This window comes from Podarcis filfolensis, assembly GCF_964270895.1.
Source record: "Podarcis filfolensis genome assembly, chromosome: 1".
NCBI classification, from domain to species: domain Eukaryota; kingdom Metazoa; phylum Chordata; class Lepidosauria; order Squamata; family Lacertidae; genus Podarcis; species Podarcis filfolensis.
Window position 1 is genome coordinate 104,554,184 of NC_139604.1, and position 286,256 is coordinate 104,840,439.

At 41.9% G+C, this 286,256-nt stretch overlaps 10 protein-coding genes, 2 long non-coding RNA genes and 1 pseudogene across 36 annotated transcripts; 7 read left to right on the forward strand and 6 right to left on the reverse strand.

Moving 5' to 3' along the window:
* Positions 1 to 1,822: 1,822 nt before the first annotated feature.
* On the forward strand, positions 1,823 to 53,064 carry MIA2 (MIA SH3 domain ER export factor 2). 7 transcript variants are annotated; one of them, XM_083608685.1, is made up of 32 exons: positions 1,823 to 1,914; positions 3,035 to 3,213; positions 4,768 to 4,909; positions 7,022 to 7,155; positions 8,794 to 8,880; positions 9,757 to 10,984; positions 11,729 to 14,194; positions 15,204 to 15,431; positions 15,533 to 15,627; positions 26,172 to 26,303; positions 28,113 to 28,134; positions 28,232 to 28,320; positions 29,302 to 29,373; positions 30,254 to 30,364; positions 31,672 to 31,743; positions 32,703 to 32,807; positions 33,994 to 34,116; positions 35,355 to 35,478; positions 36,173 to 36,219; positions 37,483 to 37,573; positions 38,269 to 38,407; positions 39,950 to 40,051; positions 41,460 to 41,520; positions 43,337 to 43,372; positions 46,054 to 46,121; positions 46,696 to 46,778; positions 47,140 to 47,271; positions 48,717 to 48,875; positions 49,299 to 49,427; positions 50,237 to 50,310; positions 50,845 to 51,073; positions 52,567 to 53,064. In XM_083608685.1, exons 3-32 carry the CDS (start codon positions 4,795 to 4,797, stop codon positions 52,728 to 52,730), a joined length of 6,717 nt encoding a protein of 2,238 aa, XP_083464811.1. In that variant the 5' UTR covers positions 1,823 to 1,914; positions 3,035 to 3,213; positions 4,768 to 4,794; the 3' UTR covers positions 52,731 to 53,064. The 7 variants fall into 7 exon arrangements, 6 of the variants coding, with proteins under 6 accessions (XP_083464811.1, XP_083464814.1, XP_083464815.1 ...); XM_083608684.1 differs by lacking the exons at positions 1,823 to 1,914; positions 3,035 to 3,213 and adding an exon at positions 3,667 to 3,719; XM_083608688.1 differs by lacking the exons at positions 1,823 to 1,914; positions 3,035 to 3,213; positions 11,729 to 14,194 and adding an exon at positions 3,636 to 3,719.
* On the reverse strand, positions 4,837 to 22,157 carry LOC310766645. Its single transcript, XR_014550291.1, has 3 exons — positions 21,486 to 22,157; positions 9,181 to 9,356; positions 4,837 to 4,972 (listed from the first exon to the last, which is right to left on the reverse strand). It is a non-coding gene; the product is annotated as an uncharacterized lncRNA (long non-coding RNA).
* A 2,845-nt stretch (positions 53,065 to 55,909) lies between the features above and the next one.
* FBXO33 (F-box protein 33) lies at positions 55,910 to 72,907 on the reverse strand. The gene is made up of 4 exons (XM_083614619.1): positions 72,225 to 72,907; positions 61,271 to 61,381; positions 59,044 to 59,729; positions 55,910 to 58,298 (listed from the first exon to the last, which is right to left on the reverse strand). The coding sequence occupies exons 1-4, from the start codon at positions 72,890 to 72,892 to the stop codon at positions 58,027 to 58,029; spliced, it is 1,737 nt and encodes a 578-aa protein (XP_083470745.1). The 5' UTR covers positions 72,893 to 72,907; the 3' UTR covers positions 55,910 to 58,026.
* A 5,051-nt stretch (positions 72,908 to 77,958) lies between these two features.
* On the forward strand, positions 77,959 to 91,037 carry ZNF410 (zinc finger protein 410). Of its 7 annotated transcripts, none has more exons than XM_083617089.1 (13): positions 77,970 to 78,213; positions 78,903 to 79,041; positions 80,369 to 80,558; positions 81,906 to 82,041; positions 82,865 to 83,083; positions 83,402 to 83,593; positions 85,944 to 86,103; positions 86,617 to 86,798; positions 87,541 to 87,630; positions 88,062 to 88,187; positions 88,916 to 89,053; positions 89,391 to 89,523; positions 90,355 to 91,037. In XM_083617089.1, the coding sequence occupies exons 3-12, from the start codon at positions 80,526 to 80,528 to the stop codon at positions 89,513 to 89,515; spliced, it is 1,401 nt and encodes a 466-aa protein (XP_083473215.1). In that variant the 5' UTR covers positions 77,970 to 78,213; positions 78,903 to 79,041; positions 80,369 to 80,525; the 3' UTR covers positions 89,516 to 89,523; positions 90,355 to 91,037. The 7 variants fall into 7 exon arrangements, 5 of the variants coding, with proteins under 5 accessions (XP_083473215.1, XP_083473214.1, XP_083473212.1 ...); XM_083617088.1 differs by having other exon boundaries at positions 78,906 to 79,041; XR_014548933.1 differs by lacking the exon at positions 78,903 to 79,041 and having other exon boundaries at positions 77,959 to 78,213; positions 88,062 to 88,613; positions 88,866 to 89,053.
* Positions 91,038 to 91,362: 325 nt separating this feature from the next.
* On the reverse strand, positions 91,363 to 101,142 carry FAM161B (FAM161 centrosomal protein B; the record flags this gene model as incomplete). 3 transcript variants are annotated; one of them, XM_083614404.1, is made up of 9 exons in its annotated part: positions 91,363 to 93,209; positions 94,525 to 94,658; positions 95,082 to 95,181; positions 96,025 to 96,192; positions 96,514 to 96,641; positions 97,714 to 98,042; positions 99,029 to 99,573; positions 99,809 to 100,119; positions 100,957 to 101,142. In XM_083614404.1, 9 exons carry the CDS (start codon positions 101,140 to 101,142, stop codon positions 93,125 to 93,127), a joined length of 1,986 nt encoding a protein of 661 aa, XP_083470530.1. In that variant the 3' UTR covers positions 91,363 to 93,124. The 3 variants fall into 3 exon arrangements, with proteins under 3 accessions (XP_083470530.1, XP_083470529.1, XP_083470531.1); XM_083614403.1 differs by having other exon boundaries at positions 100,942 to 101,142; XM_083614405.1 differs by lacking the exon at positions 100,957 to 101,142 and adding an exon at positions 100,228 to 100,896.
* A 133-nt stretch (positions 101,143 to 101,275) lies between these two features.
* On the forward strand, positions 101,276 to 111,028 carry COQ6 (coenzyme Q6, monooxygenase). Of its 6 annotated transcripts, none has more exons than XM_083616901.1 (12): positions 101,276 to 101,522; positions 102,432 to 102,566; positions 103,728 to 103,786; positions 104,663 to 104,786; positions 105,150 to 105,280; positions 105,659 to 105,766; positions 105,874 to 105,936; positions 106,169 to 106,276; positions 107,365 to 107,567; positions 107,967 to 108,082; positions 108,907 to 109,073; positions 110,118 to 111,028. In XM_083616901.1, exons 3-12 carry the CDS (start codon positions 103,757 to 103,759, stop codon positions 110,145 to 110,147), a joined length of 1,080 nt encoding a protein of 359 aa, XP_083473027.1. In that variant the 5' UTR covers positions 101,276 to 101,522; positions 102,432 to 102,566; positions 103,728 to 103,756; the 3' UTR covers positions 110,148 to 111,028. The 6 variants fall into 6 exon arrangements, with proteins under 6 accessions (XP_083473027.1, XP_083473024.1, XP_083473025.1 ...); XM_083616898.1 differs by having other exon boundaries at positions 101,302 to 101,481; positions 104,663 to 104,789; XM_083616899.1 differs by having other exon boundaries at positions 101,302 to 101,481.
* Positions 110,620 to 131,034, reverse strand: ENTPD5 (ectonucleoside triphosphate diphosphohydrolase 5 (inactive)). Of its 3 annotated transcripts, none has more exons than XM_083617803.1 (14): positions 130,941 to 131,034; positions 125,455 to 125,732; positions 124,151 to 124,230; positions 123,625 to 123,768; positions 123,232 to 123,307; positions 121,390 to 121,425; positions 121,105 to 121,193; positions 120,059 to 120,138; positions 119,648 to 119,709; positions 118,255 to 118,356; positions 116,182 to 116,322; positions 114,875 to 114,931; positions 113,876 to 113,991; positions 110,620 to 113,024 (listed from the first exon to the last, which is right to left on the reverse strand). In XM_083617803.1, the coding sequence occupies exons 2-14, from the start codon at positions 125,669 to 125,671 to the stop codon at positions 112,938 to 112,940; spliced, it is 1,287 nt and encodes a 428-aa protein (XP_083473929.1). In that variant the 5' UTR covers positions 125,672 to 125,732; positions 130,941 to 131,034; the 3' UTR covers positions 110,620 to 112,937. The 3 variants fall into 3 exon arrangements, with proteins under 3 accessions (XP_083473929.1, XP_083473931.1, XP_083473930.1); XM_083617805.1 differs by lacking the exon at positions 130,941 to 131,034 and adding an exon at positions 130,032 to 130,222; XM_083617804.1 differs by lacking the exon at positions 130,941 to 131,034 and adding an exon at positions 125,867 to 125,887.
* Positions 131,035 to 131,046: 12 nt separating this feature from the next.
* Positions 131,047 to 145,363, forward strand: BBOF1 (basal body orientation factor 1). The gene is made up of 11 exons (XM_083615453.1): positions 131,047 to 131,162; positions 131,302 to 131,572; positions 132,659 to 132,724; positions 133,933 to 134,076; positions 134,824 to 134,904; positions 135,374 to 135,444; positions 135,698 to 135,842; positions 137,132 to 137,625; positions 140,241 to 140,345; positions 141,606 to 141,674; positions 144,939 to 145,363. The coding sequence occupies exons 1-11, from the start codon at positions 131,122 to 131,124 to the stop codon at positions 145,054 to 145,056; spliced, it is 1,605 nt and encodes a 534-aa protein (XP_083471579.1). The 5' UTR covers positions 131,047 to 131,121; the 3' UTR covers positions 145,057 to 145,363.
* A 110-nt stretch (positions 145,364 to 145,473) lies between these two features.
* Positions 145,474 to 159,878, reverse strand: ALDH6A1 (aldehyde dehydrogenase 6 family member A1). Its single transcript, XM_083615437.1, has 12 exons — positions 159,742 to 159,878; positions 156,148 to 156,198; positions 155,787 to 155,861; positions 154,130 to 154,291; positions 153,321 to 153,399; positions 151,822 to 152,124; positions 150,715 to 150,836; positions 150,119 to 150,308; positions 149,041 to 149,222; positions 147,855 to 148,034; positions 147,194 to 147,292; positions 145,474 to 146,796 (listed from the first exon to the last, which is right to left on the reverse strand). Exons 1-12 carry the CDS (start codon positions 159,796 to 159,798, stop codon positions 146,692 to 146,694), a joined length of 1,605 nt encoding a protein of 534 aa, XP_083471563.1. The 5' UTR covers positions 159,799 to 159,878; the 3' UTR covers positions 145,474 to 146,691.
* Positions 159,879 to 160,020: 142 nt separating this feature from the next.
* LIN52 (lin-52 DREAM MuvB core complex component) lies at positions 160,021 to 199,633 on the forward strand. 3 transcript variants are annotated; one of them, XR_014549921.1, is made up of 7 exons: positions 160,065 to 160,229; positions 160,740 to 160,814; positions 161,770 to 161,807; positions 164,252 to 164,318; positions 165,323 to 165,406; positions 195,781 to 195,841; positions 197,409 to 199,633. XR_014549921.1 is itself a non-coding variant. In XM_083621737.1 (7 exons), the coding sequence occupies exons 1-7, from the start codon at positions 160,211 to 160,213 to the stop codon at positions 197,462 to 197,464; spliced, it is 408 nt and encodes a 135-aa protein (XP_083477863.1). In that variant the 5' UTR covers positions 160,065 to 160,210; the 3' UTR covers positions 197,465 to 199,633. The 3 variants fall into 3 exon arrangements, 2 of the variants coding, with proteins under 2 accessions (XP_083477864.1, XP_083477863.1); XM_083621737.1 differs by lacking the exon at positions 195,781 to 195,841 and adding an exon at positions 191,569 to 191,637; XM_083621738.1 differs by lacking the exon at positions 195,781 to 195,841 and having other exon boundaries at positions 160,021 to 160,229.
* On the reverse strand, positions 197,388 to 201,712 carry LOC310766748. Its single transcript, XR_014550401.1, has 2 exons — positions 201,323 to 201,712; positions 197,388 to 200,831 (listed from the first exon to the last, which is right to left on the reverse strand). It is a non-coding gene; the product is annotated as an uncharacterized lncRNA (long non-coding RNA).
* A 45,708-nt stretch (positions 201,713 to 247,420) lies between these two features.
* VSX2 (visual system homeobox 2) lies at positions 247,421 to 280,570 on the forward strand (the record flags this gene model as incomplete). Its single annotated transcript, XM_083618095.1, has 5 exons — positions 247,421 to 247,895; positions 249,061 to 249,145; positions 253,753 to 253,876; positions 276,264 to 276,444; positions 278,130 to 280,570. 5 exons carry the CDS (start codon positions 247,421 to 247,423, stop codon positions 278,522 to 278,524), a joined length of 1,260 nt encoding a protein of 419 aa, XP_083474221.1. The 3' UTR covers positions 278,525 to 280,570.
* On the forward strand, positions 264,763 to 265,503 carry LOC310744862 (cytoplasmic polyadenylation element-binding protein 1-like; annotated as a pseudogene). Its single transcript has one exon. The product of its transcript is annotated as a cytoplasmic polyadenylation element-binding protein 1-like (transcript).
* Positions 280,571 to 286,256: the final 5,686 nt, after the last annotated feature.

A 286,256-nucleotide genomic window follows, 5' to 3' on the forward strand; every position in this document is an offset into this window, starting at 1 on the left:
AAAGCACGCCAGTGCAAGTAGATAAATAGGTACCGCTCCGGCGGGAAGGTAAACGGCATTTCCGTGCGTTCTGGTTTCTGTCACGGTGTTTGGTTGCGCCAGAAGCGGTTTAGTCATGCTGGCCACATGACCTGGAAAGCTGTCTGTGGACAAACACCGGCTCCCTCGGCCAGAAAGCGAGATGAGCGCCGCAACCCCATAGTCACCTTTGACTGGACTTAACCATCCAGAGGTCCTTTACCTTACCTTTACCTACCAGTATTAAGTTGGCAAACTGCTTAGTGTTCTTAAAATGGCCCACTATGGTAGGTTAGTGTTAGCCTGGGATAAATAAAATTTAAATTATAAAGTTGGCAGTTAAATTACACATTATAAATTACACATTTTATAATGCATGTCAGCTTTACATACCTGGATAGGGTTTGCCCACGCAAAGCTTTTAGCAAGTGTCAAAAATGGTAAAAGTGAAGGCACCTGCCTGGTGTCAATAGGCAGGAAGTTCCAGAGTGTTAGTGCCGCAGTGCTAGAAGATGGATTCCTTAAAAGTAGGGAAAAGACATTACGTGGCACTTGTAAAAGCAGACCCACAGATCAAGCTGGATGCATGGCCATATAGGGACTAAGGTGATCCCTCAACTAAATTGGTCCTAAGCTGTTGAGCAGGGGTCAGCAAACTTACCGTGCCTTGGGCCGGTGTCTCTAGCGCCGATCACGTGGTAGGACAGGGGAGTGTGTGCCCATACGCATGCGCACACGCTATTTCTGGCGCACTTCCGGGTCGGAGAAGCACCGGAAATAGCTTGTGTGCATGTGCACGGGCCTTCTTCAACCCGGATGTGCACCGGAAATAACGTGCATGCGCACAAACTATTTCCAGTGCCCCTCCGACCCGGAAGTGGGCAGCCGTGCAGCGCAGCACTGGTAAGAGCGGGCAGTGGGCGGCAGGGGTTGCTGCGGGCCGGATAAACGAGTCCCTTGGGCCTTATCCGGCCCACGGGCCTTAGTCTGGGGACCCCTGCTGTTGAGTGTTTATGTACTAATGGTAACACATTGAAGTTGGCCTAGTAACAGATTGGTAGCCAGTGAAGATATCTGAGAAGATACCGTATTGGCCCGAATATAAGCCGCACTTTCCCCCCAAATTCCGACCGTGAAAAGTTAAAAGTGCAGCTTATATTCACGACCTTACAGTATGCAGCCAGGAGTTCGGGGCAGACAGTGCCAGGTGGGTCCTCTCTCCCAAAGCCAGGAAGGGGAAAGGCCGCTGGCCATGCAGCATGTGCCCCCCACCCAGTATGCAGCCAGGAGCAGCTAGGAGAGGAGCGGCTTTTATTCGCGTATTTTTTCTTCTCCCCCCCTCCAATTTTAAAGGTGCAACTTATATTCAGGTGCGGCTTATATTCGGGCCAATATGGTATGTCATAAGCTGACTGTGCTAATATTGTAATAATAGTAATCTTGATGTTCAGGGTGACAGCCATGAAAGCATTAAGATGAGGCAGCCAGGTTCCAGTGAGAGTTGGAGGTACTGAGAGGAGCAGTAATTTGAGAAGGATTCTCAAGAGAACCACACTACTGAAGGAGATGCGATTTATTTATAAAATTCTATACTGCCATATAAAATATCAATACGGTTTACAGTGTTAAAAGATGCCATTTTAAAGAATATAAATAAAAATAGGGATAATCATTAATTTGACTGGTTGATGAAGATAAAAATTGAACAGCGGCAAATATATGTTAGAATAAAAAGATCTTCAAGAGATACCTAAGTCAAAGGATGCTTGTGGAATCTTTGCTGGAAGAGTGTTCTGCAGCATGGGACTGGTGACAAATTCAAATATGATTCAGAGAGAATGGGAGTAAAATGCAACAAACAAGCATTCGAAGGCTAAGAAGAACATTTCACAAAAGGTCTTGTTTCTGCTTTAAACATTGCTATTACACTTCATACTTCCAAGAGGATAAAGCAATTTAACAAAACACCCAGTAAAATCACATTAAAGTTTAGTCCTGGTTCAGATATCTTTATGTCCAAGGAGACATTATCAGTTGATAGGTTTGGAAAGGCAGTTGTTTGGGTGGTGCGATGCTCTGCTCTTTTTCGGAGCTAAAAATCTTTTTAATGTCCCAGGGACTGGGTGCCCTTTTTGTTGAAAGTATCCAGCCCTACTAAAATTTCTCTTTCTTTTGGAAGATGCTTGGATTATAATTAGTCTCCAGCAGAAGGAAAGAGCTCTGAAGATGCCCCTAAGAAGCATCTCTCTATGTCCAACTATGTAACATGTGTACCACAGTGCCTTCACAAATTTTAGGTTTTAAATAATCAAGGTAAACAAATAGGAACAAGATGCAATTCAACAAGGGCCAATGTGAAACTTTGCATTGACAATTAAATGGCCATGTATAAGAGGGCAAACTAGGGGGGGGGGTTTGGGGGGGGTTAAGTGCAGAAGAAAAAGAGAAGAAGAGCAGCAACAAAAATGTCCAAAAATAAAGAAAGAGGAGATATGAACCTCAAGTTCAGGTTATTATTTTTTTTTAAATAAGATTATCAGTTTGGTTTTATGCATACCTACTCAAAAGTCCCATTGGAACTTGCTCCAAGCTGACTGTGTGGCAACCTAAATTGCCCAACATGTTTCATCAAAAAGAAGGGATGCAGTTCAGTGGCAGAGCATCTCTGCATGCAGAAGGCCCCAGCAACTTTAAGTGGGACTGGGAGAGATCCCTTGTCTGAAACCTTGGGTAGTTGATGCCAAATGATGTAGACAATGCTGAGCTAAATGGGTCCATGGGCTGGTTAAATGTACAGCAGCTTCCTATGTTATTTGCTGAGGTGATTCAACAGTAACTGAGTAAACAGCATCAGCACTTTTGAGAGATAAGCAGCCTCATATAGTCAATATATTTAAGTCAAATGAATGCATGAAGGGGTTAAGACCATAGAGTAAGCTGACCTGCAAGGCTTAGCTATGTCCACTTCCGCTCACCTTGGGAGGAACTAGGTAATCAAGTTTTTGTTCTCCCGCAGTCTCCCTAAGAAGCTCTCTGTGTGAAGTGGTTTGAACTGGTTGTTCCAGCTCAACCGCATGGCTCTAATCAGCCATTCTTGAGCTCCTTTACAAATCATCTAGAAACTTTGTAAGGAAGCCAAGTTTTACTGCCTCTGCAACTTTTCTGAAGCACATGAATCTGACCTTTGAAGAGTTTGTAAGTAAACCATTTTTTAACTTACCCAGTATGTGGCCTTCTTCCTATGCTGGGAAAACTTTTTAAGGGGACATGCTTTATTTCCATGCTGCAAATTTTGTGAATTTAAATCTCTGCTGGGGTTCTCTCACCAAAAAGTAATTGCTCTAAACTTGGATTTTGGAATCCAGGAATTCTCTTTTCTATACTATAGTATTGTTTCCCCCTTGGCACCAACAATATCATTATTACGTTATATGGGATAATAAAGGGAACCTGAAATTACAATGTGGTGCTCACAGCAAGCAACACTACTTTTTCTGGATCTACTAGTGCAATGCCTGTACGCTGGATGGGCAGTCTGTAATAGAATTTTTGGGTTGACCAATGAGAGGGAAGATATAAATGGGAGGGAAAAAGAACCTTGGATGAAAAGGAGTTGGGAAAAGGCAGTTAAAGTGAGAAGACCAGACAGGCAACAGATGAGAGCGAAGATTAAGCAGCAGAGCTGGCTGGGAAATGGGAAAGTGAGCTGATATACACCACATTAAAGCAGCAATAAGCCTGATTGAACATAAGTTACCTTCCAAATGAAGGCTTTAAGACACAAAAGGAATTATCAGTTGGATAGGCTGATGGACTTGGGTCAAGGATATTTGGTTTCAAATCACTATTCAGTTGTTGAGCTCACTGGGTAACTATAGCCAAGTTACCGTACCTAATTAACCTCACTTGATTATGGTGATGATAAAATTAGATAACTGTGTACACCATCATGAGCTCATTGAAACAAAACTGTGATACAAATGGAAGAATTTTGTATCATATAAGGCCTGCTGCAACCCTTGTAGAATATATAATGTATTAGTATAAGGAACCTGTGGCCCTCCAGATGTTTATAGGCCAAGCTGCCAATGGCCAGCGATGGTGGGAGGTAGAGAGGGCCATAGGTGCTCCATCTCTGATTTATAAGGTGAAATAAAATGTAGACCTGCAACTGTTTGTTTGTTAAATTTATTAGCTGCTCTTCATCAGAGTGATCCCAGGGTAATGTACAATACCAAATGCTGTGGCCACATATAAATTACAATCAGCAACAATAATAAAAGCACAAAATCGTGTTATTAAAATCACTAAAAACATACTCTGAGCAAAATTTAAAGCAGCAGTAACAGAACATCAGGGTTTTGCAATATTCTGTAGCATTTCCTGTTAATTCATATTACATCTTTCTCTACATCGCATCTAAAGTTCCACAAAGCGCTCCCATAACTTGCTGGTGCAAATGAGGCTATTAGTACATCTATAGTCTGTAGTTTGACTGAAAGCGCCTTTTTCATTTCAAATTCCAAGTCCATATTGTCACACACAGTTAATCATTAAGCCACTTAATCAGGACAGTTCACTGAGCAGCTTGTTGAAAGGGCATTTATGCAAGTGGACTTTGGAGGTAGAAGGAAAATGGAACCAAAAAGATTTAAAATATATATATATTAACTAAATGGAGGGGGGTGAATGATGTTTCAGACTTCTATTGCCAAGACACAATCCATTTTTTCTTTTTTATTCTGTCAGGGATCAGCTTTTTTTTAACCATTTAGGATGCTGCTGATTTGGGAAATCAGAATTTTGTTTTTGATCTTTTCATTCCTAACTATCACCAAGAGCACAAAGTTGCTGTCAGGCCACAAAAAGTGTGGCGATCCAGAATGCGAAAGTAAGTATAAGGGCTTTTGCTTTAAGTAAGCTTCTTTGAAACTAATTTACGTGTCATCAAAATCTGTAAAACAAAACAAAGCAAGAAAAAGTTTTGAAAATGCAATATATACTTCAAGAAATGTTTGCAAAATATTAGCTTTATGCATGATTAACCTGTATATTTTCAACAATAGACAAATTCTTTCTGGGAAGCCATTTGGTGGAACGGTGTTGTAGCATATGTAAAAGGGCAAAGTTCAGTAGAAAAGCTTGTTATCAAAACAGGGGCCTAGTTTTCGTCAGAATTGTCCCTGTGCTTATTCAAAATCTCTTACTTTCCAAAAGGGCCTGATTAATATTTACAGTATTTATATTTTAGTTACGTACAGAAATTACTAGTGTTTTGTCTACCAAATCTAAACCATATATTTGGGTTGATTCAGTTTTCTTTCTATTTTTCTTAGCACCTTGTGAAATCTTAAAGCTTTTGTACCTTGCCTTAAAACTGCACTGTTTGTAGCACTATCTTCTGTATGTTTCCTCAGAAGGAAGTGCCACTGGGTGAGTTCAGTGAGTTTTACTCCAAACCCAAGTTAAGAATGCTTAGGATTGCAGCTAAGGCTGCAGTTGTATATACTAGAAGCAAGACTCATTGAATACAATGGCCTTGTTTCTGAGAGACCATGCATAGGACTGTGGTGCCTCTTAATGTTATATACTAGTGAAATGCTTGTCAGTAGGACTGTGGGGCGGAGTGTTTGTGTAGATGTGTAGGACTTGTCTATTAGGGTGTTCCTGGGCATGATTTATGCACAGGACCGTCTTTAGCATATGCCCTTCCGGGTTGCAAAAATCTGCCCAGCGCCCCCAAATTTAGTTTAGCAGTCTTGTTAAAATCTATTTTGGAATGTATTTCTAATTGCTCCAAAATGTGTTTCTTATTTAGCATTCCTCCTAAAATGAAGAAAAAATTCAGCTCGCAGAATTCATAGTGTGCGCTCTAGGTGCGTTTTTGCGGAGATGGAAAACTAAAACCGTGTGCTGAAACGCATGTGTAATAGAAAAAAATACAAGAAGAATGTGTTTTCATATACAAACATTAAACTTATTTAGGATACCATTAGAGGAAATTCTAACCAAAGGCTACTCAGCGCAAACAATTAATTTAAGTTTGTTCATTTATTTTAAGAATTGCATAGTGAGGCTAACCACTTCTGAAAAAATATGTCCAGGATTTTGTTGTTTCTGTAGTAAGTGGTAAAACATTTCATTTAAAGTGAGGTGAAATTCCCCCCATCTTCTAGGACAAGAGGATAGCTCATGTACACAAATAATGTAAATGCAATGCCAGTGTGTCTCAGACATGTACTGTGATTTTTGCATGTGGCAACATATTCGGGAAGAGAGTAGATTTTAAACTTTAGGAAAGCTGGGATAGGTCCGTCGGTAGATCATGAGGCTCTTAATTTCAAGGTCACGTGTTCAAGGCCCACTTTGGGTGAAAGATTCCTGCATTGCAAGGGATTGAACTACAGTGGTACCTTGGTTTGCAATCATTTTGGATTACAGTGGTACCTCGGGTTAAGTACTTAATTTGTTCCGGAGGTCCGTTCTTAACATGAAACTGTTCTTAACCTGAAGCACCACTTTAGCTAATGGGGCCTCCCACTGCTGCCGCACCACCAGAGCACGATTTCTGTTCTCATCCTGAAGCAAAGTTCTTAACCCGAGGTACTATTTCTGGGTTAGTGGAGTCTGTGACCTGAAGTGTATGTAACCTGAAGTGTATGTAACCCGAAGTACCACTGTACAACCGTTTTGGATTACAACCACGTCAAACCCTGAAGTGTGTGTCCCTTTTTTTTGGATTACAACCCTTTTTTTTTTTTTTTTTGGAGGCCCCATTGGCGAAAGCGTGCCTTGAATTACAACCTGTTTTGGTTTACAACCGGACCTCTGGAACGGATTATGGTTGTAAACCAAGGTATCACTGTACAGTACATGATCCTTGTGGTCCCAACCCCACAATTCTATGATTCTATGACTGTCCGAAGCCACATGTATAAGATCAAATCCAGACTTCATTTGATTAACTTCGCTTAAGTTTCCTCTGTTTTTTACATACATGCAGCTTTCATGAGCAGAGTGCTAGCCATTAAAGACTACATAGGACCTGACTGCCGCTATTTGAACTTCAAAACTGGGGAAGAGATAATCGTATACTCCAAACTCTCCAGGAAAAGGGAGGACTTGTGGGCAGGAAGTGTAAGTATTTCAAAAGACAACTATTTCTCTTATGAGCAATCAGAATTCAATTATATCAACAGATTGGTTATTCACAGTGTTTTTTTTCTGGGGGGGGGGTTACTCAAGAGTACACAATAACAACACCTTTTTGTCCAGAAGAAAAGCACTGGTTAAAAGTGTGGCACTCACTGTAACAACTTCATGGTGAGTTCCGGCACCTTTTTTTATAGAAAATAAGCAGTGGTTATTCATAAGTGGTTTTTCAGTGGGCTAGACACTTTCCCATGAATATTTTGAGACACTTAAAAATGCTAGCCAGATAAGTTTCACAAATGTTTCAGAAGTAAGTTGTGATACCACTTTCACAGGTAGAAAATTCAGCATGCATTTAGCTCCTGGGAAAATTATACTTTTCTTCAATAATTTTATTCTGAAATGGTGTCGATCCAAAGGGAACACCCCCCACTGCCCTGCAGTGCATGAAAAATATTGCTCTGTAGAGTTGGCTGCTGCAACCCTGAGAGCAAACTTATCAAGATCTATGCGAGCCATAAGCCCTACCCCCCTTTTGCAGCACAAAGGAAGTTTCTGAGTAAGGAAGGTTCCTAGAATTTAGACAAAATATTTGTTTCCATGAATAAAGGCTGTATGTGGAATACGCCATACAGCATCGCCTGCTAATTTCATGGTATATATATATTTTACAAAATTAATACGTACTAACAAAGTGATGCTGATAAGAGTGCCAGGACTACTTCAGGGTGTTTCCACACCTCACAGTTTATGGGTGGTCAGCACTTTGAATCAGGCCATGTTGTCTTTACAAAATCAGTGGTAGTTCTCATGAACTAGCAGGATCAGCATGTGAGGAATACAAATCGCTCGAGTCTGTGGTCCACTTTGCCACTGTAGTGAGTGGTTCATCACATAGTGCCATTAACAAATGTTACAGGTATTCATAATCTTTTGGCATTAATATAATACAATACAGTAATGCAATATATAACTGTGTGTGTGATTTATAACTCTCCCTTGGTGGGGCAGGGGGGCAATATGTTACTTATTTGTTTCCTACTGTTAATAAATTGTGCCCTAGGTAAGATTTCAAAGTGATGTTAATATTGTGGCATGCAGTGTCATCCTTTTAAATCCTCTTGGCATAAACCATAATAGTTTCTTTGAACATTTCCTTCCAGAGATGTAATTTCACATTAAGTGTAGGCACCCACTATTACATTACTTCGGTCTATGTAAACAAGAACATTTCTGTGCTTTTTTATTAGCCAAGCAACTAGGTCATATCCCTGTTTCCAAATAAATTAACTGGGAATATTTGCTAGAGACATTGTGGAACAATATAAGGCCATTATTGTACCCAGGAGGACCCAAACAGCAATTAATGGCTGGTTATTGTAATGTACAAGAGTACTTTTAATAATGTGCAAAATAATAACATTAAAAGTTCTATTACTTTGTGTATTTTTATGAAGTGGGAGAGATAATTTTCTGACGGTTAATAAGAGGCTTTTTATTATTATCCAGACTTAATTGAAATAAGTGCAGAGATTCTTCTCACAATTGTATTTGTTGTATATCAATTTTAAGTACAAAACCCCATTTCTTTTATAATAAAAAGCTACATGTTTAATTTTATAGAAAGGTAAAGATTTTGGATATTTCCCAGTGGATGCAGTCCGGATTGAAGAAATTTTTATTACAAAAGAAGTAGAACTGCCAACTAAGGTAAATTAAAGTAATTTCAAAATGGAGATATTTGGTTGTGGAAATGTATATATGAATGTATGTATTAAACTTGTTAGAGAATCATAGAATCTTAGAGTTGGAAGAGACCTTGAGGGTCATCTAGTCCAACCTCCTACAATGCATCTCAACTAAAGCATCCATGACAGATGCCCATCTAACCTCTGCTTTAAAAACTCCTAGAACAGAAACTTGGGAGAAACCAAAATTGAGAGACTTGCCCATCTCTACGCAAAGGCCTGTGCCCCAGAGTCTTTTAAGTATCTATTGTTATTTACTCACCCTGGGCCAGCAGGGGGGTACTTTAGATACTTTTCACTCAGGTCCACATATGCAAATAAGGAATTGAAAGTGACGTTCAGTGATTGGATAGTTACAGAAAGTTGTTACTGTTGCTTTGTAGTTGAGCTCTATATAAGCAGGTTGGCTGAACTTTTCAGTCCAGTTCTGTTCTGGGCCTGTGAACAAACAAGAGCTGTTTGAAGAATCGCTGTGTCGTCTGATTTGTTCACTCACAACTTAACATCTATCACTGCCCCTTCCAACAAATATGCATAAGAATATACATTTGCATGTGTGTAAAACATGTTCTAAAGACCTCTTTCGAATGCATGAACTACTCAACTTGGTCTCATAAAAATGATTAATAAAGTTGCTCTGTTTTAAATATTCCTTGTGTTAAATTTTAAAGAGAATGTACATTTCACAATTATTTAACAACTTAATTATTTCATAACTTGCCAGTTGGGGCATTTGCATGCTTTTAAAAAATATTCATAAGGATATAATGTTAAGAAATAGTAGAGTTGTATTAAATGGGTAGTAGCGTATTAACTTCAGCCACTTGCTTATTTTTAGGAAACTGATTTTCTTTGTATTGATGGAGGGGAATACGTTTTTGAAAATGAAGACAGCATACTTAATCATTATGACAAAGAAAATGAATATATACCTCCGTACTCAGAAGAAAAAGACACCAAGTTTGAAATGCCTGAAGATGAAGTCTTGAAACTTGGAGGTATTTCTTACCCAAATGAATATAAAGAACAATTTCCTGACAGTCATGAATCTGACAGTAAATACAAAGACCTGCATACACTGGAAACTACAAGCCGCGGTGATACAGAACTCAGAGACAGGGAGACTAGACAAGATGAGACTACTCCGGAAGAAGACCAAATTAGTCAGACTCCGCAAGCTGCCCCAACTCAGTCGGCCTGGACTGTGTCTGGTTTTGTTGGCTGGCTTGGCTTGGGAAGTAATGAAAATGAGGAGGCGGTCAGAAAAATATCACAGAAAACAGAAGAAGTTACATTCAGGCGCAGGAAAATCGCAATAACTGATGATAGTGGCTTAAAAAAATTAAATGAAGAGGGTGAAACAGCACCACAAGGCTCCAGCTGGTTTAAAAGTACTTTCACAGACTTGATGCATCTTGGAAGTGACAAATCCGAACTTGATCCGCTGTACAAAGAAAATGATCCAGAAATCCACGACAGCTCCACCATTGCTGGCAATGCTGGCCACCATGGCAGTTCTACCGCATCAGAAGGAACAGAAGAACATAGCAATTCCGAACAATCTGAATCAAGCTGGTTTGATCTGGAATTCAGTGATATTTTGCCTTTTCGTTACGCTGAAAAAAATGCAGTCAAAGAAAAGCTTGCAGCTGGAGGAGAAGCAGATCAAGATGAAGAACAGCATCCAAGTGAAGAATCAAGTTTAATGGACGATGGCTTGAGAAAGCAAACAGGCAGAATGATGCCCTATGAAGAACAAGACAAAGGGAAAATTGTTCAAGAAACCCCAAAGCAAGCAGCTGGACCAACTCTTTACGAAGAACAAGTGGAAGAAAAATATGACCAAGAAGCCCCAGGCATACATGTTAGAAAAACAGATTCTGATGTGCAGTTAGCAGATGAGCATGCAGACGTAAAGGATGCAGCAAATCCATCACCTTTGCTTGGTGATAAACGACTTAAGTCTCTCTATGCAGAACAGGATTCAATACCAGACAACCAAGTTATGGAAAACAGTAAAATTAAAGCTGTAACAAAGGAGTCAGAAAGAACAAATGACCAGTCAGGTTGGTATGAAAGTATGTATAACAGTTTGATTGATTATAATAGGGTTACATCAGATAACCAACCAGGGCATGAGTATGTAACTGTTGGGAGTCCACAGGAATCAGCTGTAGATCAGTTATCATATAGTATAGGTCAAGGTACTGCAAAGGAAGAAAATCATGAGGGTCCTAAAAACCAGAAACCTTTCTTTTCTGTTAGTTATTTTACAAGTGTACTGAATTTTCAGAGTTTTATATCTGAAGGAACCAATAAGGCTCAGCATGCACACAATAATCTAAAGTCTAGTGAGGAAAGCACCCAATTTAAAAAGAGTGAGGAAGTATTACATATAGGCAAAGAAGAATTACTAGAAAATCAGAATATTACTGAAAAGGTGCCAGAAAACAGAGATGCTGATACTACCCAGGGAAACATTTTGCTGTCTTCTTTAGCAGTAAAATGTAGTGAAGAAAGTAGAGAAAAAAGACAGGGTGAACAACTAGCGAAAGATAATACACCACATCCTCTGTCAGTAAAATCTATAGAGTTAGAACACCAGGTTTCCTATGGTCAATGTACAGGAAAAAAATTGTATGGAAGACCTTTGGACACACAGGGCCATTCCAATATAGAAGATAAAAACGATGTTCGTAACTTAGAGGCCAAACAACAGTCTTCTTTAGAGCTACAAAAGCTAGCTGTTTTGGCAGAGCGAAAGGATTATATTATTAGTGAAACATATTCCTATGAAAAATCTATCCTAGGAGAAGATGAGCCACATGATGGGAAAGCAATCAGACCAGATAATGTTGAACAAGCACTATTTTCTGAGGAGCTGAATGAACATTCAGATAGTTTTTCCAAATCAAAGAACATTCCAGGCGAAGATAAGATACCTCTTGATGAAGATAAGCCAGTTATCCAAGGGAGCAGAGAATTTAATACAAAAGATCAGAATCCATTTTTAACAGAACAACATGAAGCACCAGAATTAACATACAGTGTAAGAAGACCACCACAACAACAGTATAAGGCTATTAACAAAGATTCCAAATCTAGCAAATGCAATGTTAATAAAAATAATTGTTTAGTCTCAAAAGTTTTGAATGGGAGTAGTCGTACTCCTGTCATAGGTTATACAGATGTTATGAAAGGAATACAAGTTTCAGATCCAGTGCCACATTTACATTCAAAAAAACGTATAAACAACAATATAAGGGCAGATAATGTTGTAGATTCTCATGATGAAAAGAAACTTCCTGATGTTAAAAATATAGAAAGTGTCCCCTCTCATGCCATCCAAGATTATTTTCATATCAACCCCAGTGCTGAAGATGAGATGAACCAAAGTGTAGTTACTAAAGTAGGCAAGAATTTGTTTTCTCAAGAAAGTGCAAAAGAACAAAATCATTTTTCACAGCATATCTCAGAACTTAGTGAAGGCAAACAAGGACACAATGAGCAAAATACACCAAGTAATCAAGGACCATCTCCACTGTCTGGGGAAGTTTTTCAAAGTGAAAAGGAGATTTCCAGGGACAGCAGCCACATACTGAATTATGATTCTGTCGCCTACGGTGTGCAGAAGAAAGGCTTTCAGGGCCCGCAAGTGCAGATAGGTGAAAAAGGTGTTGAAGAGGAACAAAACTCAAAAGCAATAGAAGAACATTTAGATAGTGCTCAAGTTAGTGATGCTTCATTAATAGATCAGCAAGAGCAAAGTGTATTTCCTTATCCTAGCTCCTCGGGCACTTTTTCCAAGAAAAGTATTTGCTCACCTCAAATGTGTGCAAGTCTGACACATGAGAAGGAAGATAAAGAAGAGTTAAAAAGTGAACAAGTATCATCTTCCTACCTTGACTGTCAGAGTACCAATATTATGAGCTTAGTACCTGACAAAAAGTGTATAAGTCAGAAGGGACATGATAGAAAACAACATTTAACTGCGGGTTTAGAAGTGAAGAAGCTTAGAATCTCAGCTCAGCATAAAAAAATAGATAGCATTCCAAATACTGAAGAAACTAAACCTGAGTATCAGAAACAAATAGCATACACAACTTTAGAGATAACTGACATAAAACCTGAAGACAGCTTAGCGACAACTGACTTTAATAGTTTACCTCAGAAACAATATACTGTAGTTGGAACAAGTCCTGCCCATGAAAATCCAGTCCAGCACTTAGAAGTGCGAAGTGATACATCTAATCTAGATAATAATATTAATCCTAGCAAACATTTATCACATCATCTTCAGCCTGTGGATGATTATATGTACCCTATCCCTCCACATGCTAAAGATGCCATGGACACACAGCATTTAGCTAAAGATCATCATGATGAAACATTTGCACATGACTTAATTTCTCCTTTTCCTAAAAATCTAAACCATGCAGAGAAAGTAGCTTATTCTGGGCATGCAAGAGATAGTCAAGAAAAAGGCAAAACAGGTAAAGATAGTGAGAAAAAACTAAGATGCAAGAATATTGATTGCACAAGTGACAAGACAGAGAAAGGAGGTGTCGGGAGTAACATTTTTGGTAAAATATCACGGCTTCTTGGAGAGCCATTTAAAAATAAGGACGATGAAGACTCTAAAAAATATGAAGATAGTAGAAATATTATTGGAACACAGATTAAGACACAGAGGCAGGAGGCTGATGTAGTGAGAAGTGACTTTGAACAAGACAAAGGTGAAGTTCAGAGCACAAAAGCTATCAGGTATTTAGATAATTTTAAAATTAAGGATGAGGGATCTCAGGGCCCAGGGGAAAGAGACAGCAACATCCAGGGAAAATCTGTTGCTTCAGACTCAAAAAATTACAACCAAAAGTATGACAGATCTGCAAATCAGGAGACAATAGTTCAAAATGGTCAATTAACAGCTGATACAGAGTTGGACCTGAAAGAAGCCACTTCCTTCAGTGGATTACAGGAACTTTATTTCAAGTTTGTTGAGGAATCTAAAAGGATACTTGAAGCAAATATGTGTGAAAGGCATGAACTGCAGCTACTAGAGCAAGAGTTTGAGAAACTTCACCGTGATATCACCACTTTTCCATGTGAAGATATTCGCAGGGAAATGAAAGATGTGACCACTTTGCTGGAACATGAAAATAAATTAAACAGTGGACATGAAAAGTGTTTGAAGGATAAAGTGAATTTACTTCCAGAACTGCACAGTCTTGTGCTGGACATCAGAAACAAATGTGAAATCCAAAAGGCAGAATCAGGTACCAGACCGCTGTTTTGATAATAAAAGTTAACAAAGCAAGAACAATATCGCACTTTGCTTTTTTATTTTAAAAAAAGCAGAATGTCTGACCGATGGGATGATGTGATTTTTTTTCCAATATAAAATGAAGCTGATGCCCATTATAAGCTTACACAACAGCAGGATAATATCAAGTTGTATTGTGCTTTGTCAGGAAATATAATATAGAACCGAAAATACCCCCCAAAAAATCATTCATTTTCTATCAGAAGAATAAATAGCTGGGTGCTGGAAGGATGCAACAGTCCCACAGCAACAATAGTATCTCAGAAGATACATGTTTGGTAGGGCTAGTAACAAAAGGCTTTTTTGTTGTTGCTTACCTATCTGGATTTTAGTCCATTACAGTTTATTAAATATGATTATTATATAAGGAAAAGTCATATTTAAATTTTCATCTTCAGTATAAGAATGGAAAATATAACATATTCCCTGTCACAGTAATAAATTGATATAAAAAGGCTTCCAGAAGTGATCAGGTTCAAATTCCATCAGGCATGCTTGTATACATCTCCACCCTAGCCAGTTTCCTGCTTCTAACACATTTAAATGCAGTAATTTTAAATTGTCAGTCTTAATGATTTCAGGGATGTCATCCAATGCTTTTTTCTTCCTTATTTTCTGCTTGCATTTCTTTTGCCAAAATTTGTGTTTCCTTCCCCCCTCCTTAATCAGACAATACTTCAGGTTTATGAAGGAACCTTTCTAGCCTCCAAGAGCTTCCTTGACCCATTTCATTAGCCATGCTTTGCTTTGGTGGTGTATTCCCTGATTTTAATAGTAACACCTAGCCTTTCCTTGTTTAAAAAATTATTGCTAATTATAAGTTGGGAGACTGTAGTACTGGAGAACTTTAATGATTGAATTGACAATGAGATATGAATAGGGATCCTGGGAATTGACAGGCAGGAAAGAAATGGATAATCAGGTGGAAATAAACAGGATACCACTTTTGCAATTATTTGTAGGTATGACCAATAATGGAAAATTACCTGACGATCATCCTAAAGAAAAACATCACTTGAATTTGGATAAAGAACCTAACAGTGGCCAGCATACAGAAGCAAATAATGTGCCTCCAATAAATACAGAGAAGAAAATACATACTTCAGCCAAAAATAGTCAACATCAGCCAAATTCAAAAAGAAAATTATCAGAGAACAATCTAGTGACTCATAACTATACTATCAGTAATGGTAAGGAATATGATTAATCTAAAAACTATAATTACATACAGTATTCTGTAAAGAAGATATATTGTAATACTCATTCTCTCTTCCTCTTTTACATGAAACAGAAAGTGAATGGCTATTTCAGATAATCCTGCATTTGAATGACTTCTGTGCCATTATAACATCTGTATTTTCAGTGATGGCATCTACCAGTAAAAAGGTACGTTTATTTATTTTGTATTTCTACAATAATCATAAAAATGCACTAGTTACAGCTTTGAAAACATTTTATTTGATGTTTAAGCACAAAATTCCTCCTAAGTTTGCATTTGCTAGTTCACTCCCCTGTCACTTCCCTGTAGTTTTCAAATAGCACTGAACCTGATCTAAAGTAGGAATGGACGGAAGTTATGAATGTTTGCAAGTTCAGATGGGGGAGAAATTTGATTCAGTTTGCATTTAAAGGAGGATCTATCAAATTCACACTTTCTGAAACAATATGAGAACTGAAATGCAGCCATCCTTCGAAATTCGCACTTATCTGGATTTTGCAATGCAGTTGTCTGGGCAAGTAATGTGTGCAAAAATGCATATATTGGGGTAAAGGTGTGCTTAAAACTGAATGCATTATAAATAAAATACATTGTATTAGGAGAAAATGCTTGCAGAAATGAATATTATTAGTCAAAGCTACATACAAAAAAAAGTGTATTAGGAGAGATTTGCAATGAAATGCTGAAGTGTTTTTATGAGGTTTGTTTTTAAAGAATTGCAAATCACTGCAGAAATGTGTAGAACTGAATTTAATACTGGAAAAATTAGAAACAGAGAGAACTGAAATGGACAAATCCTTCCATCTCTACTGACTCCTGTGATATCACTAAGAACTGTTCCTTATCTACCTGTTAAATTTGGCCTGCAGTGGGTGGAAGGGATAAGGATCTAATTGTAAAGAACTACAGTGCCCTGAATTCTTTGAGTGGAAAATGTGCTTTTAAGGTCAGCAATAGTGTTGTATTGAGCCTCCTGAATTCTCATATCAATGCATACAAGAGTGCACAGTGCCTCCTAGGGAGGCATTTAATTTTTGCATACATATGTAGGAGTATGTGCTTTTTGCAGGGTTGCCATCACATTTTAAATTTGTTCTGAGCCTTGTAACACATGCAGATTCTTTGTGTAGGTCTCCTGACTAAAACACTAGGAATCCCTTGCAGTAGATGACATGAGGAAGCAGTAGATGACATGTCTTCCTTGGCTCATCACTTTATTTTCTAGGTAGAATGGAATTAATTATCTTGTGTGAATCCTAAAAGCTTCCTGAGAGCCCACAGAGAGTTATCATTCTTTTGTAAAAGGCAAGAGTGATGAGTTTTGATGGGAGAGGTCTGGCTGAAATCCGTGCTCAACTCTGAAGCTAATCAGAATGACCTTGCACACAGGGCCATCTTAAGCATATCCGGCGCCGTGGTGCAAAGATCCCTCCAGTGCCACCTCCCTTTCTCAGAATTTAAAACTCAGGGCCCAACTCACGGACCACCTCGTAGCCCCGGGAGCCGCCACCTACAGAAAACACCACTGATGTGGTGGACGCGGTGTGGCTGGCCAGACCGCCAGAACCCCGCACTCGCTTGTGAGGCTCCGGGGCATCTCCTCCTCCACTGCCTGACAACAATAGCCCGCTGCTGGCGCTCTAGCTGCTACCCAGCGGCCCAAGGAACAGGAGGCGGTGCCCCGGGGAGTAGTGGTGGTGGTGGGGCAGCGGGCACCGATGACACGGAGGAGACCCCTTGGGAGCCACTCCCGCCACCGCCGCTCCCTCAGACAATGATAATGACAGCTGCAGGGCGGGTGGTGGCTGAGGGGATTCCTGCGGCTGAGGAGGAGGAGGAGGCAGTAGCCCGTCCTCAGCAGCTGCCTCAGATTCGGAGCGGCTCCTCGTCCGCCGCCACCCGTGCCGCCGCCGCAGAGTGCTTGTGGGAGCAGCACAAGCAGCAGCAGCGCCAATGCGCCCGCCCGCAGAAGGGGGCGGGCCGAGGAGGGTAGGAATGAAAGATGGTTGGCGGGGCGCAGCTGGCGGCGTGCAGGGAAAGGGGAGGCCGCCGGCAAGCAGCTCCCCTTTGCTGGGGCGCCCCTGAGAGGCTGGCGCCCTGGTGCAACGAGCCACTAAGCCCTATGGGAAAGACGGTATCCCTCAGCCTCACCTGTATCACAGAGTTATTATTGTATAGGTCAAATGCAAGAAGAATATATTGTAGCTGTCCTGAGTCATTTTCATATGATGGAAATTGATGCAAATACAAATAAAAATGTGGTAATTCAGAGAGTTGGTGAAAATGCACAAGCTTTAACTGCCTGACAGAAATAAGAGGACTCTAAAGTTTCAGAATCTTTCTAGCTGCAGCAGATTCATCATACAGTAATGGAATAAATAGGGGCACAGGTGGCGCTGTGGTCTAAACCACAGAGCCTCTTGGACTTGCTAATTGGAAGATCGGTGGTTCGAATCCCCACGACGGGTGCTCTGTCCCAGTTCCTGCCAACCTAGCAGTTCAAAAGCACACCAGTGCAAGTAGATAAATAGGCACCACTGTGGCGGGAAGGTAAACAGCATTTATGTGCGCTCTGGCACTCATCACTGTCCTCCATGCACCAGAATCGGTTTAGTCATGCTGGCCACATGACCCAGAAAACTGTCTGTGGACAAATGCCAGCTCCCTCAGTCTGAAGGCGAGATGAGCGCTGCAACCCCATAGTCGCCTTTGACTGGACTTAACCGTCCAGGGGTCCTTTACCTTTACCTAATGGAATAAATAACTCTTATCCAGGGTTCCTTAAAATTTAACCTTAAGAGATTAAAAGTGTATGTTCTGAAGAATGACTTGACAGCCTGAACTGAAACTTATGTCCAAGTAAGCATAAGACCCACCAAGTTCAATTCAACTTGTGTCTTATATATGCTGCATCTTGTAAATTTATCCATATTTAGATAAGTGAAGTTGCCTTAGTATTAAATACAAGTATAAGACAATTACATGAGAAAACAGAAATTAATAAGAAACCAGCGCTGCCATACAGGTAGCATATATATATTTCCTTTCAAGTCCAGCTTTCAGGCCTTGTTGTTTGTGAGTCTGATAAGATAATATTTTCAGCTAAGTCATATACTTGTACAAAAAAGAAAAGAAAAAGTGTTACCTAAGCATCTGTTTAGCAATACCTTTTAAATACTTGCTGCGACTAATCTGATATTTCACAAGGACCTGACTACTGTAATACTATACTGGAAGAAAGTTGCTTGTCATTAACCTCCCTTTTGCACCCCTTCCTTAAACGCATACATGTCAAAGCAGGATCTCTTTCCCATTTGGAAACATAAGCTACGGGGAGCTCTTGTTATCTGGATAAACAACTAGGAAACTAGAGCTAATTTAATTATTCTTACAGATTTTTTAAACCTAACTTTTATGTGATTACTATACTTGGTTCGTAAATGGAAAGAGCAGAGGAAGAGGTAAGTTTTTAAAGGTAGTTAAAACTTTTAACGATAGTGAAAGGTGGGGAATGTTGTATCTTTAGAGTGCCAGACTTTTTAGTGCCACATAGACACTCCAGTCTAGTAGATCCTTTACTGCTGCCTTTTTATTTCTTTTTTGCTTTGTAGTTTTGTCTTTTGACATTTTGAATACTATCACTTGTGAGAGTTGGCAACTGAGCTTCTTAACTTATTCGTCATGTTTTAGGAATAGTTCCTAGGTCATGACATTCACGGTTGTCCCAGGTTATGACACCCAGGTATCAAGCTAATTTTCATGTTGAAGTAAAGGGCCAGCTGTTTATACACTGAGGTGCAAATAGCCTATACCAATTTAATGTAAGAATCTACAGAAGAAATTGTTATTAGAGTTAATCAAAATGTCTTCTATTTCATACTCCTAGACATAAATATAATTTTCCAGAGTAGGAGATTTTCCTTTTCTTCCTTGGCCCCCACCCACAGGCTATTAGCTTGATTTATTTCCCCTGCAATCTTTGCAGTTTTCTCCCGCTTCGGTGTTTCTACTAAGAACTGCAAGTACTACAAGGAATATTATCCCAAGTATTCTAGGATTCTTAACAACAAACTGTGCATTCTTATCTGTTTGAAGAGAAAAAGCACATGCTTGAACACAGTGTTACTTAAAATGCTCCCAGATTGAAACACAATGCTATAATTGTTATTGGAGTTAATTGTCACCTCTATGCTAATGCTGTTTAAAGTTCCCATAAATATAATTTCCCCTCAAGTTTACAAAAAAGGGTAATCTGTATTAAGGTTCTGTAGCTTCAGCCTTTGTGGGGTGACCTACTTTCAGAATGGCTTCAAGATCAAGGTTGAGGAACCTGTGGCTCTCCAGATGTTGCTCCCATAACTTCCTGACCATTGGGCATGCTACGTGGGGCACATGAGAGTCAGCCTCATCTGGAGGGCTGCAGGTTCCCCTTCCCTCTTTAGATACTGCACATGGTTCCCCTTCCCTCTTTAGATGGGCTATGGACACATAGAAACGCATGCAGAGAACAAGCAGCACAAGTTGCTTGGGCATTGTTTTCCTTCTGCATTACAGTGTTAGAAGCTCCTCCTCTGAATATAGGTCCCTATCATCTTACTAGGAAAACAAGAAAATATTTATCTCAAAAGTAGTAGTCAACCAAAATTTATTTTCATTTATGTAAGATTGAGCATCATAGTCACTTATATTTTTATGAAAGAAGGCCCCAAAGACTAAACCCTATTTTAAACACAGTACTTGGAGATGGATTCCTTAATTATAATGAACCTAAAGGCAGTTCAATCCTGTTCTTCTCCCCACACCCATAGCTGTTGTGGTGCAAAGGCTTGTGCAATACAAATACAGTGGCAATACCATTTTTGCTAAATGGACAAGGGAATCTGTTTGTTTGCCACACTCTCAGCTGATAGAACTCTGTTTTTGAAACATGAAACCACAAAGGAAAGAGCTTGCCTGACAGCAGCTGTCCCCCACTTTTTAGCTTTTCCGGGGTGGGGGAGGGGACACCCTCTTTGTACAATACTCCTGTGCAGCAAATAGTTTTTCTTTAGCACCACACAGTAGCAGAGCCGAAGGCTGCCTCAGTAATGGGGAAAAAGAACAAGGGTCAACTTGCTCAATGCTGGATCCTATGCTTTGCGCTTCATCTGCTCAACACATGAGCATAGTGTCAAATTCTTACTGCCCAGTATAACAATTTATTCAAGACATATGTTATTACGCCACTGAATTCAGTGTGATGTTGGACTGTGGCCTCAATGTGTTTAGAATGGAGCAGTTGGTGAAGTAAAAAGATCTCGAATATAATTTCCTACTGGGACGCAAGACTTAAAGCAGGGACTTGTTACACTGGATGCATGCACTGTCATAAACCTGTATCATAACATGGTTCTGCTTGGCTGCTGCTAATTCATGCTTGCTCAATCTGCATTTAAATAAGGCAATGATTTATAATTTATCAGTAGTCTGAGAAGCAGAGATACAAGTCTCAAACTAGTTATATTGACTTTGTAAAAATAAAAGTGTACTATTGAAAGAAGATATGTTTCAGCATAAACTAGTTCCCTACATGACTCTACTTAAAAATATCAGTGTTCTTTACTCCAGGGCCAGAACGTTCTATTGGGGAGCTTATTATTCCACCCCATATATTATCCCATAAGGAGCAGCTACATGTTTGGTTCCTGCTTGTGGTTTGGCCTGCTTGTGAAGATTTTTACCCCATGAGACCCAAGACATGTAGCACAATTCTGTACAGTATATGCTTGGAAGCACTGAGTTTGTTGGAAGATTTAAGACAGATAAAACTATGCAGAGCATAGTCAGACTATGGACCTGTTCCTTCACTTCATTCGCAGATGGAGGCAGAAATGCTTGCGAATACCAGAGAGGAAAGTGCTCTTGTGTTCATGCTCTGCTCCTGATTTCCCACAGGCATTTAGCTGGCCATTGTGAGAACAGGAAGGTGGACCTAGGTGGCCAATGATCTGATCCAGCAGGCTCTTCTTGTGTTCTTACTCCTTACCTGTTTAGGGCTGCAGATTAGTTTATACCAATAGTCCATATCCTTCAGTCTTCCACAGATTAAAATAGGGATATGCTTGTAGCATGCTTCATCTCGTCCAAGGATCCTGTTGCAAGCCCTTAACCCCCTCAACTATCGCATATTGTTGAAAGCTCTCCAGTGCCCTTTGCATATGTTGCAGTATACTCTGCAATAACTTGCACCGGTTTAAAAGCCAAATGACTGATTTGACTTTGGCCGGAGAGAAAATTGCAACTGTCTTCTTTGGCATTTTTTTGTCTCACCAAATTAACTAACTTGCACCACCGCCCTTTCCTAGAGCAACATGAGCAGACACAGACGATGGCTGCGTAGGGATTGCTTGCTCTGTGTCATTCAGGTCGCTGCTTGGAGTTGGTTTGTAGCCTCCTCGGGGCTGGATCATTTATTTTGCCCCTTGCGAGCATGCAGAAAAATGCAGGGGAGTGGGTGCTTCCTGCTGCCGTGCAGTGGGGGCGACTAAAATGCCTATGCGGCCTCCTGCCCCAACACCGAAACAGCCTCTCCTTCCCCGGCGGCGCTGCCGTCTCTCCTCCTTCCCTCCTCTTTTTTTTCCCTTTTAAAAGAAAACCCTTTCGCGGCGGCGCTGTCCTTCTTTCGCGGCGCCCGACTCTCCCTCCCCTCCGGCCATGGTTTCTCCCGGCTCCCCCCTCCGAGGCTGCCGGTGGTGCGTCCCGTTGGCCGGGCGGGCGCCCAGGACAGGAAGAGGCGGTGTGGGCGGCGCTGCCGGTTGCCGCTGGGCCGCCCTGAGCCGAGCCGCAGTTGCTGCAGTAAAGATGGCTGCTGCCAGCGACGCCGCCGTTGCGGGGGGCAGCCCGGAGGATGCCGTGGAGGCCGTGGCCGGAGGCCTGGGGCTGGGTTGGCGGGACGGCGCTCGGCGCTACTGCGGGCTGGCCTTGGAGAGCGTGAGTGCGGGGAAGGGCAGGGCGCCAGGGGGGCGTGGAGTCGTCGGCCTTTGCCGGGGCTCTGCAGCTCTGCGTTTCCCCCAGCTGTGATGCCGCCTTTGCTTGGCTTGTGACGAGAGAGAGGCCCAAAGCCTACCCCCCCCCACGTTGCGCCCATCTCACTGGCACGCCCGTCAAAGCTGCGGTACTCAAGAGGCGGCGGGATTACGCCCTGCACATGCTCAGAGACACAGCCGTGTTGCTTCAAGCGTTCCTGGTTATTAAAAGCCCTTTCTAGGACAAAGTCCAGGTTCAGATGATGCCCTTTAATGGCAAAATGCCTCCAGGCTGGCATAACGTCTCCCAGGTGGCTGTGTACCGTGGGTAGATGGTGGTAGGAATGCAACCATTGACTTAAGCCAAGTCGGTTGCCACCTTTTTCTGATAGAGTTCCTGTGCTGTTAAGAGCTGTGAGAGGCTGACATTCAGGTGGAGCTTTCTCATTGCTTCAGTTTAGTCCAGAGTTGTATTTTGTCTGTCACCTGTTTCTTAAAAGGATAGGCGGGTCTCTGTCTGGAAGAAGGAAAGAGGTGTCTGCTGGAAAACTCAAAGTGGCTCTCTAATGTAGTCTGTTCCTCTCTCTTGTATCCTACTTGCTTCTGTAAGAATACTATAGGTTGAATTCACATATGCATATTTGTCAGTCTTTGATTTGCCTCTATGTAGCAACCATTATAAGGGACGCGGGTGGCGCTGTGGGTTAAACCACAGAGCCTAGGACTTGCCGATCAGAAGGTCGGCGGTTCGAATCCCCGCGATGGGGTGAGCTCCCATTGCTCGGTCCCTGCTCCTGCCAACCTACCAGTTCGAGAGCACATCAAAGTGCAGGTAGATAAATAGGTACCTCTCCGGTGGGAAGGTAAATGGCGTTTCCGTGCACTGCTCTGGTTCGCTATAAGCAGCTTCGTCATGCCGGCCACATGACCCGGAAGCTGTACGCTGGCTCCCTCAGCCAAGAAAGTGAGATGAGCGCCGCAACCCCAGAGTCGGCCACGACTGGACCTAATGGTCAGGGGTCCCTTTCTCCTTTACCTTTAGCAACCATTATAAATCAGGTACCTTGGATCAAACCAGCCTCAAATACTATGTTTTTTGGTAGAACCAATTCACGCCAGCTATTGTGTGATGAGACTTGCATGTGTGGATCAGTTCATAGTGTGTCTGAGATGGTGGTGCCCAAGTTCAAGAGCTGGGTTCCACTTGACCATAGAAAAGAGTGATGTTAGACAGTTCACTAACCTATCTCATACAGTAAGTTTGTCGTCAGAATGAAATAATTGAGGCAGGGATGGGGAAACTGTGGCCCTCCAGATGCTGTTGGAATCCAACTATCATCAGCCCAGCTGTTGTGTTCAGTGATTACCCAAGTTGTAGTCCAGCAACATCTGGAAGGCCACATCTTTGCCATACTCAGATTGTAACGCAATTGCGCACAAAAGAATGCGGTAGTATTACTTGCAGTAATAACAAACTGATTTGATATATTGGTAAAACTGGGTTTGTATGTTGTGTATGTAACAGTCATTCAGATAACCATGGTTTTTCACTTTATAAATTTGCCACAAGTTGTTTTCTCTCTCTGTATGTATTTTTTTTTTATTTTGATGTGTTGTTCAGTCTTGTGCATGTTTCTTCAAAAGGCTTGATGCCAACTGGATGCACGACTGCCTGGGAGCTACATGATGGAAGAAAGGCAGATGAAGATAAATAAACTCCTTGTGTCTTAACTCAGTCTGTTTTTCAAAAGTTTTCCAGGACATGATGAGTTCAAGAAACTTTAGGGAACATTCACAAGACTGGATGCCACACCAAAATCATGGGGCAGGGTGGAGGAGGAGGAATATATTCATATGAAAAATGGTTGTGTAAATCATCACTACGTTTTCTCAGAGTGTTAATGTGGCAAGGCATAGTTTTGAACATCTTATGCTTTTTTTGGTTTAGGCTGTGAAATAAAAAGTTGAGAAGGAAAACTGATAAATTGCTTCTTATGTGGGAGAAATGAATAGGCTACCATGTCAATACAAGAACAGCCAATTCTGAACCAAGGATTGCTCAAGAGCCCAGTTTGGTTTTAAAAACCTCATCTTGTGTTGAAAATGGAAGAATAGCATGGAAAGATCTGCTCTGCATTATGTATGTGGTGGTGAAGTTTCTGATACAGATTAGTGAAGCTGGTATGAGGCCATAAAATGTTCATGAACAATCCAGTGTTTGAGGGATCAAAACGAGAGTGGGGGAAATTGCCTGTTTGGCTGGGTTTAAAATGCAGGTGCATAGTTTTGCAGGGCAGCTGTAGATGTGGCGATAGTAAAGCTAAGATTCAAGGATCCCAGAAATAAGGTGGCTGAGTGATAGAGTTACAATAAAGAGTCTTGTAACACTTCTGCCCTTTTCCTTTACTGGGCATAACCTTTCATGGGCCATAGGGCACTTCATGAGATGTGAAAGTTTATGCCATACTTTGTTGTTTTTGCTATAACAGTCTAATCCTTTTGGAAATTTAAGGATAGTGTGCAGTTAATAGACTGAGAAAAAAGTGTATACGTGGCGGGTGAGCTAAATAACAAAAAAGCAGAAGGAGGCTCTGAAGAAATCACAGTGCATAATGTCAGAATGGCCTGTAAGTTGAGTACTAAGAGGATTGGCCAAAAGGTGGGGTATCTAAAGGGAAAGTGTGACACTAGGCAGTAGCCTGAAAAGCAGGAATCTGATGAAACCTGATTATGGAGACATGAAGAAATGGAGTCAAAGAAAAATTCACATGGGATGGAAAATAGGAAGGAATTAGAAAAATGATGGAGATTTGAAGGGATAGGTACTGTGTTCCAAAAAGTCACTGGCTATATAAATACCTTAGAATCTAGATCAGGGATGAGGAAGCTGGGGCCCTCCAGATGTTGATCAGGCTAGCATGGTCAGTGGTCAAGGATGATAAAGTTGGGAGTCCATGAAAACTGGAGGGCCACAGGCTCTCTATTCCTAGTCTATAGAGTCTGACAGGGCTATTATTCCTTTTAAGAATTTTATGTAAAGGGAGCTCTGCAAGTTGTAGCTCCTGCTGTCACTGCAACATTGTGATTTGGCAATTCTAGAAGGACAGTGAGATGGAACCAAGAAGCAGTGTGCGGAAGCAAGGTCTTTGTTTCATATATTGATTTCATCTAGGCAACCAAATCTTTGACACTGCCTTATATTATAAGTCTGTTTTCTGTTATTTGCTGTTTAGCAGTTTTGTCCTATATGGAGAGAGGCACTGTAAGCTAGTTCTCTTGCTAACAAGTGTTCATAGTTCTATTAATAATTTTCCCCTCCTTTATGAGCATCAACTTTTGGGGTTTCCTAAAAAAAGCAACCCTATGTAAGCAAACATTGGATAGCACACTATCTGTCTTATTTAGAAGTGTGCATACAATACTATCAAGAACATCACTCAGGGCTTCTGATAAGTGTCTATATCAGTTCTAAAAAAGTAAACATAAAAGACTGAAGCACTAAACTGTGGAGTTTGCTTATGATGAGACATTCTTCTCTTTCCCCCTTTCAACTTTTCTATTGTATTGATTTCTGTCTTGCAAAAATGTTTTACCAATTGTGTTTTGAAATAACGCTGAATTAGCCTGATCAAATATACACAGTTTATGTTATCACCTTGCTCTTAATTGTTGGGGGAAAAGCTTGTTTTGTTTGTTTTTGTTTTAAGGTTCTTGCAGCATTGCCTGAAAATATGAAACCTGGTCCAGATCTTTATGGCTTTCCATGGGAAATGGTGATTTGTGGTGCAGTTGTTGCCGTTTTTACTATCTTACTTCTGATGTGTAGGAGTTATCAGTCAGTAAGTATTCAGTATGAGTTATACAGAATTTCATCAAATTTGTTGGATTGCTTTAAAAATACTCATTTGTATTTTGAGAATCCTAGGTAACATTCTTCCAGACTTCTCCTGTGATGTGGCTTTGGATTTTAGCTGTAGAATTAAATACTTGTCTGTATTTTGGCAGCTTCATATTTCAGCCTGGTGTCGGAAAAGCAAATTAAACAAAATCCATCTCCCTGTTCAGTTGCATTTATTTTAATAGTTTATATTTATTTCAGCTTTAATAAATTGGCTTTCTTTGAAATATTCAAGACTATATAGGTTACAGTTTCAGAATAAATTTTGAAGAATTACTAAATTATACTCAGTAGTGTAAACTGCTGTCCCTGATGATGTAACTATCTAATTTTCTCCTTGAACTAGTATTCTTTATTTTTGTCCATTCGGCCTCTCCCTGACTCCCACCACATCTTTTTAAAGATGTTAGTATATTGCTCTGATGTTTCCTTGTAGCTTGAAGAAACATTATACAAACTTTAATTTGTGTGAGATTTTGTGTGTATTTTTCATCAGCAAGATGATGAAACAACATTTGAATCTATTAAATTAGGAATACCTTTATTTTTTGACTACATTATTGCGTTCTGAAGTTCCACATCCATTCAATCTAGACTGATTTCTTTAAAAAGCTTTTAAATCTAAGACAATAGTCTTCCTGTACTATTTCACAGGCAGTGACTGATTACCACAGTACAGTGGTACTTCGGGTTACGAACTTAATTTGTTCCGGAGGTCTGTTCTTAACCCAAAACTGCTCTTAACCTGAGGCGTGCTTTCGCTAATGGGGCCTCCTGCTGCTGGTGCACCACTGGCCCACAATTTTCGTTCTCATCCTGGGGCAAAGTTCTCAACCTGAGGTACTACTTCCGGGTTAGCGGAGTTTGTAACCCGAAGCGTTTGTAACCCGAGGTACCACTATACTACTTTTTTGCATGAAGTGCAGAAAGAATGGACTGGGAAGCATTTGCATGTCAAAGTTGTGCAAAGGGTCCACTCCATTCACAAGCTGTTTGTTACTTTGAGTCGTTGGCAGACATAATGATGGGGAATGGATTGGGCAGAGGTTTTCAACCTTTTTGAGTCCACGGCTCCCTTGACCAACTACATTCTTTCTGTGGTAGTGAAAGGTGGAGAACGTTGCATCCGTAGAGTGCTGAACTGCTTAAGTGCCACATAAACACTCTAGTCTAGTAGGTCCTTTACTTTTGCAATTTTGTTATTTTTTGCTTTGTAGTTTTGCCTTTTGGCATTTTTAATGCTATTGCTTGTGAGAGTTGGCAGGTGAGCTAACTTTCATGTTGAGAAAAGGGCCAGCTGTGTATACACTGAGATACAAATAGCCTATGTGATTGCATGCTCCTTTCTGAGAGCAGTCTTGTTTATCCCCAGTTAAGATATACAACTGCAGTAATATTAGCAGTCTGTTAAGGCTAATTAAGTTCCCCATGCAGAATTATGAACTAGCTGCATATTCTGAGAATCCTGTTTATGTGGCGAATGAGGTTAGCTTTAACCGTTGTTAATATCGTGATGTATCATTTAACTGTGATTAAAGGGGGTGTGGGGAGGAAGTGTGTGATTCTGCAAGTTGCTTGCCTATTTTTGATCTTTTAATTGATTTTAAGAGAGCCCTGATTTTACATTTGCTCTGGCGCTGGGAATCTACTTTGTTGACTATGCTACTCTAAATTTCCCTTAATATTGAAAACTGAGCCTCAATCCCATCTATGCTGTAAACAAACTGCAATATTTGCTCTTCTTTTGCAGATTAGAAGTAGACTTTATGTAGGTAAGTTCAAATTTTTGTCTGTGAGTTGAGTTTAGCTGCAGTTGAAACCGTTTTCTCTCCGTTAAAGGTTACCACATATAGCTCTTCCTCTTTTTAGGAAGAGAGAAACAGCTTGCCAGTAAAGTTGCTGAACTAGTTGAAGACAAATGTAAAGTACTGGAAAAACTCAGTCTCTGCAAAAAAGAGGTAATGGTTACTGTTTCCCTTCAAAGCGTAAATGCTTAGAGTTATTGCTTTTGCCCAGATTTTTAAAATACTAGAATATAGAGTTCCATATTTTATTTTATTTTATTTAGTATCGATTTGGCTTAATGAATGTGTGTGTACCTGGAAGTTTTCCCCCTTCATTTCCCTTCAATTACCATTTCTTATTTCAATGCACTTGCACAACCTCATTACATAGGAGCTGCATTCAGATGATGAATGAGTATTTTTCCTTCCTTTGTATGAGTGAGAAAACCAACCAACCAACCAGAAAGCTTTCTTTTAACCAAGTTTCCTGTGTAGTCTGAACCAGGAAAATATGGCTAACGGTTATGGAACAAGCCAAGATAGTGAGCCATAGTGGAAACTGACTTAATATCCAGGCTTGTTCTGAAACCGTTAACCATGCAATATGCCTGTAATAGAAATGCTATAATGTGCAAAGATGCCTAGATCACCCACAGCAAAAGGGTGATAACCATGCTAAGAGGGAAGAGTTCATTGGTACCAGGTCATAGAGCAGTGCTCCCCAAACTCCCCCCCGCCCCGGCCATGGACCACTTAAAAATTGCAGAGGGTCTTGACAGGCTACTTAATCATTTTTCTGTCTGTGGTAGCAATGGTAATGCACTGTGCTAGGTGTTGTAGGGTTTTAAATTTATTTTTTATAGACATGTCACAGACCACCTGAGTGAAGCTCATGGACCACGGATGGTCCATGCCCTGCAGTTTGGGAACCCCTGGCTTACAGAACCTTGTTTTCCTGAGAATTCTGCTAGGAATTGTCCCTCTCTGGGCTCCCATACTACTATTTTGAACACCTTGTTTAGCCTGGTTCTTGACAAGTCTGATAATTATAAAGCTGAAATGTGTGGAGCTTTTGCTAGCAGAGGAGTTTGAGGAGCACAGCCATAGTTGTCTGATTTCCTTTATTTTAATTCTAACATGGGATTTTCATTTTAGTATGAAGAGTTAGAAAACTCCCTAAAAGATGCCAGTCTTCTGCAAGGGTTAGCCAGTACATCAAGCATGAAGGTAAAAGTTGAACTGGGAAAAGTACTTGTATAATATTCATTTTATTTATATACCAACTTCATATTTTAATATAAGCCTCTATTTGCCTTAAAAACAACAACAAAAAGGAGTCAATGTAAGAAAAAGAATAAAGATTACACATTCAAAAATAATACAGTTTCTAATCCTGCTAATCATCTTCATAATAATTCCACATTTTAAGGAACATAAATGAATGAACATCTGTAAAATATATTTTATAAACTAGAATATTCTTTACCACCTGTGCATGTTTGTTCAGTATTCCAACTCTGTAAGTAAGTGGGGCTCACTTTCAAATAAGTAAGCATTGAACTGCAGCACTAGGTAGGTTTTTGTTGTTGTTTATGACATGTATGTATACTAACTCACTGCTTTTTGTTGGCTATTGTGTCCAGTCACAAGGCATTAAGTTAGGATTTTACTGTACAAGAGCAGAATCTGGAATTTTGGTAATCTCACATTTCATTTTTAAAGGCTTTTAACCCTATCTGTGCAGATAAGCTCAACAAAATGTAGGAAATGTGGGATGTCATACTCTGCATAGGCTCTTTTATCCATGCAAGGCTGGCAGAAGTAGAATCAAGTATGTAAAATGAAGTAGATTGTGCTAACTTTAATTTGCATGATTTATGCAGGTTGAATAAATTGATTTTGTACATCCTTGACCTAGGCATTTAATTTTTAGTGCATTAAACTTAAGTATAATGAATACATCCAATGTAGCCTGGTCTGTGGAGCTGCTCTTATTGTTTCTATAATACATAATTAAAGTTAAAAGTGCTCAGTAGCTACTACTTAATTCTCGATTAATCTTATTACAAATGTCTTCATGTTAGCTTTCAAAACTTGATTATTTTAGGCAGCATATGAAGAACTGAGCAGCTCGAACTCTGCACTCAAGAGTGACATAGAATGTTTAGAAAAAGAACTTAAAGAAGAGAAGTCCAAACGATCAGAGCAGGATGACTTGGTATGTCTTTTGTTCAAAGCAGTCTTTCTCAGGCAGAAATTTTGGCCTTCAAAGAGAAATCAGATAGTGTAATTTATCTGCATTAAAATTAGAATATCCTGTCCTCATCTCCTCTCTATTTGCTTTTTGCTTTTTTTTTTAAGAATAACATTAAGTCATTGAAGGTCAATTGCTCCTGTGGCTTTTGATCAAAAACACTTTGTACTTCATATTCCAAATATGTTAAATGTATTGTTTCTTTATCAGACTGATCCACATTTTTTCTGTGTGTCCTGGAGGCAGCACTGTTTGAATTTAATTATGTACAGCAAGGGTTGCCAACATTTTTGGTTCCAAGGACACATTTGTAAACCAGAGAAACTGCAGTGGGCATCACATTGCAAACAAGTGCACACTGCAGCCTATTCTTTTGGCTGCAATAGAACGCTTCTTTCAAGCCTAATTTCAGCAGCGGGGTGGGAGCCCTGTGGGTTCCAAGGAAGACCGTAGAGGGCATGGCACATATACCACCATATTTGCAACCCCTGAACCCAATATTGGTTCTTGAAATGCGGCTATCTCTGTCTGTGTGTGTTTTGCTCAATCCAAGGATGATTTATTGCCATTTTAATTAACTGTAGCTAATTCCTGAACATCGGAAAAAGTCCAGTCGAATTCAGTGGGACTTTTCTCCCATGTATTTAATTCGGCATTCTGTGAGAATCATACATGGACTACAGTTAATTGGACTTCCTGTTTCCATGTGCCAGTGTTGTTTGTTTAGATGAATGTATAAGAGTAGAAGATATTTCAGTATGACAAAATTATCACAAAGCTAATAGAATTGAATGCTTTCTTGACAAATGTGCATAGAATACCTTCATAGAGAATGAGACATTTGCCTTTGGGGCACAGTAGATAGAACCAGTTGACTTTTGGAAGTTATTTGATCAACTTTCTAAAGCATCTTTTATAACAGGGGTGGGGAACAGGGGTGGGGAAATGCCCCAATAGCCACATGGGCACTTTGACAAATGGGAGGGGCTGTGCACTTGTCAATTTCAAAGAAAGAATTGTGACAGTGCTTAGAATGCACTCCCAACTCTTTCTTTGCAGCTTGGCTGGATTAAGTCAGAGAGTGTCACTTCTGTTTTATTGCAATCTATATAGTATCCTATCAATGAGAGCTGAAAATAAAATGGTCGCAGGTGACCCCTTGAGAAATAGAGTATTTAAATCTAATTCAATACAGTGTTTGTTCACAGTTGTTTTGACAAGGCAGTATCAACCAGAGTGTTTTATATAAATTTATTTTACTGTCTTTGTAGTTGATTGAAATACGGAGAAGAATGGAATCCTTAGAAAATGAAGCAAAGTCTATTCAAATGCAAGTAGCTGAAGTAAGCCAGTCTTTAGATATTAATGTAAATGTTTCATCATGCACCACAGCAAAATCTTGGACCTCACTGTCAACATTTTTCATTAGTCTTGAACACAAGTTCTTTATGTCTGCTCTGTTTAGACATTTGTTTCTTGTAAACAAATTGAATTCCTCTTGGTTTGCCATTAAAGGTGATTTGCCTATTTCTGCAGTAATTTGGCGTTCTAGGAGGAGAATTTGGGACTTTTTATTTATTTCAACATTGCAAATAATTTAAGCCAAAGTTATCTTTCGCCTTGTACGTTCTCCAGAGCAGTTATGCATCAGTGATGTCAATGTGGGGCGGGGCGGGGGGGACCTCCAGAAGCTGCTGCTGTGCCATTGGCAACCAGGTTCCATTGTTGTCACTTAGAACACAGGGTGTACACACAGCATCACTAGTGCTGTTTGACAGGTGGAACTGTGTATTGTCATATTAGTCAGTGGAGAAAGCCTTGCTTGCTTAGTTTATTTTTCATTAAAATATCTTTCAAAAATCAGCATGCAGAGTTAAATGAATGACTCACAGCTTTAGAACCCCAGACCACTGAGAGGTTTTTGGTGCACAGATCACATGCCTATGATATATATAATTTACTGCTGCTGAAGATGGGATGCTGGGATTGCATGCATCTATGCCCCAGATTCACAGGATTGCAAGATGAGCAGAAAGGTTTGTACCTGTTGTTTATTTTGGAGAGCATCGTGTGTTTGGCAGGGGAAAGGTGGGTTCTGTGAAAATAGTTATGTATCTCTGTGCCCTCATCCACAGTATATCTTAGTGAGTATCACTCAATGGAACATAATTTTATGATACGGTATTAGGATTGGATTGTAACAAGGCTAATGCCTAAAGGAATTGATAGAAATAACAAAAAATGTAAATGCGATTCTATGTATTTTTGTATATACTTTTATTAGCAGCTTTATTTTACTTAGGCCAAGTCCACATTAAAAGTATATGAGATCAACAGAGAGAGGTTGAAAACATCTGTCCAAGATGCGATAGCTGAAAACAACCAACTTCATGAAAGTGAAAAACAGGTATATCATTTACACTGTGTAGTTTTATAGAGTCGCTTTTAGGAACATTGTATATCCTCACTTTAGAATAATTTATGGTTTTAAATATTGTTAAGGCTCTGGTTTAAATTATTATATAGATTAATGAAAGTTGGAGGGAAAGTGTGATAGTCCACAGACTGCTATAATTTTTGTGACTTTGCCTTCCATGGGGTAAATCAGTTGCAACTTCTATGAGTGGTTTGATGTTCCGAGCTGCTTGGCATTTCAGTGCATTTATTAAGACTCAGGCCTTTTGGCGGTGTGTGTGTGTGTGTGTGTGTGTGTGTGTGGTTCAATTGCTTCCTTGCCATCAGAGTGGTTGGATGCTCTTTGGTCTTGGAGGGTGTGTTTCCTTCAGAACTCTCTTCTTTTTCTTTGTCTTCCCTATGGAGGCTTTTCTAGATTGATGTGCCTGGGACAATGTCAGGACAGTATTTCTGAGCTACTATCTCAGTCAGCTTTTAATACTTGTCTCGCTGCAGATGGGATCCACCTCATATTTCCAGCTTGGGGATGATTAATCATAGGCTTGGGTTGCGTTCTGGTAACATGAAAGCTGGACTTGTTCCACATAGTCAGGTTTTATGCTTTAAATCTCTAGCTCTATATTGGCCAGAACATTCTGGGTTATATCGTGTTGTGTCTCTCAAGCTGATGGGAAGTTCTTTGCTCCAGTAGAGCCTTCCATTAGTGGAATGGGAAGGAAGGCAATTTTGTTGATTTCCCTTCCTCCTTGCAGACCCCTTCTGCCCTCTTACACTATTCTAAGGGCTTCCCGCCACCCAACCATTCTGAAGCAGATTTCGTAGGGCAGGTTTGAAAAATTGCCTCCCTTCCTGTTCCACTGATGGAAGGTCCTGTCAGATCAAAAAGTCTTTTATTAGTGTGCAAGACACAATTGGATGCAACCTTATATATTCCCATGCTTTTTTAAAACAGAAAAAGTTCAATAAACATGATTTTAGATTTCATGTATAGCAAAAGAACAGCTGTCAAAAATTAGAACATATGAAATGTCAGTTAAAATACAAAATATTCAGCTCAATGAATTTTGCTGTATGTAATGTTAAGAATTTAGACCAGACCTTTTAGAACTAAATATTATGAAATTCTAATAACTGGTTGGTATAAATTAAGTACTGAACTTTCTAACTTTTGTTTCCAGCTCTTAAAAGAAGCTGAAGGACAGAGTGAACAATTAAGTGAGTTAAATGAGCAAGCAAAAATGTTAGAAACCTCAAAAGCAGGTATGGAGGAGACTCTTAAAAACAAAGAAAGTCAAGTCAAGGTAAAATTAAAGATTTATTTATTATATTTATATCCCAACTTTTTTCTCAAAGGATGGTTCTCCTACAACAACCCTGTGAAGTAGATTAGGCTGAAAGGCAGGGACCAGCCCAAGGTCACTCAGTGACTTTCCTGACCGAATGGGGGTTTGAAACCTGGTTTCCCAGGTCTTAGTCTAACACTTTAACCAACCGCTGGCTGCGGCTCTTGCTTTACTTTATTCATATGGACATGTGCGAATTCTGTGCATGCCTAATGTCACCTGGCACACAGGAGGAAATTTGTTATTTATTTTGGGGCTCTTATCGTGGGAAGACTGCATCAGCAGGAACGGCAGGAAGGGTTCTTGAATTCTAGAGGAGGGATAGATAGATAGATAGATAGAAAGAAAGGAAGGGAAAATTCCAGGAATTGCAAGAGAACCAATTTTATTATGTATATAATTCCCTCCCCGCCTCCCTCAAAGTATTGCTTGGTGTGCTTCAAAATCCTGCCACTCAACAACAGCTTGCACTCCTCCCTTTGGGAATATTTGGAGAGATACAGATGCTTCCCTCAGGCATTGATAACACTGCTTGGAACTGTGGTTGCCTTGTAGCTTCATTGATTCCTATGGGAGTCACTGGTGCAAAGCTCTAGGAGGGAGCATGGTAGACTGGTATGTTTGGCAGGTTGCTAAGCCCTTTTTAATTGGCTGAGCTGTAGGGTTATCTGCTTAAACTTCTTGGAGTCTTCCCTCCTCTCAGATCAAGCATTCCATTTGTGTAAGTGAATGGAATGGAAGGCCTAGGCAGAAAACTAGGGCCATAATATTTCACTGATTTCTTTAGGCAGCTATCCACATCCCTCCAAATTCCTCAAAGGGCAATTTCCAAATAGCTTTAGTGGAGGTTCAGGTGCCTTTTCAGAGACCAAGGAAGCTAGTGGTCAGATACAGATTTGCAGTGCTGGATAGAGAGAAAAACCTGCCTGCAACTTTACTTGGGGTTCTGGAATTCTACTTGTATTGAGTTTGCAGGAGGTCTAGCTACCACACTAATGCATGCTGTTGTAAAAGTTTTTCTCTTAGAAGTAGTCCACATGGAAAAGGAACTATTCCTGAAAAAAACACTCAATATGAAAATACTGTTAAACATTCAATAGGTTTATTGAATATATATGAAATGAATAAAATCATGAATTTGCTTTGTGAAGAGCCAAGGACTCATTTGTGCATCTTGTCTTATAAATATGGTATAGTCACTGACAGAGTGCTTGTTGAAGATGAAAGACTGGAGCTGTACATTAGATGAACATGCTGCTGCTGAAGACAACCATTGGGATAATGATATAAAGACTGAAACAGAAAATGGGGAGCACTTGGGTAAATCATTGTTCATTTCCTACGGAAAGGGAAAGAAAAGAGAAATGATTTCATGTTCAAATTCTAGAATTGTCACCTGTTCTCCTCCTTAATATGTGTGAATCAACTACATACAAGGAATTAAACAAAATCTATGGCATAGGTATTAATAGGCAATAGCTTGTTGCATTCAGTGCATAAAGTGGATTTTCACCAAAGCTTTACGTTGACATATGCTAGATTTCTCTGTGCTGCAGCCGACTGCTCAGTGTAACCCCTGAAGTTAAAAAACTTAGAAAAAGACAATCCAAGTTGTTGAGACTCTAACCCCAGGATAACTTGGCAAAGCACAAACTGGTCTGACAACCACTGCTCGTTCTTGTCCTTAGCCTGAGGATAAGTAGCCCACATGAAAAGGTCAAGGAACTTAATTAAGCCTGAGGAGTGTAATTCTTGCATTGTATTGATTACACATTTCAAACTCATTTCAGAAAAACTGCTTCTGTAAAGCACGGATAGATGAATAATGTCCCTATCCCCTCCCTCTCAAACTCACTGCTTCTTACAAACAGTACAACTGTTTTTTAAAAATTGGGCAAAAGAAATCTTTCCCACTTAAAAGGCAATACTGTGTTTTATAAATAAATAACGAAAGAAAAAGTTTTCTGTGATTTGTTGGTTTTTTTTCACATTCTCTTCATTTCCCTTAAACCAGATGATCAGGAAAAACGAACTGTAAAGAAGTTGATTTATGCTGCAAAGGTAATACACTAATATTGTGATCATTTTCTTTACTGGTTTATAAAAACTTTTTTTTGGGGGGGGGGGGAATTAAAGCAATTAAAAAAAAAAGTTCAGTAGAAAATATCCGCAAGCTTTTTTGGAATGATAGGATCCAGAGTTGCCCTTTTGTGAATGGAAGAGTTTCTTCCATGCATGAAGTGGGCTGAGTTCCAACTAACTGGACAAAGGAAGAGAGACCATTTTAACTACTGTAATTTTTCAATTTCTGCTGTTCACTGCACCACCTCCCGCACTGTCCCAGAGGGGCTGCTGGGAGAAGGAGAAATCGCTGAAAATTGCCTCCGCCAACAGAAGCAGCCTATGAGCGGAGTCCTGCTCATAAGAACTCTGGATTCAAGCCAAATAATTATTTTAATGGTGTGCCTCTTTAGTATATATGATGGAGTGGGGTACTCCTATCGCTTAACTATTGCCAGGGATTGGCAGGGCTCTGATGTGTGTGTGATGGAGGCAAGGGGGTTGGAGACTGACCCAGGAGCGGGGTTCCCAGTGATTTATGGTGTTTGGTGCCACCTGTGAGGCAGGAGCCAGGGCAGGGGGAAGAGGAGAAGAAGGTTTGGAGGAGTCAGAGACAGAAGTGGGGGCGCAGGAGACGTTGGAAGCGGAGAAAGAGGCTGTTCAGGTGGGGGGCAGGCTGGTCCAATCCCTGCCATCCCCTGCTCTGCTGTTTTTTAGAACCAGGAGATGCTTCAAGAGGGAAGAGCAGCAACAACATTTGTGCAGGAAAAGTCTCTGGTTGTGTGTGTGCACTCCCATCAGATGAGGGCACATCATTTTGGGAGGGTGTGTGTGGTCCCACTGTTGCTTTAACTCATTAAAGAAGTGAGCATCAACCAATTGCCTTCTTTGGCTAGCTGGGTGCAGGACAAGTATAGAATGCTCCTGGCTTTGCCTTGGCACGTGATTTTGATTTACAATGGGTGCACAACCTCCCTTTAGGTACCTACTGTTTTTGCTGTGATATATTCTTAGTGTAATGTAGTGATGTGATTGTTATATTTATTTTAAATGGCTGTTTTAATGATATACTATGTGAAACCAGCTTCTGTTGTGGTTTGGTGGAATGGTGGGGTGGGGAAAAAAATCAAATACATAAATAAGCATTGCAGTCAGAAAGTGATCCAGAACTAGATAAAGGTTTGTTTTAGAAGTGCAAATGTACATCAGTAGCTTCTTTTGCAATTACGATTTGAAATAATTTATCTTTTTTCCTTGATATAGCTAAATGCTTGTCTAAAATCTATGGAATCAGAAGTAAATCAAATCTGTTCAAAGCTAACAGATGAAAACAAAGCAAAAGAGGAACTTGCAGGTACTGATGAATTCTTGATTTTTAATTATTATTTTTTTAAAAGGAAGAAGAAAGCGGTTTTCCATTAATGTTTTAGGAAAATCTTTACTTTTAACTGAATGAAGCTGTAAAGATAATTAGAAATCTCTTAAATGATCAGGGTTCACTGAAGTATAAGGTATCTTGGAAAAAACCATTAAAACGAAGAATTCAGTTTTTACAAGACACCAAAGAAGACACCAAAAACAAAACCCAAAACCTGGATTTCTATGCATTACATTGCCATTATCTTAGTAGATTGAGATGCGGGGCTTGTTAGCTGGGAAACTGTTGATGCTGACGTGTGGTATTAGTATTAAAAAGGATTCTATTTAGCTATGGTAAAGCTGTCCTGTGCCTTATTTCCCTCCTGTCTGCGCCTCAGCCCATTTGGTCCAAACATATTTGTCCTGTGAAGGAAATCAAAACAAAATTTGGTCCACAAATCCATGTGAAAGGGGGTGAATGTATCCTTTTAGTGGGATTTCAAAGCATTTTTCAAAGTGACTGGAGTTATTGTACAGGGACATAATGAGGTTTTACGTCTCTTCCAAACCCCTTCAGAAATCATTTTTCTTTTCAGCGTTAGAATACTGTATTCAGTCTTCAATCTTTGTTTCCTTTATTGTATGGGTTTAACATATCAGTTAATTGTAATTAACTCTTAATTGTGACAGAACGCATTGAAAATCTACAAAAGGAACATGTCACGTTGCATTCTGAAAATACACACTTTGAAAGCGAAGTTCAGAAGCTTCAGCAAAAGCTTAAAGTCATGACTGAGCTGTATCAAGAAAATGAAATGAACCTTCACAGGTATTGATAGTGGTTGATTTGTTGCTTGATACATGAATCTTTGTTTAGATAACAGAAATAGGATGTTATATGTAACAGGAGCCTGCCATGTTTCTTCAACAATTATACTCTTGTCCTGGCACTGGGACCTTGCTTACACTTCTTGGTCTATTTGCTTACTACTTTGTATGCTTTCTAATACTGTGTTTTTAAACAACTCCCTAGCATTTTGGATTGATGTGACCCTCTTGACCTTTTCTTTCAACTTCCTTTTTACCAATCCCCTCATTTTGGGAGTGTTTCCTCTTTCATAGCCAAATGTGACTGTGCTGGATTTTCTTGGCAATTGGCCATTTTCTTGTATGTGCATGAATAGCACTATGGCTACTTCACTTAACTGGCTTGCAACACTTACATATTGTACCAAGTTCTGGGCACCACTCAAGATAAAAGTCCAGGCTTGCCATCCCTCTGGTTGGTTCCATGACACTGTCATTTAGGATATCTAGATAATTTACCGCTTTGTCATGGCTGGAACACATATGTAGCCAGTCTGTATGATGCTAGTTGAAGTCACCCATAACTTGAGTATTCCCTCTTTTGGATTCTTCCTTGATTTCATTCTTTTATCTTAAGATCCCCTGATCATTTTTTATTATTATTAAAGATTTTCTTGTTTTACAGAAGTATGTGTAATGTCTCTCGTATTTTTTCCATGTAACATTTTTACAAATCAGTTTCATCTGTTGAGACGTTAGGGGGAAATAAGGGGTGGAGGGGGGGGAAGATGGGTGGGGTTGGGGTTGGGTGGCAATGTTTCTATTTTGCTTAATGTATGTAGGATTTGGTGTCAGCGTTGCTCGTGCAGGTTCTCTGCTGTTCATTTGTGTTTCTTTGGTGGTGAGAGAGATTGGAGTTGGCCTATCCCCTGATCATTTTGATCACGGGGGTGCTAGCACTTCATCAGTACTAAATTTCTCTTGGGGACCAGTTACTATGGTTAGCAGATATTTACCGGCAAGTTCTTCACAAATCATTTTTCAAAGCTACTGCTGCAACCTTCAAGAAATAAATTTGGCAAGTTCTGCTATAGCCCAGTCCTATGCATGTTTGCTCTGAACTCTCAGTGAGGGTGGTGCTGTGTTGAACATTCTGTCTGCTCATGTGTTGCAGCTTGCCAGATGGAATGATCTCTCCTTCCTACCCACATGCAATGTTGTCTCCATCCCTAGCCAATTTGCATGGGGGGGGCAGGCAGAAGCCCCATTTGCACAGGGCTTCTACTGACAGGGATTGTTAGCTGATTCACACCTTGAGAAGCCCTCTTAAGTATGCACAGGGTGGCACAACCTTTAATGTATTGAGGGTTTTAACACCATTTTTATTGTTGCTTACACTGCTTATAATTAAGGATCAGGCTACTAGGGCAAATGGAAATTACTGTAGTGTCAGTGTTTGTTTTTTTGAAATGAGCTTCAGCTTTTTGTGGATGTTGTCTTAAAATGACTAGAAAACAGTTGAGTTGTGGCTAATAAAAGGCTTTGTTTCTTTTATTTTTCAAAGGAAATTAACTGTAGAAGAAAAAGATCGTTTGCAGAAAGAAGAAAAGCTTTCCAAAGTTGATGAGACAATCAGTCATGCTGCTGAAGAAGTGAACCGTTATCGGTAACTATGGATTTCATTTGGTAATTTCCTCTGCTGAATGAACAAAATTCAGTGGAGAATTAGACCTAGCATCTTGAAACTTCTGAAAAATCAGAGGAGTCCTGTGGAGTAGTACCTCTAATCAAGTCAGTGAAGCCCCATTACAGTAATCACAACTGACTCAAGCCCCTTCTCATAGTGTTTTGGGTGGAGAGAGTGGTTATCAGAGGCTTGGATCTGAATGTATCTTCCTTGAGTAGAAAGGCAATTCGCCAGATTTTGCTGCTTTCCTCCATCCTGCTGGAGCCCACTGTGTCCCATTCCACCTCAATTCTAGATGATCCCTTCATCCTAAGGAGCTAGGAAAGCCCTGTTACGAAACTGGAGTTCTGCTCATGCTTCTCCGGAACCCACCCAGAACTTCCCCTAAGGGGCAGGCAGCTTTAAGGTAGCTTTGCAGAGCTTGTGGGTCTTGACAGTCACCAGATTGACTGGATAGGTTATCCCTTTTTTAAGGTGCTAGATATTCTAGTGTCCCTTCTGCATCAGTGGAGGAGGTTCTTCTGCATCAATGTTCTAAACAAGGGCTTGTGGGAGTGGTTGGGTGCAGAGATGCCAAAGAAGGATGTCAAAATCGTCAGAATGGTCAGTTCTAGTGCTTTCTTAAAAGAAAGGTGCAGACTTACAGCAAATCAGCCTGCTAGGTCTCCCAGCCTTTATGGGATTGACATTGAAGTAAGGCGATGGCTGTCTGCACCCACACAAACATTCATACATTCTTTATAGACAAAGCAGCATACATTTCTTGGCCAGGACTTCCCATCACTCCACCTGACCAGATGAGGGCATAGTTGGCAATGCCCAAGTCTTACAGATAGTTGCCCTTTCTGGGCCCAGAACCCAGCACTCCAAGCCCACAGATAAGGATAGCATCATAGCAAGCAAATTAGCTTATGACAAAACAAGTGAATATAAACATATATGAGCTCATTGCTACAGCTGCCAGTTAATAGTGGGGTTATCTTGACTACCAAGATGACATTTGCAGAGCTTCTGGAACAATTTGCCTTTGGTTCGACATAGCCAGGTTAATACCCTCCCCCAACCTTACAGGGCCTTGTAAATCAATGTAGGCTGCTAAGCTTCAATTGGAAGAGACCCCATTCAATTCCAGTTTTGTCTCTTTCACAACAACAGAATTTTGCAGGCAGCTTGACAAAAGGGAAGAGTTCTGCAGGCAGGTTCCAATCTGCTTCAAAGGCTATCTGTTCTTGTCTAACTGGTGCTCTGCCTTCTGCTTCAGTAGGGCTCCCAGTTAGATTAGGTTTGGGGTTGTTACTTTTTTTTTAATGACATACTTTTCAATGTTTCTTAAGGTGTTGTGATAATATCTGGTGTGCAAAATTATCCTTGTATAATTTCATTACAGACAACGAGCAGAAGAACTAGAAGAAGAACTGAAAAAAACAGTTCACTCTTATGAGAATCTGGTATTTATATATATATATTCTTTTCTAAATTAGTACATGTGCTATGTTTACTATGACTGATTTCAGTTGGGTTTACTTCAAAGTATGCTTGCTTAGGATTTCAGCATTATAGCATGATCCTAAGCATATTTACTCAGAAGCAGTCCTTTTTTTCTTATAAAATGTTTAGGGGTACTCTCATTTTGACTCAAGAAAAACACCGTTTTGTAATTCAAATTGGGGGAAATAAATACAGTAAATGGACAGAAGTACAAAGATTCACAAAATGTTTAGGGGTATGCATACCCCTGCGTCCCCCCAGAAAAAAACCACTGCTCAGAAGTAAAATTCAGTTCAATTACTGTAAATTTGCTCCCAGACAAGTGTATAGCAGACTGAGGCCTTTGTTGTTATTATTTTTATTATTAATAACATATATCTTAAATGCAGCATCTCTCACCTTTAAAGATTTATTGACTTTGACCACAGGTGAGGAATGTATCCAGTGGGCTAGATCCAAAACTTCCCCACCTCTGTGGGCCATTTTGATAGGTGGATGGGGTTGCCCATATGTCAGTCCATGATGGCCCATGACATCAGGTGATGCAACACAAAAGCACATCAAGTGAACTCCCATTTCTTCCTTCGCAGGTACGGCTTTTCAACTGAAGCAGTGGCTGTGAAGGAACATTCTACCTTTGCAGACATGGCTCATCTTTGAGTCACGGCAGCAAAGGAAAATTTCAGTTTGTGATTTGCTCCTTTTTGCATTTGGCACCATTTTCTTTCTACAGGAGGAGTACCTCTGCTGAGTTTAGTCGTAGCTTAGCGTTACATACGAACCACATTTCCTGGTTTAAAACAAGCTGTTTTAGTTTCTAAATAAGCCAACTTCAAACCATGTGTGAACCCAGCCAGTGCTATGTATTTAAGTACTCAAGATGTTAGTTTATATTTGATCAAAAGCATGCCAGATCATTTGCCAGCCCTCTCTCAACTCCTTGTGGAGAAATCGAAGGCCCACCTAAGCTCAGCATGAATAGGAGTGGGATGGGGGAATTCTTGTGTCAATTCATGCACTTTCCTCTTCCTCCTCTTTGGTTTCTGAGGCACGCAGCTGAGAAACAGAGGCATGCTAGTATCTGTCCAGATGGCATTCCTCTCTTGTGCCCGAGACACTTTCATTGGGGTAAAATCCTGGGAACGTAAAAAACAACAACCTTGTTTGTTGTTGTGGATGAACTTGGCAAGAAAGAAGTGGAGATAAGAAAAGAAACAGCAGGAAAAAATGTGGGAAATGAGAGGAGGAGTGAGCAAGCAAGAGCACTGCAGGGCAATGTGGGAGAAAAACAGTATTGAGGAAGGCAGAGGGACCTGTGGAATGGAGGCACAACAGAGATAAACATTATGGAGTGGGGAAAGGAGAGAGATTAATAGAAGGTGGGTGTGGAGAGAAAGTGAATTGCCATATATAGTGGTACCTCTGGATGCGAACAGGATCCGTTCTGGAGCCCTGTTCGCATCCTGAAGCGAACGCAACCTGCGTCTGCGCGGGTCGCGATTCGCCGCTTCTGCACATGCATGTGACGTCATTTTGAGCGTCTGCACATGCGCAAGCGGTGAAACCCGGAAGTAACGCGCTCCGTTACTGCTGGGTCGCCGCGGAGTACAACTCGAAAATATTCATCCCGAAGCTACTTCAACCCGAGGTATGACTGTACTTTCCCACATGTCATGTGCTAGCGTGGCTCTTTGGAATTAAAAAAATGCATCTTGCCTTTCAGACTGTGATTTGAGTTCTGCACCTCTGAACTAATGTGGAATTCTCTTTTAACAGGTTAAGTCCCATGAGCAGAAAGCTCATGATAACTGGGTAAGTTGCAAATGCTAAAAACTTGCCAGCCTTTCTGAAAAGTGTGATGCTTTCAAAAGGGGCAAATGCATTTTTAGTATTTTATTTTAAAATATTTGTATGCTACCTTTGAGAGATTCACCTGGATCTTTCTAATACACTCATTTGCCCCTTGCTCTGCAGCTGTCCCAAAACAACTGTTAGACTGCTCCTTTGAACTCCCCAAGTTTAGCCATTATGCTGGGTAAATTGACAAAAGTTGTTTTGAAGGTTTTCTGTGAGCTGCTATAAATCCAGATGTGCACCTGGGTGCTGCTACCCCACCCTGTTTGTTATCTTATTCATTTACCACCAGCTCCCCAATAGGATTTTAAAATCATATTTTATTGGGCCTTTTAAACTTGCTCTCTTTAAATAAGTATATTCTATCTCCTCTGATAAAGTCTGGTGCTATTGCTCAGTTGTAGGATCAGCTGCAGGGCTCTGCGTGCTGTTCAGTAGCAGAATTTGTGGCAGTTCAAGTTGTGTTTGGAGAAAAGCCACTTTGCAGTGCACTTCAGAAAGAACTCTTTTTGGGCAGAGGAAAAATGGAGAAAGGGGGAAAAGCTTCCCACGCCCCTTGGTTCAGAATTGTAGGACCATAAAAATGCTCCTTTTCATTAGTACCAGTAAAAAATAGGTGGGGTAAATCCAGTGCTTTTTTCCTTAAAAAAAAATGTTTAGGGGTACTCTCATTTTGACTCAAGAAAATCTCCATTTTATAGTTCAAATCGGGAAAAATAAATACAGTAAATGGACAAAATTACAAAGATTCACAAAATGTTTAGGGGTATGCGTACCCCTTCGTCCTCCCAGAAAAAAATCACTGGATAAATCTAATTTACCTCAAAAAGTACAAGCTTATGGCAGGAAAAGACTATATCAATATGAGCCCATGGATGCTGTGCCCAGTTTCCTCAGTGTCTTATGGAATCTTTTTTTATAGCAACAGTAAATCCCTTCTTGTAAAAATAAATCCTTCCAAACCCAATGCCAATTTTAAAATGTTTGATTTTGCAACACTCTCCTGGCCTTGTTTCAATGCCATTTTAATAAATACTTTGGCTGTTTTTGCGGCTCTTATCTAAGAATAAAACAGTCTGTCCTCTGATAACATTACAGTAATGGGGAACAAAATGTGATTGCAAAACCCATCTTTCACACAAGACAAAAAATAAACCCCACCCCTCTCTTTCCTGTTATAAGGCACTCCAGTTTTATCAAGAGATTCACACAAATGGAATCCAAGGCTTATATGAAAGCTTCCTCCAGAGCTTGAATTGGCATGGACCGCTAAAACAGATGGGAAGGGAAAATGTCCCAGCTAGTATTGAGGCCTTGCTCAACAACCGTTGGGTGGGATTCAATTAGTGAAGCCCCTGCACAGAGGCTCCGCACCCCTTCAAACTGGCTTGGGTGGCAGGTGGGAGAACTGGAATGGTTCCTGGGGATCATTCCATCTGGCAAGCCAAACTCCTTGCCCTGATGGAACGATGGAACGATCAGAAGAGTGCAACATTGAATTCCTCCCATTAGTTTGATCTGTACTAATCCTGCTAGACTTGGAGTAGCCAACATTACACTTCTAGATGTTCTAGTTACAGGTAGGTAACTAGACCGTGTTGGTCTGCTGTAGTCGAAACAAAATAAAAAAATTCCTTCCAGTAGCACCTTAGAGACCAACTAAGTTTGTTATTGGTATGAGCTTTCATGTGCATGCACAGCTGTTGGTATCTGAAGAAGTGTGCATGCACACGAAAGCTCATACTGATAACAAACTTAGTTGGTCTCTAAGGTGCTACTGGAAGGAATTTTGTTATTTTACTTCTAGATGTTGTTAGACTATACAGAGAGCCAGTGTGGTGTAGTGGTTAAGAACGGTAGACTAGTAATCTGATGAACCGGGTTCGCTTTCCCGCTCCTCCACATGCAGCTGCTGGGTGACCTTGGGCTAGTCACACTTCTCTGAAGTCTCTCAGCCTTACTCACCTCACAGAGTGTTTGTTGTGGGGGAGGAAGGGAAAGGAGAATGTTAGCCGCTTTGAGACTCCTTCAGGTAGTGATAAAGCGGGATATCAAATCCAAACTCTTCTTCTACACTGCCCATCATCCCAGCCCTGTTGGCCATACTGATGGGCTGATGGATATTGTAGACTTCCACATGGAGGGCAACATGTTGGCTACTCATAGTTTGTTTTCACCAGCTCAACAGCACCATCTCTGTGTAAGTTGTGGGCGTCAGAGATGGTGACATTTTAGTAGCTACTCCATCTAAGGAGCATGCTAATTAATCTCCAACTTTTATGGGCAAGAGAACACCATCAGTATTCCATAGCTTCTTTGTCTGTTAGTACCCATTGGGTCAAATTGCTAGTGAATAAGAAAGATCAGGATATTTAAAAGCAGGTTTACACCCAGACCCTTGATGGAATCACAGTGGTCCAGCAGCTGCAAACTGCATTGAAATCAGCAGTCTTGCATTATGGTCTTTGCTCACAACAGGGGAGGGGTACTTCACTTTTAGTGTCATTTAAGCTGTTTCATAGGCTTTCTAATAGACTGCTGTTCTACGATAGGAGATAACAGTGTCTGAACTTTCAACTGGAAATATTTCTTAAGCTTTAAGGAATAGCAGTATTTAACAAGAACTTTTATTTTTAAAGCTGGCAGCACGGGCAGCTGAAAGGCACCTCAGTGATATAAGAGAAGAAAATGCATACAGTAGACAAAAGTAAGCATAAAAATGTACATACTGAAGAACTTGATTCTGTTGACGTACTGTTGTCACTGAATAATGTGCCGTCGTTCAGTTACTATGTGACACCAGTGATCAGTTATGTGGGTTTTCTGGAAAAATAAAAATTGAAACATATGCACAGGCTGATGTGTGTCATCAGCATATTACAGTGGATGCTCAGGTTGCGAACGTGATTCGTGTGAGAGGCACTTTCGCAACCCACCGCATCTGCGCATGCGTGGATCGCAATTTGGCGCTTATGCGCAATGCATGATTTAGCGCTTCCGCGCATGCACGAGCGCTGCAACCCAGAAGTAACCCGTTCCGGTACTTCCAGGTTCGGTGCGGTGCGCAACCCTCAAACGCGCAACCTGAAGCGGCTGTAACCCGAGGTATGACTGTACTGACAATGTACTCCAAAACTCCGGATTTAACTTTCTGATTTAACAATTAATGCCTGTACTCTATTTCATTAACTGGTTTTTACCTTTTTTACCAGTTGAAAAGTTGAGTTCTAGAAAAAAATAGGGAAGAAGTTGGTTTAGTAACATGTTCTTCTTTCCTTTAGATTAACAGAAGCAGAATTTAAATTTGATCGTTTGGAAAAGGATCCTTATGCTCTTGATATGCCAGTTAGGGCATTTGGCAGAGGTACAGTACTTTTTTAAATGTGCATCTTCTTGAAGTATGAAGAGATCATGACTCCATTTATGTATAAAAGCATAGCTGGTCTTTATTCATGCAGGGATCGTTTTTATTTCATTGACCTGTAGCAGCAACAGCATATAGTATTTTGATTCCCATTGTAATTTTTGTTCCTATTAACAATCTGTAGAGCATTTGAAAATTATTTAAAATGACTTTTTTTTTAAATTCCATGACTGATAATGAAGTCAAGAGGTTGACTTTTCTTTTGTCCCAAATTAGTTTTAAACCTAGGTGAGAAATGAACTATATGTCAGCCCATTAACTCTAACCTGTGAATTTTAGTATTTTGTTTTAACTGTTCCAGAGCACTCCCCATATGGACCCTCACCAATGGGCAGACCTTCGTCTGAAACAAGAGCTTTTCTTTCCCCTCCAACCTTATTGGAGGGCCCCTTAAGATTTTCACCTGTGCTTCCAGGTGGTGGAGGAGGAAGAGGTACAATTCTTAAATTTGAAAACTTAACTTTCATGGATTCTCTCTCCTCTTAGTCTATCCCTCCTTTCTTGGCAATGCATCTATCTGTAAAAGTATACTAAAAAGAACCCGGTTAAGAGTAAGCTTAAATTATCCATATAAATGCACTCTAGCATAAAGGTCAGGAAACAGAAGTATACAGTACCATTATGACTCTATGTTCCAAAAACCAGTGTCTTGGATCTAAAAATGCTCTTTTACGTGTGAAAGATGTATTCTGCTCATGGAAGGATTCTTAACAGCACCTACTAGTGCTTTTTGTGCATATCATGAAACTATCTATGCTTCCACTAGTGCTGTCCATCCATTTGTGGAACAGTCTATTTCCCCTAGTTTCTGCAGCTCATTACAGTAGATGGGTGCCCAACGCAAAACAAAAACAGAATAAAAGCATTTTAAAAAAACCTACTTTACTCTTAATTTTTTAAACCAACACTGCTCATCCATCTAGCTACTAAAAGTGAAGCCAGTGCCATCTTTCAGATTCAAGAAAGGGAGTTTGAAAGAGTAGGCCTTTTATATCATTGTAGCAAGAATATTTGAGTCTCTTTGTATTTTAGGCTGTTGATCTCAACAGAAAAAAACAAAAGAGTTTTGTTTTTAACTGATATGTATTGACAGCATGTGGTGAATAATCTCAGGAGCTGTTTCTTTTTGTTCTGGCTTTTGTTGGAGAGGATGGAAGAAATATGTCAATTTGCTGACTTGAAAGTGCAACTATACTCAGATAAATTCAGAGCCAGTACAAGTATAACAAAATAGGTGATAGACCAGCATAAATCAGCCAGAGTGAGTCAAACCTTAAAAGCTTCTCAACAGCTTCAATAATTAGAAATGAAAACGCTTTAATGTACAGTAGTTCAAAATAATGCCCTACTGGTTTAAAGCGTGTTTTCTCATTTATTCTTCTAAATGGGGGGGGGGGAATTCTCTAATCTTTTTCAGCTGTCTTCTTACTTTAAATATTAGAGATTTAAGGGAGGGGAGAATATTGCATTTGATGGGTTTGATCAAATTGCTTGGGGAAGGGGAAGCAGAATTGGGCTCTGAGGGAGGAGGAATCTCTGCCAAGATGTTGCCAACACTGATGAGGTTGATGAAAAGACCTTTAACGTTCTTTTTCCTCCCTTTGCCCAGTGAGAAGAATCAGAATATAATGTAGACTTTGTTTCAGGGTTCCTTCCACCCTCTTTCAAAGCAGCTGTCTTGGTATTTACTGTACTTTTGACTGACTGAACAGTTGCGCCCCTCCTGGAAAAAGAGCACAAGACTGAAATTCACCAAGGGAGCCATGTGTGTTATTCTACCACCTTTCAATGTGTTGGGATCTCGTGGTTTGGTACTCGGTGAAAACTGCAATGACAGATGTCTCAAGTGACTGAATCCATTGTAACTTGTTCAATTAGGATCAAGAGGACCGGGGAATGCCGGCATGTATGAAGTTAGTAATGAAAGAGGAGAGTTGCATTCTGACAGGTTATCTGATCCCCACAGACCACCTTCTGACACTGGATCTTTGTCACCTCCATGGGATAGAGATCACAGGATAATGCCCCCGCCTGCAGGTAACTAAACACAGCCCATCATTCTCGGACATTTTCTTTTTTAATGGCAATTACAAAATGAAATACTGCTGAGCTCCCTTTTGTTTTGAACCGTGCTGTGACCTCTGGAGGGATCATTGCCAGGGCTTTTTAGGTTCAAGTGTTTGATGGTGTACCTAAGGGATAGCAGCATATGCATGATATATATGAGTCTGATAACTGCTTAAAGATTCCAAGACCATATTGTATAGTTGATTGACCTTGATAAATGGGATAGATGTGAGATTTCCATCAGCTACTAGGTTTAGCTAGCTATCGCCCCATGTCCTTTAGTTTGCATATTCCATAACACAAGGAATATAAGATATAAGTTGTTAATAAGCCATCATTGAGTAATTCTAATAAAATCTACTGAATAAATTGCACTTTTTTATTGAATGGTAGGTCAGCTGTATAATGAGCAATCTCTTCCTCGAAGACCAGAAAGATTTTATCCCAGTCATCCAAACTCAGGAAGACTTTCAGGACCAGCAGAACTAAGAAGTTATAGCATGCCTTCATTTGATAAAGCAGGTAGGAACTGCTTTCTTTTAGTGCCCAAATAAAGGAGTTCATTACCAAATTTGGCTGCAGCAGTAAATAATCCTTTTCTGCTCAGAACTAAAGCCCAAAGAGCTTGAAATCCAAACACTCAGAGCACTTTCTGTTCTCTTGTTTGTAGCATATCAAAGAATGCCAGTAATGACTTTGGTATTTTGAAATTAATGTTCTTTGCTGTTTGTAATACCAAGCTGTAATCCATGTTTGTGATACAAAAAAAAAGAAAAGAAAAAAAGGCAGCACTCTCTCTATGTTAACTGGACTGCTATGCTTTGCTTACCATAAGTCACATCATTCCTTTATCTCCATTCAGCATCTGTGGTCACATGTGGGAAGGAATAACCTGAATTCATGCTGAAAGCAAAAAGCCTTTCATCTAAGACATTTGACCCAAGATCAGTAAAACATTGATTTAGACTTTGAAACAGACCTTGTTCTCTACAACCAGCATAGCGTTTAAACAATGCCTTTGGTGTTTACACACTGGTTGTTTTGAAAAGATAAATTTTCTTCCCTGAAATGATCATCTAGTAAATCTATACAGCAGCCTTGTCATTTATTTAACTTCAGTAGGAAAAACAATAGTTCAAACTGGTTGTGAGCGGGAATGGCACTATTTGTTTTGTTTTTTGAAGTGCACAAAAGTATCAATACAGTCAACACCTCTGTTTAGTAAATGTGCAAGAACATACGTTTCCACATCCATCTGTTCTTTGGAGGAAAACTGTTTTGGGACTACTTAATGCTAAAGTGCTTGTTGGGTATTTCTCCCCCACTTCCAGATGGACAAGCATCTGAGAATAATTCAGGAACAGACCTAAGTGGAAATGGAATAAGAGATCATCCCAATGACAGTGTAAGTAACAGACAAAAGACTGAGAAGATCAATTTCTTACTGAATCCCATTTGGTGCGAAAAAGGTTTGCCAAGTTTCTGCTGAATTTGACAGTTCTTTAAATTGATTTTACACAGTATGTATTTTGCTGCAGCATTATTATTACCTTGTGGGCATTTTCAATTACTGAAGACATGTTAGCTAAAATAATAGTTTCACGACTGAATTTATTTACAACCTGCAAGAGCAAGAAAGATGAAAGGACTGAAAAGAAAGGTAGTTGGAAATGAGTGGACTAGCTTTTCATCGCAGGGGTGATGTTGTGTCTTGCTTTAATGAACTTCCTACTTGTAGCCTTTAGTTTGGCTCCATCTCAGTCCTGTTAGCCTACATTCCTGACTTGGATTGGACTTCTGCTTTGATCTGCCCTCTTTGTAGCTTGTAAATCATAGCTTCTTTTCAGGCTTACGTGCTTTGACAAGTTTCTCAGTGGCTTGAAAAAGTGGCACGAGCTTCTTTCTAAATCTTAACTTGCCCACTTCCCTTTCCTCACAGAATACGCTCAATGCCTCGGATCAGTCTCATGCACCTGACAATGGAGGCTTTGGGCCTGGAATTGTGCCGCCACAACTGCCCTTACTGCGAGCTCCTCTAATGCCAATGGACCCAAGAGGGCCTTTCATGAGAAGAGGCCCTCCCTTTCCACCAGTGCCTCCTAGCGGATATGGACCTCGAGAATATTTCCCAAGGGATTTTGCTGGTTTGCCACGTCCTCTTCTGCCAAGTATGTTCTTGCTGCTCTTACATTATTTTTTCCCTAAAATAAATAATGAAATGCATTTCACAGGGAAACGTTTGGAAACCGCAATAACTTGAGGCACAACCCAGGAAAAATGAATTGCACCCAAGTTCCACTGAAATGAATGGGCTTAAGTTAGTCGAGAGAGCAAACCTGCTCCCACTGTCTCTGTTCCCATCAGCTTCATGGAGTGGGAAGGTAAGAAGGAGGACTCTTCACATAGACTCCTCCATGTGGACGGGAATCTCCTGCAATCAGCTGAGTACATGAAGATTCCCCCTCCAGACCTTCCCACTCAGTGTGTAAAGTTCTGCAGCTAGTAGTGGGAGAAGAGGCTAGCATGTGCAACTCTGGTCCTCTCTATATACCGGAAAGGAAGGCATCCGGTTGGGGAAAGCTCTTCTTTATGTTGGAGGTGAATGCCTGAACGGGTCTTGCTAACTTGCTGATGGTGCTCAATAACTTTTAAAGGACATTTTCCCAAGTTCGAAGCTGCGTTAAGGGAATTAATAACTACTTTCAGTGGAAGATATGATTAAACTTTACCTCGTAAGCTATTGTTAGAAAACCTAACAAGCCTTTCTCAGCGGCTGCACCCAGGTTTTAAAATACCCTACCTGGTGAGGCCCGTTTGGGCCCTCTAACTGCTTTGCGATGATTGATTAAAACATTGCGGTGAAACAACAACCAGTTTTATTATACGGTTGCTGCTGGACAAATTATTTCTATAAGGTAGACTTTCATTTTAGAATGCTCCTAGCATCCGAGCCGGTTTTCATTCCCGGTTAATTGTAAACCACTCTGAATGATGCAGATGTGTTAGAAGGGCAGGATATACATTTTGTAGAATAAATAAATTTGGAAATTCTCTGCTCCAAGTGCTACTTCTGTTGTCAGATGAAGAGACCAGTGCTAGCAGAATCTTCCACGGCAAAGGGGCCCGTGAGTTAGGCAGTCTAGATGCCATAGCTTCCCTTATGAAGTTGGCCATGGCAACAGATAGTCAGTCGTTGAACCCCACATCACATGAGCAGCATTTCCCTTACACAACAGGACTTCCCCCTCTTTTTCTCCTCCTGCAGCTCCCTTCCCTGGGTTCCCTCAATGCTCCAAAGCAAGTGTTGGGCACATGTGGGGCCTGCAGAGGTGAAGAGAATCCTGTTGTACAAGGAAAATTTCTGTCCCACTTGCACATGGAGGCTCCTGGATACCTCAGTGGGCATTATTGAAGTATTAACTATTAACATTTGCTGCCCCTTCACCATGGAAGGCAAGCATCTTCCATGGTTATATAGGCATCTTGAACTAGTATTGTTGAGAAGCTTTCTAATGTCTTCCTTTATTCTTGCGTATGGGTTACAGCTGCTGTTGATTTTAATGTGTGTGCGTGTTTGTGAGTATTCAGTGTCAAATCTGTAAGAAAATAGCTCCATTCTGAATACTAACCCAAACGGGCTTTGATCATTCTCTTTAAACAGTGAGAGGTCCATTTCCTGTGAGGCCTTATTCTCAATACCCGCCTCCAAGGGCTGGGTTTTTTCCACCACTGCCACCTGAGAGCAGAAATGAAATGCCTGCTGAGTTAGCACATCCGTCAACTGCATCTTCTGCAACTCCTCAAGAATCACAACAAGAAACTTGACTCTATTTTGAACTAGCTCTATCCTTTTCCTCTCAAGTCAGTAATTTGCTGTTAAGTAGCTATTGTTACTTAACTGACTGTATTATTGCTCAAATTGAAGCTTAATAGGATAATTCTCAGGAGAGTGCCCTGTAAATAATGGTCTAACTGTGAATAAATGGATTTTCATTGTACAGCAGTAACTAAATTATTTTTAATTTGCATATCTAGGAGATGTAAAAATTTGTACCATGTAAGAACTCTCCCATTGTTTTGGTCTCATAGAAAATATTTGCATGTGAAGAGAATACTTGTAACAAAAGGCAATGTGAAAAAAATTAAATGGATTTAATAATTTTTGGCATTTTGACTCTTCAGTGAAACAAGTATCTCTGCTTTTTTGTTTTCTAAGGGTAGAGCACATGGGTTTAGAACAGGGTTTCCCAAACTTGGGTCTCCAGCTGTTTTTGGACTACAGTTCCCATCACCCTGGACTACTAGTCCTGCTAGCTAGGGATGATGGGAGTTGTAGGCTAAAAACAGCTTGAGATCAAAGTTTGGGAGACCCTGCTTTAGAAGTTACACCTCCTACATAGCCACTGCTATTGGTCTGAATTCACAGGTATTAGGTAGGGAAGTGGCCTGTTATAGATGGGGTTGCACTCACCTGGGAAAAGCAAGTCTGTCCTTTGAGCAGGGGTGGCAGTGCTCCTGGATCCAGCACTGTCACTGAAGATTCAGATAGATTTGGTGGTTAGGAGGAGTGCCTTTTTCCAGCTTCAGCTGGTTTGTCAGTTAAGACCCTTTAACAGAGATTACTTAGCCACTACTCCATCCTCTGGTCTCTTCCAGATCAGATTATTGCAACGTGATGCTATGTTCTACAAAAGCTGCCCTGGTTGCTAGCTTCTAGGCCCGATTCAAGGTGCCCACATTAGTGCAGAGGGAAGTGAGGGGCAGATAGGGCTCATCAACCTGTGAGGGTAAACCCATTGAGAAAACACTGGCCCTAAACTTCTGCTGCCTTGTGTGACATCTTTGAGTAAAGAAAAGGCTAAGGAGTAAACCCTATACAAATCCATATGGTTGGATGGCCTCTTGTATGCCTCCTTACATCAACTTGTGCAGCCACGTTAGTGCCAGACCTATTTCTGGTTTTTTGGACCACATCAGCAAAGCCAAAGGGAGGGTCTTGTCGCTTGGGTAGCCCAGGACCTTCATACACACTGCCCAGGCTTGCGCCCTGGGGAGGTCATTTCAGTGCTGCTAATGCTGCGGTTTGACTTCACCCCTTGGAACTGCACTCATTGTTGAGAGACGGATGGATGCCAATATCATTAGTGTTTAAAGTCTTAAACTATTTGGGTTCCAAATACCTGAAAGACTGCCCTACAGACCTCTTGCATGAGGGGGTCCTCCTGGTAGCATTGTTTGGCAGGTGGCAGCCTGTTTCCTGTGGAATTCCCTCCCCAGAGAGGTGCATGTAGTACCTTCATTTCCTATATGCTGAAGATGCACCTGGGTGTGCTGGTCTTTTGACACCAAAGATATGTATGTTATGATCCATCCTATTATTCCGATTATAAATTCTTTTAACCAATTTCAATACTGAATCTATCCTGGAACCTTTGGGTCATTTCACACTTTTAGAGTTCTCTTCATTATGAGGTGCAAGTGGCTCTGTCTGTCTTGCCTTTTAAATGGACACTGAAGACATTGTGTTTTGTTGAAAGGCTGGTGTATACTGAAGTCTTAATTGCTGTTTTTCATTTTTCGTCCACTATTTGAAACATTAGATAGTACTCAACACTAGTTCTACTCTCACTGAAGTTAATGGACATGCTTAACTTAATTAATGAACTCAAGTAGGATTTGATTGAATACAACTCTTTGCGAGGTGCCTTGCATTCAATATGACCTCACAATTTGACTTTCCCTCCCCTCATCCACATGTTACAAGTGCACCTGCCTCAGACACCACAGCTTGTTAACAGCTTTAGTGGGTTTTTTCCTGTGTTGCACCAAAAGCAGGCCATTAGAACATCTTTGTTTCAACTTGTGCATTTCCATACTTTTCTGCGAGTTATGTAGGCTTAGGGAGCATTCATTAACCATTAAGAATGAAAAACTTAAAGGGAAGCTGGTTCTGCCATTTGCTGATACAGGTAAGTGCTAATTTACTTGTAACATCATGATCTACCTATGCCATGTGGCCCACAAGTCAAACATTTTGAAGGGTTAGCATTACACATTACACATGCATAGCTGAGGTCACAAAGCAAAGAAAAGCTGCTTTCGAAGGCAGGGGAATTTTAGTGCGCAAAAGCAGCTGGAAGTGGCTGATTGCCCATTCCTAGTCACTCCAAGTAGGTTTTCCTTCTGCGTTCAAAGACAGGATCCAGGTTTCAGATCCATGTGTTTGCTTGTAACTGTTAGCCCCTTAGTTAAATTGATCTCACAAGAGCAGTTAAGTGTGTGGTTGATTCTTGTACTGATATCAAGGGTATGTACAAACACTTAGCTTTTGCTGGATTGTATCCTAGGTGCGGGGGACGCGGGTGGCGCTGTGGGCTTGCCGATCGCATGGTCGGCGGTTCGTATCCCCGGAGCGGGGTGAGCTCCCGTCTCTCGGTCCCAGCTCCTGCCCACCTAGCAGTTCGAAAGCACCTTTAAGTGCAAGTAGATAAATAGGTACCGCTTTATAGCGGGAAGGTAAACGGCGTTTCCGTGTGCTGCGCTAGTGCTGGCTCGCCAGAGCAGCTTCGTCACGCTGGCCATGTGACCCGGAAGTGTCTCCGGACAGTGCTGGCCCCCGGCCTCTTAAGTGAGATGGGCGCACAACCCTAGAGTCGGACACGACTGGCCCATACGGGCAGGGGTACCTTTACCTTTACTATCCTAGGTGCAGGGGTTGCAAACCTGTGGGTCATCAGTTATTGAACTACAGCTCCCATCAGTCCCACCCAGGATGCCTGCCCCATGTTCAGGGTTGATGGTAGTTATGGGAAGATACCACATTAGCCACCCGTGTGTGTGTGTTGTGTTGAACTATAAAACATGAAGGAACTAGTAACAAATTTCAAGGGGGGAAATGTAATTTTGTCACACAGAACAAGCTGCTGTTTGTCCATCTACCGTATAGTCACCCAGAAAGTACAGCAATAAGAATAAATAGATAACATGTAAAGCCAAAGGCATGGTAAGTGTTCACAGTCTATTTAATAGTGGGACATGGATATAAGTACTACACAGTTGTTGCTGTTTTAGAACACATTCAATTTTGATATAAGCATTTGCTACGGGAGGGATTTGGGCTTTCCATATTCTACACTTTTAAAGATTTATTCTGCCAGTTTAAGCAAACAATATCAAATTATGATAGCTGGTCTGGTCTTCTACTTAGCTTGGTTTCCTAAAAAAAATTGTTCATAAAGCATTAGCCAAATAAATGTCTGACTTACTTCAGAACTCAAGGCTTTCTGGATTTAAACAGTGGAAACAAGCAAGATAGTTTTCAACGAAAAGTGTGATTTGTTCAGTGCTAAAACTACCATGCTGATATAATAAAATATTTTTCCATGATCAATTTTAATGCTTTATTCATTGATTAAAAGAATATACATTTAACATAAACCATACAACATCAGTCATCAAGTCAAACACTCAGCTGGTTTCCTTACAATTTCTGTCAGGAGTTACTTTAGTCTGATCACATTTATAAGATAAAATCTCACCACATCTGGCATTCACACACACTGTGCCAGTGGATTCACTCTACTGATGTACATATAAAATCCGCATGGTATGTGCTCACTGGAGACAAAACAGCGCACACCTGTCAAAAGGTCATTTTAATATAAGATGGTAAAACCATTTGTAAAACACATATAAACTTTTCCATAAATAGAATCATATCTGGACATCTGTTGCATAAATTGTGTTTTCCAAAGCTTACAATATGGCAGCCAGGTCTCAGCACTGCTGGGCACCCACGTTGGCCACTTAACTTTATTATTGCAGACTGTCCTTTAACATTAAATGCACAACATTCGTACCACTTAAAACTTGGGTCAGGTGGAAGTCTCACAGAGACCACGTCTGTACCGCGGTTGCCCTGAAACAGTTTAAATCGGCTTTTAAAGCCTCTCAGATATAACAAGATTTTAAAACATACTTCATGGAATGTTCTTCATGCATCATAGCAGCTCATACCTGTGATAGAACAAGGTTTGTATTATCTGTTTTCCTTTCTTTCCTTTACATTCACTATTCACAGTGAAACAGGTGCATGTTTAAGAGTTCTGAGGTTGCTGACTGAGCCACAGCACAGCTGTGTACCACAGGTCGAAATTCGACCTTATATATTACAATCTAGCAGTATCTGGCTGGCCAAAAATTGGCCTGCCCCTGCCAGCATGTGGGCACTTCTTCGTTTTAAATCTATTCTTTGGCAGCTGACACAGGCGCTGACAGAGAAAATCCAGTGACTTAGTTGCTAGGGATTTCACGACTAATGTTTGTTTGCAAGCAAAGTAGACTTAAATTTATATCTTTAAATCATTATGGTTTTACCCCATCGGAGTGTAGAGACTTGACGTTTCTTTTTAAATCTGGGCCCAAAGCTAACTTGTACGGAGAAGCTGACAGACCACAAGAAAAAGAAGCTACAATTAATTTACAATGAAACTACGATTGATAGCTTTCAGAGTCAGGTAAGCATCTGAAGAAGCTATACTGTGCAAGAGACAACTGCTTCATATTTAAGGAGGAGATTGCAGAGTGGCAATATTTCATGCTCCAGATATTGTACATGAAATCAAAGCAAAGGTTTACAGTAAATGGTATTGGATAGTCCTGATTTTTCTCTCTTTAAAAAAAAAAAAGCTTTAAGTAGCATGCTACTAGTTTACATGACAATGACTGCATTCAAAACCACTGGGCTATGGATAGTAAAAAGATTTTTGGCTCCTGAGCACAAAAACTCCGACAATAGTAAAATCAGTGAAGTTGCAGAGTTACTCAGTACAAAAAGAAAGTTAGCCGGCAACCTCAGACAACCTTCAGCCACATCTGAGTTTTGCTTTTTTTTTTTTTTTGTAGACAAGTCCATTAACCGTGAAAGCCCTAAACGTTGCCACTTTCAGCTTCTAAACCAATACCCGACTACGTTCTTTGATCAAGAAGTAGAATATACATATATAATTCTATATAGCTAATACTGATTAAACACAGCACAAGAGGGGTTAATTCACACTACTGAAAAACATAATAGGACCCTACTTGCATATGTAACCACAGGAACTGTAAATAAAGAGAACTAAATGCCTTCACTGAAGCTTTGCATTTCTCTGTAAAAATGACGAGTTGGCTCAGTAAAGACACTGAGTAATTCTATGTCCATGACTGCGTGCCAAGGTCGGCCCAATCCAAGGGATACCTGCTCAATGAGATTGTGCACCGGATCCACATCCTGATCGGCCAATTCACCTTGGTCAAAATCAATGCTTTCTTCTGTGACTTCAAGCACTTTCAAATCAGAGCCACGAAGACGAGCAATGGCAATCAGGTTGTGAGCCCAAACAGTATAACCTGAAACACAAAAAACCAATTACTAATTTTTAGGACTTTGTCTTTCTTCCCTCTCCCTCCCCACCCTACCCCAAAGGTAATTCAATATTTTACAGCCTCACAGCTAACGTCTCCCTATTTAGCAATTTTCCTAATGAGGTTCTTTTCAAGAAATCACCCCAGTAATTGGTCAGTTTACTTACTCGGTTAACTAAAAAAGTGAATATTGCTGCAGCTTCTTTTTGTATTTAATTTTTGCGGGGCTGCCTGTTTTTCCTTGCCCAATAAGTCCGGGCAGATGAGTAAGGAAATGTCTCATGGTATTTCTTGGTGGTTTTGCACCATGATATGTATGTACCATAAAGGCTTGTGTTAAAGGAACCAATAATCGTAAAATATGTCGGGTGTAATACAACTTTGACGGGGAAGCCAGTAATGCCTGACTAAAGTAAAGACAATCCAACAGTGCAGGAACTTATTTTCCTACCAATTAAGGGTTGTTGGGTTGTTGTTTTTTGGCAACTGTGAGTCTTGTGTTCTGAAGGTAGTAACAGATTCCCACCGTATAATCATGTTTATATGCACAGCGTATCCTAGCCTGAAGCCAGAGGACAATTTATTCCCTGCCCCAACACCCAACACTTTGGGAATTCTCCCAAAACCTGGAGAAAAATACTTGAGTGGGAAATCTAAAGGGCATACCCATACCCATATGAATGTGTAGGTTTCTAAACTAGCAGTGTTTTGCCCCTATGTAATTGCCTACCATGCACTGCCAGAAGAGAGAGCCTTGTGCACCTCCAGGCCAATAAAACCAATGGGTCTTCGGTTCGGTTGTCGCTGAGATCTGGGAAGCCAGACATATCTATCACATCATTCATTAGTATGAAATGAGTGAGGAACTTATCATACTGCCTAGATATGAGATCAACAACAGCTCCTGAAACGCAAGTGATGTAGCTGTCGAAGTGAATCCTCTCCAGTGGGATACTGGGTTTAAGAATCCTTAGCATGTCATCGCTCTTGATATCAAAAGCCATTATATAGACCCGAAGATTAGTGCTGTTGCGTGTCAGTGCCTTCCAATCTTCGTCTTCTGGCATATTTTCCAGGGACTTGTGCATTACGGAAATATTGTGGACCAGAAGAGACAGTCGATGCAAAGGCACATGGTTACTATCAGCCAGGACTCTTGCCATTTCTGCTGTAAAATCACAGAAATCCAAGGCGAGTGAGCGAAGACTGACAAAACGCTCCAATTCAACCGCAGTGATAAGAGTGGTATTACCAGGGATGTGGTTGTCCAGTAAACTCAGGTGTTCCATAGTGTTGGCAATAGGATTTGAGAGAGATGACAATGATGTGGGTGTTACGATTTGTAGCATAAACCCGCATGACAGCCATTTCAGTTGCCTGCTGTTACCCAATATTTCTTCAAACAGCTGCTGTATTCTGCAAGAAGAAACAGACGCAACCGTCTTAATCTTTTATAGTTTAATTTTTTAATTCTGAGCCAAGTTCAATAGACAAAAAAGCAACAAAGCTTTACACCTTTAATGCAAATGGTGTTGCATTAGAAACACACTGGCTGTAGCAGGGGTGGGTGGGGTGGTAGTGAAGGAAAGATAGAACACCCCATTGCACTTGCTTTTTAAAGTTCTGTTGTCTTCCTTTTTGTTTTAAACAAATATAAAAGAAAATTCATTTTGCCCTTTTGGAACTGTGCATGCTAACTTGTTTTGATTCTCTTCCCCACATTTTGTAACTAGCATATGTGTAGGGTAGCTACCAATTGCTAGAAGTGCTAGAGAGCACAGCGTGGTGGGTTCAATAGTGCTTGTATCTACTCACTGCATCAGCACTTTGCGTATCTCATTCAAATGATACTCCAAAGGGAAAATCAGGACTGATTAATGCTGTATATGCTTGGACATCATTCAGCTTGACACTTGATTTGAAGCCAAATGGCGGGAGTGATATTTGATTATATGAAAGCTCTATCCGTGATGCTTGTTCCACGATAACCATTTCTCACATGCGAGTCATGACTTGGTACCACATTCAGAGTGATGGACATCTGTATGTAACCTATTTATACCGGCTGATGAAAATAATGGGGGGTAGGAAGTAACTTGCATCTTACGCTTATTTTACTTATGCAATTGCAACTTTGGTCGGCGGGGGAAATAAATATCTAACTGGAGAGTGGAGGAAACCCATTCTCCATTCATTTATTTTCCCCCACCCACCTGTGCAAAGCTGTGATTGCTGGTTTTAGAACAGCAGCTCTGGCAGAATCCAAACAACCCTCCATTTTGCCGGGGTGTGTGTGTGTTCCAAAGGGTTCCTGGCTTTATGCATTTTTGCATAAATGTGTGGACCCCTCACGTAAGATGTGAGTTAACTGTACCAGAAACCTTTCTTCTAATTAGCAAGTACAACTCTGATAATGATGAGCATTCTAATCCCACCCTTCCACCAAGGAGCTGAGGCCAGCGTACATAGTCCCCACACGTCTCATATTTTACTCCTGAAGTTAATTGTGAGAATAGTCAGGTTAATTGTGTCTGAAGCAGTATGAAAGTTGCTCAGTTTTTTTGCAAAATGCATCTGCTTTTAGCAATGTGGCATGGGTAGCATAAAGTTTATACTGAGAATTGCTGGATGAAGATACTGATATAGCAGTTCCTGGCACCCCTTCTTGCTTTGCTTAAAATGATTTGTCCTAAAATGTGAATTTTGTAGGAGAAAATCTCCCAACTATTGCAAATAGCTTGTTTTTAGAGTAATCATGTTCTGAGAAAAGATGTCCAATTTGCAAAGGAAATTGCAACAACAAAGAACGATAGACACTGTGAAACCATCAGCCATTATTTTCAGTACTAAATCATCAGAGAAGACAATGGATTATATTCTAAAACAGCACATTTACAACACACACATCCCATTTCTTTAAACTGCAATACTGTAACAATATATTTTGGACAACTTACTGCTTAATCTTTTTTCCATCTGGATCCACTTTGCTGAGGTGCGTATTTGATATACTTCCATGTTGTTGCAGAATGCTTATATCACCAAAGAGACTTAATTTCTGGAGATTCCTATTTGGAAGGGGAAAGTGTCAAGTCAGAGGCTTTGCATTAGAGGAGCATTTGAAAATAGCTCAAGCTTTTGTGTTATATGAGCCGCAATCCACACGGTAACACTATAGCCTTCCAGCACATGAAATCTAGAAACTAGTTGCCCCTTCTAACCAAGGTACATTTGAATGACCAAGCTAAATAGCTTTACAATACATTTAAATTTGTTCAAAACTAGAAAAGAACCCAACATAATTCCGTCACAATATAGTGAATCTTTTTTCTGAATCACAGTATACTAGAAATAATCCTCATGAATATAGACAGTGGTAAGGAAATGGTTATATGTCTGGTATTAATACAAGTGGACATAACATTGTAGAGGGGCTTGCAAAATATATACCAGAATGAAATCTCCTGTACCTAGGGTCACTGGGTGCAGCTATTTGGGACTTGCCATGCTAGTGACAGAGACTGTATAGAACCTATGATGTAGATGTGCTTTCTTTGCATGAACCTGCTTATTTTCTTGGTTTTTTTCCACCCAAGAATAAAATGCCTGAATATAAAGGATGGAATGGAAAAGCCATCTAACCAGATTTCCTTCTAGCCCGCCTTCACAGACTGCATCACTCTCCAGGTTATGTGGTTATGTTTTTAGCAGTGTTGCGACATTTTTGGTAATTTCTATATTGTGTGGCTCAGGCATAAACACGATGCCCTGCCTAATATTTACTTAGAAGCTCTTGGATTCTCCCAGGTACAGATTAGATAACTTGCCAGATCTTCACAGAGGACAAAGTAAAAGGCAGCAAACAGCAGCCATTCCCTAGATTATTTTCAGTGAAGCTGACTAATAACAGCTGTTTCCAAGGCCATCATACTTAAAGGTACATACACAACGTATTTGGAGACAAGTTTATAGTTCAATACATACAGCCTTTAATTTATTACCTATACTAATGCTTCACTGAAAATCATGTTTAAATATTTCAGCGTGTACACTTTTGCCTCCCATATTATTCTAAATTCTCAATTCTGCTCCAGCCTCCTCTAGTTTGGTGTTCTGTAGGCAGCCAAGTAAAACAATTTGCTCACTTTTGCTCCCATAGATGTACAGTATTAAAAAGAAAACTGTTGTATAAACAAGTCTGAAGAAGCATTCACCAAGCTGGTACCCTCCAGATGTTTTGCACTACGTTTGGAGGACATCAGGCTGGTCTATTAAAAACCATTTACTACAAGTAGCCCCTGCTACCCACTCAACAGTGGTCTAAAAAGCAGTAAAGGAGAGCCAGGTTTCTTCCAATTAACAAAAGCTTGCTTGTCTGGTTGTAGCAATTCATATTCCTATTAAGAGACTACTAGATGAGTGGTTAGCTATAACCCTGAATTTGAATATTGACTTTTGATCATAAATTCAACCTGAAGCATAAGCACTCTCTGTAGAAAATTAACTATGTTTATGTCAGTTCAAACCTATCTTTGGCAGGGTGCCACTCAGTTGGTAGCTACTCAGAGTTGTCATAATGTATTGTGCAGAGATCCGAAAACTAGTCACATACAGCAAAGTTCATGCCTCAAATACGTCAATATTTTGAGTGCATCATTTATTTTCAATATGCAAAACACAGAGATTGCTTTCCAAAGGATTTTCTAAAGGGTCAGCTTTCATACCTGATCTCTATGCTCCGCTTACAGAATCAGGCCACAATAATGTGAACATTTTAATTAGAAGCAGCAGTGAGCACCCAAGAACATCAAGCAGTATTGCTATTTTTAGCTCTGCAGCCAAAGACTTCTTGCCTCAGGTACCGTAAATTCTAAAAGAACAGCATTGTCATTTGAAAGTTGTGTGTAGTTGCGTAAGCTGTACATGCTGCACAGCTGAAAGCCAGGCTAGTCCTTATAAGAGGGCTACAGCTGCCACTCTCTCTTGTAGCATCGTCCAACACATAAAATGCATCACACAAAAAATCACTATGCTAACCCATCTGCCAATGCTGTGAGGCAAAGACCGGGAGATGAGCAACACAATAGGATGCCATGTGTTGTGTTGGATGCTATAAGGAGGAGTGGTGGTTGCTGCAGGGACGAAGATAGTAAGCCCTCACATACCAATTCACGTGAATAACTAATCAAAATATCTGGGGTCAGTTGCTTACTTTAACAATCTGGCACTATCTATTCTACACACACCTTTAGCACAGTGGGCACTGCTTGCACATCATGACTTGAAGTGTGTGTGAACGCATCTGCCCGTGTATGTGAGAAAGAGGGAGAGAGAGAGATTAGGTATCACAGTACACACTTCAATCCTATATACATTTACCTGGAAGCAAGTCTCACTTTTAGCGGGGCTTACTCCCAGGAAACTATGCACAGAGGGATCCAGGCCATACTCTGCAGACATGCTATTACATTTCCATTCATTTCATGCACAAGGCTTCCACCAGCCCATCAGAAGCCAGAGCCCAGTCAATCCCACAGCAGTAGCAGCAGCAGCAGCAGTGACAGCTCCTGGCGCCAGGCTAACTTGATGAACTTTGGATCTCCTTCAGTCATGTGTTATCATGAACTGTAATGTCCTAAAAATACATGAGCAATTTAGTAATACCCATTAAACCACTGTGTAAAACACAGCATTTTTCTAATGTATGACATTAGCTCTAGGGTTTATGCACAATTGTTTCCAACCTGCATTAAGACTGCGTTTGAGCTTTAGAGCAATTTATGGAATTGCTTGGAGAACCTTGTGTTCCATATTATGTCCTAGATCCTTCAGAAACTATTAATTCTTCCCAGCCTTATTTTATATGCTGCACTCAAGCAAAGCCATTAATTCTCTGTTCAGCAACTAATTTTCAGAAGCCATATTTTCAGTTGAGCAATGGCCGAAAGGCCTGCAGTGTGGGCTCTGCTTGGACCTACACGAGCAAAATTAAAGCGAATGCGCTCTTCAGCATCCTCTTCTCCAGCACAATCTACGTCAGAAACTTTGGCACTCTATGCACCTTCACTGCTCACTGCTATTTCTTTGTGCTTTGGCTTGTACACAGGAGTAAACAGTTTAGGTGCACAATGAGATAAAGAGGTCTGCCCAAGTTTATTCTGTTTGTAGTGTAGAAGACATGTGCCTCACCCAGGAAGAAAATGGCTGACTACACCACAAGAGCACATGGTCCTGTCTGAGACATCCTGGTGACCAGGGGCTGTGCAAGGAGCCAGGCAGAAAACCTTTAGAAACTAAATTTATTCACTAGGCCACCATTTGTCTATTCACACGTTTAACTTTTAAAGTATAGTCCATGCTATACTTCTTTGTCAAACAGAATATAATTTGCTAGATTTATCTCATTGCCACCTAGTCCACAACAGAAACACATCTAATGTTATAGAGTGGTCTAGTATGTTCAAACTCTGACATACTGCATTGTGATTTATTTTACTTTTGTGGTTGGAAGAGCCAGATGCAACAACTTGCCTGTGTAGTGTTAGTGCATTGGCAAAGACTAAAAGTAGTCAATGCAACCATTTTAGCTACACATTCATGTGCACTGCGGTTTCTGTGAAATACAGTTTCGGAATACAATACCAAGCTATGAACCAGAGAGAAAACTAACACCTACTAGCTATCAGAAAGCAAGTACATAGAAGAATATAAAAAGTAAACAAGTCTTGCCACAACAGATACTGCTGTGGCAAGACTTTCCACAAAGGCGGGATTGGAAAGATGCCCCAAACCTTTATTAGCGAAACTAACATTTTACTGACATCCAAAATATCTACCAATTAGAGGAATACGTACATGTGTAAAATGTTGCCTAAAAATATTAGCAACCACATCACAGTTCCCTCATGTTCGTAGGTGGAAATCTGTCAAATTTCACTAGTATTATATCAGACAGTGAAGAGGTTTCTCAATAATTTCCCACATACTTAAAAAATTATAACAGTAGAATGATTACTCTTTTTTAATCAGTGTTTCCTTGGGAAGAAAGTTTTTTAAAAGTTTAGGGATCTACTACAAATTATTTAATGGCTTAGGTAATGCCTTAGATAGGAACATTGGGGCGTATCGTTCACCACTCTATCTGCCATAATTGCTGCATTTTCCACCTCCTCAATTATGAACTGTCTTCCACTGAACACGTAGAAGACAAGGAGGAAACTAAGACAGGCTGCTTCCTCCAGCCGGGTGCTGCATTTTCACATCACAGTCCTGACACAGTGGCTGCTCAGAGAGGGCGATGTCCAGGCTCCTAAGTATTGACCAGTTTCAAAATAGGCCTGTACTCTGGAGGCTGTACACTCACGTCAAAAGCATATTTTATAACTGCAATTTCTGAGAATCCCTGGGGATCTTGTTGCAGTTTAATAAAGGCGAAATTAAAAGATTGGCCTCTTTTGCTCTATTGTTATTCAAGCTGTCAAGCAAACATCAATGACAGGGTGCATTTTGCTCTTTTTTTCTGAATTTAAGCTTTCATTAAAAAAAACAAAGCACCTACCTCTCAAATGCATTAAGTCATTTATGGTAGGGGGAATAGAGTTACTCAGACGTAGCAAACAGGACAGCTCCACTTTATCTGCCCACACTATGCCATGGAGAATTGCACTGTATCATATGAATTTCCAGCTAAGTATACTGTGCTTTTTGATGTAGCTCTGTCCATTTTTAGCAGTGAGCCTTGCTCACGCTGTATGTCATGATGCCACTGCATTATGTGGGTGGCATTGCAGCCAAGAAAGTTATCATGGTGTGAACTGCAAACAGGGATGTTCTCTGAAGGGTTTTGAACAAGATAGTTATAAAAACATTATCAGAAGTCAGAACCATTAGTAAATGTAAATCATGAGTTTGTATTCCCAAACCTGAGAACCACTACATTGTTCTCTCCTATGGAGAATATAGGTTCTTCACTTGAACAGAAGAATTTAGCTTCCTCCCCATGCCACTCCAAAATTCTAATCAGAACACAAACGTTTCGAAGCATGGGACTATATTTCCTTAGTTTCCAGGCTGTTATGTTCTTGATTAGTTACAATAGTCACTTAAAGTTGACTTTTTAGGCTCTGCACTTCAGGCCATTTGTGTTTGACAAAGACATACTGTAGGTTTTGAAGAGATTGTAAATTTTATCACTGCCTGTTATGTAACTGAAGAATAAATGAGACAGTCAGAAGCAACATCAGCCTCGGCCACTGGATCATCAACCTAAGCATATCTCCTTCATTTCTATTTTTTTCTCTCCAACTGCTTGATGAAGAATATTTTGCTTGCAAACCATTTTGAATAACTAGCTGGTGCAATAAAATATGCCATTTTAAATCATGCTGTGTGAAAAACAAAGCCACCAACTCTCTGATCTCATACAGCGATGACATGGAAATTTCCCACTACTCTGTAAAATACTGAAAATCTCTCCAGAACAAGCAATCTTGCTATGCTGATCAGTAAATGTGCCTCCGGTGTGCCCTTTTTCTTTCAAGAGTTCAATGACAGAAATAAACGCCTTATCTTTCAGAAGCCTATTTGCTGCATAATGCTGAACATGCTAATATGCCGCTTTCTTTCCTAGCTTATTCACCTCCTTTTCAAGCCTATTCATTTTTATTACACAGATGCTCTAACAAGTTAACATTACTACATAATTTATCTCGTACAGGTCAAGAGCAGGCGTATTTCCCCAGAAACCAAATGTGACAAAAGAAGATAACCAACCAGCAGGCATTGCAGATGGAGGAAGAGAAAGTAAAGCAACAGGAAGAACTAGTTTAGTATCTCTATTTCAGACCTTGAAAATATTTGAAACAATTCAAAACAGCACCTTTTCAAGGTGCTATGAAGAAACTAATTATGGAGAACAAATAAAAAAAAATCAGTTTAATACCACTGCACCTGCAACCAAGGAGAAGGAAGAGAAGGCCTCAAAGGATATTATTATTTCAGGGCCTCAAAAGATAAGGCTATTTCATCCTTTGATTTCCTACCCCCCACCCAGTCTTAAGTATGTTTACATGGAAGAAGTTAAGACATACAAGAGCAAGGTCTGATTGCCCACTCTCCAAATCACACACACAATCACTTAGTTATTTCATAGTTTGTGGCAAAGGTTTCACAGGATATAGGGGTGTGCATCAGTTTCAGAAAAATGGTGAAGCCAAGTGGGATGTCTGGGAGGAGGTATCCAGTACAAAAGCCCCTGGATGTGCTAGTCTACTATGGATGAGTTGCTATGACTGCAAATTTCACCTACTTCTATCAAAAGGGGCCAAATTAGAGCCATTTGAATTCCCAATCTTGGAAGGGTGGGGGGCAAATGGAACTGATTCACTCTCCTGAGCCAAACTGAGTTGTTTTATAAAGTGCCAAGCTTTGGGATTCAAACCAAATATTATGGTTGGTGCACACTCCTAACAGGAAGTAACTAAAAAAGAAGATTCCATGGGGTCTCTAATTATCTGTGGCCTTTTAGAAGTGGGTGGGATATTTAAAATTTTAATCATCCGCTTGCTTTTTATGTATCTATTGGGAGAGTTGGGCTATAAATCAGTTTGAGTTGCCTTGGGCAAGATAAAGTGACTAACAAATTCAATAAATAACAACAACGTATGAGCTTGAGGCTCCATCTCCAACACCAAACAATGGTTTGTTTGTTATATGTGAACTGACCCCACTGTTATAACAGAATTTACTTCAGTAAGACTATTTAAAATTGCAATCTACTAAGGAGATCCACATATAGAAGCAGGCTTTCCAGAGCAGATTTCTTTGCTGGATGAGGATTGTGCATGCAACAAGGAACTGGATGTTCAGATATTCTTGCTGAATGCCCACATCCATTAATGAAGGCTATGCATTATGGAATGTGAATTGTGTACACAGTGCCCAACTCATATGCAGCACAGATGGAATGTGGATAGGCACCAAACACATGCAAGCTCTATCAGCACTGTAGAGTGGGAAAGATCCTGAGATTTTCCATTCATCTAGGGATGAAATCAAGGCAGCACATCCCCATCCATTACCTGAGACAACAGTACATGATCATTACTCAACATGATCGTTACTCAACACTAAACAGAGAATAGTCTTAAAACTCATGATGCAGCTGAAACTAAGCAAGCCTGGCCCTGTAAACTGGGAGGCTGCCCAGGAACCACATGCAATTTGCTCTTTGAGGAGTAGAGCATAAGCGAAATAAAGACAACTTCTTGGGTGCGACACCTTACTTACAGCACAATCCTCCGTATTAATTCCAAAGTGAATTCTACGGTTTTTCCACAGGGCTTATTCAGGGGAACATGTGGTTAGACTTGCAGCTTTAAAGGTTTATTCAGAAGGTGTTGTCGCAGAACAAAGCTGCTGCAACAATTAAGTATTTTCCTCAATAAATTCTGAAAGTTAACCGCGGGGGTAGGGAGAGTTCTGCTTCACTAGGAGAAGGAAAGAGTCAAACGTATTTGCTGGATTTAGTTAATGAACTCTCAGAATGGTTCTGCCAAATGAAACACATTTCCTTCTACTTCTCAAATAAGCGTGCATGTCAGAATTCTGGCAATATTTGAGTCGTGTGCGTTCAACAGCACAGGACCAAAACATACAGTTCAGACACTACTTTTTGCTCACACCCTCGTCTAGCAATCCTTTCTAAAGGATCATGCTCTGGCTTATTACCATAGGAACGAAGTAATATGAAAATGCACATAATGAACCCTGATGCTCTTTTTGTGTAAGGAAAAGCAACTTCAGATGGAGAAAGTCTTGTGCAGAGATGCAACAGGGTGGGTTTACTCTTTCATTATCAACTATTTTTTTCTTTCTAACTCAACACTTGAGCTGCTTTCCCCCCTCTGTGGGGTTCCAGGAATAAATTTATGGTGGTAAATATGCTTCTAGAGCATTTATATGCAACACATAGTCTACTCTTTAAGCTACCTGATCATTGACATACTAAGACAGCCTTGTAACTAAGTCCACTGGAGTTAATAGCCTGTAAAGTAAAACCACTACTAGCCTGCTAAAAAGCTAGTAGGCTGTGTTGTTATGCTGCTCAGAGGAATAAAAGCCTCTTCCCCAGTGGTGAGAACAGAAATGAAGTGGGTTGGTGGTGCCTGGACAGAGCAATCCATCCCTCTTTAGCCAGACAACTAATTAGCCGCATGGAATTCCTTGTTGCCTATGGTCACAAGGCAAGTTGTTAAGATACAAGGCTGACATAGAAGCTTTGCATGTTTGCTGGTCCTTTCAATGGGGTTGTTTACATAAACACTTTAAGGAAACAGGATTGCCTCTGCAATCTCAACCAGCTGCAGTTAGAATTACTGGGGTCAACTTCTACAGAATTCTTATTTTGCCTAGCTGGTAAAGAAATAAGGCTATATAAATAGAACTGGAGAAATGTTTTATGCAAGCATGGCCTCAACTGGTAAGCAACAGGGATGTTCAAAAGGAAAACCAGCAGACAGTATGCAGGATCAGCCACAAGATACAAATAGCCCTTGTAATGCCATCATCTTTACACTCTTCAGATTCTGCAGGATTGAATAAGAAAGCCCATGAAGTCATCTATGTACCATGATTAGCTAACAGAGTGAAAGGGAGGGTAAGTCCTATAAGAAACTGCTGAGGCCCAAATTCCCTACAGCTTTAATAGGCTGCTAGCTTGAGAGGGGCTCATCGAGCCTGCCACACCCTTGTTGCAGACCTAGCACTTCATCAGTCTAATGGTTTCCTATTAATTTGTCCAGGCCTGCTGCTAGTGATGCTGGTTAGAGTTGGGCCTTAGTGTTGCTGTTTTTATAATAGGTGCATGATTTTATTTTGTTTTGTTTTTTATATAACCATATATCCTGCAGTGTGTGCTGTATTGTAAGCCTCTCTTCTAGATGACGGACAGGGTATCAGCTCAAAGAAAGGACTTTGCTGCTCTCTCTTTCTGGTTCTTGGCTTGTTACTTTTCATGCAGATTACCTCCTTCCCTGAAGCAAGCAGCTGCCTTTTCCACAGGTGAGTGTAAGAGTGTCAATCATTGTCTCCAAGTCTAACCTACATCACATGGGTGCTGTGAGGATAAAATAGGGAGAGGAAGAACCATGTGTGTTACACTGAGCTCCTTGGGAGCAAGGTGGGATTTAAATAAATGTAATAAATATGCAAAAATAAAAAGTGACAGAAAGGCCCCACAGCGGGTCACCTAGTGAGCTCACAGATGAGGTGAAATATGAACTGCAATTTCCTGGCTGCCATGAAAGTGAACTGCAATTTCCTGGCTCACAGCGCACATACTTGAGTGTTTCAGTATCCACATGACAAAAGCTGGTCACTGTAGCACCCAACAGAGTGAGACGGAATTTGGAAATCTCTGAAAAAAATGGCCACAAATCTGATCTTGGCTGCTTCAGATCTTATCACATCGTTTCATTGACATATGGTTGCTGTACCAGTTGCAGCAGTTTAATTTTCTGAGATGTGTGATCTGAACAGGATTTTCTTACTGCAAATCACTTAAGATGTGCAAACTATAGTCTATTCTATTGTGCAGAACTGGCTGTAGGAAAGAGTGATGAGCACAGCATGGACAACTGCACAATCTTTTCTTGAAAAGGACATTTCATTCTGTAGTGGAGCAGAGAGAAACAAGAGTAACACAAAAGGAAACAAAAGGAAACAAATAGCTCTGGAACATTACTGATCAACTTAGATTTCTTCATTATATGACCTTGACAGAATGGGAATTTTGGAAGTCTTGAGGAAGAATGCAGAGCTAAAGGCTTACAAATGCAAAATATGTTTATGCTATTTTTGTGATATACAAATGACATGAAAAACTTGGTATACTTATTTGTAAAACATTCTTGTTTATAAAACCCAATTAAAAATGCAAAATATGTAACTAACTGTGACACCTTTGTTGTATGACAACAAACACTAGAGTCACTGGAAAGGAAAAGATATCACTTTGGATCAGCTGGTATTGCTCCCTTTAAAAAAGAAGAAAATGTTCTTTAACTGGTTTCCCAATTATGTAACAGCCTATAGCAGAGCAAATTATTAATGTGCCCTGCTGCTGGCTTCAGAATAGTACACTAACAGTAGGTGTTCTAGAACGGACACCACAAAGCCACTGTCTCCCATTTTGAAGGATTTAGGCACTAAAGAAGTGACATGTTAGCTGACGAATGGTTAGTGTTTCTATCAGTCAAGAAACCAAAAGCAACTGTCAGGTTTTCCTAGCAGCTTATGACAAAAAGTATTATGAGCCCATCAAAACAGGGGGCACAGGGCAAATAACAACTGTCTCAACAGCTCCCTGTTTTTGGTGACAGCCCAGGGCAGGTACTTGACGTGCGGAAGGTAGTGAAGCTACCTATCCAGAAACACTCCTCTCCACAAGGATCCCCCCCAACCGCAGCACTTTTGGGTGGCGACGTGCAGACGTGTGTTCCTTCATGTGATGTTCCCTTAGAGTTGCTCCAGAATGGCTCCTTCCTCGCCGCTCACACATCCCTCCCCCCCCCTCCCGGCGCGCACAGCAGGAGTAAGGTATCTTTAAGTGGATGCGTGACAATCGGGAATTCAACAGGTGCAGCTTCCCCCACCCAGTAATAACTCAATCGGCTGAACTTCAGGCAGATGTTAGAAAGCACATGAACCTTTGAAGAGAGAGAGAGAGAGAGAGAGAGAGAGAGAGAGAGAGAGAGAGAGCGCTCCTGCTTCCCAGCTACCTAGCTGGGAAGCAGAAGGCTTTGCAACTCTCTCTCCCGCTTGGCGTGTGTTTGCATTGGCGTTAGTACGTGCGTGTGTGTGTGTGTGTGAATGTTAGTTAACGCTGGCTGGCCTCCCACCACGCCGTCCTACCTGTTGTTGCGGACGCTGCTAAGCACGCAGAGTACGAGCTCCAGGTAGGTCCTCAGCAGCTCCAGCCAGCGAGGGCAGAGCTGCGCTTCTCCCTCCGCCGCGGCCGCCGCGGCCGCCGCTTCCTCGCACACCCCGCTGGCGCCTCCTCCTCCTCCGGCTCCTGCTCCGCCGCCTCCGGCTCCTCCGCTGGGGTAGTTGTCGGCGGCGAACTGGACGCGGAGCTCGCGCACGAACCAGCCGCACTTGCGCATGAGGAAGTCGAGGCGCGGGCGCTCGGCCGGGCAGACGCGCAGGCTGAGGCGCAGCCGGGGCCACAGGGCCGGGTAGAAGAGGCACTCTCGCCAGTGCGAGCAGGCGGCCGAGGCCCGGAGCCGGTCCGGGGCGGCCAGGAACGAGAAGATGTGGACCACCAGCTCGCTGGGCAGGGAGCCGGCGCCCACCGGCCCCCCACACACCGACGACATGGCCGGCCCAGCCGCCGGCGGCCGCAGCCCCGAGCCCGGCCTCGGCCTCCCCTCCGGCTCCTGCGACAGAAACAACAACATCAATGACAAGGCGGAGGGAGGCGGGGCGGGACCGGACGGGACTCTGCTGCTGCTGCCGCCGCTGCCGCCGCCGCCGGAGCCAACCACTGCTCGCAGCCGCAGGGGGAAGGCGAGATGTACCATTGGGCTCCCGGGTTGGGTTGTCGGGGCGGGATGGAACGCACCAACGCGCCGAAAGGGAGGGAGAGGCGGAAGCGGAGCGTACCAAAGTGCGCTCAGCCGGCGGGGGTGGCGGGGAACTGTTGCTCTCATGACTCAGCGCGCGGAGAAGGGCTGGCGTGGCTGATGGATGCCACCTAACGAAAGTTTCGCGGAGGAGGGGGAGCGCGGCGCGATAGCCGACCTGGATTTTTCCTTTGCAAGGCCGCGGGGACGCTTAGAAGAACAACGGGAGGCGCTGCCGCCTAGGAGCGCCTGCACAAAGTCCCCCGCGCGGCGAGGAAGACGCCCGGTGTTTCTGCATCTTTCCAAAATTCGAATATCGCCCTCCTGTTAAAATGAAGCAGTTTATTCCAGGATAATTTTAAGGGCTGGAATAGGCAAGCACCTAAGTGAAGTTTATTTTTTATTTTTCCTTGCCAGATAAGAGCAGAGGGAAAATATTCTCCCTGTCCTCTTTCATTTGTATCAGAGGCATGAGCATGACTAGTGTGCAAAATAACAATTTTGTTCACAGTGCTGGTGCTGACCTTCAAACCCCAAAATGGCCTCACCTTGTATACACAAAGGAGTGTCTCCATCTGGACACTGAGGTCCAGCTCCCAGGGCAGCCTGATGGTTCCCTCACTGTGAGAAGTTACAGGGAATCAGGCAGGGGGGCCTTTTCGGGAGTGGTGCCCTCCCATCAGATGTCAAGGAAATAAAGAACTATTTGACTTTTAGAAGACATCTGTAGGCAGCCCTGTTTAGGGCTGTTTTTAATGTTGATGTTTTGTTGTGTTTTTGAATCTGCCCACAGTGGCTGGGGCAACCCAGTCAGATGGGCGGCATATAATTCTACCGCTTTGTGGCCAGAAAGGTGAACAGAGTGCTCTAGATGGAAGGAACCAAAGGCCACTTTGGCAGCCCTTAGCTGAAGAGCAGAACCATTTCCTGGCCATCTTCCCACAGAATATAAATCACGCGTCCTCTCACACAATCTGTGACTCTCCAACTTTCAGCTCCCATCATCTCCAGTCAGCATGACAAATGGTCAGGCACGATGAGAGTTGCAACCCAGGGACATCTGTGTCTCAGGTTCTTCCACTCCTACACTTACATGACACCATGATCTTGGGCAGAAAACCCTAGCACACCGCTAGCAGTATCATTTGTCAGCTGCCAGTTCCCAAAATCCTGTCACTTTCTTTTGTGACCAAGAAATAAACCAGGCTGCCAACGTGCAATTGAAAGAACACAGCGATGCGGGGGGTCACCAGGAGCATGGAAGAGAGGAAGGGATTTCAGCTCAGTGGTATTCCCAAGTGACTCCTTAACTTTCTCCCATATAAATGAATAGTTGCCATTCATTCCCTGTGTAGAAAAAGGAACTGTTGAATTTAGGAATGCTGCTGCACTGAAGGTAAAGCCAGCCATCCACAAGTGACGTGGTGAATGGCTTTTAGTGACATGGGTTTGGCAGGAATTTATAGTATGTTTCTTGGATATGGAAGCCTACCCTTTGCAGCACTTGCCATAATGATAGGCAGTTTTGTGATGGTAGTAATGATTACAGTATGGATGATGGTGGTGCTTTTTTATTTCCTTTTGCAATTATGAAAGCATACTACCTAAACACACTTTCATAAACAAGCGTTCACATAACATCCATTTACCTTTAATGGCTGCAGTCCTAAACGTACCTGCTTAGGAGTAAACCCCATTTCACTAATAAGGACCTACTTCTAAGCTAGCATGTACAGGATCAGGCTTATGCATGGCCACTTTAGATACAACATTGTTTCCAAATATAGAGTGTTATTTGCTCAGTGCTGATGTCACTGCTCAGGCACAACTGAACTGTGAGTTCATAATTCACAAGTACACACAGTCAAAATATGCTGAGTTGATGTCATGGTGCAATGTCTCCACCATATGCAAGAGCACAGGCACTTTTCTAAGGTTTCTGGCAACACAGCTTATAGATACAATGCTTTAATACGGGCTTTTGTGCTGTTACAAAGTATGTGTCTGAAACCACACGTGTGCCCAGCACTTGTGTATTCATACACTACCAAGAGGTTTAGGATCTTTTGCTAGAGTTACGACATGCGTCTATCAGGAATACGTTTGCATATTCCTGAATAACCTTATTCCATGAATAACCTTATGCCCACAAGAAATTCTTAAACGAATGGAATAAAGGTTGGTGTATTTTATGAAATTAAATTGGGAGAATATATTAATGCCAATTAAGAAAGCAAAATTTATGCAAGCAGCACACTGCTTTTTTCTAAAAAAAATGTTCAGGGGTACTCTCATTTTCCTACTCATATTGTAATACTGCCCATCAATGAGGCCAAACTTAGATTCACAAAATGTTTAGGGGTATGCATACCTCTGCATCCCCCCAGAAAAAAGCACCTTGATCTAAAGAGTTAAATAATCCTTTACTATTCTCAAAATTCTACAGAAAGTGAGTGTGACAATTGTGCCCCAGAGCCCACATCAACAGCAAGTCAAGAAAATGATAGGCATACCTACCTCTAAGGTAGAGTGTGTATTGGTTCATTGAGAACATTGAGTTAGCTTTTTCCAAGCTCTAACAAACTAACCATTTAAAATCTAGGGTTTTTGTACTAATTTTAGCCAATGCATTGTATTGGAGAAGGGAGGGGGCTTCATAATTCCAATATTGTGCTATTGAATTTATCCTAGTTTTCTGCCTATTTCCTACTTTGCCCATCTTGCTTAATTACCTTAACAGTTGAAAGAACATGATCCTAGTGAACTGATGACTGAACCAGCCATCCTTGTCTGCCTCCTGTTTCAAAGTTCATCCCACTATTACCTTTATGGCATCCATTCATGTGTTAATTTTAATGGTAGTTAGATTTACATATGCTAATCTTTATACAAGGTGTGAGGAAATCAGGATGTCTCCTGAATGCTTCCAGGACATGTTTTGAGATCAGACTGGTACCAGAGTCAAGAAAGTTCATAATGGAGGGTCGGTCTCCTGTCATATTACCATATACCCACCTTTTTATTCATGCCAGGGTCTACAGTAATAAACCACAGAAAAGGTTTAGATCAACACACATCTATCCACAGTTTAATCTGTGATTGTTCAACTGTCTTTTGTAGCACTCTCCCCTTTAAGACCCATTTTGAGTATAGTATTATTAATACTATTTATGTTTATCTGAAACTTAGTTCAGCTGAATTCAGTGGAAGCACAGCCCAGTCTTTTAAACCTGTTAAGCATGCCTGCCTGTGCTTAGAACAAGACTCTGAAGCATTAACCAGCACTCGTAACCCACTTCTTAGGGCAGAGGTTTCCAATCTTTTTGGGTCCCTTGACCAACTACATTCTTTCTGTGGCACCCCTGTGGGGCTCATGAGCCCAGTGCTGTCACCCCTTGCCTGTAGAGCTGGCAAACACCCTCCCTTGTGGAGTGTTCCCTCAGTCTCTTCTCTCCCCTTTCTTTGGGAGTTCTCTGGGCAGCTACAGCTGCTGCCCTGGTCTCTGAGCTGTCCCTGCCCCCGCTCCAAAGAGAGGTGTCTCCTCCCACTGCCCTACAGGGGCCTAGGAAGCACCCTCTGGCCAGTTCTAGAGGCACCATTCGCCCAGGAAGCTTGTAGCCAAGGCTGCTGCAACAAACAGCTATGCAAGCCTTTGGGAGGCAGAAACGCAAGAGGGCACCAGAGAAGGGAGGGAAGGAAAGAATGGCAGAGGCCAGTGTTGCCAGCAGCACCCCTGACCATCATTCAAGGCACTCCAGGGTGCCACGGCACACTGGTTGAAAACCACTGTATTAGGGGGTTGAGAGTAAAGGATTACTCTGCATGAATCTAACGGAATGCCCAGTCTGTCATTGATTCAGTTTGTATGTCTGGCTCTTTTGCAGCTCTGCTCTGTAAGAGCCATATCCAATATAGCTAGGTATCACTAGTTTCAAGTGACATCATTTGCTTTCTCATCATTTTGCTGGCTACTGCCGTGTTCTAGAGAGGCAGCCATATTAGTTTTCTGCACCAAAAAACCCCACACACTTTAGCATAAAGTAGGCTCAGCCAGATGTATCATTAGATGCATAAAATGGCATCTTCAGCTTGCAGATATGCACATGGCATATACATGTGTAGTGGTGACAAAATAAGGGTGGGTGAGGAATGCGAGGTCAGAAAGCCCCAAAACAAACAAGGTGTGTGTTTCATTAGTAAGTGGAACACAAATGCAAACAAGCAAAGGGTAAAAGATCAGACTCCCAACCGATAACAGATCTGCAAAGCAAGCTAAATACCACGCACAAGCACATAAGGAGCTGAAATTCTTTTCTACTTTAAATAAATTCCCATTTCGCATTTAGCTCATGTCTTGTTAAGTGTGAAACTTGCATATGAATTCCAGCTTAACAACGTCCCTTTTTTTGCTGAAGCGTGGCAAAGTCGGATGTTCAGTATCCAGAAAGACCGAAATATGTACACCCTGACTCAACCCACGGATTCTAAGCATATTACCATTTTTTAATATTAGATTTGTGGCTATTAATTAGCTGGATCAGTGACAGTCTGCTTTAGAGAGCGAGCAGGTGGTTTCAGGCTAGGCACCCAAAAATATCCGTCAAATATGTACTGGGACTTGATCAAACCGCTGCATAGTAAATAGATTCCACAGAACATCCGTAAGAACACGCAGCAAGCACCCCACGCTACTAGAACATGACGTCAGAAGAGGGGGCGGCGCTTGCTATGCGAGCCGGAAGCTACCCGTGATTCGGGCGTCCTGGTCGGCGTCTTTCTTCATGCAGCATAGAGTCACAGGCTCAGTGGGATTTTACACTTCCGGTTCTCAATCGAGCATGGGGGGGGTAACCAATGCAACGAAATAGAATAGGGCACTGTACAACCCACTCTCCCATTTTGCACTACGAAATGGGGGCCGGGGAGCTGCGTTAGTCCGCTGCAACAAAAACAACAAAAACCCACACATGCCACACAAACAAAAAAAACCCCGCCCTGTTTTTTAAGATGCAACGGACGGACTCTAGTTCTCTATTCTGGACCAGCTCCGTATATGGCGGTATTCCAACGGAAACCGGAAGTGGGGAACGCATTCCGAGGCGAATCTTCTACCTCTACGCAGTCGTGGGTTGTTGTGGTTTTTTTTTGTTAAGGGCCGGCCGAGCAGCAAAGGTGCGACGCGCTTGTCTCTCCCTCCCTCTCTCTATGGTCTGTTCTAGATGGGAGCGAGGCATTTTCGATGGCTGTGCGCGTCATATCCGGACGATTCTGAGATGCCGGTAAGAAACGCTCGTCTCGGGGAAGGAAGGAGCTGAGGGGGGGGGGCGCAGAGGAGGGGCGCGAGAATACGTCGTTTACGCGCCCTCCGCCCGCGCGCTCCCTTCCCTCACTCGGGGTGGTCTCGCCACTGTGTGGCCCCCGCCGCCTACCTGCTCCCCTTTCCCTCAGTTCTTGGTCCGTGAGAGAAGCCCTTCCCTCTCCGCCCTCGGTGCCGGGGGAGCGGCCTGGGTCCGCCTCGGCCTTGTCGCCGATATGGGACGGGTCTTTGCTTCTTCCCCTCTCAGCGCCCGCCCGGACCCAGGGGCTGGCGGGAGACTCCGGTTGACTCCGTCCAGAAGGTGACCTGCTTGTTGCTTAGGCCCCGGAAAGTTCTTCGGTGTTTCACGAGGGGTCGTGTTGTTGGATGAACCTCCTTACCGTCCCTCGACCCTCCCGGGTCTTGACGAACCGCCGCCTCCTTGGGGGGTTGGAAGGCTCCGCGGTCCTTAATGTTCAAAGTAAGGAAAAGTTTAGGATTATTGGTATAGCGATGGTTCCCACTCCCCGCTTTCCATCAGCGCACGTGGGGTTTCATAGGGTTATGTCAACAACAAAAAGTCAGGCTCCTGCCCTGAAGAGCTTTGCATGATAATATAGCCGCGATCTTTATTATTTTTGTTGTTTGTCGAATTTATGCCCCTCCAATAAGCAGCCCTGGGCGGCAATCGAGGATAGGCAGCAGAGGAAGATGACGAGGGAGAGATGGAAGAGGCAGTGAAAACCAAAGGAGAGGTGTGAGCAAATTGGTTTTAAGACAGACACAGAGCCTAGGACTTGCTGATCAGAAGGTCGCGGTTCGAATCCCCGCAACGGTCCGTTGCTCGGTCCCTGCTCCTGTCAACCTAGCAGTTCGAAAGCACGTCAAAGTGCAAGTAGATAAATACTCCGACGGGAAGGTAAATGGCATTTCCGTGCGCTGCTCTGCTTCGCCAGAAGCGGCATAGTCATGCTGGCCACATGACCCGGAAGCTGTACGCCGGCTTCCTCAGCCAATAAAGCGAGATGAGCGCCGCAACCCCAGAGTCCGCCACGACTGGACCTAATGGTCAGGGGTCCCTTTACCTTTAAAGACATACTGCTTGGGAATAAGGATTAAGAGGTCTTGAACACCTCCAGCCCTGACATCAGAACCTGCCAGAAACAGGCGGCTGCCAGGGCCCATGCAGTCAATGGGGCGGACTGGCAAAACTCCTACTGTCTTTGAGTGTGTTTTCCCTCCCACACTGGACATTGTTCAGTAGCCCTTCTCTAGTAGTGTTACCACTAGTTGGATTCCCACCCCCATGTTGCTATTCAGCTTCTAACTTGTGGCCTTACCCAGGCATCCCTGTTGCTCTTTCTAATGGATGTAGTAGCTCCCATTTTTTAACATACTGCTGTGTGTGTAAATGCTGTGCAGCGTATAATGTAGTGATACCCTGTTGGGTGCTCTGTAGCATGAAGGATTATGGCCACTCACTTCCTATAGCAATTGCACTTCCTCTGAGTAAGCTCATGGGGGGTTATAATCATTGTAGTACAGCCAGGTAAAATGGGAGGTACCAGTATATGGTGGTTGTAACACCAATGGCACTGTCATGAAGGCCAGGGGAGCCTTTTGGTTTCACTATGCTGCTGTGGTGAGGACTTGCTGAAGCTTGGAGCTGGCCTTGAAAGTATCTGGAATGGGTTTGAAGGAAGAGAGAAAGAAGCAAGTTCTAGGCATATGTGAAAGCAGGAGAGAATGGACAGCTGCTTAAGAGCTGGTATTTATGTATTAAAATGTTTATTTTTGCACCCAAATTTTGGTCCTGACCTCCAAATAAGCTTGCTGCAGTTATGTAGGAGGGAATTAATGATATTCTGTAATGGTCAAATAAAAGCTCTTCATTGTTGTTACTATATCCCTGTAATGAACCATAGAACTGTAAATGTTTCTTGAGGCTGATCTCTGGCAAAGTCTGGGCCCCTGGCAGTGGAATTTAACAGCTGCAGTTTAACAGGCATGGAGTGGAGGTAGAAAGCAAAGAGAATCAACGTTATGTTACTGCTGTTTTGTGTGTGAGAAAGAATTATGTTTTAAAATACGGCAGCATGACTGGCAATATGTTGGTCATATTTTTGGTTCTTTTTCAGGTTAAACTGAATAGCTCTCTACTACGGCTTCTCCTAAGAAGATCCTCACAAAGCTGTGAGGCTGGAATATATTTATAAACACAGAACGTTGTTCACTTTGAACTCTTAAGCTTTGTGCCTTATCCAGATCGACTTTGGGAATCGGAAACTTGAATCAATGTTATCGGATGAGTTAGAGTCTAAACCAGAGGTCAGCAACCGCTAGATTTGTTTTGTGGCTCAATGGCTGTATTCTGGAATTATTACGGCAAATGATAATTTTCCTAGTGATTTGTGTAGTTGGTATATGGTTATCATGCATAGAAGCAGTGCAATCTTTTTTTCCTTGATTAACGGCTCCAAAATCACTCATCTGATTTGCACCCACAAGGTCTCACTTGAAAACCTATAATCACAAGTGACACTTAAGCAGGAATTCTGTGCTAACTTACATGGGAATGAGCCTCACAATGTGACTTACTTCTGAGTAAGCCCATGTAGCATTGCAATGCACAGAGGTCACAATTTAAAAATGTTTAACAGTCTACATGGCTCTTAATGCAAAAACTCTGAGGTACCAATAACACCCAGTTGCTTGACATAAAGACTTCCAGCTCAGAGCAGTTATGCTTATGGCCTTCATGGTAAAAAGCTGCCAGGAGGGCTAGTCAGAATGAAAGGAAGGGGTGTACTAATCCTTTACTCCTTCTCCACTGTCCTGACCCCCCTTCTCCAATTGCTATTTGGCATGGGAAAGAAGCTGCCATTGATGTAATTTAGTATAGAAGAAAGCTGCCATTATCAGCTTCGGAGAATTGTTTCCATTGGAATCAGATGTGCAAGAGAAAAGAAGGCTGCTTATTATGGTTTTGATTCTCCACAAAATATACTACATATTGTGTATAAAAAATACATGTGACATTAAGTTATATATTTAACAGCACGTGTGATATAGCCTGCACTCTGTGACTAGTGCAAAAGTGTTTTGGGGTGGTTCATGTAGATTACAGGTACGTTGCCTGTTGCTTCTTTTCAGCTCAAAATAAAGCTGGGGAAGGGCCATAGCTCAGTGGTAGATTTTCTGCTTTGCATGCAGAAAGTGCCAGGCTTAGCCCCAGCATGTCCAGGTAGGGTTGGGAGAGGCCCCAGTCTAAAACTCTGAAGAGTTGTGCTGTCATTATTGTGGAAAATACAGACCAATGAAGTGACTACTGTGCAAAGGCAGCAGTAGTTGTGAATTTAGTCAAAGAACAGGGCTTGTAACGTTTATGCTTGTTACCCTAAGAATTAACATTTGTACAGGGAAATAAGAGTTCAGAGTAAGTAGTGAGTAATTATTTCACATTGGTGATTTATTATTGTTTCTTGGTTGAGCTCAAAATGACAGAATATTTACTTTTAGTATATTCGCTGCAGTGTAGTTTATGAACCATTTCTCTGTGTTCCTGCCTTTTGTAGCTGAAGTTGTAGAATGGGAACCGGGGGGAATCGACAGAAAGCATTCAGCTTCAGATCTAAGCATTTGCTGCTGCTTTAATATCTTTGCTTCCCCCCGCAGCTGCTGGTTCAATTTGTTCAGAACACGTCTATTCCACTAGGACAGGAGCTTGTGGAATCAGAACCTAAAGATATAACCTGTTTGTCTCTCCTTCCTGTTACTGAACCCCAAGAATGCAACAGACTGATGTTGCCAGGTAAAACCTGAAGCCTGATTATGCTAAAAATGCTGTTTGCATTTTTGAGATATTAACAACACAGTTCTATGCATGTCTACCTGGAAGTCAGTCCCACTGAGTTCAGTTTGGCTTGTTTCCAGGTAAGTGTGCACAGGAGTGCATGCTGTGTTTAGATGTGGGATACTCCTGTAATGTACAGTTATTAAAATTCAGTTCTTTTTCAAGGAATGGTGAGATAAAATTGTAATAGAGTGGATTCTGGCAAGGTTGCTAGCAATGCTCTAATTAATATTAAACGTTCAATAAGTTGTTTAATGTTAATTAGAGCATTGCTAGCAGCTTTGCCAGAATCCACTCTCTTACTTATGGAATATGCAGAAATGGCGAAATTTACCGGAAGAATAGGAAATCAAGATAACAAACTTTTTATAAAAGAATGGAAATGGTTTATTGAATATTTACAGATAAATTGCAAACAGATAAAAACATTGATAGGGTTATTGTAATAACCTGCAGTTTCATAAGAGTATATATTTAAAGTAGATAATTAAATGAGCAAATTAAATGAATTTGGATATGCAGAAGATATTAGAAAATACATTTAAGGAACCGCAGAAAGAGGGGGAAGGAAGTCAAACTTTGAAATGTTAAATTGATTGTACAACTTATGAAATGTATAAACTTGAAAAGTATAAATAAAAAACTTTTAAAAACATAACATTAAATGTACTGCTAAGGTTACTGGTTTTATAATGGTTTTCTATCACGTTTGTGCTGAAAGCGTGATTGTCTTGAATGAAATGCATAATCTCAAAAATGCTTTCTAAAATTTCTTCATTAGATGACTCTCCAGGTCATACTAGCTCCTCAAAGGATGTCTCCTCTTCTGCTGTTTTGCGAAGCCTCCAGGTGAACGTTGGCCCTGATGGTGAGGAGACAAGGGCACAAACAGTACAGAAACCACCTGAGCTTCTGCCAAGCCCTGATACTTCTAGCTTATTGCAAGACCTCCAACCCACTGATAGCACTTCTTTTATCCTTCTCAATTTAACACGAACAGGTAACTCCTTCAAGCACGTCAAAGCACAGAAAGAGATTTGGCCAATGCTGCATTTAACAGGAGTCATCACCTCCTTCCAGTAAAGTGGCTGGAGAGCAGGGAAGCTAATCTGTGGCACCTCCTGATGATGTTGAACTAAAACTCTCATCTGCCCTGGCGATTGGCCATGTTGACTGGGGCAGAAGGGACTTGCTGTGCAATGACATATTGAGGGCTACAGGTTAGCCATCCCTGCTGTAGAGGTTGATTGTGATATTGTGGGAAGCAAGAGAGTTTACTCCCCTTCTTATTGTCTCATGAAAACTGCCTCCCTTCTAGGCCTAGGATCTCCCTCAGAGCACTTGGTGTTTGTCCAAGATGAAGCAGAAGATTCTGGGAATGATTTCTTCTCGAATGATAGCACCGACAGCAGTACCCCATGGTTTTTGCGAGTGCAGGAACTGGCTCATGACAGTTTGATTGCTGCCACTCGAGCACAGCTCGCAAAGAATGCCAAAGCAAGCAATAATGGTAAGAGGGCTTTTATTTCTGTTGGGACTTTTTTTTCCATTTTCAAGGTATAATGTTACTTTCACCCATAAAATGAGTTTAGGAAATCTTGTAAAGCTCTTATATGTTGTTGAGAACTTCAGTCATTTACTTCCTGCCTTTTAAGGTAAAAAACTTTCAATGTCCCTAATAAGGCTAGCAATATTTGGTTTTCAATATCATGGTACATCACCAGCTAAACATTACAATATACCACTATATCATGATATCTGAAATAAGACACAGCTATGTAAAAGCAAGGGACGCGGGTGGCACTGTGGGTTAAACCACAGAGCCTAGGACTTGCCGATCAGAAGGTCGGTGGTTCGAATCCCACAAAGGGGTGAGCTCCCGTTGCTCGGTCCCTGCTCCTGCTAACCTAGCAGTTCAAAAGCATGTCAGTGTGCAAGTAGATAAATAGGTACTGCTCCGGCAGGAAGGTAAACGGTGTTTCTGTGTGCTGCTCTGGTTCGCCAGAAGCGACTTAGTCATGCTGGCCACATAACCCAGAAGCTGTATGCCGGCTCCCTCAGCCAATAAAGCAAGATAAGTACCGCAGCCCCAGAGTCGGTCACGACTGGACCTGATGGTCAGGGGTCCCTTTACCTTTACCTTATGTAAAAGCAAACATGGTAATGTCCTGGCAACTGCTACTCAGTTATGGGTCTAGATCACCACTGATGAAATCATTACTTTCATCAGCAGTTTCATCAGCCAAAATGCATTCAAACAGGACTTTGGTTTAGGGCTTGGATACCAAACGGTGGTATTCAGGGCCAGGACAATCCAAAATACAGTGAGGAGTCATAGTGAATAATGAATAATCTGGGAAAATATTGAACAACAACAAAAATATAAATTTGATGCTTATAATTATATTAGATTTAACTCGGATTCATCCCCCAGCATTTCCAGGGAGGGCTGGGAGAGACCACCTCTGAAATTGTGGAGAGGAGCTGCTGCTCAGCGTAGACAATAGTGTTGTAGATTGACCAATGGTGTGCCATACTTCCTATTTCCTATCATATAATTTCCATTTGTCTTTGGAGCAGGACCAGAGGCTGCTCTGATCTCCCACCAGCAGAGGCAATGGTTCCAATAAGTTATGCACTAGTTGATAAGGGTGCTGTTGTGCAGTCACAACAGCACCTGGCCATGCCTGTGCATGGCTGTGAGGGTAAACGGAGTTCTGGGGTTTAGTAGCTCCTGGCTCTGAGCTGTTTTCACCAGTTGTTGCTGCATGACTGCTGGGCCATGCAATCTGCTGAATGCCAGGTATACCTGGGAGTTGCTGATGCTTGGCAAACGCAGCTCCATTGCTGAGGTAACCAGCCTGAAGTTCCCATCCTTAATCCAATTGTGTGCTGTCAATTTCTTGCCGATGAGATTGGGACGCACATTCCATTGGAAGTAACACATTCAAATATAAATGATTTGCATTCCGTCACAACTTCATCTGTTTGTACGGCACTGCTTATAATGGGATGCACATCTCCATGCCTGTTCTGTCCATTAGGCATGCCTATGTGCAATGGGAGCTCAGTCAGGAGAAAAATATGTTGCAAAATGATAGTAAGATAGTGAAACTGCCAGCATAACATGGTATGAGTCCTCTCAGTTGTCTCTTTCCCCCCTAAGTGTGAGAGCAATTGAACAGCATTGTTTGCCCTTGCTGTTGTCACACAACTACAGCTGGCCACGTGGTGCCAGTTTTACTATGAGATCTGTGAGTTGGCTGGGATCACATAGTGAAGAAGCCCTTTCAAGTTTTGTATTTTGTTTTTAAGAAGGTGACCAAGCAGCAACAGCAAGTCAGGGAAACAGTGAATGTGAACAGGTATGCAAAAATGTGGAAGGTAGTGCTTTATTATTTTAACGTGCCTTCTCTACCCTCCCACTACCTTTGGGAAAGTATTATAGCTCAGTTGGCAGAGCACTTGCTTTGGATGAAGAAGGCTCAATCTCTCCAGGTAGGACTGGGAACGCTTCCAGTCTGAAACCCTGGGAAACTTACTAGTCAGAGTGGTCAGTGCTAAGCCAGATGGACCAGTGGGGACTGGTTATAAAGCAGCTTTCTATGCTAGCGTTTCACCACCCCCACTGCTCCTGCCCTTAGAAATGGTAAATTTTGCAGAAGAAAACTGAACCTCCTGAAAATTTGGGAGAGTACAGATTAGAAGTATGAAAAAAATCATCCACTTAAGGGGGCTGACTAAACAAAACGAGCAGATATGTTTCTCTTTTTAAATGTATTTAAGTGAGGTTTTTCCCCCTCCTATGTATCACTGTCATCTTACCATTGTATTCTTTCTTTCTTTTTTACCCCTTCCAGGTGAAAATGTTCATGTTTGCTCAGGAGACCCTCAACCGAAAGAATCCAGCCCTATCCCTCACTTGCCTCGGGTGGAGAAAAAGTTGAAATGTACAGTTGAGGGCTGTGACAGGACATTTGTGTGGCCGGCCCACTTCAAATACCACTTAAAGACTCACAGGTGCATAGAGTTGCTATAGCTATGACTTTGCTGAGCACTGCAGACTGTATGCAGGTCCTGCTATGGAACGATCAAATTCAGAAAGTCAGTCAAAGTACAGAAATCTGAAACAGAAAAAGCTCATTTCTATTTTGCAAATACACTCAGTGTGGTTTTTAAAACACTGTTTGTGTGTTTTAACTGCCTGGGAGTGGCTTGTGATTTTCAACTGGCCCAAACAAAACTGCTTTTTTGTGTATGTTATATGTAACCTAAACTTTTAAATGAGAATATCTGGTTTATTAAAATTATTTATACAGTGTAAGGCAAGGAAAATGCAACCTCTTCATTTTACTTTAACTGTTACTTCAGGTGGGGCCAGTAACTGGCCATGTCACTTTTCAGCCTCTTCATTTTGAACTGAAACAAAAAATGCATACAACACCACATTAAGGAAAGCCAGAGCACCAGCAGAGGAATACTTGATTACAGCAGCATGTATAATAGTGCCATGAAAGTGATGTTGTTTTCCAGGAATGACCGTTCCTTCATTTGTCCAGCAAAAGATTGCGGGAAAAGCTTCTATGTCCTGCAGAGGCTGAAGGTGCACATGAGAACGCACAATGGTGAGAAACCATTCATCTGCACCGAGCTAGGTTGTGGGAAGCAGTTCACGACAGCTGGGAACCTGAAGAATCACCTGCGGATTCATACTGGTGTGTACCATTCCCCTTTTTTCGAATTCTTCTTTTGTTAAAGAAGTTTCTCTGCATTTCTGTCAGCCAGATTATGAGCATGGCACTGACTAGGCAGCTGCTGCCTCTCTGCCTTTATGCCTGTTATGAAGTATTTATTTAGGGTTGCCAAAGTTGTTGAGCTTTGAGGTATTTTTTAATGAAATTAGGCAAAATCTACACTTCCGACATGGGTTGCCATATATCCAGATTTTCCTGAACACTGCAGCAATTTCCACCCGGACGCTGTTTATGAGGGCCGAATGCCGGCTATGTTACAGCTAGGGAGGAGATAGGGAGGAGAAAGCTGATTCAGATGACCCACTAAGCCAAACCTGGCTTGGCACAGCGGAAAAGAGGACCAGGGAGGAGCAACGTGGATATGAGCTCCTCTGTGTATGGTCTCAATAAGTCAAGGTTTGGCTTAGCGGTTCATGTGAACCAGGCCAAAGTTTTCCCCCACCTCCTTTAGGTGGTCAAAAGGTTATATAATAGCAAACCAAGTTGGTGGTTATTATATTAAATTTCTGAGACTTCCAGTCTTGGAGAAATTGTGTTTTCACTCTCCAAGTAGAAAGCTTCAAAGCTTCAATTCATGTAAACAATGAAAGGTGTTTGAATTTGAGAAACTGCAACTTAATAGAAAGAAGTGGATCCTTGCATATGAGGGCATATGCAATTCAAGTGACTTTTTGAATTAACTGAAGCAAATGCTTGAATGCAGGGGAAAAGCCCTTCTTGTGTGAGGCTCAGGGCTGTGGTCGCTCCTTTGCTGAATACTCCAGCCTTCGGAAACACCTAGTTGTCCATTCAGGTAAGGGGACTTTATTCCTTGAGATATACCCATACAACAGACAACATCTGTCTTGAAGACAGCAGAACATTATTCCCTAGGTCTTACTGAACAATTACTAATGTGGTTCCCCCTTTGCTTTTTACGCTGTCTTGCCCTTTTCTCTTCTTGAGCCTCATAACTTCGAAGGTGTAGGCTAAAAACTGCATCTTGCCTAGTATATACAATTATGGGCGTGACAAAGTGAGATCTTACAATCTCTAGGTCAAAGGCTTCTTGTACATACAGGCCTGAGACTCTAAATTTTCCTGACAAAATTTGACTGTGAACTTGATAGCCCCTTTCTAAAGCTAAGCCTTTGGTGTCTGAATTCAAGAGAAATGAAAACTACTTAAGCATAGAAAATGGATATTTCATTCCCTGCTCTAGCAATTATTGTATATTGTTTATAGGAGTAAAGCCCCACCAGTGTCAAATCTGTGGGAAGACATTTTCTCAGAGTGGTAGTAGGAATGTACACATGAAGAAACATCATTCCAGAGTTGGAACAGATAGCAACAGACAGCATGAACAAACAGGTAGGAACCGAGTAGAATGGGAATGTTTGATTGGATCTTTCAAACAGTGATGAGAAGGGTCGAGTTGAGAAAGAGAATCTGTTCTGCCATAGAAGTGTTAGCATGAGATGGTGACAGAAATGCGGCTGTTTCTGAGGATGTGAAATATATCACATGAAGAGACTGTAGGAACAGAGAGGCTAAGAGTATTTGATCACAAAGCATTAACTATTTACCAGCTTTGAAAAACAGTTATAAAATTGATCTGTGTGAGTAAAGTTGTGCTTTTCAGATGTGTATGCCCACATCTCAAAATATACTCTACAAAGTCAAACTCTCTTCCTGAAAATACAGGTCATGAAGAAGAAATCTTGGATAAGGAAGAGTGAGAAAACAATTCTCCACATTCTTCAGATTTGTGAAGCAGAAGTCCCTCTCTGTGTGATAGTTAGAGAGCCTGTGTGGTGTAGTGGTTAAGAGCGCTAGACTCATAATCTGGGGAACTGGGTTCGATTCCCCGCTCCTCCACATGCAGCTGCTGGGTGACCTTGGGCTAGTCACACTTCTCTGAAGTCTCTCAGCCTCACTCACCTCACAGAGTGTTTGTTGTGGGGGAGGAAGGGAAAGGAGAATGTTAGCCACTTTGAGACTCCTTCGGGTAGTGATAAAGCGGGATATCAAATCCAAAATCCAAACTAGTGGACACTGATGCTGTTGTTCCTCAACTTGGTGTTTTGTTTTTGCAACAGAATCGTTGATGGGCAGTAGTTTGTTGGAAGAATCAGAAGAGCACAGTAAGAATCTGGTGTCCATGAGCTCACCTCCCAGCCTTGGTGTAGAATCTTTGCAGTTGCCAGACACAGAATCAATTATTGGTGTAAAGGAAGGTGAGAAAAATATTTCTATTAGCAATGAAATGTTTACAGGAGCTCAGTTGGGAGGGGATATCTTTCTATCAGGATAGCCTTAAATGGGATAATTTATTGGAGTTCCAACACATAGTTTCAGTAGGAAGGGTAATAATAATAATACTTTTATATTGGTTTCTGATACTGTATTTGTTTTCCTGAGTGCTGATTTAGCCATTGCTTCTAATACTTGCCCTAGTCTAATACATTCACACAATGCACACTTCATTTTTTGTCTGAAGATCGGGTTGCTTGAGAAAATAATCCCCAATGAACATTTTATAAAGCACAACTTAGTCTCCTGTTTGATTTGCAGAGGTTCTTGCTGAAGCAACAACAAACTCTCTCCATGCTGCATCTGATGTGGTTTTGCCATCTCATCACCTGATGCCCATGTCAACATCAAGACACTCCTATGGGGTGTCATCTTTACTACAGTAAATCTACAGGTCAGCCTAGACAACTTCTATTTCTTTTAGAACAGCATAATTCTAGTCTTTTGAAAGTGCAGGAAAACATCACCTTTTCTACTATCTGAGAATTTGATAGCAGTGAGGCTTTTGGTTATAATAATAATAATAATAATAATAATAATAATAATAATAATAATAATTTACTTGATCTGTAACCTATATAACTATAGTGGCATACAGCTTGGTCTGACACAAAAATCACAACCTCTGCTGTTGCCTGTTGGTTTCAATTAAAGCTTACTACAGTCTCCTAACTGTGATGACTGCAGGCAAGGCTCTTGTTACAACCTTACTATATCCATTTGTTCACTGAACAATGATTGGGTGTGGTACCACAACGTTGCACGACAATTCTTGCAAAATAACACTGTCCTCTGTCATCATGCTGTTCCCAACCCACAATGCCATCTTTCATAATATGACACAGGCAAAGTGTGTACTCCTGTGATGTTTTGCTGGCACAGAATCTTTAGTACGAGTTTAATCCTAAGATGCCTTCTGCTCCAGAATACACTTGTATTAGAGTGGGAAAAGTGAAGCAGTCTAAAGATGTTCTGTTCAGCTTTTTGTGCGAGCATGGTCCTGCCCCTGCCCAACTTCTACCCTGATCGGAGTGAGCCAGTTCCTCCCACTGCCTTAGCACTGATCAGCCAGGCCCTTCATTTAAAACAAAGAAAGTGTTACAAGTAAAGGTACTTCTCCCATACATCTGTGTTGGTAATTTGCTTGAATCATTCTATTATTCGTTCCTTTCTTATAAACAAGTCTGAATTAGTATTGATAAAAATAAAATGTGTTGATTTGCAGTTACAAAAGGAAGAGCAAATGAATGAAGTATTCAACACAAGATACGGAGCTAAAGAAGAAGCTTGTGTGATGATGGGCTCAAGAAACCATGTGGTACTTGAATCCCCAGAGTTTATGCTGTGCCTCTAGTGTACTTATTGTGACCTATCAGACCAGAGGCCTGGAATATGGTTTGCTTCAATCACTGGAACCTCTGAAGAAGGGCTTCAGGAGCTTTTACTAATGTCTGAACAGGTTACTGTTCCTGTTGAACCTGGCACCCCAAAGGCGAGGAGGTAATGCTCTTGGAACTAGTTCCTAGCCACTTTTTTCTCTCCTGAAGCTGATCATAAGCTCAGCATTATATTGACTCGTTCTTCTTGGAGGAGTATCTTTAGATGGTAGTGAATTCTGCAACAAGGCACTGCAGTTCTGTTCTGGCTTCTGAATTATCAGGTGGTTTGTGGTTTTTCTTTGAGCTAGATCTTCCACATCTCCTTGCTTGGTGCGGATATACTCTCTGATATGGTTTCTGCTCCAAACTGAAGACATGATGTTGTTCAGAGGATGCCTCAGACACCCTTGCTTCTTGCTGTGATTTTAATTTCTAATTATTAGGGCTTAATTTAAAGGAAAAAAAATCAGAGGTAGAATCTATTCAGTATTCTTCAGTTGTAAATAAACTATCTACTTCCAACTCCTGATATTTGTGCATTTTGTGTTTTTCTTTGCCTATTCAAAGATGCTCATGGGTACCTTAAAGCCAAGTACCAAGCAATTATATGTAATACAAAATCCTATTACTATATACGTAAAACAATTAAACAGAAAAAATAGAATGAGCAGGAATGTTCTCATTGGCCACTCTGTACCAAAAGTACTGTTGCTGGAGCTTCTCCTATAGCTTCCACTTTAAATATATATTTTTTTGTTTTTTGGGGGGGGAGATCGCGTTTCTACATTATATTTTAAAGGCCATATGTTTTTGTGAACATATAAAAAGGTGAAAGCAATTAATCTTGTAATGCCTTTAAGGTCAAGCACATTTATTATAGCATAAGCTTTCATTTACTTCAGACAGTTCTACTTGTAAAATAGGAAAATGCATAAATCTTTTAATCAGCCTCTGAGCTCAGAATTAACATGGTTTGATATGGACCAGACAGAGCATAATAAATACAGTATTTGTGCTACTCAAAGTTCTCTGGGCAGATTAAATATTTAAAAACAATTATAGACCATTAGAACAAGAATACAGCACAGCACAAAAAACAGTAACTGAGCAGGGATTAAAAGTCCTGTGCAAAAGCACTTTTTGAAACAGCTTACGTGTACTTGCAAGCTATTTCAAAGTAGCTTTTGCAAAGGATTTAAAGGCAGCTCCTGTGCTCCCATTTGCTCAAAATGGAGTGCAGAGGCTGTCTTAAATCTTTTTGCAAGTCTCCCCACCCACTTTACATCCCCAACCCTCTGGGAATTGGAAAAGGCTTTGCAAATCTCCTGCCACTTCTTTTTTGTGCCTCTGAGATCAGTGTGCAAGGGTTTTTGAAAAGTGGGTGGCCCCACTCACGTCAATTTTGGCCTGCAAGGCAGATCTTGGTAAGAATCTGGCCCATGGAGTCAGAAAGGCCCCCCCCAACCTGTCCTCAATGAATAAAGTAACTTTAAATGTTACTTTAAATTCTATGAATCTTGGGTTTAATGATTTTATTCATGTTTTTGAAAATAGAGTTAATTTTTACTAAATGTTCAGATGGAATAACAACTCATCATGCTTTTCAGTAGTTGCTACTAGACTAATATACCACTGCTTTTGGAGCATTAGGCACTTCAGTTTACTCCCTAAGCATATTTTTCTGTAAGCAAGCCCATTTATCCTCAATGGGACTTACTTCCAAGTAAGCCAGCATAGAATCATAATGGCATCTTGGACTGTAAATCTCAACTTGTAACAATAAGAAAGCTAGGTTGCTAGGGAAAATATAATTTTATTAGCCTTGCATGGCCAAGGGATGGAGAAGAGGATTTAGCATAGATCCTCTGGCCATCTTTTGTTTTAAAAAATAGTGCAAATGAGTTACTGAAGGGAAATCTAAAAACTCCTTGTTGCCAAGCTGTTTGTAGGAACAAAACTGGCTAAAAACATCTACTGTAGCAATTCCATTGTACAGCTTTCTGAACCTGAGAGGCATAAACATTTAAAACAGTAGTGTGGTACCTTTTAATTTAAATTAGTGCAGAATCTGTATGGGTACCATTAGCATGAAACATCCAAACAGGATGATGCTTCCAGGATCCGTGTCAGCACAGCAGGCTGCATATGTACATACCTCCCCACTTCCACCCACCCAAGTACAGTGGTACCTCTGGTTACGTACTTAATTCGTTCCGGAGGTCCGTTCTTAACCTGAAACTGTTCTTAACCTGAAGCACCACTTTAGCTAATGGGGCCTGCTGCTGCTGCGTCACTGCCGCTCGATTTCTGTTCTCATCCTGAAGCAAAGTTCTTAACCCAAGGTACTATTTCTGGGTTAGCAGAGTCTGTAACCTGAAGCGTATGTAACCCAAGATACCACTGTAGAGGGATGGTGCCAAATCTTTTGAGATTGCCTACAAAAGTGCAATACATATGTTATCTATAATCTAGTATACACCATGATTACAATTTTTTATATAAAAGCATGTTAGCTTCAGTTCTTCATGCTGAAGAAGTTGCCTAACCCTGATCTAATGACATTTGATTAAAGGAGGGGAAATGAGCTTTAGGCACCTGAAAACTTCCATTGGGTTCCTACTTTGTTTGTAGTATTCTTTGCCCCTCTTCAGCTAGTTCTTGTATAATGCCAGCTTTGGTATTCCTCTGCGACTTATGAGTCCTGTTGATTAAAAATTGTGATTTCAAAATTTCACGCTATAAAATCACTGGAAGTGGTGGTCATAGTTGCAAAGTTCACATCTGAATCCTACTCTACTTCTAAGGAGTTCCGAACATCCTATATACTTTTTTCCGTATTTCATCCTCACAAGAACTGTGTGAGATACTTTAGGGAGTGTGACGAGCCTAAATCCAATCTGTGAGCAGGGACTTTTATTATTATTTCAGTTTATATTCTGAGTCAAGGGTGGCTAAACACATCAATAATGAAACAGTTTATAATTCTAAAAACATTCTTTCAACCAGTGATCTCAGGGTTTCCAGGAACAGGTGTTTTTTCCCCCCAGCCATCAAATGTCTTGAGTAAACAGGAATGTTTTAAAAATCCTGAAAGTCAATAATGAGGGGAGACACACCACACAACAGGGGCACCAACTCCAGGGAACTGGGGCCCAGCCTCTGCCAGCTGGTGCCTCACCTCTGGCGGCGACTGGGCCAGGGCCTGCGCCTCTGCCGTGAGGCCTCTGTTGGAGCACATTGCAGCCATGGACATGCTTCTGGGATGCAGTGGGCGCCGCGCCACCATGACTTTATGACAGTGTGGGGCCCAAGTCAGCACTGCTGCCTCACCAGGAAGGACCTATGAATGGGGAACTCCTGCTGAAGAGGCCCTGTCACATGGAATTGCGAGCTGGGGAGCCCATCATCAACAAGGCATCACCTGCCAAACGGGTAGTTTCCTATTTGGGAAGATTCTCTTTCAAGTAATTTGGTCCCAAGCCAGTTCATCTTGAATTGGGTCTGGTAGCTCACTGACAACTCCATGGCTTGTTAAGTGCAAGTTTCTTTCCTTCTTAGCCTAAATGTATGCCCCTATATCTAATAGGAGGACGCGGGTGGCGCTGTGGGTAAAACCTCAGCGCCTAGGACTTGCCGATCGCATGGTCGGCGGTTCGAATCCCCGCGGCGGGGTGCACTCCCGTCGTTCGGTCCCAGCGCCTGCCCACCTAGCAGTTCGAAAGCACCTCCGGGTGCAAGTAGATAAATAGGGACCGCTTATTAGCGGGAAGATAAACGGCGTTCCGTGTGCTGCGCTGGCTCGCCAGATGCAGCTTGTCACGCTGGCCACGTGACCCGGAAGTGTCCGGACAGCGCTGGCGCCCGGCCTATAGAGTGAGATGAGCGCACAACCCTAGAGTCTGGCAAGACTGGCCCGAACGGGCAGGGGTACCTTTACCTTTACCTTTATATCTAATAGGTGAATGTAGAAGACTATTTTTCACGAAGCTACAGGTGATTTTCTGTTCTTTAAATACCTTTGTGATTCAGACTGCTCCTTCCCTACTAGGTCAGTGGTGTCTCCTCCTTTGCTTTTCACAAATTCTTCATTCAACCCAAACTGCTGCAAGGTGTCTCGAAAAAGCCTCTCTGCCCCCTGACGGGCACCTTGCTGTGGAATTCAGAAGACAGGCGGTTTAGTAGGCCCTCTTCCCTTCATGAATACTTACAATTATTCCAGGCGATCACTCTAAACTAGAAAAGTAATTGGATATTTCTCTCAATATGGAAGAAGCAGTTATATTTTAAAATGTTTGCGAATTCTTTGAAGACCATTATATTCAAACATATACCTCAGTTTATTTTGAAAACAATATTTTCCTATTTAGTGTACAGTAGTTTCTCTATCATTACAGCTGGTCAGCAACTAAATTTTGTTCCCTACCAAACTCTTTTTCCCATGAAGTTTTTTTTACCCTTCAGATTTCCAGAATGGCAAAGCAGTTGCTTGAATATTGACTCCCTGCTACAGCCTGCTGGTATTTACTGTTTGATCCTCTAAACCATGACAGTTTCCCCATACCAAAATAGTTACCTTTGTGACCTGTTCAAACATATATGGTCTGTTTTTCACTCGCAACTTCATCTCTTCTAGTTCCTTTTTATACTCTTGTGTTCTTTTTCGGTCATTTTGCCTGAAACAAAAGGTTTCCGTACTATGCATCATCTTCAGTTACTCTGTGCTGCATTTTTAATTATCGGGTAGGAGGGCACATTTAGATATAGGAATCTCTCCACAGAAATGTGCTGCATATAGATCTGCTATGTGGGTGCAGAAGAACATCTGGGCACCTATGCTCCCTGGGAATTCATTTATAACGTATTTATACCGCTTAACAAAACATTTATAAGCAATTTACATAAAAATAAAAAAGCAATAACATTTCTTTAAAACAAGGTAGGACAAGGTAGGTTGGTGCACCAACCAAAGTTGGTAATGGGTGCTCAGAGCCAACTGGGCCTCTAGCATCAGTGATTGATCTAGCAGCACCCTCAAATGATGCTCTACCTCCACAGCGGGTACAAATTCAAATTCCCAAAACTGAAAAACTCCCACTCACAGGATCTCTGTCTTGTCAGGATTCAGTTACAATTTATTAGCGCTCCAGGAAATAATAATAATAATAATAATAATAATAATAATAATAATAATAATACTTTTATTTTTAAAAACCCAGTCAGGCAGAGAAGAGAAGCACAGTAATGAAATCTTGCTTTTTTGGGAAAGCCTTTTAGATCCAAATTGGAATGCCCTTTCTATTACAATATATTATTTTTCAAATTCTGGGGCTCTGTTACCAATTATATCTAAGGATAGTGGTGAGATAAGCATGAAGTGTAAATAAATAATATGACTGCTGTCTCTTAGCCATGAACACTTGAAGCCCAAACCCATTTCTCATACTGAGCTATCAGTAATTCCAACTGAAATTGTTTTGCTTCAATAATATGCTACCAAAGCCAATTAGCATACTGACCAGTTTTGCTTCAGCTTTTCTCTGTGTGTTTCCTCCAAGCTCTTATGGGGATCCAAAGCTTTTGCTCGGCAATTCAGAGACTTATGCATAGCTTGACCTCTCTTTCTCTGCAACTCTGCCCAACGAGCTCCTTCATTTTCCTTGTATTTTTTATCCTCCTGAAGGCGTCTAAATATATATGCAGATAATGGGATATGATCTTATTTCAAAATAAATCACTAAGTTTTCCAAAACAAAACTTATACAAAGCCAGTTCATATATCCAAGTTAAAACAATATTGTTCAAAGTATATGTGGTACTCTCTTAACTCTGAATTTTAGCAGGCTTTTGGAAATTTTGTTCAGGGGGGTATCCAAAAGCATAGGTGGCCTCCACCTGCCATGTGGGACAGGCAGGGTTATATTGCAAGGTTTTGAAGGCATTGTCTGGATCAGGATGTTCCACCTTCGCACTTATTCATACTTTAATTAAATGAGTAAGTTACTCACTTAATAGCAGACTGTCTCTTTCTCACTGCATCTGTGATATATATTGGAAGTGTGTTGGAGGAGAGGGATGAAAGGTAATTCAAAGACCGACTCCTTTGTATTGGTGCCCTGGAAGGTTGTTGAAAATCCTGAAAGTAAGAATATTTAATATTTATTTATTTTTAAACACACCTTTTTGTACAGTGCTTAGTTGCAGCTGTGCTCTCTTCGTATGTATGTATGCATGCACATATATATAGTGTTTGCTATTTGTTATTATCAACCTGCAAATGCTTGTCTCTTATGAGGTTCACATTTTTACATTTGGAAAACATTATGCTGACAGGTAAGTGGGGCGAAGAGCTGCCGATGTGGAAAGTGACACATCCTGTACACAACAGGATGTTATCCTGCTACATACATAACCATTTCCTGATTTACAAGAAAATCTCTCATTTTACTCCATGACTGCTAAGATTACACAAGAGTCTTGGGTGAGGTACTTTGCTGAAAGCTTTTTTTGAAAGTCTGAATACACTGTGTCAACCTCTATCTATAAGGTTGCTGACACTCTCAAAGAATTCTAATTGGTGAGACAGGACTTGCCTTTGCAGAAGTAATGCTCTTTAACAATACTTTCCACCAGTTTTGCTGGGACAGATCAGATGTTAAACTAAACAGCATTTAATTTCCAGGATTCCTTTAAAAACAATTAGAGTTACACTGGCCACTTTCCAGTCCTCGGGTATGGAGGCTGATCTGAGAGACAATTTACATATTTTTGTTCAGCAATTTTACATTTACGTGCTTTAAGAATTCTTGGGTGGATATTGTCTGGGCTTGGTGATTTGTCAGTTTTGATTTTGTCTACTGGGCCTAAAACTTCATCTCTCTGTTTTTCAGACTACCTTCCTTGAAAATTTAGTTCAGACACTGTGATTTGCTATTTAATATTAATAGTAATAAAGTTGTTATTTACTTTTCGAAATACACTTCAATAGAAGTACTACTACAGTTAAGACTTCAAGCATAAGTTGGTGCCATTGAGACTCTTCTTGTTTTATTCCGTAACATTTGTTCCAAAGAAAGCCGACCTTGATCTAAAACTATCTCAACACTGAGTTAAATGGATGGTAAAGTATATTTGCTGTTTTGCACTCATGAGTGATTTGTATGTAAAGGAATACAAAGTAGTACAAATATGAAAGCAATCCCTTTTACCATCATCCCCGGATTAGGCACTTGATGTTTGCAACAGAGATTAGATGTTCTAAGTCTGAATGGTTTATTGTGAGTTGTTTCTTTGATTTCTCGTTTGCTTAAAGCTTCTCTCTGGAATGCCCAGTAAAGTCCTTCAAAGTCAGGCACAGATGTATTGATTCTTGGTTTAAAACTGAAGTTATCCTGCAGAAAGCTCAGTTTTTTCTCCCTGTTTATAGAGGTAATTTGGGATCCTTTTTTTCTCTTGCCAAGCTCAATAGGAGCCCAGGAACTTTCCAATAAATCCTTGGCTCTCATCTGAATACGGATTTTTCGTAAGAGTTCAGCTTCTGGGGAGTAAAAGCAACAGTGATGAACAGTAATGAATAGGCTGGGAGAAGGTATATTCTGGCTAATGCAACAGAAGCGTTAATGACACTAATGACAAGAGAGGCTAATGGTTGAGCCAAGTGTTAAAGCAAAAGCAATAACTGAAAATCCAGAACAGTTGAAACCGCATTAACACATATCTTTTCCAAATAAAAAACTAGTTACGGGATATATCATGCAGCACAACTTAATAATGCTCATTCTTTTTATATTTCTATTTTCTATTTCTATTCTTTTTCAAAAACTTGTGTATTCTAGAAAGGAAAATGATCAACATGAAGTCTCCCAGACCTTTGGCTAATTAAACAATCCATGGCCTTTTAAACAGTGGGGGGCATAGTTTTTGAATGTTACTGTGTTTTGTGTTTTTATATTGTAAACTGCCCAGTGATCCTCAGATCAAGGAGTGTATAGAAATTTAATAAATAATAATAATAAAATGAAATTTGCATAGCCCTGCTTCAGGAACAAGCCAAGAGGAGCAATTCATTTCTGGATACATTTTACTATTAAGAAGAATTCCCCAAAGGGATGGTACAGGTTGGCATCCTTAAAGAGAAGGATAAAGTTCCTAGCTGTCACTGTTTTTCAGGCTAATCAGCTCCAGAGGTTAGTGAGGTGGGGCAGAGGCCAAGGCCATGAAGATGCCCAATTCATCAACCAGTGCAAATCTGTAGCATCAGAGAAGTTTCCTCCTAATTTTTATGTGATTGTTGATCACCTTCCCTGAGTCCTGTTTTTACTAATTCCACTGATTGGTCCTACTCCCTCTGAGATGAGAAATGTGTTTTGTGATATGGCAGGATAAAAGGCCTATTTTCTTTTATTTATTTTGTACTGGTATGACAGACAATGAATCTACTAACTGGAATGTCTCCTATAGCAGATGAAGAAGATACCTTCATACCATTAGGTATTGTTGACAGTGCATTAAAAGCTGTTTTACCTTTGAGTTTATCCCCAAACATTGGTTCATAGGTGGACTTGGGGATCTTCTTCCTGACTTTTGGCACTGATTTCTCAAGTGGAGTCAATACTTCTAGCATCTTCTGTCTGATGACCTCCTTTCGTTTTTCTTCTTTTTCCTGAAAACTGAAGGGTTTTTGCATTGAAAGGAGTAGTTCTCTTCTCTTTTGTGTTTCCACTTGTCTGCGAATTTCATTCTTTTCCATTATTTCTTGGTAGAGTGGCAGATAGATGTGAGCAGGCACAGGTTGTGCTCTGAACTGTTTCTGGCATTCAGCTTCTTCTAGGCTTTGTCTTTTGTACTCAGCTGATTCAATTTCAAACAATGCATGGGACTTTAATTTTCTGCGAGCTTCTCGAAGTGTCATATTGAAGGGTTGAGGGACAGTGATAGGGGAGATCCATGTAGCTGAAGCACTCTTTGATCTTGAAAAGGACTGAAGAAACGAATGTTGATTTTGCTCATTTTTTGGGTTATCAGCAGTGATGTTAGTCAATGAATTGAACCTTCTTAGGTTGCCAGATCTGAGGATATGGTAAAAAATAATGTTATCAATGGCAAATAAATCAGAAGAAAGGTTATATTTGAGAACTTTGAATAAATGAAAGGAGATAGTTTAGGAGTAATGATATTCTAAGATCTGTTTCATTATTATATTTGATCAGTTGTCCAACAGGAGCACACAAGACTACTGTAAAAACTCTATGCCTGTGTAGGAGAATCAATGTATGGATTTCAATAGATTCTCTTGCATCTCACCTCAAAGCTTCATGGAACTTTGATGGCAATGTCAATCTTCCATTTTCCTGGAAAAAGTCTTCCAGCTCCTTGTTCTCTGGTGGTTCCTGGTGGTTTTCCAACTGTACCTGGTACATCAGACCTAGTTCTAACAAACATTGTCTGTTTTTCCTTTTGAGGGCCTGAAGCGAGTCGTAAAAATCCTCTCCTGAACTCGAGGCACCTACTATTTGTTCCTCTGACTGGAGGAAATCTAGCAGCTGACTGCCATCGGGCAGAGAAATATTACTACCCAGTTGCAAGTCTGGAGACTGTGCTTTAATTGGAAACACCTAGGCAAATCAGAACAACAAAACAAAGGTTTCAAACACAGAAGAAAAAACTATTTTGAAAATGCATTTCCATTCGAAATACTGTATACCACTTTGCACTTTGTATACCTGAAGGAGCGTCTCCACCCCCTTCATTCTGCCCGGACGCTGAGGTCCAGCACTGAGGGCCTTCTGGTGGTTCCCTCATTGCGAGAAGCAAAACTACAGGGAACCAGGCAGAGGGCCTTCTTGGTAGTGGCGCCGGCCCTGTGGAACGCCCTCCTGTCAGATGTCAAAGAGATAAACAACTACGTGACATTCAGAAGACATCTGAAGGCAGCCCTGTTCAGGGAAGTTTTTAATGTGTAACATTTTAGTGTATTTTTGGTCTTGTTGGAAGCCGCCCAGAGTGGCTGGGGAAACCCAGCCAGATGGGCGGGGTACAAATAATAAATAATAATAATAGTAATAATAATAATAATTAAACCAGCATTTCCCCCCCCCCCAACAAGCCTGTGCTCAGTTAACCTGGGAGTAAAGAAGACCCCTTGAACTTTGGGTTCACATGCAATGGGATCCCGCCGTTGCACGAGAGAGGTTATTCCTTGTAAAATAATAATAATTTTTTTTAAAAAAAAAAATTGTTATTTGCTATTTGTGGTGACTGTTGCTGTTACAGGTCTGGCCCGCTCCCCTCTGCCGCCCACCGGTTTCCTCCAGGGATGCCCTCGCACTTCCATCCCCATCATACCCGACCCCCATTTCCCGCTCAGGTGAAGCCGCCGAGGAGCAGCCATGGCAACAAACAACCGCCGCCTGTTGCCATGGTAACAGACCGCTTACAACCGCCCCGCATACCCGTCGAATCTCTTCCTTCGGGAGCACCGTTTCGGCCCCGCCCGCGGCTCCCTGGGGTTCCGACACTGTCATCGCCCCCTCGCACCTGCTGCACCGCCCGCAGCGCTCCGCAGCTACCAGCTCGCCGTGCCCGCTTGTAGCTCTAGCCAATAGGCACCCTCCTTTTTTGTGTCGCTCCTCGCACATTGGCCAATGACCGCGGTCTGTTTTCCGTAGCTCCCGCCCAACCCGGTAGAATTCTCGGCTCTCATTGGTCCGGTTCTGTTGGCCGCTCTCGGTTGCCAAGGTGCTGCTGAGGTTAATGCAAGGTGCGCGAGAGTGACGTGAGCGTCACTTCCCCCCACAAAATGGCGGCCGTGGTGGGTCTGTCACCGTGCCGGGGCGTTGCGCCCCTTTTCGGGAAGGGCCTCTGTCTCCGGAGCGGCCTTGCCCGTTCCCTCGTGAGACCCAGTGGCTCGACGGCGGTATACGACGTGGTGGTATCGGGTGGCGGCATGGTCGGGACCGCCATGGCTGCTGCACTGGGTAGGAGGCAGATCACCAGGCTAGAGACCCTCCTTGCACAGGTCATATTCGTAATTTTAATCCCTGCAAGTTCCTCTCCTCGGGCTCGTTGGTGGTATATAGGGAACCATTGGCCCTCCCGACGTAATTTAGGCAATAAACGCGTTGTGGGCTACAGTGTTTACAGCTGTGCTGATGTATATACATTGTTATTGTTTTCTTCAAATACAGCATTTAAGCGGCGAATCTTCGGATATGGACAGAAATCTCATGTCGGACGTGTTGAGGAGTTTCATACCAATCATGTATTTCGCCAACATTCAGTGCATGCCAGTGGCAGCACCTGAATAGATTGGAGGAACAGCTCTCTAAAGGGCTTTAACTGTAACAATATTCCAAGGTTATTGGTGCATGGAATATTCTGGCTGCGTCCAAATATTGAAGAATGCATTAACTTGTATTCTTCTGATCAGGTGGAGTTTGTTGTTAACAGTGTTAGCTTATTCAGTAAAAACAACAAGGAGTTTTGTGGCACTCTGAAAACTAACACTTTGATTGAAAGAACTAGTGTCCATTTCATCAGAGTCCATTTCAAGTGCTGCCCTGAGTTGTTTTTGTGAATATTTATTCACATGTACACTGACATATTTCTGCATTTAATTTTATTTTGACTTCACTGCTTACAACCCCCTCCCCCCTCTGCTGCAACCATGTGTTTAGATATCAGAAACTCGGGATAACACATCATGTATTGGATGAAATGGACTGTAGTCCACAGTTTATTTAGGCTCTAAAGAGAAAAGCTAGAACTGTTAGCTTTCACTTTTTGGAGTTAAAGAGTGCTAAACAATTCTGCATGTTCAGGGGAAGATGTAAAATAGATCTCTTGTAAACTCCTGTTGCAGAACGTTAAATTATTGATTAATCATGGTTAAAATGTTATTAAACATCTGGCTTTTTCTTTTAATAAGGGCATGATGTTCATCTGTCTGATAAGAAAATTCTGCTACTTGAAGCCCGTCCAAAGAAAGTGTCTAACCAGTTGCCCAAGACTTACAGTAATAGAGTCAGTGCTATCACCCCTGGTTCAGCCACACTTCTCAGTAGTAAGTATAGCATTTGCCCGTTATCTGGTTGCCAGCTATGCATGCATGGGGTTTTGATGTTGGAATATGAAATTACAGGTGTGAGTCTATAAAAGCTTGTGTGCCGCATAGGATACTGGCTTGGGATAGATGGTGAGAATAAACCCCATACATGGTAGAACTGGCTTGAGTCACCTAGAGTAGAATGCACCTATAATGGTCACTTGTTGAAATTAATTTTCAGGTTCACACGTGAGCTCTTTGTTTGGAGGTCAAAAATAGTTACCAGCCTGTCATATTTCTGGCCTCAGTAATCCTCTAGTGTTGTAGCTAGCATCTAATAAAATAGTCTGGTGAAATTCTGGAGTTTCTTACTACAATATGTAGTGATAGCTGCTTTAAAAGGGCAGCTTAAAAGCTGGGCAACTCTAAAAGGGAATTAGACAAATTCGTGGAAGTTAAGGCTATCAAGATCAAGATCTTAGTCATGTATTCCCATCAATATCAGGCTATACGAGTCTGAATACCAGTTGCTGAAAAAACATAAACAAGAGGGTACTATTATGCACATGTCCTTGTGGCAACTTTATGAACAAAATTCTGGACAAAATGAGCATTTGGTCTGATTCAGCAGGATTTTCTTTGCGTTATGATTTCCTAGTTAGTTGCTTATTGGGACGTGTCCAGATTACGTCACTGTTTCTGTTCATAATTGCTTGGCTCTGTGCATTGGGGGTATTTTCTTAGAAATTGTCGAGTATAATTAAATGGTGCACCATTCCTTTAGTCAGCTTCTGACAAACATCTTAGAACTTTCCTCTTCATAACTGCAAATCTGCTCATCTGTGAAACGACAGGTGCTTTTTCTTATTTATCTCCCTAAAATAGTTTATACAGACAGCTAAGCATTTGGAGGAATGCAGGTTACTCATTGCTACTCCAAGGTTTGCCCTGAACAGTGTCCTTGCTTTCACCATCCTTGGGGACTTCACTGCTTTTGTTTCTTACAACCCTCCACATCCCAACTAGACAGTTGGGCCACAGTCAAACCACAAGCAAATAAGGGGGAGTAGAAGGAAACCAGATGGAAATAGTGAGGGAATTTGAATTGGTCCTGAGGGTTCCCCATTAAAAGTTTGCAGAGTGTCAGAACAATCCTTTAACATTCTCTTTCTTTTCTAGGTTTTGGTGCTTGGGATCATATTTGCAGTATGAGAATCAAGCCATTTCGGCGGATGCAGGTGCCTGGTACTGCAATATATATATACTGTGTCTGTGGGTGGTAATGTAATTCTTAAGTCCTTGCAAGCAAGGACATTCTATTTTGTTTCTGGGGTCTTGTGCAAAGGGTTCATATATATTCTTTGCAGGGAGATGCGTAAACTAAACTCTCAACAGGAACATTAGTATTTCCTGGTGGGTTCCCCCTTTGCACAGACCTCAAAAGTGTGAAAAGAGGATAACTCAGTCATGCACCCTCTGCTGCTGCTTCCATGTACATGTTAAGTTGATTAAGGTTAACTAGCCTCCAGGAAGTGTACCATAGCCTTGCCACTTGCTCAGTGTCCTCAGAAACCATTAGGTGGGAGGTGTACATATAACTGAACTCATGTTTTGGGGCATCTACTTTTGGAACTCTCTGCTTATTGACACCAGGCAGGTGCCTTTAATGTTTTTTGGTGCCTGCTTAAAACATTTTTGTTTACGTGAGCCTATCCAGACATGTAGATGTTGACATCTTTTAATCTCTTTTCCTCTTAATTTTTATTATTTTTGAATGTTCTGGTTTTTAACTGTATTTGTTGATAATTTTAATGTTTCTCGTATGCTTCTAAGAGGTTTAACAAGCGGTATAAAAATATTGTTAAATAAAAATATAAGTGAAGTGCTTTGAGTTCTTAAGAATGGCATATAAATAATAAGTAGTGGACCACTTGGAGAAGAAGTTTATCATTTTTGTATTTCCTTTCTTTTTCATACTAATGTCATTGTATGTCTTGATTCTCCATTTATCAGAGGTTACCTTGCATTTTGTACATCACAATAAAGGAGAAAATGTCTGTTCTTGGGTCTTGTATCCTCTTTGCTGTTGTTAATACTGTTCCTCTTCTCTACAGGTGTGGGATGCTTGTTCTGAGGCTATGATAATCTTTGATAAAGATAACTTGGAAGACATGGGTTATATAGTGGAGAATGATGTTATCATGTCTGCTCTAACCAAACAACTAGATGCAGTTTCAGGTAGCAGCTACTTTCTCCAATCTTGGTTTACATGAAACTCTCTGTGATTTGGGTTGAGTGGAGGCATGTGAGAATGGGATACATTTATGTCCATCATATAACTTGGGGTTATAGCAATCAATTTTAGAAGTATAGAAATTAAATAAATAATGATTATGCTTTCTTGAAATTGGGTCCTTTTCAATATGGTACAGTGTCTCTGCCCCTGGCTTAGAAATTGGGAGGTGCCTAACCAACAGCCAAAAAAGTACTTCAAGATAGGAATTTGGCAACTTAGTGAGCTGTTCTGCCTGAGTAGTTTAGGATTTTTTTGATTCTTTGCTTCACTCATTTGGTCACATCAATATATTGTGCCCCCATCAGACCGCGTTGAAGTTCTTTACAGGAGCCGAGCAGTTGGCTACTCCTTGCCGCTTCCTTATGAAACCTCTGACTCAAGCCCTTGGATCCAAATTGATTTAGCAAATGGACACAGGCTACAGACCAAACTGTTGGTAAGTAAGCCTTCATCTTCTGTTTGGTCAGGCACTATCTCTTCCTAGGTTCTTCTGTTGGATTTGGTTGTAATCTCGTGTGGTGCTACTTAATCAGCACAAAGGGTTATAATGGTTAGTAGTAAAACATGTTCAGTGTGGTTATACTTGGATTAACATTGTGGTTCTAAACAGTCTTACTAGGAAGTAATTAAACATGATGGCATTCTGGGTATAGGGAAAAGCCATTTTTATACATAAATAAGCTATATATTGAAATGCAGAGGGAATATTTGGGTTTCTATAACTAGTTACTGGCTGATTATTCATAATGAGACTTGAAGGAATTAATTTTTATTAAAACTGTTAATGGGTTCTTTTAATCTCTCTTGTCCACAGATTGGTGCAGATGGGCAGAACTCTATAGTCCGGAAGGCAGCTGGTATTCAAAATATTCAGTATCAATATGGACAGTCAGCTGTAGTTGCTACCCTTCACTTATCTGAGGTCAGATCCTAGAAAATTGGTCATTTGGGCTGTATCTTCTGAACAGTCAAAACAGGTGATGGAAACTTGATAATATGAATCTGTCTTCTGGTTTTCATGTGCCGCAGGCAACAGATAACAACGTAGCATGGCAGAGATTCCTTCCATCAGGACCAATTGCTCTCCTCCCGGTAAATAACTTAGTAACACTTGACTTGCCCGTTTTTTATATTTGTCTTTTGCCTTTCTTTGTTTAAGCGCTAGTTTGATATTGAAAAAATCAGTTACTGTATGTTGTTTGATCTTCATTAATCCTCCTCTTAAAGTTATGAACTCCTTGCACTTGTTTAGGGTGGGGGAAGTTATTATTTAGAGACGTAATGGTTGGATATTTTGTGTTTTTAATTCCTGATGCTGGGTCAGCTCTCTGACACTGTCAGCTCTTTGGTTTGGTCCACGTCACATGAGCATGCATCCCAACTTCAGAGAATGGATGAGGAAAGTTTTGTGGATTCTATCAATTCTGCTTTTGTGAGTACCTTCCTCTTTTTATTTATGTTCTCCTAGCAAGAGGCATGAGAATCAAGAAGTTAGGATGGTATTAAAAAAAAAAAGTTTGGGTGGTATTCAGTTAAGTTTTGCTTAGAGTAGACCAATGTAAATGGACTTAATTTAGTTATGTTCATTAATTTTAGTGGGTGTGTTCTGAGTATTTGAATGTCACCCTTTATTTCTAATAAGTTGTGTGTTTATGGTAATTCCTGTGTAGAGGGAATATATTTCTAGCATCAGTTGGAGATGGAACAGATCTTTCTTTCTATTCTCTCTCTCTCTGTGAGCAAGTAGTTGGTTTTTTCCCCTTAAGAACCAGACCTTGTGAAAACAATATTTATTTTGTGTAACAGTTCAGCTCACATCTTTTGGCACACTGCCAAATGTAGTCATTTATGCAGTGTGAGGGGACACTGAAAATAGTAACTAAATTAATTCTCCTTTAGATATATCCCATACAGAAGTTCATGTTTTTGGCTACTGAAATTGAAAGTGAAGTGCTGAACTGGTTTTTGAAACTCTGGCACAGTCTTCAGTAATACAGATGTCAATCTTTATATTGCACCATATGTGGTGATTGTTTACATATTTTATACTTTAGCTTTGAAATATTGTGCATGGTCATTGGTAATCTTGTACTGTATTAGATTGGCAATATAGAAGCTACCATAGTAGAGTGGTAATATGAGAAGCTATGGCCTACACGAGGGTATCCTTTGCTGGAATACCTCCTCATGCCACCATCTCCCTCTTTGAAGGTTAGATAGATAGTGGAATGCTCCTCCCATCTGAAATGCAAATTCTGTGTTGTCTTGCTTTTATTTCGTGCACAAAACACGTGGAGTTGATTTGCAAAAACCGAGGCCCTGGTGGTTGTGGACCCCACCATAGGTTTCTTGCGAGTCCTGTATGCAAGATATTTTGCGGGCAGATGATTAGGAGAGAAACTGTTTTATTCTAAGATAAGGATTTCTTAAAACTTAGTAGAGTTTTAGTTCTGACTCTCATACTCTTGTAATCTATTGGTAATATTAGGGTGTTGTATAAATAAATCTATCGTTATTCAGTGGAGCAACGCAAATCACTCTGACTTCATTGATACTGCTGGATCCATGTTCCGATCTGCTGTCTCTCTCTTGATGCCATCGGGGACTGCGGCCCGTCAGCTGCCCCCAAGCGTTGCAAAAGTGGATCCAAAGAGCCGAGCTGTGTTCCCTCTTGGACTGGGGCATGCAACAGAATATGTCCAACACCGTGTGGCCCTTATTGGGTAATTGCACATTGAGGAACTTTAATGCTGTGATAAGGGTAGATTTGGTCTGGGAAGAGTTCTTAACTGATGGGAGTATGCTGTTTTTAGTGCCAAAGGTTGAGAATCTTGAGGGTATAACATTAATTTTGGAGGGATTGGTGGATTGTGTCTGGAGAAAACACAAGTCTAGCTAGTTTAACCCATGTCCCTAGACACTAGAATGTTAACAGGGATGAATACAAATTGTGGGAGAAGTCAGCAGGTATCAAGTGGGGTGTTCATTTAAGGTTCTAGTGAGGGACAAAAAAGAGCTTTTGAGTCCCATATAGTGAAACTCAGGCAATACTAATTGGCAGGGTTCTTGTGGAGTACCAGACTTTGTAACTGGCATAAGCTGACATTATCCTTTCCTTTTAGGGATGCAGCTCACAGAGTACATCCTCTTGCAGGTCAGGGTGTAAATATGGGCTTTGGTGACATAGCCTGCTTGAGGCAACTTCTCAGCGCTGCAGCATTTAATGGGAAGGACCTGGGTAAGAATTTAAAATTGTGAAAGAATTGATAGCACAGGCGACTTTCAGCTTAAGCGGGGGTTACGTTCCAGGGATAGTCAAAACACACTGGGTGCAGATTGCCAAAGTTTATTTTACTGGATGCCCGCTCCCCCTTTTATTTTTTTTGCCATGCAGGTAAAGCTGAAGGCACACAGGTTAAATGTGCATAAGTTGCGAGTTACCTGTAATACGAAATGTCACTTCTATGGTCTCTGCCATTCAACTTCTTGATGTACGATCTGTTTAAAGTCCTGGTTATTAGCTTTAGGAATGACACTACCCATTTTTCGTATTTGTGGCATGAACATTTTGTGCCCCACATTTTGTTCTCCTATAGACTAGGAGAAGCATTTCTCTGAAAATAAGAAACTGATGCCACCAGACTGGAGTTAATAAGGAAAGGACAAAGCTACAACATGCCACCTATTCTCATTTACAAAAAGTTGTTTTGGAAAATGCTAATTCAAGATGTGCTAGTAGGAATCCAGGGTGTTAACACGCTCTTATGTGTTATTTGGGTCATGAATATATTACTGTTTTCCTGCTGTGATTTACATGGAATTCCAGACTATAGAGGCAACATAATTCACCATCTGGGATGCAATAGTACCACTGTTGTGCTGCTGCCTGTCCAACATATGACAGAATATGACCAAAAAAAAATCCTTGCCCAGGATGAACTTCTTAACATACTATGAGTCAGCCCTGATTGAATAACTTTGTAGATGGAATCTAGCCCATAGGTACCTGTGGTGCAGCTGAATCACCAGTTAATTTACTCTGGAATAATCTTTCTGTTCTAGGCTCTTTAAAGCATCTACTACAGTATGAAAGAGAGCGGCAAAAGCACAACCTATCTCTCTTGGCTACAACAGACTTATTAAAGAGGCTGTACTCTACAAATATAGCTCCTTTTGTACTGCTAAGGACATGGGGATTGCAAGCAACTAATGCTGTTCCTCCAATTAAAGTAAGATATTTTTTTTAAGTTGCTTATTAAGAAATTTGCTTAATCCCAAACAAGAGTGTTGCAGCTAGGGTGTAGCTTCCCTAAATATGTGTCTCCTTCCTATAGCAAGGTTGCACAGTCACCAGCATTTAGACTAGGGCACTACATCTAGAGCCTATATATTTGATTATTATTTATATCTCGCCTTTCTCCATTTGGTAGACCCAAGGTGGGTACCAATTCAGATGAATTTCTGGAATTAAACAATTTGCTCTTCTTATGGTTCAAGAGGGAGGAATGCTTCCTTCTTTATAGGAACTATCCAATTCCCCAGCTCTCACCTTTAGCCCCACCAGGTATTTGTAGAGATGAATGTATGAACACGCTGTAATTTCTAAGTGCAATGGGATGTGTCCATGGGAAACATTTACGGTACAGTGATATTTGAATTAAAACCAAACCAATAGCCTGTAGTTTGCACTTCGGTAATTAGGTTTGGCCCAATTTATTCTTTCCTATGCCAGGTGGTAAGGTAACACGCAAATGCAGGAAATGGGATCATCTTATTTCCTACTAGGACAGCTTAGAAAAGGTATCATAATTGGTCCAACCATGCTAGTTCCCCCATTAAGTGTGCTTGGTGAACAGTACTAGCATGTCTGGAGCAACACAAACGCCACAAGCTGACACTATCCACGCAGACCCACAATGCAGCATCTGTGGCAGTCTTTCATATCCTGAAGAGAGGTGTGAACTGGTTAAGTAAGAAGCATTGCCATTTGGTGCTTATGAGATTACCCTAAAGGCTTCTTGTGTAGCCTCTCATTTTCAGCTGGGAAGGTATCTGCAGAGCTGAGTAGATATTTATAGGATTGCACTGTTAGTTTATTATATACTTAAGAGGTGGAAAGCAAACAAAAGCTAGCTTGTGCATGACATTGGAGTAGAGCTGTCTTATATCTTAGTAGAGTATCTTGCTTTAGGTCCCCTCTGTGCCCTGTCCAGCAGCAATGGGTGGTAGAGCTTCATCAGAAATAGAAATAATGTTCTTTCTTCTTTCTTTAGGAGCAGATCATGGCTTTTGCTAGCAAGTGACATCCTTGTGACTCTAGGATGATAGTTCCTGCGTGGTTGCTGTATACTCACCAATTACAAAGACTGTGTTTGAAATGGTATTAAAACAAAATGGGGAGCACAGTATTGCCTTACATTTGCCGATTGTGGCTGGAGTTCTTCTTTCCTCCAAGAGAACCAGCAGATTGTTTTCTTCTAGAATGTCAAGGTCTATCTCTAATCTGACACAGTACTGGATCTAAATATTGGCCTTGAAAACAGTATTGTTGGAATGAATTTACTTGTATCCAGTTTGAAGATCACATGCAGGATTTTTTTTACTGCTACGGACAAAATATTCTGAGCTGCAAGCTTAGTCGGCATCTCTTTCAGCCTTCTTGGCTGCGAAACAGAGGAGCAGAATGTTGCTCCCTCTTCAAGACTGCAATGATTCTCTTCTACCTCCAAGGACTGCAAGATTGAGACTCAAATTACAGGATGGAGTCTGAGAACATTTTGTTAAAAATATTGTTTAATTACTAAAATAGACATTCAAACAGCCCTATCATAGTCATGTGCCAAACAACCAGGCCAGACATTATCAGTTTAATGGCATTACAGCACCAAGTAATGTCAACACAACTAGTAAGCAAGGATATTTACGCTATCGTCTGACAACTACTTTCAGAACTTGTCTGAAAAGATATTCTAAGGCTTATCAGCACTCAACCTGTACTTGCAATGCTACATCTGTGGAAATTTATTTAAGAGGGGCTCAGTCTGCTTAACAGTTTAGCTTAACTTTTTAAAATAGGTTTAAGCTAAACCAAAATAAGTGTCCTTTCAACCTACAAGATTATGTAAAACGTAATCTGCTTTCACTTCTGACTTCTTAAAAACTCTTAATTTAGTACACTGTTAAATATGTGCTTCTTTCCTCCTCCGCCAATTACATAGGTGCTTTTCAACAAGGCCACCGCACAGATCATTATACTGCGAATAATCTCATTGCACTAGGAAAGGTATGGGCATTTGTGGAAGCAAGATAGAATTCTGTACCACCACCACTGGGATCATAAGAGGAAGAAACTACTTGTCTGTCTTGCGCCCTACCTGACAAACTCAACTGGTGCCCAGTTTTGGTTGACTATAGAAATGGTCTCTTAATTAGCAGCAGAAGTTACTCATCAATCAAAACACGTAGTACCTGAAGAAATAAAGACCCTGAATTTTTCAAACATAGGTTAACTTTGGTAGAGGAAGAGCAATGCAAAGAAAAAAGAATCTTGTGCCTGAGTTTACAAATGAGGTTTCAGAGGAAAAGTTTATAATGAGTTTTAACAAACTATGTTGCTCTGGTCCAGTACCAAACATTTTGCTTCCAGTTTGCCATCTTCTTTACTACTTGCCTCATGGGACAAGAAAGCAAAGTGCAGAGAAGCTGGGCTTTGATTTAGGGTTATAGAGATAAGTCGAGAAGAATTAATGAGTTCAGACACTTAAAGAGAGGATAGTGCAGAATAGTTCCTGCCAAACTAAGGCTTCCATCGTAATTTTCTAATGTATACTGAAATAGGTAGAAATAAAGGCTTATTCAGGGCAATACGATACACAGTCAAAAAGCTAATCCTATGCACTTACTTGTGAGTAAGTCCCAATGAGCTAATAGGAATTACTTCAGAGCAAACATGCACTGTAAGTGTCCCAACTTTGTATTCTGCAGATAATGCCAGAATACCTTTTCATCTCCAGTAAGAGGGCAGTGGGGCAAAAGTGTTGTCAAATGAGATTTTGGGTTGGCATGTCTTAACCTAATTTGGTCAAGGTTTCTTTAGCAAGCGTTTACACTGTACTGGTATATCTGGACAACACAGAGATGAAACACTTTGTGCAGTGGCTACCATGTTAAGTCTCATATTTATGCAGTCTGAAATGTCCTGCTCAAACACAATGTTTAAGGTGTGACAGCATGTAGTGCATCAGCTTCAGTGGTAGTCCCATGCTGGGGTCCAGTTAACCATACCATTTTCCAAAGAAGTTTATTTCGGAGGCCTTCATTTGCAACTGGAAGGAGGCACCAGGATGCCTCGCATTAAAAGTTTCTTTAAGGCTAGACTGAGAAGCAAATTATTTATGTCAGTTCATCCCCAGCACTCCTCGTGGTCCTCTAAAGTAGCCAGAAAATGCTTATATACAAGCCTTTGCTTGCTCTCAGCTTTAGAGATGTAAAGAGGAGAGAAGTTTTTGGGATGTTCCTAAAGTCTTTACTGCTATGTTTAGCCAGCTACTTATATGTGAGGGTTGACAAACAAGTTTTTCCACTGACTGTCACAACTAAAACTCCACCAGTTTCAGCAGCCCTCTTCAGGAGTTGATTAATCTTAAAAATCTTAACTTGTTAAATGTCAAAGCGTTGGTAAATGGCACACTCCAGCTTTGTTCAAAAACAACTCATTACGTAAGCATCTATTTGAGATTTGAATCTTAAGTTTCATGCACAAGAAGGCCTGCAAAATATTATTATGGAGGAAGATCAATATTGGGATGCATTGGTACCAAATGTGTACAAATGCCTTGGCTAAAGATGTGCTTCACCTGTGCACAAGATCAGCTCCAAAGCGATAAACCCAGAATTCAGGCCCTTTGGCATCAGTTAAGCAATTGTACAACGAAGCATATGTTACTACCCTAGAAGGACCCATCTTATTACAGCTTGGAACCACTCAGTCTTAAAGGTAACCAGTTCTACTTTGGTCTGTGTTTGGCTGTATGCTCATCAGAATTGCCTTTTCTTGTTTCAAGAAAATATAATATTCTATAGATGATGTTTTCTCAATGGGAGAGTCCAAGAGATTGCAGGAGGTGAAAGGTAGCACCTAGAGCCCAGCTTGTCTCTATGTTGTTCACTTTCTTTGCCAGCTGTAAAAGAAGAAAAGTAAGAGATCAATTACCCTTGTTGCAATACAGACATTTTGGGCAGAGTACATTTTTAGTGTATAGGCTGAGTATATTTTCCAGTATAACTCCAGATGGATATGATAGAAAGTACAGTTGCAGTAAAAATAACTGCAAGTCAGATCTCAAACAAGGATATCTGACTACTGGACACTAAGCAGCATTCAAGACAATTTAAACTGGGAGTTAACTACTGTAACTACTTATTAATGAACAGTGACTTCCTACTGTTATGAGTTTAAATAATAAAAGTCTTCGTTAAAATCCCATACTGTTAAGTTTGAGCTGCATTTGACTAGAAGAAAAAAACAGGAGCTGCAAAGACTTTTAGCAGGCGCTGTGGGTTAAACCACAGAGCCTAGGACTTGCCAATTAGAAGGTCGGCGGTTCGAATCCCCGCAACAGGGTGAGCTCCCGTTGCTCGGTCCCAGCTCCTGCCAACCTAGCAATTCGAAAGCACATCAAAGTGCAAGTAAATAAATAGGTACCGCTCCGGCAGGAAGGTAAATGGCGTTTCCGTGCACTGCTCTGGTTCGCCAGAAGCGGCTTAGTCATGCTGGCCACATGACCTGGAAGCTGTACGTCGGCTCTCTCGGCCAATAAAGTGAGATGAGTGCCGCAACCCCAGAGTCGGTCACGACTGGACCTAATGGTCAGGGGTCCCTTTACCTTTTACCTTTATTCTTTACCATGCTAAAATAAGTAGATTCACCCACCCCATTTCACCAAAGCATATGGAACAAAGTACCAGTACCAACAACTAGTCAATAAAATAAAATCTTCAACCAAGGCTTATTTCAACCATTTTTACTTGCCTGTAAAACTGTACTGTCTGCAAATCCAAATCCTTCTTTTAATAAAGCTGTAATGTAACTGAGATCCATACAAAGGAAAGGACTGGCAGAGCTGTAGCTGTCCAGACTGTCACACACTTCAAAGAAAAAATTGAGAAGAATATTCACCAGTATTGGAGCAAGTGACTCCAAAATAAACAATATTATCTCAAAAACTATTAAATGTAATTCTAGCTGAATGCGAACCACAACTCGGAGATGTATGATCCCATAGGTCATTCCACATTTGTTCATCCCCACCTGTACTACACTTGTGCATGAATTAGTTTCAAATGCTGCTTTAGCAGCATTCGAGAACAAGAACCATGACAAATGGTGCAAGTGCAATAATAAACCGAGTTGGGAGCCATCACTCTTCTACTTGTTCCCAGTCCCTTAATTGTTTAGTATATGTTTTTAGCTACTCCAAAGTAGAATATTTTCTACCTGGAAGAGAGAGGAACTTGCTGGCCATATTAAGACTGTGCACTTTAAATGGTTCCTAAATATATACGGTATATACGTGAATACACTTTATTGGAATACATAATCTATGCAAGTAATTGAAATGCTTGTAGACTGGCTGACTTGCCCTTATAAAATCATAGACTCATACAATTATAGAGTGAGAAGGGATCCCGAGGGTCATGCAATGCAGGAATCCTGCCCACAGCCATCTTTGGTGGGCTCAAACCACCAACCTTCTGGTTAATAGCCATGGTTGTTTCATGGCTATTCCACAGTTGTTCTCTGAATTCAAAAGTGCAGAGTGAATTCCTAATTTCTTAAGCAGTTACTTGAAAACCTGCTTTATTCTGATCAAACCATTAGCCTTACCTTGTCCCTAAACAACAATGGTCTGATATTTCAAATGTCAGTGAGTGACTAAAATACACCCTCACATGGCACTATTTCAGTGTGACATGACTACTGCTCCATTAACTGGAAGTACCCTAATTCAACTCTCAGAGTACATTTTACCTTCTTTGGCTTTTCTTCTAAAGTCTTCCACTTTGAGAACACCGCCTTTCTCATAATCTGAAATGTCAAAAGATAAGGGTCATTCTCTGGCTATGAGATACTGTGAAAAACTGATAAAGCACTTATCTCTGTGGCAAGTGTAGTAGTCTACCCAACACAAGTTATAGCCAGATTTCCTGATCAATTTAGGATGGCATGGGATGCTGATTAAAAAAAAACAATTTAATGAGTTACAATGCAGTGTTTGGCAGATTCAGATATGGTCTTTAAAGCAATGGTTTTCACATTTTCTTCTCATGGATTTCCTTTCCATGTCAATTGGTCTATGAAGGAAGCCGTGTGTAAAGCAGTTAATGCAAATAGTCTGTTGACCCAGAGTCCTGTCACTGGCCTATGGAACACACCCTTGGCAGGTGGACTGACTAGGAAAGCAAGATACAGCAAACATTAATGACAAACGTTTAAGTTGTCATTTAAACATTTAATGTTTATTTAATTTAAACAAGTTAAACATTTAAGCACTAGCTTCAACTCAGATCATAGGCACCAGTATAGCAGTTATGGGCAAAGCAGCAAACTTATGGACTTCTGGTGCCCACCAAGACTGGCCCCCTGCTTACTGCCCCCTTTGTCATCAAGCGAGGAGGCGTAGTTCCTCCTTCATCCCTACCAAGGCCTGAAAAACAACAAGCTTGTACAAACACACATTTTGTTGGGAGAGATGCTAAGTGGCACCTGCCCAACCAACTGTGCTGCTGCATTCAGTCTCGACAGGAGTGAATGAAATAACACCAATCATTTATACAGAAGGAAGCATGCAAAAACACTCCTTTATTGTTAAGGCTCTTCCAGAGGTTAAAGGAATTCTGTTCTAAGCACTACGTTTGCACTATCCTCAACCATCTGCAGCCACACTTTAATCCATCCTCATACAACTGAAAAGGGGAAGGCACGTTTTAAAAGGTTCATAAAGTGGTGCTGGCTGCATTGCTCATGCTTGTGATATTCAATAGGTGCCAGTGACATCTGGTGCAACCACATTCTACCCAGCATTCACAATGGATACACTATCTGGGCTGGGGGAATCATATTTCTCCAGGTACAATATATACTTCCAGTGCTTACCATGCTGGGATAATAAGATATTCCTGCAACAAATGAACGACCCGTGTGCATTCATTGCATGAATAGAGGAGCATCTGGAACGGCTCATCGAGTCCCATCGTGTAGGTGACTGACTGAAAGAAGGGCATTCATTCCCCAAGGGTCATAGAGCTCAAGCAAGATTTCAAATGTTTGCTATTCACCTATCAGGGCGGTGTCCACAGCCCGATCGTAATAATAGGAAAAGGCATAGAAGGAGCTGTGCCGAATCTCATCCGGTTGATGCAGTTTTCCCTTTACCACCTTCAACACTTCAGAATAGCAAGGTTCAAATCCCGTTTCTCCTGGCAGGGTAAACACACAAAGGTAAGTTTAACATGTCATGAATCCCATTGCAGATAAGTGCAGAATTGCTAACAATGAAATTAAGGAAAGTGCAACAGTTGTAAATGGTCTTTCTTGACAGCTTTGCAGTATTGGCACAGCCTGGGCACATTCCCATCTCTATCCTTACGCTTTATGATTATATATTGTTTTTTTAAAAACAAACCCTAGGTGATGGGGAAAGGGGTCCTCTACACAAAAAGGACTCTTACAACTGTGAACATACACCCAATATTAAATGCCAGGGAATTCTGCAAGGTAACCTTATTGTGAGCCTTGTGATCCAAATAATGGAGATTTTAATGGAGCAGAAGTGACTCATTTGCCTGGTTTGCACACCACACCGAGCCAAACCATGGCTTAGCACAAACGTGTTGGCTTGGAGAGGGGATGGTGGCTGCTTTGCTCATTCCCTGATTGTTTTGCATCTGTTCCACACTGAGCTAACCCATGGCTTACCATGTCCAAAACAGATTGTGATTCAGTTCTCCTGGACAAAACTTTGTTGGAATTTGTGCTTTGCCTGGACAGCACTAAACCACAAGCCTGGGTTGAGATGACACCCTAAGCCAAACTGGTTTAACTCTAGCAGGGCATGGAAGCAAAATGACTGGAAAGGAGTGAACTGGCTGTGATCTCTGGGAGCCCACTCACTCGGGCCTTTGTGTTAAGCCTCCGTTTGGCTTAGCATAATGTGAAAACAGGGCCACAGTAGCCAGAGGAGAAAGGAAATGCTGTCTTCCTGAACCTAAAATTTATGTTCTGTCCCTGCTGCAATCCGAAATGGAAACTCAATAAATATTAGGGGGGAAAGTCCGCTGCTATTGCCTGTGCAAAATAGCTCAGGTCTTATCTTGACACCTCTTCCTGACTAAAGCCTCTGTGTCTTCATGAATCTCTGACTCATCTCCCAGCTTTCTCTCTTCTCTGTCCTTAAATACTAAGTTTTAATAAAAATAGGTTTTCCTTTAATCCATGATTTAAGACCTTCCTGTTTTCAATAAATCAAATCCAGAACTGGCCTATCCTCTACGGGTCAGTTTTGAAAGTTTATCGCACTCCAAGCGAGCGACAGCAAGGGGAAAATGTTTCCATGCGGCTGCAAGCTGCGCCTGCAAAGAAATATCATGCAGTGCTTTCTCTGCCACAACCAAGCCCTGCTTGTGGCGGGGATGGCTTCATTCAAAACTTCTGTTCTGGAGTCTCTTGAGTGGAGCCAATCCCAGAAGATCTGGTATTCAGCACCAAGTTTAAAGATAATTAATGCAAGCCCCACTTGCAGGCAAATTAGTGCACTTTAATACTCCTCGTTGTTCCTTTGCAGCTACAGCTGTACTACACCTGATGTCCTAGGAAGTCACATGTGGGGTAAGTGAGTATGGCCTGGGGTTAAATGCCTCATAGGTTAAATTGGGACCGCTGGCCTCCAGGCTACAGGTTCCCCACCTGTGCCCTATGAATTTTATTTAAAATAGTTACTTTAAAAAGAAAACCCTCCAAGTGTAAGTAGCAAAACGTTTAGAAGTGGGGAGCATACAACATAAAATTCACATCAAGCAAATAAATTATGGCAATGGACAGCTTCACTGAGATTCAGATCAAGGATTCCCAGATGAAATAAGAATACAAGAGACCGGCCATGTTACTTCAGTGGGACAATATACTCCAACGAGCACAATCAATGGCTTTTCAGCTGAAGATCTGTTTCCTGATCATTATTATTTCTGGCTGGGTCTAAACCATTTCAAGCCATTATCCCAGCAATAAGCTCACTGGGACCAGAAGATAGATGATAGATAGATAGATGATAGATAGATGATAGATAGATAGATAGATAGATAAAAGTCAGAGCAGCAGCAGCAGTCTTGGGAGACTTTATCTTTCTAACTTACCTTCTTTGTTGCCACCATACTGGTATTTCACTCCTCCAAAGTGCCATTCTGCTTCCAGCTGTTTTGGCAAACATGAACTTCGGAACGTCCGTCCATCTGACACTAAAGAGAATATAGATCGGGTGAAATTAATAATGCTTATGTTTTTCAGTACCCTTGGTACTTGCAGGAAAAGGAAGTTGGGGAAAGTTCAAATGCCAAAGTCCATTTATAGAAGAAAATCAAGTTTTTTCTTGTTTCCTCAAATAGGAAGCTCAGTCCACTAGACCAGGAGTAGCTCATCTTTGGTCTTCCAGATGTTGGTGTACTATAGTTCCCATCAATCCTGACCACTGGTCATGCTGGGTTGTTGGAGCAGATAAGTGTTGGAATTCAACAACAGCTGGAGGGCCACATATCCCCCAACCCTGCACTAAACTCTATGTAGGCAGGTGTGGGTCCTGTATAGACAGGTAGGTGAAAAATAGAAGAGACAGATACAGGTTGAGGAATGCTTCTGCTCCCGGCCAAACTGGACTAAAAATGTATAGATGGGGCAGCAATGTACAACACCGGGATGGAGGCCATGAAACCTAAGTGTATTCTGGGTGAGTTGGCATGATAATGGGATGTGAAAATGATAATAGCTGTATGTGCTACTCAAAGGGTCTTGATATTAATATGTTAGTGGACTCCTAGGCCAGGCTTCCTCAAACTTGGCCCTCCAGATGTTTTTGGCCTACAACTCCCATGATCTTTAGGTAGCAGGACCAGTGGTCAGAGATGATGGGAACTGTAGTCTCAAAACATCTGGAGGGCCAAGTTTGAGGAAGGCTAATCAAAAGGAGGAGACGATACTTAGAAGGTTCTTAAGTAGGAAGAGCATCCCCTGAACCCGAATTTTTTCACATTCGAGCAAAACAGGAAACTGGGTTGCTGAACTGTTTAAAAGAGCTGAAGTAGTATATCTACTGTTTAGAATGTGATCATAATTATGGTGCTTATTTATTTATTTATTTATTTATTTATTTATGTATGTATGTAATCACAACCCAAACTCACCTCCACCCAAAGGCTTGGTTTTAATAAGCAGTTACCTACCACAAAGGGCAGCTAAAAATGCTTTCCACAATTTGGCTCCTCTTTGAGTTTATCTTTCAGCTGGCTTGTATAACCCTACAGAGTGCCATGTTACCTGTCTCAGTGACAGCAGAATCTCATTAAAAGGAAAACCACACCAGAAAGGGGATAAAGAGACAGTCAGCCTGTCAGAAGCTGGTCTAGGACCATTTCCCATTAGAATTCTGAACAGGACAAATTCTAGGGACTGGATGAATCCACTCAGCTGGATGACCCCCCCCCCCCACGAGTCCATCCACACACACAAACACAAAGCTATTCTGTCTGACTGTACCTTCCATTTCCAGGGCTCCCAATGTAGCAAGCCGTGCAGCCTTCAGACCAAACCCCAAATAGCTGTAAAATGAAGAAGGCCAAACAGCACTGGGTTAAAGTCGGAGTTCACCCTATCCCACTTACAAGACTAGGCAATTTTATGAACAAGGATATAAGATCAATACTCTGCTAAAACAGCCTCCTCCTTGCTAAGCCCATGTATGAAATGTTAGCATGTGCTTCTGTACAGTAATCCACAAACTACCTGTTTATTATAATGGGAATAAAGACACACATGTGGGGTTGTGATAACTAGCAAGAGATGCTGACTTCAGAATAAACAATGCAAATTATTAAGGCAATATTACATCTGACAAATACCTAACAGTGTCCTTAAAAATAGTCATTTGCATAGAACTGCCTCACTCACCTGTGTGTGTAGAGCTTGTAAGTGCTGTTGAACATTTCGAATGAGGTAAGGAAATCTATTGGTGTTTGCTCTAGGGTTTCCTAAAATTAGGATAATGAAAAAGGATTCTTCAGTGACTTTTAAATTTCAAGATACATTTGTGTAACATTAGTACAGCATATAACATTCACATGAGTCTTGAAGAGACAAGAGAATTTTGATAATCTTAAGCTATTAATGTTCAGAAAATGTCTGCTCTATTGTATAAGGAAGAAAATCTTCTATGAAGGTTGGTAATGAATGTAGTCACAGTCATAAATTGATGATGCTGGAAAGCTCACAATAAGGAAAAAAGGTAAAGGACCCCTGGATGGTTAAGTCCAGTCAAAGGCAACTATGGGGTTGTGGCGCTCATCTCGCTTTCAGGCCGAGGGAGTTGGCGTTTGTCCACAGACAGCTTTCCGGGTCATGTGGCCAGCATGACTAAATTGTTACTAGTGCACTGGGACACTGTGATGAGTGCCAGAGCACATGGAAACACCGCTTACCTTTCTGCTGCAGCGGTATCTATTTATCTACTCGCACTGGTGTGCTTTCGAACTGCTAGGTTAGAAGCTGGGACAGAGCAATGGGAGCTCACCCCGTTGTGAGGATTCAAACTGCCAATTTTCCGATTGGCAAGCCCAAGAGGCTCAGTGGTTCAGACCACAGCGCCACCCGTGTTCCCTGGTCAGAATATACGTATGATATTAAGATACAGGCACTACTTTAAAGAATAAGCTAAAACATTTTGGAAGTCACAGCTTGAAAAGCAACATTATCAAATACATACCATTTCACATTATTTCTGGTATTTAAAACACTTTTACAAAGAAGCCTAACAGCCTAATGAATATAATAATATAATAACTTAATAATAACAATAATTTATTATTTGTACCCAGCCCATCTGACTGGGTTGCCCCTGCCAGATTAAAGCAGCCTAGATCTAGATGAAATAAAACATGAAATAAATGGGACACCTGCACCAAATTATCCAACATTTTGGCAACCTCGAGATTCCTCACCTCCCGCTGTGGCAGGAATGTGATCTGGGTTGAGGCTCCTCCCAGATCCAGGGTCCCCACCGTCTGCTGATTCCGGCCATACAACTGCCCTGCAGGGAACATTGAAGAAGTTCAAAAACTACCCACATGCCCAGAGAGTTTCCATGTTATCTATTATTTGCAGCCCTGGATTTGAGTAGCAGAGTCTTCTGAAAATTTGCACTATAAATATCAAACTACCTACTCAGTTTTTACAGAACAGACTCTATCCAAGCCTCAAAACTGAAATCACAAAGCAGTAATTACCTGTCAAAAAGTTCACAGTGATCCAGGCTAGTATACCTGCAAAAAGGAAGGAAAAGTAACTGAAATCTATCTTGAGACCCAAATGCAATCCAGAAAGATATCCACTGCTGCTAGATTTCCACCTCTATCACTGTTCAAGCATAATCTCTTCCAATCCTTCCCTAGGTTTTGAATATGTTCTAGTCTCCACCCCCATCAGCCTTCACTGTTTTCCATTTGAGACCTTCCACCATTCCGCTCTTGAAATTCTAACCCACAAAAAATGTATTATCTTTACTCTTAGTGGACATGCTTAATAGGCTTGTCAGCTTAGGGACAATTCACTTGACCACTTTGGCATGTTGAACACGTGAGGGGGATCCAGGCTGAGTTTAGCGCACAATAAGTATGGTGGGATAGCTTTGCACTGCTCACTGTTTCCCATCTCAGAAAATATTTTGGCTAGCAAATGTGCAGGCAGGGATTGTGCTGTTTTGCCTGTACTTCCCAATAAGTAACAAACAATAATACAATGTTCATCACAAAGGTATGGAAAGTGAGTTGAAGATCATTTGGTAAATGTAGGCTGACCGATAAGGTCCGTATAGTTAAAGCCATGGTTTTCCCAGTAGTGATGTACGGAAGTGAGAGCTGGACCATAAAGAAGGCTGATCGCCGAAGAATTGATGCTTTTGAATTATGGTGCTGGAGGAGACTCTTGAGAGTCCCATGGACTGCAAGAAGATCAAACGCATCCATTCTTAAGGAAATCAGCCCTGAGTGCTCACTGGAAGGACAGATCGAGAAGCTGAGGCTCCAATACTTTGGCCACCTCATGAGAAGAGAAGAGAAGACTCCCTGGAAAAGACCCTGGTGTTGGGAAAGATTGAGGGCACAAGGAGAAGGGGACGACAGAGGATGAGATGGTTGGACAGTGTTCTCGAAGCTACCAGCATGAGTTTGACCAAACTGCGGGAGGCAGTGGAAGACAGGAGTGCATGGCGTGCTCTGGTCCATGGGGTCACGAAGAGTCGGACACGACTAAACGACTAAACAACAACAACAAAGGCTGACCGATAAACCATGCTTGTGAGGAAACAAAAAACCTCTACTCCAGCTGTCATTGTTAGTCAGATTAGGGGTAGGAAATCTCAGGCTCAGGGGCCAGTGCAGCCCTCCAGGCCTTTCCATCTGGTCCACAGAACCCTACCAGGTCATACCCCATCCATAGGCCACACCTTTCTCCAGCCCTGTTCCAGGTCCTCTTCCACGGCTTTTCCTTCGCTGAAAGACTATGTCCCTGACCTTTGACAATGCCTGTTGGTGAGACTGGGGCAGGGGTGCGCATAAATACCTCTGACAATGTAGCTGACTGTACAAAGGTAAAAGTCTCACCTGTCGGGCAGCATACTTTTGTCTCCAACCCTGCACATCTCTGGCATACAGGGGCTCCCAACCCCCCTGGGCTAGATATACTTAAAACTATTTACTCACTATGCCAGTTTGGCTACTTGAATTTGTCCTTTGCTTGAGTTTCTCCTAATTGCAAACTATGTGACTGCTTTTCATCTAACAGTATTTGCATTATGAAATGTTGCCATTAAAACCAAAGAGACTCTTTGCTTTCCTGTGTACGGAACCTAATTCTCCTCTAGAAACTTAAAGCGTCTCTTTGGGACTAAGAGGGATATTGTGGTTTAGCCACCGAGATACTAGCAATATTTTACCTTTCATTCGGCACAGGGGAGATGCTTCTCCTTCACTCTTGCTTACGTGGTTATTCTCCCTCACTTGGTCCCCTCCCTTTTCTTTCTCCCCGAACTCACCTCCATTCCTTCCCATTTACTGCCTCCCGGAACCCACCTTCATAAGATCCATCCATGATGCTAACACTGTTATCAGGAACTAGAAATGGTGACTCCTCAAAGACCACCCTGACCTGTGGAAATGAAAAAAACTAGGTTATGCATGGATGAGTGGATGTCATAACTTTCCTCCCGTACAAAAAACAGTGGGAGGTAAATCAAGGTGAGCACAAGTCAAACGCTTTCACCCAGCATTCAGGTATAAAACAGGAATTTATTGAAACATAGTGACAGCAGATGTAGGATCTACAAGTGCCTCTCACAAGACTTGTATAGTATTTTTTAAAAAATCAAGGCAAAACTGCACATAGGCAAGCACTGAAAAGAGCTTGTTACATATGCCCCCAACTTTTACACAATGAGCCAACCCCCTTGCAAAACCTAAAGTTACCTCAGAGAGTAAAGCTTGGGCTTTATGCTCTGCTAACAACCTCAGACCAGCTGTGGCTTTCAGGACTACTGGGGTTTTATTCCAGTGACTGGGCGGTACAGCTTCTTTAGCCATGTCCAATAATTGTCTGACTGTTTCTGCTCCCTAAAGTTGGAGAGAAATCCAAGACACAAATGTTGGTAAGTTCGTTCTCGCCTATAACTAAGTTGCAGGTACATGCAACTGCATTTACTCACATTTGTCCCTTCCACCCCCCAAGTTCCTCTTGCCCCACCCTCTCTTACCTCTTCTGCAATCCTAGATTGTAAGCTCCTGTCCAGCTCCCCCTCCCCATTCTTAAACTGTGTCAAGTGCCATGTCTACTGATGGTGCTGTACAGCAAAACATCTACTTCTCACCTGCCTCTTCGTCCTCCTCGCCTTCCCATTGTGCTTTCTTTTTCTTCTTCATGTTATATAAACTGAATTTAGAATGAGTGGGGAGGAAGAGAGCCAAATAGTCACAAAAAGCCATCAGAATGTCTTACCTTTCCAGGCTGATCAGCATAGGCGGAGAGTCCTGGCTTGACTGATTCAAAGATCTCGCCTTCTAACTCTGCAGGTTTTTCTGCAAAAATCAAGCCAAACAACTTTTATAATAGTTGATCTTCCCAAATGCGTGCATATCTATCAAAAGGAACTTACTGGTTTCACAGGACATCAATCTAACACATCATTATTTCTTTCACACAGAAAATGTTCTAGTATGGGCCACTGTGGCTTTGTTTTCAAAATGCAGCCAAACTGACAAATTCAGTATACTTTTGGGAAAGGAAATTCTGAGCCCTGCAAATCCAGATGTAAAAAGAATTACTGGGGCAACAAGTGAGCACAAAATTAGTTGAAACGTGACAAAGCAAGCTGATCTGGATAAGGCCAAGCAATCAAAATAAGGAGCTGAAAAATTTATCAAGCATGTCCTAATGCAGGGGTCAGCAAACTTTTTCAGCAGGGGGCTGGTCCACTGTCCCTCAGACCTTGTGGGGGGCCCGACTATATTTTGAAGAAAAGAGAGAATAAAGAACGAATTCCTATGGCCCACAAATAACCCAGAGATGCATTTTAAATAAAAGGACACATTCTACTCATGTAAAAACACGCTGATTCCCGGACCATCGGCAGGCTGGATTTAGAAGGCGATTGTGCTGGATCCGGCCCCCGGGCTTTAGTTTGCCTACCCAGGTCCTAAGGTGATCCTTCCCAATTCCCTCCCCCCACTCATCCATTTATTGAAACAAGGCCACCTTCTAAGTTACAAAACATCTTCCCCTCTGCCTAGAGTAACTTTTAGAAAACGTATTTGTTTTGTTTGACAGTTATCTGATAATCTCCTAACAATTCACTGTAGAAGTGAATATACGACTCATACCACTATCAAGTTCCCACCTTTCCGACACTCACTCTGTTACAGACAACATTTCAGACCAAAATCCCCTGCTGTTTTCTGTGATAAAGCCACTTTAAATTGAACACCCTCTCAAAAGAAGCATGACTAAGCAGTACAACTGAACCACAATGAACTTTATCTAGGAAGAGAAGCTAACATGTACAAACTGATCAAAGGTTAAAGAAAACAAGACAGAAGTTCTGAGAATAAAGGCTTATGAAGCATTAAGAAACTCTAGAGCTCAGAATAAAGTTTCAATGGCTGGTCACAGTAGTACTCAAGCTAGTTCTCCAACTTTTAGAGGATGAGTAAGATCATTGGTATCAGAATTAGCAAAAGCATACAATATATTCACAATCTAAAGTCCCCACGGCATAGGCTTAGAACCTTCTCGTGTGATCTTACCTGGGCTTCTCTGTACGAAGGTGTAAATGTGAATCCGTGTCCCTGTGCTTCCTGCATCAAACATAATGCCATATAACGTGTCCATGCTGGTGTTTGCAGGGCACACTTTAGAAGGGAAGAGGTCTTGAAACCACAGCTCTGGGCCATGGTGAGAAACTAGGCAGTAAATGGAGGAAAGCGCAAACATAGCAATGACTGCAGCCCAGGAAAGTACCATTGTGCTTGGGAGCCTTGGACAGCCACTGTACAAATCAGGATTTGCAGAGTTGGAGAAGTTCCTGCAGCAGAGTTATTAACCAATAGCATAATTAGTTACACCAAACCTCTTACACACAGGAGACTTTCAACATCCTAAAAAGCCGCCCCAACCACAGCTCATGCTACAAACGCACTTCAAGAATCTGATTCTCACCATTAGGGGCTGCATCTTTTGAGTCTACGGAACAGTTCAAGATGCATTCTAATGTTCCAGACAATTTCATAAAAATGCAAACTATGCTCCTCCTCCCTCACAGAGTATCCGGTTGAACAGCTTCAACACAATGTTGAAACTGTGCCAAATGCCAAATTAAGCCATTGACATGAATCTATTCAATTCAGCTAAGCTGTGTTCAGGCCAAGACTTCTGTGTCCTCACTAATAACACTAGCAGGCTCGGGCAGACAAAGAACACAAATGTCATTCAAAACAACAGACAATGGGAATCTCATCTTCTCCTGATGGCAGCGCTTAAAAATCAGGGAGGGTAAAACACACCATTAGTTTTGTAGTTATTAGAGAGGCAGAATGGGAGGGGGGAATTAGAATTAGATGCAGTTTTCTTTCCTTGTACTCAAATTTATCTTTCAGTATATTTTTTTTGTTTTGTGTATTAACTTTTACTTTCGAATCAGATGCAAATTGTTTTTAGACTAATGTTCCCGACCAATGCTGTGTCTGATTATAGCACAAAAGAATCTCACAAGAACCCAGAAAGTAGGGAATGTATAAGGCTTTCCCCAAAGATGAATTCTGATAGGTTGCTACTAGTCATACTAAATCTCCCAGATTATCCAGCAATGGAGGGGTGGGGAGACGAGGGGATAAATCCTACAGAGAGGGATCCAGCCATATTCTAGGAAAAATGAGCTTTAGTTTTACTTTTCCAAAGCTTAGAGGACACCATAGAACTCTATGAGGTAATTTTGAAATACAAGAGCTAGCTTAATAACCGTGCAGTCTAACATATGGAAGTCTTTAAGGAGAAATTCCAGAGGAATACTATTTTCAACTCATGAAACAAAATGTCAAAGAACAGAAATAAAGTTTATTTGGGGAAGGGGGGAGGAAGAAGAAAAAGAGGAATGCAATGCATCACACAGAGACTTTCAAACTAAAAATTTAAAAAGTCAACCTAATGTAGCCAAGTGCATTTTACCTATTTTAGTAGAGTGTTGAGTTTTAGAGCCAATGCAGAACTTGCCAAAAAGAAATTCAGGGAAAATGCAAGTCCTTACAGAGCATCTGATGACGTGGACTCTGGCCCACAGAAAATTATGTCAAAATAAATGTGTTAGTTGTTAAGGTGCCACAAGACTCTTGCTTGATTTTGTCTATACTTAGCTGCGACATGCTCTTATTTCTAAAAAGCCTCAAACTACTTTATGCATCAGCTTTTCAGCATAGTACATCACCTCACTATTTGCACACCCAGTCTACTACTACTAATTATATCTGTCCACCTACTACTAATTATATCTGTCCACCGACATGTGGTTAGAACTTGGCATCTGAATCCATTATCACTGGACTTGTCACCTTCTCCTGCTTCTACCCTTATGTCCATTTCAATTTGCTGCCCCTCCCGCTCAGAAACCTCATTTGCCCCCTGCCTTTTTTTTATTTCCTTATCATTCCATAGCTCCACTCTTATAGTTTGATCCCTCAACTTTATGACTAGTTACAAAACCTAAAATGAAACTTTAAACTTCTCTCCGTCAGCAGCTATGTCGTTTTCCATCTAGATTCAAATCAGTATGTTTTGTTCCAAGAGCAGTAGAAAGTATTCTTGGAAAGAAATTCCATAATAAAGTCCCCTCTTAACATAAAATTAGGGCTAAGGACAAGTTTGATGAAAACTTCTTCATATGCAGCATAAGAATATCATTATAGGCTATACTTTGCCATAACAAAATGGCAAAAAATTGGTCTAACAATCTGAAACCTAAACTTTCATTTTACAATGAACATCCCAAGCCACATGAACCCAGAATTTATATTAAAAAGACAGCTTCAGCAACTTAGGAGCAGATTGATTGTCTAAATCAAATTCCAACCAAGTTTTAAATGCAGTAGCAAACAAGTGAAATCCTTTATTCAACTTTACCAATAACCAACACCATTTTGAGAGAATATCCATTAACATCCCTGTTGAGTGAACTGTTATTTTGCACCACCAGTAGTTTCCCTATTCAAATATAAAGCTTGGGATGTTGTCATATGGGATTTTGAAATAAAAACATAGATTGTTATCCTAGAACTGGAGGCATAATAGTGAATAAACTTGTTCTGCTCCAGCAGAACAAGCCCAAAAAGGAAATAAAAATGCAAAATCGTGCTAGCCAGTATTTATTAAAAACTTGGGTATTTTCTAATAAATACCCACCTGCTCTACTTTGCATTTTCCTCCTTGTTAAAGGCATAATAACTAAAGTAGTCAGATGCATAATACAGCTTAATGTTAAGCAAGTCTTGATAGAAGCTTAGGTCTCATTCATGTTGTAACCAAGACTGGATTTAGAACTCACAGTTCAAGTTTTCTTACCAACCACCGAGCCTGCTAATAAGCATGGAATTTGGCATAAAGAGGAATCCTAAGCACATTTACTGAGATGTTTACTTCCCTCCAGTGAATATCTAAGCCTGCAATCCTATATTCACTTACCTGGGAGTAAGTCACATTGAACTCAATGCAGCTTACTTCTCAGTAGACATGTACAGGACTGTCTGTAAAACGTTACACCATTGAGTTGGATTTATGGCGCTGCAGAAGGGTTATTTTGTACTTGTTGGTGCAGCACGTTGGTTTTTCAGATGTTGAATGACAGGCCAAACTTTTTGTAAGCTTCTACAAAGATATTTAGGATGGTTTGGCTACGAGTGATCGCCAAAGAAGAAGAATGTCTGTAAAAATATCTCACTGCAAAAATCTAAAGGAGAAGCTCCTGTACTATATGATACCACAGAGCAAGTGTGGTGTAGTCAACAGAATGCTAATCCAGGAAGACCTAGATTAAAATATCTGCATAGCCATTATAATGATCAATAGTTGAACATGGGCTCAACACTCTTTGTGCTGAACTGATTTCACAAGCCACTGTGACATACGTAATTGATTATGGTTCTACCAAACATCTAATTTATTCTTGCAACTACCCTGTGAAGTGCCACTCTGTGCACTTCAAAGGAAGGCAGGATAATTACCATACTTTTCTGTGTATAAGACTAGGTTTTTTAACTTTAAAATAAGGTTAAAAATCTGGGGGCGTCTTATACACAGATAGTGCATATGCCCATTTTCTAAACTAGGGTCCCCAAAAGTATGGGGTGTATTATATATGGGGCAGTCTTATACACGGAAAAATACGTTATGTAATATATGAAGCAATACTGAATGGTATTTGGAAATTGTAGCTTATTCATTACTTGCCATCATACTAGGCTAGTACCCCTACACAGATAAACAATAGTCCAATTGATGAGCAAATCACATATAAGCTTCACGTACTTTGTGTTCTTAGCTGTCAAGCTGCAGTGGATTTCATAATAGATTTAGAACATGTGATGCTGAAATCTTAGTATAATCTGTATAAATGGTTCAGGGCTGAGCAACAATGGTTAGAAAGCAATTAGGTTGAGTTGGAGTCCTTAGAAATCTGGGAACAATGAATCCAGCTGCACTTATACAGTGTACCGTATTTTTCGCTCTATAACACGCACCCGACCATAACATGCACGTAGTTTTTAGAGGAGGAAAATCCGTAGGCATGCCACCCGTAGGCATTTCCTCCATAACACACACAGACATTTCCCCTTACTTTCTAGGAGGAAAAAAGTGAGTGTTATGGTGCAAAAAATACGGTACCTTTGTTATACCACCTTTCTTACTTCTTTCAAATCCCTCCACAAAACCCATCTTTTCTATAAAGGCTTTAGCACAATCTCCAATTACTACAAACCCAAAGAATGTGTAACTGAAATAAATACAGAGTCTTCCCCTGCTTACTCCTGCCTGTATTTCCCTCCATTTTATCTGTGGTCACCTGTGGTCAATTGATTAGAATGTAAGCCCCCTCAGGGATGGATAGGACCGGTTATCTTGTATTTGTAAAGCGCCATGCACATTAATTACATTACAGTATATACAAAGAAACATAATATTGCATCTCTTAGTTTTTATTTGATGGCAATCATGACAACTATATATTCGATCCAAGACCTGAAATTTAGGCAGTTTTTTTCAATCCCAAAGTCCCCCTCCCCACAAAGCAATTTAACTAGCCAAGCAACTCCAATACAATACTATTATTTTCACTCACCTATTCCTCGGCTTTATTTGCAAGTGCAACTAAAAATGCTCAGCTATTAAGCAAGCAGGAGTTACATGTTAAAGTTCAAGCCAACCACCTTCTGTGAACCTAGGTTTATCATTTATCTAAGGCAAACAAGAAAATATGCCTTGGTTGGTGTGTTTTTTCTGCCCCAGGAAAGTTCAAGGGGCATATTTCAGTAGGGCAAAGGCTCCAATAAAAATAATTGCTGAATTAGAAAATAATTTACCAAGATGCATGTTCATCGCAAAAGAACGATGGGGTGGGGGGTGGGGGGTGGGGAGGAGGCACAAAGTCAATTCATGAACAGGGGAAAACAAAGAGCTATTTTTGACTCATCTTCTTATGTCACACTGTGCTGATCGGAGCGGGCACTGCCACAGTGCAGCAATAGATGGTGCGACTGCTTGAAATGCGCTTTTTCACAGAACATCTAAAATACCACACCTCGATTTCAGGAGGCATTGGCATAACTAGAACTGGAGAATAAAAGCAACACTCTTTCCAAGACCCATTGAGCAAACCAATTTTGTAAGTAGTGAAATGACACGTTCAGCTGATGCTTGGAAACAACTACGTATTTCCTCGTGGTGGTTCTAAACGGGCAAAGTGGCTTTTCTTTGTTTGCACACAGCAGATTGAAACGGGAGGCATGGTCTCTCCGAGTCGAGAAGCTCCGGATTCCGACCGAAAGACGCGTGTCGGGTGTGCACGCATCCGAATGTATCGCTCGAAACTCCGCCGGAGTATCGACAGGGCAAATGCTGCCGAAGGAGGAGAGACCAGAGCCGGGAAGGCCGGGGCAGGGGGAGCTCTCCAGGGCTGGGCCCGCGCGCGACCCTGAGCCGGCGGGGAAAGAACTTCCACGCACTGCCCCGTCCAGACCTCTCCACTCACCGCCTTGTCAGAGCCCTCAACCTTCCACATCTCGCCGGTGCCGCGTGTCACGTCAACACACCGCGCGTGACGTCTCTCCCTCTCGTGCGCGCGCCATCGTCCTCATCTTCCCGCGACGCCCGGTTGCCGTAGCAACGGGCCGCCGCGAGGGAAAACACCGGCGTGGCTTCTAGGGGGAAACATGAAGGGGAAAGGGAAGGCGAAAGCGGCGAAAGGAGGGAAGTAGGTAGCCAGGGAGACGGGGACGGGCGGGCGGGATGGCGCTGGGACCCACCTCTCCGGGCAAATCTGGCGGGTGGGAGCGAGAGTCGCCCGGACCCCCTTGACCCTCCTTTGGCGCGGTGTCGCTCGCTTCCCTCAGGGGGAAGAAGGGCGGCCCCGGCGGCAGCGGCAAGAAGGTTGACGTGAAGGCCCTGAAGGAGGAGTCGGAGGCCGACAGGGCTAAAGCTGCGGCGTCGCTATGGGAGGCCAGGCTGGAGGTGACCGAGCTCTCCCGCAAGGAGTACCGCGCCGCCGCCCGCCGCCTCGCGCAGAACAACGAGGAGCTGGAGCGGCAGCAGCGGCGGCTGGAGAGGGACACGGTGGACGTGATGGGCTACCTCAAGAGGCAGGACATGGAGAAGGAAGATCTGGTAGGTGTGGAACAGCAGGCGAACTTCCTCCTCCTTTTGCAGAGTTGCTACCCCTTAACGCTGAAGGCTACGATCTTTGCAGCCTGTCGAGCTAATTCAGAATAATCTGTCTAGCTCCACGGTTTTAATACACAGATATATATGCAGTGCTCTCTTTTTCTAAAAACTTGGTTAGGGGTACTCTCATTTTCCTACTCATATTGAAATACTGCCCTCAATGAGGCCAAACTTAGATGTACAAAATGTTTAGGGGTATGCATCCCCCTGCGTCCTCCCAGAAAAAAGCACTGTATACGTGTGTGTGTGTGTGTGTACACACAAAAAAACCCACAACCAAAATAAAAATAAAAATGAAGGAACTGATTGCTGTTATATTCATTAGGCAATCTTAAAACTGGTGTGGGAAACTTTTAACCCTCCAGATGTTGCCTTTTTAGCCCTAGCAAGAGTGGCCAAAGGCTGGGACGCAGCTCTTCAGGAACATCTGGAGTGCCAAAGGTTCCCCACACCTGTCATATGGCATGTACTTTCAGAATGGAGACGTGACATAGAATTTCAGAGCAATCACCACTGCTACGCTTTTTAAGGGGGAAAACCTAGATGAGGAGGAAAGTGTTTCTCCTCAACACTGTTTAGATTTTCTTTCTTTGCAACAGATAGCATTTGCCAAAACTATTATCCTTTCGTTTTCCATTGGTCTTCAAAATCAATAGTACAAAAGTACTAATATGGAGTGTCATTCAGTATGTATAGTTTGGCTTTCCTTTACAATTTAACAGCCTACTTATTCAGCCCACTGACTGTAAGACTTTCACAGCAAATACCCTATCTACTGTAGCACTTTTGCAAATAAAGATATGGAGAAAGTATGAAATAATCACCCTCATATAACTAACATGCTTAAATCTAATTAATGTGTGGAGGGACCAAAACTATAAAGCTGTCCTGTCAGGCTTAGCTAGGTCACACACCCTCACCTTGGGAAAGCTCTTTGTTCTTCCATTCCACCATGTGAGCCCTGAACTGGATTTTTCCAATCCATAAAATGATTGATTTTTTCCCTCATTTTCTTTTTTTAATATGTAGATTGAGAAGCTAAAGCTGCAGTTGATTGAGGTGAAGCAAAAAGCCAAAGAAGAGAACGATGAACTGGTGAATAGACATGTCTTTTGATTCTGTTAATACAATGACACACTGAAAACCAGACTAAGCACATTTTGGGTTGTACCTGACAATAGATAAGTTGCACAAGACTGTTTTACAGTAAATATATTTAATCTTCTAACATCTAGTGGTTCAACTCTTTAAGTCATGACTAAGTCTTTAACTAGGGCTGTCATATGTTCAGGCTCTGAAAATGGCATCCGGGTGGATTTTGCCGAAGCGTCAAAATGTCTGGGAAAACCTGGACGTATGGCAAGTAGAGCTTTCTTTTAAAAAAATAAATGCTTTAAAAATCATTTTAAAAGTCTAAAAACATAATTGGGGTGCATGTGTGTTCTTAACAATTTTGTCCCCCCTCTCCTCCCCTCCCCCCAAGAAGAAAAAAACTCAACAACATTGTCCGGATTTTCACTTTTGGGAATATGGCAATCCTACCTTAACTGTTTTTGGGGGGCAGGATTTGCCAGAAAAAAATTGGAAAACTAAGTCCAAAGTATGTTAATACTCAACCTCATGGCAACACACCCTTACCTGGGATTAAGTTCCATTCAACTCAATGACTTATTTCTAAATAAGCATGCCTAGAGTCAGAGATGGAGTTCTCATCAACATTTGGCTTATGCAACTGGAGGTAGAACTGACTTGGAATTGTTATACTATTATTTGGTTCTAAAAGGTCATCATTTAAAGCTTCATTTTGTTAAGTTATTTTAGTTTTTTATTGGTAGCTCTTCCCTAGTGATGCTCTTTAATGTGAATTATTTTTAAACATGCTACACATCAAGCTGATCCTAATGCAGTATGCTCATTTTTCTCTGTTTCCTCCCATGGTAATCAGTGGGACAATCAGAATTTAAGCCAGTTTGTGTCCTCACATAGATTTCCTCCATGTTCATGGATATGAGTGTGCAATTACAAACACTGATAGTATGCTTCTCTTCCATGCCCTACCCTTTTCTCTGCCACTCTACCTCTGGGATTTTGCTGGTGTAATTTTTCATCTGATGGGGTCTTTCATCAGTGTAACAACAGGGTTCTGGCAGTGGATAACTTGTTCTGCCTCTGTAGGTTCAATTCCACCAGTGGAAAAGGAGTTCTTCCACTTCCAAAGGCCATTTGGCCAGCAGATACCTAGGGTAGGATTGCACCATTAGTTTTCTTTTTTTTTTATCTTGCTAAAAGTTTCTAATTTGCAGGTACAATATTACACCAAACAGTTGGAGGAGATGGAGGAAAAATTCAACAAGAAGGCCAAAGAAATTGGCCTAATTCAAGTTGAGCTGAAAATGATAATGGATTTTCGCAAAAAGAAAGCTCTTTTGGAAAAACAACTTGAAGATGTAAGTTTATTAGCATCTATTCTGCTAAGCGTTAGAAGTGCATTGGGTGATCTCTAGACTGCCATGCTAAAGTGCAGCTGTGCTGGACTGCCAAAGTGTAATTTGGAAAAATGAAATGAAGTTTTGAGAGACAGGCTCAGAAGTTACTAGAATGAGACAGAAAGTTTTTTCATTGGATTTTTGTAAGAAAATCAAGTGTTTACATTTGCAGTTTGATGACCTTTTAGCAATTTATTAAGCTTATCATATATAATGTGATGTGCACTTCAACTGAGATATTTTCAAGATTTGTGTGTAGCAGATTTTGGATTATATACTATGACAAAGATTAAAAGCTATGTCAAAATGTGAGAAGGTATGCAAGGCCTGTGCTATCAGCATTGCTCACAAAGTAAGTGTTACCTGCAGTGCTTTTTTCACGGTGTACTTTGAAGGGGAAGCGGTACTGGCACCTCTTTTGTTGTTGTTAAAAGGTGTACTTATTGTAACAACTTCACAGTGAGTACTGGCAACTATTTTTCTAGAAAAAAGCATTGGTTACCTGATATGCAAACTTGCAAAAATGTGAAAAAGTGAGCTGGTACATTTTCAGGTAACAGATAGTGAAAGCACTGTGAGTTTCAAGGCATGCAATACGGACATATAAGAAAAATGTGTGGCATATTGTGAGATACCGCTCTAGAGAGTTTTGTTTAAATTGTCATTTAGATGGTTAAAATAATAATTAAATATTTCTTAAAATCCTAGCTCAATGAAATTATGGAAATCACAGAAAAAGAACATCAGGAAACAATCTGCATGTTGGAGAAAAAGTTCCTTGAAGAAAAGGTATAGTGTTTGGGCAGTAGTACGGTGCATATGTTGTTTCAGCATGCACAGTCCTTGCGATAATGCACAGGATGTCTGCTTCAATCCACCAGTTCAAACAGCTTTGAGGCAGCAATATGGGGCTTGCAGTCTATGCATGGACAACTTTTTGAACCACCTAGATATGTATGGAATGAAGAAATATGAAGTACTGTACTGATCCAGATTCCAGATTTGCAATATTTTGCCTGTTCTGTATATTCCCCCAACCTGAAATAATAAATAAGGAAATAGGTACAGATTTTAAGGAAAAGTTATGGATCTCTGCCATTCTGCCTCTGTCTGTTTTGAACCTCAACTTTCACAGTGCAACCTTTTGTCATTTTCTATAACACAGAAGTGGCGAACACTTCCTTCACATACTTTTGAAATGTGAATGCTGCTTTATGCCTGGTTTTCATTGCAAAATATCTGTTTATGCTTCTTTCAGCAACGACTTGAAAGAGAAGCAGAGAAGAAGATTTATATGCTAGCAGAAAGGGCTCACCATGAAGCCATCATGTAAGACTTACTTGATTTCTCTGTTCTTTAACCATTGTGAAGGTACTAAAGTATGGTAATTCCTAGGATATCCACATGGGTGCTTTGTTTCTGATAAGTAAATATGATGCTGGACCCAAAGCAGCCTTAACACACCCATGAATGCTGTCTCCATCTGTTTGTTTTGTATCTACAGCTTGTGCACTGTGACGTATTGTGATTAATACAGGAAATTTGTGATTCCAACTGCTGAATAGTCTTTACATTTATTCAGGCAGTTGGATGCTGCTGGAAAAGCTGTTTTTTCAGAGAATGTTCGTCTTCATGAGGCTCTTGGATACCACATGAAGGAAACAGAAGAGTTACAAAAAGCCAAGCAAAAATTGGAGGAGAAAAATGCTTTTCTCTTGCAGGAGAAGGTTAAGTTTATGACTTCTTACCTTTTTCATTCTCCTATACATAAGATCCCTTGAAATTCTATTTGTGCAGGTTCATGAGAGCTAGCACCTCTCCATATCTATGCCAAAATCACTTAACATTTGGTGGTATATTGGGAAGCTAAAGCTCCTGTTCTGTTCTGTAATGAAAAGGCTTCTAACACCAATTCACATGTTACTTGCATGTAGGGCACTCATATTGAAACAGGGGCAGGGCTGATGACTTGTTCCCAGGCTAGTCTTTATCTAGCCTTTATCTGCATTTAAAGGAATGCAAACATGGGAGCAGCTGCTGTTACACCTACATGTGGCACCTAGATGTCAATAGTACATCTGGTTGTGTAAGTGTCCTGATCACGTGGATCCTTGTATTTGAACAGCAGCTTGTGCATATGGAATCATTTTCAGATACCATTCAACATGTGGACATTGGTTATGCAGCCTGGGGATGTAATTTCAGGGGTGGGGTCACGTTGTGGGCCTTGAGCATGCAAATGCCTTACACACCGGTAATGCATGAATAGGTGTCCACTGAAGACCATGTTCTATATTTTCTCCTTTGGTATTTTGAGATTTTGGGATATATTCAGTGGGTGGGATTTACCTAAGCAGCTCAACCCACTTGCGATTGGGCTCCCTCTTCCCAACCATCCCAAATTGGCTCTGAGCTGGCAGACAGGAGAACCCCAGAACAGTGCATGGGGGAGGCAGGATCGTTCCATCTGGCAGGCTGCTGCTTGTGCAGACTGAACGATAGAAGAAGCACAGCATTGAATTCCACCCATTATTTATTATTATGGTCATATATCAGAGCCAGAATAGTTTTAACATTAGTCCAAATCCCATCACTATTGTGAAAGTTCTAGATTTAAACATAAATTAGTCATTCCAATTGAACATTGTCCGTTTCAACTACCTGTGGCTAACCTGAAACCTATAGTAGTTTTGCTCCAAAATGCAAATATGCACTAGTTTTGCATATTAACTAGAAGAGAAAGCTTATGTTAAGTTTGTTTTTATCAGATTGAGCATGGGTTGAAGGGAGAGAATCTGTGTGCAAGCTGCTCAGCAGTGGACTCTTTAATCTGCCTATCTGAGATTGGTGAATGTTGCAAGCAGGACAAATTTTAATCTAGTCTGTGATCCATTGAAGTTTTCAATTTTGTTTATAACCGTTTCAAGAATTTTAATTGTTTGAAAGCTTTGATAATCAAAAGACAGCTTTCAAACAGTATTACCTTGCAAGTAATTTTATTTATTTATTTTTAAAGGAAACCAATGAATTGTTAGTTCACGAAAAGATACGGCAAATTACTCAGCAGAAAGCCCTGATCCAGGACCTGCAAAACAAGGTGAAAAAACTGGAAGAAGCTGTTTATCATATGACCCGAGAATTTAAAACTGAAGTTGAAAGTACCCAACAGAAGGCTTTGATGCAGAACCAGGCAGGCCAGACAGAAATTGCAAAGCTGCAGCAGTTGCTGGAAATGAAGGAACGAGAGATGAGCAGAGTGAAGAAACTGGCCAGAAATATCCTGGACCAAAGGACTGAGGTGGAGAAGTTCTTCTTAGATGCTCTGGAGCAGGTGAAACAGGAGATCATAACCAGCAGAAAGTGCTACAAGCAGGTGGCTCAAGATGCATATCAGAGAAAAATGATGGCAGCATATGCAGGGAAAGATGAATACCCTAAAATCAGAACCTTTAACAACAATGAGCACAGCACAAATAGTGTACAAATGGACCTTCTGGAAGCAGAGAAATGGTACATGTGGTAGAACTGTAGAAGTTTTATTTCTGGTGGCCCTGGCTGCCAGGAACAGAAAGTGTGTAAAAATCCCTGCGAAATAGCACACCTCAATTTAGACTGTCTTAGGATAGGGCTGGGATAGGGATCCCTTTTTAGCCTGAGACACATTTCTTTCTTGGCAACCTTCTGGGCCCACATGCCAGTAGTAAGTGGAGCCAAAGGTAAAGTGGGTGGAGTGACAAATGAAAATTTTACTTTTGTACAATAAGCTAGTTTCTTCACACACCCTCTCTATCCTGTATTCTGGCAAGCGAAATGCACTGTCAGAATTTAAGGGCACATTCCATCCTGGCCAAAATACCCAAGGAGAGGCATTGCCTGGAGAGAAACCTGGAAGCCAGATAGAGAAGCTTACTGCAGCACAAGAGTAAGGAGATAGAGCCATATAATTGTAGAGTTGAAAGGGATCTAAAGGGTCATCTAATCTAACCCTCGGTAATGCTGGAAACACAACTAAGAAATCCCTGACAGGTAGTTATCTTATCCCTGTTTAAAAGTCTCCAGTGAAGGAGAGTCCATCACCTTCTCAAGTAGTCAATTCTATTGTCAAAACAGCTCTTAATGTCATGATCCTAAAACTCTCTTGTGATTAGGCACCACTGGTTCAGACCACATAAGCAGATATGTGAAGTTAGGACTTCTTTCTCCAGTGTGTATCACTTTACCTGGTGCTTAAATTGCATATGCCATTTTAATGTCTGTTCACCCAGTTTAGGAAGAACCTATTAGAGTTCCTCACAATCCCTTTGTCCTGTTTGTTTTTGCCGACCTGAACTATTGGATGTCACCCCAACTCCAAATCACGATGAATAAGTTTAAAAAGCACTGCTTCCAATACAGATCCCTGAAGGACTCTGCTTCTTCCATCTCTCCATTTGAAGAACTATCCATTTATTCCTCTTCTCTGCTTCCTGTTTCCCCCCCAGCAGTTACTGATCTGTAAGAGGACCTGTCCTCTTATCCCATGACTGTTAAGCTTACCCAAATCTTTGACGAGGTACTTTATCAAAAGCTTTTTGAAAGTCCAAGCACACTGTGTCTACTGGATCACCCCTATTCACATGCTTCTAGATGCTCTCAAAGAGCTCTGAATCTTCTTGAGCAAGGCTTGTTCTTCTGTATACTATAATGTTATTTTTAATACCTTTTCCACCAGTTTTCCTGGAACAGATGTTCAGCTAACCTGCCTGTAATTTCCTGGATCCCTTCTTAAACATTGGTGTTACATTGACCACTTTCCAGTCCTCAAACACAGATACAGTACCAGTCTTAAGGACAAACTACATATTTTTGTTACAAGATCAGCAATTTGAGGTCTTTAAGAACTCTTAGTCGGATGCCATCTGGATCAGGTGATCATTTTTATTTTGTCCATAATACCTTTGTCTCTTGTCACCACTATTTGCCTTAGTCCCTCAGAGTCCTTTCCTGAGAAAGTTAGTTCAGGTGCAAGTGCTTGCCTTACATCTTGCGCAGCAAAAGCTTTTCTGTGATTTCCCTTTCTTCCATCTGCACACTTTGACACCCTTGAAGTCTAAAGGTCCAGCTGTTCCCTAGCTAGCTTCTACTTTTAATTTACATACTTTTTATTGTTAGCTGTAAATGCATTTTTAAATTTATTTATTTATTTTGGGACATTCCTTGCCATCTGCTTGCTTTTTTTTTTGGCTGAAGTTTGTTTTCCTTTTTTTCTCATTTGGCCCATTTCCCCCCTGAAATATTCCTTCTTGGATCTAATAGCTTCCTTGAAGTTGCTCCTTAATTGCAGTGGCATCATCTTGCCTAAGAATCATAGAATTGTGGAGTTGGAAGGCATCCCGAGGATCATCTAGTCCCAGCCCCCTGCAGTGCTGAAATCTCAACACATGGTCCCCCATCTACAGTGGTACCTCAGGTTACATACGCTTCAGGTTACAGACTCCCCTAACTCAGAAATAGTGCTTCAGGTTAAGAACTTTGCTTCAGGATGAGAACAGAAATCGTGCTCTGGTGGCGCGGCGGCAGCAGGAGGCCCCATTGGCTAAAGTGGTGCTTCAGGTTAAGAACAGTTTCAGTTTAAGTATGGACCTCCCGAATGAATTAAGTACTTAACCCCAGGTACCACTGTAATTTGAAACCATACAGGACTTTCCTTCATTTTGCAAACGTGCTAGCAGTTTTATGGTTGCACCTCCAGGAGAACTTTGGTGGTGTCTTTCCTGATCTAAGCTGCTATTATTGAGGTTTTGGATGATCCTAAAACATTCTGGGAAGATTTGACTTTCCTGACTTTCCCTTTCAGATTTCTTTTTACCAGTCCCCTAATTTTTTAGAAGCTTCTTTTTGAAGTCAAATGTGATGCGTTGGACTTTGGCAATTGTTCATTTGCACATATATTGGATTCATTAGCGGCACAATGACTGTTCCCAATTACACCAGTTCTTGGATGCCCCTTAAGATTAAGTCCAGGGTCACTTCCTCCTCCTTCAGTTCAGTGACCAACTGATCTAGGACACAGTCATTTAGGGTATATATTTGTAGATTTATGCTCGTAAGGTACTGATTTCTTGATTTTATATTTTTTTCTGTAGGACAAATATTCAGAAAGGAAAACTGGACATTTCTGATTTGACCTGGGAGCAGAAGGAGAGTGTGCTGAGGCTACTCTTTGCAAAAATGAATGGCCTTAAACAACGGTAAAGTCCAGTCTGTTACAGTGAGCAAGGGCTATAGAATCCTTAGGGCTCACCCACTTGGTAGCTTCCCATTTCTCAGTTCAGCACTTGTTCGCCAAACGGAAACCCTTGAGAAACGGTCCACAAAAAGAATCATGCTCAAAGTGGCTTATAACAAAAGTCAACATCAAAGGAACAATTTCATAACAACATAATAAAACAACATAATAGCAAAATATAACAAATGAAAAACACAACATTTCAGTACTAATATAATAAGATGGCATTAACAAAGAATTTGCAATGGCAAAAAATAACAAGAGAGCTTGATAGTTTCTGCTTGGTCCTAGAAACATCCCTTTCATGTGATCGCTCATAGTTCCTTTCCTGCAGCAACTTGCAGGGCTTCTGAAGGGTAGTTAGAAACACTCCTCTGGTGGTGTTGGGGGAGGAAATGTTGAAACTGGAACTTTCATTAGCTAAACCAGTTTTTTTGGAAGGAGAGGTTTGCAGAAAGTAAATACCATATTTTGCTTTTGATTGGATTAGAATCACTAGGCCTGAGAATGAGAAATTCTAGCTGCCCTGCTTTCCTAGCATACTCAGGACAAAAAAGAGATGTTAACTCCTGCAAGCGGAAGATGGAAGCTTCTGCAAGTCCTGCCTCCACTGCTGAAAAGGATGAATGCTACTGGATGTCATCCTCTGTATTAGAGCAAAAATGCAACTAGGAAAGAGTAGCTTGGAAAAATATTTCTGTGTTCCTTTTTCTTGTACAGGTCCTAACTAGCTAATGGGGGAAATGGGTATCCAGATTTTATTAAGAAGTACTAAAATTTAAAATGGCAGAATTATGAAGTATTTTCTCTAGTTTTGAAAATTTAAGCAGTGATCCGAATCCCACTTATCTGGCAATAAGTAGCAGTGAGCTCCATTGAATTCAGTGGGACCAACTTCTGAGTAGACATGGTTAGGCTCACAGCCTTAGTTACTAGCGCATTCTGACACATAGTATTGAAATAAAGTGCAAACTAACTTACTATTCAGGAGGAGAAAATGGAACAGAAGTTCAGGTGTGTAGATTCATTGCAGAGTCAATGATTTCCCCAAAGTTTTGCAGGGTCACAGAATAGCATTGACTCTGGGAGTTCTGGGCAGAGGAGAGACAAAATGCTTGATAACAGATCAGCAGTGTCTGCTTTCTTTTCATCCAACTCTCATCACAAGGAAAATGACAGAAATGGGAACTGAATGATTTTTGCTGTCATTTCTGTTTTATAGGAAATACGGTCAAGCTTTGGTTCCCATAACTCCAGACACAATAAATTTAGCAGAACCAAAGAACGCTGGGTAAGAGAATTTGCATTTATCTAGTGACTTAGTAGTTCTTTTTGTAGCACTGTCCCACTTTCCGGAAAGGGCAATGGTAGCTAGTACTTGCATGGGCGATTCCCATGTTACCCTGCCAGCATGGGAAGATCTATGCTGCCGGTGTCATGTAAGACAGACTAGGTCCAACCGAAAGCCACAGAAAATAAGGTAGGAGATCGAATGCTTGTATTACTACATCTTCACTTTCTATCCTTTTGGATATATGTGATGGAATTAGCATTATCTTTTCCAGCATGTTGTAGCTAGTTGTTCTGCATGTCTGACTCCTTCATTGAGTTTGATATCAACAGACACAAGACAACACTCTTCCAGCAATTTACACAGTGAAAGAAAGGTAGATATGGAAGGTGGCCACAAAGGAAGAAAAAAGCAGGGTTGCTGAGAGATGGAGATGTAGACTCTAGAGAAAAAAGAGACAGAGGTCCAGTAGGATGCAGAGAGACCTGTGGAGGAGGGAGGGAGGGTAACAGATGGGGATGCAGAGGAAATGGGAGTATAGAAAGAAACGGACATGACTCTGTCTTGAGAGAAGATAGAATGATATGAGGTGGAAATAGGAAAGGAGGGTAAAAGACTATAAACAAGGGAAATAATAAGAAATGCTTTCCCCCCATTGAACAGAATACCATTTATAATAAAAATGCAGACTGTCTTTAGAATGCGGCAGCTAGACTGGTGACTGGGAGTGGCTGCCGAGACCACATAACACCAGTCTTGAAAGACCTCCATTGGCTCCCAGTACATTTCCGAGCACAGTTGGTTGTTGGAGTGTTGGTGCTGACCTTTAAAGTCCTATAGTGTTGGTGCTGACCTTTAAAGCCCTATACGGCCTCGGTCCAGTATACCTGAAGGAGCGTCTCCACCCCCATCGTTCTGCCCGGACACTGAGGTCCCGAGGGCCTTCTGGCGGTTCCCTTGCTGTGAGAAGCCAAGTTACAGAGAACCAGGCAGAGAGCCTTCTTGGTAGTGGCACCCGCCTTGTGGAGTGCCCTCCCACCAGATGTCAAAAACAACTACCAGACTTTTAGAAGACATCTGAAGGCAGCCCTGTTTAGGGAAGCTTTTAATGTTTGATCAACTATTGTATTTTAATATTTTGTTGGAAGCCGCCCAGAGTTGCTGGGGAAATCCAGCCAGATGGGCGGGGTATAAATAATAAATTATTATTATTATTATTATTATTATTATTATTATTATTATTATTATTACTATGGAGTCACGCAGCTCTATAAACATTTACAAAGAAAGAAAAACAGCTCAGGGCTACTTTATCCCCCACAGCTATGCTCTGTTCCAGAACATGGCATTTTAAAGGCACTGTATACACTCTTTTTTTCTCTTACACAGTGAGAAACACTTTTTCCCTTGCAGGGGAACTGGGTTTATTATCTGTTTTCAATCTGGCCTCCTTATCACCTCTTTGTTGACTTGCATGGGGTTTGGGGAAGTCCAGCAACTGATTTTCCTTCTACATGATGTTTGTGCAGCTATTAGGCTACCATTACTAGATCATGGCAAGTGCCACAACTTGGTCTTGATATTCTCGTCCCTTCAGAGAAAGGAGTTGGGGGGGGAGCAGCTAGAGGCAGGCTCCCAGACTTGGAAAGATAAAGTCTGGTTTGGTTTGGAAATGGGGGGTTGGACTGACCCTCCCATGCAGGCATGTTTGGACTTTCTGAGTCTGGTAATGGGCCGTCAGATGTTTGGAGCTGTGGGGGCTTTTAATTTTGGAGAGAATTTGAAACAGATGTTTAAATATCACATGGAGTTTAGTTTGGACTATGGAAATGGGGCTGATCTGCTGAAAAGGGTCAAAAATATTACTAAGCTGGAGTTCCCACGAGTGAAAGGAAAATATGAAGAAGAGCCGCGGAAGGGACATGGAAGAGACTTGAGGGCCTCGGATATAAGGATACCAGGTTAATGTGCTAGATTAATGGGACAAAAAGGACTGACAAAACCCGGGACCAGGAGGAAGGGACGCTGGATGAAGATTGGATTGTTTTACTTTTCTTTCTTTTATCATTAGGACTGTTTTAAAATAATTGATGAATGTTAGAAAAAATGTTGAAATGGAACTACTTGGTTCTAGTAAAAATGTTTAAAGAATTAGGTTAATGATATGGTTATGAGAAGTTGGTAAAAATAAGATTTAAGTTTTAAGTTTTAAGGTTTGCTATAAGACAAGATGAAAATAGATTAAGATAATGTAAGGACAAAATATTATGAACTATGGAAAGGATTTGCTGTGATAATTATTAACCAGGATACAAGAAAGGGAAGGAGGAGGAGGTCAAAGAAAGAAGGTAATAAAAGTTAGAAATTTGAGGGGGGGGAAAAAAAGCTAGAGGCAGGCTCCCCCTTCTGTGCCCCAAACAGCTGAACGTCCTAGCTGTTAAAGGACATTGAGGAGGACATGGACCATGGGAGCAACCCTGGAAAATCAGAGAATCCTCAATCTCAAGTTCCTGGGGGAAAGGGAACAGACACAATTAACCCCTAAATTTGCAAGGTTTGAGGAAATCTCCTTGTAACCCTCAACACAATGGGAACTCTTTGGAGTTCCAGCTAACAGCTGGCCTAAGGTAGACGGCTGCAAAATAGGTTGAAAATGGAGACAAGGGCACAGTGCCTCCAATGTGCATGGCTGAGGACATTACCCACAGGAGGACATCCTTAGTATGGGCCAGGACCTTTGTTGTCAACTATCTAGGACATGGGTAGGCAAACTAAGGCCTGGGAGCTGGATCCAGCCCAATCGCCTTCTAAATCCGGCCCGTGGACGGTCTAGGAATCAGCGTGTTTTTACATGAGTAGAATGTGTGCTTTTATTTAAAATGCATCTCTGGGTTATTTCTGGGGCATAGGAATTCGTTCATTATTATTTTTTTCAAAATATAGTCCGGCCCCCCACAAGGTCTGAGGGACAGTGGACCGGCCCCCTGCTGAAAAAGTTTCAGTGAAAAAGGATCACCCCCACAAAGATCTAAACACAGCAGAACAGTTTTCTGTGCAGGAGAGACAGTTCTATTAGGGGAAACGTTCCTAAAAGTGTGGGTGTGTTTGGGCCTATAGCCTCAATGTGAAAAGGGGTTAAATTTGCTGCTGAAATCTTGAGTACAATTGAGATGGAAAGTGTAATACACTGAGGGCAATTGTTAGGCTTATCTGGATGAATGTATGTGCTAATGCTGATCTTTTCTTACTGTCTTTCCATTACAGCACTGATGATACAATTCCTGTCTATGCTTTCATCACTCAGCAGGCACCACTATCGGAGTCACCTCGTAAAGGATCATCCCTTCCAGATATTCAGGTTATACCACCACAATCCAACTAAGATGGGTGCTAATCAAGAAAAATATATAATGAAAGCCACCTTTCTTCATGGGCTCCAGGTCTATCAGGCAAATAATGCTGTAGTGATGAAAATCAAATGTTTTCTATACATTTCAATTTACTACTTCAATTATTCTTTCAAGGCAACTTGACTTTCTTTTTTAAAAAATTCACTAATGCTTTCTTGCAAGATGGAATCCTATTTCTTGGTAACATTTGTTTCATTGTAAAGTGTTTGTATTGTATAACTGTATTCTGAAATAAAAAATGAGGGCATTTCATTCAAAGCCCTTTTTGATAAGGTGAAACGTTCTGATTTTTGCATTAAATCAATAGAAAGTTTTAGCTTGCTGAAGTCAATGGGTTCAAGGGGATTTGTGCTATTAGATTGTTTTCCTTAAGAAAATCAGAAGGATTCTGAATTTAATAGCCATTTATTCATGATTAACAACAATGTAAGACACAACATACAGAGTATTAATCAATTCAATTATTCATTACCATTTTCAGTTTAAGCGCTTGCTGGTTACAAAAGGCAGAATATCAAATGAGTCCAATTTGTTTCATTAGACAACTTAAAAAATCACTGCATGGTTTCAAAGTGGAAGAAAGGACTTTGAGCAAGTTTTTTTATGCCACTAACATCCCTATGAAGTCAGATAGTTTATCCCTCCCCATCCCATGACTGCATCACTCACAGCTAACCTATGCAGATCACACTGCTGTCCAATTCAAGGTGTCATCTCAAGTTGTATGTATTCCCACTATGCAGGACTGCCTTTAAATAGCCCTAGAATCAACAATTCTCCTTTGCACTAGTGCAATGGGAAGTAAAAGCTAGACTGATAGAACCAATTGCATCTTTACGAAGGCTTATTATTTTTGACGCCATGATGGTCTAGCAGCCCCAGAAGCAAAGATCACACATGTTTTGGTTCCAAAAATATTTAGTGCATAAATAACGTATAGGCACATTGCTGTCTTAAGGTAGAAAATCTGTCCGCTTTAAAGCAGCTTGCATGCTGCTTCCATGCATCATGGGAACTAAAGTTCCCACTGGTAAGGTTTCACTGTCTTTTTGCAACAGCTATTTCCTATGCGTGAGATTCTTGGAGACTACTTATTAAAGTTGAGTACCTGCACATTTACTGCTCAGTCCTGTAATGAGTAAATCTGTTTCTCTGAAGTATCCAAAGTTTATTGCGGGGGAAAGCTGAATTAGATTCTGACAGCAGTGTCCCTGACAAGCAGGACATACCAGCTATGAACAGAGAAACAGCAGTAACTGCAGCAGTTGATTCTTAAACACTAACATCCCATGAAAAATAGAGTCTGGGTTCTCAGCACTGGGTTGCATGAGTGGGACAAAAGAAGCTGATTTTGTCTGTTTACACACAACAGATTATTTTCTCTAGAATTAAAGAAAATACCTTGGGTTAGCCAGTATGTAGATGAAAAAAATCTAAATTTTGTGTTAAAGGGCCCTGGCCAATTTTATTTTAAATGCAGAGCCTGAAATGAAGCAATCTTTGTTATCTCTAGGGCAACAATGGCAACAGGGAATATCCAAGAGCAGCTTGCATCAGTGGGTGAAGAATACTTTCAGCAGCATCTTGAGCAAATTTAACAAGGTGCTTTAGTTCCCCATGGTTGGCATAACGACGGCAGGCTTGGCATCAGTAGCATCTTCCTCCTTCCACTGAGAAGTGATTGTCTTCAGCTGTGTGTAGAAATGTACCCCCTGAAAGGGACAAAGAGTCAGATGTTTATATCAATTGGTGCTGCAGAATTGCTGGTTTTAGTTTTAACCATAAGGCTGCAGGGAAACCTGCAGTCCTTTTGACTTCATTGGACTCCAGATTTATCAGCCCTAGGCAGCATGGTCCATGGTCAGAGATAATTAGAGTTGTCGTCTAGCAACATCTGGAGTCCTATAGGTTCTCCACACCTGCCACAAGGCAAAATATATTTTCCCTGGAAAGTTCCTGCTCATTTTCTCTTCTTGTCAGAAATATAGCATGCTGATAAGCCCTCCCTTTGTCTATCTCCTACAAGTTTTCTTTCCTTCATTGGCTCCTCCTGGCTTGCTGCAGCATGCATCATAATATATATCTTAAAAAACAACCTGAACGCATTACCTGTTTGCCGTAGAAATTGGTGTCCCCCCTGAAAGACCCGCGAGAGCCAGTGAAGGAGAACATTGGCAAAGGCACTGGAATTGGAACATTCACACCAATCTAAAGCAAAGCCAAAATTGATCATTTTATTATAATTCAAAGAAAATGCACAAATAAATCAAAAAAGAGTCAGGCTAGGCTCAAGGTAACCTGGATTCAAATCAATGCTCTGCTGTAGTCTCACTGGGTAAGCACTGAGCAATTTCTTACTTTGTAGCCTCAGGGCCAAAAAAGAAAAAGAGAAATCTTTTGCACTTTGCATCACTGCATTCAACATGCAAGTTTTTTATTCAGCATCAGTTCGGTCCTCGGTTCGTTAATAAAATGGCCCTCAGTTCCTCGTCGGTAGCATGTCAAATGGCTCCACAAAGGGAAAATGGGGCAAGTGCATTACATTCAGATGGAGATCTCTCAGTATGGAGGCCGCACAGGAAAGAGGACAAGGTTCTTGCACCTTTAGTGATGGAGAGGGAATTTCCCAATCCATCAATCTTTTCATTAAGAGATGCTAAAGATGGAATGTGGGACAGTCTGGATGTAGAGCTTCTGCTCTGTCGTGGAGCTATGATGGAGCTAAAACAGTACCCTGAGCTGTTCAGCACGAACCTCAACCTTTACATACCTGCCCAACATCTACTAAGTGAGAGTACTTCCGAGCAGTGGCACCATTGGTGGTAAAGATGGCTGTTCCATTCCCATAAGGATTTTTATTGATTATTTCAATGGCTTCATTCAGACTGTCTGCTTCCAGAACCACTAGAACTGGTCCAAAGATTTCCTCCTTATAGCAGGTCATATCGGGCTGTCAAGAAAGAAGCAACTTTTAATTGTACCGCACGTCAGATTCTGCAGAAATCTTGTTTCTGACACTTAACACAGAAACATCCTTCTCCTTCACAAGTCATCACCCCAAAGGACCCTTCTGTTCCTTTTGATGAAATGGCTACCACTCTAAGCTATCATCCCTCCCTCCAATATTGAACTCGGATGGTGACTGCTGCCAAGATTGTAACCAGATGGGGAGACTAAGAAACAAGAAGGAGGCTATCACCAAGCTTGGGAGGAGAGAACCCCAAGGTTTGCAGAAGTACATAAAAAAGAGAACCACACCTAATGCCGGGGGTCGGGGAGGGAAACAACAAAAAGCAAGAATGGTGAGGTCTGAATATACTCAGTAGGCAAGAAATGTAGATGAACAATGGAAAGAGGGGAAAATGGGATTCTTCTCTCAACAACTTCACAGTGGACTGGCAGGACGGAATGAAGTGAGGTTGCAAAATGTGTTGTAGTCTTGTGATCCCTACAATGACCCCAGTGAAAAGTATTCATTTATTAAACAGATTTTATCCCATCTTAGAGCATATTGCCTCACAAGATGCTTTGCAAACATAAACATTTGAAAGGCACATTGAAACATCAGATACAACCAGTAAACGCCACGTTGCACAATTGTTCAAATGCCAGTCACATCTAAGGCATTCAAAAATATGCCAATTTACCATTTTTTTATTCAGGGAAAGGCTCTCCAGCGCATTCCTTATTATTCCTTATCCATCCACTGAGCATCATTCTAGAACTTCACCACTTTTTGACAATCATTCCACATTCTAGCCACAGCTCACTTCAATAGCCAGGTATCGGGACATTTGCAACATTTCACTATGGCACAAAATATAGCTGTAGGCCAACACCAGTCTTTTGAAGACCAAAGGGAAGGCTACCTCTTGGAACATGCTGGATCAATGTTCATGTCTTCCTTAGTTTTAAGGTGTTTTAATTTGCACCTGCTGATCAGTACATCAGCTCACCTTGACCTTCGCAAGGATTGTCGGTCCAACAAAATTGCCATTTTCAAAACCTTTCACTCTGATATTCCGTCCATCAAGAAGGATGCTAGCCCCCTCCTTTGCTCCACTGTCAATCAGCTGACAGACACGCTCCTTGGCCTGGGGGCTGATCAGCGGCCCCAGATCTGCTCCAGGCTGGTCTCCTATGACAATACACAAAACCTGCTCAAATCCTAAACTCTTCTTTTTTAACACCTAACAAAAACCAAGCAATAAAGCAAGCAATGTCAACATAGGAAATTAAACATGGTCCTCATGATGCAGCCTTGTAACACTGCTACATGTTTAGCCCATCCAAGGCTAGCTGTGCTCTTTAGCTTCAGTCACAGGTTTATTTTAATAGTGCCATATATTCTGACCCTTTTCAAGGTAGCTAAGTTATTAGCTAGCCAGCTATGCAACTCTAATTTTGGTGTCAAGGCAGTGAAGTTCCGTAAAGTGAACATGGTTTTTATTACAGTGGTACCTCGGGTTACAGATGCTTCAGGTTACAGACGCTTCAGGTTACAGACTCCGCTAACCCAGAAATAGGACCTTGGGTTAAGAACTTTGCTTCAGGATGAGAACAGAAATCGCGCGGCGGCAGCGCAGCAGCTGCGGGAGGCCCCATTAGCTAAAGTGGTGCTTCAGGTTAAGAACAGTTTCAGGTTAAGAACAGACCTCCAGAATGAATTAAGTACTTAACCCGAGGTACCACTGTATAAGATTAAATGCAATGAGTGTTCTGAGATCTATTACAATATGAAAAAGCAGCGACTGACCCCACAAAGAAAGCAAATTTATTAGACACTTGAGAGAAACAGTTTAATGGACAGAAGTTGCACTGATCATCTACAGGGCTCCAAAAATTAGCCTTTAACAAGCACATTACAACACACATTCTAATGCCCTAGATTAGACAACCCGTGGCTCTCCATGTGTTGAAGAATGATGGGAGCTGGAGCCCAACAACATCTGGGAGGCCACAGGTTGCCCACTCTTTTTCTAGATCTGCAGAAATGCACAGAAACAGATTGGATTAAAACAAATGCATCGGCACCTGCATTAACTCGCAGCTTCTTGGCTCTCTCCACCAGTTCGGGCAGCCAATTCCGAGCCTCTCCCACCAAGACTGCTGTGGATAATGCCATGCAACGTTGCCCAGCTGCTCCAAAAGCTGCTCCAACCAACTGATTCAGGGTGTTCTCCTTATTGGCATCCGGCATCACTACTCCATGGTTCTTAGCTCCCTAGAATGAAATGTACTTTTTTTTTTTTAAAAAAAAGAGCTGAATATATGTATATATTAAGCAACAGTAATCTTCAAACATCAGCTTAAATGGTCCCAGACCTTCAAGGAAAATGTGGCTGTTACACCAATGTAAAATCAGAACGAAAAAGGGTGCAAGGTATCACAAAAAGTTTTTTACATTTTTGAGATTTTCTGCTAGATAATTAAATGTTACTGAATATATGGAGTATTTAAAGGTTTCGTGTTAACCAAACTTAAAATGACTTTGAAGTTTGTCGTTTTCGACTGTAACATCAAAACTTCAGAAATACAATTCAGGACATTAAAATTATAGATTTTTCCAGGATCATCAACAACTATCCTATAAACAGAGATGTCAAGTGGTACGTTATGCAGAGTTTTACCATATTGGCCTGCACTCTCTTGCCGTTCTTGGAACCCCTTTCATAGATATATTCTCCAGCCTGATTAGATCCTACAAAGCTGATTGCTTTGATATCAGGGTGATCACAAATAAAATTCACGGCTGAAAAAAGAAAAGAAAAGCAAAACACTGTTCATTATATCTCATCATCGAAGAGCGCTTCATCTTTGTGCTGTGGCAATGATAACCTAAACAAATAAACCAAATTTCTCCCTACATATATTAAGTAAAATAGAAACATCGTCATACCTCCCCCCCAACTCTTTCCCCCTTTTCTTCCTAATGTCTGAACAAATGAAACTGATTTGTAAAAATGTCACATGGGGTGGGGTGGGGACACAAGAGAGAGACATTGCACATACTTTTGTAAATCAAGAAAAACTTTAATAAAAATACATTAAAAAAAATTAACCAAATTTCTCCCTCTCCCACACTCCCAATGTTCTGACAGAACGTCCTTAAAACAAAAACACTCTCCCATTTGGGATATCTACTCGGCTAACCAAGCCTCACGCCTTCCTTGTTCCCAGATCACTGCACAAACACATGATCTGGACAAGCAAATAACCTGGTCACACTTGCAAATAGGGAAGACCAATAGTGGAAAAGGGGGAGACTTTTTTCTAGCCTTTCAAGGCATACCTCCTGAAGGAGTGGGGAATTTGCACCTGTGATTACCAGGATCAAAGTGGGAAAGATGGAGAAGGCGCTCATTTTTAAACAGTTAAAAGAGAACACAAGCACCCAATCTTGGCTATATAGCACATCCCTGCCTGCATTGTTATCAACATGATATCAACCCCACTCTGCCCCTATACTACAGCCTTGGAGGCCTGCCCTGCATTTGTTATTGTTATTATTAGCTATTTATTAAATTTCTATACTGCCTTTCATCTGAGGGTCACAGGGCTGTTTACAATATAAAAACACAAGAATGCAGAATACCGTAACAAACAAAAGCAATTCCCCCTCCCCAATTTAAAAAGCCATGGATTGTTTAATTAGCCAAAGGCCTGGGATAAGAGGAATGTTTTTGCCTTAAACATTTTGTAATGAATGGCGCCAGGCGAGCCTCCTCTGGAATTACCTGCATGTTGTCCGTGGATGATGTTCAGTGTCCCATCGGGGGCTCCAGCATCCTGCAGCAGCTTTGCAAGAAACATGAGGGCTCCCGGCACCCGCTCGGAAGGCTTCATCAAGAAAGTGTTCCCGCACACCATGGCCATGGGAAACATCCAGAGAGGAATCATGGCTGGGAAATTGAAAGGTGCTATGCCTGCGCACACTCCCAGAGGCAAGCGGTAGGTGTAAGTGTCCATATCTTTAGTGATGGAGGGAAGGGTCTCGCCCAGCATAAGGGATGTCACACTACAAGCATGTTCAACGACCTCTGCAACAAAGAACAGGGACTTCTCAGTTTACAAATCTCCCTGGAAATGCTCTTTCCAATGCCCTCATGATCTGGCTAGCTTTTCTAGCTCCTTCACTATACAATCACTACCATCCAGAAATACTTCCCATTCCGACAGGGATAGGATTCTGCTTGAGAATTACTTCGATTCAGATAATTAATGGGTGAGGTGGATTCATGTCCAAATGGAGACAGGAACTATGCTAACTAAGACCTACATTGGCTCCCAGTACGTTTCCGAGCACAATTCAAAGTGTTGGTGTTGACCTTTAAAGCCCAAACGGCCTCGGCCCAGTATACCTGAAGGAGCGTCTCCACACCCATCGTTCAGCCTGGACACTGAGGTCCAGCGCCGAGGGCCTCCTGGAGATTTCCTCATTGCAAGAAGCAAAGCTACAGGGAACCAGGCAGAGGGCCTTCTCGGTAGTGGCGCCCGCCCTGTGGAACGCCCTCCCATCAGAGGTCAAAGAGATAAACAACTACCTAACACTTAAAAGACATCTGAAGGCAGCCCTGTTCAGGGAAGTTTTTAATGTGTGACATTTTAATGTACTTTTAATCTTTGTTAGAAGCCGCCCAGAGTGAAGAAGAAGAAGAGCTTGAATTTGATATCCCGCTTTATCACCACCTGAAGGAGTCTCAAAGCGGCTAACATTCTCCTTTCCCTTCCTCCCCCACAACAAACACTCTGTGAGGTGAGTGGGGCTGAGAGACTTCAAAGAAGTGTGACTGGCCCACGGTCACCCAGCAGCTGCATGTGGAGGAGCGGAGACGCGAACCCAGTTCCCCAGATTACGAATCTACCGCCCTTAACCACTACACCACATTGGCTCTCTGGGAAACCCAGCCAGATGGGTGGGGTACAAATAATAATTAATAATAATAATTCTACCATAAAAGAATACTGTCAGTATTATCAAAAAGATATCAGAAAGGAAAACAAAGCTCTTAGCATTTCAGAATATACTCAAAATATACAAAGCAAAATATACAAAGCGAAAAAAGCAGAAGTGTTGTTTAAAATTCACAGTGTATTCAGAATTCCTTCTTGGAAGGTTACAGAAGGGGCTATCCTCCCAAGGCCCTAGAACGCCTAGTACTCAGAAGTATTCTGCTCTTCCCTCAGCCCGTGAAAAGCCATTTTCTATGTACAGCAAGAGGTGCCGGCAGCTTACGGAGGCCTCGAAACACATCTCCCTCAGCATCAGCCAGGGTCTTCCCTTGCTCTAAGGTGATCAGTTTTGAAATTTCTTTCTGGTGATTAAAAAAAAGAAAAGAAAAGGTAATGAGAATTCCTGAAACTGAGAAAAGGGAAACTCAACAAAGGTGGAAATAAAGCTCATCTACTGAACCAGAAGGCAAGAAGCAAGATTTACTGCGCTGCAGGAGGCCAAGCGCAATAGTAAGGAAAAGCCACTCTGCACATGAGTAATCACCACCCTGGCCCCATCTTATTCCTGGCTGTACCCAGCTGGTGGATGGGTCATTTGGACCACTCAGAATGAGAACAAAATGCAATTTTGCAAAAGAAGAAGAAGTCTTAAAGACTAATAATGTTATTCTGGCATAGGTTTTCAAGGGCCACAGTCCATCCTGTTTCTAGGCAGGCTATGAACTCTGTGTAGAGCAAGATAACATACCTCCTGAACAGGGTAAAATTATTTAATGTGAGAAGAGGCTTGTACACTTTATTTTGCTCATTTCTGTAACGATTTTGTAGGTAAGGCTATCTTAATTCCCATTTTATAACCAAGGGCTATAAAATGATTGTTTTTCAATCAGGCGTTAAACTAATTTTATTCAATAAATAATAAAATTATATACTAATTTTATTAAATAAATAATAAAATTAGTATAACACCTGATTGAAGAAAAAACCCCACCACAAAGCATTTTACAAGAATAGATCAATAACATTATTAGGGCCCACAGTTTAAAAATAACTGTTCAAAACACATGCAATCTGGTCAGTCCAGTTCCTCACCAGATTGTCTTTGATGAGCTGTTGGTATCGCAAGAAGACTTGTTGCCGACTCAGAATGGATGTCTCAGCCCAGCTCGGGAGAGATTTCTTGCACGAAGCCACTGCTGCTTCCATCTCACTTTGTGTAGCTTTGGGGACACGACCAACCACTTCATTGGTGGCCTGTTAGAATAGTAAATCCAAAAAATGGTCATTATAAATGTGCCACCGACTCAGGATTGCCTTAACATAGGAATCCACAAATTGTGGCTAAATTTCAGGGCCAACTATTATCTTCTAGGAGCTAGCTGCAAAGTCTAGTCCAGTCCAACCTCAGTTTCAGTGGGTCACTCTTTCAAGTAAGGATATTTAAGTTTACGGCCTTAAATGGATGATAAACAGAGCAGTCCTAACCCCTGACATGCAGGGAGTGGTAGAACGCTGTGGCCATTCCTGCAGTCCATGACAGCTGGGATGGAAGTTTGCACAATACCCACTCAATACCCATTAAAGGCTTGGGACAACCAGAAGCCAGAAACAGTAAGTGAAATGGCTCCAAATCTGCTGCAAGAGACTTGCATGTCCTGTGCAAACAGAAAATGCTTAGCGGATTATGAACCTTCTTCTTTGAAGGCACTAATCAAGGAAGGGTGTCATCTCTAATAAACAGAAAATGCTGTCAAAAGCCCAAATAAATGCTGACCTCGGCTTGGCTGGCTGGCTGGCTGGCTGTGGAGAGATCCCACCAATGCAGGTTTTATGGAAACTTAGACCGTTTCCACCCCAATTACAGTGGTACCTCGGGTTACATACGCTTCAGGTTACAGACGCTTCAGGTTACAGACTCCGCTAACCCAGAAATAGTGCTACAGGTTAAGAACTTTGCTTCAGGAGGAGTATAGAAATCGGGCTTCGGTGGCGCGGCAGCAGCGGGAGGCCCCATTAGCTAAAGTGGTGCTTCAGGTTAAGAACAGTTTCAGATTAAGAACGGACCTTGGGAACGAATTAAGTACTTAACCCGAGGTACCACTGAACCTTGTGACACTGTTCTTGAAGCCTTAACAGGAGACATCTGTATGCAAGCTCATTATTTCTGAGGTTCTAACCCATTCCCACAAACCAGTCTTAAAAGGGGTGATATCATCACAGGGACACACGGCTTTAAAGTTGACAGACTAGCCTCCACATAAAATCCGTTGTAGTTTGCCCCACTAGGAGGACTCAGGAGTACATTAAGCAAAATAATGTCAGTCTTTATGTACCTACACTTAGTGTCTGAAATCTTAAGCCTGGGATGGGGAACTCATAGCCTTCTGGATGTTACTGTCAACTCTCATCAGCCCCAGTCAGAATGGTCAATAGTCAGGGATGATGGAAGTTGTAGTCCAGTGACATCCAGAGGACCACATGTCCTTGCCACTGCTCTAAGGTAACTGCTTTAAGTTCCAGCCAAACAACTTTATTCCTCTGTCGGTGAAAAACTGGACCACATGACAGCTCATGCAGAAAGACGTTTTAAATTTCAAGCTAAAGACAGCTTTGGAATTCAGACTACTTAAGCAATTCCATTTTAAAGCGTGTCTCCTGAGTGCCTCTTCCTTCTTACACTGGTCAACTGCACAATCCAACCCTTTCCTGCCTCAAAGAAAAGCACAAAAGAAAAAGGAAGTTTACTTACTGGGTTGTGAATATCAATCCATTCATTACTTTTGGATTCAACAAATTTGCCATCAATGAACAGCTTGGTTGTTGGCTGCAGAATACAAAGGGTTGGTCAGTGCCAGAGTTTATCTGAATGCTGAAATACCAATCAAGCTAAACTCTTCCACATACTTAACATAAGGATTAAGTATCAATTCTTTTTTCCTTTCTCTCCCTCTAATTCTCTTCACGGAGCTGCAGTCATTTATCCACATTTATCTGCAACCAAAGTTAATGAATACTGCCAGAAAAAGTGGGTTGAGAATTTGCAATCCACAAGATTGTTTAAAGCCAATATGCTTGCAACTGAAACTTTATTTTGGAAGAAACCAACTCACCACTGAAGATGAATAGGAGGATGAAAAATGCCAATTTGCCTTCCTCTGGATCTACAAGATGGGAAAAAAAGGAACACAGAACTTACTCAGCAGCACAGCTACAATTTTCTGTGAAGACATTCAGCTACTCTAAATTCACCCGGCTGTGCCATGAAAAGTCAAACGTATTCACTCATTTTCAAACTGCCATAATTTACTATTGCTTTGTGTCATATGCAAATTTGTGTCCTCTTTTGCAGGTGGAGTAGAGCGCCAAAGACTGAACTGGTGCCACACGTAAGTATTAATATGCCTGACAAACATGGAGAAATGAAAGCCCTGAAAAAAGACTGGGAAAATTCAGGGGCGGGGGAGAATGTTCTTCTGTTTTTCCCAAAGTCTCTTTTTTCTTTTGGCTTTCTCCCCAAATAAATAGAAAAAATCTAGGTTGTGGGGAATGGATTATGAAGTTATTTCCTTGAGAACGATGAATGAAATGTTTAACACAAAATGTTCCTATATTTAGTCCCCCAAAATTGTATCTAGAAATGATGTAAAACTAACACATTTTTGTAAGACTATGTACAGTATCAGATCATTAAAATTCCTGTACACAAAGGACAAGCAAATCCTGAGTTGTAGATGGAGAACAACCCACAAATGCAGACGCAAGATGCATTTCTGTGGAGGGAATTCAACATCATGCTACGGTGATTGTTCTGTCAGGGCAAGCATTTTGGCTTGCCAGACAAAATTATCCCCCCTCTGCTCCCCTGTGCACTGTTGCAGGAGTTCTCTTGAACCTCCCCTCCACAAGCCAATTTCAGGGGGCATGGAGTGGTGTATGGGAAGAAAGTCCTTGCCCACAGCTTCTGCTGATGAAACTCATTAGTTGAATCCCACCCAAAAGGAAAAAGTAGAGAAGCTTGTTTCAATCCATGCAAGCCTTCAGTTTTTAGACATCCATGATAAATATGAGATGTAATAAGAATAATTCTTATTTGAAACATACATTTATGCTTATGAGGTTTGGGGAGAAAGTACCTACTAGACTGTATAAATATTACCGGGGGGGGGGGGAGCTAGCATTGTCAGAGGATAATATTATTTTAAATTATCTATCTACTACATGGAATTTGACAACTGGTCAACGTAAATAGATTCTCCGCACCCTCACTACTGCTAAAATACTGATATTGATAAAAGAGATGACAACTGTTGTAAAATACAAATGGAGAGCTTATAGACATAGTCTGCATATAGACAAATATTATTATTTGGAAAGCATTTATAAAAATATAGTAGGTTATAAATAAATGTATATGTATTGGAATAATAATTTCATTTATAGACCTTTGTGTTATATATGTATAGAATTATAGGAGTTTTTGTGTTTTTATGCACCTTTTCTTTTCCTTTTTCTCACTTTATTTTGTTCATCTGAAATCTTTTCAATTGTAAATTAAAAAGTCCATAATAAATATGATGGCAACATAATCCATAGCTTCTCAACCACGATTCTTGCTCACCTGAGATATGGATATACAGTGGTACCTAAGAAGTCAAACGGAATCCATTCCCGAAGTCCGTTCGACTTCCAAAACTTTTGGCTTCCGATTGGCTGCAGGAAGCTCCTTCAAAATTGTCAGGAGAAGGAACTTCCTATGTACTTTTAAGCCACTTGCAAATATTCCCTTGGGTTTGTACGACTACAGTACGTTTCTCCATAGCACTCATTAATCACAGCTCTGACTTCCTACCTTTCAGAGCTTTTAGCCAATGAGTGAGCAGGCTCCTATCTCACAAAGCAATTCCTTCAAACGTTCCTTGAACATTTTGCTTTTGTTCTACAAGGGCAAGAGATTATTTTATAAAATCATAGAATCATAGAATCATAGAGTTGGAAGAGACCACAAGGGCCATCGAGTCCAACCCCCTGCCAAGCCGGAAACACCATCAGAGCACTCCTGACATATGGTTGTCAAGCCTCTGCTTAAAGACCTCCAAAGAAGGAGACTCCACCACACTCCTTGGCAGCAAATTCCACTGTCAAACAGCTCTTACTGTCAGGAAGTTCTTCCTAATGTTTAGGTGGAATCTTCTTTCTTGTAGTTTGGATCCATTGCTCCGTGTCCGCTTCTCTGGAGCAGCAGAAAACAACCTTTCTCCCTCCTCTATGTGACATCCTTTTATATATTTGAACATGGCTATCATATCACCCCTTAACCTCCTCTTCTCCAGGCTAAACATGCCCAGCTCCCTTAGCCATTCCTCATAAGGCATCGTTTCCAGGCCTTTGACCATTTTGGTTGCCCTCCTCTGGACACGTTCCAGTTTGTCAGTGTCCTTCTTGAACTGTGGTGCCCAGAACTGGACACAGTACTCCAGGTGAGGTCTGACCAGAGCAGAATACAGTGGCACTATTACTTCCCTTGATCTAGATGCTATAGTCCTATTATGTTTAAAGGAACTCAAAGTCTGGGCCTGATACAGCTGTACCCCCCTGCATGAACTCCCACTGAGGGCCCTGTATCCATTTGTCATAGAAAGCCAAAAAGGTTTATGCCTCCTTCCCCTTCTCCAAACTTCTGCACTGGCTCTTTCAAGCTCCATAGATGAGACTGTAGTAAGGAACCTGCAAGATTTTCCAGTGTGCATTTCATTTGGAACTACAGCATGTCACACAGTTGTAGAGGGCAGTAACCAATTCAGTAGTCATTTCAAACACAACTTGTGGTTAATTAAGATCTACAACACATATGTTAATTCTGTACTGAGACAGGTTTACTCGGGCTGTAAGTCGCTTTGGGGTTGCCCCAGGGTTGCAATTGACAAATAAACAAACAAATACTCTGCAAGGCAATTAGAGAGTTGAACTGTCATGTATGAACGGATCCCTGCATGTACTTGGCCCCATAATCACAGAGCGGTGTGTGTTCAAGGCGGCTATGCACACTTACCACGGAGAAATTTAGCAGAACTAGCCTCCAGGTAAATAGGCATAGACCAGCGTGCACTGCATACATTCAACAGTGCTTTAGACTTTGGAGAAGTACAATCTAAAGCAAGGGTGGGCAGAAGATAAGCCCACCAGCCAGTTTTCCGTGGGATTCTTCTTGCAAAGGGCTCCTGCCTGCATGGATCCCGGTCTGATCCTACAACACGCTTTGCGATGTCCTGAGGCGGCTTATGCACACTCAGGGATAACTGAAAGCAAAGGGGAGCGATTGCACCTTCGCCTTTCAGAAATCCCGAGTGTACCCTCGCTTCGCACGTGAAAAAGCAAGCGCGTCCACCCACTCAAGGCTGAAGTTCGCTGGCTCCTGCGAAGCGATCCCCTTCGCCAGCCAGATTTCATCGCCTTTTGCAAGGGGGGCGGAGCGAGTGTGGTGGGACGAGAGTCGATCCCGCTCCAGGGGCTATTCCAGGGGGGTGTAAATTATCCCCCTGCCCGCTCGCCCGTACGTGTGCTTGGGAGTATTCAGGAGGGCAGGTGAAATGGAGGAAGGGGCAAGATCTACCGCCTCCCGCGGACCCGAAACCCCCAAGAGGAGCCCTCCCCCTCCCCACCCCAGTCTCTTTCGGGGCCGCTCCCCCTCCAGCATGCAGTCTCACCCCGAGCCAGAGGCGCCGCCCTCCCTGAGACCCCCGAGCCGCCGTCACCGCCGCCATTCTGCCAGCGACCACCTGCCAAAAGGCGCCCCGCCCACCTCCAGCTCAAGGATCGAACCCCGCCCGAGCTTTGAGCTTGGCCAATGGAATCAGGAGTCCCGACGTTTTCTCCTCCCCTTTCTCCCTTAGCAAGCCAATGGGATAGTGCTGGAACCTGGCTCGGACCCGCCCCTTCAGCTCCGGGTTCCGATTGGCTACGTTGCCGTCAACGCCCCCTCTAGACGGAATCTGACTGGATGGCTCTCCCCCCCCCCGTCCCTGCTCTCTTTCTCTCTCTCTCTCTCCTAAATCACGACCTAGTGGGAGGAGTGCAGGAGGGAGGGGGCGGAGCAAGGTTGGCTCGTTCGAAAAGGAAGCGTCATATGTTTAGGTTCCCGCGTGCAGGCGGCCGGGTGTCACGTGAGGGGCCAAAATGGCGGTCTCAACGGAAGGTAAGAGCTGGTGGTGAGGAGAAGGTGAAGGTTTTCCCAGTTTTGCGAGTCTCTCTTCCACTGGCATATTAATACTATAATTTGTGTCCACTTGCTTGTCTCTCACTGGGTGGGCGGGGTATAAATAACTAATTATTATTATTAAATTATTATGAGTACCTGTGCATAGGGTGGACCGAAGCTGTCGCATGGGAACAATCCTCACTGAATACAGCGGGTAACTTTATTCCTCAGAAAACCTGCTCCAGTTAGAGCTGAAATGCTACTTAAGCGAATTCCTCAGATTTTTTCCTCAGATCTGGAAATAACTGTTAGGGTTTATATTCACATTTGATGCTCTGTTCATCCAGTCAGGCTCTAAAGAGGCATAGAACAGTGGCAGTGCGCCTCGTGTCTTGAATGCACACGGTCCCAGTAATATCAGGCTGAGTCAGTAGATCATGAAACTCTTAATCTCAGTCTTGGCTTTGAGTCCCGCAATGATTGGAAGTATTTTGGTTGTTCTTCTAGGCACAGACTTGGAAGCCTCCCTGCTGAGCTTTGAAAAGTTGGACCGGGCTTCACCGGACCTCTGGCCTGAACAATGTAAGTTGCACTCAAGTGGGAAATGTGAAAAGGCATGGAGGATCTTTGGCGACTGTGATATTGCTCTGACTTACAACCTGCTGTTAGGATGTTACTGACAGTGTCTGCATGTTGAACATAAACCTGTCTCAGAACAGTCTTCAAAAATGCACCATAGAGTGGTACTCAATAGCCTCCCAATAGTAGCATCATTCCTGGTTACATGGACATGGTGGCAGCAAGTTGGGGCTGTGTGGGCATGTTGGCAGATCCAGTCCAGAACTCCCACTGCTTTGCATGTGTAGCCCCTATCACTACTGTGTCTCACTCTCACACTGCCCCAGTTAGCAGCAACAGCACGGCTGTTGGGAGGGCAGTTGCCTGGTACTGTGCCAGTCGCTTCTGTGCACATGCACATTCATTTACATAGGCATGCTCATACACTTTTGTTTAGCAAACATAACAAATGTTTAGTTGAACTAACACGTTTTAACTATTGTGTTTTCTATCCTTTCAGTATTTGTGTTTTCAAAGTGGTTTTAAAAATACATATTGGCTAATTGTGAGTAAGCACTTCATTATAGCCAATCCAGTTTAAGGCTGCAGTCCTATGCAGAATTAGCTGGGAGTAAGCCTTACTTACTGTGAACTTTACTTCTCAGTAGAGAGAAGTACAGGATATGTGTATAGGATTGCACTCAAGGGCTCCACGTGTGTGTTTCGTTGATGGACCAAAGAGAAATCATGCAAATTACTACTGAGCTGCAAATGTTACAGAAGCAAATAATTAGTGTTGTATTTGCACAGTCACAGAATTCAACATGAATGTGAAGTAATACATGGTACAAATGAATAATCATTTTATGCTGAATATCTCTAGCAGTTTAACTGGTGGAGTTAGCAACAGAAATCATAAATTGCCCTTGAAGTTGTAGAGAAAGTTGTACTCCAGTAACTGTTTCTGTCTTGTCTCCAGTACCAGGTGTTGCTGAATTTGCAGCTTCTTTTAAAAGTGTAAGTAATTTCTCACTTGGATTGACAATTCAATACTAAACATATCTGCTCAGAAGTAAGCCCCAATAAATTCAGTAGGACTTATTCTAACCATTGTTCACCTGGGCCCACCAGTTTATCACCCAGTATTATTCCCATTGTGTTGTTCAGAAACCTGATATATTGCCCAAGCAGGCAAAGACATCCCATTTCATGCAAAAAGCTGACTAAGAACTAATTCTAGACTTGGATGTTGTAGCTAACTTGACAGAGCTGACCCATCCATTAGCCAGGGTAAATCAGCAGATTTTAGGTCTCCATTAAAGTAGTGCAAATTGGTATGTTTTTCACTTACTATAGTTTTTACACTATTTTGTGGAGTTGTTGACCTTCTCTGCCTCAGGCACCAAAAGTGTTTTGCGCCATCTCTGCAACTTGCAAATTCTGGTTGTGTGTTTCTTCACTGGAAGCTTAGCAACCTGCCATATTCAAGAATAGCTGAAATTGCCTTTTTTGAAACTCCTTCTTTAAAAAAATATAAAAATTGATCTCTTAAACTCATGACACTTTATGTCTTTTTTTCAGCCTGCTTTTTCTTTTTAGAAAAGCAAGTACCGTATTTTTCGCCCTATAGGACGCACCTTTTCCCCTCCAAAAATGAAGGGGAAATCTGGGTGCGTCCTATGGGGCAAATGCAGGCTTTCGCTGAAGCTTGGAGAGCGAGAGGAGTCGGTGCGCACCGACCCCTCTCACTCTCCAGGCTTCAGGAACACATCCGCAGCCTAGGCAGCCCTGCGGGAGTTCCCGCAGGGATGTCCAGGCTGCAGATAGCAGCCTGCTTCCCGGAGTGTCGGGCGCCCTGAAAGCAGAGCGCCCGGCGCTTCGGGAACACATCCACAGCCTAGGCAGCCCTGCGGGAGGTCCTGCAGGGATGTCCAGGCTGCGGATAACAGCCTGCTTCCCGGAGCGTTGGGCGCTCTGCTTTCAGGGCACCCGGTGCTTCGGGAACACATCCACAGCCTAGGCAGCCTTGTGGGAGGTCCCGCAGAGATGTCTAGGCTGCGGATAGCAGCCTGCTTTCCGGAGCGTCGGGGCGCCCTGAAGCAGAGCGCCCCTCGCGCCGGGCAGACATCGGCCAGCCCCACAAGCTCGGTGGACAGCAGGGAGGCGCAGCGCCACCATCCCGCTGTTCCTCGACCTGGTTTGGTTTCTCCGACCTGCTTTTTGGGGGGGAAATAAAGGGGAAAAATTTTTCCTTTATTTCCCCCCAAAAAAACTAGGTGCGTCCTATGGGACGGAGCGTCCTATGGGACGAAAAATACGGTATTGCATTATATATTTTTTAATATTTGCAACCATGAGAACTTAAAAAAAAAAAGGCTGGATTTTAGGGTGCATAAAAGAGGAATCAGACCAGTGGGTCATAAAGTGGTTGATGATAGTTATATTCTGTGTAAGTGTCATGGAACTATAAAACATAATAATTTTCATACTTCTGAGTTAAGAATCTATTGGTGTCTGGACACTGCACGCTGAGTTTTGTTCTCTCTACTACATTAAAATTGTAGTAATTTTTTGTAGTTTATACAACATTGTGTAGCTATTTAGAACTTGACTGGTGATATGCATTTTTTGTACAGTGGTACCTCGGGTTAAGTACTTAATTCGTTCCGGCGGTCCGTTCTTAACCTGAAACTGTTCTTAACCTGAGGTACTACTTTAGCTAATGGGGCTCCCACTGCTGCCGCACCGCCAGAGCACGATTTCTGTTCTCATCCTGAAGCAAAGTTCTTAACCCGAGGTACTATTTCTGGGTTAGCGGAGTCTGTAACCTGAAGCGTATGTAACCTGAAGCGTATGTAACCCGAGGTACCACTGTACTTGTATCACAAACAGGATTCTTTGTAGTCTGCATGTGCCAGTGCTGATATAATCTTATTTGAATTGTTCTTCTATGCTTACAATGGGAATATTTTGCAAAAACAATATTTGCTAATATTTCTTATTTACATTTTTATCCTGTTTTTCAAAGAAAAATTAGCCTCTAGTTCTGCTTCCAGCAGCTAAAATCCAATGTAATTAACAATTGCTATGTAATGCAAAATGCTGTTGGGGAGTAGGTTTTGATCTGGTTTTGTATTCTGGCATGATAAAAGGGATTCTGGCTCCTTCCTTCATTCTGACATCATCAGCAATAGTAAATGAATGGTAAAATAAAAAATGTGTGTTGTTATTCAAAATCTCTACAACTAATATTGCAACCTTAATTCCACTTACCTGGGAGTAAGCCCCATACAAAACACGTGCTCTGTATCAAAGTAGAGCAGAATTTTATGCAATTTGGCAGCTGAGCCTATTTTCTATCAGCTGATTCCAGATATTAGAAATATTTCCCAGTTTCTGTTTATCAAAGACACAGGTAATCACAATTTTTCTATGTATGTGTGTGTATTTTTTTTAAATAGCCCATCACCAGTTCTCCTCCCAAATGGATGGCTGAATTAGAAAATGATGATATTGACATGTTAAAAGGTGAGTTCCTGTCAATGTTCAAATGACTGGAATTAACAAGCCCAGTATAGTTTGTCTTTAAAACTACACAAATAGTTAAATATTTGTTTTTTTATCTTTTTAAGATCTACTCAAGCATTCATCTGAATGTATGTGGGCAAAAGATTGTGATGCGGGGGACAGGAGTGCACACGTAAGCCCACCCCAGTGTCCCTGCACACACCTCATTCATAGCAGATCTTTCCATGCTGGGAGGGAAAGCTTGAAGGGAAGATTAAAGGCTTTGGCCAAGGGTGTGACCAGCCAATGTTCATCATGTATCTGTGATTCTGGATCCATTCATTGAACCTCAGACTTGGAGAACATCATGCAAGATGTGTATTTCAAGGACTTGAAGAACATCATGCAGGATATTCTCCAAGACATTGAAATACACAGGAGTATTAAACCACTAGTGAATTTCTGTTTGCAATACTGGTTTCCAGAATAGTAGTTGATGTTGATGATGATGATGATGATGATGATACAACATTCTGGGAGTGATAAAACCCTTCTTTGAAGTATATGTTTCAATTTTTCTGTATAACCATTTTAAATTTCATGGTTAATTATTACTACAGTATTATTAAATTTGTTACACATACTTCAGCAGGTTGCAGGGCATTTTTAATTTTTCTTCAATAAGCTTCTTACATAGATGCTTCAGATCAGGCTAGATGTAGGACTGGATGTTGGATTTGTATATCTATAACAATTTTTTGTCTACATAGTCTTTAAACCAGCTCCAGTCATGCAAGGTAAGCTTAAGGATGTGGCGAGAGCAGTTTATAGCCATTTAAATGGACTAGAGCAACACTATGTAAAAAAGAAAGAGAAGAGCTGTAACCTTAGACATATTTGGACAATGGTGTGCCAAATACATTTTGTATAATAGAATAGTGACGATACTAAAGAAACAACATGAAGAGTCTTTGCTAGGAATTTATTTCATGGCACATCTTAAGCCACACTTCTTCTTTTTTAAGAGTTGGGGAGTCTCACCACAGCTAATCTAATGGAGAAAGTGAGAGGTCTGCAGAATCTAGCATACCAACTGGGACTAGACGAATGTAAGTAGATAGTTGCTAAGGTGTATTATGTTTAAAAACTGTAGGTCTGTTGCTTAATTTTCTTATAGAGCCAAACTTTACATATTCAGTAAGAACATATTCAATATTTCACTTGTGAGAAATAATACAATAGCCAAGCATGTATGATATTGCGCTGTTAGTCTCCTGAAAAATTAACAGTTTGGCGTGGCTGCATCAGTAGTAGAATATCTCTACAAGCAGTTGCTGGGTTCCTACAACGATTGTGTGTCTCAACGATTTAGGTGGGATGTTTCTCCTGTTTCTTCTGTGAACCTCTCTGATGTTTTGTAATAGTAATAGTAATAGTAATAGTAATAGTAATAGTAATAGTAACCCCATAAGATGAATTCAGAGTACTTTGGAACACTTCTTACTTGAAGATGAAATTACTCTATTAGGATTCAGTACTGTCTTATGATATGCAAGATAAATAAATAATTATTTGAATCAGTTTATGAGAGTCACAACAAAAGCTATCTTTCAGTATCCTCTAGGTGGCAGCAAAATGCTACCTAGAGATAATTGGTTCTCCGTGATGTTTTTGTAGCTTTTTAGATTTGGATTGAGTTCTTTTGCGGGGTGGGAGTGTTAATCACTGAATTATTATATTGTACTGAAAAATGATATCAGAAAGATTGTCTCCATGTAGTAATGTTGATGGTCCCTTATTTTTTGGAAAGGTTGATAGAGAAATTTCTACTGACTTTTTTTTATTCTTCGTTAGCAGTTTGCAGGTTTAGGCGTTATAATTCTCATGGTCAGTCATTGCTCTCTCTTGAGATTAGATTTGATATTTTGCTGAGGAGACAATTTATTTAGGTAATTCTAGAGTTCAATTGGTTTTTAAGCTATAAATTTATAGTTCCATGTACTAATATTTCTCATTATAAAACTGTTGCCTTTCTTTGCTGCTCTGACATTTAGAATGTTCCTGCGTATTGTATATGACCGCCGAAAGCAAGCCATAAGAAAATTACCTTAGTAACTTAGTTTGTAACTTATTATGGTACTATCCTGCTCATTAGGATCCTCTGTACAGTTAGGTAATGGCACAATCAAATCTTAGTTTAATAAGCAGAGATATGCACAAGCTTCAGACACCTACCTCCAACTGCTTTGTTCTTCCCTTTGCCCAAGCCAGAGAGCAGATTAAACCATGATTTCTTGTTAACATCTGATTCAGGGAGCTGTAGAAAGACAGGACAGGACAGAAATTTTAAGTTATGGCTTCCATATCCTGGCTTGTTCAGCAGCCATTAACCATAGTTTCCTGGTTTATATGTAATATGAAATCACAGTTAAATGCATCTTCCTGGTTTGTTCATTCGTGCAAAGGATTAAGCAGAGTGATTGCATTCAGGTGCCTAAAGCTCATGAATAGTTTAATAAGATGAGATGAGATTTGATTATTCAAATGTTACCATTAAATAACTTGTTTGGAGGATCATAACTCTTTACATAGCATTTATATACCACCTTTCAATAAAGTTCTCCCGCTGGCTTACAAAATAAAAACACTAAAAATCCTAAAACAAATAGCAATAGCAGAGAGAAGACAATTCATCTCCTACAACTTGGTAGCAAGAGAAGGGGATAAACAGGCCTCATGAGAGAGGACATTCTGTAGTACTGAAGCCATCACAAAAAGGCCTCTTGGGTATGTCAACCTGATACGCATCAAGGATGCTGGCCAGCTAGCTGTCCACAGGCAAAATCCAGGCCCCCAAGCAGTTTTGCTGGGTCTCTGGTAGTTCTATCAGATTATACTTGAGGTATGCTAAAAAGTAAAAATTTAGAGAAGCTCTGTTCTGCAAAGACAGAGATCTGTCGGTAACAGTCTATGCCAGGGGTAGGCAACCTAAGGCCCGTGGGCCAGATGTGGCCCAATCGCCTTCTCAATCCGGCCCGCAGACGGTCCTGGAATCAGCGTGTTTTTACATGAGTAGAATGTGTCCTTTTATTTGAAATGCATCTCTGGGTTGTTTGTGGGGCCTGCCTGGTGTTTTTGCATGAGTAGAATGTGTGCTTTTATTTAAAATGCATCTCTGGGTTATTTGTGGGCCATAGGAATTCGTTCATTTTTTTCTTCAAAATATAGTCCGGCCCACCACATGGTCTGAGGGATAGTGGATCGGCCCATGGCTGAAAAAGGTTGCTGACCCCTAGTCTATGCACTGAAAAATTGCTCATAAAAAATGGTTACAACGCACATGCAATGTTAGTGCTACCTCTATATAAGCATGGTTCAAATGCAGTGTTGGCCTTGTATAGGCCTGGGGCATACCTATACTAAGATGATGCTTGATTGAGATGGCTGTCAACCAACTGATATCTTCCATACAGCCATACAGTTTTAGGTGAGCCATAATAACAGATCAGATACCTTTTTTTAGATCATGGATAAGCAGTTGCAATCTACAGGCAGCATCAGGAATGCAGCCAGTTATCTAGTCCCTGCTAGGCTCATTGTGTTGAGAAAATAATCTGAGGGTGAAGACAAAGCTGAGACTCTTCCATGCTCATATTTAGAGCAGGGCGGGGAGTGACTGGCTAAAATCAGTTGTTCCAGAAAGCAGCAGAGTGTGACTAGAAGAGCCTTGTGTCTACATTGCATTAAAAAACAACCTGCTAGGATCATATGTAGAACTTTCTTATACCCTCCCATCAGATGTATGGATAAATGTAGCATGGTCATAGGTTCTGAAACTTTCTAGTGTTGCCCTCCATGTTCATCTTGCTGAACATGCCATAATGTAGCATTGGGGACTCTCCAGGGTTTCATGCAGGAGACATTCTCCCAATGTGGAGATGCCAAGGACTGAATCTGGGACTTACCATGGAGGCTTAGCCCTTCCCCTCTGCAACAATAGGTATAAAAGCCTCTGATTTGGGGTGCAAGCACTCTGTACAATCTCAGAGGCACCACCATTCCATCGTGTGGTCCAAGGATGAGCTCAGCACCAGTAGGGAACATAGCAAGGTGCCTTATACTGAGACATCTCATTCGTCCATCAAAGACAGAATTGTCTAGCCTACATTGACCGAGAGCGACTCTCCATAGGTTTCTCCCAGTCCTACTTGAAGATGCTGGAGATTGACCCTGGGTTGCTTCTTCTGCTTGCCACAGCTTGCTATTGTGCTTGGCATATTTCATTTTCCAGCATTCAAAAGCTGCCCACCAGATCACAGGGCAGCCCTGCTAGAGTCCCTGTGATTTTCACCATCCCACCTCAGAGGAGGAGTAAAAACACTTGCATGCTGTGCAAATACCAATGGATGGAAGAGAAGCCAGGCACATAGGGTACTACCCAGGCTCACAATCACTTCTGTCTGGAAGGAAAGGCCAGCCTTTCCATAAGCCATGGCTGAAGAGGCTCCTGCTGACTGGAAGATTCCTGCAGATCCTGAGATCCATGGAAGAATCTGCCCTGCATGATTTTAATACATCCAGGCTGCTGTTTCTGTATAATACAGTTGGTTTATATTTTGTATTGATCTCTTGTTTTATGATGCTTTTTAAAAATGTTGCGCCTTGTGGTAACACTGCAGCCCCCAGGTTAGCAACCACTGATCTGGACTAGTAGTTTATACAACATTGTGTCGCTATTTAGAACTTGACTGGTGAGCTGCATTTTTTGTACCTCGGGTTAAGAACTTAAGTTGTTCTGGAGGTCTTTCTGGGTTAGCAGAGTCTGTAACCTGAAGCGCCTGTAACCCGAGGTACCACTGTATTGCTATTTGTGTAGTACAGCATAAAATGCAACCAAACCTCAAGTTTAAATAATAGAACAGTTGTGATATGCAGAGCAATGGTTCAGAAAGAGCTGGTTTCACCTCGGAGAATTGGCTTTATTAAATACAAAGCTACCATCTGTTCTTAAATGCAGTCAGAATTACTTTAGCTAAAATAATTTGCAGCAATGATTAGACAACCATGTAAATTTTTACTTTAAAATATTTTATGATTGTCCTACACTTAATGAATTCATCTGATATTAATTTTGTATTCCCTGATATGCACAAAGTATCATAAACCACATCAAAATTCAGAGTTGTTGGTTTTGGTTTTTGTTTTGCTACAATGTTTTGCTACCATGGTCATGTAACTGCGTAAACTGTAGAACTTGCTGTTTGATACCTAGTCTCCAAGGAAAATAACAAGCTGGCATTTAGACATTGATTTGAAAGTGGGAGTGCTTTATGATGAACAGAGGGCTTGGAAGTTCTCCTGTAACTTGATAACCGTCTTTATGTAGGCTTTTGTGTATGGAAGGTGTGACTTGCTAGTATGCCATGAAAGAGGATTCTAGAAGCCCACATGGGGTTGCATCCTGACTAAGTTAGTTGAACATGGGGCCCATTGAAATCCGTGAAACAAATTAGTCGTGATTTGACTTGCATTCCATTTATTTAAACTAATTTAGTGTGGATCCAACCCATGTACAGTACTTATTTTCTGTTGTGTTATTGCCAAGTTGCTGGCTTCTTTTGGAATGAACATGGATGTTCTGCTGGTTCTATGGTTTGCTTCTTGTGTTTCATCTGGTACTCAGATAAGATATATTGACTCCAAAATGTGTATGTACTGGGGCAAATAATATAAACTTCAGGATTCTCCTTTAAAGTCTCTGGTAGCAGGCCGCGGCTTCATTGGCTTGGGGGCATGGAAACATATGCATCGGTCTCTTGCCTACACATTTCAAGAGAAATTTCCATGTATGTATACACGGGATCAGAGCACAGAGAGACGCTAGAAGATTGTAGTCCTACTTTCCACACATAGTTGTGGAACTCTAGAAATAATTTAGTAGTAATAAGAAATAAGAAGCTGCTGCTGGATCAAGTTGTTGCTGGTAGGAAGCCTACAAAAGCAGGACCTGAGTACAGCAGCACTTTTCCGGCCTGTAGTTGCTAGCTGGGAACAGCTTTTGCAAGGAAATAAACTGCACTGTTGGCCAGGCATGTCCAGAGTCTGTTTTGGGGGCCCAAAGTCCATTTCAGGGGCCGAATCTGGCCCACCGGTCGATTTAATTCGGCCCCCGTGGTAGTATATTTGTTGTTGTTGTTGTTTAGTCGTTTAGTCGTGTCCGACTCTTCGTGACCCCATGGACCAGAGCACGCCAGGCACTTCTGTCTTCCACTACCTCCCGCAGTTTAGTCAGACTCATGTTTGTAGCTTCGAAGACACTATCCAACCATCTCGTCCTCTGTCGTCCCCTTCTCCTTGTGCCCTCCATCTTTCCCAACATCAGGGTCTTTTCCAGGGAGTCTTCTCTTCTCATGAGGTGGCCAAAGTATTGGAGCCTCAGCTTCACGATCTGTCCTTCCAGTGAGCACTCAGGGCTGATTTCCTTAAGAATGGATAGGTTTGATCTTCTTGCAGTCCATGGGACTCTCAAGAGTCTCCTCCAGCACCATAATTCAAAAGCATCAATTCTTCGACGATCAGCCTTCTTTATGGTCCAGCTCTCACTTCCATACATCACTACTGGGAAAACCATAGCTTTTACTATACGGACCTTTGTTGGCAAGGTGATGTCTCTACTTTTTAAGATGCTGTCTAGGTTGGTCATTGCTTTCCTCCCAAGAAGCAATGACCAACCTAGACAGCATCTTAAAAAGTATATATGTCCTGGGGTAAAATCCTAAAAAACTACAGTGGTATCTCGGGTTAAGTACTTAATTCGTTCCGGAGGTCTGTACTTAACCTGAAACTGTTCTTAACCTGAAGCACCACTTTAGCTAATGGGGCCTCCCGCTGCCGCTGCGCCACCGGAGCACGATTTCTGTTCTCAACCTGAAGCACTATTTCTGGGTTAGCGGAGTCTGTAACCTGAAGCTTATGTAACCCGAAGCGTATGTAACCCGAGGTACCACTGTACTTTGGTCGGTCCTCACACGTGTTTACTTCATCAAAGCTGGCCCTCTTTGAAAAAAGTTTGGGCACCCTGCTGTAGGCTTCTGAGAAACTAGTCAGCTATGGAGAGTACTTAGGTTTCCAGCACTCCTGGATGTATGTTAGACCTCACAGGCACTCACCCCAGTGCTCAGCCTGGGATATATAATTTTTTTCATACTTCATTCTTTTTGATCATTCTAGGTCTCTTTTGACACACACTCGTGTGCTGTTCGCATGCAGAGGAACAAGAAATTCACCTTAGTTTTTGCTGCTCATCACACAGCTTGGCTTGTTTACCCACTGTTTTGTTTTTTTTTTTTATGTGTGAGTATTTCAGTTTCTAAAAAGAGCCACCCAAATACCAATTTAAAATTAGGATGCACACAAGACCCTTGAATGGGCTAATTTTGACATGTAATATTATTAACTATCTGCAGTCCACAGATCATGACCTCAACTTTTTATCATCGCTATTGGATTGTATGCCAGTTTTAGAAGTGAAGGAGCTATGGGAAGTTTTAATTGTACCTGTGTGATTTATCCCCAGTCAGCTCTTTAATTTCTTCTGGCTGTCTGAGGTTTCCGACATGCTGTAAATTTCACCAACTTTTTCATTATCTGCAATTTCTTTATGACTTGTGAATCGGAGTGGAGAGAGAGTGTGGATTTACAGCGGATATAAACATGTCCATAAAGTCTGTATCTGTGTCAGTAATTGTACTGCTGTCAGTGACTGTCCTGTTTTACAGGCCTCTCTTGGGGAAGGAACACACTTTGCTACTAGTGGCAGTGTAGTGTTCACCCTTCGCTTTGCATTAACTCGCCAAGAGATTAGGTTGTAATAATTGGGATGGAAATTGAGCTTAGATATTGGTCACTCACCCTCTCTCTCTCTCTCTTTTTCTTCTTGCTCTTAGCTAATGAATAAGTGAGTGAATTATCCAGTATTTGTTTGGAAGGAAAGGGAAATGGACAGATAGCTGCTTCATGCTAAAATGTGGTGCAGTCGACTAACAATATTATAAATGATAGTGCTGTGCATATGTACAGATTAGTTGCATGTACCATAATAAACACTGTCTTTACCTGCCTCACCAGCATTTCTAGATTAACTATTTCTTTTGAGGCAGTTAATTACATCCTAATAATCTCCAGCTGTTGATGACTTTTTGTTGCCCATAGGAAGAGGGGGGGGGGCAAAGAGAGAGTATTCTTTTAAATGTCAATAAATGTGCCAGGTATTTATTGTTTACTCTCTTTACTTCAAGTAAAGTAGTTTGATAAGCTGTAGATTTTTTTTGACAAAGGCATTTTTGTGTGGCTTGTCTTTTAGTATATGGACTATTAGGTGTTTGGTATAGCAAAATGCATTTCAGACACTGGAAGATTATTCATGATGTCTTTGTGGAATGTCTCATTCACTTGTCAAATACCCAGAATGTGAGCTGGTTCCAGCACTTCTGATATATAAGCCTGCCAAACAGATTCAGACTGTGGAGAATGAAAACTTAAAATAAAGCCTTTTCGGGAAGTGTTTGGGTACAAAGGACTGTTTGATAGCTCACTTCCTTTTGTTCATGTCAGTGAATGCTAACTTTAAAGCCTATGGCACTTGCATGACATCTTCTGGAATTACAAGGGCATGGTTCCCCATTTATAGTGAGTGCAGTTATATTTAAATAGTTACCAAAATCTGATACGTGCATGCACTTGACCTTAAAATATATAGATAAGCGCACTTCATTTGAGTCTTGCAAACCCAACTTTATACAAATTCATGGGAAGTTTCGAGTTCTTGAGTGTCACTCTGTCTAGATTTGCACACATTGAAATGCTGTTTATCTTGTATTTTTATGTTGTCAGCCACCTTGAGATCTACAGAGGAAGAGTGGCATATAAATTTAATAATAATAATAATAATAATAATAATAATAATAATAAGCCATGATCCAAACTACTTGGTTTGCCACTATGGGCAGGATAGAAAACAAACACCTGGTAAATTGTAACAGTTGGCTGTTGTGTGCATGTCTCTCTAGGCTTGTTCACACATTTCACTGAACAAGGGTACCAATTATCTCTACACATGTTCTGTACAGCTAAACTATTGTGTACACAGACTGTGCTCTGCTGCATTATTTAAAAAACTATTTGTGTACACAGATTGTACGCTCATTGAATGCAACGTGCGAACATGCTCAAATATTCTGCACTGTTTTATTTAATGAAGTTATTGGTACACATACACCAGACTGTTTCTAAAGAGTTAGAAATTGAGAATATGGAGTCCGTGTCTGAAAGCTTGGCCTTTGAAAAAAATAATAATTGTTTTTTTAGTTTTCAGAAGTTCACATACTTCACCATCAACAATATGTTTAATTCAGGCCTGGCTTCTTTTGACCATGATAGAACTACAGTCAAACCTCGGTTTTCGAACGTTTCGGAAGTTGAACGGACTTCCCTAACGGATTACGTTTGAAAACTGAGGTTCCACTCTACAACTTTTCTACACTGGAAAAACTTCTATCTTGAACTAGGAATCAGCTATCACCCTTTGTCACATTTGCTTCTTTATATCATACTGCAGGGTATATATACATAAATAAACTTGCAACTAAATTTTTACATTATAATTTTGAAAAGTAGAAGACTTACATTTTACTAAGTTGTGATTATAAACTTAGATAAGACAGCTTCTAATTAGAAGGTGAGACAGCTGGTGTTGTCCAATTCCTTGCCCACTGGACTTGGGTCTGGGTTTAACACCTGCCTCTATCATGGACTAGCAATATGCCTTGTGTAAGTTGTGTTCCTTACTTCAGTTTCCCATGTGTAATATGTGTAATACTTGACAAGGCAAACAGGAAATTTGCAAATAAGTAGCAATATAATAATATGCAACCTGCCTTTTTCAAATCCCTGCCTACATTTTTATTTCCTACTTTAGTTTTTTTATGACAAAAAGCAAATAATCTTGAAGCATTGGGTGCCAACCAAGGCAGAAAACCAGTTCAGCTCCAAATGCCGATGTATAATAATAATATTTTTTTTTTTAGCATAATAATGATTTTTTTTAGAAGATTTGAATGTATCCAGAATTTCAAAATAATCATTCTATAGACAAAATTTGGTGGACCCTGATGTATTGCAGTCACAACTGTAGTTCTTTAAACAAATCACATAGCTAGGACTATTTTTCAGCTGGAGCTTACAGGAGCTCAGTTCCGGCACCTTTCAGATGGGCGCCATTGCCATTCTAAGAGAACAAGAAATAAATTCATGGTGAGCTCTGGCACCTATTTTCTAGAAAAAATAGCACTGCATGTAGCTCTGTTTTAATATATCTTCCCTTCTGCCCCCTCCTAGTTTCCTGGGAAAAACTTAGGACAATCTCATTTGATTAAGTAAGCTATACAAAGTATGTGGAAATACTTGATTCCTAATGGCTTCCCATGTGATGCTGTGGCATATAACACTTAGCAGATGATTAACTGGGATGCACATGGATATATGTTTTGTAAAGTAATCCTACAGCACAACCCTGTCCTTGTTTACTCAGAAGTAGGTCCGACCCTCATTTTCTCTTAGCAAATTCAGCAATCTTACTAGCTGAGATTTCTATGGTTTCTTTAGAGAAGAACCTGTTGTTGTTTTCTCAGCTTCCCGGAAACAGTTCCTCCTCTTCTGAATACAAGGCCTTTACAGAGATCAATTGCATTCCTTTTTTGCATTCCTAGTCACCGCAAAGAAATAGAGGAAAACAACAGAATGGGAAGAACCAGAGATCTGTTCAAGAAAATTGGAGATATGAAAGGAACATTTCGTTCAAAGATTGCCATAATAAAGGACAAAAGTGGTAAGGACCTAACAGAAGCAGAAGACATCAAGAAGAGGTGGCAAGAATACACAGAGGAATTATACCAGAAAGAAATGGATGCCTCGTACACCCCAGGTAATGGGGTTGCTGACCTTGAGCCAGACATCCTGGAGAGTGAAGTCAAATGGGCCTTAGAAAGCACTGCAAATAACAAGGCCAGTGGAAGTGATGGTATTCCAGCTGAACTATTTAAAATTTTAAAAGATGATGCTGTTAAGGTGCTACACTCAATATGCCAGCAAGTTTGGAAAACTCAGCAGTGGCCAGAGGATTGGAGAAGATCAGTCTACATCCCAATCCCAAAGAAGGGCAGTGCTAAAGAATGCTCCAACTACCGCACAATTGCACTTATTTCACACGCTAGCAAGGTTATGCTTAAAATTCTACAAGGAAGGCTCAAGCAGTATGTGGACCGAGAACTCCCAGAAGTGCAAGCTGGATTTAGAAGAGGCAGAGGAACCAGAGACCAAATTGCAAACATGCGCTGGATTATGGAGAAAGCCAGAGAGTTCCAGAAAGACATCTACTTCTGCTTCATTGACTATGCAAAAGCCTTTGACTGTGTTGACCACAGCAAACTATGGCAAGTTCTTAAAGAAATGGGAGTGCCTGATCACCTCATCTGTATCCTGAGAAATCTCTATGTGGGACAAGAAGCTACAGTTAGAACTCGATATGGAACAACTGATTGGTTCAAAATTGGGAAAGGAGTACGACAAGGCTGTATATTGTCTCCCTGGTTATTTAACTTATATGCAGAATTCATCATGCGAAAGGCTGGGCTGGATGAATCCCTAGCCGGAATTAAGATTGCTGGAAGAAATATCAACAACCTCAGATATGCAGATGACACAACCTTGATGGCAGAAAGTGAGGAGGAATTAAAAAACCTTTTATTGAGGGTAAAAGAGGAGAGCGCAAAATATGGTCTGAAGCTCAACATCAAAAAAACGAAGATCATGGCCACTGGTCCCATCACCTCCTGGCAAATAGAAGGAGAAGAAATGGAGGCAGTGAGAAATTTTACTTTCTTGGGTTCCATGATCACTGCAGATGGTGACAGCAGCCACGAAATTAAGAGACGCCTGCTTCTTGGGAGGAAAGCAATGACCAACCTAGACAGCATCTTAAAAAGTAGAGACATCACCTTGCCAACAAAAGTCCGTATAGTTAAAGCCATGGTTTTCCCAGTAGTGATGTATGGAAGTGAGAGCTGGACCATAAAGAAGGCTGATCGTCGAAGAATTGATGCTTTTGAATTATGGTGCTGGAGGAGACTCTTGAGAGTCCCATGGACTGCAAGAAGATCAAACCTATCCATTCTTAAGGAAATCAGCCCTGAGTGCTCACTGGAAGGACAGATCGTGAAGCTGAGGCTCCAATACTTTGGCCACCTCATGAGAAGAGAAGACTCCCTGGAAAAGACCCTGATGTTGGGAAAGATGGAAGGCACAAGGAGAAGGGGACGACAGAGGACGAGATGGTTGGATAGTGTCTTCGAAGCTACAAACATGAGTCTGACTAAACTGCGGGAGGCAGTGGAAGACAGAAGTGCCTGGCGTGCTCTGGTCCAGGGGGTCACGAAGAGTCGGACACGACTAAACGACTAAACAACAACAACAACAGTCACCGCAGCCTTGCAGGGCCTGTATATATCGAATGTAATATAGCTGGGCCAGAGCTCTGTGACAAGATCTAAGTGCCTCATTAACTCCTGTACGCTAGAACAAGATAAAAATGTCATCAAGCCCCTATCAGATGCCTGATATAACCTCTAGCAAGCTGGAGTGCCATTAGTTTAAATTCTCAATCAAATGCCTTCCTTGAGCTTAAGGAGCAATGATTAAACGTGGAGTGTCCCCTGAGGACTCTACAGCTGTCGCGGCTTGGGGTGGGTCCCCTCTCTTACCAACTGGAGAGTCTTGAGCCAGAGGTCCCAGTGGGGCGGGCCCTCTTCAGACCTGCACGTGCCTGCCCCAGCTGTTCTCCTTTGCCTAATGAATTGCTTTACAGGGAGAAGCTGGGTATTGTCATCACAAGCTGCCTTCCCTGGGGGCTTGAGCCAGCCTCGGTAATGACTAATGTTAGTGATAGTAATTGAAGTGTGATAGCTCTCTGGGGACTCTGCACCATGTTTGATGCTAGCAAGCACTTGTGGCTGGTGCAGGCCTGCGAACGGCTCAAAAGTGATTTTTAATTGCTCTGCTCCCGTAACTACACTTAAAAGTGGACTTAAAATGTTTCTCATTTTCATGGTAATCTGATGGATCTATATTTTTTAGAGTGAGTGGTACTGTGAAAGGTTTGCAGGACTCTACTGTCCTTGTAGTCCTATTTTATTTATTTATTTGTTTGTTTGTTTGTTTGTTTACTTGCTTGCTTACTTACTGTGGTACCTCAGGTTAAGTATTTAATTCGTTCCGGAGGTCCGTTCTTAACCTGAAACTGTTCTTAACCTGAAGCACCACTTTAGCTAATGGAGCCTGCTGCTGCTGCCGCCGCGCTGCTGGAGCACGATTTCTGTTCTTATCCTGAAGCAACGTTTTTAACCTGAAGCACTATTTCTGGGTTAGCGGAGTCTTTAACCTGAAGCGTATGTAACCTGAAGCGTATGTAATCCGAGGTACCACTGTATTTATTAAAATTTGTATGCTGCCCTATACCTGTAGATCTCAGGGCAGTTCACAACTTAAAATCACAATATGAAAAACTGAAATATACATAATAAAAACATAGACAACTCAATAATCCCCCCCTTCCAAAAAAAGTTTTCAGTTAGTGATAATTGCAGTAGTCCTCGGCACCCCTGTTGCTTGTTCCTCATCTGTCTGTCAAGTTGCAGTGTGTGGAGCATACAGTAACATATGGATCCTTCTCTTTTCTAAGTTCAGCTGAACTCTAGAGGAAAGAAGGGTCACGCGGAGGGATGCAGTTAGTTTGTTCATTGGCATCAGCATATGGGGGTAGGCCGGATCCTTACCACCCACAAGAGGCAAAGTTTGACCAGCAGCTGGTGTCAAAGATGTCAGGTGACATGTTTTTGCCCATGTGATGATCAGCTGATGGTTGCGGCTTGCAACCTTTCCTTCACCCAGCCACATCTTATCTGCCCCACAACTGACATAATATATAACATTAGATATGAGGAAGGTGCATGTGGCTTAGCCAAAATGGCCTTGTGGGCCTTTTACTGGCTTTATCTGGTTCACTAGCTATAGCCATTGCTGGACAGAGGTAGCCTGACCACTGTAGTCCATGTATTGGTAAGTTGAAGGCTGGATTACTGCACCATGCTTGTTGTGGGGCTACCTTTGGTCCTGGTTCAGAAACTAAAGCTAGTGCACAATGTGGCTGTCGGGCTGCTGCTGGAGGCCTCTGGCTGACAGCATGTGATGCTAATATCTGGCTACCCGTCTACTACTCAGCCAGGTTCCAGGTTCTTGTATTAATTTACAAAGCCCTGAACAGCTTAGGTGCAGGGTTCTTTAAGGACCACCTAAACCCTTATATCTCTGCTCAGTCACTGAGATCATCTGTAGGGTCCTCAATGGTTCTCTCCTGAGTTGGCAAGGTCTTTGACATCAATACAAAATAGAGCCTTGAGTGTCATCAGCCCAGTCCTGTGGTATGTTGAAGAATTTATTCTGTTTAAATTTTCTTCCATTTTATACTATTTTTCAGAATTTTATATTCTTTTCTAAGCAGTAGTGCAGTCTCCACAGGATCAGTTTTACTTGAAAGTTTGGCTTGTGATATCCTTTTCTAGAAAACCTCTGCTTCAATGCAGACAGTTCAGAAACAGTTCTTTCCTCCTGTCCCATTCCTGCAGCCCTGCATTGCATTGCACAGGGTTGGACTAGAATTTAATGAATGTTTGTGGCTGTGGCAAAGCTTGCTTACAGATCTTGGTCCACTTCATATGTAGCTTCCTACTGATATTTCTGCCTGTAGGAAGAATGTTCATATGTTGATACATCATTACAAAGAATATTGAATATAGTCAGCTTTAAAGATACAAATGTTTTGCACTTACAGATGTCTCTGAAACAGCCTTGTTCAGCAGATTTGTGCCATATCTATTTAATGAGAGACAGCTCTTGGTTCCTTGGAATTTCTGTGCAAAGGCGAATGGCGAACATTATAGCTACAAAGTGTGAATTCTTAGCTGAAGTACTGACAGCATGAGCTTTAAAAAAAGAAGTAGGAATGTCTCATTTTTGACGTCACAGCAATCAAGTTCCAAATTAATTACTAAGAGACACTATGGAGAAGAATTTTTCAATCTTTTCTGCTAATTTTCTCATGCTGCTCCTAGTAATAATCTTTCATTGTATATGCATTATAGATATGCTTGGATTTGTTAATTGTAATATAAAATTAATGAGCACACTCAAATAGCAATTAGTTACGTGCATTCTTCAGGAGGCTCATGGCATTTTGTTCTGCCTAGTGTACCTGATACCTGCATCAGCAATCGTGACCACATTTATCAAGGTTTACTTGTGCGGTGGCAGCGATAATGAAGGGAGTGCATTCTATTGCTCCAGCATGTCAACCAGAATAAACCCCTCCTTCTTTCCTTATATGACCTGTACACTGTTAACAGCTACTTTCCTATGGTTGCCAAGTTTCCTTAGCAAGGTCTCTAAAGCCCAGGTCTCATCTGGGCTTGTGCTGTTCCTCATTAATATACACGTGCAAATTATCTATCCTCCCCCCCCCCACAGAGCGCTACACTTTCTATAGTTTTTGTTAAGTCAAAACCTTATGAAATTATATTTGTGGGTGTTCTTAAAGCTAATTTAGATGGGCATCATCATAGTTCATGTATTGTCAATATATAGTCAGGTCAAATGCAACCCATATAATTAGGTTTATATAAGCATGCTTTCTCAGTATTTTGCTCTGGTTTAAGTAAATCAATTTTAAAATCAATTTCTGTTTGTACAAATAAGACCTTTAATGTGGTAGCCTCAGACTTGGTTGTTTTAAGCATCGTGCCTGTTCTGAATAACTTTCGCTGCTGTGTTCACTAAAAGTGCATCTGCTGGCAGAATAGGTCTTATTTATATGTTGGTTCTGCAAGATCAAATACTTCAGATTGGTTCCACTTAAAGCTCCCAAGATAACTGCCAGTTAGCACTGATGGTTACGCATTCATCGTTTTCTGTGTAGCATGTAGATATCTGGGCACTGGTTGACTTCTATTAGACCAAGCTGTTTTGAATTCAGCAACAACCTTTCCTAAAATAAGGAAAGTTGCACAAAGTATGGCAAATCTGGCAACACCAATGCAGACAGTTCTGAAAAGTTATTTAAAGTTCTATGATTTTTGACCTATGGAAGCATGGATAAACAAGTGTCTGATCATGATATAATTATAAGAGGAGGTGGTGATAGGAGTTTAACTCCATAGAAGATATTTCTTGAGCCAGTAACCTTTCTATAGGAAGCTGCATTCACTGCTGGAATTCAGTTGCTGCGCTCTGCTTTTCCCTGGGGGATTTAATACTTCTTCTACATACCTTAATAGTATTCCCCCACCCCACGCCCAGCAGGATCAAACCTGAAACCCTGAAGAGCTGTTGTCAGTGAACTATAGACAGTACTAAGCAGGATGGACCCAGTGGTCTTGGTATGTGACAGTTTCCTATGTTCCACATGACACACAATATGATTGGTGTATTTTTAAAACTAGGGTTTCCCAAATTTGGGTCTCCAACTTGGACTACAACTCCCATCATCCCTAGCTAGCAGGACCAGTGGTCAGGGATGATGGGAATTGTTGTCCAAAGCAGCTAGAGACCCAAGTTTGGGAAGCCCTGTTCTAGAGGAGTCCTGTACAACATTTTTAAAACACTTGTACTAGCTTCACATTCTTAATCCGCAAGTGTGCAAATTTTTTAAAACACTTCTTTAAAAAGATCATCTTTAGGATGCAGTGAGTTTCTTAACTCAAGGTAAGGAGCAATTGCCAGCTAATTTGTTTATTAGATATTTGGGCTTAAGCGTCTAATAAGTGTAATAATGCCTGGTTAGTGATGAGTAACCTAATGAATCTTATGCAAGCAGGTTCCTTAACCCTAATCCATTGACCATGCTGAGGGTCACTGTTGCGGTGCATTTCTCAAGATGAGCCGCATGCTGCCTGCTGCTTCCCTGTTAGAATTCAGCCTGCCATACCCTTAGCACCCTGTCTCCTGAATGGAATTCAAAAAGACACTTAGATTTCCATAAATAAATTAGGAATTCAGTGGCTTCTTCCGGCTAATCAGGACAGGCTGATAAACCTTGCTAGCTGTTTAATAAATGAATTGTGACTGATTACCTATTAATATGGACGCCTCAGGAATTCACCCAGGGGGAAGCAGAGCAGTGAAATAGAGAGGGGCATGGCCCCCTGGGAAATCAGGGCTTCATGTTTGCAGCTTAAATATCTCTGTGAAGTATCAATAAGGAGGTAATTGAATTTTGAACACAAACATGAGCGCCGGATGGATGAAGAGAAGGGGAGGGGGCTCTGATCGTCTCTTCTAGGCCCCTTCATTCTTCCCTCCCCTTTCCCTTGGAGACCACTCTAGTGAAGATAGATGCTAAATCCATTAAATAAAGATTAGACTCTGTCGTAGTAGAAAATGGTAGCTTAGCTAGATCCCTGGGCAAATTGGGACCTTTAGCAATACAGAAAATTAAAATATACATTTTTAACAAGTGTGCTATCGACACGCTAATAATGGTTGCCTGTCTTGGGGGTTTGCTCACCTTTAGATTTGCTTTTGTTTGTCTATAGTGCTCTCCTTGTTTCTGTACTAGATTTTTTTTTTTTTGGTTCCTTAAAGTGGTAAAACTGTAGCTTCTTCAGACTATGATCTGCTGTCTCCTAGAATGAGATCTAAAATGTAATATTAGACAAGAGATGTCTTACGTTCCCTGAAATAGAAAGACTACCAAGAAGATGCAGTTAAGGCAACAACATGCAGACACAAGAATAGATGAAACACCCAAGAGAGATACTGTACTTTTATGTCAACACAAGCTCCATAAGGACCTTGAATCCAAGTTTTTTTTCTTTTCTAGGTTTGCCTTAGATTGAATCTGACTATTAAGAGGGTGGTACTGATACCAGTTGTTCCCGGTTTCTAGATTGCTCTGTAGGTCAAAAATAATGAACTTACTAGTGAAGAGGTTTGCACAACAGTTAAATCAGAACTCTGTGCCTCAAGAAGCAGACAAAACTTTCCCTCTGTTAAAAAGCTCTCTACTCTTCATTATACTTGCCGTTGACTTGTTGCCAGAACTGTAGGAAGTCACCATATTCTAGCACCTTTTAGACAGGATAGTATTAAGTTCAAGGCAGCTTCTTTAATTTTAGGATATCTTCGCCGAAAGATTACAGCAAAGTGGTCTGAGTTTAAGGCTCCATACATTGCATAAGTCTTGGTTTGTTTGAACTTGTAAAATAACTCTACACTTGTGCTAGGTAGATGGAAAGCACTCTGAATGCATGAATATAAACAGCAATCCAACATATATATGAAGGCTGTAGGTGTGCCCTGAGAAAATAGAGGGGAATATTAGTGAACCAACTACTTCTATAGAGATCCCCCCTTTTCCATGGAGAGGATGGGATTTGACCTAAAGGCTTTTTACATTACTGGGATTTTTATCTCCATACAAGTCAGCATGCCAAGAAAGTCGTTCAGCACTTGAGCCTACAACAGATTCTAGAACTGCCATCATTTTTCACAATGCAACTTACTGTACTTCTCCTTTATTCCATTGTAGCTCTTTGAAATTTTCATTTTTTGATTGCATTATGAAGAGCTGAAGTGAATTGTTTTGAGCAAGCGCTGCTGTGGTTTCCTACAGAATAAAGCTCAGTCTTGTAAAGATTCAAGGCAAACTTGCTTTTTCCAGAGTTGGAAAAGCAGAAGCTCACTTCTGCCACTTTGGAGAGCAACGTGCTGGATTCTGAGCACCAAAGGATTGAGAGAGTATTACTTAACCAAAGCAGTGTAATAGGAGACTTTCATTTACTAAGATATATAGAAGAGGTTGTATAGCACAGTAGTTGCTGCGAAAATGACCCCTATACCAGGAAATTGCCATTCCAAATTTGGCCTTGCCCAAAATGCATTAGGCAGCCTTTTGCAAGTTACTGTCTCTCACCCTTAGCAAATAACAGGATAATAATATTGACATAGCTGTTAGGGCTGTTGGATATTATGTGAAGCGCCCTGTGGACACTCAAGTACAATATAAATTCATACTGGTATTGAGATGTGCAGAGTTTTCTGGAACACATGCCAATGGCTTCACTGAGACAATAAAAAGATTCTGCCAAGGATGCTAAGGATTTAAGTATTTCATCTGTGCTTGGATTTCAGTGCTCACACAAATCCTCCCCTCAAGCATTTAAGTAGAATTAATTTACATAAAGTTGTTTCCTACATATGATCATGATGGTAAAGAGGGTTAAAGAGTCTTCTCCAGTGCTATCCAATTGCTGTCCTTCTGTTTCAAGAATGTAAATGTTGACTAAGTGTGATTCATTTTTTAATTTTGGGGGGAAGACAGATGCTCTCTGATGGATTGGTTGAAGAGTTTCTTCTGCTTAGAATTTCTGCCATTTTATATACTATTTATCAGAATTTTGTACTCTTTTCCAAGCAGTACAGTGGTACCTCTGGTTACGAACTTAATTCTTTCCAGAGATCCGCTCTTAAGCTGAAACGGTCCTTATCCTGAGGCGTGCTTTCGCTAATGGGGCCTTCCGCTACATGCGTGCCTCTGGTGTGTGATTTCCATTCGCATCCTGGGGCAAAGTTCGCAACCAGGAGCAGCTGCTTCCGGGTTAGCGGAGCTTGTAACCTGACATGTTCATAACCAAAAGCGTTCGTAACCAGAGGTACCACTGTATTATGGTCTCCACAGCTTCAGTTTTACTTGAAAGTTTGCCTTGTGATATCCTTTTCCAGCAAATCTCTGCTTCAATGCAGACTGTTCAGAAACAATTCTCTCCTCCTGTCGCATTCCTGCAGCCCTCCATTGCATTGCAGGGGGTGGACTAGATAGCCCTTGGTAGCCCTTCCAACTCTACAGTTCTATGATTCTGAGACTTCTCAGAAGGGCCTTTCAATAGTTGGAGATGCTTGCTTCTTATTTCAATGAAATGCCTGCTTAATCAACCTGAATTACTCCCATTAATCAGTAGGTTGATCCCACTGAATAGCTAGTGCTCTGAGGGAGAAGGCTATTCTGCCCACGCTGTTTATGAGAGCTATAATCTAGCTGTTAGAGTAGCTGTGTTAGTAGCATTTAATTCAGCAAATGTGTGCTTTTTTTTTTAATAATTACATAGGGATTTGGCTTTTACAGTTATTGCAGTTCTCAGGGATGGTTGATTAACAGAAGTAATCATCTAATCTTTGGCATTTATGCCGGTATATGTTGTGTAGCAAAGTGAGATGGTTTCTCAAAGTGTAGTGAAATATATACTTTATCAGATGTTGCTTCAAAATTATGTTTGCTCCTTTCTGCTTAAAGGCAACCCTATCTCTTCAAATTTTGTAGTCCAAGTCCACCTCTCCTCTTTATTGGTTGCAAATCATGTATGAAAACAGATATTGAAGCTATTTGGAAAGAATGGTAGAAAATAGCGCACACAAACACACACTCTCTCTCTCTCTCTCTCTAATCTCATCTCAAGGATTTTGACACTGGTATGCTTCCTAGTGATAGAGCATAACTTTTCCTAAGAAAAAGTAGAAGATAGCCATGTTGGGCTATAAGAAAACTTGCCCATCTAATTCACCATCCCTTCACTGTGGTAATTGCTCATTTGGGCATAACATATTTGCAGAATCAACTACTTGTACTCTACATGTGTTTGGATGATAAGGAAGCTCGGTTATGAATTAAGGACTCATAACATTTTGAAATAGCTTGGTGTTAGTCTTGATCTTTAATGCCCCAAACAGTTCAGGCCGTCATGGAGATGTTCAGGTCCCACCAACTCCCCACTCCCACCCCAGTCCCACCAACCTCTGATCTGAGACGCTGGCTCTGGTTTTATGTGTTTGTTTCTGTTCTGCTGTTTGAAATGCAATGGTTAGATGTGTTTATTTGTTTTAATCGTTAGCCGCTTTTATGAACCTTTTGAGATTGAAGCGCAGAATATAAATATATGTCAATAAATGTTCCCCTAAAGAAGGTATTCCGGAGCACTTAAGTAAGAATGTGAAATATTTTTCCTGCAACTGTTTACGTGGCCAAAGCAAATGCCTTTCCTACTGTGCATGGATTGAAAGCAGATTTGTCCTCTCTCAACTGAACTGTAGCTATGGCTGGTCATCCTTTTTGCTTTTCATTTTCTTGGATTGGGCTGTGCTTTCTTCAGCTCTGCCACTGGAGATCTAAGCGATGTCAGTAGCACATAGCAACATTCACCACCTGTGGCCCCTTCTGGGCAGAGGCTGCATGTGGTTATTCATACTCTGATAACCTCCCAGATTAGGTTACTGCAACATCTTCTACTTGGAGCTCCATCTTTAATTTTTATTATTTGTCTTTTATCCAAGCTGTATCTTCTTCTCTAGACAGTTCTAATCTTCACTTTTTTCTCTGTCCTTCTACTTCTAAAGCCTTTGGCTTCAGGTGAACATGGGTGAAGCACACTGAAAAGCGAATGCTCTTTAAGAGTGCTTAACTCCGTTGAATTATGCCCTTTCATTCTTTCATCTTGATTTACTGCAGTATGCTATTCCCCAATCTTCCCATTTTCCAGTCTTGTTTTGCATTCTGCTGCTCTGCTCACCTGGTTTACTCTGCATTTTGTTTTGGCAAAGTCTCATTGTCTTCTGGCTTCTATCCACAGGCCCCAGAACATTCCATGTGAAGTTTTGATTACAAGTATTCATGCTCCTGCTCCTGTTTCCCCCCTCTTTGCACTCCGACTCAGTTTCTTGGCCTCAGTTTTATGTTCCTACTTTGTATGTAAAAGATTTCCACTTCTGCTACTCTCCATCTTTTCTCACTTGTAGCCCTCTTCTATGGAATGCATGCTATCTGAACTCAATGCATTCCCAAGAAATCGTTTGTTAGGTGAGCGTTCACATAACGAGTCCACAACTACAATTGATTCCTGTGGGGAAATTTCTAATTCATTCCTGACCATAGAGGTTTGACCCCAAAATGATGGAAAACCCCCAGGAAAACACTCAGAAAGATTACAGTACAGTACAGAAATAAAATTTCAAACACTGTAACCATTAAAATACAAACCTGTACTGTACTCCCCCCCCCTTCCCATATGGTTGTTATTCTGTGTATACATGTGTACATTTTGCCTGAGTTTTTCCATCTTATTTATTATTATTAAATTTGCATACTACCCTTCAACTGAAGATCTCAGGGTGGTTAATTTGCTGCCCTTTATTATGTTGCTTTCCCTTCCCTCTTTTCAAATTCTAAATAGATGAAAAGGATATTGGCCCTTTTTTTGGTACAATGTGGGTGCTATAGAAATATAATTAAATATTCAAGTATTGTGAATGTAAAAAGGAATGTATACACAAAATGTTCCCTTCTGTGAAAATCGGTTATACAAGCACATTATGTCATGGAATATGAATAAACAAGGAAACATGCTATATTCCCTTGTGCTTGTGGGCCTAAGCATCAGTTAGATTTGAGAAAAATATTTAGTAGGCTGCATTTTTGTTATGAGAAGTTGTTGCTGGGGCAAGGAGGGAATGCCCTGTTGTGCAAACAAGAAGCCCTTGCACAGGACTTCCACTGTGAATCCCATCCCAGATTTAATTGAACTTTGACTTGGTTGAACATACAGCTTTCAACCAGCTCTTTTTAGAACCCTCTGTCTGCCTTTCAATAGAACTTCTTTGCAGGGAATCCACAGCTTTCACCACACTCACAGAGAGAAGCCCTTTGCAACTCTCCTCTATTCTTAATGGTTGGGAGAATGGGTATACAATCCTGGCATCCATTGAAATGTGGGCATGCTTGATGAGGTATGTTCAGTGTAGGCTAAGCCCATACAAATTGCTTGTCCTGCTCAGCTCCTATCAATCTTGCGTGTATGGTGAATTTTTGAGGGGGTATTTACCTAGACCTTTTGCAGGCACTGCAGGAGGTACTGGTGCACGTTGGTGACCCTTAAATACATATATGTATGTATGTGCTTTATGCATCCAGTTTTGCTGATAATTTTTGCAGTGCTGTTCGCCACTATAACACTCCCGTTATAGTGTGTGTGTGTGTGTGTGTGTAAATTTGTTTATAGAGATTGGCTTTAGTGTGTATCTTTTGATGGGATTTTGTCTACATGATTTTACTTTGCAATATAGGATGTAAATTCAGCTCAGGCTTTGAGCACTATTATTAAACCTTTTCAAGGAGGTCCCTCGTGGCAGTTTCATAGAGCAGGTGGCCTGTACTGCATATGGGGAGTCAGGAGCCTGTGTCTTATCAGAACATATAATCTAAAAATCGCTCAGCCTGTTTTCCTCTCCTGGGGAGAGAACGACCACACTGGACTCTTATGCTAAAAACTAATTATTAACCTACAGTAAACGTCATTCAGCGCAAATCCCAGCTGAAAGTGCCTGGGTGACGGATGTTTCTGGGTAGCAGGCCAAGCTGTCATTTGGCTTTTTAATAGATAGTCTGTTCATTGTCCCACAGAATTTGAAGCTTATCTTTTTGGATTTAACAGAATAAGCCGAGCCTTCTTTTTTATTTTTCTAATAGCTGTTTAGAGGAGTGTGAATTTATTTTTTTTTAAATGTAGGTCTCAACGGTGCTAGTGGGACACTGCCTGCTTTACTCAGTTATAGTGTGTGGTCCAGTGATACCAGACATAGGGTTCATGAGAATTTCCAATTTCACTTTTACATAAAAGCTAATTTCTCACGATTCCTAAGTTCTATTTTAAAACCTGTAGGCAGTGTCTATGAAAGGCTGTATTGATGAGGATGCAATTTGTGTCTTACCTGATTACCTGTTTTTCCCTCATGATCTCCAGTAATTTTGTCAAAATCTTTCCTCTTGCTGCCACATTTTCTGTGCAAATAAAAAAAAAATTGCCTCTTGCCTTGCTGAGGGTAATGCTGATAGAGCGTATCCTTGTGGTGGCGTCTGGGTGTCAAGTAAATCTGCCTTCCTACACTTCCTGCAACCTCCTTCCTTTTTGTATCCTTCCCTGCCCAGGTCTGGCAGCTGCCACCACAGTAGGCACACTGAGAAGGAAGAAACGAAAGTGACGACTATGCATATCACTTCTCCCCGTGTGGATTGGCTTCCGGGTCTGTTTACAAACTGCACAAACAACTTCCATCCCCTTGGCAAGGTCTGTCATTTATGTGGCTTGTAAACACTCCTCCAGGAGGCCAAATCACATTTGCTGAAGTAATTAGATATCTGGGACTGTGTGTATGCAACTGCAGAGGCAGCGACAACCACCCGAGGAATTATGTGTGTAAAGGGGGTCTTAGAATGTGCTACAGATGGAACTCAGCATTGCACTCACTAGTTTTTCTCCACCCAAGCAAACACAATGTGCTTTGATGACCCCCAGTCTCTGGAGTTTCTCTGTCTGAGTGAGTGAATGCACCCAGAGCAGTCAGTTGGGAAACTTTGTGGAGCTTTGGGACACTACACACTCATTTCTCTCTTTCTCCCTTCCTTTCCTGGCAGGGATGTGAGAGTGATCATGCCAGCAGCAGGAAAAGAGCCTGACTGGGTACCCAGTGACAGCTCTTTACCCCTCCAAACTGGTAGTGCATTTGAGCTTCAATGTCTGATCCACAACCACACCTACCAACCATTCTCTGATTGTTCATCTGTTGCTGTATTCAATACAAAGAATTTCACAATCGGAAAGCCATTGTTGAAATTCATGGATGATGATTTTTAGAAACAACAATGCATAGAATCATAGAGTTGGAAGGAGCCTTTGGTGGTCATCTAGTCTTCCTGGTCATTGCAGCATCTGCAATACAGGATGTGCAGCTACAACATACCTGACACCTGCTGCTTAAATACCTCCAGTGAAGGAGAGTCCACCCTTTGAAGCAGCCCGTGCCACTGCTGAACACCTCTTACCATTAGGGAGTTTCTTCTAATGTACTGTTGAAATCCGCTTCCTTGCAGTTACTACCCATTGGTTCCAGTGGAAGTAATGTAGAAGTCTGTTCCACCTTTTGCATGACACTCCTTCAGATATGAGGGCCGCAACCATGCAGTCCCCTCTGCTTAATCTTCACTTCTCCAAGCTAAACATATGCGTCTCCTTCAACCATTAATCATAGGCCTTGGCTTCCAGACCACTCACCATCCTGCTTACCTTCACATGCCACGTGTAAGAAAATGGCTCCCTGTATCACAAAGTCTTCTTCCACACATTGGGATTTGACAGGGAGCAGAGGCCACATGCTCATCCCCACTGCCCCCCTATCAGGTGTTTGTGCCAGATTTGTAACACTTGCGGAAGGTTAAAGTTGTCCCCTACTATCCCAGTATACTTCAACCAGCAGTGGGAGCTCTCTCACCTTTTTCTCTTTCTCTAACCAGTCATGGTGAGAGGTGGAGACTATGATTATCTACTTTGTCCTCTTTAATAGTTTGATAAGGGGTTGATAACTGTGGTTAGCATTTGGAGGGATTCCTGCAGGGTTAAGGATGCCACCAAGGAAAATGTCTATGATTGGACTCAACTAATCCTGCAGAGTCAAGAAAACTGGACCCAAGCAGGGGTTTTTGTATTAGTAAATGTGTTGAGTGTAGGATTAGTAATTAAGTTTATGATTAACATTATATGGAAAGAATGGATATTGGTAATATGAGACACCATGTGATATATTTATGTGATGACTGCTCAGTCTTTTGCTATACCTGGAGGCTCTCTTTTTGTAGCTTTAAGTAATATTTTATAGTTTATTAGCCTCATAATTTAACTACTTGTCCCTGATATTGGCTGGTTTTGCATGTGATGCTTGTATGTGTGCTCACACACACAGTTGGCCTTATGCCAGAATAAATATTTTAAGCTGCTTGGTTCCTACTTTTTCTCCTTTTCCTGAAACCACGGGGCAGACATAACCAGCAGTGGGAGAACTGAACTGTATAAACTACAATTAGAATTGCAGAGCACAGGTGGTTGAAGCTTCTATACAATTGCCAAGCTATTTTGTTTTCTCAAATGAGAGGATATTTAAGGAAAAAGCGGGCTGAAAATGTTGCTTTCTCATTCAAATTCTTCCAGGCAATGTATTCTATTGATGCCATTTGAAGTCACAGCAATAAACCATTTAAAGCTATCCTACAGTGTTGCTGAGAAATGAATATATAACCTGATTCAGTTAGCAGTTCATTTATTGATTTAGATTAGTGTATTGGGAATAACTGCGCCCTTCAAAAGAAGCTTTCCTTTGATCACAGCTGGATCTGGCACTTGGAGCCTCAGAACAAGACCACCAGTAACAAGCAAGTTTAAAATAAAAAGATGGTTTTAGCGTCACAGTTAAGTACTGTTTCTGCAGTGGGAGTCTAAGACTTCACTAGGGAGACAGGCACCCCATCTCTATGCTATTCAAATACAAAGAACTATTGCAATGAAAGACTGGAGTAGCCACCTCATAGCATGTAATCTATCTGAAGGTTTGGTGATCACTCCATTTTGCAATGTAATAGATAAGAAACCCCCTCCCCTCGCACCCTGTATATCTACATGCTCTACTATGTCAGATCTGCATTCTTGGGATGTAAGGTTCCATTAAAAAATAAATAATAATCACAGCCCCCGCTCTCCCCCTTCGCCACACTCATTTTCTATAATATGGTAATGATATCACCGTAGCAGTAATTACGGGTCATCTTCATTTCTTTCATCTCTGCTGGTTCTGATGGCTTCATTCCTTTGACGGAGAAGATTTGGCTCTGGGTACTGTGATTATTTTGTTAAGCATTATTCGAATAGACAGGAGTGAGAGAAATTAATCAATCCAAATGCAATTAGCATCATGTTTAACCCAGTGATGGACGTCTCAAGGTGAAACAGCCAAGGGAGTTTCAGTCATTATTATTCAATCCAGTGGCTCTTATCTAAATTATAATCAAGAGCGGTTTTATTGGCTTCAAGGCGAGGAGATGTAACTCTTTCCCTACACTTAGTGTCATGGAGATCATGGGTCAAGGAGGTCAAGCTGGCTGCTGTCAGTTTCTTGGAAGTGGGAGGTGCTCCCAATACATTCATCTTCATATTTAGGTTGGTTGAAACAAAATAGCACTTAGTGAATTTGATACTGGTAGTTTTATGTTCTTGGCTTTTACCTTGATTGTGTTTATTAGGTGCAACAGCACAGCCTATTCCTACGCAATCTACTGAAGCCCATGGTGGTCCAATCTGCTTTGAGTACCGTAAGAGTTTTTATTCCTTTCTTGTAAAGGGGCCAGAAAGAGAAAATCCCTGAAGGAGAACCTATTACAATAGAGAAATTCCTTTGAAATTCTGAACATCTTTTCAGGTAGTCCGAATCCATCCATGCAGCGGGGGAAGAGAAGGCAAAATCACATTAGGCAAGTTGAATGTCCACTTGCACATGGACAGTTTTGGATACAGCCCATTGTTAAGTCACAGTATTTCACGATCAAGATTTGAAATACGTAGAGCAAATATTACCAGCATAATCAGCTTCTCTTCATCACTTAGAAGTCCAGTGCTATAAATAACATGTTCTAGATATGACTCATAATTCATCTTTTTTTATTCATTTATTTGTTTGATTTATTTGATTTATATGCCCCTCTTCACTGAAAGATCTCAGGGAAGTTCACAAGATAAAAGCACAAATAAATAGTTAGAACAGAAACAACCAGGCCTTTTTTGTTTCAGCCAGAGCTCTCTGGAACTCAGTTCCGGCACCTCTTATGCCATTGCCATTGTAAGAGAACAAGGATGAGTTCCAGAACCTCTTTTTCTAGAAAAATAGCACTGGCAACAACAAAACAATATATTTGATATGTGAACACTGTATTCTGGAACTAGAAAGTAAAATTATAGATCTGCAATGATGAAGTGAAGCCAGTATATGTAAACAACATTCCATCCATGAATGGAAGGTTGTATAGAACCGCAAAACAACCCATACAAATATATTTTAATCTCCATATCTGCATTCAGTTTCTTTGGCATAAGTTGCATGTTTCAACTACTATTCATTCTGCCCTTAACAAACTTACAGGGCAAGGCTGTTATGAACACAGAACTCTTCACTTAAGGTCCCTTAACATGCAATTTCTATGCTAATGGTCAGTGATTTTACATATAAGTCTGCTTTCAAAGCCGTGTTTCTTATAACATAGTGAACATAGCACATCAGTGAAAAGCAGTTGAGAAGTTATAAGTATTTTATAGAGCTGCCCTTAGTTGCAGCTGTGAACTGTGTATAAGAGTGCATAAAATGGCATTGGCAGTGTTGATTGTTGCTAATTGCATCAAGGAGGCTATAACTTATACCAAGTTAGTCCATTGGTCTGTCTTGCTCGGTGCTGTCTACTCTTAACTGACAGCAGCTCTCCTGGGGTTTCAGGATACCAGGGATTGAACCCAGAACCTTCCTTCTGCAAAACAGCTATGCTGCCACTGAGCTATGGTCCTTCCCTTAAATGAAATGCAAATTGTTCTATCTGAACACATTGGGCATCTTTATGCAAAAATAAGCCATCTCCCCTTTCCCATTAAGGATCCTTCAGAGTGATAGCTGCTTACATAAATGTAAGTCACTGGTTTCATTGGTTTTATCATAGTAAATCCTCCATTATTTCCTGACTATCCAGAGCTTATGACACAGTGCGGCACAGAGATACTATATGCATGTGAATGCCCTTTATGAGATGTTGGGGACCAATGAGCCCCAATCTCCAGCAGAGGGTTCTTTTCTAATTAAATTGCCATTGGAAGGAACATCCTAGCTGCAGTTTCCACTTTGGACCGAAGGCCAAACATTATGAGTCTTTGTCATTTGATTAAAAATGTTACTTAACCTTTAAATTGCTACAGATGTAAAGATAGCCCTGAGTTTCTAATGTAATCTCCTCAAAGTTAAAATCGGGAAAATCTTTGTGTAATGAAACCCATATGTCATAGTGAAAGGATGCAAAGCGCTGGCAGAGTGGGCTGCTCTCGCAGGAGATTCTGCACCCAATCTTGTTAACCAGGGCTGCTTTTGGTAATCCCTCATCTCCTCACTTGCAAGAAATCAATCTGTACTACTGAATCGCTTCAACCAACAGCCACAAAATTTACTGCGGGAGGCAGTTTGGGGACAGTTGTAGTGCGAAGGGAGACCAAGGCAACAAGGCTAAATACAGGATTGAGGGATTGAAGTTCCAAAGAGGAGATTATATTAAACTGTGCTCCACCCTCCTTAGCAACTGGGAAATTAAGCTTCCGTTTTTGGATTCGGCCTCTTCTGTCCACTACCTGGTTTGAGATCCATCTATTCTAAGGCAGAAAATTTAATTCCTGGTTCAAGAGCTTCTGTTATTTATAGCGACCCAATGGCTGTTTCCTAGGTAGTCCCAGGAAAGGGCGGATTTGTTGAAATACTCAGCTTTATTGTAACCTAGGCCGATTACATCCTAAATTGTTGTTTTCTGTGGTCTTTAGTGCCCCCACTTCCCCATCTAACTGAGGAGATTAATTTGTAATCGAGCTATTGCAATTGTATCCATTGTTGGTTTTCTATTGTAGTGATAGAGAGAGTAAATTTTGCCTGGATAGGGCAATTCATGCTACTCTTTCATGCTTTGGTTTTTTGCTGGAATGATAAAAAATTGTATGATGCCCCACCTCCAGTAGGCAAGTCCCTTGGATTAAGTATATTTTTTTAAAATATTCCAATGTAATCTAGTATAATTTTGTTTATCTGTTTTATTTGAAAACGTACCTCTACTACGTAACTGGCTTCCCTCGTTCCCATGGGTAGTCAGTAGCGACAACTAATACTGTAAGTTTCCCTGACAACAATTGCATTTAGGATGTTGACTGCACTTTCTTCTCTTCCTTGTTTCTCAACCAAAATAAGCATATCTGGAATTAGATTTTTAATGAGGTGGGGGGAAATGTTGAACTGGACAAACGCTAAACAAAAAGAACCATTTAGCATAAGAAACATTTTTGGGTTTCCTTCCCAAAGTGGGGTAAACTACAGGGAAGGGGGCAACCCAGAGGGAAGAGTGCCCAAAATATTGGGAAAGAGCACTATCCTGTCTGAATTTGCCTATTACCAGCGATATACTGCGAAGGAAGGAGTGCGTGTCTGGGTAGATCAGCTGCTAGATAATCAGCACACCCAAAGAAAGTAGCAAAATGCAGAAACTTCTCTGCACAATTTGGATGGCCCTTGCTTATTTGATGGCTATAAGGACCTTACCTTAGTTTTGTATTATAGCTTTTAAAATTTAAAGCCTAGTTGACTCCTAAGTGTGTATTGAGAAGAGGAATACAGAATAGCAGAAGGCTGTCTCCTGCTCCTAATGGGATTTCGTAGCAGCATGTGCGAGTTTGTTTCAGAAGTCAGAAATGAACAGATGTTGGTATAAATTACCTCTGTGTCTGATGTCTTGCAAATTAAAAGCGCGGTTGGCATCACTAAACAATTTCACCAGGTGGGGGGGGGAGGGCGAGCCGGGTGGTGATTATTGTAGCAGGTCGGTAAGAATCTTTAAGCTGCGGCAGAGCAGGATAGCAAGGATAAAGGAATGAAGAATAAAATGAGAGGTCTGTGAATTAATCAGAAATGTTAACATCTCCGATGACAAGCGAACAGGAGGGCACGTGCTCAGGAGCAGCCCCCAACTCACAGTAATTTCACTTGGAGCGCAGAACTAGTCAGTGCTCGCAGCCTGATTTATAGGGTGCAGCCCTCTTCAGGGGCGCCTAGTTGTCACACATTCGTATATCTCCTATATGGGACTGGGGCTGTGGAAAACTTCCACTCCATCAGTTGATAATGCTGCAGTTTGACATTACTCGAGCAAGAGCAGGGCATGAGATTTAATTCAACTTTCTTGAACCTCAAACTTCCAGTGATGATGTTTTTAAGTTATTAGGGTTTATCCCCTTTATACAATTTAGAAAAGAAAAGGCCCCCCCTCCTGGAGCGTCTCAGTGCACTTTTTAAGTCTCTGAACTTCACATATATGGTGTAATCGTGGCAAAATTTGAAATAGGAAATGATAGTCTTCAGGTTACACAGCAAGGTTCAATATAGTTGACTGTTTTTCTGCAACTAAATGTCGGTTGAGTGAATATGGTTTCATGTTTTCTATTTCTGTGTGCATTGTGGTTGTGTGCCTGCTTCAGGGCCCCTCAACACCACCAACATCACTTCAGCACATTTAATAAGTATTTGGATGGTGCAGTAAAGTTGGGTTTCTGGTGTGGTAAAACAATCACGTGGCCATTTTTTAATAAATATTCACTCAACCTGCACCTTCCTTAATTACAGTCCTGTGAATTGGACCCGACTTAAGGGTATTATTATATACATGTTCTAGATCAGTAGTGGAGAACCTCTGGCCCACAGAGGTATCATCTGCCCTACACCTGACGTCAGTTGTAGGTAAAGATGCTTCTAAGTGAAATGGAATTTACAAACCCCATTGGTCAGTTGAGCCCCTTTTAAAGCCATCTAACTTAGCGAGTAGCTTAGTTTAACGGTCAAGTGTTTGAAGGTGTGCTTCCTTCTGTTTGTACAAAATTGTACACAATATCGAAGTGTGGTTGCAGCTTAGATTTGTATAATGACACTACAGTATTAGCAGTTTTATTTTTAGTCTTACGACATGGAGTTTTCACAGCTGCCATAGATTGAACCAGTGTTTTCGCTAAGCTGTCCACCACAACCCCAAGATGCCACATTGAATTGATGCAATAGTACAGGAAACTCCCCACTTGTGTGCAATATACTTGCACACGACCCCAGCGCCAGGAACCCGGAAGAGGCAGGTGGATCGCGAGAAGACCCTCAGAGCCCGAAGAAGACATCCTTTTTGTGCTCTGGGGAGGGTCTCCTTGCAAGCCATGAGCCCCAGGGTGCTCCCCACTTAAACACATTTCACTTATGTGCGCAGGGGCCCAGAATGTAACCCCCACATAAGTGGGGAGTTGCCTGTTCTGCCCTTGCAGCCAAAATCTTCCCTCCACTCTCAAGACTGGGTGGTCTGACCTTCATAGTAAAGGATCCCACAGGGAATTTTGATGCCTAGGAGTCTTTGCAATATATTAGCCCTCTGTCTGCATTTAACCTATCCACCACAATGAATGGGCAATTTACTTATTACTCAAGAATGGGGAGACAGCATGCAAGGGAAAGTGTTTGTGTATTTTCTCTTTGAAATTTTGGTCTTTGGGACACCTGCAGCTAAAACCTTGGAACTCCAAGTCAGAAATGTTTCTCTAGGAAAGTAGCTGTGTAAAAGCTCTGTGGTGCTTTTCACAGAGATTGATGACACACAGGGAAGCATATATATACTTTGCCTTGCTGTATTAAGCACTCAGGGAATGACAAAACAGTGTGAGAGGGTAGAGCACAGCTCTGTAAACTCTACTTTAACACACCATCCATAGATGAACTACTTTGAGGGAATATAAACTCCATTTACGTTATAGCATCCAGGGACTATCACTGCCGAGGGAGAGTGGAAGTGCTGTCTCATTTATGTTTAAGATCATAAGCAGCCAGGGACAAGTAATCTTGAAATGGAGGGAGACAGAGGTCCATAATCTCTGAAGGGTTATAGCATCCAGGAAGAGATGCCCTGAGGAGGAGCAATAGCGCTCTAGATTATACTATTCATAGATGGATATAGCAGGAAAACTGAAAGGGCGAACCTGAAGCTAGCCGCAGAGGAAATAAAGGAAGTGGGTGTAGTAAGAAATGAGACAGCTTGTGAGTATTACAGCTGAGCTTTGACGTTTTCAGTGCTTGGCCTGCAATTCCAGACTGCTAGGAACTCAGAACCGCAGCACAGATTTATTTCTTCACTTTATATCTTTTTTGCTACCTCTTGGCACCAGAAAGCCATTTTAAATGAATTTCACAAGTGGGGTTAAATATTGTAAATTATCCAGCTCTACTTGTTTTATGTTAAGCCTTTTCCCCCTTTCTTTCTTGTGATTTCAGCAAGAGAAATGACTCGAGGGAAATTTCTGAACATCCTGGAAAAACCCAAAAAGTAGCTGAATATGGAGTTTGGAAAGAAATACACCTGGCTGCTGGAAGACGACCAGAATTTCCCCAAATGCCTGATGCTTACAGAAATGCTCTCTTGCCTCACCTCTTTTCTGAAGAGACACATCCAGGTTATTTTGGCAAGGACAGACAACAGTTCCCCAGCAGAACAATTTGACCTGCCTGCCTCTTTACTACCCCTACACTTTTTGCTAGAATAATTTTATGCCAGTCGTGTCCAAATGGATACATTCATTCATCCGCAATTGGCAACAGCATATTTTTTAAAATAAAAGCAGAGTTGCTTTTTATTACCTGGTTCTGTGACACAGGCCTGTACATCACACGGCATATACAAGTATACGTCTGCATGCACGTGCATGTCCCTCTTTTCCTTTTGGGACAAAAACTCAACATGAATAATGCCAGACGGAAGAAGCCACCACAAGTGTGGTCCTGAATGAAAACTAATTTTTATTTATTTATTTTTTACATTTTGGCTAATCTCAAGACTGCAAAACATGTTTGATTTCCTTCCAAGTTAGCTGTATGTATTGGCCACAAACATTGCAGATAAGATGATGCGGTTTCCTCTTCCCAAAGCTCACATAGCCTCAGGTGCTGAGTGGGATTGGGAACCACATGCCAACATGTAATATGAATTAATGGATGTATGTCTGTTTGAATATATATTTGTCACTTAGGGTGGGAAATGTGGAAGGGGCCTTTCTAAATAATGAAAGAAAATATCCTCCAATCGTTAATACCCAGAAGATGGTTCTTCAAAATTGGTTTCTCTTACAAAGAAACATATTGGAGAGATGTCATTATTGTATCACTTGAATCACATCTCCACCCCACCCACAAGCAATAAATCGCTTGTCCACAAGATGCATGGTTAGGATATTGTATTATGAAGTTGCTAGTTAAACATTTGAGCATAATCCAACCAGAAGCAAGCAGTTTTAAGTCCCATGCATCTCAGTGGGGAGATTGAACCTCTCTCATTCTGAAATAAGTGGGATTCAAAAGAGCTTAACTTTGGGTGTGGCCTGAATATTCTACTGAAAATTCTATATAGATTTCACTTTTCTCCAGGGCAGAGCAAAGCATGTACGTTGTGGGCACTGGATATACATTGAAATATTTCAGCACAGAGACCTTAGCGTGTCCTTTTCAATTTGCAGGTGATATAGGGTAAGCTTGGAGCTGTACGAATAAACTATAATCAACTAACTATATATATGCAACTTCACATGATCCTGCAAGCAATTCTGTGTTAAGGCACTTTGTACGGTACACAAGTGAGAAATCTCTGTTGCAGCGCACCTGCCAGTTTCAGCTGTAAATCCTTGGGTATCTGTCTATCCAATAACAAGAGGGACTTTTCAAAGCATAAGAAGTTTAGCAAAATCTTCACTTTGTTTAAGTAATGATCACATAAGGTCACAGTATGCACAATTGAGGCTCAAATATGAGGTTGCGTTGCTGTGGGAGCAAAACTGCATATAATGGTGAACAATGAGATTGAAAGCAAGAGAAACTGTGGTGTTGGCCAGAGAAATGTTGATGAAATGTTTTTCATGTTGACCTGAAGTTTATATTTGTTTAGGAATATTGAAATTCTTGCATCTATTTTATATATTTGTGGCTTTTCATATGTATATAGTAAACATCACAAAATGGGTTTTTGTGTACACATTGAAGTTACGTTGGGACAGAGAGTTCTGAACTCTCCCATTGAAAGCAATGGAATGTGAAAGTGTTTAGCTCCAGTTTCCTCATGCTCTGTATATTTGTTTTTATTGTGAAGGTTCTTGAAACACATTTTTGAGGCTGTGAAACTGAAAAGTTTAGGCAACACCTAGGGTAACTTCATGTTACCAGCCTAGTCACAAATCACCATTTTTAAAATTAGTTACCATTTTTAAAATTAGTTGTTAAAAAGCATTTCTTTTTTATTCTGGAAACTTTTATCCTTCATAGATAGGGCAGTAATCCGTATATGCCCTAGTGTTGGGATATTTATATATTTATATTTTTCAGTCTTGGATATGATGGGAATGTATTTTTATAAATAGTAGTAATACTTGATCGGGTTGTCCTGAACAAGTAACCTGTATGGTATAGCTCCATGTTCTTAAAATAAATAAAGATTAAACAATGCATTTTCAAAAGCATGTGAAATAAGGAATTTTGTTTCACCAGTGACTTTTAGCCAAATACCAGTTTGATTCTATGTATGCCCCAGCTGGGAATTACTTATACATTTCATTAATGAATTGCTTCCCATAGAGTTCACCTAAGTTTGAGACTTGAAAATCAGAATTTAGTTACTTATAAAGAGTAAGACTTGCGCTCTCTCAGTCTACATCCCTAAATATCCTCTATAACAACCATATGAATTTTTGAGTACAGTCTCAAGTTTCTTTAGTATTTTAACATCCAAATAATAAATAGAGCAAAATGGATTCTGGTCTTTCAGGATGCCCAATTCACTTGCTTTTATACATTTAGAGTGAAGTCATTTTGTATTAATTAAGTCTGGCAAATGTTGGAGTGTTTTGAGATAATTACGGAAGGAGTCTTCCTTCGGGTTGACTTGAATCTCCTATGGTCCACAATGGAAAGTGTAGCTTTGTAATAACGGGGAGGTTATCTAATTAGCAATTCAATTTAATCTGGTTTTAAATATTATTCAGTAATCATAGCTGCATGGTGTTACTAAAGGATAGAGTTAATTGAAAGCCTTAGCTGTGCATTTCCATACCTTAATAAGCTTGGAGAATAGGAGACATTCAAAGAAAAAAATGTTACATTCAAGTGTACCCTGTTGATCCTATTAAATCTTTTAGCAGCCCTTCATATCCTGAAGCACTAGGTTCTGATGTTGCAAGCGCAGAACGTGGCAGACTTTTGTGTGACAGCTTTCTAGGGGTCTTCTCCTGCCAGTTGCTGTGGAAGAAAGCTATTTCCTTCATGCCCTGGCTGGTGAGTTTCCCATAGGAATATGATCGAGTCAGGGTGTGAAGCAGAATGTTATATTAAATAGGCCAGATATGGAAAATCTTTGGCCCTTGAGATGTTGCTGAACTACAACTCCCATCAGCCCCAGCAAGCATGGCAGATGGGCAAGATGAAGGATGAAATGGCTTGTCCAGCGGCAGTGGAGCTGCAACACTAGTTTCCTAGCAGGTTTGTCATTGGTACTCACAGAGAGAGGGGGTTGGAGAGGTCAGCAAAGTCAATCCGGTGTTTCCTCCCATGCATCTGCACTGCCCTGCTCTCCCCCTTCCCACTCCTAGTAAGCAGCAGTGACACAACTGCCAGGCAGCTAATATCACAGATCTACCCCACAGTGGGAAGCCATGCCTGCTAGGTCTTAGGACATGGGTAGTAAAGCAGAGACATCACCTTGCCAACCAAGGTCCATATAGTTAAAGCTATGGTTTTCCCAGTAGTGATGTATGGAAGTGAGAGCTGGACCATAAAGCAGGCTTATCGCCGAAGAATTGATGCTTTTGAATTATGGTGCTGGAGGAGACTCTTGAGAGTCCCATGGACTGCAAGAAGATCAAACCTATCCATTCTGAAGGAAATCAGCCCTGAGTGCTCACTGGAAGGACAGATCGTGAAGCTGAGGCTCCAGTACTTTGGCCATCTCATGAGAAGAGAAGACTCCCTGGAAAAGACCCTGATGTTGGGAAAGATGGAGGGCACAAGGAGAAGGGGATGACAGAGGACGAGATGGTTGGACAGTGTTCTCAAAGCTACCAGCATGAGTCTGACCAAACTGCGGGAGGCAGTGGAAGACAGGAGTGCCTGGTGTGCTCTGGTCCATGGAGTCACAAAGAGTCAGATACGACTAAACGACTAAACAACAACAATACAGATAATTAAGATGTAGATTTATACATCAGCTATCTAACACCTTAATTTAGGGTGGAGGGAGCCCTTTTTGTTTTCACAACTGAACTACTTTAAAATTATCCAGCAATCTACTAATAGATTTGCATTTAGCTGCTGCCAGTCCCTGCTCTGCATAATTCTAGTGGCTCCCTGAAGATAGCAGCAGGGTGAACATCTAGACTCTCCATTAAAATGGAGAGCATGAGACTCTTAATCTCAGTCGTGGGTTTGAGCCCTACAGTGGGCAAGATTCCTGCGTTGCAGAGGCTTAGACTAGGTGGCACTTGTGGCCCCTTTCAACTCTACAAAGTTTTCTATTCTATTCTATTCTATTCTACCCACAGTTTAAAATGGTGTGTGTGTGTAAAATCTCATCAAACTGTTTCCAGGATGTGACTCCAGACATTTCTATGCATCACCATTTCAGCACTTCAGTGGTTTTGTTCTAAGTAAAGTTCAGAAAATATGTCATCTGAAAATTGGTGATTATCCAGCTTGGGCACTAGAGCCATGTGTAGTGGCAGAGAAAGTGAAAAGTCATGTGAAATGTGCAATTAGTTCCCATGTTTCACAGCTGAAAGTATTTTGACCTTGCTGGGGACCCCAAGGCATTGCATTCCATATTTCCTTTCACTTTATCATTGGTAACCCAGCGTCACAACAAAGTGATAAGAGCAGCTAATGCAATAAACAGATTAAAAACAACAACCCGTTTTGCATTGTTCTTTGGCCAGTGCTGTGATCAGAGCAGTTGACTCCAGTCAACTGACTTCCATGCAGAATGAGGCTTTTGTTGTTGTTGATCGGTTTGTGTTGCTGACCCCTGACCTCCATGCTGACTCTTCCAGCACTGCTCCCTGGCGAACAAGACACTGGAGCTTCCTGCTGTCTCTGTTACAGACACTAGCTGAGAGAAAGCAAAACAGAAAAGGTGGTTCTGCTATACCTAACCATTCACTGTTCAATAAATCGTTCTTGTTTCACCAGTCCCCCAAAAAGCTGTTTGTTGTCAGAGGAAGTGGAAAAGAAAAGGGAATACTTTTTGAGGGCAACAATAGCCACATAACTTTTTCTCCTTTTTTGTAACAGCAAGTTGTACTGTTAATCTTGTCCTTTTATGAGAGCCAGGGTGGGTGGCTCAGGAATAACATATTTTTCAGCTCTGTACTGCAGTTTTCTCAATGCATTGCTGCTTTTTTAAAAATTCAGAACAAAACAATGTCCTATTTTTTGCAGCACCAAAATATCGCAGCTTATCCAGAATTATTGGCAAAGGCTGCCTCAGACAAAATAGAAAGCATTAGATGTCATACTTTTGAGATGGTTTATACATTGGATCACCAACACAGTGCCCACAAGCACACATGTACCTGCAGAGACCTTCCCTGTCACTCAGATGGTCCCACCTCCCACAAAAAGGGCTTGAAAAAGCCTTCTAGTCAGATGTCCCCATGGGCCTAAACAGGTTGCTGGCCCCTACTGTATGCAAGGCAGTCAGTGACCAGATGAAACTTTTGATGTGTTTACATCCAATGCATTTGATCAAAGAATCATAAAATTGTAGAGTTGGAAGGGATCACGAGGGTCATCTAGTCCAACCTCCTGCAATGCAGGAATCTTTTTGCCCAACATGGAGTTTGCACCCATGACCGTGAGACTTAAAGAGTCTCATGCTCTGCGACTGAGCTCACCCTCTTCTCATATCTAATACAAATCCACTCAAATCAACAGTCCCTTCTTGACATTATTCATTCTCATAACACTATAAATGATCTAGAATATAGTCTTGTCTAGAGACACACCAGAGCTATGCAGAGTGCCATGAATCCCACTAGCAGTGCCATTTATTCCTAAACTTCTGAGTATTTGAGCATCCTAGATGTTTTTTGTGCCATTCAGATCCAGGGAATGTGTACGTATAAAAATTCAGCAGCCCATGTTTGCTGCTAGTGTTCATCTGTTTCTTGTAGCATAGTTCTTCTTACTTCCAGTTGGTGTTCCAAACAGGTACCTAGTATTGAATCAAACAAATTCAGGTATGTGACTAGCTGTTTGTGGGCAGTGTTTTCAGCATTGCTCTGAAATAGTGCCCCCAAAAGGCCAGTTTTAAAAAGCTGTTCCTATCACCTTTGCTAATCAGGATGATTTTTTCAGTTTTCTAATTACAGTGGTACCTCGGGTTACATACGCTTCAGATTACATATGCTTCAGGTTGCAGACTCGGTTAACCCAGAAATAGTGCTTCAGGTTAAGAACTTTGCTTCAGGATGAGAACAGAAATCGTGCTCCGGCGGCGCAGCAGCAGCAGGAGGCCCCATTAGCTAAAGTGGTGCTTCAGGTTAAGAACAGTTTCAGGTTAAGAACGGACCTCTGGAACGAATTAAGTACTTAACCCGAGGTACCACTGTACTTCATTACTATTGTCATTGGTTTTTCAAAATGCACATACGTGCACAAGGGGCATAGATGAAAGGGAGGAAACATTAGGTTAAAGAATATCAAATTAGTAGTCCTTATGGCACACAATTTTTCATTTTTCAAATATTTACTGGGTTATATATGCTTGCCTTCCTGGGGAGATTAAGCTAGTGCCTCTGTTTGTTGGACCATCATTTAAAATGCTGTGAATGGAAAAGATTGGACGGTAAGTCCATTTCTGAGCCTATCCTGTTAAGTATATTACCTTCTATTTCCTTTCCCGTCACCTATGCCAAGGTCAATTGAACATCACTTTCTGTTGTGAATCCATTAAAAGCAATTATATTCTTTCTGGAAAACTGCACAGTTGTGATTGCACTATGGAATGCAGAATACAGAGTAAGTAGAGAGAAGGAACCCAGTAACTTGAGAAAAAGGCAAGCAAATAGTTCTCATGGCTACAGAGAGACACCTGAAAGCATGCTGGGACATTATATATTTGCATTCAAGTTTAGGAACCCTGCTGTTTGTGTGAAGCTTCCAATGTAACTATCGGCCATTCCTTAGTTCCCAGTCCATATATCTCTCTAGGCTTTTTATTCTCCTATTTCCTTTTCCATGAGTCCTAGACCTAGAATAGCTGGGAACGGCAAGCGTTGGCGAACAGTGTAATGCGAGTGAATGAGAGATTCATATGGAAATTTGCCCCACTGACAGCATGTGCTTCCTGAGTCAGCGTTACTGTTTCAGCTGATCACTTCGCAAGGAATAAGCCTTTCCTCAAAACTGGTCTGAAGTCCAGTGACCCAGGTGAGCGTGGAATCGCCGACGGCAAACTGATTGGCAGGAAGGAAAGAGAGGAGAAAGGCTGCGATAGAAGCGTGAGGGGAAGAGGAATGTGGACAGTAGAGGAAGAATAGGACGGGTCAAGGACAGACTTTGCCCCTGGCAATTACTAGCTGACGTGAGACCTCCTGGCGTCCTTCCCTTTGGGTCCCTATGAGGTAGTAGTCGGAGGCTGTTTTCTCATTGCCTGTCCACTTCCCTTGCTCCCCCCCCCGCCCCTTCCAGTCTGTGGCAGCTCTTGTTGCATTTGTCGTGCAGGCCGCACTGGCTGTTGCTTGTTAGGAGAATTTGCTGCCCCCCCCCCCCCGCGCCAAAGTCAGGCCTATGGTAAGAGCCGTGTGAAGCGGAAGACAATTAGGGGCTTATTAGTGTCCCGGGGAGACGTGTAACTTGTGTTGCTGGGACTTACCAAAACAGCGAGAGTCTTATGGGCAAGCTCCAGCCGAGAAAAGACTGAGGGATTGTCTCACCTAATTACGGGGAATGGGCCTCTTTGTGTTTGTGATTCGGTACGGTTGTCCGATCGCTTTTCTCCGGCTGCTGGCTCAGGCCGAGCTGGAAGTGTGCTAATTAGAAGAGAAATGGACGTAGTGATCCTGTCAGCTCTTGTTACCGGCGGGGACAAAGCAGAATATTATTCTGAGGCACTGTTTTGTGAGTGTCCCTCTCCCAGCTCTCATTAGGGGAAAAGGCGGGCGGCTGGGTGGGGAGGGAGGGGATCCTACCACATGGACGGGCTAATGGAGCCCAGGCACCGTTACTGTGCTAATTAACGGGCTCAGGCAAGGCCTTCGTCAACCAGCAGCCGCGGCCATTACACCCGGAGACTCCGCCACCTCAACCAACTGGCTAAGGTGAGAGGAAGCGCCTCGACCTAGCTGAACGCCAGGTGCTCGGCCACGTTCCTGTTCTTAATAGGGTTGGATCCAGATGTTATTAGTTACTAGTTGTTGTTATTATTATTTATTAAATTTGTATACCGCCCTATACCCATAGATTTCAGAGTGGTTCACAACATAAAATTCCAATATAAAAAAACACAACACAAAATACATAAGAAAAGCAAAGGCACCCCAATAATCCCTCTTTCTGCAACACATTCTAAAAGGGGGTCAGATGTCAATTGCCTGGTTAAAGAGGCACCTTTTCACCTGGCGGCTAAAGGTGTATATTTGAACCTCCCTGGCCCCATTGAAATCAATGAGATAAGTTAGTGGTGATGTACCTTAATTCCCATTGATTTCAGTGGAGGAAAAAAGTCAACTTCCTTAGTCTTGATCCCGCTCTCAGTCCCAACAAGAGAACAGAAATGAGGTTTGTCCAAGTGAGCCTTGGGTGGGTTGTGTTAGACTCCAAAGTATTCAGCCTCAAAGTCTGAGCACTGCAGAACTACTTGATTCAGTTCCGGTTTCTTCGTGATGAATACAATCGGTCTACTTATACTTAACACATGTTTCCAAGATGTGAAATGGGCATGAGGGTAACATAATGCCTTGCAGGTAGCAAGAGATTTTAACCTCCAGCACATTAGCATCTTTAATTGTTATTTATTATGTAACATGGTCACTTACAATTTGCCAAGAAAGAGGAAATGCATCATCACAGAGGAGGACCAAAAAAAAAAGGAAACAGGTTTGTATAAACACTGCGTATGCTAATTTCTGTGAATAAATACAAATTCAGGAATAATTGCTGTAATTTTAATAGAAGTACAGTACATCTCACCATAGTGACCAATTGAACTGTTTAATCTGCTATCCAGGTGTTAACTGTTGATTGACAAATTTCAAGACCTTCCATTCTCCCATTTTACTTTCTTTTTAGTTCTAGGAAACATTTATCTGATAGAAAGATAATCATTAAACATCCTTTCATATAGAGGACTCCTCCTTTGTGAAGTAGGATACATGAGCACCTTATGATAACCTGGATTAGGATGTCTGTGACAAAGAACAAAATAGATCTACTGAACAGTGTCATAACCTTTTGGATTGCTCTCATGGTTAGAATAAGGGATCGCCATAGTCCATGATGCTACGCAACTCAGAGTTTTAGCATCCCGATAATCTTGGCTATATTTATCTGAAATATTTTTACATATAAAGTTTCTATCCATTATGTTTAAAATGTGTGAATGTTGCCAAAACACTTAAGTGTATGGGTATTAAAATGGCAAATGTGATTCAGTATACACAGATAGAAAGGGATGCAGCTGTGAAAAAGGTGAAATGCATGTTAGGGACCATTAGGATAGGGATTGAAAAATAAAACTGCCTATGGTGAGACCACACTTGGAATAATGTGTATTATTCTGGTCATCACTTTTCAAAAAGGTTATTAGTTTTTATATTATGATTATGTTAAATCAAGAGAATCAACACAAGTATAAGTGTCCAGGTCAAGGGAAGTAATGTGCCCACTCTAGTCTGCTTTGGTCAGACCTCACCTGGGGTACAGTGTCCACTTCCAGTCACCATAGTTTAAGAAGAATATTGACAAGCTCCTTGGAAGAAAGGTGATATATAAATGTAATCAATCAATCAATCAATCAATCAAATATTGGAGGTGTTATCCTTCTGAATACCAGTTGCTGGGAATTGCAAATAGGGAGAGCACTGTTGTACTTGGGTCCTGCTTGCAGCCACCTGGTTGGCTACTGTGTTGAATAGAGTAGGCTTTTGGTCTGATCCAGCATAGCTCTTCTTATGTTTTCAATCACAGAAAACAGGAGGAAAATGGGAGGAACTAAGATTGCCAGCGCATTGCTCTGCATTTCTTAACACTAGCTGAAGTCAAATAAATTATGCAAATTATATGCAATATTATTTTTCAAAATATGTACTATTGTTGCTTATTAATCATATCCCGCATATGTCCCAATGAGATGTACAAAATAACAGAAAATATTTAGGTTGCAAAATGGAGCCTGGCATGGATTTTGGGTTACATTAGTTCAAAATGTTGAGTCTTCTCATATAAAGGACACAAAAGTCTGTCCATGCTTTTCTTTTCTTTTTAGTTCTAGGAACCATTAATCATCAACCATTATGTAGCATGACTCACAGGTTTTTTAAGATCGGACACCAAAAATATTTGTGGGTAAAGATCAACATATGCCAATGTCCACAAAAATATAGCTGCAGAGCCATTTAAAGGGACCATATAATATCAATTTGTAAGTGATCTGCTTTTGCACACTTAATGCTCAGCTCCTGGATTATATCTGGAAATGCCATGAGTCAAGAACGTCTAGTTTCCAGGTTGTCAGCAGCTTGTCATCTCCATTGCCCAGGCATTCATATTTGCCTCCTGAACTGCCCTCACACCGTTACTTTAAAAATAAAATTAAAGTAAAACCTTTAGCCACATGCATCAGGTTGCATCAAAGGCAGGAGCTTGAGCATCTGTGTCTTCATTTTTATCATACCTTTATATCTATTGGGATGTGAATAGATGCTAGGCGAGGATATATTTATTATATATTATCCTTCCTTCCTCACGTTTGTGAGTTCAACAGAGTGCCATCCCTTTGTAGCTTAAAAGAGAAGCTTAAATGGCCTAGTTTTTGCCTTTTAATTTAAGTAATCCAGGATGCCTTAAGGCAGACTGCATTTTCTTGGTTCTTCCCTTTAAAACAATAATCATACAGATAGTCTTGTAAAAGGTAAAAATAACATTTACTCAGAATACTTGCTGAAGAGTAACAGATTCATCAGCTTTGTTCGGGCAGGTTTAAAATGGTAATTCAGTTACAAAATTATACTTTAGTCTAGTTTAAAATGGAGTCTGAGCATTGGAGCTCAGACTCAGCAGATGTTCTCACATTTCTTACTTGGTGGAAAGCGATGAGGAAGAGACGAAAAAGAGAACATGCCCAGGCAGGTAAAAGAATATATATAGCTCCTGTCAGGGCACAGTGGGAGCGTCTCTCACAGAGTTCTCTCTTGCAAACTTACAGGAAAACTCTATGATCTTCAGCTCCTATCATGCGCCTGTCTGGCAAAACATGAACTGTTGGTTTTTGACTGCATTTTAAATATCCCACAATATGCTGTCTTTCCTCCATTCTGAAACAGGCAGCATGATACATACTATTTCCTTAATTCTTCATGCTTCCCTTTAATATAAGTATGTTTAGGATGTTTTATTATAAGTATGTTTTATTATAAGTATGTTTTATTATATCCAGTAAATCTAAAGTTTAGCAAATATGTAGCTCCTAGGACCATAGCTGTCAACCTTCCCTTTTTTTGCGGGAAATTCCCTTATTCCAGCAACGTTTCCCGCTGCTTCCCGCTGCTATCCCGGATTGTTAGATATTCCGTAGACTGTCCCCGGTACAGATGAGGTTGCTGATCCCTTATTTTCAAATCTGAAAGTTGACAGCTATGCCTAGGACATGTGCTATTTGCAGGGAGAAAGGCTACAAGGAACAAACTAGAAAGGTGAAACTTGCTGCTTTGACCCTGGAAGTGTGCAGCCAGTGGAATTCCGGAAGACTGAGAATGACCTGGATCTCTTAGCTGAACAAGGGCAGCAGAAATGTAATTTATATCAATAACAACGTACTGTAAAAAAGTTAGTTAATCAGTCTCATTGCACTCTGTGTGCTTATCGAACAACACACCACCTCGCAAGTCAATTTTGCTATGTTATTTTCCATTCAACAGCCTAACAGCCCACGGATAGAAGCTATTTTTTAGCCTGTTGGTACGGCTGATTATGGGACGCGGGTGGCGCTGTGAGTTAAACCACAGAGCCTAGGACTTGCTGATCAGAAGGTCGGCGGTTCGAATCCCCACGACGGGGTGAGCTCCCGTTGCTCGGTCCCTGCTCCTGCCAACCTAGCAGTTCGAAAGCACGTCAAAGTGCAAGTAGATAAATAGGTACCACTCCGGCGGGAAGGTAAACGGCATTTCCGTGCGCTGCTCTGGTTCGCCAGAAGCAGCTTAGTCATGCTGGCCACATGACCCGGAAGCTGTACGCCGGCTCCCTTGGCCAATAAAGCGAGATGAGCACCGCAACCCCAGATTCGGCCACGACTGGACCTAATGGTCAGGGGTCCCTTTACCTTTATGGCTGATTATGCTTCTGTATCTCCTGCCCAAGAGTAGATTAAAGAGGTGATGGCTGGGGTGTGAGTCATCCCTGAGAATTTTTCTCGCTCTCCTAAGGCAACGATCCCTTGTGATGTCATCTAGCGGACTCAAGGGACAGCCCATTATATCATGTGCTGTATTCACCACCCTCTGTAGAGACTTTCTGTCCATGACTGTTAGTAGCTTTGAGAACACCGTCCAACCATCTCGTCCTCTGTCGTCCCCTTCTCCTTGTGCCTTCCATCTTTCCCAACATCAGGGTCTTTTCCAGGGAGTATTCTTTTCTCATGAGGTGGCCAAAGTATTGGAGCCTCAGCTTCACGATCTGTCCCAGTGAGCACTCAGGGCTGATTTCCTTCAGAATGGATAGGTTTGATCTTCTTGCAGTCCATGGGACTCTCAAGAGTCTCCTCCAGCCCCATAATTCAAAAACATCAATTCTTCGGCAATCAGCCATCTCTATGGTCCAGCTCTCAATTCTGATGTAATGTTTCCCATGTTTTCCATGCAAACCACTTCAAAATCAGAACCATGGAAACCAGCATTGTAGCAGCATTTTAAAACCTGTCCCTTTAAGGGTTCAAGAATAGGATTGGAGGGGGTCGTCATGAAATATGCCTTGAGCATAAGGCTGTTGCAGTCTAACCTGGAGAATAAGAAGCATATGAAACCCTTCGGTGAGATTGTGCCACCAAATAAGGTCAGAATGGCAGGCTTAATGGTTTCTCTTGTTTCACTATATTTAGAAAAAGCATAAAGGGTCTTGAGGCACCTTAAAGACTAACACTTTTTATGGCATAAGCTTTCATTGGCTACAGTCTATAGTCCAGCTTTACAATTCTGGTGCCCTCCATAAATTTTGGCCTGCAACTCCCATCAGTCCAGGCTTGCATGGCTGTCAATGGTGGGAATTGTAATCCAAAACATCTTGAAGGCACCAGTAGAATGCCTACCAGCCTCACATGAAGAGCACCATCTCTGCAACTTGTATATCTTGATGCAGAAGAGAATACAAGGCTGCTCTTCAGTGTACCTATATGAGATGTACTCCCCTATTAACATGATTTATGTCCTCACCGGTGTCCCTTTGCCCTAGTTTGGAGAGCATCTGTTTTGATCCAGCTGTGACTGTGCCTTGTAGACATTCCAGTGCTCCTTCATTCCAAGCTTAGGTACATCCCCACATAATTCTCTTGTAATCTCCAAAGCAAGCAAGAACAGAGTCAATGAGCTAAGGCCAATAAGTTAAAATCTCTTTGGGGACTGCTTCCTGCTTCCCTCGATTTGTGTCCCTCCTGCCCCACAACACTTATTTTTCCCCTCTAGTAAGCTTTATGCCTCTCCCCCCCCCCCACGGAACTGTTCTCCAGCAATGCATGCAGGTGAATTCCCGCAGTTCCACCGTGCTTGAGAGGAACAAGTAGACACAAGCACGATAAGGAAGGGGGGGAGGGGAGATCGCACATCACCTGACCCCCTTCAGCCAATTCACTGAGACAAGACGTCAAATTAATGAGCCCTCAGGACCGTAATTAGCTGTCAATTACCTCAAATTAATCAACTCCTCGCCTAATTAAGCATTATCGGCAGGTGGGCAAAAAACGGGCCATTGTGTGGGAGCCATGAGAAAAGCATGGCTGGCAAACTTGGTTAGTATCAGCGGCGCATTCCCTGCCTCACTGCACCACAGACACCAGGACAGCCAGGAACTTCTTAAAGGCACACAGACCCCTTCGGTCGGCCACCACCACCCCACACTTACTTCCTTCAACCCCCCAGAGTCTCTGGATGCAACCTAAGGCAGTTGGGAGAAGATGCATTGGCTGAGTCGTCCTTCTCTGAAGGTGATGCTGTGGTAGGACTTCTTGTGCCTTCACTGAGATGCCACCAAAAGGTGAACCTGTAAGGCATATCTGCCCTATAGTTGTAGTCCAGTATGCCCAGTCTGGGCAACTGGATGTGCAGGGTCTCATCTGGCTTGTGTGGTTGAACGCATGGTTTTGCTCAGTCCCTGGTGGGTGAGAAAGACTCCTGCCTGGAAGCTTGAAGAACTATTGCCAGTCAGTGTTGACAAAACTGAACTAAATGGATCAGTGGTGTGACCTGGTATAAGGTAGTGTCCTATGTTCATATGTTTGTGGTTATCATCACCCATCCAGCAATGTTTCCCTACACCGCCACATTGGGTTTTCAAAGTCTGAACTTAGGCAGTTCAGGCAGACATGAGGAACCTTCATTCATGAGTGCAGTAAATGCTTTGTTGTTGTTGTTGTTTAGTCGTTTAGTCATGTCCGACTCTTCGTGACCCCATAGACCAGAGCACGCCAGGCACTCCTGTCTTCCACTGCCTCCCGCAGTTTGATCAGGCTCATGTTTGTAGCTTCGAGAACACTGACCAACCATATCGTCCTCTGTCGTCCCCTTCTCCTTGTGCCCTTCATCTTTCCCAACATCAGGGTCTTTTCCAGGGAGTCTTCTCTTCTTATGAGGTGGCCAAAGTACTGGAGCCTCAGCTTCAGGATCTGGCTACCTTGGGGGAAAAACAATAAGCATGAATGGTTTGTATTCGATCTATAGACTTGGGAGTTTTGTTTACTTATTTATTTAATCTGTATACTGCCCTTCATCTGAGGATCACAGGGCAGTTTACAGTATCAAAATGCCACCTGGAATGAGTCGTCAAGCTCCCTTTTAGCTTGTTCTTTTTGTATCTTTCCCTCTTTTTCACTTAGGTCAAAGACATTATTTGAAAGGAAATTAAAATTATTTTGCCTCAGTTTTTGTTTTTAAAAGGATACAGGATTTCAAAGAAAGAGAAAAACAATTCCTAGGCACTGGAAATGGTTTCTTGCCAGGCATACAAATTCCTCATTATATAATTGGTTTGCATCAAGTTTCGCCCTGAGTAGAAAAACCAGGAGAACAAACCCAAATAAGGTGTTTCATAAATGATCTTGTAAACTTCTTAAGCAGCTAGTGAAGAACAGCTCAAGAGAAAATAGAATCACTTTAAATCACATATATTGCAAAAAACATTAAAATGAAAGGCTTTGATTATGTCTCAAAATCCATTTTTGTGTAGCCAGATTATCACCCGGTGCGTTGGATTTGCACTGCATTAGTGATGATCAAGATTAGATCAGAATCCCCAGATAACAGACTGGAGTACACAGGATGTCAATTTGTGACATCATAGCAATAGTAGTAAAAATCATCACATTTACTGAAGAAGCCCTAGGTCAAGAATGATCTCAGAAAGAAATGGTTGGAACGCAATGTCTTGTACAGTAATGTCCTACACCCAACCCTATCATTAGGCAGATTAAAGTGGCTGCCTTGGGGAATTGGTTTTGGGTGTCATGAATGTTCATTAAAATGTTAATTATTAAATTTATTATTGCTGTAATTTTACCGCCAAGGAAAGCAAATGCACAGTGGAATATTATTATTATTATTATTATTATTATTATTATTATTATTATTATTATTACTAATACTAATGCTATATTTATATTCTGCCTTTTCCCTTGACAGGACCCCTGACTAATAAAAACAAGAATCACAAAAAATAGAAAAACAACCATTCGATAACAATTAAACATTAATAGAATTAAAACTCTCCCTCCCTCCCCCCCTCTCTCTATAATTTCTTTAAGACATACAAATAATTGCAATAAAAACTGCATGACACCACCCTTTCATTTAACACAGTCAATTCCCATATTCTGTCTCAGGGGCCAAAATAACATGACCAGCCATTCCTCAGAGTTTTCATTTTATCAGGATTCAGCTTCAGCCTGGTGCTTGGTGTCGTCAGCATACATATGGCACAGAATTCCAAAACCCCTATGACCTCTCCCTGCAGCTTCATATAGTTGTTAAACAGCCTGGGATATAAGATACAACCTTGTAGTAACTCATAGCTTAATTGCTGTGGGGCAGAGCAGAATTCTCCCATTGTACCATTATGGGTTTGTGGGTGCCAAATACCTGTATGCCCTGGACCCAGCAAGTGTTAGAAGCAAATTAAGCCCACCTAGTTTCCTGTGTTTGGGTTGTGGGCCATTAAGAGAACAAAGGATAGATTAAGAGAATATGGGTCTAGGAAGGTCCTGCAAAAGAAATCATGCTTCCACTTCTTTCAAGGCAGCAGGCACCACCTACTGTCACAAGGAGCCTTCATAAGGAAACTCTTTCCAGACGAAAAACTGTGAGCAGTGTTAAAAACTGGGATATAAAAGCTAGGAGCCAAATGGCTTCTGGGTCCTGGGTTGTGGGCACCAAAACAGAATGTCTTGTCGCTACTTGGGGGTGTGTGGCAGCAACATTTTATTAATTCTTTTGATAAATATGAATTAATACTCAATTCACATTAGTGACACATTTTTAGCAGAAATTGTTAATACATGTTTAATGTGGTGTTTACATTAAAAATATAGGTACCCTACTTCAGTTTTCAAAACACTCTACCCTTTATCATTAAACTCCTTAGCATATTGTCTATCCTTAAAATATACTTCAAGGCTTCAAAGCACATACATTTCAGCAATCCTTGAGTGTCAGCCAGGTGCAAAAAAGGGCACCCACACTTTTGGAGGTGCTCAGAAATGGATAATATTTAGGTGCAAAATGCGCCTGGCACCCTGCTAATTTCGAACCCTGACCGTGGGGGGGGGGGGGAGAGACTTCCTTCTGTCCATCAAGCAATTGCTTTTTCCACCTGCCTTGCCCCACCCTTAAGCCTTCATAAGGGAGCTGTTTCCAAAGGAAGAACTGTAAGGGGTGAGAGACTTGGTCATCATGAGGTAGTGATTATGGACACAAAATTTCAGTATTTATACTGAATTTGACAGTTTCAGCATCTAGAACCTCCTATGACGACTTGAATGAGAGACAGAAAGCTCACCCAGGCCCCTTCTGTCAACTTCAAAAAGAGCTGGTGAATTTTTGATCCCCACATGACTGATAAGTGTTAGAAGGAGGAGGTGGACTGGGTGGGTCCAGGGAATAATGGCTTGATTTATTATATTCCTAAACCACCTTTCGTTCAAGTGAATTGCAAAGCGGCTTACAAACAATAAATAACAACAATATAATAGAACATCACAAAAACAGCATACATCAAATAGAATAATTGACAAATCATCAGTAAAACCATTGCACACCATCAGTAAAGCAATTGCAATCTATAAATCACTTAAGAAAACAACTAAGAAAAAGGCTAAGCAGCACAAATACAACAAAAGTCATATTACAGGATTCACAATGTAGTACAGCATTCATAATCTATAAAACAATATTAACAACATTAACAAAAATAAACTATTTTTATTTTTTTAGTTTATTTGGAGGTGGAGCAGCCAGTCATCAAGGTTTGTTCTTGGTTGACAACTTACGGTTTGTCTTGAGGTGACAAGCCACAAGTCCAGGTTCAGATGACAACCTATAGCTAAGTTTGTACCAGCCCAGCAGCAGCGGGACTGGAGGAGGGAAAAAGTGGCCGTAATCTCTCTAGGGTACCACATGCTTGTGGGGTCACCGTAAGCTGTGTTTTAGCTTAGCATTACATGCAAAGTGAACCATTTGGGGATGAAGGGTGGGATATAAATTCAATAAATGATCATAATACAATTTGGTTGAAGGTTAAACTACCGGCTCCACAGCAAATCAAAACTGTCACACTGTTAATTTTTTAAGGCAGCAGTGGGGGGATTCTGGCCCACAGCAGGGGTGCTAATTTGGCCTGCTAAGCCATTTTCTCCAAGCCATGTCCCTCTTACATGATGTCAGGTGAGGCACAGGTGAGATCATGGCTGCAAAAGTAAGAATTAGGAACCATTAAGTGCTCTCACTATTGCTGACTAGCAAGCAGGACTTGCAGTTCCTTTTAAATTTGGTGCCAAATACAAACCTCACTGGGACTGGATCAGATATACTGAATAGAGCTGATCCTGCTTTTGCAGGGATCTTCTTTTGAGACAATACCAAAACTGTCAGTATGAGAGCACTTGGGGAAAGTGTGGGAGTAGAAGGGAGGAAACCGGGAGACGGGGTGAAAACTTATGGCTAGACAAAGCAAAATATGGTTAAAATAATTATGTAGCTGTTTAATAGGTAATTAAAAGCTCACATAGAAGAGGATGGAAATTTTGCAGTACAGTAACCATTTATTTGCAAATAATACACACTGAGCATGAAGGAGCAGCAAGTACCCAGTCGAACAGTGCTAGTCTGTAAGAAGAATCAGTTCTGCCAAAAGCAAAGAGCATCCACATTGAGCCCCCAGCCCAAGCACATCATGTGTGTCCCAGCTCAGTGGCCCACCAGATCCCACTGTTCACCGGGTCAAGATTATCTATCAAAGGTAACTGAGTAAGGATCGTGTTAGCCCTAAAATATCAACTAGCCATTGGCAAGCAAAGGAGGAAAATGAGAGAGGCATCTCAGATCATGAACAAGTCTTCCTTTTCTGGACCTGAGCATTAGAAATATTCCAGCCTCTCTGAGCATCTAGCAAGCCACTCTTGGGTTATCATCAGCCGGCTTTAGTTTTCTCAGTAACAGAAAGCATGCTGAGCTCAATATCCTTGGGATCTGACACAAATACTATGATATTCTCCCTACTCCTCTCTCCCCTGTCATGCAGATGTATGTAATGCTGCAGTTTCATACCACAGAAGTTCAGTGCTTAATTTGTAAAACAATAAGATCCAGGGCTCAAGTATGCCTGGAAGCCAGACCCTCTGACTTGACCCCAATCACAGGTGTGCAAGTTACAGCCACTCAGTCCTAGTGACATTGGGAACATATACTGAGTCTGACCATTGGTTCATCTAGTTCAAAATTTCCTACGCTGACTGGACTGGCAGTGGCTCTCCAGGGCTTTGCATCCCCTTAAAGATACTTTGCATGTGCCCAGAATCTCTCTTTAGCATCCGATCCCTGGCACTGAAAACAGTTTCCAAAGAAACTAAGCCCTGCCGCTTTCCCAAAGGAACATCCAGGAATATGGTCTAATCCCACGCTTTGCATGTAAGTGCAGTTTAAAAGGGCAACCTGGACTGCGGAGGAAGCACAGATTTCAACAAGTGGGAACTGGACACGGAAGCCCTCCCTGTCAAAGGCCATATGGACCAAGTCTGCAAGAAGGCCACTGAAACCCACAAATATGGTAAATGATGTTGACAGGAAGCTATACATTTTGCTGGCAAGAGATGAGAAGGCTCTAGGCACGTGTGAGATAAATCTAAGGGGGCAGCGGATTTTGTTAGGTCCTCACCCCGCCCTCCGTTGCCTTGAGATCCCCAACCTCAAGACCTCCCCCTCCCCAAAGGTGTCCTGCCCCCTCTCTTTATGTTTTAATTACTGCCCATTTTAATCTTGATTTGCATGCCGATCTCTCAGAAGTGGGCCATGCCTGGTCTCTCCAAAGCTCTTGTCAGCAACTCCCCCAATAATACACAGGAGGTGGGTGGTGGGGGGAGGCTTAAGGAGCAAATCACTTGCATGTTAATGAGACTGTTTGCTGGAGTCAAGAGAGAAAACAGCAAACAAACAAATGGACTGAATTCCAGCGGCAGCTGTTTGCTCCTTAATCTCGGCTCGTCAGAGGCTGCCCTTTGATGGGACACAATCTACACAAACGATTGTGCTAAATCTTCTAATCTACGTCCTCATTATTACATCCCTTCTTACGCATGTAAATCAGGGACAAACTCATTTTAATATGTAGATAGATTATGGGAGGGGAGGGGAAAAGGGGAGCTACTAATGGTGTCTGTGAGTCAGAGCCTAAAAAAGGGGGGGGGTTAGTAATAAGGAGATTGGTGGGGAGGAAAGGGGGGGTCTGTCTGTGGAAAGCCACCAGGAGGAAAAGTGGAGGGCTTGTTGATAGCCCAAGAGGGAGAAGCTTAAGGGGGGAGGCCTCTGTCACTCTACCGGAGGGGGCCAATAAAGCGAGCAGCACTTCAGAAAGAGAAGAGCCTTTAACAAAGCATATATAATGCAATTCAATTAAACAGAGCGTGACAAGCTTTGTTAGAAAGGGGGGCGGGAGCACACTGCAAAATAAAATGAGAGTTAACTATCCGGATTAAGTTTAAAGCAGCCACAACAATGAAACTACAGAGCACACCAGGGAGCGACTCCTTCCGAAAGAAGTACAGACGAATACAGAACAGGCAGGTAGCAAGGAGCCCTATAGAGCATGCTACTGGTGCAGTGCAATAACAGGAAGAATTTGCAATCTCAAAAATAAGATCTTGTGGCACAGTGAGTGGGGCCTGTTATCATTTAGTGGGCTGTGCAGAAATACTGCTGTTGAATGATAAGGGACAGAGAGGCTGCAATAACCAAAAGTAGAGCAATAATAACGCCGACCAAAAGAGACTTTTACAATGTTATCTGTAGCAGTTTATTCTCACTTGCTTCCCAGCATGGAGCAATAACTACTTCTGTTGCCTTGGCAGTTCAGGGTGAGCATACAACGACCCAGAGGTCTCAGCTCGTGGGCAGGGCAGCCCTGCATTGTGACCTTAGTAGTAGAATCCTAGAATTGTAGAATTGGAAGGGACTATGAGGGTCTTCTAGTCCCACCCCCTGCAAACCCTGAGATTAAGAATTTCATGCTGTACCGACTGAACTATACTTAGTAACTAAACTAGGTTGTGTGAACAACCCTGAAGTGAAGTACCAGTAGTTACCATGGGGGAAATCACTGACAGCGTGATATCTGAACAACAACAACAAAAATGTAGCCAATCAATTCTGAAATGTATGTGTATAAAGTATGATATACACTTTACCATGCATTCCAGTTGGGTTTAGTGTATAGCAGATATTCACATTCAATGCAAAGGAAAATAAAGGAGGAAGCAATAAGGAGATCATCATCTGTTTTTCATGTGAGTGTGATAACAAGACACCTAAGGACCTGAAAACAAACTGAATGCTAATTTAATAAAACTTAGTTGTTGAAGAGTTGCTAAGGGACTAACTGGGCAATGTAAACATACCAGCAGGCCCATTTGTTGCATATCCTTGGTGTACTAAAGGAATTGATGATTAAATTTACAGAGCTTCTGGCAGCTACTGTGTTTGGAAGTAGGACAGGTACAGCCCAGATCTAGGGAGAACTTCAGAGGGACAATGTGTTCCTACCTTGCCGGCAGTAACAAACACCTAGCAATATATTTTGCATTAACTCATGGAACCCTTTGAAAATTTGCTGTTTGTGTGCAGAAATGTCATTATCCTCATTCTTCCTTTTCAGCTGCAAGAAGAAACCAACTGCAGCCAGCATCACCATAACACTTCCATGCTTCTTGAAATTGCTCGGGGTTTAGAGGGGCAGCAGGTGGCAGAGAGGTGAGCAAAGAAGGAATGAAGTAAATCTTGAGGTGTATGCTCTCTTAAATCTATTAAACTATCCTAAATGGAAACATTTATGTTTCACATTAATGCTCCAGTACTAAGCATATTTGCTCAGAAAGGTTTCAGTTTTATTTGCCTCTGAGTAAGCTTGTTTAGGGACGCGGGTGGCGCTGTGGGTTAAACCACAGAGCCTAGAACTTGCCAATCAGAAGGTCGGCGGTTCGAATCCCCGCGATGGGGTGAGCTCCTGTTGCTCGGTCCCTGCTCCTGCTAACCTAGCAGTTCGAAAGCACATTAAAGTGCAAGTAGATAAATAGGTACCACTCCGGCGGGAAGGTAAACGGCGTTTCCGTGTGCTGCTCTGGTTCGCCAGAAGCGGCTTAGTCATGCTGGCCACATGACCCGGAAGCTGTACACCGGCTCCCTCGGGCAATAAAGCGAGATGAGCGCCGCAACCCCAGAGTTGGCCACGACTGGACCTAATGGTCAGGGGTCCCTTTACCTTTACCTTTAAGCTTGTTTAAGTTTGCAGCCTGACCAACGACATGATTTGGAGCACACTGTGCCATAGTCTTCTGCCAGCACATTGGGGACGAAGAGTGTTAGCATGGCAATTGGGGCAGGGGCATTTCCTCCCCTTGCCCCTTCCCCCGTGTTACAGCTTCCCCATTATACTACCCATAGAAGTGCCACAGTCTAAACTCTTGACAAGACTGAAACTACACTGACCTGTTTGAGGAAGTACTTTAGAGCATGTGATAAAATGGTTCCAGAAACCACCCCCGCTCATTTGTAATCTGAAGAGTGATTATTGAGACCGTAATGAAATTAATAAAAGAAAACAGCTGACAGTTTCCTGGAAATTCCCCTTCGTGATGAAGAGGCAAGCCAGTTTTCAGTGCAGATTTTTTTTAAAAAAATATATAGTCTTTGGTACTGCAAGTGGATGCAGTGGAAACTTCGAAGAATGGTACAGTGATTAATGTGGCATCAAGTAAGTCTCAGATAGAAGGGTCTTCAATGTAACAACTGTACAATTGGATCCTTCAAATGATATACAAGTTTCAAATATATCATTGTTGAACAAGGTGACCAAGCAGATCATTGCTGTTCATCTTCAAGCATTCCTGGATGAAATACAAATATTTTATTTTCGTTGCAACCAGTTTCCAGATCATAGTTTTGGACTCTTTGGTTGCCCAGCTTTTGAGAAACTGATTTTTCCTCAACGTGGAAGGCTAAAATTGCCCCCTGGTAAATATTCAACCAGTTTTAATGAACTGGCTCTAGGCATTGCTTAAACGCCATGTTGATGAACACCTTTGTTGTGTCTTGGGGTACAGAGTATTCCAGGATACGAGAATGTGTCTTGGGTACTTTGGAAGATCAAGTGGTTTTCGTCCTTTTTTAGTGTGGCAGTCCTTATTTGTACATAAGCTCAATTGTTACAAAACTGTGATTCACACAACTGCATTGATTCCGAAAACTAGGACGAGTACATAGGAAGCTGCCTTATACTGAATCAGGCAGAGTTGGTCCATTTGGCTCAGTATTCTCTACACCAGGCTTCCTCAACCTCGGCCCTACAGATGTTTCTGGCCTACAACTCCCATGATCCCTAGCTAGCAGGACCAGTGGTCAGGGATGATGGGAATTGTAGTCTCAAAACATCTGGAGGGCCGAGGTTGAGGAAGCCTGCTCTACATTGACTGGCAGCAGCTCAGACAGGGTTTTCTCCCAACCCTATCTGAAGTTGTTGGGGATTGAATCTGGGGTCTTCCGAATGCAAATAAGTTGCTCTACCACTGTGATATAGCTCATAGGCATATTGATCCAAGCCATAGGCTGCATACACACCACACATTTAAATATCCCCCCAAAGAATCATGGGAATTGTAGTTTACACCACACAGAGCCCTTAACAAACTACAGTTCCTGTGATTCCTTTTTTGGGGGCAGGATGTACTTTAAATGTTCTTCAAAGGTATGGTGTGTACACAACCATAGAAGCAAGACTTTCTTCTACCCACAGGGTTGTAATGGGAGAGAATGAAATCATTAAACAAATGAAATATAAATGAAGTTTGTGGCCTACACTGGAGTCCAAGAAGAGGGATGAGGTAGTTTGTTCACAATAAGTTGCCCCTAAAGCGTCTATCTTAAATCGAAAAATCACAAACTCAAAGATGTACATTTTAAACCGAAAAGAAATGCCTCAATGTGACTTTCAATGAATATTTTCTTTCCTGTCTGGATTGTGCTGGTGTGAAATGCAACAAATATTTCTGCCGTTTTCAGATTATGCTGCACGGGGCGGGTGTGTGTGTGTGTGTGTGCAGATGATGCCTGATTTAATTTTGGCAGCAAAGATTCGCTCTCTGCCTGTCTTCATTGAATTTCTAGCCTCCAGACTAGATTCTGTGAAACATACACTAGAAATATATTGGACTCTTAACTTCCTGTTGCTTTCCATTCACAATAACAAATCCGCAATGATCCTGACAGCAAAGAGAGCCTCTTAAGTGCTATTTCTGTATTACATTTGGCAAGTGAAATTTGGCCTGCATGCTGTGATTATTGTCCAAACTCTTGCAAAAGATGTCAGGCTGAAAAACGGAAAGTGATTTTGACTACTATGCAAGTCTGTGGCCTTATCCTAGGCCATAACCCTGAGTACTTAATGACTTCTGGACATGAGTGTAAGTATTTATGTTCTTCCTCCCCCCCTGAGAATGAAATTATATGTTTCTGTTAGCCTCTTCCAATCCATAGATGTGCATACATTCCAACCTTAACACCTATGTTACAACAGAGAAAATAGTTGAGGTGTTCCAGGTCCTTCTGTGGTCATGATTTATTGGATTATTGGTTTATTTTCTTACATTTGCACCCCGTCTTTCTTCCATTGTGGGGCTCAAGGCATCATATGGGCAGTTTCTAAGCAGCCACCCATCTATGAACTAACCAGACCACAAGCCTCAGTCCTGCTTAGCTTCATCAAGGTGGTGGTCTCTTATATGTAGTCAGATCACACACTGGCATCATAACCAGTGTGGTATAGTGGTTAAGAGCGGTGGACTCATAATCTGGTGAACCGGGTTTGCTTCCCCGCTCCTCCACATGCAGCTGCTGGGTGACCTTGTCACACTTCTCTGAAGTCTCTCAGCCCCACTCACCTCACAGAGTGTTTGTTGTGGGGGAGGAAGGGAGAGGAGAATGGTAGCCGCTTTGAGACTCCTTCAGGTAGTGATAAAGCGGGATATCAAATCCAAACTCTTCTTCTAACTCCGGAGCAGAGCATCTGCTTTGAAAGCAGAAGGGCACAGGTTCAATCCCCTGCATACTCAGGGAGTGCTGGGAATTGTCCCCATCTGATATCCCAGAGAGCTGCTGCCAGCCAGTGTAGGCAGTGTACTGGGCTAAATGGACCAATGGTTTTACTCAGTATAAGACAGGTTGCTCTATTCCTGTGCATCAAAGGTATATTTAGTCCAGCAACCTGTTTCTCTTGGTGGCCAACCAGATATCTATGAGAAGCCCACATTCAAGGCATGAGGGCAATAACCCTCTCCCAGTTACTTGTATTCAGAGGCATGCTAAATCTTCCCTTCCTTCTCTTTTCTTCTGTAAAGTTATCAAATGAAATTATTTTGCCTGATGACATGAACTTTCCCTTTCCACCATTCAAAAATGCCTGTCGCATCTTGCATCCTATTTGATGCAACAATATTGTTGCCTCGCAATTAGAGATTATTGGTTTGCGGCAGAACAGTTTCACAAGCCTTGTATCCTCCGTGTTAACAGGAAACACTCTAGATGACCCCAAGGTCAAAGGCTAACCATTCAAAGTAATGACTGCAATTCTACGCTATCAAAATAATATATGATCAGAGAGGGAAACCACAGCAGAATTCCTAAGGCTTGAGTTCTGCATGCAGAAGCAATTTGAACTTGAATTCTGAGGGTTACAGGATGGAATGATGGTGAATGGAACAAGCTAGACCTACAAAAGCAATGGCAGTGTTTTTACTCTCCCTGCCCCATTCACCAGCAGCAAGATCCAACAGAAGAAGAAGAGTTTGGATTTGATATCCCGCCTTTCACTCCCTTTAAGGAGTCTCAAAGCGGCTAACATTCTCCTTTCCCTTCCTCCCCCACAACAAACACTCTGTGAGGTGAGTGGGGCTGAGAGACTTCAAAGAAGTGTGACTGGCCCAAGGTCACCCAGCAGCTGCATGTGGAGGAGCGGAGTCGCGAACCCGGTTCACCAGATTACGAGACTACCGCTCTTAACCACTACACCACACTGGCTCTCCAGAATGTGGCATTTCCAGGATCCAATCTTCATTGTGTTTCAGCCACTAGGGATGGGGCAGAAACTTGAGTCAGTTCACCTTTAAAGGTGGAGTGACCTAATTCACACTCCCTTTCTTATTCTGAAACATTACACAAACCAAAAAAACGCAGCCACCCTTCAAAATTAACATTTTCCCAAATTTTGCAATGCAGGTCTCCAGGCAAGTAATATATGACCCCCCAAAAAATGCATATCACATGGTAAAATGTGCTTAAAAATGCATATAATAGTGAAACCAACACACAAAAAGCTTCAATATACTATAGATGTTTGGCAAAAATGTTAGGCAAAATTGCATACACAAATGTGTCTATTAGGAGCAATTTACATCAAAACACTGATGAATTGTCATGATGACACTTTTTTAAAAAAAAGAAAAATCACAAACTGACATGGAGATGTGGAGAAAAGTTAAGGCTGGAAAAAATGAGAAACCGAGAAACCAAAATGGACAGTCTCCAGCATCCAGTTTGTTTCTGGCAAACTTACTGTGCATATTGGACCTGAAACCTTTAGACTGCTGTAATCCTCTGTATACTTAACCCTATAAAATATAGTGGGACTTGCTTCTGAGTCAACATGCATAGGGTTGCACTGTAAAGTTTAACTATTGATCTCAGCACAAGGTGACTGAAGGGAAAATACTTTGCTGTGCACAGCCAGGTAGGATCAAGAGACCTTATGCGCAATTTTCTAGATACGCAGGTGGGAAGTCCTATATGCCCAGACTGACCTGTCTTCAATCATGCATTGTTACCTTGGTGCCTGTGATTGCTCATGGGCCAACCACTTGGGTCCTATGCCGCCTTGGGAAGACAGACCTGGCCACAGCTTACACCCACCATTCCCCCATTTGAGGTACTTGCTGCCACCAGTTAAGGGATTGATTATTTACCAGCTGCCTCTTATCAAACAGCCTCCAAAGGTTCCCTGGGGTCTCGTTTCTCTGAAACCTCCTTAGGTAGCTCAAGGTTACAGTTGTAGGCTGTTTACCTTAACTTGAGACCACACAGGTTTAAGAAACAAAATGTTTACTAAATTGAAAAAATGAAGGGGTTTTAAGGACAAGACATTACACAGAAGAATTAGAGAGACCCAAAATATTTCCTTTTGAGCAAAACCACAACAAAATTGGATACATGCAGTTTTCTATCCCTGGTCTACACAGTCCCTAAAACTCAACAGGCTCTCAGTAGAAGCCTACTCACGAGTAGCCTTTTGTTCCTTAAACCCTCCCTGGCTTCAAAGTGTCTGTTATTATGCTGAGATCCCCTTGATCTGCTGGGCTTCTTGGATGGCTACCTGCCAATATAAAGGTAAAAGGTAAAGGCCCCCTGGACGGTTAAGTCCAGTCAAAGGCAACTATGGGGTGCGGCGCTCATCTTGTTTTTGAGGCTGAGGGAGCCAGTGTTTGTCCACAGACAGCTTTCCGGGTCATGTGGCCAGCATGACTAAACTGCTTCTGGTGCAATGGGACACCATGACGGAAGCCAGAGCGCACGGAAATGCCATTTGCCTTCCTGCTGCAGCGGTACCTATTTATCTACTTGCACTGGTATGCTTTCAAACTGCTAGGTTGGCAGGAGCTGGAGAGAGCTACGGGAGCTCACCCCGTCCAGCGGATTCGACCGCCAAACTTTCGATCGGCAAGCCCAAGAGGCTCAGTGGTTTATACCACAGAGCCACCTGCACCCCCACCTGCCAAAATAGACTCCCCTTGTCAATCATTTGCCCCTCCCCTCAGGTTACAGGATCAAGGAGGTTTAGAGCTTTTAAATTTCCTGCCCTCAGAGAGAGATGCGGCTTCCTGTACACATACAATAATGGATGTCTATGCCTTGGGGCATGCGACGCAGGTGGCGCTGTGGGTTAAACCACAGAGCCTAGGACTTGCTGATCAGAAGGTCGGCGGTTCGAATCCCCGCGACAGGGTGAGCTCCCGTTGCTTGGTCCCTGCTCCTGCCAACCTAGCAGTTCAAAAGCATGTCAAAGTGCAAGTAGATAAATAGGTACCGCTCCGGCGGGAAGGTAAACGGCGTTTCCGTGCACTGCTCTGGTTCGCCAGAAGCAGCTTAGTCATGCTGGCCACATGACCCGGAAGCTGTACGCCGGCTCCCTCGGCCAGTAAAGCGAGATGAGCGCCGCAACCCCAGAGTCGGTCACAACTGGACCTAATGGTCAGGGGTCCCTTTACTTTTACCTTTACCTTTATGCCTTGGGGCACTTGCTAGGACTTCAAGTTAACTTTATGCTTCACACAGAAAATATGCATCAAAGAACTGTAGAATTGGAAGGAACCACGAGGGTCATCTAGTCCAACCCCTGCAATGCAGGAACCTTTTGCCCTACTTGGGGCTCAAACCCACGACCTTGAGATTAAGATTCTCATGCTCTACCAACTTAGCTTTATACAATATAAACAAGTAAAATACACATATTTCAGTTCAGAATAGTAAAGCCCTATTTATTTGCAGTACCTCCGTAAGGAGTTTCAAAAGGCAGGTTAAAAAGCCCCTTTTAATTATTCATTGTAAGTGTTGTATTTTTTATCTGTAGTGATAACTACCAGATACTTTCCCCTGCTCAATATACAGGGATAATATATAAAATTTTAGGGGTGATTTGCCGTTTAGAGCAGTGTGGCATCCAAAACTTCTCAGCCTGTGTGGAACCAAGATGGAGTGACCTTTAGCACCACACTCTGTGCTTCTTTTCCTGCCAGTAACTTAGTACAAAGACCATCTTGACCTTGAACCTAACCGAGAACAGGGACAGCTCCAAGAGATTTCTGATTAGGTCAGTGGCCTTGTAAAAGCTGGACTCTCCCCTCCCCCACCTCTGTACACAACTGTTCCTCATTTACATAAATTATCTCTATTCAATTATCTGTCCAGATGTCCGAATTGTGCCACCAGTGATCTGTGAATGAATTAAAAATGGAATATAATTTAATAATAACTGATTAGAAGGAGATTAGTTGTTATATAAAAAGGAAAAACCAAGAGATAGCTAGTTGCCCTTAATCCGAGCCAATCCACAATAATTATAGAAAATACAGTCTCTGGCCCCCTTCAATCTCTCCCTCCCTCTATCTCCCCGCTCCATTTTCCTTCTCCCTTAGATGTTCTCTTGTTTGCTCTTCCCTTCTCCTTTTTTCCATTTTCTTTTTAGTTTCGTCTCCTATAAACATACATCTCTCCACTTTCTCTTGCTTATTAGTCAAGTCTGTATTAAGTGACCTAAACCCTTGATGGTCTTTTTGATGCACCTATGTTAATTACAGATCTCTGAAGAGCATCTGACCAATAAGAGCTTTCAGCTGCCCTGGTTTCCTCTTCTCAACAATTATGCTCTCTTCCTTCTCTTACTAGGAATTGCACCCACAGTGTGCTAGGGACACCCATCCGCCCAAATGATACAAATCACAGCCCAGAGGCCGTACAATCTATATTGGACAGAACAAACTGGCTGGAGAAGTGAGTGCTGGGATTGAAAAATGGGTAGTGGAGCTTGGGACATGAGCTAGGAGAGTCAGGTAGCACTAAATAACCAGGAATTTAGCCAAGTAGAGGCAGTGCAGTGTAGTGGTTAGAGCACTGGTCTAGGACCCAAGTTTCAATTTCCGGCTCAGCCATAAAGCCCACTGGGTTGACCTTGGGCCAGTCACTGTCTCTCAGACTAACCTACCTCACAGGCCTGTTGTGAGGAAAAAGTAAAGGGGGAGAACCATGATATACGCTGGTTTGTGCTTATGAAATAAATGGTTATAAAGGGCAAAGAGAAGGCAGGGGAAAGGTACAGTGGGAAGAAAAATGGAGAGCTTTAAAAGTAAGAACTAGAAGGATCTTAAAATTGATGCAGAGAGTGACAGAGAGTGTGAAGAGGGTGATGAGATCATAGAAGTGACAAGAAAGAAAGATGATTTTAGCAGAGGCATTGTGAACTGAATGAAGAAGGAGATACGGCAGAAGGGAAGGCTGACAAGGAGGAGGTGACAATCGTCTAGACAAGAGATGTCAACAGCATGGATAAGCATTTCATCCATAGCATTGGGAGAGAAGGGCAGATCTTAGAGATGAAGAAAATGAAGAAGCTGCAGTATTTGGTGACTGCTTAAATGTAGGAGGAGACAGAAAGGAAGGAGTCAAATGCAACCCCAAAGTTGTGTCCCTGGGAGATAGCTCAGGGAGAGGTTTAGAGGTTTAAAGATGAAGATATTACAAGTTCTTCCTTTGTGTGAAAATCAGCAGAACAGGCAGGAGACAAGATAACTAAGGATAGAGACTGGACAAAAATCTACTTTTCCGGTGACTATAAAAGTGATAGTAAAAACAGAGAAAATAAATAGCCAGAGGAAGGAGGGAGAGAGAGAGGGAGAGAGAGAAAGAAAGAAAGAAAGAAAGAAAGAAAGAAAGAAAGAGAGAGGAGGCCTCAGAGAGCTATGTGGGATCCCAACAGAATCAAGAATTCCAGAGGACTAGGGCAAAAGGGACAGGCAAATTCATGGCTATAAGAGCATGCTATCTAAATGGAACTTCGGAGACACAGTGCTGGAGACAAACAGGGAAAGATGTCACCTTCATGCCCTGCCCTCACATGGTGTGCGAGATGTGACTGAAAATAAAAGGAAAGGTTAGGAGACAAACCCAAACTCTGTTGTTGCTGATCAGTTTAGGGCAAAAGCAGCAGCTATGGGAGGCCAAGAGGGCAAACAGAAGCTCGTTCGTGCAGGTTTGGAGAGTAAGGTTGAGGGGCTCAGTTGGACTCAGGATGCTGAAAATGCACGTGCCGGAGTTTAGACAATAAAATGCAAATGCAGGGAGTATAGAGACCACTCATTTGAGGGAACTGGAGCTGAAATATCTATCTGTCTATCTATCATCTATCATCTATATATCTATATCTATCTATCATCTATCTACCTATCTATCTATCTACCATCTATCTGTCAATCAATCATCTGTCTATCATCTATCTATCTATCTATATCTATCTATCTATCTATCTATCATCTATCATCTATCTATCCATCTATCTATCATCTATCTATGTACCATCTATCTATCTGTCATCTATAAAAATAAAAGGGTTGGATTGGAAGCAACTAATCTTTGCAGGAGTGACCAATTCAGATGGTTTGTCCCTTGAGGCTTATGGACTCCCAAGGGATTCCTGAATGCTTTTTTTGGAGGGAGGGCTTTCTGTTGGCATGAGCGTGTGTAACTCCTGCTGATGCCTTGGTTTTGCTTTGGAAAGGGCTGTGAAAAGTATTGTTTGTTCTCAAGGGCTTTCTCCAGTGCAGTGGAGTCTGGAAAGCTCCCTGGTTTTCAAAGGAGCTCTGGGACATAAACAGACTGGTAGATAGCTAGAGTGCAAGTGACACAAGTGAATATGACCAAACACAGCTTAGAGCGTGTAATTGAACATACCATATGGTGGTGGCAAAGAAAGCTTACTTCTCTACCACCATTGCATCCTCAGTGAACTGTCCAGCAGACTTTTTTAGGGTTGTGTTCAGGCCCATTAAGCCTGGCCAGGATTTGGTACAGCTACCCGTTCAGAAGCCTGCTGTAACAATTTTCCAAAGGTAAAATCGCCGGTATTTGCTCTGAATTTGAAGCCACGGTTACTGCAGATCTTGTCAAGGTGTCCAGAATGCCATCTGGTCACATTTTATGGGAGCAGTTTTAGCATTTGTGTCCTGATGATGTGGACAGGAGGACAAGCACAGAGATTAGCCAACCATGTGTCCTCTGGATTCTTGCCCATCAAGGCCTTATAAGAGCTAGCTGGGCAGATCCATGACTGATTAATGCTGCAGTACAGGAAGGAGTAATGCCTGTCACCTTCAAAGAGGTGAAGGTGTGGCCTGTCCTTAAGAGGAGGGCTCACTAAACCTTGCAGTGTTGGACAACTACTGCCCAATTGCTAGTATCCCCTTTTAGGGCAAGGTAACTGAGTGGCTGGCTAACTGCAGATTTGTCAGTGACAAAGAGTGCCTATATCCAGTTATGGCTGGCTTGCCAGTTATGGCTCTTCTTGAACTTTGGTAGGCTGGCCTCAGTAATCCAATCTGATGACCTTATGGCTGGACTACTGCAATGAGCTCTACATGGGGCTTCCCTTGAAAACTGCTGTTCATGCTGAAAGTGACTGCCCAGGTGCTGAGTAGGGCAGCTAAGTGGGATCATATAACAGCATTCCTTAAAATGATACATATGGCACTCCAGATACTTTCCCACTCCAATTTCCATCAGCCCCAGTCAGCATGACCAATAGTCTCAAATAATGGCAGTTATGGAAAAGGCACAGATTCCCAGTTCTTGGTCTAGAATACGTAGTTCTTCTCTCAGTCTTGGCTTTGAACCTGGGGACTTAAGAGTTCAAATTCCAACAGAGTGGTTATACTCAATCTCTACTTTTTAAGTCCCTCCCCCCCCAGTAATATAGAATGAATAAAAGCATAAGATAAAGACTAGGATGAGGATTTATCATAAATACCCAATTCCTTTAATATGGTGAATATGTTTGCCCAAATGTTCCTGTGTTGGACCTGCGGTTTCTCCACAATCTCTGGCAACCCAGTCATTATCTTGTTACACAGTTTTAATTCTTAGTTGCTGTATTGCTCTCATGAAATATGGGTCAATAAGCAACAGGGGATAGGACGTCCAGATAATAGCTAGTTATGCCGTCCAGCCACATACAAAAAGCAACCGCTCAGGGCTCTGTCTCTGGGAGGGAGGCAATGGATTTTGCTGCTTGGCTCATTTTTCAGATGACTGAAACAAGGGAAGTTAAGAGAATGGTGCACCTCCAGTTATGTTGTGCTGCCGAGTAACAGAGAAGAGGCATGGGCAGCAGTGAGTAGAAGGCAAACCCTTGTAACAGGGATGGCAGTTCTGTGGCCCTTCAGGTGGTATGCGACTCCATTCCTTTCAGCCCCAGCCAGCACACCCCATAGTCAGTTTCTGGGAGCTGTAGTCTAACATCATCCTCATGCCGTCTTATCATAAATACGTGGGTGTGCTTTTATGGCAAGGTGAAGCTATTGTATTGTACCTGGACATTTTCTGTGTATGCTTCACACTTACTGCCAGGCACCACGAAGTTCCAGGACATTTAGGTAAAGGTAAAGGGACCCCTGACCATTAGGTCCAGTTGTGTCCGACTCTGGGGTTGCGGCGCTCATCTCGCTTTATTGGCCGAGGGAGCCGGCGTACAGCTTCCGGGTCATGTGGCCAGCATGACTAAACCACTTCTGGCGAACCAGAGCAGTGCACGGAAACGGCGTTTACCTTCCCGCCGGAGTGGTACCTATTTATCTACCTGCACTTTGACGTGCTTTCGAACTGCTAGGTGAGCAGGAGCAGGGACCAAGCAACGGGAGCTCACCCCTTCGCGGGGATTCGAATCGCCAACCTTCTGATCAGTAAGCCCTAGGCTCTGTGGATTAACCCACAGCGCCACCTGCACCCCTCCAGGACATTTAAAGGAAAGCAAATAGAGAAGTGATGCTTTGAGGAAAGTAGCTTTAATGAACAGCTACTTGGGACACACTGCCTGCAATTGTGTGAAAAGGTCATGCTATTGGCACAGGCATGTTTGAACTGACTTGACTTAGTGCACCTTCTTCAATCATTTCCAAATGGGGCGTTTGGGATACTTCAGTAGGTGGGCAGGGGTTTTGTGGAGGTTTCTTTATTTAATTTATATCCCCCCTTTCCCCCCTAGGATCTCAAGGTTTCATATAAGGCTCTCCTTCCCCTTTTATCTGCCTAACCACCCTGTGAAGTAGGTTAGACTCAGAGATAGTGACTTGTTCAAGGCAAGTCTCATGGCACAAAGAGCATGGATTGGAAGCCCCTAGATCAGTGACTTGGAGGAAACCTCTCAAAACAATCTGTCTTGTTCGTGCCCATCCCTTTCTATTAAAAAACTCCTTTGGCGCTATGAGAATGTTCTGCTACAGGTGAGGTGACAGGGCCTGGTGGGGGTTTAAGATGTGGGAACTTTTCTGTTTGAGGCTATGCTTGCAGGCTATACAGTGGTACCTCGGGTTACATATGCTTCAGGTTACATACGTTTCAGGTTACAGACTCCGCTAACCCAGAAATAGTACCTCGGGTTAAGAACTTTGCTTCAGGACGAGAACAGAAATCGTGCTTCGGCGGCGCAGCGACAGCGGGAGGCCCCATTAGCTAAAGTGGTGCTTCAGGTTAAGAACACTTTCAGGTTAAGAACGGACCTCTGGAACGAATTAAGTACTTAACCCGAGGTACCACTGTACTTGTTTGGGGTGCCCTATTGTAGTGGTGCTGTGGGGGGTCCCAGGACAAGTTGCCAAGTTGTGGGAACTTTTCAATTTGAGGCTATACAGTGGTACCTTGGTTCTCAAACTTAATCCGTTCCAGAAGTCCGTTCCAAAACCAAAGCGTTACAAAACCAAGACGCACTTTCCCAGAGAAAGTAATGCAAAATGCATTAATCCGTTTTAGACTTTTAAAAACAACCCCTAAAGCAGCAATTTAACATGAATTTTACTATCTAACGAGACCACTAATCCATAAAATGAAAGCAATAAAGAATGTAATGCAGTCACACAGTCAATCAATCAGAAGCTGAACTGGGCGCCACAGAGTCACAAAAACAAAACAAAAAAGAGCCGCAGGAACAAAAACACAAAATAAATAGCAAAAACAGACAGACCTCAGCATAACACTCAAAGTGGAAGTGTGGCACTCAAATCAGAAGCGTAACACTCAAATCATCAGTGTAACACTCAAAACGGAAGTATGGCACTCAGAAAGGAGCACGTTCAGCTTCCGAAAAAAGTTTGTAAAGCGGAACACTTACTTCTGGGTTTGCAGTGTTTGGGTTCCAAGTTGTTTGAGTACCAAGCCGTTTGAGAACCAAGGTACCACTGTATGTGCAGGCTATACTTGTTCAGGGTGTCCTATTGTAGAGGTGCTGTGGGGGATCCCATGACGAGTTGCCAAGATGTGGGAACTTTTCAATTTGAGGCTATATGTGCAGGCCATACTTGTTAGGGGTGCCCTATTGTAGGGGTGCTGTGGGGGATCCCATGACCAGTTGCCAGACAAAGCAGCAACGCTATGGCTGTAATTAGCTGCATTAGAAGAAAGTCCCCCTCTCTGATCTCTAGGCCTGAGGCCACAAGGTCCCCTTCTCTTCTCCTTCCCTTTCCTCGCGTCTCCATTATAAGCCCAGGAGCAAGACCAGCCTGCCTGCTTGCCCGCCTGCCCCTTCCCTCCAAGACTGAGGCGGGAGGGAGGCGCCCATTTTTTATTATTAATTGTTGCTTTGCATTTGCCATTCAAGCTGCTAATCCGAGGGCTCCGTGTTTGGCTGCTATCCTGGTGCCAGGCCCTGCCGTTGGGGTTGGGGATCTCCGAGCCCAGGGAGGGGACCCCGGGCCGGCGTAGCAGCTGTAATTACTCCCCAGACAAATCTCTGCAAACCGGGAGGACTAGAGAAATCGCGGCCCATATTGCGCGGCCTGCCGCCCCCACCCGCCAGGATAATTTGAGACTCAAATCCCAGCAAAGACCTGCTACAAATTGCTGCAAATTAAGCTGATTTTGCCCCGAATGAGGGATTTTCTGCTGCAGATCAACCCTTCCCGAGAGCTGATGAGGTGGGGATTAGAGAAGGGACTGAAATCAAAGGGGCAAGATGAGGCGGGTGGCTGGCGGAGGGGATGGGGGGAGAGGGAGGAAGGGAAGGGAAGAGGGAGGAGGGACGAGGGTTGGCCTAGCAGTGAAAGTCCCGGAGTATTAGCACTTTATTGATTTCTACTTTACTGACATTTTATTCTATTACCAAGTTTCCGATTAGCCTTAACAAAAAAAAACCAATCCGAGAAAGGCAGAGAAGGCATGTTGGGTTTTGACCTCAGGGCACTGGCTTTCATCTCGTACCGGTTTTAGAGAAGAGATCCCTTTCGATTTGCCAGATTGTGCAGTTTTTTAAGGGAATGTGAACTAGAACATATTAGACACTCTGGTGTGTCAGAGCACCTCAGACCTGTTGGCAATTCACCAAAGAGACCCCCTGAACAGACACCGACACCCCCCACACACTTTTGTACAAATTTTGCCCTGATAGTAGTGACATCAGGGCAGATGAAATCTTTATAGGAATAAAACCTACAGAAGAGGAAATGTGTTCCTGGGAGTGTTTGTGTATGTGTTAAATGAGTTAGCTCCTGCCTGTTGGTTCTCCTCTAACCCCCCCTGTACCTCCTCCCCACAGGTATGTTACCTTGGTAAACATGGGTTTGAGAACACACCTTGTGGACGTGTCATGAAGTTTTGCATAGTCTTTATATGTTGATAGAACTAGTCTTTTCCTCTAGGCTGCAGGCAAAATATGCTTTTCTTCTTCAGAGGTATGTACCTCTGTTATGTATATTTACCCCACAATCACCACAGGTTCTTTCAGTGCTTCAAAAACCTGAAAAAAAAAATTGACCAGAGATGACACTTCAAAAAAGAAAGGAAAAAAGAAATGTGTGTGTTCAGAGCAAGCAACACAACTCCGGCTCTTTTAGAGGCTATTTGTCTCCTCGAAGCTGAAGGCTAATTGTTCTACTACCTTTGCTAGTTGTGGCTTCAGGACATAGCTATCAGATGTAAATTAGAAACATAACAGTGCCCCTGCTACACACATGGATATTACTTCTCATGTCAGAAAAAAAGTTACGTAAGAATTCAGCCTAAAGCTTGGGTAGGCAGTTTGGGAAACTGCTCACTTCTGGCTCTTCTCCATCTACACTTTATCCCCGTGGTTCTAGAGTAGATCGTAGTTTTCATCTGTTTTAACAGGAATGCATGTTGTAGGTCTCTGCAATGGCATCATTAAAGATTTTATGCTGTGCATGTTAAAATTAAAAAGATATATGTGCAGATAGTCACTACGAATGTAATCAACTTGATTTAATACTAATAGGAACCAGCAAATGGAATTTATGACTTAAAAATAAGTGTGTGGTTTTTTTAAAAAAAAACATAAATACAAGTACTTTCTGGGGGAAAAACAGGGAGAAAATCTCAATCTGAATAGTTTATTAGAGTCTAATCCCTCACCAACAAACGAAACCGGGGCTGCCCACCCAATAATCCCGACTGCCATTAAAATATTAAAGATAAATCTAATCGTCTCTTTATCCAAAATAAGCGACTTTTATGTTGAGAGAAAACGTCTAACCCTTTGGGAAGAGAATTACTCCTAATGTATCAAATGGAATTCAGTCAGGAGGGTGAAACTGGGTTTAAAATCAAATGAGATGATAATAGAGATAAAGCGTAGTATGCCAAATTAAAAACACTCATTTACACAAATTAAAATCTCCCTGAAGAAAGTATACTGTTGAAATGGGACTTCACTGGACTCCTGTTCCCTTCTTGTGCGAAAGTGGGATAACCCAACTAAGACTGAGACTTCTAAAGGTGCTGATTGGATATTATGCCCAAGAGAGAAACCCAAACCCAAAGATCATTCTTTTCTCGTGACATCTCTTCACATATATTCCTTCCAATTACTTTTCTCACCTGTGTCATGTTTGCCTTGTGAGTCCTTGTCATCCAAGAGCCAGGAAAATCCAAAGGAATGGGTACTTTTGAGTTTTTATGACCCTCTGTGGCTAGAGGTCTACAGCTGGTCTTCAGGTTCCATCCTCACTCAGCACTGAATTAGCTGGGTAACCATGGAAAAGAGGGAGCCTATCAGGTTTATTTGTCCATCTAGCCCCTGTTGCTCTGAGTGATAGTAGCTCTCCTGGATTTCAGGCAGAAGTGTTTCCCATTTCCCAAGAGGGAAGTGCCAGGAATTGAACCCAAGACCTCTTTCTTGCAAAACATCCACTCTGCTCGCTACCCCTGCATCTCAATTCCTTACCTATAAAGTAACAGGAATGTTAATGACAAATATGAACCATCTGCCATTTGCCATCTCTTTAGTGTCAGCATTTTGAAGTATGTAGAGAACTGAAGTCTTCAGTAAATTGAGAGTACCTACAGCTTGGGTTCTTCCGTTAGCATCCTTTGCTATGGAAGACATAGTACTGCTTAGCTCTTGATTGTTGTTGTTGTTGTTTGTTGTAGCACACTTACTCAAGCCATCCTAAGTTCTTTTCAGTCTGGACTCTTACTTGCTAGGTAAACCCTTTTCTAACTCAATAGCCCTTTGGGATGTGTAACCATTTATTTTAAATAATCACCTTTATACCTGTAGCTCCTTAGTAGCACTGTAGAGAAGAGTAGTATAATTTTGGATTATAATTCTTCTGTTTCTTTGCTGAATTGTGGATGCCTAATAAGAAGGCATTGTTGTCACTGGACATTTTGCTATACTATTTGATCTCATTGTTGAAGGATATGTTTCTGAAAGCATACAGTTTCAGTGCGGTTTCAATTGCCATTGTGTTTCTAGCCATTATTAAAGAGAACATAAGCAAAAAATATAATCAGAATGTAGTTTGGAAATCAGAATTCAAGATAGGTGCACCTACCTTTTATAGTTTGAACCTGTCTTTAAACCCTTTTAGAAGCTACTTGAGATGGATAGTATTGGGAGGAGAAAGATAGTAATTAATATGACCCAGATGGACCTTTGGATAAAGTATCAGGAGAGCATAAGGATTCAGCTAGATTGGCTCCTAAAATTCCATAACGAAGATAAGAGCTGAGAATGAACAAATAAGTAGTATTCTCTATTACAGCTCAAGTTCCTGCAGGATGGGAAATGTTCTTGTTTCCTTGCACAGTCAATAACTATTAACTGTGCTGTGCACTTCAGCAGTTTCTGCCCTTCAAAACCTTGCATTATACAGAACAACATATAGGAGGAAATGTTTGCTTCTGAAGTACTAAAAAGGGAAATGCAGTGGTTCCAAGGGTGGGGAGAGCATTTGTTTTGAGTCATGCATGTAAGCCTTTACTAGAAAAACATTTTAGTCAGAGTCTAATAAGAGTCCAGAGTTTTAGAGTTTTCTAGTTAGGAATGGGATGGTGGTGGCCAGTGAAGGAAGAAGAAGAGCATGGAATTTGGATATAAACAGTTTCAGTGAGAAGAAATATAGTGGATATGGAGAGAGAATAGGTGAGTATGGCATGAATCCTGATTCTTTGTTCAATTAAAATTCTTCCCAGATCCCTTAACAGCCCCCAGTCTCATTTCCAACTTAAACATTATACACTATGAGGACTAGAAACTATTTTTATTTTTGTAATAATTTTTATTTTCAAAAAGAGAGAGTAAGTATATATATCACAAATGTTCAAAGAAATAGATATACTGCAAATGGTTAAATAACAAAAATAGGATGTTTCAGTGGCTGTTGTCTAAAATACATTTTCTGGTAATTAATGCATTTATCACAATAACAGTTAATGCATTTCTGCTAAGGGTAGTGATACGTTTTCCTCCTTTTGTCTACGTATAATGTTTGTTAATTAGCTAATTCCAAATATTTTCTTAAGATTATTTTTTAAAGCACCATTGAGGTGAAATCTCAGATACAATGCCAAGTTGTGTGCCATCAAGCAAATAACTTACACAAGCAAGTATCTCACACAAGCTCATTGAAACAGGGTGTGCACATAGCCACACTGACCATAGCAAAGTCTGCAGGTACTTGCTCCGTATGAAAGGTTGCTTCTGTTTTTAAAGGTTCAGATCTCTTCATCAAGAATAATAGGAGCCAATGATATAGTTAGTTTCATATCATCCAGAAGAAAACAGGACAATCTTGTGAAAATGAGACAGAACCCCCTTGTGTCATCTGAGAACCAAGCTTGGATGTCTTCTACAAAGTCATATGTTATACACTGACTTGTTTGATTTGTTATTGCAGGCACCAGTTCAAAGGGTGATTAAAGGTACCATCTTCATGCCCAAACACTGAAGCTACCAATTTCTGAGGAATTTAAAGACCATGGTAGACATCCTCTAGCTCTGCATCATTAAGCCTGAGAACACATACAGAAACAAATGTGCAATTTAAAACAAAAATAATTATACTTTGATCTATAAACCAAATTCAGATAATTTCAGGTGCTGAAATATAATATGTAGCCTTAACATGCAGCTGAGAAACAAAGGAAACCAATAGATACAATATGATCTTAGGTCCATAAAACTCAGAGGGTAAGAGAGAGGGTGTGCCAGAAGGAAAATGAATTTATCTCTATATATTAGTAACTTTGTATTAATGTAACATTTTTATATGTAGCTGTGTATTTTTGTAATATTTTGTTTAAGTTGCCTGTTGTTGCTTCAGGTTTTTTTTGTACACCGCTTAGACATATTTTTAAAATATTAAGCGGCATAGAAATTATATAATCTAATCAAATTAACAGATTTCCAAATTAACATTTATGTGACACTGGATATTACTGCTGCATAGTAATAGGTGGTAGTTTAAGGGTGCGATCAGAAACACACTTACCTGGGAATAAATCCAATTGAGGAGAGTGGATGTTTTTTGGGGGGTGGCAGGGAACATGTTTAGGATTTAACTAAGGATCTAAATTAGTTTTGTAGTCACAGAAGATGAGAATTTTAAAACATTCGCAAACATCTGCTTATTGTCCTGCATAACAACATCATATCACATGTACTGCACATACTTAATACAGTCAGTTGCTTGGACAATAAGTCATGACCGTTTGCCTCTAGTAATAATTTTAGCTTTCATAAAAGAGCTCACAAATTACAGGAGATGTTATTAAGAATTTGTAGGTGGATATGAACAGGGAGTTGGTAAAAAGTCATGACAAGCTTTTCTTTGGTGTGTGTTAGTTTCAGAGGGACAAAACAGCAAAATATTTTAACAAGTTAATGTTGATTCTCCTTTGGATGAATGCTCTGTACTTTTAGTTATGATTAATGTCCACTCAGCGATGTCTTTAGTCTTATTAAGTGCAATATACGTTATTTCCCAGCAGAAGCACAAGTACCTACCATATGTTATGATGAACATTTGTCAGTTTTCCACCAACACGTATTGCAAAGCCTCTGTGATATCATTCATAAGTAGACATAGGGTGACTGGCAGTCCTGTGCATGGGTTTCTGCTTGCCCAGTGGGGCTTTTCTGCCTCTCTGGCCCCTGTGTGCCTCCTGTGCCCCTGAAATTGGTTCAGGGGGTAGAGAAAACCCTTAGAACAGTGCATGGGGGAAGGGAGGGAGACAGTTCTTTCTGGCAAGCTGAAATACTTTTGCAGGCAGAATGTTTGTAACAGCGCAACACTGAATTCCACCCATAGCCTTCCCTGACCCTTGCCCATGTAATATTGAAATTCTTTTAAAATTGATTTTAAAAAAAAACATGCCACAAGGATATGTGGTAAAACTATTATAAGGAACACAGAGCACAGGAAACTGCCTTATGCCAAATCAGAGCTTTTAAGATACAATTGTAATCCAGCTATTTTGTGCCATGACATCTCTATTATTATTATTATTATTATTATTATTATTATTATTATTATTATAGCTTTTTGTTTATTCTGGTGTTTTTTGTTCACATTTTAATTGTTTTCTTAACTGCCCTTAGAATGTGACTGAAGGCTAGTATAAAAATACTTATACAGTGGTACCTCGGGTTAAGAACTTAATTTGTTCTGGAGGTCCGTTCTTAACCTGAAACTGTTCTTAACCTGAGGTACCACTTTAGCTAATGGGGCTCCTGCTGCGGCCGCACGATTTCTGTTCTCATCCTGAAGCAAAGTTCTTAACCCAAGGTACTATTTCTGGGTTAGCAGAGTCTGTAACCTGAAGCGTCTGTAACCTGAATCGTCTGTAACCCGAGGTACCACTGTACTAAATAATAATGACGCATATAAGCTGCACAGTGCCTCTACAACTGCATTTCTGCAGTGTTCATGCTATATTGTGAACAAAAGACTAGCATCACTACAGCATTAGGGGGGGAAGTTGCTCTTGTTATGGTGGGAAAAATTACTGGCTAAGATCCAAATAGCTGTTTAGGCTCACATCAGGAACTTCAACTGGCCCCATGGGATTTTTTGCTTTTGAGCAATATCACAAACTTCTAAAAGCATGCATGAAAACTTTGTTTTTAAAGCATTGCCATGCAGCGTATTGGGAGGTCAGGTAGTGCTGTTTGATAAAAACAAATCTAAAACGTCTTTGGACTAACAGAACTTGTTTTACAGTTTTTAAAATCCTGGCCATGAATACAATCCATATAAACCTTAGAAGAACAACCAGAGATCTTTAAAGTTGCAATTAATCAACAATATCTCGCTTTTTATTCTGAAGTGTTTGTGGCTATCTTTGCAGTGGTGAGGCACTGCTACTTCCATTTATAGGTAAGTCAAAGAGCAATTTGTGTTCAAGTGTTATTCATAATTATTTTTAGCCTCTCTTGCACAATTTGAGTATACATGCGGATTGCAGTGATTCATTTCTGAATGCACAGAGTCCAGTTTTTGTTCTGCGAATTCGCATATCAACTTTTGTGTTCTTTTTGTGTCACCTGTGAAGACATTCAGTGCTACAACTGGTCTTCTATCAACTGCTATTGAGCCATATTTGGGGATAAGGCTATTTTTTCATTTTGCCTCTACCATTATAATAAATGCTTCTGTATTCATTATACGCTGAACAGGAGAGTAACAATGGCTAGACAAGCATGGGAATGTGCTGCTCGGAGACACATGAATCAGCTTTTGATATTGTGAAGTATTTGTGAGTAATAATTGAAGTGGGTTTAAAAACACTAGTGAAAATGCCCTAACAATTTGCTTTACACATTTATGTTGGGGAGAATATATATATATGCAGGCTTCTGTTCATTGGCATTAGGGCAATAGGTCAGCCATGCCCCGCCTCCAGCCCTCCAGTGAGGCGCTGTGGGTTAAACCACAGAGACTAGGACTTGCCGATCAGAAGGTCGGCGGTTCGAATCCCCGTGACGGGGTGAGCTCCCGTTGCTCGGTCCCTGCTCCTGCCAACCTAGCAGTTCAAAAGCATGTCAAAGTGCAAGTAGATAAATAGGTACCGCTCCGGCGGGAAGGTAAATGGCATTTCCGTGCACTGCTCTGGTTCGCCAGAAGCAGCTTAGTCATGCTGGCCACATGACCCAGAAGCTGTACGCCGTCTCCCTTGGCCAATAAAGCAAGATGAGCGCGCAACCCCAGAGTCGTCCGTGACTGGACCTAATGGTCAGGGGTCCCTTTACCTTTACTTCCCAGAGAGTTTAGTGGAAGAGTTGCTCATGTACTTCTCCCTTTCCCATTGAAATCAAAGGAGTGCTTAATTTTCACTGGATCGTGTACTTAGTGTTTACATCCAGGAAAACTGCATGGCTGTTTTAAAAATAATTTTACACATGGATATCATGATTGTATGAATTGTTCAGTAATCTGTTTTTTAGAATGTGTTCTTCCTTGACACTTTGATATTGGCCAAATACCATGAAAGCAGCTGGAACTCTATTCCTGTTGGTTGAGATGAAATACTTTTAAAAATATTCAGTTAATTTCTTATCATCGCCTGGGTTGCAGCTAGTGAGATCCCAAAGAGATATTTCCTCTTGGCAGGTAATAGGTCCCCACCTTCTTTTACCTCCCAAGCATCTGAGACAATATTTGGCTTAGATGAATGTTGCTCTGGCAATGTTGCAGCACATTCTAATTAAGTAACAGTGTCAAGTCATTTTTATATCTGTTATAACGATAGTTGAAAACAGATTATATTAAAATATTCACAGATTTAAGGGACACAAATGGTGGTGATGCCCAGTTCTTCTAACAAAACGTGTGTGCAGGTACATATGCTTCTCAAATTCACCATCAGAGAAGAAATTTCTGTTATCTGTTCCACAAGGTGTCCTATTATAAAACTAGTTTCTGTTTCCAGGCTGAGGTCCTCTGATACCCCAGGTACATAGAGCATTTTGCCTTAGTATTCAGGTGGGTCCCACACCACACAGAGACAGTGCCACCTAGTGAACATGAAGACCTTCTACAAGAGAGTTGTGTGAGGGTGTGTTTTTTGTATATGGAAACTAAGAAAAGGAAACAACAAGCATATCTGGGATGATTCTCCATAATGAATAAAATAAATTACTTTAAAAACCTAATTCGAGTGTTTATAGAAATACAAACAAATATGCACAAAGTCAGGTGACAAAAGCACAAATCACCAGTGTACCAACAAGTATCTCACGCAATTTATTATAAGATTTGCAATGTGGCTGATTTCACATGCCAGCTTACCGTACTCTTGGTCATCCAATGAAGCTGTATGTTGGAAGATTCAGGGAAGATAAAAAAAAAAGTACTTCTTCACACAAGACTATGGAACTTGCTTCCACAGGAGGCAGTGGTGGCCACCAACCTAGATGGCTTTAAAAGAGGATTAGACAAATTCATGGAGGAAAGAGATATCAAAGGCTACAGGCCATCATGGCTCTGCTCTGCCTCCACAGTTGGAGGCAGCAATGCTTCTGAATACTAGTTGCTGGAAACCACAGGAGGGGCAGGTGCTCTTGTGCTTGAGCCATGCTCATGGGTTTCCCACAGGCATCTGGTTGGCCACTGTGAGAGCAGGATGCTGGACAGGAAGGGCCATCTGCCTGATCCAGCATGCTCTTCTTATGCTGTTATGACAGGGGGGTTGTAATGAAGTATCCAGGTTCAATTTAAAGTGCTTGTTTGAACTTTAAGGTTCTGAAGGACTTGGGACCAGGATTTCTGAAAGACTTACTTCCCCCCACTCCCATGTGTACTCACTGAATCATAAGATTCCCTTCAGTGGCCATGCTAAGTGTCCCTGACAAATGAAGTGAAATAGATGGCTATTAGAGAAAGGGCCTTTTAGGCAGTGGCACCCTGCTTATGGAGCAGCTTTTCTCAATGAGTTTTACCTGGTACCATTTTTGTGATAACTTTGATGGCAGCCTATACAAAATAAAAATCTATACTTTTCTGTTTAGCAAGGCCTTATAAATAACTTGCATAGTTTGGTTTTCAAAACTCTTATTTAACTTTGGGGGTGTGGCGAGTTTTGTCTTTGCTGTATTTATGTTGCTTCTGATTTTATGGTGTTAGGTCTTGCTTTGTATTCAGTTGTATTCTTACTTATTTATTATAAGCCGCCCAGATAACTTTATGTCACGGGGCGGCATACAAATGTCACAAATAAGCCAGTCTCCATAACCATTCAGGAATTAAAGGATCCATATACTTTTCCCACCTGAAGCAATATGAAATATTTGTCTCCTTCAGTGAGAAATCAGGGTTCTGGTTTAAGCCCAAAGTTTACTACTGTTAAGAAGGTTGGTTGTATTGTGCCATATTACAGCCTTCTCCCTTTCCCTCTCCCCCCACAGGACTTCCATCAGAATGCCATTATGGAAAGCCTAGTGGAAACAAATGCTTTTTTTATCTTTAGGTGTCAGCTGGCTCAGTGTAATGCACAGGTTCTCATCTGAATCTGAGTGAATGAATTAACAAATTCATGTTGCTAAAAAGCAAGTGCCAAAAGCAAGTGAGTGGCAAATGTGGCCACGTGTCTCTGCTGAGAAATGCAGGCATCCAGGGCATGGCTAGATATCATATATGGTTGTTTTTTATATGCCTTTTGAAGCTTGGAAAGCAATGGCTTCCTAGATAGAAACTATACTTTTTGCTTTTTAGATTCCAAAGAAACACTGAGCTTCTTGTCACCAAAGAGCAACGGTTCTCTTCCTAAATTAGATATATAGTGGGTGATATGAAGAACCAAAAATTTGTATTCTACTGTTCACAGCCCATTCCAACACAGAGTGAAATGTTCTTAAGCTCATGGAAAGCCCATTGTATTAGATTCTGGCCATTGTATTTATTCTACCCCCCACAAAATAATTCTTACAAAGTACTTTCATTAAGGCCCTTCTTAGCAGTGATATATAAACTAGCTATGGCATTAATACAACAACACCCAGCTGTCTTGGTGAATTCAAAGTTAGCTGGGCAACAATAAAGTGCTTAGGGGTGCATGGTGTGGTTATTTCTTTAGCTGCCAGTAGACGGCACTGTTACTTAAATCTGTTATTATAAAGAACATTGTTTTTAACAGGTGGCCTTGCTGAACATACCTGGAATGGCACATGTGAGAGTGTAAAGCAGTTGCCAAGATACACTTTATTGTTATTCTGGATTGCTGTTTGACAGTAGGATTCCAGATTCAGCTCTTAGGCAGAGATTCCCCCCCACCCCCCAGATCTCTTATAAGGAAAGTCACACATCAAACTTATGTGACTTAAGGTAAAGGTAAAGGTACCCCTGCCCGTACGGGCCAGTCTTGCCAGACTCTAGGGTTGTGCGCTCATCTCACTCTATAGGCCGGGAGCCAGCGCTGTCCGCAGACACTTCCGGGTCACGTGGCCAGCGTGACAAGCTGCATCTGGCGAGCCAGCGCAGCACACGGAACGCTGTTTACCTTCCCGCTGGTAAGCGGTCCCTATTTATCTACTTGCACCCAGGGGTGCTTTCGAACTGCTAGGTTGGCAGGCGCTGGGACCGAACGACGGGAGCGCACCCCACCGCGGGGATTCGAACCGCCGACCATGCGATCGGCAAGTCCTAGGCGCTGAGGTTTTACCCATAGCGCCACCCGCGTCCCTATTATGTGACTTATTATATGCAAAAACACTTTCGTTAGCAAAACAATAAGATTTTTTGTAACAGATCAAGCATATGAATCAAAGAAAATACCAAGCTATTGAGAGGATTCTGTCAGCTATCTAGAAAACTATTTAGTGTTCTAACAAAATGTGGCACCCTATTTATAGTCCTGGGAATCTTAGTTTCCATTTAATTATTTTTTTTAATGCATATCTAGATCTCATGGTTGTAGATCCAACCATGAAAACATATGAGTGATGCCTGGTAAATGTTAGACCAGCAGGAACTATGTAGGAATTCCAGTAGTAATTTTTTTTGTCTCATCTCATGCTCACATGTGTGGTTTCTTAAATTTATTCATTCAGAACATTTATTTCCCACATCATGGAATTCCTAGGCAATCTCTCACTCAGGTGCTGAGAAGACACTCATTTCAGTCAGGTGGCTGTATCACATGCTCTCACATCAAGTCCTAGGATTGATCTGTCTATCTTATTACACACTTGTGTTAGTGTACTAGAAGAAGAAGCAAAGATCACCAGTGTCAAAGCAATGATTCTTCAAAATCAACTTTGTCTGGTCATGTTGTTCAGATGCCTGATTATCGTCTTCGAAAGCAACTACTCTATTCCAAACTTAAAAATGGAAAGCATAATGCTAGCTGTCAACAAAAGAGGTTTAAAAACTCACTCAAGGCAAATCTTAAAAAATGTAGTTTAAACACCAACAATTGGGAAACACTTGCCTGCGAGCACTCCAATTGGAGAACAGCCTTTACCACAGGTGTTACGGACTTTGAAGACACTCTAACTCAGGACGAAAAGGAGAAACGTGCTAAGAGGAAGGCACATCTGGCAAACCTTCACCATGTTCAGCTCCAGCCTAGAAACCTATGTCCCCACTGTGGAAGGACATGTGAATCCAGAATTGGTCTCCACAGTTACTTAAAGACTCACTGTTAAGACCATGGTTATGGAAGACAATCTTACTGGGCTATGAGTGATCGCCAAAGATTCTACACAAAGATTCTATCAACACAGGAATGTTGTGTTGCATGAAGTTGTTTTGAGGAAAACTTTGGAAAATGTAAACAAAACAAAAAAACAAAACTCATTTCCTGAGCAGTTTATATAATTTAAGCATAAAACAAAAGGCAGCAGCTGGATATACCAGAAAATCAGGAGCTTCATCAGAGAAGCTAGAAAACAAAAAGATCCTTTATATTCTGCAATGTCCCCTGTCCCCTGAAGATTCTTTCCTTTACTATATGTAGGGGTTTACTATATCTGAAGAATGGGTGTGGTGTTAGACTATATAATTTCAGTTCAAATCTGATTATCTCCTGTGCTCATGGATAACTTTCAACTAAACTTTACTTTTAGGTCAGAAACAAACAAGATGTGTTTGTGTTTCCAAATCAAATCTTATTATTAATTTACTTGGCTGAATATTTGAACACACAACCAATTAGAAAATTGGATATTTTACTGTGACTCACTTTCACCTCCTCCACTAATATAAAATGAATGGATAGCAGTATAAATTTATTTTTTAAAAGAAGTATATGTCAGTTATTTTAAAAACTGTATGCAATTCTAAATAAGATTTGATTCAGCATAGGAGATGAAATTTAATTTTCACAATACAAAATATCACATCCTTGGAAACAGGTGCAAAATTTTAAAATGTCAGTTGAAAACCTTACTTTTTGGCTAAACAATGATTTAGTAAAATTTTCTGGGTGAAATCAATTTTGAATGTACAAAGCTTTTACTTCAAAAGTTGAATGGAGACCTTTGATCTATAATCGATAAAAGTAAACTATAGTTTGCTTTTAGTTTGGTTCATATGATTTCTTTCAACTTAGGTTATTCGTTTTGCTTCCAAGAATCCACCTTCAACAATGTTAGTATTAAAAGGATAGCATTAAATTTGCATTATGGAAGGCTAATTACTGCAAGACAAGAAGCAGCCCTTATTTTTTAGATGGGCGCTAGTGCTGAATTGCTTTCGCCCTCTGTTCCACATTGACTTCTCATTCGCATTCATTCAAAATGGCACCTGTATATTTCATCTTACATTATAGTTGTAGCACCTATTGAAAACAGCGCGAAGTATGCACATTTTCCATGTCACCACAAATCCGGTTTGCTGCAGTGATTCCTGTGAACGAATTTCCAAACTGTTTATTTATTTATTTATTATCTGCCACTATTCAACGTATAATTAAACACACCACAAGATCATTTCCATATTTCGATATGGAAACCATTCTTTCCACATTTCGATATCTTTTCCCAGTTGTTTTCTCCAAATCCAAATTACGAAACTGATAACTGGGAAAAGGCACCCGTTGCTGCCAAAGTTTGTACAACAAACTGCAAAGTCTCCGATCAGCCCACCTGCCTGCCTACGCGGCGATTCGTTCTTTTTTTAAAAAAAAGAAGAAGAAGAAGAGGTGTGAATTCGGATTTGAATAACCCTCTAAGGAACTGGGATGATTTCATTGGTGAACTGGGCGAGGGAACTGTCGCCGTGACTTGTATAAGACGCGCCGCGCTCGCCTCGCCTCTATTCGCGCGGTCAAAGCAAGGCAACGAAACGCTTCCCAGGCGTCGTCGGCTCCTCTCGTTGCGCCTTCCCTTCTCCGCTCCCCGCGGCCTCCACCCCACTTCTCACGCGAGGGCTGCAGCCTTCAGAGCCTGCTGACCATGTTCCAGGAAAATGCCCCTTCAGGCTCGTTCGCCCGCCCTCCTGTCAGCACTACGCGGGGCTCCCTCCTTCCCGCCCTTTCTCCTCTCACCCTGGGCGCGCGCGCAAGGGCCCTGCTCTTGGACAGGGCAGCCAAACCCCTTTCCGCTCTGCCTCAGAGTCGCCTCTTGGGTGCTGGGGGGGTCTCCCACCCACCTGTCACATCCAGAGCTTCTTCAAGCGGCCGCGGCGGGTTCCCCCTTCTGACCCCTCCAGAGCGACACCCAACAAACTGCCCTCCGTTGCTGGCAGCCGTGCGGGCGTCTTACCTGCCGCTTAGGCTCTAGCTCTGCGCGCAGCTGCCCGCGCGCCCCAGGCCGCCCTCCCTCTCCCCCCCCCCCTGCGACGGGTCTTCCCCCTCCTCCTCCTCTCTGTCTCCTCACCTCCCCCGCCCCCCCATATTTGGCTTTTTGGAATTCCTAATCGCGGCTGGTCCCTGTGATTGGCTGCTGGGCTCTGACCCCGCTCGGGCTCCAGGCTGGGCGTATAAAAGGGGCCTGAGGCGGGGGCTCCCGAGCATTCCCCGGAGCGGGCACCAGGGACCAGTCGCAGCATGACGGGCAAAGCGGGCGACGCGCTCGCCCACAGCCTGCCCGCCAAACTCAAAGCCCCCGACGGCGCGCCGCCTGCTCCTCCTCCGCCGCCGCCCACAGCCTCGGGCCCCCCAGGGGCGGCAGGGGCCCCGGTGGGCTCCGTAGCCGCGGGGGCCAAGCCCGTCTCGGGCCCCGCGGCGCCTCGCTGCACCGGCTTCGGCATCCAGGAGATCCTGGGCTTGAACAAGGAGCCGCCTTCGCACCCTCGCGCGGCCCTGGACTCGTTGCCCGCCGGCCACCTGCTGGCGGCCCGCTCCGTGCTCAGCCCCGCCGGGGTGGGCGGCATGGGCATGGGCTTGCTCGGCGCCGGCAGCCTGCCCGGCTTCTACGCGCAGCCCACCTTCCTGGAGGTGCTGGCCGACCCGCCCGGCGTCCACCTGCAGCCGCTGGGCCGAGGCCCCGCGCAGCTCGACACCAGCCAGACGGCCAGCTCAGGTAGAGGCAGAGCCGCGGGGCGGGCGAGGAAGGGGGCAGCCGGGAGAGAGAGAGAGAGAGAGAGAGAGAGAGAGAGAGAGAGAGAGAGAGAGAGAGAGATCCAGCCTCAGGAAAGCCGGAGGCCGCGGCTGCCTCGCCAGGCAACCCTCCAGCCTGGGCAGCCCCACACAGCCGACCCAGGAGGGAGACTCCCAGGGCCAACACAGGCTCTTCTCGCCTTCCCATCGCCAGCGATCTCCGCTTCTTCCAGATCGCGGCTTTTTGAGAAAGTGGCCCAGCAGCTGCTTCCCCAGACTGCGGTCATTATAAAAGCATAACGAAAGATAATCGACGGGGGCCAAGGAGAAGGGGGCGGGGGCCTCCGGAGACAGGGAGAGGGGGCGACTTTCGAACACAGGACCGGCCGCTGGTTTCCATCCTTTTGAAGGGATGAGATCGAAACGCGGGGACCGGCGCTGTTGAAGGTACCGCGGTCGGGGCTCAAGGACCCGATTTGTTACCATAAGCGCCAAGGGAATAAAAGGAAATAATATGAAAAGCAATGGCCGGTTTCCAAACGAATAATAATAATAATGCAGAATAATTTTAAACGGGTAAAAATTAGGAGAAACGGCAAAAGTTGTTATTGTAGAGTGTCTAATATATAAATACCCTTCCTTGTGTTCCAACTCCCCTGGTTCAAAGTCCATTTTTTCCTTGCCCTGTCTTTTAAATATAGGAGCGATAAGATTTAGTAGGATCCCCAAAATTGCAAGCTTTGGGGCGATGCGCCATCGACTTTTTAAATTCATAAATACTTTTTTTCTTTTTTAAAAAATTGACATTTCGAAGGGGGAGAAATGTCGCGTAAGGCTTGGAAACGAAACTGGCCTTCGAGTTTGGAAGGGAGAAAAGAGGAGCCAAGAGCGCGCAGAGAGCGAGGCGTCCTCGGGATGCAAAGCGCTGCCAGGGGGAACCCGGCCAGGGAACGAAACCTGAGTCGATCGCACGAGACCAGCGCCCCGATCCCCCGATCCGGGGAAATCCGAAGCGAGGTCTGAGTGCGAGACTCCCTCGCCTCGCACCCCGGAGCGTCTCGGGGAGCCGGGAGGGGAGACTCACCCGAACACACCCACACCCTCCAGGAGCTCTGGTCCCCATCGCTGCCGCCTTTCTGTGTCCCCAGATTCCGAGGATGTTTCGTCCAGCGACAGAAAGATGTCCAAATCCTCGTTAAGCCAGAGCAAGAAGCGGAAGAAGAGGCGGCACAGGTAAGGCGGACGCTGCTCGGGAGCCCTGCGAGGCGGAGAGGGAGGATCTCCCCACCCCCACCACAATTGCCTGCCCTGCCCTCCCAGTCTCTACCTTTGGGCCTCAGGAACCAGGGTGTCAGGATCGAGCCCCCCATCACCTTGTGCACGCGGGTGGGTATGGGGCTGGGGGGAGGACGACAGAGAAGGGAGCTGCCGAGATGCGCCAAGGAGAGTTGCGCCCTTCTCTGGGTCCTCCATCCCAACGGAGTCCTCTGTCTCCTCCACCAGCATCTCCTCGGATGGACCCGAGGCGCAGCTCAAACAGGAGGCCGCGCTTCTCAAGGCATTTGTTCTGCCTTTGGGTGCTGTTTTGTCTTGAAACATCCGACCCAAGAGAGGCCGGGGGGGGGGTCGCCCTGGCTGATCCGACCGGCTGCACGGTGGCACTTTCCCTTCTCCCCGTGAGCCGCAGTTCTCCTTCCCCCTATGTTGTAATCCGTCTTCCTTGCCTAGTGGTCCATTGTCATAAAAGACGCAGCAACTGGGTGGGGTGGGGAAGCTGTCCTCGGAGACCTCTCTCTGCATTCCTCATTCTCCAGGGATCTCTTGGGCTGTTTCTTTCTCTCTTTTAAAAAACGAAATAAATTAGGGAAATTTTTTTGCATGTGTTGGGACCCTTTAAAAAGCAGTGCTTTGACACAACCGGAATCTCCTGGTGGTTGTGTGTGTGTGTGTGTGTGTGTGTGTGTGAGAGAGAGAGAGAGAGAGAGAGAGATGCATCCTATAAAATGATATGGCTGGCATCTGCTCAGGAAAACAACAACAACAACAACAACACGGGAGATCAAGGGTGGTTTGTGCGATGAATTTATATTCCTCCTCCCTCAGCAAAGAATGCTGCTGCAATTTCCGTGAGACTAGCAATAAAGTATTCGAAATGTTCCGCAAGCTGACAGGACAGTTTGCAAACAGGAGATGTGGGAGAGAGGAAAGGAAAGTGAAGAGGTCTTTTGTGGAAGTCTAACCACCCTTCCCAGATCTGTCACAGTCTCAAGAGGGGCAACATGTCATTTTGCCCCCAGGAAAGGGGGCCGCGGTCCTCTTTCCAGAAGTAGCTGCGTTCGTCTCTGGTAGGACTGCAGGGGTGGCCAGGAAAATATTCCCAAGCGAGCCAGTGGCAATCCTGTTATTCCTGAAATTCAGGACAATGGGACAGCAATGCATCTGTTCGGACCCGGTTTGGGGAAATAATTAGATCAATTTTGCTAAGCGGCGGAGTGCCTGTGGATTACGAGAACTTTCCCGTGAAAGGTTGGCTAGAATGAGGAAAAGGGCAAATTAAGGGTTCAATATTTCCTTAAGCAGTGCAATTGCCGTGGCAAAGCGGATGCTTCCGTTTGACTGATGAGGTCAAAGCAGATGGGGGACAAGAACTTCCCAGATGAACTGGACTGATACAAGGGAGTGGGTTGGTTCGCCGTTTAGATCCAGGTTAAAATCGAAGCACGTTTCCTTTCTGGATCCAGAAAAGAGCTGGAATCAAGTGTTGAATTTCTTAGTGATTTCAGGAGTGGCTTTTTCTTCTTCCAATAGGTGTACAGTATTTACCTTGTCCAGTATATTTGGTTTTTTTAAAAAAACAACAACAATTAATTCACCTATAATTAAATACTTCTCCAACAAGTAGTTGCAAAACGGAGAGACACTAGAAATGTCTCTGTTACTGAGGTTTGTTGGTACAAAGTGGACTAAGGTGACTTTTGAAAAAAACGAAATTTAAGTATGCATTTCAGAAAGACGCATTCTGCCATTTATTTTTGACAGGAAAACTATCCTGCAAGAAAAGTGGGAGAGTTGTGTTGTCTCCCCCCCCCCCCCCCCGCAATTTCCCCAAAGAAATAGTCTTCAAATTGCCTCGAGAGAAGGATATCGAATGGTTAAACGAGTTTGCTGTATTCGCATTGGCTGTGATTCCGTTTGGAGGGGGGGGAGGCACCCCAAACTCTACCAGTTAAAGAACTAATACAAACGCTTGATCGTAGAATATGTCCTTTGTATTAACAAGGTCTTTTTGTTAACACTGTTACTGATCCGATACATTGCGTTAGATTTAAAATGCTTGGAGGTGATTTGAGAGCATTGGAAATTCGAAGACTACATTTTCTTTTATTTTTACTAAGTGACTTGGATTTCTTTCTCCTCTGGATGCTGTATTTCTTCAGGGGTGCAGGTGTTTATTTCATATTTCTTTGGGCTTGCTTGCATCCGTGTGTACACACACACACACACACACACACACAGAGAGAGAGAGAGAGAGAGAGAGAGGAACTACAATATTGTAATGCAGACTGCTTCCTTGGTAGATTAATCACAGAACCAGAGGGCTGCCATGCATCATAAATTGGTGCGGATAGCCTAATGCTCATTCAGATTTGCGGCACAACAGGAGCATGAAAGGAACCTGTCTGCTCTGCAGGCATCTTTCTTCAACTCCAGTTGTGCTTCCGTTTGTTTCCAGTCCCAGACAATCGTTTTGGGAGTGTGCCTGTCTGTGAGGAGGACTTTGGAATAGATAAACGTGGGAGAAGTGTGTCCTTGGTATGAAATTCGTTGTTTTGAAGAGGTGGAAGTCCTACTTACTATGCTGTTCACAGCACAGCACAGCACAGCTGAACTGCTGACGGCACTGGTGGTACTTACTTAGGTTGTAAAGTGTTAGGGAATCTATATGGTGCTCAGGTCATTTATTAAAAAAAGGAAGACTGGCAGATGTGAGAAAGGCTGGGCACTTTCAACATTATAAAAGAGGGGACGGTGTTGTTACCCATCAATTTAAATGCCAAACATAGCATGCTGTGCACTGGTGTTGAAATAATATTTGCACCTGAAAACGCTGATATGAATGCTGCATTGCAAAAAAGAAATAAAGAAAAGCAATAATGGTTTTTATTCTTTAAAACTTGCATTTTGCCAGAAAATCCAACCTTCCACATGAAGCCACTCCCTATAGATATTGACAAGCAAAACAAAGTCTTTTCAACTTAAAGCATGTCTTCTGACACTGAAAACTACATCTTACAGAATTAAGAATCACCATCTGGATTCACACTGTTGGGTTTGAATGTAGTGAATTTGCCAGATTTTGTTAGGGTTCTGCTTTAGTGTTACATTTCACAGAAGTACTGCTAATAATAATATGGAAGTAATTTTTTTAAAGATCCATAACTCTTATCAGTTTAGTTGTTATTGTAATAGCAACTAACCAAATCAGCAAGCCAGCATCCTTATTGTTATTTTGCTAACATATAGCAAAAGATTACCTTTGTTTTTATTTAAAAAAGAAAGGCAAAATGATAGTCTGAAGAACATAACAAGTAGTTTAATTCTTAACATGTGTGATTACCAATAGAGATGTACATATATTTCGACACTCTATAGTTAAGATATATATGTGGGAAACTGAATCCAGTCTAAAACACATTTATTTGATAGCAAGCACTATTGACTGCAAATGAGCTTACATCCTAGTGAGGGTGGTTAGGCTCACAACCCAGAGAAGCAAAGACTGATTCTATCTGCAATAGCATTCTATTTACAATAAAAAAACCATAGCATATATACAGTGGGATGGTATAGATGATAATCATGTATGCCACTCTGAATTATTGGTGGGGATACTGATATGAAAAATAAATTTATAGGGACTCCACATTTTTTGGCTGTAGAAGCTGAGCTGGTGTTTGGCGGTGCTACTTCTTGTCCCCCCCTCCTGTGACTTTCTATGAGGTGGTGCTTTCCCCTAATTTAAATCTTTTGAGTAGCTTCTGCTATAAATGGGTTTGTTTTTGTGATGTCTTTCTTGGCAATGAACAGAAGCAGGAATCTAAGACTACCCATTTACCGTATCAAAGTTTTTTTTAAAAAAAATCAAGTGCCACACTTATTTTTGTTTAAGTACCCTCACCCTTTGCCTCCTTCTGAATAATAGCCCCATTCTCCATGTGTTGAGAGATTTGCTTTTGTCTCCCACTTTGATTTGTTAATATACTTTATGGATAGGCCTTCGCTTTCAATTCAGCTGGAGGGCTTTGGAGACATAGTTAATTCTTCCATTTCAATAAATTGGACTTGAAGCTAGCCATTTTATGCACACTTACTTGAGAGTACCCCACTGAGTGAAGAGGGATGCAGCAGACAAAATGTGGGTAGGATTCGACAGCAAAGTGCTTACCTTTGCTTATCATAACCATGGTGAACTTTCTCTCTCTCTCTATGTACCTTTACTCCCTATGGCTTTTGGCTATCCATCTGTAGATACATATAGGAGGCAACATGGTGTAGTAGTTAGAGTGTTGGGACCCAAGCTGGGGAACCAAGGTTTAAGACCCGACTTGACCATGTAGCTCACTGGGTACATGGTCCCAGAGTTGTTGTGGGAGAGGGAGAACCAAGTTTGCCACCTTGAGCTAGTTGGAGGAACAAGATGGGATGTAAATGCAATAAATCAATAATCAAATATATTTTACCCACTCTCTAAGCTTTCCCTTTGGTCCTTCACCTGTTTAGGTTAGTCCAACATTTAGTTTCATTTTTACTTTTTCATCAGTTAGTTTTGTTTCCTTCAGGACAATTTTCACATCCTATCAACTGGAGGAACTGGAAAAAGCATTCAACGAGGCCCATTATCCTGATGTCTATGCGAGGGAGATGCTGGCAATGAAAACAGAACTTCCTGAAGACAGGATACAGGTAATTGTACTGCTATGAGACCCCCATGATACTAATTTTCCTTTTCATGTTCTTTAGTTTCTTCAGAAAGGACAATGTATCTTTTTAGACAGAAATAGAGTGTCAACCCTAAACAGTTTTCTTGCAACCCAGATCCTCAAGAGCTAATTATCAACTGTGCGTGAGAAAATAACCCTCAATTGGTATGGTTTTTTTGTGTCTCAGGTTGCATTGTTTGCTCCCGAGTTTATAGTAAGATGCATTATACAGGGAGACATGTAAGCTAGAAAAATCCTGAGAAGGGAAGTGTAGTGTGGGAAGAAGGCTAAAAGTATCCTTGTTGAAGTGGCATGAGTACTCAGGATCTATGAGGGCTCAGGATCTATCTGTGAGGAAGGAAATGGTTAAAAAAGGGAACCCAAGCAGAATTGTGTCCCAAGCAAAGGATTGCTGGAAACCTGGTAAGTGGAAGCTCACGTGAGTGAATGCTTCTCCATACAATAAAATAAAATTCCCGTAGATTTTTTTTTAAAAATGCACTGTTGTGGAGAAGGCTAGGGTAGAACTCTTTTCCCAACATTCTTTTTTAAAGTAGAAAGTCTCTGTTTTGTATATTAAGAAACAATCTTAATATAACAAAGCCCAACATAAATTTACCATCTAACAGAAAACTGGACCTGAACTGAACATGCCACGTATTTATTATTTGGAAAATAATTTTCTGAGTTAGATTCATTTCTAGTAAAATCAAGAAGTGTTTTGTTATTCACTGTAATGGTGTGTAGATTGTGTCCTAAGGCTGAGGATTGCTCCCTAAAGCTGAACCAAATAATGGTTTATTAGCAAAAGTCACTATTAGTGACTGCCAACCGCAGTAGCCTTAAGGAAGCTAAAATTTGTAACACTGTGAGAACTGCCCGCTATCGGTTTTGGCGTGGGCTTTTTTGTTTGTTTGTTTGTTTCTGCTAACAAATCTATTGCCTGATTGTACTTATTTCTTTAAGTTGTGCATTCTGCTAGTGCTTAACTGTGGACCTACCCTTCTAAAAATTGCAGCCTTAAAGCTTAATCCTATATGAGCCCCTCTGCTGGCAAATCATTGCAAAGTCATGACCTGTGCTGTGCTGCTGACTGCCTCAGCTGATCCTGGGTGTTATGCCAGTACAGTGTGGTGTGTGGCAGAGTGGTCTTGCACTGAGATGTCATGTGACGCACAACTCTTACATGGCAAGAGTGGGGCAGCTAATGTTTGCTGCAAGCTAAAAAGCATTTCAGTTGCTCGGCCACCTTTCACGGGTACACTGCTCTATGCTAGAGATATGGTGGAAGGGCTTTCGGTGAGGTTGCAACTGATGTAAGCAGCAAAACAGAATGCATCTGTGCTACTTCCCTTGTACAGGATACGGTTGTACCAATGACAGTATGCAGCACTTCATGTCTTACCGCAGATCAGAGGTCTCAAGCATCAATAGCGCTGAAACATAGGAAACTGCCTTATAGCAGGCCAGGCAGTTTGTCCATCTAGCCCAGTGTTGTCTGCCTGTCTCAGGTAGAGGCCTTTTCCTGTTACCTGCTACCTGATCTGCTTTTTAACTGGAAATGCAAGAGACTGAGACCATGACCTGTGTGCAACGCATGTGTGCCACTACTGAACTTTGGCCGCTTCTCACTTGTTCGCTTGCAAATGAGTGGTGACAGCATCAGGAAATTATGAGCTAATATGGCATTCATAAAACATGGTGCGGGTTAATAATCTGAGCCAAAGCTGGCAGAATCCTGTTGAGAGTTCCTGCTGGAAACCACTCATTATTTCATGAGTCGTCCCCCCCCCCCTTGGATACTAGCACAGCATCAGCCCTTACCTACCATCTTTTAATATTTTGTCACATTAATTGCGACTTCATTGGGTTTCCTTGCTTCGGATATTTGCATACTCTTCTCCTAACCCTCCCCCCGCAACATCCCTTGGGCTTTCACCTTCCTATAGCACCCCCTCCCCGTCGACGCTATAAAACTGTTTACTTAAATTATGCACCATAAATCACCTTCTCTCCAGCTCCTTAATCATTTGGTTGCTCTCTGCTGAACTCTTTCCAATTTGTCAATCTTTGTGGTAACAAGACATAAAGTGTGTATGATTGCAGTGTGCCAGGTTGGTTCCTCTCGTGGCTTCAGATGGGACTGGAGACTCCTGTCCTTGAGGGTCATAGGCGACATTCAACTAATATTGGCTTATATCAGACATCACATTGTGCCTTGTGCACTTCCTTTACTCAGGGATATTGCTTAAATTTCTAAAACTTATTGTCGTCCCCTCCCCTAATTGCTAACCTGTGACTGTGACCCAGAAGACCACGTGAAAAATTCTGCACGCACAGCCACATTTCCAAGAGCCTTTCCACTGCACGTTTTACTTAGTGCTAAGAGTGCCTTGCAGTTATTCATTTGTTGTTCTTTCACCCAGCACAGTTACTGGGGAGAAACTGCTTGTTCCTAGCTTTAAAATGGGAAAATTGTGTTGCTGGGGAAAGCACATTTTACCCAGCTAGCACTTCCAGTGTTCTTTAGAACTCCTTCCTTATGTATACTGGTTTGACATCCACATGGGGTGACATGCACCCCTACTTGCTGATCAAAAGACAACAGGCTGCCCGGGAAACAGGGTCAGGCCTTCTTGGTGGTGGCACCCTCTCCTCCATTGGGAAACCTGTCTATGCCCAACTTTCCTGAGGCTTGAGATGACAGGTGAAGATCTTTTTAATGAGAGTGGGTCAGTTTGGAAGCTGAAAATGCTAAATACTATTTTAATTGACTTATTGATATATAAATGCTAAATAATATTTCAATTGACTTACTGAGTTTTATATAATACTTTCTTTTAAACATTGCAGTACTATGGTTGATGTTAGCTGCTTTGGGTGTTGTATGGCTGGAATGTCAGTTGAGATAGTAAAACAAGCAAATAAGCTAGAGATATAGACAGATATATACCTCTGGGACTGTGGTTATAGGAATATAATAGGGGCCCATTGACTAGTGCTTCCATGTAATTGCAGGTAGCCTGTATTGGCCATCACTCCCGTCCCTTACTATTGACCATACCATTTTGTAAGCTTTTATTTTTTAAAAAAATAATTTTTATTAACTGGCCAATCACATCAAATTAAATCACATCACATAATTCCAAATTACAAAGCCAAATTTTTAAATTTTGTTGGGGGAACCCATACTTCAAGATCCAAAGGGGGATTCAGATCATCTTCTTATTACTGCGTTAATGTCCAAATCAGTCCCAATCAGTCCAGACAAAGTTCATAATTCTATCCAGTCTTATCTTGGTGTTTCCACATCATATCTTGTTCATATAATTTCTATTTTTCCTTTACGATCTCTTCTGTTAGTCTCCTTAAGCCGATAAGCAAAATAATAATCCTGTGTGGATTTCCCGTTCCTCCACTAAATCCAGATGGTTTCCATATATCTCCTTCGTAGATAGCATCGCTCTTTCCATCATGAATTTGGCATTTGTCACTCTTAAGTCCCACCGAGGAGTTGATCCACGATATGTAAACAACTCTATTTCTCTCTTTCTCCTCCCAGACCCAAGAGCTCCAACAATGCCTCCCAAAATGGCGACGGCATTTTTAACTGCGTCATTCCAAAACTCTTAGCTTTCCAGCTTCATCTTGAAACATTGCTTTGGTTCGAAAGTTTATCTCCACACAGCCTTAAATCCACAGCTTAAGTCCTTAATTTCTGACTCATTAGGGGAGGGGATTCTTGTTAAATCACATAAGAAAAAGGAAGGCAGGTTTTTTCCCCCCTCAGTCATTTGTCGTACCGTATCTTGACGTATCTTCTCATATTTTATTCTTGTCTTGTTATCAGAGATCTCTTCTGTCAGCAGTCTTTACTCCCCTTTTTCCTTGAAGCATGTGCAATTTATCTCGTCCAAATTGTTTCTTTTGAAGATGCTTGCAACTAGCGGCACGAATCAGGGACGGCGTCCAGGAGTGCCGGAATCCCACAGGAGGGCTTTGTGCCTAGTGCCCCCACCCCCACAAATTCGGGGGTGGTATAGGGCACAGCAGGCAAGGGCCGTCCCCCCCACAATCCTGGGGGGGTTAAGGAGGCTAATTACCCCCATCATAGCCTCCAAATTACCTCGTGTGGGTCGGAGAGATGTTACTGTCAGCCATCTTCCGATGTGCCACCTAGTGGCCCCCCCATTTTGTAAGCTTTTAAAAAAGTATTAATTGAATTTTATTACTTTTGCAAAGACGTTTTTGCTGCCTGCACACAAGCATGGCCACCACATGTGCTCATGCACAAAATAGCATGGCAGCCCGAATTAGGCATCCATCTTATACTGAGTCCGACCACTGGTCCATTGAGCACAGTGCCAGAGATGGTGCCTTTCTATCCCTCTTGACATAGTTGGACTCCAACTCCCATCAGCCTCAGCCAGCATGACCAAGGGTCAGAGATGATGGGAATGGTAGCCCAACAAGGGACCACTAGTTCTCTTTCCTTGGTCTACAGTGACTGGGAGCACCTCTTCAGAATTTAATGCGGGGACTTCACCATTTCTACCTGGAGATGCCTTGGTGTTGAACTTGTGTGTGCATCTGTAGCAGGTGCTATACCACTGAGTTAGCAAGGAATCTGAGAAGAAGGGTAGGTTCTAGGATAACAGCAGGTATCATATTGGGGGCAGGAGATTCCAGTTTAACTGGGCAACCAGACAAATGCACGCAAGCTTAAGCAAAAGTATGAAAATAGGCATCATTTTAATCGCAACGCATTATTGTGTTACATTTCCCGCTGCTTCTGCTCCATAGAGCTCATAGCAGTTCGTGCGGCTCCTGCAGGGTGGACTGTTCATGTGGCCCTGCCCAGCATTGTGGTCCATTACAGCTGCACTGTGGGAACAATGCTCTCACACAGATAGTCATCAGAATACTCCAAGCAATGAAGCTGTGTTGGTGCCCATGTGCCAGAACTTAGTGAACCCTTTCTGAACCCTGAGTACTGTACTTACCTCATGACCCTTGCATAGGAGACAATGGTACCCACCATGGAATAAAAGCCAACACGTGGTATCCTCATATTGCAGAGGTGTGAAGGAGAGATACTTCATGGCTATGGAACTTTTAAAAGTCAGAAGATATGGTTGGAATGTATTATCTGAGATTCACACACATGAAACTAATACACCCAGTGCCTTTTATAGCATGGTCAGGGTCCAGGGAATGAGCCAAAGAAAAGGAGACTGAAAAGACACAATCAATGTGGTAAAGGGTTATCCAATGAGAAGGAATGCATTGTAAAATATATGATGCTGTATTCAAATTTAATTTTCTGTTTCAACTTCATGCATTCTGTCACACACACCCGCCCCATCAAAAAAAGGCAAGTTTGTTTATGTCTGCAGTTTATGTCACTTCCAAATAAGTTTGTTTTACACTGAGAATCAGTTCAGGGAATTAATTGTAAATCAAGCCTCATTAATTCTCCTTAGAGTGGGGAAAAGAATAAATTAAGGATTCTGGAAGACCGGGGTGGGTGGACATTGGCAAAGGAGATGCAAGCATCTTCCCCATCATTTCACCTTCAGTTCAATTAATGTGAGTCTCTTTATTGGCAAGAGAGGATGCTGACCCTTTCACCATCTCTTGCAACCCAGTGCTTTGTGATACTCTATCACTGACTGATGATGATGAGAAAACAGAGCAATCTCCTATTTGTCAGAAGCATTTTGCTTCCCTAGATCTCACCTTAGACCACATCAGAGGAAGGGATGAGAGTAAATTCTCAAGACATTAAGTCTTCATTAGCTATATCCTCTTTAATGATCCTGGTCAAAAATTTGAATGTAGAGCTATAAAGTGATGTTGGCTGGAGACACTTTGAAAACATTTCCAAGCAAAATTATAGTTATCTCCCCTGTTCTATTATTGTAACACGGATGTCTAACATCCGATCACGGTACTTTCTTGTGAATGTTAATTATTTCATTGCTTCTCAGGATATGAACAGGAAAAAAAATATAGGTAGAAGTGGGGAAAGAATTGCAGCAGGAAAAACAGAATGAAAGTGAGAGTTAGGAGAGGAAAGAAATGCAACTCTTAACAGCAAGTTCTTAAATGAACTGAATTCTCTCAGTGAATTACACTGGCTGTATTGTAAAGGCACTGAACAAATGGTTGATAACATAAGGTTTATAAAATAGGTGTAAAGGACGTAAGTAGGAAGATGCCCAATGTGGCAGAAGGAAGAATGATTCCAGGAAATGCAAACATAGTGCCATGTTCCTTAGATGTTATCTAGCATATGGTTGTACAGCACAGAAAAGTCTCTCTTCTTATGATACTTCTCATGATACCTATTCCATGCGATCATAGTGTGCATTCTCCATATATTAAATAAAGCAGTTGATGGCCGCTCCATTTCCATGCAAATATGTTATTGTGAATCCTTTTGTCAGGTATCCAATGGCTATTTGCAGTTCAATATATAATATATAAACCCCACATTTTGCTTTCAGCGTTTCCTTTTTTCCCCTTTTTATTAATATTTAATATTTGTTTTCCCACCAAAAAGGCCTTCAGAGTGGTTTGCAATTTAAAAACCAATAAAATACAAAACAACAACAGTGAAGCAATTAAATAAAACTAACAGGCACAAGACCTGGCAAAATAAAACAGTCTTTGCAGCTCCCCTAAAACTTGCAGTGTTTGAGCCACATGAGTCTCCAGACATTCTATTCCATCTTGATAAAGGTACTGTTTCGTACTTGATATTAAGTATTTGATATCCTGTGTATTTTAATGGTTGATACACATGATTGGATAATGCATTCTGAATGTGCAGGAGGTGCAGTGATTTTTAAAAAATAATTAAATTATTGCACATGTTTTTGGAGGGACTCGGCTCAGTGAAAATGATTTTGCTAAACAATGGGATAATGACATAGGCTATGAGATTAACCCCACTCAATGGACCAGAATGTGGTCTAAACCCCCCTTTAAATCCATATCAACGAAAAGAAAAGAACTCACACTGAAACTCACCTACAGGTGGTACCTAACACCAAGGAAACTAGCGCTAATACACCCAGGAACCTCACCAAAATGCTGGAGAGGGTGCACCTCCACAGGCACATACCTCCACATGTAGTGGGAGTGTCCCAAAATCCAACTATTCTGGGCAACAGCCATACAAGAAATATGTAAAATAACTAAACAAGTATTAGACTTCACCCCAGAATTGGCCCTACTAAACATCTTCCAAGACAACAATGCCCATTTACACCACAAAGAACTCATAACCCACCTACTTTCAGCAGCCAGAAACACCATAAACAGACACTGGAGAGTCCTGTCAGGAGTAAGCATGGACCAATGGTACCAAATAGTATGGGAAACAGCCCTACTAGAAAAATTAACTAATAAACTGAAACTGACACGGGGACAAACAGAAGAAGACACCTTCACCCCGGTATGGCTCCCCTTTATCACATACACAGCCCAACAGGACAACGACAATAATCCACCAACAGCATACAAATCAATATGGCTAACCTGATCCAAAACACCCACCCACCTCACTCACACACGAAAACAAAGATCACCACAGCCAATCACAAACAAACAATCACACCCTAGGCCAACCCCAACCTCTCTCACCACCAAAGGAACACAAGTGAACAACACAAGCACGCTGACACCAAACTCTACATACATTAAGCATAATAGAAACACCGCTACCCGACCCCACCCCCATCCATCTCCCCTCCCTTCACCCCCCTTTCTTTTTTTCTTTCTTTTTTCTTCTCTCCCTAATGCCTCATCAAATGAAACGGATTTGTAAAAATGTTACATGGAAGAAAAAAAAATACGAGGCATTACACTTACACTGTAAAACAAGAAAACCCTTAATAAAATATTTATAAAAAAAGAAAAGAAAATGATTTTGCTCTGTGAAAACGGCATGAGCGTCTGGACACCCCCGCATTGTGAGTGATGGCCATGCTTCCCAGCCCGCTATCCCTGATAGGGCCATGCAGTCTTGTCCTGCTAGGTCTCATCTTAGCAAAAGTCACAGAATGGCCAGCTCAGCACTGTGTCATGGAACCGTTTCTTGCTTTCCCAGAATTCTGAATAATCAGTTGGTCAAGCCTCCTTTTCATGCTGTCAAGCTAGCAGCCTCAATTATTTGGAGCGGAAAGTGGAGAAATCTATCTGCCACTATCCTCCAATGATATGAGAGAAGGGACCAATGATATGAGAGAAGGGACAAACGCTAATGGTGTTTGAGATCTCAGGATACTAGTGAGGCCTGGCGTCTCCACCATGCTCTACCCAAGTGGTTCAAATTCACAGGACTGTCTGGATGATTTGGTAGCAACATCACTGTAGTCCGCCTGACTGAGTAGGCTACTCCTCACTGTTGCCCAGAGTTTTTCCATTTGCATACCTAAAGTATTATATCTTTTCCTTCATACTCAAAGCTCTCATTCCCAGAACCGTTTGCTCTAGGAACTGAGTACAGATTGTACAGATAACAGATTTTCCCATACTGGCTTATCACAACTTCCCCAGTTTTAAGTCTCCAAGGAAGAGAATTGGGTTCTCTTAACCACAGTTTTTCAGCAAACAGAGTTACCTTCAACTACTACAGCAGAGACTACTAGCTTTGGGGTAAATGTCTGGACATCTGCAGGCAGGACTCTGTTTTATCCGTTTTGCAGCCTTTCCATCATGCATCTGTTGCTTTTCATCTATTTGTCTGCATGTTATTACTCATTGAATACTATTACTATTTTGCTCAACAGTTAAGAATTAAAAATCCACCTTCATGTTAGGAAGAAAGCCACATTTTCCTGCATTATAGCCATAAATGGCTCCCCCTCCCTTCTGGATAATCTTAATTAATCTGAGCAAGGTTGCTGAGAGTGGGTTTGGGCCGCAGTAAAAAAGATCACCCCACTCCCAACAGCAAGGGCAGACGGATTAAAAATCTGTGCACAGGATATAAAATAAATGTGTGATCTTGTTTTTATGTTAATAATAAATATGATAATTTTTGTACCTGTTGAGATTATTAAGATCGTAATGACTAATATCAATAATATAAGCACCCACACAGTCGTTGCTGAACTAACCATACACTTTAAACATTAAACTTGCATGTGTAACATAACACAATGCGTATCACAAAACAGCTTTGTTGCATTTGTACAATGTTCCCTTAAGAAAACATGTAAATGCAACTGTGCATAATAGGATGAGACAGCATTGCCATACTGTCAAAGCGCAGAAGTGAATGTTTGTATACAGTCAGACATGCTTGATTCATGGCACAAGTTCGCAAGCCATTATTCAGACTTGTGTATGCATTGAACATGAAATATATACATATATATATATTGTTCATAATTACAAAAAACATATGCAGATAGACAGGCTCAAGGGCCCCCTTCCAGACTGCTGGGGCCCAGTAATTTGTACCAGCCCCCCCTTGTTGGCCCTGGGTCTGAGGCTAATATGAATATCATTATTTCCCATCCAGGTTTTTCAGTGATGGCATAGGAAGGCAGCAATACATAGTACTGTGTTTTACAGAAAAACTTGGAATATTGTTGTTTTTAAACATTCTGATGACCTCACATATGTGTCACATTGATATTATCAATTCTGTTTGTGCTATATGTCAGCTAGAAGTGGAACAGGGAAGATTTAGGTGTATCTAGCCTACAGCAGTGGTATCAATAAGTATTTTCAGAAAGAAGTTAACAGATAGCTTAGCAATTAGCGAGGCCACTGGCAAGAAAAGTCCCTATACATTGCAGAACAATCCTCTTTCCTTGTAGTAGCATTCCTCTGCAAGTTTCTGGCAGGCAGCAGGGGCAATGCCAGCTATCCATCTTGTGATCAGGTATGCAAGGTGTGTGCCACCTTTACTGTGCTCATTTAACTTCATATCCCTTTTAATAGAGTCATAGAAAGTGATGCCGCCATAAACAGTGCCCATAATCTCGACATTGCATTTGAATAGGTAGCCATAAAATAGTTCCTGGTTTATAAGAGCATAGCAGCTTTCTGCAACAAAACTTAGAACTGGAAATTTCTAAACCAGTTCAGGTCTGTGCTCATAGGAAGGTTTAGGAACCACCTACCTATCTGAAGACAAAAGTCCAAGCTGAGCTCATATTTTTCCCGTAACTGACAGAAGAAAATAGTTCTTCATGTCTTGCATTGAGGGCAAGGAAGTGTTCAGAGTCATCTCAAGCAACTTACTTCCAGATAGGTTGAGCAACAGGCTGCTGCAGCCTCTTACGCTTCAAATTAACTTCAACACGTACAGTTTCCTGTAATGTGTAAAATCTATTTTTGACATTTATGTTCCACAATAAAAAGCCAGTACAGGATTCACAAAGAAACATATTTAGAGGCTTTGCAGGGTCTTATGCTGCGACTCAATCATAGCTGTCAACTTTTCCCTTTTCTTGTGAGGAATCCTATTCAGAATAAGGGAATTTTCCTTTAAAAAAGGGAAATGTTGACAGCTATGGACTCAATATAAGCAGTCTTTCTCAACCTGCCAGAGCAGGGCAGATCATGGAGCACCCAAGTTTCAGATGCTGCAGCCTAGCCTATTCTGAACATGCTTCCAACCCCCTTTGAGGGGTTCCCACCTGGACAGAAGACATTCACTCGTGTATTAACGCTCCAGCAGTCCCTCTGACTCTGGATTCAGCTCTGGCTCAGGTTTGATTTAAAGTCTTCCCACCTCTACTATTCCTGCCTGCTGGTGGCATTACCAGGGATTCCTTCAACGGAGCAGGATCCAACCTGGATCAAGATCAAGCTACTTTTGCTACAGTCACCGCCACCAAAACCAGCATGCCCAAGCAGAGGGCATCTACTTACCCTTCCTGGAACCTGCTAGGCTCCACAGAGGACTTGCTGTTCAATACTGAAAGAGAAGCCAGGCTTCATGAGCAGACAGCAGAGGTGAACAAGGCATCCTGCACGAGGAGCGAGCAGCTCCCACCCTGATCCTACAAGAATCCAATGTACTCTTGTAAAGTGCTCTTTGGAGGGTCTGATCATCACTTGGCCGGTGAGAGTAGAGTGGCCTGGTAAGGATAACAAGCACCCCTGCTGCTCTCCCAAAGGTAATGTGCTGAAAGGCTATGCCTATCCAGTGTTTGAACTGGAGACGTCTGTGAATGCTCTGCTCCAGTATTGCTCCTGTGTTGTGCCGAGTCCTGTGGGCTGAGTGAGTACTGTATCAAGATGTCCAGCCAGAGGATGCACTGCAAAGAAGTGCAGGTGGTTCCTTTGGTCCTGGCCCGCAGCAATTTCATGTGCAGCCCAACCCAGAGGCTTGACAAAACGGTCCTCATGCTAGCTGCTGATGGGATGTTGAATGCCAAGGCTTGTCTTCAGGGGCCTGTTTAGTGGTGTGGTGTGGTGCATGCAAGTCGACAAGCACATATTGGATCTGTCTGTGTCCTTCAACAACCAACCAGCCATCTGAAAGCAGTGAGTGCTGGGTTTGTGGAGATCAAAACAACCATGTTTCCAGTACAAGTTCCAACTAGTCCATACGTGGAAGATGCCAGGGTGTATCAGGTCTGAAGTCTTAATCAAGTCCCTTCTTCTACAGAGGTCAGCTCTGCTTCAAGCGCTCCTACGGGCATTGGAAACATTCCATGGAGATCTTTTATCACTACCGCCCACTGATGAACAACCAGAAGAATAGAGACTCTATCTAAAGCAGTGGTGGGGGCACCAGGAACTGCTGCAGTTCTTGCAGAAGGAAGTCCTCCTGTTTACCTACCACTAGAAGATGCCTACTGGTGCCACACTCAGGCTGGGGATGTCCATCTGAAGGACTTAATGGGGAATCTTGCCTTCATGTTTGCACTTAATGGTCTTTATTTGTTTCTGCACAGTGATTTGGGGTGTGTGTGTTTGGGGGCTGTTCAGACTGGAGGGCCCCTCAAACAATTTTGCAGTTCCCAGATTTTGGTTTCTTCTTGCTGGTGAGAAAACGTGTTGAATGAAGATGCCTTCACCTTGGTTTATTTATCAAGGGCCCGTTTTTACCTGCCTTGCAGTACCGATGGCAATAATGCAGGTGTAATTGTGGGGTGTTGTTGTTGTTTTGCAGTTGTCTTATAGTGTGTTTCCATTCATTTAACCCTCTATGGAATGAACTGATTGTTCAGCAAGTGTTCTTCATGTAAACAAAATCAGATTTCACAATTTACGCTCCAGGATTTTTACTAGTTCCTTTTTACACTCTTGCAATAGTTTTTAAGTTGCTTGAGATGAGATGCGATTTTTTCTTTCTTTCCAATCAACTTTTAACATAATTGTGAATGGTGCTGGGAGCTGTAAAAAACAACAACCCCCCCAAAAGTTTTCCAGTTGCAAAAGGCAGAATTTGCAACCCCAGAGGAATAGACTTTTTGGATTCTGAAAATAGACCAGATCTTGGAGCTGCTATAGTTTTTGCACTTTAAAGTTGCACTGAAGAGGGGCTTGATAAAGGTTTTTAATCACCAAGTCACAATACTTAATTTTTTAAAAAAATAACTGAGCTGGTTTAAAGGGCTGCACTTTGATGGGGCAGGCAAAGATTCTCTAAAGTCCTGTTCTGCGGGGGGGGGGGGGGGGAAGAGAGAGAGAGAGAGAGAGAGATTCTGACAGCCTTTAAAGACTCTAGTAAGCCAGCAGCTCAGTCCAAAATAGATTGTACAGGGAGTTGAAGTTCTGATTCTGTTTTATTGTTCTTCCTCTTTTCGAAGATGTGTGCCAAAGGATGAGTGTTCTAAGTTATCCCCCTTCTTCCTACTGAGTTGATGTTGCATATTCCAGCTGTTGTTTATGGAGCAGCAACCTCATGTATGACAATGTGCACATGTGGCCCTCTAGTGGACATTTTACAGCTGAAAGGCAAGCATACATCAGTTGTCCAATGAAGTTTGTTGTTTGTTACAACTTTTCAGCAGATAATTCCTAGCAGAATAATCTGACGGAAACTTGTTACTCGTAAGCCACTAAAGTAAGTCCCATGGAACTCACTGGTATTACTTCTGAGTAGATGCGAACAGGATCGTGGTGTTGGTCACAATCAAGGAACGGGTCGGGGAAGTGATGTGTCTATATAAAGTCCATTTTGGATTGGGAAGGAGGCGCAGGGTAGTATTGAACTGAATTTTATTCAGACCAGACCTATTGAAATCAATGGACTTAACATAGCCATGGTCATTAATTTCAATGGGGCTACTCTGAGTAAAATTCTGTTGAATAAGCATCTTATTTATTGAACACTCCATCCTGTTTTCCTTGCATAATGCTTATGCAGAGGTTAGATTATATCCAGACTTTTTGAGCATTTGCTCTGATTTGTTTGTAGGGAGGTTATATAACAAAGAGTGTCCATCCTGCATTCATCCCAATATCCTTGTACAATGCTTAAACGTCTTCTTGTTAGTCATTTGTTCGCTCCACACTTTTCGGTGCATTTCTCCATCACTTTCCAAGATGCACAAAACTCCTGCTTTTTAAAGTGTATTTGTTGTGGTAGGGTGACAGAGTCCTTTCACAGCAAAAAATATAAAGTTCAGGTATGTGCTGAAAATCTGGAGGTGAGTTATTTCTTGCGTTCTCATTGCAGCACAACTGTAGTCTAGATCATGTTGCTCTATAGCAACCTATTATGTGCGGGTGGTATTTGAAACCAGATTATAATCCCCAGTTTATTTTCACACACTCTGAGAGTCTCAGGGATGGGGGGGGGGGAGACCATACATAAATAGGTTTATTTCCCTTCACACAGTGTAAGCCAGATGTGAGCGACCTTTGGCCCTCCAGCTGTTCCTGAACTACAACTCTCATCTTCCCTGATCAATGGCCATACTTGCTGGGGCTGATGGGAGTTGGATGTCAGCAACATCTGGAGGGCCAGATGTTCACCATGCCTCTCAGATAAATGGTAACTTTCAAATAGGAAATGGCCTCAAAACAGCGAATCTGAAAATCTGTAGTCCTTATGTGCTATAGAGGCAGCAGGCACTACGATACGATACCATGCGATACGATAATCTTTATTGTCATTGTCCCATACAGAACGAAATTGAAAATCTACATCAGACATTCAGAAACCAACAAGCCTGCTATCCCAGCCTGGTTAGCCCCCTAAAAACTCTGATACCCCATAATTAAATATAATATACTCCCATAGAGACTACCTTACACTGGGTTTAAAACCAAAATCGCATTTGAATAGAAACTGTCTCTCAGGCGGCTAGTCCTAGTCTTTATCTTTGTCTATCCAAAATTAAGTATCATGGCATATCTGGCCCATTCTGTCAACGTACCATTTGTTGTCTGCAAAGAGAGAGAGTTGCAGTGGTCTGGATTTGTACATCAAAGGACATGGGAAGGAAGTATAATAGACAGTGTGAAATCTCATTGCACAAGAGCCATCTGGTGGACAAGGAAATAAATTACATGGAAGGCAAGATAAAATGAGTAGAAGCAGCAAGACCGCTAAGGGAGGGCTGGATGAGGAGGCATTTTCACACGTTAAAGCATCTTTACCCTGTTTTTCAGAAATGCATATCTATTCTACATTAACTTTGACCACACATTCCCATTGTACTGTAGAGATTTAATGGAGTTTCTTCTTCTTTGGCGATGACTCGTAGCCGAGTAAGATTGTCTTCCATAAACACGGTTTTAACAATGAGTCCGTAAATGACTGTGGAGGCCAATTCTGGATCCACACGTCCTTCCACAGTGGGGACATTGGTTGCCGGGCGGGAGCTGATCACAGTGTGGATTTGCCAAGGGTGCCTTCTCCTAGCACGTTTCTCCCTTGCGTCCTGAGTTCGAGTATCTTCAAAGCCCATGGAAAGCGTAATGCTGGTGGTCAGCAAAAGAGGCTTCCCTCATTGGAACAGGACACTTGTATAAAAATTACCATGCATGTCCCTAAACTCTGTGTACAAGGCTGCAAATGACATTTGCTAAATGAAAATTTAGATATGCATGTAACCCCTTGATAAGATGGTCAACTGTTAACATCTTGGCAACCTGTAAGGTGGATGTTCCCTGATTTTCTAGATTTTTGGCTAAGTGCAGATATATGATTCTAAAAAAATCTTCACCACTTGGCAGGCAACTGATTTACCACCATTAAATTATAAGCAGACATTGGTACATTACCTCCTGATAAACGATAATATTGCTGTGTTAGTACCTAGGAGTGAAAATATTCTCTGAGCGTGAAAGAGGAGAATGAAATGGGCAGACAAGACTAGGCAGGGCTGAAGACAGATCACTCCCCTTCTCCCCCCTCCCCCATGGCAGTTTGAAAGAGGGGCACTGCTCAAAGTGTGTATGCCTCCTTTGCAGCATTCCCCTGACTGCTATTATAATTAAGCCAAAGTAAGTGTAATTAAAGTACTGTAATCACAGTATTCTACCCATGCCTCCATTTCCCACTTCCTCTGTTATTTTCCTGTGCCTACTTTAGATTGTAAGCCCCTTGGTGTAGGGATCTGTTACACCATTTCTTTGTAAAGTGCAATGTAGAGAGATGCTGCAACAACAACGTGCATGTCCACTTTTGCCTCTGCTAAACCCATTTTGGAGGGTTTTGCATTGTTCCCCAAACCTGCAAAATCTGTTTGACAAGAGGTGAGAATGGAGCAAAAGAAGTACCGGTATGTCTCAAACCAGTTTCAACTCTCTGAAAAACGGTTGCCTGAGATCCTATACCCTCTCCAGCATTTCCTTAAACCTTCCTAGAAAGCCGTACCAGTTTAAGGTTCAATTAGACTTTAATGGATATGCCGCCTTTCCAAAGACGAAACAAAAAACAAAACAACTGCCGCAGCAGCAATTCCTAAAAGCAAGCACCAGCCCTCTGTCCAACAGCATATATCAGAGAAGCTTTGAATAACTGACACCTCCCTCCACACCAAAGAGGCTCCACTTTATAAAACAGATCCACCACGGCAAACCCCTGTCAGTTTCCCACCTCAGACAGGAGTAGGGCACCCCACCATTAGACTGAATGAGGCAGTTCACCTCTCTGCTTGCACATTTTTGGATGTTATTAAGGGGCAGCAAATTGCTGGTTGATTAATAAAGTTTCTCCTCCATGGCCAGCTCCAAGTTCAAGCTGCCTCTGCGCATGATCTAAGAGTTGCACCCAAGTATCCTGGGGTTCACCTCTCCAGCGGCATCCGTTAAATAGCTGTACCCCAAGTGACTGCTTCCTCGACTACTTGTGCAGTCCACTGATTTCTAAGGCTGGTTTCGTAAGTATTAGGGAGAAAGTCCCATTGAATTCAGCGGGAGTTACTTCTGGATCGCACCGTGTTTGTCCTATATTTACCTAAAACAGGTCCAGACGCCAGAGCACAACGGCATTGCTACGGGTGAGAAAGCATTACATGGAAAAAAAATACTGGGTGTGGGATGATGATGATGAAGAAGAAGAAGAAGAAGAAGAAGAAGAGTTTTGGATTTGATGGGGGTTTTAACTCCCAAGTACAAAACGTGCTTGGGACTGCAGCCTTATTAATTCCCAGTTTACGATGCAGTTAAAATTTGTATATGAAAAATGTCTTTTCTGCAACTAATCATAGGGGGTCCACCAATGGAGGAGGGGGGAGGTATTTGTTGGCAGCAGCCGTCACGCAGCTCCCCACCTCTCCGCTTATAAAGCCCCTCTGGCACCATCCCCTTCCTGACAGGGGATCTTCTGGAGCCAACCCCCCCCCCCCACAAAAAATAATAATAAATAAAACTGGTCCCAATATGAATGGTAGTGGAGAGGAGACCCCCTGCTCTGTTCTGGCTGGTTTCTGCTGTCCGCCCAGCGGAGTCATCAGAGGGTTAAGCTGTCAGCTCTATAATGTTAAACAGGTGTCAAAAGGCGCCTCCATATATCTGCAGATTGAAATCAAATTCTTTGCCGTATAAAAAGATAAATTACCCAGGCGATTCCCGCCTCGTCCCACTCATCAGGCCAGCGCCAGACGGCGAGCAATTTTTTTTTTAATGTGCTAACGACCTAATCAAGCAATCAAGTCGGAGAAGATTGCGGAGTGACCCCCGAGCATCCATCTGCCAGCGAGGGCCCCCCCCATCCTCCATTCATTTCCATTCCGCCGGGGGCAGAGTCTGCTTTCCCTGGAAAGGGAAAGGGGAGGGAGGCAAGGGAAAGAGAGAAAAGAAGAGCTATTGGGGGGGGGGGGAGAGTAAAAAAAAGAGAGAAAGATTCCTAAACAAATTAACACCCAATTTTCCAGCCTAATTAGTTAAATGAGAAAAAGCTGGTGGCGTGAGGGCGCGCGGGGCTGTGTCACTGCAGGGAGGGGGCGCCTGCGCCGTGGAGAAGCGAGCGGGAACTTCACCGCCACGGCATTAATTAGCGCGGGTCAATGGCGCCGATCCCCGGGGAGCAGCCGCTTTAATTTCCCGTGATATTTCAGTGCCTGAGGCCCATCGATTCAAACTGAAATTAACTTATTTTTCAATCAGGCCCGGGCTGCCCCTGGGGCTGACTCTTCCTTTGCCTCCTCCTGAATAGACCGCGAGCAATTTTTCATCTCGAAGCTGATGCTTCTCTCTCTCTCTCTCTGTGGCGGGAAAGGAGGGGAAGAGAAGAGGAATGAGAAATGGGAGAGGCGAGCAAGCGAGCAAGCGCTAATAGATTTCTGCCACCAGCCTCACGGGTCACGCCGCGGCGAGGAGACACTCTCGGCTGCCAATTTCGGGGCCTGCTTGTGCGCCTCGGACTGGGAATTCAAGGCGGGCTACGCCCATTAGTCTCTCTATAGCGCGCTCCGGCTTAGACAAGACGTGCCAAAGGAGCGCCCTCTCTCTCTCTCTCTCTCTCTCTCTCTCTCTCACACACACACACACACACACACACTTACTTCCCGTGGTGCCCCTTAAATAATGAAAACCCCAGGCACGACAGTGAAAAGCCAATATCACAGAAAGAGAATAATGGGGAATCAATTACAGCCCTGCTCCTGAGCCATCAGGCACTGGTTTCTGCCACTGCCGAGAAAAAGTGAAAGCGCAGGCCCAGCCAGAAGGAGAAAAAGGGTTGAGATGTGCAGCCTCACCTAATCTCTGCCTGAGCCTGGGGTGATGTTTGGGAGTGGGTGTGTGGAGGGGAGGCCATTCTAATGAGTGTGAACCGACCCCAGGACCGTAGCACCAAGTAATCACTATAATTTACGAGGCAGTAAAGGTAAAGGGACCCCTGACCATTAGGTCCAGTCGTGGCAGACTTGGGTTGTGGCGCTCATCTCGCTTTACTGGCCGAGGGAGCCGGCGTACAGCTTCCGGGTCATGTGGCCAGACTAAGCCGCTTCTGGCGAACCAGAGCAGCGCACGGAAACGCCGTTTACCTTCCCGCTGGAGCAGTACCTATTTATCTACTTGCACTTTGACGTGCTTTTGAACTGCTAGGTTGGCAGGAGCAGGGACCGAGCAACGGGAGCTCACCCCGTTGCGGGGATTCGAACCGCTGACCTTCTGATCGGCAAGTCCTAGGCTCTGTGGTTTAACCCACAGCGCCACCCTTACGAGGCAGTAGTTGCTCACTAATGGCAAAGACAGTGCCATCATGTCAGGTGATGTCACAGCATGGGCGCCTATGAGTTGAACTGAAGGGTATCGTGGGAAGCAGCAGGTAGAAGTATCTCTGGGCCTGTTCTCTTGTCTAATTTGGGGAGCAGTTGTTTTGAGACTTTGTATGTAGTTGAGGATGACCCATGCAGTACAGCAAACAGGTTACTAGGGATAACACATATCCCTGTGTGCAGGGTCACAGAGGTGTGTTGTGATCATCTGGCTGGGCAGTCCAGTGTTTGCTGTAGTGGGCACATTGACCTCCCCACTCAAATGATGTCCCCTTGTGCCACTTTTACTTTCTTCCATTCCCTCCTATCCCAGAAAATATGTGATTATGTTCAACGACACAGTGGAGGTAAGGAGCCTTGCCCCTACCTCTTAACACTGGGTTTGTGAAATGGCTCTGGGAAGACGTTGGTCTGGAGCCCAGAGATAAAACCACTCCTCTTCTGGTCCTGCTGTTTGGTTTAGCATTATACCCAAATCCAGGTCTGTGGTTTTGCTCACTCCAAACAAACCACAAGCTGTAACTAAGGTTTGTTCTTAATTTACTGCTCATGATTTGTCTGGGGAAGGCAACCACAAGACCTGGTTCATAAGTAATGCGAAGTCAAACTATGATGTAGCATTCAGGTACATGAATGCTACATCCCCAGGCGGCGGGGAACAAAGTGGCCACAATTTTCACTCCATGCAGTTGCACATCCATGTGTTCATACTTTGCTTCCTATGTGCAAACTGGGCTATTTTGTGTGTGCGCATGCATGCTCTGGGCTGGGAAAAGGGGAACATGTCCCCTTCTTGTTCTGGTTACATCCATTAATAGCCAAATGGGCACAAACCTACATGGTGTACAACCACATGAGGCTATCAGTGGCCAACAGTAAAGATGTCTATATATTACCTCCAGGATCAGAGATGCCATGCCTCTGAATACTAGTAATGTATTTCACAGTGAGTAGGAAGAGAATACTATCCTCAGGTCCTGCGTATAGACTTCTCAAGAGGCATCAGGTTGGCCACTGTAGGAAGCAGGATACTGCATAGGCCTTTGTTGGTTTGATCCTGCAGGGTTAATCTTATGGTGAGGACAGAGGTGGATTTAGGGGAGTGCAACCAGTTCGCACGCACTGGCTGCTGATATATATATTTGTTGTTGTTTAGTTGTTTAGTCGTGTCCGACTCTTCGCGACCCCATGGACCAGAGCACGCCAGGCTCTCTATTATATATACGGTATATAATTTGCCATTAGTGTCACATTTGTATAATAACGCACTTAAAACGTCATATCTGCAGCTTTATAGGAGGTAAGGTAAGCTGTATCCAAGGTGCTGCTTTAAAGCCCAAAGTCTGCCACTGATGAGGACTCCTCTTCTTGGCACATGTTCCTGATGTGAGAACAGTTAGTTAGTTGTACCAATAGGAACGTTGTCCTCATTATTTAGGCCTGACATTTTACACTAGCTGGATTAGCTGATCTTAAGGGTCAGGGAGACAGGCATTGCAGGCAAAAGGTGCCTGTTACTACCAGAGCAACAGCAGGTTAAAGGAGTTGGACCCACACGCACCACCTCTGTTCTTGCAGTGACAGCAGTAGCTCAGCTGATTTCTGTCTTGGCTTAGCTTTGGCATGTATGTTGCAACTCCTTCACTCTTGCTTCGTTTCCATTGGTTGCAATGGGGGCATCTGCAATACAAGACAGCAAGTAGTGAGTGGAGAGTCAGGAGAGGATACAGGACAGGCAGGTCTGAGGAAGCAGACAGGCCTCTAGTTATTCATACAAGTCTGCCAATCTCTTGGTCATGCTTAAATGTGTAACTAAGACACAGGGCTTCGATATGTAATAACTCAGGTTTCCTAACATTGTATAAGGTTGCTCTTAGCTTAATCTCTGATTTTTTGAGTGGCACAGATATACTGTGTTTTTCCATGTATAAGACAACCCCTGTGTATAAGACAACCCCCTATTTTGGACTAAAGAAGCAACAGCAAAAAACATAGTTGTATACACGGAAAAATATGGTACTCGGGCTGCTTCCATACTAGGTTTTTTTTTTTGGTAAGGGTAAAATTGCCTCACCTTGTTCACTCAAATTTTACAACACGGATGTGTCTCTGTGATGTCATCCACAATTTGCAAACCTCCTGCATTTCCCCCAGAGCATCTTCCATTTGTTTTATTATTGCAGACAGTCTGTGTGCAGAAGAGCAATGCATTCTCCAAAGATATAGATGCCATTAGTGTTGCTCTTCCATCTTTTCCTTTTTCTAAGATGGAAGAGTAGCATTAATTGCCTGCTTGGTGTGGGAAGGTAAAACCCTATCACAGCTCAGCATACCTTTGTGGTGGACACAATTTTATAAAACAGTTAACATTTTAATTGGTCTTTTAATTACACCTACATCACTTTTCTAGCTGGATTGTTCAAAACAATACTAAAATATTTGCAAAGTACTGTGTAAATGAATTAGCACTATTATGATAATGTACAAAAGAAAAAGAAAAAGGCTTTATGGCCACTGGCATTTTAGCAATGTGTTTTCCCCCCTAATTAATTTTTTCCATTGTATACTCCTGATTCGAAATAAACATTATGCTTTGTTTTGTGGTATTTAATGGGTAGTTATAAAAAAAACCCCACACTTAAAAGAGTGGTGTCCAAACTTTTTTTTGATGAAGTGAAGGGCTGTGAGGGACAACTGTTGACCTTTTTTTAGGATTGATGTTATTGAGCTTTTTTTAGGATTTTACCCCAGGAAATAAACTAATAAACTGCCACAGGGGCCAGATTAGGCCCCCAAAACGAACTTTGGACATGCCTGGAGTAGGGGCTTAGTGCTAAATAATTAAATAATTTTAGTTTATTGTTTTTAAATGATCACTTGGAATCTCCTCCCCTCCAATAGTAACTCAAGTGATTTGAACCTTCACCCATTCTGCATCATACTGCTAGTGTAGATGGAACATAGTGGGTTGAGCATTCGGGGAAAGTGCAGGAGCTCCAGTAGTGTGGAAAGTTGATTGCAGTTCTGTAAGCTACAGTGCAAGAGCAAAGATTAATTAATATTACGTGTGCTTCAAAAAAAAAGTTGTGGGATCAGTGCTTCTCATGCATGCACTTTTTTTTAACAGCATCCACATGATGTCGTTGGCAGCAAAATGCCAGCCCATTCCTCCTCCTCCTCCTCTCCATTTAATCTGGGTCTACCCTTTTTTTTGGGAAATCCAATAAGTCAAAAGCAAACAAACAGATAACTATGATAGCCTAATAACACCTTGCAAATTAACCCCTATCTGGAAGAACACTAGGAGCTATCTATCTGGAAGTAAAAAAAATCCCACACTAACACATGTTTATATTTGTATGTGAAGGTAAATATTCTATATTGCATTTGCAGTATTCTGAAACTAGGCCAACAGAGCAATTCAAACCCCACTTAGGGCTTATCAGCCATCAGTGGCCCACAATGGCTCAATAATCTTGCCCTCCCTGCTTTTGGCTGCGAATGTGGCAGTGGTTCTGCTACTCCATCGAGCTCTGGCATAGGCAGTGCCAAGAGTGGTTTGTGCCTTAAGGCTGCAGTCCTGTACATACTGGGAATTCGTCTTCTAAGTACCCATGCCTAAGATTGCACTGTAGTCCCTATACACACTTACCTGGGAGTCATCTCCACTGAAAATTAAAAAAAACTTTTTTAACTTAAAATTTCTCCTCTTTGCAGGTTTGGTTTCAGAACCGAAGGGCCAAATGGCGGAAGAGGGAGAAATGCTGGGGCAGAAGCAGTGTAATGGCAGAATATGGGCTGTATGGTGCAATGGTACGTCACTCCATCCCACTGCCAGAATCCATCCTCAAATCGGCCAAGGATGGCATAATGGAATCCTGCGCTCCTTGGCTGTTGGGTAAGAGATTAACCTTGGGAATGGACCTATTTTGTCTAGCGTTTCTGGTAGGGTCCTGTCAGCGATGAAGGCAATAAAGCAGTTGGACCAGGGAAGTGTATAGGTAAACACAGAGATTACTGCTACGAGTATCAAGTTTGTCTAATACAGAGATGGAGAACTTGTTTCCCACCAGATGTTGCTGGACTGCAGCTCTTATAATTCCTGACCATGGCCATGCTGGCTGGAGCTGATGAGAGTTAAGAGTCCAACAACATTTGGAAACCACAAATTCCCCATACTAAAATTTGGTCATCTAGGGATTTGATACCCAGGGTCTAAGGTATGATTACCAATAGTGCATTATTTCCAAGGGGAAATTACGCTATTATACTTTATGGACTTCAAACCCCTTATTCTTAGGCCTGGTGCTTATACCGCACTCCAACAGCTATTTTGTGGTGAGTTCTCCTTGCCCATGCTGTGATGTATCAGGAGTTTTCATGCCCCTCCCAGATGTTCATGCTGGCTGCTGGCTGAGGATGTAGACTTTTGATAATGGTTGTGGTTCCTTAAACAAAACCCCACAACTTTATTGTGGCATGAGTCTTCATATGCAAGAGTCTGTTCTATCAGATGCATAAAGAGGAAGCATAGTGGGCAGTTGCCTATAGCAGATCATACAATAATAAATAGAGCAAAGGGTTGTATATATGCAGATATTAAGAGCTCTGCTGGAACAAACCAAAGACACTTCTAGTCTAACATTCTGTCCTATAGTAGTTGCTTCTAGGAAGTTTGCAAACAGGCCTTGAAGTCAATAGCCCTTCTCGCTGCCTAGTTTATGATATTCAGAGATAAAATGCATTTGAAGATGTCCTTGATATTTGTCTAATATGTTTTGGAAACTATCTAAACTAGTAGCCCTCAAAGTGGGTTTAGCAAATTTCCTCTTGCACTCCTGTTCCTTGCTTGGCTCTTCTCTTCTGCTTTTTCAAACTAATGCTACAAATAAAGTTAACTTATGGTTTCTTACAAATATGCTGCTTCATACTTCTGGCTACTATGTGAAACCCAGAGTGGAAAGAGAGGGGGTGTGTGTGGAAAGGGCTGCAAAGGATGTGTGAGAAGAAATCAGTAGCATTCTTCTCAGGCCTGTAGGCGATAGCATAACCAGAGTCCCCGCACCAGGGCCTTCTTCACATACAGTTATTGTGAGAAGCACATTGCCACCATTTTATCTCTGTTAGCGGAGAATTACCCAGTCCAATAGAGTTAGGTGGCCCTGTATCTCTGGGTTCTTCTTCGCCCACCCACTAGGCTGGAGTGGACAGCTCCTGCCGCTTTGATATCCTAGAATGTGTCTTCTGTATTAACAGCGTTTTGTGCATTTTTCAATAAGTGCAACTTCCTTTCCCAACTCCACTGCTGTCCCTGCTTGTGGACAACTTGTCCCAAACAGGATGCCCCATCCCATCAAAAATGCACAGACTTGGCATTATGCTTACGACTCAGGTGTAGTCATGCCTCATTGCAGCACTGGCCCCAGTTCCTCACCTAGTTTTGGCCTGTCTCTGCCAGAGAACTGGCCTGAGGTCCCCCTCATGCAGGGCCCAGAGCAATGAGCTCTCTGTGTGACTGCTGTTTGAAGCAAGGCTTTCTGCTTTTCCTTAATTCTGGCCTCTCTTTATCTTTACTGTTTTCAGTTCAAGATGGCTTTCCCATGCCCAGGCGCTTTTCTAAACCCGAATACCAACAATTCTTTTTAGGGATGCACAAAAAATCTCTGGAAGCAGCGGCTGAGGCAGGAAGGAAGCCAGAGGTGGAACGCCAGGCTCTGCCCAAGCTTGACAAGAGTGACAAGGAAGAAAGGGGCCCTGACTCCAAAACCACCATTTCCCAGGAGGAACTGAGAGAGAACAGCATTGCTGCCCTCAGGGCCAAAGCTCAGGAGCACAGCACCAAAGTCCTGGGGACCATCCCTGGAGATCCTCCTACGTCAATCAGGAAGCCAGAGAAAGAGGAAGAGGCAGCCACAGCGGAGGATGAACGGCAAATGGAAAAGTCAGATTTATCACAAGAGGAAGATAAGCTGATTTAGAAGGAAGGGGATGATAGGAATCAGCCATCCTCTCTAAGATTGACTCCTCTAGGAGCTACAACCTCCTCTCAGACTAACAGGGCCCCTCCTGCAGCCCCTACACACATGGAGGTAGGCCCCACTTGGTCCCTGTACATTCCAGGAAGCCACGGCCAAGGCCACGTTCCGTCAGGTGTGTCTATAGAGACTGGTTTCCCTCGGGAGCATATTGCCCCTGCAGTCCCTGTCCTCAGGAGCACTCTCGCTCTACGTCCCTGCATTTCAAGGAAAAGGGGAGGTGGGAATCGTGTACCGTCTTAGTCGGAGAGGTAAACCAAGCTAGGATTTTTTCCTTCAACACCAGCCATTAAACCAATGTTGGGTCTTTCCCCCTTATTCAACCTCTGTTGTCCCATTCTCATCCTCATCCTAAAAAGAAGTATTTCTGTCATTTCACCGTATGTACGACAGGCAGTCTCTTTCTCCTTGTCTCAGTCAGGTTGTTAGCTTTTTCAGAAGAAGAATTACCTTTTCTTTTTATATGTTAATGTATACATGTTTTGAACTGCCCATTGCTTAGCATTGAGGCCAAGTTTTTTTTTTTTTTTTAAAATAGGAAGCCAGCCACTCCTTTCTCCAAAAGTCAGGCCAAATTTAAAACTGGCCAGGTGGCAACCCTACCTCAGATCAAGTCTCTTTCTCACTGCGGTATCAACATTGTAGTTGATTAAAGAGGCCCAGGCACCCTTCCAGTGCAATGTGAATTTTCCGTGGAGAATATACACCCCTGTTGTGACTTGCTTATGGCACCCAGACTGCTACATTCCAAAATCCTGACCTGCTCTCCTCAGGTGGCTATACTGTTTTCTGTTTTAGCCCAGATTGTTCAAGGAAAATTCTGTTAAAACTATTACTTTGACTCTTCCATAAAAGTCTTTCCTAAAGGAGGCCTCATTTGTTCTGAAATGGAAAAGGAGCAATTAATTACTGAAAAGAGAGGTATGCTGTGGTTGCTCGGGTATTTTATATTGTCTGAGGTGGAAGCCTTGCCTCCTCGTTCCAATTTGGGATGTAAGATCTGATAGGGTTAGGTGGTGATGAGAAAAATGCACTCTGAATACACTCGTGTCACATAACATATCCTAGGAGTTACATGTAGCATTTAAAACCAGCCAGGGCTTTCCCTTGTGAACCTTGGCTCAGTTTAAGTCAGGGCTGGAGTTAAACAGTTGGTTCATGTTTCTCCAATAGAAGTCAATAATAAGTGGAGAATCACAGCCATCCTACCAGTAGCCAAATTTATAGGGGAGGGACATTACCGGTAAGTTTTTCACCTGCGTTTTAGAATACTAAGAGTCCGAGAGATGTGCTTAGGTCAGCGCTTGGCTCTCAGATGAAAGTGAGAACTGGCTTTATTGGTGATCGTTCATTCACACATGCACGTCATCGCTTGATGCTGCAGTCATCAAATGATGTGTGAAATAGCCTATCTGGGGCAGACTGCTTGGGTGCACTTCCCCAATGCTACTCATGCGCAGCGAAAATATTAGCTGAACAATTTGTCCGATGTAAGTAGCATGAAATAAAGCACTAATGGACATCTTGGTGTCCCCAAAAAAGAAAATTCACATATCCCGTTACCTTCATAGGCAATTGACTCAGACACTGAGATGAAGTTATGTACACAATGCCATAAGAAATTGCCTCAATTCCATGACAACATTGCTCTCCTATCCTTTTTTCTGTGAAGGCCCCTGGACAGCAAGTGTCACATTCCCTTTCCCTGTCCTTGTTTCCAGCAAGAGCTGTTTTTACCTGAAGTTGTTGTTTTGGTTATGATTGATCTTTCCTCCCTACATAACCCCATTCTGCCTATGTCCCAGTTCTTTGGCGTCTTAGATTATAGCACTCAGTATGTAAATAATGTATATATGGTGAGAAAAGTTGGTATTTGAGGTGTTTAAGATACAAAGTTGTAACAACTAGTCATTTGAAACCTGTGATTTTTTTGTGCCATTTTCTGTAAAGATATAAATCAGAATAAAACCGAACTAAAGATGAGCAAAACTAATGTGGTTGTGCACATGTCCTGAGGGGTCTGCGGGATGCGGGTGGCACTGTGGTCTACACCACTGAGTCTCTTGGGCTTGCCGATTGGAAGGTTGGCAGTTCAAATCCCCGCGATGGGGTGAGCTCCCATTGCTCTGTCCCAGCTTCTGCCAACCTAGCAGTTTGAAAGCATGCCAGTGCAAGTAGATAAATAGGTACCACTGTGGCAGGATGGTAAATGGCATTTCCATGTGCTGTGGCACTCATCACAGTGTCCTGTTGCACCAGAAGTGGTTTAGTCATGCTGGCCACATGACCCGGAAAGCTGTCTGTGGAAAAATGCTGGCTCCCTTGGCCTGAAAGCAAGATGAGCGCCGCACCCCATAGTCGCCTTTGACTGGACTTAACCATCCGGGGTTCTTTATCTTTACCTTTTACCTTAAAGGGTTTGCATGTAAAATGGATGTCCAAACTCTATTGGCATACATACACTAGAGACTAGATATTCTGATGTGGGGCTGCCTGCAAGCATAGCAGGAAAAACTGGGGGGGGGGGAAAGCAGATAAATATAATAAATATAAAAACACAAAGATACTTTGTGCCAGAACCCCATAGTTGTTGTTGTTTAGCTGTTCAGTCGTGTCTGACTCTTCGTGACCCCATGGACCAGGGCACACCAGGCACTCCTGTCTTCCACTGCCTCCCGCAGTTTGGTCAAACTCATAGTTACCCTTCACATTTACTTCATGTACATATTTTGTGCTACTGAGTGACCTCCTTTTATTAGTATCAACAATGTGGAAGACATAAACAATATTCATATAGCTCTGTAGTAAACTAAGCATAATAGGCTATGGACCATTGTTAGTTCTATTCCTTGTGTAATATGTTGGGCTGCGACAGTGGAGATACAGAGAATTAACAAAGACCAAACAACTGAACACAATTATTTGAAGTATCCTTTGCCTGGTGTTGTATTGGGACAAGTACTCAGACTATGGAGAGCCGTGAATCCTGCCTAACTTAGCTATACCTCCTCCAAAAAATATTGTTATGCCCTGAACTAGAACCGCGATAAATCAAGAAGCAGCATTACATGACTCAGTTTCCTTGGAATGAGAGAGTTGGTAAGCGCTGAAAATATATGAGATCTTACATGTTATTTACAAATATATGAAGCAGCGTATATTAAGAACAACTAGATCCCTAAACGAAGGCAGCATAACTACTAATCCTGCATCTGATCTCCAAAGATCAACTGTACCCAATGATTCTTTATGTTCAGACAACTGCAACTAAAAGTCGCAGCAACCTATGTTCACACTTAAACTGCAGAACTGATAGCTTTTTCTGGTCTCAGACTGCACTCAACAGGTAGACTGCCTATTATGTTGCCCATGACCCCCTAGGGGAGGAAGTGGGGGCTATACATTCAATAAATAAATAAAATATTATAAATGCAACCCCCAGACAAAGGCTAAGGGGACAGATTGCTTCTTCACTTGACATCCCACCAGAGTATTCTCACTCCAACACTTAGCACCTTGAACATTCGGAAGTGGTCAAATACATTATCTCAGTAATCCTTGTAACATCTCTCTAAGCTGGGTCTGAATGATTATTTTCCTATTGCAAAGGAAAAGGACCAAGGGCTGGAAAGAGGGTAGCTTAATAAAGGCATCTTTTTGAGTGATTCATTGAAGAAACAAAATCTGAGCAACAGACTTTCTGGTTCCTGAACTACTCCATTCTAACCCCTCCATCTTTCGTCTCCTTATTTTAACTTCTGTGTATATAACAGTCAAACATATGTACAAACAGATTAACATTATAATTATAAATCAAAGATTGGTTAGAAGTGCAAATTCAGGTAAGTGAGAGCCAAATAAAGTACAAGAAAGAATGAAGACAGCACCAATTAACCTTCTGCTCTTCACTATTGATCTGAACTGCATGTCTGACCTGGCATCAAGTGTTCTTTTTAACGTCTCCTGCCTTGCATTTATTTAGAAGAATATGCACCTTCTTTTTATAAGATTTATATGTAAAAAAGGACCAGGTTCGCCTTGCGCCTTCATGATACACCTTAAGTGCCAGGCAAAAATGTTCCTCTTTAACCAGGCCTCTGGCTGATTGACGTCCAACGCCCTTTGAAAATGTGTTGGGGAGGGGGATTTATTCGGCTGTTTTTGTTTTTATTACGTATTTTGTGGTTTTATATTGTGGTTTTATGTTGTAAACACCCTCAGACCTGTCGTTATAAGGTGGTATACACATTTAATAAGTGATAAAAATATCAAAGCTGCTAGCCACAATGTCATTTTTTAACATATACTGCAGCATGAGGCTATCTTTTACCTCCACTCTCAGAGGCAGTGTGAGAGGAGGCTGCCTCAGAGACTCATGGCAGCACCAGGCCAGCTTCTCCTCTTGGAATGTAAACCCCAAACCAAAAAAAGCTTCCTTGCATGTGTCCACCAGAGGGCAACACTTTCTCTTGCATGAGTTCGCAAAGGGTTTCCAACCAAACGCTGCAATGGATGGCATGAAAAAAGGGTTTTGTTTATGTGGGAAAGTTGGAATTGCCTGCTTTGTTGTAGCCACTTGAGGTAACTTTTAGCAGAACAGAATTTGTTGTTGTTGTTGTTGTTGTTGTTATTATTATTATTATTATTATTATTAATACATTGCTCTTCATCTAAAGATCACAGGGAGGTTTACATAATAACAAACACACACACACCCTCCCAGTTTAAAAGGTAATAAATTGTTTAATTAGCCAAAGGTCTGGGAGAAGAGGAATGTTTTTGCCAGTTGAGCGTCCTCGGGGAGCCACCACAGAAAAGGCCTGTTCTCTTGTTGCTGCCCCTTGGACCTCTTGTGAACGAGGCACATGAAGAAGGGCCTCTGATGATAATTGCAGGGTGCGGGGTGGTTCATATGGAGAGAGGCAGTCCTTGAGGTATTGAGATATTGTGGTCCTGAGCTGTTTAAGGCTTTATAGGTCAAAGATAGTACTTTGAATGGGGCCTGGTAACTAATTGGCAGCCAGTGAGTCAGGCCAAGATGGGAGTTATATACGGTACTTAAACCGTCTTGCGCAGGTGAGCAACCCAGCTGCTGAATTCTGCAGCAGTTGAAGTTTTTCTGAAATATTTTCAGAGGGAGCTCCAAGTATAACATGCTGAGCCACCAGCTGAAGCTGATGGAAGGCATTCCATGCCACTGAGACCACCTGAACCTCAAGAAACACCACAGGACCCACAAATTGCCCCCCAGCTTAATACCCACTCCTTCAGAGGGAATGTAACCCCATCAAATGCAGATAACCTCCTGTCTATCCAGTCTAGGGAACCACCCACTAACAGTGTCTCAGGCTCATCTGGGTTGAGCTTCAGTTTATTGGCTCTCAACCAGTCCATTACCAAGGCATGACAACGGTCCAGCATATCCGCTGCCACACCTGCAGATGTAAAGGAAAAGCAGAGCTGTATATCATCAGCAAATTGCTGACAATGAACTCCCAAACTCTGGATGACTCTATTCAGTGGTTTCATGTAGATTAAACAGCATGTGGTATAAAATTGAGCCCCAAAGACAGTGGCACCCTGTGTGATGCCAAAATCTGGTGACAAATAAATGTTTAACGGAAGTAATTTCTCCTGTTCCTCAAGTCCTGTGAAGAACCTGCTTTCCAAACCTCAATTTCTTGCATCAGGATTAAAGGTATGAACGCCCTTTTCATATCTGCTAAGGACTGGCCCGCCTATGAGGCAAAGTGAGGCGACTGCCTCAGGTGGCAGGATCCATAGGGGCAGCAGATCCTGATGTAAATCTTTATTCCCACCCCCTTGTTCCTGATGTACGGTAGATCTTCACTTGCTCCTTCTTCCCTGGTTCCCTGGTGGGGAGTGGAGTGCTCTTTTGTGGTTCACAACAGGTGCCAAAATGCCTCTGCTAGATGTAAAATGTTATCCAGTGTTTATTCATTTGTCCTTGATTTGTTCTGGTGCAAGAAGGGGCTGTAACTTTGCAGAGCATATGTGACTGGTACAGTAGCAGAGAGAAACTGGTTTAGCTGGTTTGGCACTTGCAGAACAAATTAAAGCTGTGGAAAAAAAGAAACTGCCTAAGGCCATCTGGGAATTGGCAGCAGATGCTGGAGCTGGGATATGACTGCAAGGCACCTTGTCTTACGCTCGAAACTGCTAAGTTTACTTCCCTATAAGGCTGAGAATGTTGAAAACCATAATGTAAACCTATTATCTTGTTTTTGTTTTTAAAAATAGCATTAAATTAAGCACAGAGGGATTGGAATAGAAAGTGAAGAGTCAGGGCCCCTAAGACAGCTTCCAGAGCAAAAACACAAAAATCCAATAAGATAAGATAATTTATTATGGTTAAAGACCAGCTCACATAACATAACACAATAAAAACAGCGTTCATAAAGATAAAATATACAGGCGGCGCAGATTGCAGCAGTAGCTCATGAGTTAAAATTGAGATATATACATACACCTGTACAACTGAGGTTTGGGCTACCATAAAAAATTGACCCTGAGGTGCCCCAAAGGGCGACTTCAGCATTTCCCTAGTAAGCTATTTTATTCTAGAGGATGATCTGTGCCTACAAATCTGGGCGCAGAATCTGGCTACCAGCCAGGTCGTCTTCTGATCTTTGCCTAAGAGGAGAAAAGTTTAGACTTGTCTGAAAGATCGGTGAGCCTCTTCAGCAAAGGATCAATGGTGACTCTATGAATCTCAACATAAAAAGGACATCTAAAAATATATATGTTCGGGGCTTCCTATTTCCCCTAATGGGCAGGCGCAAAGTCTCTGTGTGTACGGGACTCTTCCATAGGAGCCTTCCAGAACCGGTGAGGGCAAGGCCGAGCTTCTAGCAAGAGTAAAAGCCGTTCTTGTGTTTCTGGATGTGTAGAAATAGAGATATGTTGCTAGAGCGGCTACATATCTCCCCTTTGCTATGATTTTATAATTGGGGACCCTTGTACAGTCCTGTTGTCTCTCTGTGTCCATGATTCTTTGCCTAACCACAGATCTAGCTTGGCCCAGGCCCATAGTTATGAGGGTTTGGGGAGCAAAAAAATTCAATAAAAATAATGTGATTAAAATAAATGCAATACATCAGTGTACAGCACAATCCTATACGTGACTATTCAGAAGAAAGCACAATTGAATTCAGTGGGACTTATTTGTCCTGGATAAGTGAGCAGAGAAGACTGCAGCAGAAATAATTGAAAGAACAGAAAGATATGGCCTCTGTGGGAGGATTACACTTTGCAAAAACCACATATTGGGATAGCCCATATGTGTCACTTTTTATTTATTTAACAGGGAGGTGTAGGGCAATGTAAAGAGCCTTTAAAAACAATAGAGAACAATCATTAGAATTGTTTTTAAGAGGCTTTCAAATATTGCTCCTTCTTGTCAAAATTTGTCATTCTATACGAGTGCCATTCGAAACAACGCGCCACACAAAGTTGCATGTCACACAAAGTTGTATGCCCTCCTGGAAAATAACTCTAATATGCCTGCCGAATAAGCCTAAAATTATCGGCAGTTCACTACAGGATATGGAGAAGGCAGGATGGGCAAAAGGACATGAGAAAAAAAGAGTATGCACATCTGATTTAAGTGCGACCGCACATGTGTGCGTCACAGCGACCTGGAAGTGGCAGGGAA

What these genes read in the sequence shown, in the direction of transcription:
- MIA2 (XM_083608685.1), top strand. Translation starts at nt 4,795, where the DNA reads ATGCTGCTGATTTGGGAAATCAGAATTTTGTTTTTGATCTTTTCATTC. An exon ending in TCAGTCTCTGCAAAAAAGAG is followed by an intron (nt 28,321 to 29,301) that starts GTAATGGTTACT and finishes TTTTCATTTTAG; the next exon opens with TATGAAGAGTTAGAAAACTC. An exon ending in AGAAAGCTCATGATAACTGG is followed by an intron (nt 43,373 to 46,053) that starts GTAAGTTGCAAA and finishes TTATTTTTAAAG; the next exon opens with CTGGCAGCACGGGCAGCTGA.
- FBXO33 (XM_083614619.1), bottom strand. Translation starts at nt 72,892, where the DNA reads ATGGTACATCTCGCCTTCCCCCTGCGGCTGCGAGCAGTGGTTGGCTCC. An exon ending in GATGGAAAAAAGATTAAGCA is followed by an intron (nt 59,730 to 61,270) that starts GTAAGTTGTCCA and finishes TTCTTCTTGCAG; the next exon opens with AATACAGCAGCTGTTTGAAG. An exon ending in CTCTCTTCTGGCAGTGCATG is followed by an intron (nt 58,299 to 59,043) that starts GTAGGCAATTAC and finishes TTTGTGTTTCAG; the next exon opens with GTTATACTGTTTGGGCTCAC.
- ZNF410 (XM_083617089.1), top strand. Translation starts at nt 80,526, where the DNA reads ATGTTATCGGATGAGTTAGAGTCTAAACCAGAG. An exon ending in CAACAGACTGATGTTGCCAG is followed by an intron (nt 82,042 to 82,864) that starts GTAAAACCTGAA and finishes TTTCTTCATTAG; the next exon opens with ATGACTCTCCAGGTCATACT. An exon ending in TACCACTTAAAGACTCACAG is followed by an intron (nt 86,104 to 86,616) that starts GTGCATAGAGTT and finishes GTTGTTTTCCAG; the next exon opens with GAATGACCGTTCCTTCATTT.
- COQ6 (XM_083616898.1), top strand. Translation starts at nt 101,304, where the DNA reads ATGGCGGCCGTGGTGGGTCTGTCACCGTGCCGGGGCGTTGCGCCCCTT. An exon ending in AGCCATTTCGGCGGATGCAG is followed by an intron (nt 103,787 to 104,662) that starts GTGCCTGGTACT and finishes TCTTCTCTACAG; the next exon opens with GTGTGGGATGCTTGTTCTGA. An exon ending in CACCGTGTGGCCCTTATTGG is followed by an intron (nt 107,568 to 107,966) that starts GTAATTGCACAT and finishes CTTTCCTTTTAG; the next exon opens with GGATGCAGCTCACAGAGTAC.
- ENTPD5 (XM_083617803.1), bottom strand. Translation starts at nt 125,671, where the DNA reads ATGGTACTTTCCTGGGCTGCAGTCATTGCTATGTTTGCGCTTTCCTCC. An exon ending in CACTGTGAACTTTTTGACAG is followed by an intron (nt 121,194 to 121,389) that starts GTAATTACTGCT and finishes TGTTCCCTGCAG; the next exon opens with GGCAGTTGTATGGCCGGAAT. An exon ending in TAGAAGAAAAGCCAAAGAAG is followed by an intron (nt 113,992 to 114,874) that starts GTAAAATGTACT and finishes TTTTCTTTGAAG; the next exon opens with TGTGTGACAGTCTGGACAGC.
- BBOF1 (XM_083615453.1), top strand. Translation starts at nt 131,122, where the DNA reads ATGAAGGGGAAAGGGAAGGCGAAAGCGGCGAAAGGAGGGAA. An exon ending in AAAGCGGCGAAAGGAGGGAA is followed by an intron (nt 131,163 to 131,301) that starts GTAGGTAGCCAG and finishes CGCTTCCCTCAG; the next exon opens with GGGGAAGAAGGGCGGCCCCG. An exon ending in GCTCACCATGAAGCCATCAT is followed by an intron (nt 135,445 to 135,697) that starts GTAAGACTTACT and finishes ACATTTATTCAG; the next exon opens with GCAGTTGGATGCTGCTGGAA.
- ALDH6A1 (XM_083615437.1), bottom strand. Translation starts at nt 159,798, where the DNA reads ATGGCGGCGGTGACGGCGGCTCGGGGGTCTCAGGGAGGGCGGCGCCTC. An exon ending in GGCGGCGCCTCTGGCTCGGG is followed by an intron (nt 156,199 to 159,741) that starts GTGAGACTGCAT and finishes CCCATCTTGTAG; the next exon opens with ATCCAGAGGAAGGCAAATTG. An exon ending in AGCTCATCAAAGACAATCTG is followed by an intron (nt 153,400 to 154,129) that starts GTGAGGAACTGG and finishes TTTAATCACCAG; the next exon opens with AAAGAAATTTCAAAACTGAT.
- LIN52 (XM_083621737.1), top strand. An exon ending in TTGCAGCTTCTTTTAAAAGT is followed by an intron (nt 161,808 to 164,251) that starts GTAAGTAATTTC and finishes TTTTTTAAATAG; the next exon opens with CCCATCACCAGTTCTCCTCC. An exon ending in TCCAATCTGCTTTGAGTACC is followed by an intron (nt 191,638 to 197,408) that starts GTAAGAGTTTTT and finishes TTGTGATTTCAG; the next exon opens with CAAGAGAAATGACTCGAGGG.